The sequence below is a fragment of the Schistocerca americana genome, chromosome 2 (genome assembly GCF_021461395.2).
Source record: "Schistocerca americana isolate TAMUIC-IGC-003095 chromosome 2, iqSchAmer2.1, whole genome shotgun sequence".
Lineage (NCBI taxonomy): Eukaryota > Metazoa > Arthropoda > Insecta > Orthoptera > Acrididae > Schistocerca > Schistocerca americana.
In genome coordinates this window covers 907,103,273-907,391,630 of record NC_060120.1, presented here as the reverse complement: position 1 = coordinate 907,391,630, position 288,358 = coordinate 907,103,273, and the positions used below count along the sequence as shown (strand labels likewise).

General features: G+C 40.9%; 1 protein-coding gene across 5 annotated transcripts; it reads left to right on the top strand.

Moving 5' to 3' along the window:
• Positions 1–150,215: 150,215 nt before the first annotated feature.
• LOC124595920 (ring canal kelch homolog) lies at positions 150,216–283,973 on the top strand. 5 transcript variants are annotated; one of them, XM_047134833.1, is made up of 14 exons: positions 150,238–150,359; positions 159,600–159,760; positions 170,790–170,936; positions 175,100–175,325; positions 180,552–180,727; positions 187,320–187,416; positions 194,002–194,158; positions 203,257–203,366; positions 208,746–208,858; positions 228,902–229,079; positions 236,482–236,622; positions 263,194–263,308; positions 263,828–263,968; positions 281,127–283,973. In XM_047134833.1, exons 3-14 carry the CDS (start codon positions 170,920–170,922, stop codon positions 281,297–281,299), a joined length of 1,644 nt encoding a protein of 547 aa, XP_046990789.1. In that variant the 5' UTR covers positions 150,238–150,359; positions 159,600–159,760; positions 170,790–170,919; the 3' UTR covers positions 281,300–283,973. The 5 variants fall into 5 exon arrangements, with proteins under 5 accessions (XP_046990787.1, XP_046990789.1, XP_046990788.1 ...); XM_047134832.1 differs by having other exon boundaries at positions 159,600–159,777; XM_047134831.1 differs by lacking the exon at positions 159,600–159,760 and having other exon boundaries at positions 150,216–150,359.
• Positions 283,974–288,358: the final 4,385 nt, after the last annotated feature.

The window sequence follows — 288,358 nt, the reverse complement described above, 5'->3', positions numbered from 1 at the left end:
ATTTTATCACTTTTGGCCATAGGACAAAAATTTTTTAACCTCTCATGTTACATCTGGTAGCACAATCCACTGACGGAAAAAGATGAAATCCGGGAATACATTTGTCTAGATAAAATATTTAATGATTAACATTGCAAGATCACAAGTCAATGTATGCGTGAGATAGTTCACTACAAATGTGAATTGCTGGCACAGTAATAACCGGTGTAGCCGCCAGATTGTTGAATGCAAGCATGCAAACGTGTATTTATTACGTTGTACATATACCGGATGCCAAGTTGTGGGATGGAGTTCCATGTCTGTTACACATGGTCGGTCAACACAGGGACGGTTAATGCTGTTTGTGGATGACGCAGGAGTTGTTGTCCGATGATGTTTACACCGAGCGAGGTGGCGCAGTGGTTAGCACACTGGACTCGCATTCGGGAGGACGACGGTTCAATCCCTCGTCCGGCGATCTTGATTTAGGTTTTCCGTGATTTCCCTAAATCGCTCCAGGCAAATGCCGGGATAGTTCCTTTGAAAGGGCACGGCCGACTTCCTTCCCCGTCCTTCCCTAATCCGATGAGACCGATGACCTCGCTGTTTTGTCTCTTCCCCCCCAAAACCAATCCAAACCAAATCCAATGATGTTTGTTTCCTATTGGAGGCTGATATGTTGAACTAGCAGGCCAAGGCAACATGTCGACACTCTGTAGAGCGTGTTGGCTGACAACAGAGGTATGTGGGTTAGCGTTATCCCGTTCGAGAACACCCCCTGAAACGCTGTTCATGAATGGCAGCATAACACGCCGAATCACCTGATTGACGCACAAATTTCCCGTCAGAGAGTGCTCCTGCTGTCATACGAAGTCGCATGACAGGCTATAATTCCAAGTGTAGGGCCAGTGTGTCTACCATGGAGACAGGTTAGTTGCAGGCTCTCAACTGGTCTTTGCCTAACCAACACACGGCCATCACTGGCACCGAGGCAGCACCAGGTTCCATCAGAGAACACAACCGACCTCCACCCTGCCTCAATGAGCTCTCGCTTGACATCACTGAAGTCGCAAATGGAAGTGGTTTGGGATAAGTGGAGTGCATGCTACAGGGCGTCTAGCTCGGAGCTTTACTTGAAGTAACCGATTTGGAACAGTCCGTTGTGTTACAGTGGTACCAACTGCTTCTCATATTGCTGCTGTAAATGCAGTACGATGCGCCAGAGCCATACGCCGAACATTGCGGTCCTCTCTCTCCGTAGTGTCAAGTGACTGTCCAGTGCCCGATCTTCTTGCTACCATACATTCTCTTGACCACCGCTGCCAGTACAGTGGCTACATTCCTGTCACGTCTTTCTGTGATATCGCAAAAAGAACACCCAGCTTCTCGTAGCCTTATTACATGATCTTTTTCAAACCTAGTGAGGTGCTGATAGTGGCGTCTTCCTCCTTAAATGCATTCTTGACTAAGATTAATTCACCATGTCCATCACGAAGTTGCTATCCATGCATCAGCACGGCTTTAGAAAGCATCGCTCCTGCGAAACGCAACTCGCCCTTTTTTCACATGATATCTTGCGAACCATGGATGAAGGGTATCAGACGGACACCATATTCCTTGACTTCCGGAAAGCGTTTGACTCGGTGCCCCACTGCAGACTCCTAACTAAGGTACGAGCATATGGGATTGGTTCCCAAGTACGTGAGTGGCTCGAAGACTTCTTAAGTAATAAAACCCAGTACGTTGTCCTCGATGGTGAGTGTTCATTGGAGGTGAGGGTATCACCTGGAGCGCCCCAGGGAAGTGTGGTAGGTCCGCTGTTGTTTTCTATCTACATAAATGATCTTTTGGATAGGGTGGATAGCAATGTGCAATGTTTGAATACTCCATTCGTAGTGTAGCGCTTGGCACAGTCACGTCGATTAAATATTTGGGCGTAACATTGCAGAACGATGTGAAGTGGTACAAGCATGTAAAAGCAGTTGTGGGGAAGGCGGATAGTCGTCTACGGTTCATTGGCAGAATTCTGGAAAGATGTGGTTCATCTGAAAAGGAGACCGCTTATAAAACACTAATACGACCAGTTATTGAGTACTGCTCGAGCGTTTGGGATCCCTATCCGGTCGGATTGAGGGAGGACATAGAAGCAATTCAGAGGCGGGCTGCTAGATTTGTTACTGGTAGGTTTTATCATCACGCGAGTGTTACGGAAATGCTTCAGGAACTCGGGTGGGAGTCTCTAGAGGAAAGGAGGCGTTCTTTTCGTGAATCGCTACTGAGGAAATTTAGAGAACCAGCATTTGAGGCTGACTGCAGTACAATTTTACTGCCGCCAACTTACATTTCGCGGAAGGACCCCAAAGATAAGATAAGAGAGATTAGGGCTCGTACAGAGGCATACAGGCAGTCATTTTTCCCTCGTTCTGCTTGGGAGTGGAACAGGGAGAGAAGATGCTAGTTGTGGTACGAGGTACCCTCCGCCACTCACCGTATGTTGGATTGTGGAGTATGTATGTAGATATAGATGTAGAACCAATGCTCACGAACGTTACGGTGAGTATTGAAAGCAAACCTGATTTGCATTCTCATAGTGAAGCTACTATATCCATTCTTACGTGACTGACGTGATATTTGAATTGACGTCCTCTTCGATATGTAGAAACACACTTACCAACTTTTGTTTACGTCGTTTTACAATATTTTTTTGCGTCAGTGTATACAGCTCTGATTTCTCATGCAAACTGCATAAAAAATAACAAAACCTAGTCATACATATACTATTAAGGCGCAATGATTCACCAAAGTAATAATAAAACTGAGTGCTAATGTCAAATGTTAAAACAAAGCGCCGGCCGTTGTGACTGAGAAGTTCTAGGCACTTCAGTCTGGAACCGCGCGACCGCTACGGTCGCAGGTTCGAATCCTGCCTCGGGCATGGATGTGTGTGATGTCCTTAGGTTAATTAGGTTTAAGTAGTTCTAAGTTCTAGGGGACTGATGACCTCAGATGTTAAGTCCCATAGTGCTCAGAGCCATTTTAAAACAAAGCACATTATAGCAAGTATTTAAATTTACGGTATCTACCACATCGCAATCAGTGGTACCACTAAGGTGTGAATTATGAAAGACGTTAATAAGCAATCAACAAATAATTTAAAAATAAATGTTCACTCAAAAACTCTACGCCAAAGAATATAAAGGAATGTACCTCAATTAACTTAAGACACATTGAAATCTTTATGTAACGCTAGCACAACTGGTGCTCTAAACTTTACAGAGGCATATGATGGTACCATAAGATCAAAAACATATCCCAAACCATCTACATCTACATGGATAGTCTGCAAATCACATTTAAGTTCCTGACAGAGGATTCATCGAAACACCTTCACAATTGTCTATTATGTCAATCTCTTATAGCGTGCGGAAAGAACGAACTCCTATATCTTTCCGTGCGAGCTCTGATTTCCCTTGTTTTTTCATGGTGATCGTTTCTTCCTATGTAGGTCGGCGTCAACAAAATATTCCTACGTTCGCGATTTCATGAGAAGATTCCTCCGCAAAGAAAAACGCCTTTGTTTTAATGATGTCCATCCCAAATCCAGTATCATTTCGCGATAATACAAAATATGTTGCCCTTCTTTGAATTTTTTCGATGTTCTCCGCCAGTCCTATCTGGTAAGGATCCCATACCGCGCAGCAGCATTCTAAAAGAGGATGGACAAGCGTAGTGTAGGCAGTCTCTTTAGTAGGCCTGTTACACTTTATAATTGTCCTGCCAATGAAACGCAGTCTTTGGTTGCCTTCCTCACATTTTCTATGTGTTGCTCCCAATTTAAGTTGTTCGTAATTGTTACTCCTAGGTGTTTAGTTGAATTTACGGCCTTTAGATTTGACTGATTTATCGCGTAACCGAAGCATAATGGATTTCTTTTAGCACTCATGTGGGTTAACTCACACTTTTCGTTATTTAGGGTCAATTGCCAATTTTCGCACCATACAGATATCTTTTCTAAATCGTTTTGCAATTCGTTTTGATCTTCTGATGACTTTACTAGTCGATAAACGACAGCGTCATCTGCAAACACCTAAGACGGCTGCTCAGATTGTCTCCGAAATCGTTTATATAAATAAGGAACAGCAAAGGGCCCATAACACTACCTTGGAGAACGCCAGAAATCACTTCTGTTGGACTCGATGACTTTCCGTCAGTTACTACGAACTGTGACCTCTCTGACAGGAAATCACGAATCCAGTCACATAACTGAGACTATATTCCATAAGCACGCAATTTCACTACAATACGCTTGTGTAGTACAGTGTCAAAAGCCTTCCGGAAATCCAGAAATACGGAATCCATTTGAAATCCCTTGCCGGCCGTTGTGGCAGAGCGGTTCTAGGCGCTTCAGTCCGGAATCGCTCTGCTGCTACGGTCGCAGGTTCGAATCCTGCCTCGGGCATGGATGTGTGTGATGTCCTTAGGTTAGTTAGGTTTACGTAGTTCTAAGTCTAGGTGATTGATGACCTCAGATGTTAAGTCCCATAGTGCTCAGAGCCTTTTTTTTTTAATCCCTTGTCAATAGCAATCAACACTTCGTGCTTGTAAAGAGGTAGTTGCGTTTAACAAGAACGATTCTTTCTAAATCTGTGTTGACTGCGTGTCAATAGACAACCTCAGCATTATCAGTGCAATATATACTTAAAAGTACTCGAACAGTGGGAAGTATCACAATTTAACATCTCAATAAAATACTGCAGTCGTTTGTATCACTTAAAACACGTGGTTACTGGCATAAATAACAAAATGACAACCCAAACGTAACACTGATTTTAACGAAAGGAAACGAACGAAAATGAATCTCACTGTACAAAGTTTTTCCCTCGTTGAAGCTCCCCTATCGAAACGATTAGAGGAACAGTGTTGGTCATTCGACAGAGAGGTCAAAAATTAGTCTACTTCGATATTTGTTTAATTAAAATATATTAATAGAGACATTGAAACTTGTAGAATAGTCAGTGCTCCAGCATAGCAAAACGCAACACACCAATGATCTATCTATGTCAGCGAAGTACCGCTGTCGTCCAGTCCACTGTCTATTCATTTGTGTGTTGTGTAGTAACTTAAGTTACAGTATTGCTGTGTGGTACTGCCTTTTCCTATACTCCTACCATTAACAACTCTTCCAGCTTTCCAATTCAATCCTCTTTGTACAGCTTTCCACAATAATTGTTCAGTGTGCTTGGTGATGTAGTTACTCGGATGTTACTGCTGCCAGCGTGATGTGTGGAGGTTTTGGGATAGTAAGCACCCTCTGCCACGTACAGGAGGGTTTCAGTGTTAGACGATTGCCAAAATGTGCTATAAGAATTACAGAAACAGAAGCTCTGACGACAATAAACAATTTACATTCCAAAATCAGGAAGACGAAATTTGCTGTGTATCTCAGAGGTAATACTTTACTACGGCAAGAATATAGGGGAAGGGAGATTAATATTTCTCAAGAGCAATGATCAAATGAGCCTTGTTGCTGCATCTTTAACTACACATTACTTAGTATACCACGCGCAGATTGGCATTATGTTGTACAACAGCGTTTTCCCATGAGGTGCTAACAAATGTATTGTTAATTTATCTCTCACACTTTTCGAGAGTATTATGACCTTGATACCTCACTTTGACGATAGTGGAGTGCTTCTCACCCCCCCACCACCATCACATCGACACTGTGCTGCACAAACTTGTCATCCTTTAATTACCTGATAGTGTACTGTGCACCCTACATTATACATACGCTATTTAATCAAAATTATCTGAACACCTGCTAGTGGGAATTAATGTTGAGAGTGTGTTCTAGTAGAAATGCAGATCATACTGAAAAAATAAAATCGCTACTGACAAGTCTGGGACATGTCCACAAGGTCTGGGGACATTTGTCTGTTTCACAGGTCAATCTCAAACTTGTTTGAATATTTGCATTTGCGGTACCTGTGCCGGATTATCAGCACCGCAGTAAATAGACTTCCATGAAGAACGATAATGCAGTTCTCGTGAAACTCTTTTGGGTAATTTTAGGGAGCAAGTATCTGAGGAAGACTGCGCAATAATTTTATGGCCATCACATATCTCACATAAGGCCACAGCAGAAAGATAAGGAAGATTAGAGTGCATGCATACTATCGCTAATCCACTGCTCAATATACATATAGGACAGAAAAACCACTAAAACTTGGGCCAAGCACCCTCAGCCATGTACAATGATCAGTGATGTATATGGGTTGGAAAGTGGATTTAATACTACAAGCTCTGCATCGCTAAACAGTATTACACACAGAACAATGGGATATTTAAAGATTGCCCACACGCTATTCGAGAGTGGAATGAGTCTAATGTCGATTTAGGATAGCGTAGTGTATAGTTAATTCATTTGTTGTGAGAACGTAGAGCTCATTTTTTAAATAGGGACACGCTTAAATCTATTCGAGTCATTGCCATTGCCTAATTTTCTTAACACCTGTGGAATAACAGTATTTTTCTCAAATCATTGTAATAACAATATGTACAACGTCTAGTCCACAACATATTTTCTGGCACAATTAGGTGGTAACAGCAAGCCCCTCTCAATATTTAAACAATTTTTATGATAAATTAAATTTACAAAGACTTTAATTTTAATGGAACTTCATAGTAGCTATAATATGTGGAAATGTGGATCAATAATTCTCCAGATCAGTGATCAAATAGACCTACCTGCTGCACCTCTAGTTACACACTGCTTTGTAGACATCAGTAAACAGGCATTATATCATGCACAAGTGTCTTGCCACCAAGTGGTAACAAACAAGATTCAAATGGTTCAAATGGCTCTGAGCACTATGGGACTTAACATCTATGGTCATCAGTCCCCTAGAACTTATAACTACTTAAACCTAACTAACCTAAGGGCATCACACACATCCATGTCTGAGGCAGGATTCCAACCTGCGACCGTAGCAGTCGCGCGGTTCCGGACTGAGCGCCTAGAACCGCTAGACCACCGCGGCCGGCACAAACAAGGCAGAATACCTTAAGAGTACAAAGTATTATGCATTTTAAGTGTTTCATATAGTGTATTATTCTCAGTAACGCTTTCAGAATCCGATCATGATGCAACAGCACCATTCCATTCGGTAAGAAGCTTTATCTATCCCACCAACCTATGTGCTCCGATATCATAATGGAAAAAATAAACCATCCCTCTTTATCATCTACCACAGGAATCTGGCAGACTAAACGATCACTTGCGTTGGATCTTCTGCTAATCTAACTGGGTAAGGTTCTCAGGCTGACGATCAATATTCAAAAATCTGTCAATCAGGTGTTTCGTAAACCCCTTCTTTTGTGAATGAATTACACTTCCTCAATCAATCATTCTATTTTATATCGATCTGCTAGGTATTATAAGGGTTGTTACTCTTTCCACCAAAAGCATAACCGAATAGTAATGGCCCTTTTCGCCTATTTATGAGCAATAGTTACATTTACCTGTGTTCATATCCCTGTAGCAATCATCCATTCTATGCAATTTGCTCCATCTTTCTGGCTTTAGTATCTTATTATAGACAGCTGCATGAGCTATGACATTGTACAGTAAAGCGACATATACTGCAAAATCTCTGTCTATCTGTATAATTTATCCGGCCCAAGCACTATGTAATTTGATGAGTAACTTAGAACGCTTCGTCTTTCCTCTACTGGAGTACATATATGTAGTGTCGTCTCCCTCTTATCCGTAAGATTTCCATTAAAGCTCCACAGATTTTGCCACAAATTCCGACTGCTTAGTATGTATGTAATTGTAATTGTTGTGTTAGGGATGTTAATGTAATCGAATACTTTTCCGTGCAATGCCCCCTGATACAGTACTGAGTCGCTACTAGCTTTGCGGTGAATACATATTTCCTCTGTTGTGCCATTCCCAACATCACAATGCACATTTATTAATGGATGATACGGAACTGTGTAGTACAGGTATTTTTTTTAAGGAAGTTGTAAGATCATGGTGTAATCATAGCCACCATATTATGAGTTGACCTACCTGGCTATTACTTGTCTCATATAATGTTAATGTGTAATGTCTAACTTTAACAAAAAACATTTGCATCCTTTGGACATACTGTATACTCGTATAATTATACAACATATTCTGCAAAATCTACCACAGTACGTGTGACTGTATCTCTAATACAATGTAACATATGCACGCCTACCTACCTCCCAAATATTTCAAGTCTGCAGTATAATATAAAACTAATGTGTATTGCTATATGTCACACTACTATCGCGTTTTATTACCAGAAAAACTTAGAAGATACGAGAAATCTGCTAAAGACACTGCATACACTACTCTTACCATTGTACGAATAATGACACCCATTACCCCATTAGTAGCAATGGGTGAGGCATGTTTATTTTTCGACTGTCCACGTGTCAGAATCCTTTAGTAATAAATTGCTGCGTTGAACTTAAAAGCTAAAGTAACTTTCGCATGATGTGCTACTGCCAAGTAGCATAGCTCAACGAAACTTGGACCATACATATTAAGAACTGCTGCAGTACGTTACAGAAGGTAGTCGAAAAAAATATGCAATGAGAGGTACGAAAATGATACTTATATAGAATATAACATCCGTTTCAGTTACCAGAAATTTAGTAATTTATTGCACAACCAGTTTTGAAGCACAAGTCTTCATCTCTAGGCGCCAGCAAGTGACAACAAGAGGAGGGGCTACTAGCGTACAAGTACGAGGGTTGTACCAAAAGTAAGGTTCCCAACGAGCTACAGCCTCGAGGGAAGACGCTGGGCCTTAGCCTAGCCGACAACAGTGCCATGCGCAGTGGTTCCTCCACTCTCGAGCCCGCCCATCCGCGGTAAGCTACGTCGCTCTGTGTTGGCTTGGCAGCCGTCAGAGATGGAAGGTGAAAGTGTTGATCGCTGCTCACGCCAAGTGCGAGGTACGAGCAGTAATCCGGTTTCTCCACGCAAGGAAATTACCACCCGTAGAGATTCTACATCTACATCTGCATCCATACTCCGCAAGCCACCTGACGGTGTGTGGCGGAGGGTACATTGAGTACCTCTATCGGTTCTCCCTTCTATTCCAGTCTCGTATTGTTCGTGGAAAGAAGGATTGTCGGTATGCTTCCGTGTGGGCCCTAATCTCTCTGATTTTATCCTCATGGTCTCTTCGTGAGTTATACGTAGGAGGGAGCAATATACTGCTTGACTCCTCGGTGAAGGTATGTTCTCGAAACTTCAACAAAAGCCCGTACCGAGCTTCTGAACGCCTCTCCTGCAGAGTCTTCCACTGGAGTTTATCTATCATCTCCGTAACGCTTTCACGATTACTAAATGATCCTATAACGAAGCGCGCTGCTCTCCGTTGGATCTTCTCTATCTCTTCTATCAGCCCTATCTGGTACGGATCCCACACTGCTGAGCAGTATTCAAGCAGTGGGCGAACAAGCGTACTGTAATCTACATCCTTTGTTTTCGGATTGCATTTCCTTAGGATTCTTCCAATGAATCTCAGTCTGGCATCTGCTTTACCGACGATCAACTTTATATGATCATTCCATTTTAAATCACTCCTAATGCCTACTCCCAGATAATTTATGGAATTAACTGCTTCCAGTTGCCTACCTGCTGTATTGTAGCTAAATGGAAAGGGATCTTTCCTTCTGTGTATTCGCAGCACATTACACTTGTCTACATTGAGATTCAATTGCCATTCCCTGCACCATGCGTCAATTGGCTGCAGATCCTCCTGCATTTCAGTACAATTATCCATTGTTACAACCTCTCGATATACCACAGCATCATCCACAAAAAGCCTCAGTGAACTTCCGATGTCATCCACAAGGTCATTTATGTATATTGTGAATATCAACGGTCCTACGACACTCCCCTGCGGCACACCTGAAATCACTTACTTCGGAAGACTTCTCTCCATTGAGAATGACATGCGGCGTTCTGTTATCTAGAAACTCTTCAATCCAGTCACACAATTGGTCTGATCGTCCATATGCTCTTACTTTGTTCACTAAACGACTGTGGGGAGCTGTATCGAACACCTTGCGGAAGTCAAGAAAAACGGCATCTACCTGTGAACCCGTGTCTATGGCCCTCTGAGTCTCGTGGACGAATAGCGCGAGCTGGGTTTCACACGACCGTCTTTTTCGAAACTCATGCTGATTCCTACAGAGTAGATTTCTAGTCTGCAGAAAAGTCGTTATACTCGAACATAATACGTGTTCCAAAATTCTGCAACTGATCGACGTTAGAGATATAGGTCTATAGTTCTGCACATGTGTTCGACGTCCCTTCTTGAAAACGGGGATGACCTGTGCCCTTTTCCAATCCTTTGGAACGCTAAGCTTCTCTAGAGACCTTCGGTACACCGCTGCAAGAAGGGGGGCAAGTTCCTTCGCGTACTCTGTGTAAAATCGAACTGGTATCCCATCAGGTCCAGCGGCCTTTCCTCTTTTGAGCGATTTTAGTTGTTTCTCTATCCCTGTGTCGCCTATTTCGATATCTACCATTTTGCCATCTGTGGGACAATCTAGAGAAGGAACTAGAGTGCAATCTTCCTCTGTGAAACAGCTTGGGAAAAAGACATTTAGTATTTCGGCCTTTACTCTGTCATTCTCTGTTTCAGTACCATTTTGGTCACAGAGTGTCTGGACATTTTGTTTTGATCCACATACCGCTTTGACATAAGACCAAATTTTCTTAGGATTTCCTGCCAAGTCAGTACATAGAACTTTACTTTCGAATTCATTGAACGTCTCTCGCATAGCCCTCCTCACACTACATTTCGCTTCGCGTAATTTTTGTTTGTCTGCAAGGCTTTGGCTATGTTTATGTTTGCTGTGAAGCTCCCTTTGCTTCCGCAGCAGTTTTCTAACTCGGTTGTTGTACCACAGTGGCTCTTTTCCATCTCCTACGATCTTGCTTGTCACATGCTCATTTAACGCATATTGTACCATGGTTTTGAACTTTGCCCACTGATCCTCAACACTATCTGTACTTGAGACAAAACTTTCGTGTTGGCCGGCCGGTGTGGCCGTGCGGTTCTAAGTGCTTTAGTTTGGAACCGCGTTAGCGCTACGGTCGCAGGTTCGAATCGTGCCTCGGGCATGGATGTGTGTGATGTCCTTAGGTCAGTTAGGTATAAGTAGTTCTAAGTTCTAGGGGACTGATGACCACAGATGTTAAGTCCCATAGTGCTCAGAGCCATTTGAACCATTTTGAACTTTCGTGTTGAGCCGTCAGGTACTCTGTAATCTGCTTTTTGTCAATTTTGCTAAACAGGAAAATCTTCCTACCTTTTTTAATATTTCTATTTACAGGTGAAATCATCGATGCAGTAACCGCTTTATGATCGCTGATTCCCTGTTCTGCGTCAACTGTTTCAAATAGTTCGGATCTGTTTGTCACCAGAAGGTCGAATATGTCATCGCCACTTGTCGGTTCTCTGTTTAACTGCTCAAGGTAGTTTTCAGATATAGCACTTAAAAAAATTTCACTGGATTCTTTGTCCCTGCCACCCGTTATGAACGTTTGAGTCTCCCAGTCTATATCCGGCAAATTAAAATCTCCACGCAAAACTATAACATAGTGGGGAGATCTACTCGAAATATTTTCCAAATTATCCTTCAGGTGCTCAGCCACAACAGCTACTGAGCCAGGGGGCCTATAGAGACATCCAATTACCATGTCTGAGCCTGCTTTAACCGTGACCTTCACCAAAATTATTTTACATTTCGGATCTCCGTCGATTTCCTTCGATACTATTGCACTTCTTATCGCTATAAACACGCCTCCCCCTTCAGGGTCCAGCCTGTCTCTGCGGTATGCATTTATTAATGAGAGCAGTTCTGGGACCTTTCTATAGACGCTCCTGCAGTTTACTATTAGCACATTAATATTGTTATTCCCTGTTGCATTTCACCTACTCCTACCTTGCCGCGTCTCAGGAAGCGTCTTGTCGGGCCTAGGGAGGGAATTCTCTAACCTAAAAAAAAAAACATGTGCACTCCACACGTACTCCGCTACACTTGTAGCCGCTTCCGGCGTGTAGTGCACGCCTGACCTATTCAGGGGGACCCTACATTTCTCCACCCGATAGCGGAGGTCGAGAAATTTGCACCCCAGATCTCCGCAGAATCGTCTGAGCCTTTGGTTATGCCTTCTACTCGGCTCCAAACCAGAGGACCGCGATTCATCGGGAACTGACTGAGGTTTATGGTGAAGAGTGCATGACTATTCAGCACGACTGCAAATGGTGCAGGGATTTTGCTGAGGGTCGCACGAAAGTTGATGATGAAGAATGGAGTGGAAGACCGCCAGTTTCGGATGCGATTGTCCAGAAGATCAACAGTGAGCTGCTCAAAGATCGGAGGTTCACTGTCCGTGAACTTATTGAACGCATTCCTGAAGCTTCCCACGGCACAATGGAACGAACTTTAACAGAAACGTTGGATTATCGCAAGGTGTGTGCCCGCTGCGTCCGCGGTATGCTGACAGGCAGACTCAAGGAGCAGCGCCTTGACTGTGCTCGCAAGTTTCTTCAACAATGTGAGGCGGGAGGCAACAAGGAAAAGTTGGACTCCATCGTCATGGGACATGAAACGTGGGTGTTTTATTACACCCCCGAAACAAAAAAACAATCTCGTCAGTGGCGTCACTCTGGTTCACCGCCACCAAAGAAATTCAAGCAAACGAAGTCGGCAGGAAAGCTTATGGCGACTGCGTTCTATGTTTTGGGATCGGAGGGGGTACTTCTCATCAATTTCATGCAATCTGGGACGACAGTTAACTCAGACAGATATTGTGGAACTTTGATCAAACTCCGGCGAGCAATCCAGAATCGCCGGAGAGGACGACTGAAGGAGGGAGTAGCGCTTTTTCACGACAACGCTCGACTCCATGTCGCTCGTCAAACGCAGGAGCTTTTGAAGAAATTTGGATGGATTGTTATGCCCCATCCCCCGTACAGCCCGGACTTAGCCCCAGCGATTATCACCTTTTCCCCAAGCTAAAGGAACACTTAGGTGGCAACGCTTCAAGAGCGACGATGAAGTCCGAGCATAGGTCACACGCTTCCTCAGAGGCTTGGCGGGAGACTTCTTCGACTTAGGAATACAAAAGCTGGAGCACCATCTTCAAAAATGTCGAAAAAAAGGGAGACTACGTTGAAAAATAGACAAACGTGTAAGCTTTTCAACGATGTATAAATTAATAACAATAAACAATGTTTTCTATTTGTATAAAATATGGGAACTTTACTTTTGGTACAACCCTCGTACTATGGGGCTGATATACCAGAAAGGAATCTACAGTCGTGAAAAGTGGTGTACTCACATAATTATGGGAACATAAATGTGTGGTGGCTATAGGGTGGGGGGGGGGGGGCGAATTCCCATGTCAAACGGATGCACTATACTGGGACAAAGACGCTAACATTGGGGCAGGATTCTGCACAGAAATCAGCTCAATAATAAGATAAACAAGTAAGTAACTGAACTCACGCATAGGACCAACAGATGTAAAATCCCCAAGATTGTGATCCTTTACAGAAGCTCGAAATTTTGCGCGGACTTCAATGCGAGATGCCAATAACAGTTTCCACAATGAAACTTTGTCTCGAAACCTGGCAGGAAATCCAAAGACATTCTGGTCGTCTGTGAAGTATGTTAGCGACAAGAAACAATCAATATCTTCTCTGCTCGATAGCAATGGAGATACTATCGCAGACAGTGCTGACAAAGCAGAGTTACTAAACACAGTCTTCCGAAATGCCTTCACAAAAGAACACGAAGTAAATATTCCACAATTCGAATCGAGAACAGCTGCCAACATGAGTAACGTAGAAGTAAATATCCTTGGAGTAGTGAAGCAACTTCAATCACTTAATAAAAGCAAGTCTTCTGGTCCAGACTGCAAACCAATTAGGTTCCTTTTGGAGTATGCTGATGGATTAGCTCCATACTTAACAATCAAATATAACCGTTCACTCGACGAAAGATCTGTACCCAAAGACTGGAAGGTTGCACAGGTCACACCAATATTCAAGAAAGGTACTAGGAGTAATCCACTAAATTACAGGCCCATATCGTTAACATCGACATGCAGCAGGATTTTAGAACATGTATTGTGTTCGAACGTAATGAATTAGCTCGAAGAAAACGATCTATTGACACACAATCAACATAGGTTTAGAAAACATCGTTCTTGTGAAACACAACTAGCTCTTTATTCACATGAAGTGCTGAGTGCTATTGGAAAGGGATTTCAGATCGATTCCGTATTTCCGGATTTCCAGAAGGCTTTTGACACTGTACCACACAAGTGGCTTGTTGTGAAATTGCGTGCTTATGGAATATCGTCTCAGTTACGTGATCGGATCTGTGATTTCCTGTCAGAGAGGTCACAGTTCGTTGTAATTGACGGAAAGTCATGGAGTAAAACAGAAGTGATTTCAGGCGTTCCCCATGGTAGTGTTGTAGGCCCTTTGCTGTTCCTTATCGATATAAATGATTTGGGAAACAATCTGAGCAGCCGTCTTCGGTTGTTTGCAGATGACGCTGTCGTTTATCGACTAATAAAGTCATCAGAAGATCAAAACAAACTGCAAAACGATTTAGAAGAAATATCGAAATGGTGCGAAAAGTGTCATTTGACCTTAAATAACGAAAAGTGTGAGGCCATCCACATGATTGCTAAAAAGAACGTGTTAAATTTCGGTTACACGATAAATCAGTCTAATCTAAAAGCTGTAAATTCAACTAAATACCTAGGAATTACAATTACGAACAATTTAAATTGGAAGGAACACATAGAAAATGTTGTGGGGAAGGCTAACCAAAGACTGCTTTTCAATGGCAGGACACTTAGAAAATGTAGCAGACCTACTAAGGAGATTATCTACACTACGCTTGTCCGTCCTCTTTTGGAAGGCGGTGTGGGATCCTTACCAGATAGGACTGACTGAGTACATCAAAAAAGTTCAAAGAAAGGCAGCACGTTTTGTATTATCGCGAAATATGGGAGAGAGTGTCACAGAAATGATACAGGATTTGGGATGGACTTCATTAAAACAAAGGCGTTTTTCGTTGCGACGGAATCTTCTCACGAAATTCCAATCACCAACTTTCTCCTCCGAATGCGAAAATATTTTTTTGACACAGACTTACATATGGAGGAACTACCACAAAGGTAAAGTAAGGGAAATCAGAGCTCGTACAGAAAGATATAGGTGTTCAATCTTCCCGCGCGCAATATGAGATTGGAACAATAGAGACTTGTGAAGGTGGTTCGATGAACCCTCTGCCAGGCACTTAAATGTGATTTGCAGAGTATCCATGTAGATGTAGATGTTGACCAGCACCCACGGTGCCCACCTGGACGGCACGATACATCAATGACTAGTGCAGACAGCCCAGTCGTCAGCTGACTGCGGTAGCGTGAGCGACTGACGTAGGAGCCATTGAGCTGGAGAACCGAAGTAGATAGCCACAAAAGAGTGGGAAACAGGGACTGACGGCCGTCCACTTAGACCAGCGTGGTTCACAAGATCGATGAAAAAATAGAACTACAAATGTAAGAATAAATATAACAACACACAAACATGAGCATTGGACAAAAATGTATATAGCCAACGTGACAGAGCGCACCAGACTAAAACGATATAAAATACAAATACAACTTAAACAAGGATTACGGATGATATATAAAAATATAGGTAAACTTGAGTCATAAGACAATGAGAGGAGAGGTGGGATAGGAGAAAGATGCCAACTGTTAGGAGGGTACTCGAATATAGACTCGTCTTAAAGAGCCAAAAAGTTTTAATATTAAAAGCTTAATTAAGGATAAAATAATATACGCAACAGGAATAACAATGAACAGATGAAAGACAGCCCGGTGAATCCGCGCGACAGCAGGCGTAATAAAAATAAGTGGGTTGTAAAAGTGAACAGAGGAAAGTGAGTAATGGAACTAAGCCTACGTTTTTGTTGAAAGACAATTTTATTCAAAGGCAAGAATCACACTGAAATCACTGCGATTTATGATGGTCCCCTGGACATTACAAAAGGCTGGACAAGGTTATCCATAGGGTGTGTGGTTACAACACACAGCACTTCATGCTCTGAAACGTGCTCCCATGCATCTCACAAAGCACAGAGCTCTTGTGGTAGAGCCGGCCGTTGTGGTTCTAGGCGCTTCAGTCCGGAACCGCGTTGCTGCTACGGTCGCAGGTTCGAATCCTGCCTCTGGCATGGGTGTGTGTGTTGTCCTTAGGTTAGTTAGGTTTAAGTAGTTCTAAGCCTAGGGTACTGATGACCTCAGATGTTAAGTTCCATAGTGTTCAGAGCCATTTGAACCATTTTGTGGTAGCGTGTTCCATTCCTTAAAAAATGGCTGTGAGCACTATGCGACTTAACTTCTGAGGTCATCAGTTGCCTAGAACTTAGAAATAGTTAAACCTAACCAACCTAAGGACATCACACACATCCATGCCCGAGGCAGGATTCGAACCTGCGACCGTAGCGGTCGCTCGGTTCCAGACTGTAGCGCCTAGAACCGCACGACCACTCCGGCCGGCTTCCATTCCTCCACCAGTGTGACTGACAACAGCTGGATCGTCGTTGGTGTATGTTGACATGCTGCAATATGTCTCCCCAATGTGTCCCACACATAATCAGTGGGATTTAAGTCACGGGTCAGGCACGCTAATTCATTCGCCGATATTCTCTCATTCCAAGAACTCCTCCAAGCTCCACATGCGCTGTTTGATGCGCTCGTGCTGTGTCATCCGTAACAATGAAGTAAGGGCAGAATACATCCCTGAAAAGACGCACGTGGGGAAGGTACACAGTGTCACAATAGCGTTGGATGACGAGTGTGCCGTGTTCAAAGATTTAGAGGTCGGTACGTCCAAGCAGCATTATGCCTCCCCCACAGCATAACACGTGGACCAACAAGATGATTATTTTCCACAATGCTGAACATACCCTCATATGGCGAGAGGTGAGAACATGTCATGCAAGCAGGTACGTTGTCGAACATGAGGCAGAGTCATATCCTAAAGCAGGAAACAAAAGACTTAGGATACGACTCCACTTAGACATTTGAAGCCAAAGAAGTCTACAGTTCAGGGATGACTTTTGTAACAAATATAGTACAACAAACTATTATCACATTCTTTAATAGCTCTTCCCATTAAATAAAGTGCAGGCACATATGCAGTACTAATAGTAACCAACTTGGATAACTACTGCATCAGAATATCATGTACAAAGAAATGGAGCTGTATCGTAATGTGATGGACAGTCAGAACATAACAGGATTTTACTCAAACCTCATCTCCAAGAATACAGACAATATTGCAAAATGTTGAGAAATATTACTTACCAGTTAAAAGAATGCATTACACCAAGAGTTTACAAAGCTCTCGGAATGAAATCGTAAATCTATCGTAAATTGTGACAAATATAATTGTATGGTATTGTATGGAACTGAGGACATAGAAACGACGGATAGGCTTCATCTCAACCGTAGGCCTCAGTGGTTCACAACCCCACAACAGGCTACAGCAGTCTACCCACTCCACCGCCGCCCCACACCGTCTCCAGGGTTATTGTGTGGTTTGACCCCCAGTGGACCCCCCTGCTAACATCTCACACGAGACGAGTGTAACCCCAAATGTTTGCGTGGTAGAGTAGTTATGGTGTATGCCTTTGTGGAGACAGTGTTTGCTCAGTAATCGCCGACGTAGCGTAACTGAGGCAGAATAAAGGGAACCAGCCCGCATTCGCCGATGCAGATGGAAAACCGCCGTAAAAACCATCCACAGACTGGCCGGCAGACCGGACCTCTACATTAATCCACCGGGCGGATTCGTGCCGGGGACTGGCACGCCTACCCTCGCGGAAAGCAGTGCGTTAGACTGCAAGGCTAACCAGGCGGACTAACAAATGTAATACAACAAACAATTTCGCTTTCTTTAATACCTCCTCCCACTGACAGCGGTGCTCAACATATTTACTATCCTACACCTCTCTTTTGTGAGAAATGGACTGTTAATGATCCGTCAATGGTTGTCAAGTTAAATCAAAATTTTATTGGTACACGTAAATATATAGATCTCCTCAAATCTGGTGTTCTGAGACAACTACCTTACAAGGCGCTACAGTAACAAGCATATGTGAAACTGAATCAGTTATATTGCTCTTAAAGAGTAAGGACTCCAACAGATGTGATAAAATTTCAAGTATGATAGTGACAGCACATTACACATTAGTTCTGTACTCAGTCACCTGTGTGGCGTGGGCAATTTCTTGACCAATTGAAACACTCGTAGTGCAACCACATTATAAAAAGAGAGAAAGAGATGTCTGGACAGTTTCTTTGCTACCACTGTTTTCAAAAGTTTTTGAGAAAGCAATGTATAGGAGAGTAGGAGCACACCTCAGTACACATAATTTGCTGCCAGCCTCTCAGTTTCGCTTCAGGAACCTATTACTTACGGAAAATGCTATTTATACTTTCGTGTGTGGGACACAAGCAGGGCAATAGGTATTTTCTTTGATTTAACACAAACATTTCATTTTGTCGATCACACAATACTTTTGCGTATGTTGGAACATCATGGGATTGAGGGAAAAGCTCAACTGTGATTTATTTCACATATGGGAAGTAATAAGTGCAGATTATCCTTCAGTGTCAACAAACAGGGAAGAGGTAGGAGTCATGTAAAGTGGATGAGCCATAGGGTTGTGTTCTGAGTGCACTGGTTTTCTTAATATACAGCTTGTAACAGATATATGTGCAGATATTTTTATATGTGGTACCTTAATATGAACACACATCAGTCTGTTGGTTGTTTTTCTCTCTGTGTAGAACAGTCTTTCCATAGACATGTCACAATTCTTACGACCTGATGTTTTCTGCATGGCCATAACTGCAACACTATTCAGATTACACCTGTCAGTATAGATTAACTGTTATGCATCCACGTGTCCACACTTGAACACTTGACCTGCTGCCTAGGGAAAAATAAGCATTAATGTGTTGTTTGTTCCGTGCTTAGGTGGAGTTACTACCCAATCTAAAAACATATGTCTTGCAACAGCTGCAATTATTAGTCAGCAGATGTAAATATTGATGTAATGTTGTTGAGTTAACTGTGCTTAGTCACCAGTCCAAAAATTTGCACTTATACCCGTTACACCGTGTATATCAATGATTTGCCACTAAATATGGGAGATGATACAATAATTGTTCTCTTTGCTGGTGACACAATTGTTATCATTAAGGACATGGAACGTTATGTACATGACGTCGATAATAGGTTAGTCAGCAATATTAGCACGCGGCTTTCAGGGAACAGATTAACACTTAACTGTGAGAAAACGCAATGCATATAGTTTCTGACATGGAACTATTCTAAACGCGAAATTTACTATCCGAAAGTGGTCAAACTGTCAGGGACGTCGACCATTTTAAATTTTTAGGACTGAGGGTAGATTGTAGGTTTTCTCGGAAATATAGCGTTAAAGACCTTGTGCGGAAACCAAATACTCCGCTGTAGAGTGAAAATTTCATTCTAGAAACAACCCTAAGGCTGTGGCTAAGCCATGTCTCCGCAATATACTTTCTTCCAGGAGTGCTAGTTCTGCTAGGTTCGCAGGAGAGCTTCTGTGAAGTGTGGAAGGTAGGAAACGAGGTACTGGCGGAATTAAAGCTGTGAGGACGGGCCGTGAGTCGTGCTTGGGTAGCTCAGTCGGTTTGCCGGCACGGTAACTCAGCGTGTTCGGTCAGAGGGTTAGCTGCCCTCTGTAATAAAAAAACTGAGTTAATGGATCAACGACGAACTGAAACGGGTGTCTTGCGACATCCCCCTCGATCAGATACAAATAACAAAGACGAACAAAATGATTTTAAAAAAAAGAAAACGTCGGTAAAGCACTTGCCTCCGAAAGGCAAAGGTCCCGAGTTCGAATCTCGGTCCGGCACACAGTTTTAATTTGCCAGGAAATTTCATATCCGCGCACACTCCTCTGTAGAGTGAAAATTTCATTCTACAAATACTGTTGTCCGCAGTGTCGCTGATCCTGAAACACCATTGCTTGTTTACTTTTATTGTATTATCTTGCATGGTGTTATGTTTTGTGGCACCTCTGTGCACTCACGAAATATATTCTTAGCCCAGAAGCAGGTGGTCACATTGATCTGCGATGTCATTCCGCAAACTTCGTGTAGGCAGTTTTCAGACGTCTCGAAATCGCAATTGTGCGGTCCCTGTACATATATGCCGTCATGGGATTTTTTTGTTCACAATATTGACTAATTCATAAGAAAAAGCAACATTTATTCTGTGAACACTACGCAAGAAAACGAATTACACTTGCGTAACGCTTCCTTAGGAATTATACGGAAATTTGTACACATTCATATGGTTTTATCTTCATTAGGCTTCCAGCATAACTTAAAAAAGAATGGCTGATAAATCCCGAATAGTCAAATGAAAACTGAAAGGTTTTGTCGTGGCACAATCCTTCTATTGTTTACAGGAGTTCATAGCAGTAGCTGAGAACTTTTGCCTGCAGTGCGTTATTTATTCGTACACTTTTTTGCGTTTTATTACTTTTTGTTTATAAGTTTTCTGATCAGGATTCTGTAAATTATACGTATACTCAATCATTCCATTGCCAAGCAGTTTTAGCTCGCCATGGGACTGCATGGACTTAATAATAATTAAATAGTGTTACGTATACATTTTATTTCATTGTTACAATGAAGACCATCACAGTCACGCATGACACGAGGTCTTTACAAGTTAATAACATTCGTTGTTCTGCAAGGAAGAAAAACTAGTATGGGCTATATGTCATTACCGTTTATTTTGAATCTTACTCGTATATGAGCCAACAGATCAAATTTCTATTTAACGATGTTAACTTGTTCCCTAGAATCACTGTACTGAGAAACATTATCTTTCTTCTGTAGAGGTCAGTCATATATTACATACAACAAATCATTTTAGGTTTTAGTTAGTATTCAATAATTCTTAGGCTTATGGTCCACTGGATTTTGAAGCTACCACATGTCTGTGTTACAAAGCGGGTGTTTTCTTAAGAAAAATTGGGTCGCGTTCCAACGTGATGGTCTTCATTAAAATGCAGATGCCAGTGTCTGCATTTCCATCCCATCTGCATGGTTATTGAATGGTATTCCGAGGGTGAAATTAACACCGCTCACCCCTTGCTATTTCCCAGCATCTCTTCCGAATTGATCTGGAGGAGCGAATTTTAGAGGGGGCAATGGTCCGTTGAGCCCTGTGTGTTTTTTGTGCATCTGTGTCTGGGGGGTGCGGGGGTGATAAGAGAGAAAGAGATTGAAGTAGCTTTATTTTTTCTAGGAGTGTTTCTAAATGTTCGCTTACGCTTTAAAGAAAGACCTCTTGATGAACTTTTTGTGGGAGTGCAGCTCGCCATTATACGCCATTAATTGGGCAAATATTCCTGCCAACAATGTTTCTTATATACATCACGAAAACAAACCCACAGATGGCGTTTTAACGTCTATGGACAACTAAATGTGATTAGGTATCGTATATTCATATTATAATCTTAAATTCATAAACTAGTGGCCACCATTCAATAGCAACGCCGGACAATTCAGTCCAAGAGGTCTACGTCTTTCTCACTTTCAAAGAATATACATCCTCTGGCTTTTTCCAACAATGACCAAGTCCGTCTCTTTCGAGATTTTTCAACTTGTCTTGTAATCCTGTGAAAATTATTTCGGTGTTCAGTTATTTTTCATATTTTTATACGGTTTGAATTAAATGAGAACTTTCATCGTGGCTTCAAGTATATATATCTTTCACCCATTATAGACATTACGCAGAATCCGCTTCCATGAAGAAACACTAGTGAAACAAACACATAATCGATTTCATTGTTCCTCACACAATTGTTTCTCGTTTAGTTCAATTATTTTTCCGTGTCGTTGATTTAATTATGTTTTATATGCCATCCTTAATAGTAAGGAAAATCTTGATTATTGCTGATAACGGTTTTTCACCGATGTGGGTATACACTGTGGGAGTTTATCGTTTGAGATTTGTAATTGTAAAATGCGTGGGACATTACCGCCTGCATTCTGTCTTCTTTTCTTGTTGCTAAAAGTTATCAAAAAATCAGCGGCTGTCATTTATTAGTATTGCCAGTTTTTCTCCTTCAAATTGAAAGGGTAACTGGAGCTTAGTGATTTCCAGTTTCGTATTCACATTTAAAAATTGTCACATTATGAAGCTGGTAGCAAGCCAATTTATTCCTGGTGGGTGTCGAAGGTTGCAAGTATGCACTGTCCAGTAAAACATTCTCTGAACGTCATGGGAATAAACAATATGTGACATTTGAAGGCATCTTTAGATAAAACTTTCACTTCTTGCATATACAGTAAGCGGGAGAACGATTAACGTAGAGGGATATTGATCAAGCAAAGGTTCCATTATCCTGTTTTTAAAGGAACTCTTTGTTTGATGATACATTTCGTGGACCATGGAAAGATATTCTTGTAGAACACATTTTGTAATCGCTGCTGATTTTTAAAGTAGTGCAATCCAAATTTTTGTCTGTACACAGTCTAAAAGTTACCTTTTTCCAGTAAATGATATGTGTTCGTAGTTGCGAATATGGACAACCACCAGCTGTATAATGGAATGACGACAACGAAAATTTGTGCTGGACCGAGACTCGAACTTGGATATCCCACTTATCGCGTCCGGTCGCCTTTTTCGGAACAGCATGAATTTTATTTCATCTATCCTCAGAGCCGAATCACATACAGTACATTTTTTTGTTTTGTTTTCTTTTTATTTTCTTCCTTAGACCTCTTCCATTTCAGGCGTTGGACCCCAAAAACCTGTCTAACCTAAAAACAAAAAACAAAGGTAGTGCCACCGTCACTTACATCCTAAAAGCTAACTAGGACGGTTGTTTGCCACCACTTCAGGCTCCGCTCACGAACAAAAATTAAATACGCCTCCGAGCATTTTCTTTAAAAAAGGATAAAGGAAAGGGTACTACACTTTATTATATTTTTTTCATTTTTGGTTGTTATGTTTTATTTTTATTTTTTTAATCTTCTTCCAGGGGTGTCCATGGCAGTCAGACGGCGGGATGTCTACATCTACATCTACATCTACATCCATACTCCGCAAGCCACCTGGCGGTGTGTGGCGGAGGGTACTTTGAGTACCTCTATCGGTTCTCCCTTCTATTCCAGTCTCGTATAGTTCGTGGAAAGAAAGATTGTCGGTATACCTCTGTGTGGGCTCTAATCTCCCTGATTTTATCCTCGTGGTCTCTTCGCGAGATATACGTAGGAGGGAGCAATATACTGCTTGACTCCTCGGTGAAGGTATGTTCTCGAAACTACAACAAAAGCCCGTACCGAGCTACTGAGCGTCTCTCCTGCAGAGTCTTCCACTGGAGTTTATCTATCATCTCCGTAAAGATTTCGCAATTACTAAAGGATCCTGTAACGAAGCGCGCTGCTCTCCGTTGGATCTTCTCTATCTCTTCTATCAACCCTATCTGGTACGGATCCCACACTGCTGAGCAGTATTCAAGCAGTGGGCGAACAAGCGTACTGTAACCTACTTCCTTTGTTTTCGGATTGCATTTCCATAGGATTCTTCCAATTAATCTCAGTCTGGCATCTGCTTTACCGACGATCAACTTTATATGATCATTCCATTTTAAATCACTCCTAATGCTTACTCCCAGATAATTTATGGAATTAACTGCTTCCAGTTGCTGACCTGCTATGTTGTAGCTAAATGATAAGGAATCTTTCTTTCTATGTATTCGCAGCACATTACACTTTTCTACATTGAGATTCAGTTGCCATTCCCTGCACCATGCGTCAATTCGCTGCAGATCCTCCTGCATTTCAGTACAATTTTCCATTGTTACAACCTCTCGATATACCACAGCATCATCCGCAAAAAGCCTCAGTGAATTTCCGATGTTATCTACAAGGTCATTTATGTATATTGTGAATAGCAACGGTCCTACGATACTCCCTTGCGGCACACGTGAAATCACTCTTACTTCGGAAGACTTCTCTCCATTGAGAATGACATGCTGCGTTCTGTTATCTAGGAACTATTCAATCCAATCAAACAATTGGTCTGATATTCCATATGCTCTTACTTTGTTCATTAAACGACTGTGAGTAACTGTATCGAACGCCTTGCGGAAGTCAAGAAACACGGCATCTACCTGGGAACCCGTGTTTATGGCCCTCTGGGTCTCGTGGACGAATAGAACGAGCTATAGTCCAGCGAGGATGAAACACCCTATAATTATCATTGATGTGTCTCATCAATCCATTATGTGCTATATTTCAATCCCCGGTACATCCCAACGATCTAGAGGGCGCGTAAACAACGACCCGAAGTAATTCGCAAAGAGCAAATCATACGACGCCTTGTGCCATAAAAGCGTTTAGTTGCTCGGTAAATAGTGCCAAAAACATAACAACCCTGCACCACTCTCACTAAAAATGTATTGCAATGCCATCCTCTTAACCTACACTGTGGTGTTATGACGAGTAGCAGGGTAGTAACTGACGTCAGGGTGGATCAGTTCGGTGGGCTCTACTGACTGAGGCGTCCGTCGCAGCAACAGTGCCAACATGCGCCGTGCGAGGAGCCAGTAGTCGGTAGCCGCACCACAAACGAAACGGTGCACATCGGTGTCGACAGCGGTGCATCTGGTGCAGAGAGGAACCTTCGCAAGATGTATCATGTGTAAGCGTTGACGGGTGCGGAATTTTTCAGTCGTTATGGCATACCACAGCGCCCTCATCGCGGTGGGAAGGCGAGTGTGTTACTCCACAACCGTCTCCAGCCAACCGCCGGATATCGGCGTTCATCACATTGGCAGGCAGTGTCCATTGATAATAGCGGTAGAAGTCTTTGATTCTAGGAGCCCGCGTGGTCGGTAGGACATTCAGTAGATAACTCCTGTCGACCAGATAGGTGTGAATGTGAGACAGCCCGGCCGGAGGAATTGAGGCGCCACGTCCTCAATCAGAGCCCGCATCTCGTGGTCGTGCGGTAGCGTTCTCGCTTCCCACGCCCGGGTTCCCGGGTTCGATTCCCGGCGGGGTCAGGGATTTTCTCTGCCTCGTGATGGCTGGGTGTTGTTTGCTGTCCTTAGGTTAGTTAGGTTTAAGTAGTTCTAAGTTATAGGGGACTGATGACCATAGATGTTAAGTCCCATAGTGCTCAGAGCCATTTGTCCTCAATCAGTGTAGCAGGGAGGGTATCCTTGTCCGAAGTACACAGGCGATGCATCGTCCGCAGAAACAGAGCGCGCGCCGTATTTTGCACGTTCATCATTGTAATGCCGCCTGTATGTGTGGACAACATTAGTCTCTAGTAACGGTTCTTGAACACCCTGGCGTAGCCGACGATGTGACCTGAGGCAGTCTGGAACTTGGCAGCTACCGTAGCGGCCATTGGAAGAACGTGTGTGTAATGATTAAGTTTCGGAGCGAGGTAGATCGTTGACAAAATGTACCCGCATGATCAAGTCAAGTGTTCTAAAGGTATGGAGACGAACTTGCGTGCGAATCACATTAAGTAGTCTGCGATACGTGTCTGCCGCTGTACGCTGCACATTCCCACGGAAGGTCACTCCCAAACATTTCATCACCGGGATCTTGGTAATGAGTACTGGTGTACTCATATTCAGTCCTCTGCCCACATCCATGTAGTGCGACTTCCCGGCCACCTCGTCGTATCGCTGAAACCACGTGATCGCCGTACATATATTGTGAGGGGCCCACTTGTAACATATTTCATGAAAAATGACATGAAATGGTTATCATATGTAGAAGAGATTGTATCTTCAACACCACTGAACCAAAGATGTTGCCTGAGTGGCAGAATCGATTGTAAGTAGGGACGCGGAGCGCAGTAGGAGTTCCCGTTGCACTCTGTTAAAGGTAGGATGTAAGACTTTAAGCTAGTGGCTAGCTGTGAGAAGTTAGCTGTTGGCCTATGGACACAGCATGATACAGTTTTTTAAAGTAATGAAATTTTATATTTTTAGTTTTAAGTATGCAGCAACGCAGTGTGCATCTTGGTAAACTGTTCTCTCCACAGTAGGCATACAAAATATTCAATCCTGGCTCAGTGAAGTGCAATGCCGGCCGTAAAACAGCTTCCTGCAAATAATGTCAGTAGATTAGTGGTAAATGAACAACCTTGCAAATGTTCAGTGATAATTTTGGATATTGATTTAGAGCTGTGCAATGCCGCCCGTATTGAAACTGTTTCAAACGTTAATACTTTTCTGATTCTGGCACATTAATATTTTTCTGACTCTGATTGAAAAATGATTTCTTTTAAAAAAATACTCATTGGATTTAAACAAACACGACATGGAAGAGGATGAGGTACTGATATGTTAAGACCGAATGCTTCAGTTCGGAAATTGTATTCAAAATAAAGTTTTTCCTTCACAAAATCTAATATGAAACATTTTACATTAACCTCAAAATCAGTGAACTTCTCAATTGTTCTACAATTCTCACTTACTGACGTGATTAAACACACTTGGATTGTTACATGACAAAAAGTCTAACATCGTTTAACAAAACAGATTCCAAAATTTAACTTGTCTGTACCAGGATTACAAAACACACAAAATCGTGTATACCAAATCGCGTATACCAAATCAACCTACACATTAAACCTGATGGTAAATACTTCGTTCCTACATTGAAGGGTCACTACTGTAAAATTAGCAAGATCCACATTGCGTTGCTGCATACTTAAAACTAAGTATACAAAATTTCATTACCTTACAAAACTGTATTATGCTGTGTCCATGGCCAACAGATAAATTCGCACAGCTAGCCACTAGCTTAAAGTCTTACATCCTATCTTTAACAGAGCGCAACGGGAACTGCTACTGCACTCCGCGCGCCCCTACTTACAATCGATTCTGCCACTCAGGCAACATCTTTGGTTCAGTGATGTCAAAGATACAATGTCTTCCACATGTGATAACCATTTCATGTCATTTTTCATGAAATATATTACAAAATCGGGCCCCTCACAATATCTTCTGCCGACCTCACCAAGGAAAATACATCGTCCGCGTAGGAATAACATTTAAAACTCATATTGCGAATGCCCTCCAAAAGCTGTCGTAGACCATGAAGTGCAGGCTCGAGGGCAGCGGCAAAGAGAGGTTAGCACAGGGCATCCTTGTCGCACTGAGCGTTCAATAGTGAACGGTGGCGAGCGGTAGCCATTGACCAAGACTGTGGAAGGAGGCACCGTGGATAAGACGGAGAACCACACCTGCCGATATTGGGAGAATCCCATCTTCTCTAAGACAGCCTGCAAGAAGTGGTGCTCAATCCGCTCAAATGCGTGGTCTAGGTCAACAGCCACAAGGGCATCTTCTAAGCGGCATGCCAACATGAGCGCCACCACATCTCTATTAGAGCTTAACTCCTTGTGTATATTACTGCCACCTCCCAGACATGTTTGGTCGGCATGAATGGCATCTTTGGCAACAGTGAGGAGGCGAGCAAGAACTATGCGGGCGAATTTCGTTTTGGCACAGTAGGGACGATCATGCTCTCCAAAAAATTCGTTGGCGGGCGGGAGAGGGGGGGAGCGAGGGACGCGAAAGATTGGATCCAGGATTTCGCAGCACATCTGCCGCCAAACTTCCCCCATCAGCTCAGAAGTGTTATAAAATTCAAAAGACCATCAGGTCCAGAGGATTTGTTTCTCGCGCCCGACGACAGGGGCATGCGCGTTTCTTCCCGCATGACGGCCTCCAAGAATGTGGCATCGCCTTGCGCCCTATCCGTGCAGGGCGTCCTCAACGTCATAGTCAGGCCGTTGACCTGCTAGGTAGAGACTGCAGTAATAATCTGTGAGGAGACGGGAGATGGCGTTGTGTCTCTGCACTTTGCCCGTCCGCCGAAATAACTGCAGTGATAAGTCACCTCTTAAGATGTCCGTTCTCTGACGATATTATAAAGAGAAGCTTGTTCCTCTGGGATGGAATCTTGCAGTCTCGCTCAAACCCGCATGCCGTCCGATCTATATCTCTAACGTCTGTCACTTGTAGAATTTTGAAACACATATTATGTTCGAGTATAATGACTTTTCTGGAGACTAGAAATCTACTCTGTAGGAATCAGCATGGGTTTCAAAAAAGACGGTCGTGTGAAACCCAGCTCGCGCTATTCGTCCACGAGACTTAGAGGGCCATAGACACGGGTTCACAGGTAGATGCCGTGTTTCTTGACTTCCGCCAGGCGTTCGATACAGTTCCCCACAGTCGTTTAATGAACAAAGTAAGAGCATATGGACTATCAGACCAATTGTGTGATTGGATTGAAGAGTTCCTAGATAACAGAACGCAGCATGTCATTCTCAATGGAGAGAAGTCTTCCGAAGTAAGAGTGATTTCAGGTGTGCCGCAGGGGAGTGTCGTAGCACCGTTGCTATTCACAATATACATAAATGACCTTGTGGATAACATAGTAAGTTCACTGAGGCTTTTTGCGGATAATGCTGTGGTATATCGAGAGGTTGTAGCAATGGATAATTGTACCGAAATGCAGGAGGATCTGCAGCCAATTGACGCATGGTGCAGGGAATGGCAATTGAATCTCAATGTAGACAAGTGTAATGTGCTGCGAATACATAGCAAGATAGATCCCTTATAATTTAGCTACAAAATAGCAGATCAGCAACTGGAAGCAGTTAATTCCATAAATTATCTGGGAGTAGGCATTAGGAGTGATTTAAAATGGAATGATCATATAAAGTTGATCGTCGGTAAATCAGATGCCAGACTGAGATTCATTGGAACAATCCTAAGGAAATGCAATCCGGAAACAAAGGAAGTAGGTTACAGTACGCTTGTTCGCCCACTGCTTGAATACTGCTCAGCAGTGTGGGATCCGTACCAGATAGGGTTGATAGAAGAGATAGAGAAGATCCAACGGAGAGCAGCGCGCTTCGTTACAGGATCATTTAGTAATCGCGAAAGCTTTACGGAGATGATAGATAAACTCCAGTGGAAGACTCTGCAGGAGAGACGCTCAGTAGCTCGGTACGGGCTTTTGTTGAAGTTTCAAGAACATACCTTCACCGAAGAGTCAAGCAGTATATTGCTCCCTCCTACGTATATCTCGCCAAGAGACCATGAGGATAAAATCAGAGAGATTAGAGCCCACATAGAAGCATACCGACAATCCTTCTTTTCACCAACAATACGAGACTGGAGTAGAAGGGAGAACCGATAGAGGTACTCAATGTACCCTCCGCCACACACCGTCAGGTGGCTTGCGGAGTATGGATGTAGATGTAGATGTAGATGTAGATCTGTCAGCTGTGATCTGGAGAAGCCGTTGCTGTGTCCTGTGGACGACCGTTTGGCGCTCTGGCGAAGGTTGTTGCGACTCTAGTTCTCGCAAGACAGTGTAGTAAACCTCAGAGGTCGATCGGAGGAAAAGCGCCTGTCTCGTCCACACGCCATGAGCATGCGGCGAAGAACTGGTTTGGCGCAGTGTGTCCACCATTGTGTCGTGGAATTACGGGTAGGACGCCGTCACTCACATAAATGCCAGATATCAGTAACAGCTACACGACAAGCCTCTTCCCGGCAAATGTTCACTTAAGAGTCCAGGGTCCTCTACTACGGCTCGTCTGTTGTCTTGGCAGAGTCACGGCGCAGATGAAGGCCTGGTGGTCGGTGAATGAAGTGGGCCACAGCTCGGCAACGATAGTCGCTGCCCGAAGACCTCAGGAGACGTAAATCTAGTCCAACCTGTTGGCCGAGTGGCTGATGAAGTGTGTATATCCGCGTCGGTCACCGTGAATTAGTGTCCATATATAATGCACAGCGAGGTGTCTGACCATAGCATGAAGGGCTGGACACGGGACATGGTGAGGGATACGATCCTCACTGCGTAAGACGCTGTTAAAGTCCCTGCCCACCACGAAAGGCTCTGTTGCGCCTTGAAACAATGGAGCTATCTCAGGAGAGTAATAGAGCGGTCGCTCTCGACGCTTCACAGTACCTGACGAGGCATACTGATTCACAAGACGGGCTGCGCCGATGGTGAGCGCAATGCCTCTCGCTGGTGGCAAATACTGATTAGACTAGCGGAACAGTTCTCACGGCCAGACCGAAACTTCCATATGTCGTCAACAATATGTCTACAACCTGCACTCGTACATTCATTATGTACATTTACGAAAAGGGGATAAATTTTGAGAGTCGCTTGCCCGATGTCTGCGGATAAAAAAAATATTGCAGTACCTATGTTGCTCAGATCAAAACAACAACTCCAATCGCGTATCGTATCGTATCTGTTGCAGTTTCCTGTGACTGTTAGTTTCTCAGTTGGGGATCAAATACACTCGTACTAAGGTACAGTGTTATACAGCTTCTCATTGAAAGTGTTTTTTCCTTCCCTCTATGATTCCTGTTATTAGTTAACTCTTCCCGCCTTTATCAAATTTCCGTGCACAGAGAATCGTTAGCCTAGCTGAATATTCCTATGTTATTTCGAGTGTTCTGTTCCTCTTGCAGTCATGGGAGCTACCCCATGTGCTGTTGTTGCGCTCTTCAGTCTGAAGACTGGTTTGACACCGCGCGAGGTAGCCGCGCGATCTTAGATGCGTTATCACGGTCCGTGCGGCTTCCCCCGTCGGAGGTTCGAGTCCTCCCTCGGGCATGTGTGTGTGTCGTCCATAGCGTAAGTTAGTTGAAGTTAGATTAAGTAGTGTGTAGGCTTAGGGACCGATGACCTCAGCAGTTTGGTCCCATAAGACCTTACCACAAATTTCCAATTTACTGGTTTGGCGGAGTTCTCCATGCTATTCTATATTGCGCAAGGATCCTCATCTCTGTATTAACAGTGCGACATACATCCGCTTAAACCTGCTTCCTGTACTCAAACCTTGGCCTCCTTCTACACATGTTACTAACAACAATTCCTTCCATTATCAAACGACGATTTCTTCATGCCTCATATGATTCCTTCTTTTAGTCAAATTGTGCCACAAATTTCTTATTTCCTCAGTTCGATACAGTGACTCCTCATTAGTTATACCATATAATTTCAAACGCTCTATTACCTTCTTTACTGAAATGCTTTTAGTCCACTTTTCACTTCTGTGCAACAAAACAATCCTTATCAATACAGTCAGAAAAGACTTCCTAACATTTATATCTACGTTACATGTTATGATATTCTCTACATTAGGGACGCTTTTCTTGCCACTGTTTGTCTACATTTTCTCTCTAGTTCGGCAATCGTCAGTAATCTTCCTGCTCAAATAGCAACAAAAAAAATTGTCGAGCACTTTTTGTGTCTCATTTACTAATGAACTTGCTTCAGCCTCGCCTAACTTCATGCTACATTCCATGACCCTTCTTTTACTTTTTTCGAAGTCCATCTTATAACCTCTTTTCAAGACACTATCCATTACATTCAACTGTTCTTCCTGCTAGGCCTTCACCGTCTTTGGCAGATTTACAATGCCATCGGCAACTCTAAGTTTCTATTTCTTCTCCTTGAACTTTAATTTCATTTCCTAATTTTCCCTTGGTTTCTCTTACTGTCTGCTTAATGTACATCAAGGACAGGCTACAACCGTGTCTCACTACGTTCTCAGCAGCTGCTTACCTTTCATGTAAATACACGTTCCAGTCACATTAATGTGACCACCTGTCATAAGCTAGAACGTAGCCAGGAAGCTGCGAGACGCGCAGTAAGATAGTCACTGAGGTTCTGGAAGATACCAACAAAGATATGGAGCCATGCCGATTCCAGTACCATAGTCGGCGCTAGATTTCTCGGTTGAGGATCCATAACGCCAACAGCTCGATCGAGGTGTTGCCACAGATTACAGATTGGGTTTAAATCCGGGGAATTTGGTACCTAGAAAGCTGCGAGATGTGCAGTAAGACAGTCAGTGAGGTTCTGGAAGATACCAACAAAGATATGGAGCCATGCCGACTCCAGTACCATAGTCGGCGCTAGATTCCTCCGTTGACGATCCATGATGCCAACAGCCAGATCGAGGTGGTGCCACAGATTACAGATCGGGTTTTAATTCGGGGAATTTGGTACCAAGGAAGCTGCGAGATGTGCAGTAAGATAGTCAGTGAGGTTCTGGAAGATACCAACAAAGATATGGAGCCATGCCGACTCCAGTACCATAGTCGCCGATAGATTTCTCTGTTGAAGATCCATGACGCCAATAGCCCATTTGAGGTTGTGCCACAGGTTACAGATTGGTTTTAAATCCGAGAAATTTGGTACCTAGGAAGCTGCTGGATGTGCAGTAAGATAGTCAGTGAGGTTCTGGAAGATACCAACAAAAATATGGAGCCATGCCGACTCCAGTACCATAGTCAGCGCTAGATTCCTCGGTTGACGATCCATGATGCCAACAGCCCGATCGAGTTGGTGCCACAGATTACAGATTGGGTTTAAATCCGGGTCATTTAGTTCCCAGGAAGCTGCGAGATATGCAGTAAGATAGTCAGTGTGGTTCTGGAAGATACCAACAAAGATATGGAGCTATGCCGCCTCCAGTACCATAGTCGGCGCTATATTTCTCGGTTGAGGATCCGTGACGCCAACAGCCCAATCGAGGTGGTGCACAAGATTACAGATTGGCTTTAAATCTGGGGAATTTGGTACCCAGGAAGCTGCGAGATATGCAATAAGATAGTCAGTGAGGTTCTGGAAGCTACCAACAAAGATATGGAGCCATGCCGACTCCAGTACCATAGTCGGCGATAGATTTCTCGGTTGAAGATCCATGACGCCAACAGCCCAATCGAGGTGGTGCCACAGATTACAGATTGGGTTCAAATCCGGGGAATTTGGTACCTAGGAAGCTGAGAGATATGCAGTGAAGATAGTGAGGTTCTGGAAGATACCAACAAAGATATGGAGCCATGTCGACTCCAATACCGTAGTCGGCGCTAGATTTCTCGGTTGAGGATCCATGACGCCAACAGCCCGATCGAGGTGGTGTCACAGATTACCGATTTGATTTAAATACAGGAAATTTGGTACCCAGGGGAGTACGGTAAACTCATTCTGGTGCTCTTAGAGCTACGCACATACACCGCGAGCTCTGTGACACGTTTCATTGTCCTGCTGGTGGGTGCCGTGTTGCCGAGCAAAAACAACTGCATGTATGCGTGGACATCCCCAAGGACAGATGCATATGCTTGTGTAGATCCATACTCTATGCTTCCAGAATGACAAGATCACCCAAGGAATGGCATGAAAACATTCCCCATACGATAACGCTCCTTCCCCGTCCTGGACCCTTCAAACGATTGTTGCACGGTGTTTGCTTTCAGACGTTTCACGCCTTCACATCAGCGGTCGTCTGACCCCATGGAGCATAAAACATGTTTCTTTTTAAAAGGCCACCTGTGACCATCCAGTGGTCATTCAGTTGCATTCATCGGCACGAACAACAGACAGCCTGGGTGCATCAGCCAGGCGACTGCTGCTGAGATCCATATGCACAACAGTTGTCGGGGAGATGCTATTGGTAGCCCCTTGTTTCATTTGGACTATCAGTTGCTCAACAGTTGCACGTCTACTCGCTCCTACATATCTCCACAGCCGCCGTTCTCTCCTGTCATCTATGGCCCATGATGCACCACAATTGCCTCGGAGTCGTTTTTGCGTAGCGCCATTTTGCCACGCACGGCATACTTAACCATGGCCGCACGCGAACCGTCTACAAACATGGCCGCTTCGGAAATGCTGCCACCCCTGGCCCGAAAGCCAATGATCACACACTTACTGACGTCAATAAATTGCTCCGTTCTCGCATTACGGGAACAACTGTACTGTTTTCTCCGTTCCCCCCGACACGTTGTATATCCCCTCCAATGCTAGTGCTGCCACCCGCCGTTTATGAATAGTTACACTACTGGCCATTAAAATTGCTACACCAAGAAGAAATGCCGATGATAAACGGGTATTCATTGGACAAATATATTATACTAGAACTGACATGTGATTACATTTTCATCCATTGGGTGCATAGATCCTGAGAAATCAGTACTCAAAACAACCACCTCTGTAAGTAATAGCGGCCTTGACACGCCTGGGCATTGAGTCAAACAGAGCTTGGATGGCGTGTATAGCTACAGCTGTCCATGCAGCTTCAACACGATACCACAGTTCATCAAGAGTAGTGACTGGCGTATTGTGACGAGCCAGTTGCTCGTCCACCATTGACCAGACGTTTGCAATTGGTGAGAGATCTGGAGAATGTGCTGGCCAGGGCAGCAGTAGAACATTTTCTGTATCCAGAAAAGCCTGTACAGGACTTGCAACATGCGGTCGTGCATTATCCTGCTGAAATGTACGGTTTCGCAGGGATCGAATGAAGGGCAGAACCACATCTGAAATGTAACGTCCACTGTTCAAAGTGCCGTCATTGCGAACAAGAGGTGACCGAGACGTGTAACCAACGGCACCCCATACCATCACGCCAGGTGATACGCCAGCATGGCGATCACGAATACACGGTTCCAATGTGCGTTCACCGCGATCTCGCCAAACGCGGATGCGACCATCATGATGCTGTAAACACAACCTGGATTCATCCGAAAAAATTCCGTTTTGCCATTCGTGCACCCAGGTTCGTCGTTGAGTACACCATCGCAGGCGCTCCTGTCTCTGATGCAGCGTCAAGGGTAACCGCAGCCATGGTCTCCGAGCTGATGGTCCATGCTGCTGCAAACGTCGTCGAACTGTTCGTGCAGACGGTTGTTGTATTGTAACGTCCCCATCTGTTAACTCAGGGATCGAGATGTGGCTGCATGATCCGTTACAGCCATGCGGATAAGATGCCTGTCATCTCGACTGCTAGTGATATGTGGCCGTTGGGATCCAGCACGGCGTTCTGTATTACCCTCCTGGACCCACCGATTCCATATTCTGCTAACAGTCATTGGATCTCGACCAACGCGAGCAGCAATGGCGCGATACGATAAACCACAATCGCGATAGGCTACAATCCGACCTTTATCAAAGTCGGAAACGTGGCGGTACGCATTTCTCCTCCTTACACGAGGCATCACAACAACGTTTCACCAGGCAACGCCGATCAACTGCTGTTTGCGTATGAGAAATCGGTTGGAAACTTTCCTCATGTTAGCACGTTGTAGATGTCGCCACCGGCGCCAACTATGTGTGAATGCTCTGAAAAGCTAATAATTTGCATATCACAGCATCTTCTTCCTGTAGGTTAAATTTCGCGTTTGTAGCACGTCATCTTCGTGGTGTAGCAATTTTAAGCCGGTCGCGGTGGTCTAGCGGTTCTAGGCGCGCAGTCCGGAACCGCGCGACTGCTACGGTCGCAGGTTCGAATCTTGCCTCGGGCATGGATGTGTGTGATGTCCTTAGGTTGGTTAGGTTTAAGTAGTTCTAAGTTCTAGGGAACTGATGACCTCAGAAGTTAAGTCCCATAGTGCTCAGAGCCATTTTAGCAATTTTAATGGCCAGTAGTGTATTACACGCTGATGTCGAACATAGGCGCTGGTCACATTTATGCAACTGGGCGGTGCAGTTGCATGAATAGGCCTTTCCTATTTGTTTCTTTCACTTTTGTTTTACACGTAATTCGATCTGATTGTTTAATTACTATAGCTTTAGAAAGTTTGTTTACAGCACTAGAATGATCCTGATTAGTTACAATGTTGAAATTATAAGAGGCCTTTTCAAGGCGTTGTTCACTGTCAGTAATTATTACTTGGTTGCTAGCATATGAAGCAGTCATCATAGATTAGACAAATTCAGCGAGTATTTTCAGTCTACTGCAACAGTCGCATTTTAACTCAGGTGTTTTTAAGACAAACAGCACATTTTCTTAAAAACTTCACTACCAGCAACGGCTGTTTCCGAATCCCTGTACATCCATTTGATTGTTTCTGTCATGTGAAAAAGGTAATCCCTCATTTTTTGTTTTCTAGATGTTTTCTGAATGTTTTGTAATTATTTAGGGTTGATTTTAATCAAATGCTTTAGAGCTGCAAAAACGTTAATGATGTGGGGTCGTAAAAAGTATTTGCGTCGGAGAAGGGTGCAATAAAAGTCGCTCGTAATCTAGCGTGAAGCTATTAAAACTTTGAATCTCATTTAGTTTCATTTCGCTCACGCGCCGCACAGTCGTAATAAAGAGGTAGGTCTTTAATGCTTGGGGCACACAATACAGCGAGGTGATTGTACACACGACTGCATATTGTGATTATGCTTTGCCCGATTAAAAATTAAAAACAGTGCCGTGTTTTAAACACTTCGCGCTTGACGAAGACCAGAATTTACGACGTTCACCAGCTAAGAAATATTTTTACAACTCAGGTCAGTTTTTGCCATACGGTGCTACCAACATCTAAAGCACGCTTGTGACGCTAATAGATTGTAAATCGTTGTAATCTTGTTTTAGGTAAAAGCATAAATTCTATAAATCAGCGGCCAATATTTAATTTTCGATTGGTTACCCTTTTGTGAAACTAGTCATTATTGTTGATGAGACATAACCATGATTTGGGAAATCGTCGGTTTCTGGTAAAGTAGTGCACAAGGAAACTATGAACTTACACAGTAGCTCGCTTGAAATGCATTGATCGTTGTATTATCATACACCTTTTCGTTAACCTCAATCTCGCAATGTACGATTTCTCTCTCTCTCTCCCTCCCTCACTCACTCTGTCTCTCTCTCTCTCTCTCTCTCTCTCTCTCTCTCCCTTTCTGTGTGTTTTGTTGTTTTGTGTGTGTTTGTGTTTTCTTTATTTTCGAAAGGTGTGGCTATTATACCATTGCTTTACAATAACAGCGATGAGAAGAATTTGTATAGGATGCGGAGAAATAATTATGTAGATGATAAAACAAACTATTTTAGATATTACTGTTGGAGTCTCCAAGGACCTCAATGACAGTATGGTAGGAATAAGTGAAATAATAACACAGCTCATTCTGAAAACGTTTTTACCATTGAAACATTTTGACAACAGCTGTCGGCTGTCAGTACTCCTTCAGAACGGAACGGATATAGAAAGTGCGTTTGAAACAGAACTGTCAAATGAGGCCAAAAATGCCTGGACTTTAAATAAAGATTACGAAAACTGTTAAAATAAGAACCACAATGTGTTCCACCATCTCTATAAGCGTGTAACATGCCATCAAGTTCTTCACGTCAGGTGGCAACTGGTTGTGATGGTAAGTTCCTATGGGACCACAAACTGCTGAGGTTGTCTGTCTCTAGACTTACACACTACTTAATCTAACTTGAACTAACTTACGCTAAGGACAACACACCCACCCACGCCCGAGGGAGGACTCGGACCTCCGACGGCGGTTGTGGGCGGGGGGGGGGGGGGGGGGGGTAGAGCCGCGCTAGCCGTGGCAAGGCGCCCTAGACCACTCGGCTGGCTACCCGGCGCGTCTCAGGCGGTATATACCTGGAGGCTTTTGTGGCTACCTTCCGTAGACTACGCCGCTTACAGAATTAAGAAAGTGTTTCTGTCCTCCGTTTTCCTGTCTAAAGTACTTTATTTCAAAATTATCTGGCGCATCTAAACATTTGTAAGGTTAGTCCTATAACACACATGCACAGAATTTCGTCAGAACGAATCCTGTGTACCATCAACAGGCGCGGAACAAGGTCAGTGTTTTCTGCGTCTGATGCCACGCCCTAGCGCGGAGTGCAGCCTACGTCAGTAGTTCCGGCGTTGTAGCATGGTATTGCTGTTACTCCATGTCTGGCTTGAGGCTAATAACAAGCCCTGGGTCGTTCATTCTCTCTCTGTATGTTCAATGCTATATGTGTGCTACAGTCACATTTTACACTCCTATGGTGGAACGTGATTACTGATTTTACGTGTGTGTGTGTGTGTGTGTGTGTGTGCTGGTCGTGGAAGATTGTATTTGATATCTTTGTCCAGACTTTTTTTTTGTCGCCACGGCGATAAAAGCGGATGGTAGCACCCGTACATGTGAAAGAATTACACGCCTATGTGTCCCGTTGAAATATACCAGGAAGTGTGTTTCACACATTCAATGCGAGCAAAGACTTGATCTGTAATTTGATAAAACGCAACAGGCGTGGACTTTTGATACTGTTTGCCAGTGTTGTGTTTAATTAAACTAAAAGTATGAGTGTAAGTAATTTTCTTGCGCCCAATAGGGCTTCCCCCTAATTCTAAGTTAGATGTGAGTTCACCACGCTCCATTAGGATAGTGTACTGATTAGAAACGTAGCGTAAGCGGTGTCTCTGCAGATTTAGAGCTGTTAAGCTGGCTTACTTCATAATGTATCTATCTTGAACCGTGCTAAGCTATTTAGGCTCTGCTGTGTGAAAAATAACTAATTTGGGCTGATGATTTGGCATATACAGAGCGTAGCGCCTGATAGTGTACCGTTAAAGTGATGCAGTGGGCACGAGTAGTTGTGTTTTGTGATCTAATGTGATTGGTGACCAAAGGTTCGTTAGCTCTTACATTTGGTGTAAATTGTTATTGTAAGGTAGTCTTCGACAACGAGAATGAATTGACTGAAACTGGAATTTATTTGTCCTTGAGTGTTTTATGGTGGAAACCTGTGAAAACAAAAGCCAAGTTTTGGTATTATTTACTAAATTGCATATGTACTATCACATGATTAATCTTTCGAGTAAATATGTCCTGCTGTTTTCTATTTGGTTATTTGGTTATTTTACTTCAGTGAAGCTGTTGTTATTGGAGGCCTGCCTGTTTTCTACACTACTGGCCATTAAAATTGCTACACCACGAAGATGACGTGCTACAGAAGCGAAATTTAACCGACAGGAAGAAGATGCTGTGATATGCAAATGATTAGCTTTTCAGAGCATTCCTACAACGTGCTGACATGAGGAAAGCTTCCAACCGATTTCTCATACACAAACAGCAGTTGACCGGCGTTCCCTGGTTGTTGTGATGCCTTGTGTAAGGAGGAGAAATGCGTACCATCACGTTTCCGACTTTCATAAAGGTCGGATTGTGGCCTATCGCGATTGCGGTTTATCGTATCGCGACATTGCTGCTCGCGTTGGTCGAGATCCAATGACTGTTACCAGAATATGGAATCTTTGTGTTCAGGGGGGTAATACAGAACGCCGTGCTGGGTCCCAACGGCCTCGTATCACTAGCAGTCGAGGTGACAGGCATCTTATCCGCATGGCTGTAACGGATCGTGAAGCCACATCGCGATCCCTGAGTCAGCAGATGGGGACGTTTGCAAGACAACAACCATCTGCACCAACAGTTCGACGACGTTTGCAGCAGCACGGACTATCAGCTCGGAGACCATGGCTGCGGTTACCCTTTACGCTGCATCAGAGACAGGAGCGCCTGCGATGGTGTACTCAACGAAGAACCTGGGTGCACGAATGGCAAAACGTCATTCTTTCGGATTAATCCAGGTTCTGTTTACAGCATCATGATGGTCGCATCCGTGTTTGGCGACATCGCGGTGGACGTTACATTTCAGCTGTGTTACGACCCGTGGCTCTACCCTTCATTCGATCCCTGCGAAACCCCATATTTCAGCAGGCTAATGTACGGCTGCATGTTGCAAGTCCTGTACGGGTCTTCCTGGATACAGAAAATGTTCGACTGCTGCCCTGGCCAGCACATTCTCCAGATCTCTCACTAATTGAAAACGTCTGGACAATGGTGACCGAGCAATTGGCTCGTCACAATACGCCAGTCACTACTCTTGATGAACTGTGGTATCGTGTTGAAGCTGTATGGGCAGCTATACCTGTACACGCCATCCAAGCTCTGTTTGACTCAATGCCCAGGCGTATCAGAGCCGTTATTAGGGCCAGAGGCGGTTGTTCTGGGTACGGATTCTCAGGATCTATGCACCCAAGTTGCGTGAGAATTTAATCACATGTCAGTTCTAGTATAATGTATTTATCCAATGAATACCCGTTTATCATCTGCATTTCTTCTTGGAGTAGCAATTTTAATGGCCAGTAGTGTATTTACCAATCATTTTCAGTGCGCCTGCATTTAACATCAGAGGCTCTCATGCCAGGAAGACAATCAGGTCTCTCCTTTGTTAGCAGAAATGTATAGCTGTTCTTTTCGGGTCCTACAGTATCTATCATGGAGACAATGACTTTCCCTAGATTTTTCTATATTCTTAACATTTCTTTTATCATAAAAAAGTTTCTCTGGCTTAGTGTGGTTGTGTTCTTCACACATGTGCATCTCCGTCTCCAACTGGTCTTTAAACGCCTTTAACTTTGCCATCCCTATAGATGTGTCTACCATATGATGAGAATCACGAATTCTTCACATCCTTTCCTAAGTATTTTACACTTTCGATTCATAAACCGTTACATGTTGCACGTTACTGCTGTCTCTTACATCCATTTTCTTCTGTGCTGTGAATCAGAAGGTGCTGGCTTCTATCCCACAATAGTCAGTTTTAGTTTTTGTATCTGTCTCTTGTCTCAGCTCTATTAATATATGCTTTGCGTGTAGGATCAACACTGCAGTTATAAATCGAAACTTAATATTATCTTCACTCCACCATTCGCCCAACCATCTTCCCATGATTAGAATGTTTTTATGATAGCAACATCATAAGAATGCCGACCGTCAGCAAATTATTTTTATCGGTGGCGATTCTTCATAACAGTAGCAAGAGCGTCATGAAGGTGAAGCTTTGCTAGCACATCTCAGGAAGTAGAAATCTTGTTACAAACTGTCTTGGTTCAATCGGTAATTTAGCAAGGATGTGACCAAAATAAGTTGGCTGCTGAAATAAATAATGTTTAATCGATTTGCATTGTAACTGCTACCGATTAATCAAACTACTGTACAGCAGGTTAGGACACTGGAGTCGCTCCGTCATATCCATTCTTGTCTGAAGTTGTAGCAGCCAGCCACTGCCTGTCGGTGCGCTATAGTTTCACATTTCCAGTCATGCATTATTATTTTTAAAACAAATGAATACACTTTAGCTGCAAAGTGGAACTACCGACGTTAAAATGAATATTTTAATGGAATATTGAAACAGTTTAATGCAGAAGATGCATTTATTATCCATAAGCGCCATGTTATTAAAAACCTGGAGAAGTAGAATACCTAATGATTCTTTTGTGAGTACCTGGATGGTGTATCACAGAGGCCAAACGAGTTTGTAGGAAGTTTTATCATAGAATATGGAGAGTTAATGTAAGTAGATACGAATTGATGGTTGACTTGTGTAGAATTGCTCGTTCCAAACATACAGGACTGAGAACATTTTATAAACTATTATCTTTCAGTCCATGGTTTTAATTATTTAACGTTTAAATCGATTATGCAACCTAACAAACAGTCGCATTTTAAACTATATCTTGCTGGAATTCTATGTTATGCGTCTGGTACTGTTTTTGTGCTGGATAACTGCCTATTCACCACAGGAAAATTACATTTCAAAAATTAATATGCGGCATATATGCAGTAGAAGACTGTAGTTCTTTTTTGATGTAACATTTGTTAATAGTGGGAGGCAGTACTACACACAGCAGAGCTAGCTGGAAGAACATTTTTTCGTCAATCCAGGACATCATTCTTCTCCATAATACTGTCAAACGTATATTCAAGGTTCGTCTCTTGTGGAGGAGAATCGTAGGTCTCGTAATAAGAATACCTAGGAAATTATAGCTAATATATAAGTTTACCAAAATCACTCATTAGGTTCATTCCCAGTTTTTAACTTGTGGAATAATTATATTTAATGAGCATTTGTTTTGGTGGAGTGGTAAAATACGTGGACATTGTTTACTCACTAGTTATGTCTCAGTAGTCAACATATTGGGGTCGGGTCCTTCATAAATCACGGATTGAACCACGACTTTGTGTAACATACTTTTTATTTGCTGTGATGGGCAAACAACAGCTTCCATCTATCAGAGATTTTGCTACTGATAAGAACAATTGTCATCAACAAAAAGTATTTACTTTTAGTCGGCGTTCTGATCATGCTTCTATGGTAAATGCATTCCAAGCATGGAAAAATAAATGGACGAAGGCAGAGAGAAGATAGTATTAAGCTTCAATTTACGACTATGGTGTTTGACCCTACACACAGATAAGTGACAGGTACAAGTGCTAAGACTGACTGATGTGGTATCGAAACCAGAACCTTCCGATCCATAGTCTAGAAGAAAATAGACATGACAAAAATCGAAGACGTGCAAAATATAACCATTTACTGATCAAAAGTGTAAATATTCTTATGGTATGCCCCTGGACCCCAACAGTACACAACTCAGATGTGCACTGCGGGCTGTCGCCTCTCCAGGCCATGGGTGACACCACCGCAGTGATGCAGAGCGAACAGTAAGACTATCTTTTGAATAAATCACAAAGGTGGTACTCCTGCTTACGATCTTCTGTGTAATAACTCCTAATGTTATTTCAGTTGAGTTGTTTGTGGAATAATGGCAACTACTTCGACTGCAAAGTAAAAAAAAACTATTCTTTTAATTTTACTAACAAAAGATCGAAGTTCTTTGTTAAAGCAACATGTGTAAACCCCATATGTTGTGTTAATCTTTGTTCTACGATGTCGCAATTCTTTTATTTGTGAAAACTACATTACATTGTTTTATTCTCCCCTTCCTTGCAGCTGCGTGATACAGATGTGTCGTCATTGTATCATTTTTACCAGTAATAATTAGATGATTATGTCTCAAATTTGGTTTTATTTCATAAAACGACCAACCTCTCAGTTCTTCAGTTTTAGTTATATAATACAAGTAATTTAAGGCCGTTTAAATTACGCTGGTTGGTGACGCAACGATCGAGTGCGATAAGCGCTCAGTCGTTGTGTATTTTATTGTTGGAACGTCGAACCTTCATTTTAATTCGAACTCCGATTCACTTTTTACAAAATAATCTCTTTTGCACGAAAATTAACTATGTACACAGTCATTAATCATTAACTGACAATGGCCATTTTGGCCGAAATGTGATTTTCATTCAGACTAATAAAGTCAATGAACTTGATTTTATTTAAAGTAAAAAGTAATCACATTTAGAACAATTTCAATTGCAGATGACAATAATTGCGTTTTCCCCGTACTTACCGACTGTGACTTGGATCCCTTTAGTTGTGACTTTCGGATACACGTGAACAGGGAAACTTAATTAAATAATACGAAAGGAACCACTTGAATCGCCACAGATATAAATTTTTTGTCAACCGCTTCTCCCACAGCCGCAACAGTAATACGTGGCGCCAGCTTCGCCGCTAGAGGCATGGCAATCAGCGCCCATAGCAGCAGCCACGGATTCTCTTCCAGCTATAACGTGCCCGCCGATCGTCACGGAAGTATTCCTCCACCAGGTGGCTATAAAGGACGCCGCCCAGTGGACGAAGGTCGCTCGGGCCATCGCGCTGACTGCATTCGCCAGTCCCTCAATCGATGCCCCCGTCCACAGGTACTGTTTATACGCTCGCGGTCACGTCCGGGTCTTCACTCCAGGTACCGCCCGAATCCAAATCAACCGCCGGCGTCTTCGCTTCGAGCCACAACCCGAGGAGTCTTTATTCCATGCCTCGTTAGAGTTCTTCGTACCGGCCACAGAGCCTTAGTTCTGAATCGCGTCCGAGCCGTCGATCTGCGCCTCGTCCAAATTCTCCACGCTAGGCACAATGTCGGCCACACCCAGGGCCAGTCTGTGCGCATCCCCGTCACTCACTCTTCCGCCGGCTGTGTCACTAGTCCGTCCAAGGGAGTCATCTCCTGGCAGCAGCCACGCCTAGCCCCGACCGGCTACGAACTTCTGTCTCGCTGGGACCTTTCTCCTAAACTGTCCACTCTCACGGATACGGCCACACTGAAGTCGCCATCATTGCAACAAATTAGCGTATGTTCAACTCCAAATGATTGTTTTGTTGTATTCAGCTTTCGTTTACGCAGGGTGGGCAGAAACAGTCTGAAAACATGGTAAGGGCCCTGCAGGGTAGGTTGCGCTGAGAAATAACTGGTAAGAAAAAAATTCGGTATGTTGCGCCGTTAATTCGCATTGAAGTTAGCCAACCAGGCCCTTGGAGCGCCCAAATTCGAGCTCCTCCCAAGTATAAATAGTGTCAGCTGTTCTCATAGCATAGATGATAGCGCTCTAGACTGCTCAGCCTTTCGCTCAGGTTCGGTCCTTACTATCTTTCCATGTCCAATTTTTGTATAGCTGTCTTGTTTGAAAACCAAACGAAGCACACATAGGGTGACTCCATCTCTGGCGGGCTGCTTCAATTTGCGCGCACAATGGCCTGATTGGCTAATTTCAACGCTACTTAAGCCAGAAATGGCACAACCTGCCGAATCTTTTTCTTAAGAATTATTTCTCAGGACAACCTATCCTGCACCTCCCTTACAAGTTTTTCATACAGTTTCTGATCAATTTGTATGATGTTCATTTATTTCTTGCTGTCTAGGCCACGTTATTTGGTGAGCCCCTCTCGACAAACTTGACGAGGTGTGGGTTCCGTCCCACTAGAGACTGTTAGACCCATTTGTTTCCTCACCCAGTGTAGTTACCCACCTTACTACACTAAGGATGGCTGTAATTTTTTTCCATGCTGCATACGTTTGTCTTATTCAGTAAAGCTTCATCACGTTCGACTGTGTCGATGAAGTTGCTGCTGCAACAGTACATGCAATAAAACAACAAAGTAATACATACCCTAGCCTGCGTACTGCTCGCTACCATGAGCGAGGCCATCACTGTCGAGCCTGTCAGCCCCTGTCAGACATCCAACAGGAACATCAAAAGCCAGCCGGGACCATGTGTTTCGACGTCCCCTCGGTCCGTCGCTTCCAGGTGAGCCCGTTTACACCTTTCTGATGTCCCATAGACATGTCTACATCTGCCGTATTACTTCCCAGACGACGACTGACCACCCTGAAACTCGTCCAGCCAATCTGTCTTTCACCAGTCAATGTCCTACTAGCTTGAGACGTATTTGGCTGAACCTGTCGCTTCTAGGTAATTTCCCACCGACCTGACAGTCATATGGCTGAGCCTGCCATTTCCCAAACAATGTCCCATTAGCCCAGCACTCATCCATCTGAAACCATCGCTTTCCTGCCGACATCCCACAGGCCTACACTTATCTAGCAGAACCTTTCACTCCCCTGCCGACATTCTACTGGTCGGCAGTTTTTCAGCCAAGCCCATAGGCATCTTGCCAACTCACTGGCCTACCAGGCGCCAACGCAGGCTCCTTCACAGGTGATCCTGTCACAGTGCCTGCAGAGACGCCTTCCGCTCCACTGCCCCTGACAACAATGGTAAGTTTCCAATGCATCACCAGCCTCAGCCACCACCATGATACCTACCAATGGCCCCCCATCCCCAGCCCTTTTGTCACCACTGTTGCGTTCTCCTTTCCTGCGCTTTCCTGTGTCACTTCCTCTTTCCATTCCTTGTGGTCACCTCCTGCTGTATCGCCCACGGTCGAGCCTTCGCTCTCATTCCTCGTACTTTGGCTTATAGTGGGTCACATATAGGTTTAGATGCAAGCCCTAGATCTCATCTGATCTCGTTACCCTCTCCTCCTTCCAGCGACCAGCTTACTTTCCTTCATGACGACCATGCCCCAGTCGCTGACGGTGGTGGCCCCTGTTGGCTACATTAATGCCACGTCAGCATCATAGCATCTCACATGGCTGTAGTTTATCGAGCATAATCTCCTCTTGGTAGCCATTTCTTGCTGACATCGCTGCCAGCTCGCCAGTTCCAGGACACCTCTTTTCAGCGGCAGCCGCTTTGCTTATTTTAAGGGGGAGGGATATACCCCCCTTTTATTAGCAGCAGCAGCAGCACTCCATCTTCAGGCCACAAGTGGCCCATTGGGGCCATCCGACCGCCGTGTCATCCTCAGGGGGGATGCAGATAGGAGGGGCGTATGGTCAGCACACCGCTCTCCGGTCGTTATGATGATTTTCTTTGACCGGAGCCACTACTATTCGGGCGAATAGCTCCTCAACTTGCAACAAGAGACTGAGTGCACCCCGAAAAATGGTAACAGCGCATGGCGCCGCGGATGGTCACCCATCAAAGTTCCGGCCACGCCCGACAGCGCTTAACTTCGGTGATATGACGGGAACCGGTGTATCCACTGCGGCAAGGCCGGCCCCCCTTTTATACACTGGCATGTAACAGAGATGTGTCTTGCAGGCTGCCACCTCTCCAGGCCAAGGGCGACACCACCATGGAGACACAGGGTAAACAGAATGACCACAAACATAAGTCCAACGTGTCTGTCGTAAATCGCATCTCAGGCAGCCACCACGGCATTAGCACTGTTATCCCAGGCACCGATTCTCCTCCACTCATCATCGCAGAAGTATTCTTCCGCTGGGCGGCTTTACAGATCGCCGTCCAGCAGACGAGAGCCAGCCCCTACTGTGAGTCGCTCCGGGCCATAGCACTGAGTGCAACTGCCAGTCCCTCATTCAGAGCGACCGATGCCCAGCGCTTTTATACGCTCGGAGTCGCGTCCGAATCTAAACTCTGCGTCCCGTCCGAGTTTGCCGTATCGGCCAACGACTTGTTCGCACCGAACACGATCTGAGCCAGTGCTCCATGCATCATCACTGTTCTCTACGCTGGGCCCAACGATGGCTACACCTACGGCCCATCTGTGCGCAACTCAACAATGCTCGCTCCTCTGAGATCGTGTCGTCGGTCCGTCTGATAGAGCCATGTCTCTGCAGTAGCCACGTCTACCTCCGACCAGCCGGGAGCCTTTGCCTCGCCAGGTCCTCGCTTCTGCACCGTCCTTGAACCTACCGCCTTCTACTGATATGGTCGCACCAACATTGCCTTTATAAGAAGTCTCCTAGAGCAACGTCAGTGATTCTCGGTGGACTGGAGTAGTGAGTGTTCAAATATGAGTGATGGCTTTCTTGTACGCCATTTGAGTATAATTAAATTTCATCTACTTCTTACTACGTGGGACACGTTATTTGGCGTGTCTCTCTCGGCCACGACACAAAAATTCCCAAGAGGAGATATGAAAGATTCTGCGATGCTCATCATATGATATAAAAATCATAAGGAGGGCAAAGTTCAAAAAGTCTGACAGGATGAAGACAGAGTTTCACAGGTATGAAAAACACACACATGCACACACTAAACTAAGAAAACGCTGTTCAAAATTGTCATCACGAAAGCAAATCTGAGAATGCAGAGAACAGCTGTATGTCTTTGCCTTCAAAGGAGAGGCCTGACTATCTTTCTGGGAAAGATACAGAACGAAATTCTCCTGGTTTTGAAAGGTAGTCACAATATTGTCGTCAGCCTTTCTGTTTCTACAATTGTTACATCACAATTTGGCAGTCGCCCAACAGGGCAGAGGATACATAGCATAAATTTTAATGTCCATAATATTACGAAACACCGACTTGTATCCTCTTAGAAAAGACAATTACATTGTATCCATATTTTCCTCTTGTTATTGCACAGGTCATAGGAAAAAGAAAAAAGAAAAAAAGCACCCGTTAAAGTGATATATCGTACATCGAAAAATTATGTACGAGAACGGTTGATACCTAAAGGAACCAATGTCTCGAACAGACTTAAACCATTCCCTATTAAATATTTCGAGTGAAAGTCATATATGTGTAGCACTACTGTCGTTCAGCAATTTATCTACTGGGAAGTAATAAGAGCTTCTAAATTGGTCACATGATCATGACATCACTTTCACTGACAAGTGCTAAAATTAGAATACATATTGAGGCTACTGATAAAAATCACGTTACGTGATGTGTTAGGTGCTGCTAGTCTACTGATCTAACGCCACAAACAGATAATAGTACAAACAGAAACATGTCACTGTTCCACCACGCTACGTTAATGTCAATATGCCTTCGTAAAACTATCTACGATTACCAGTCATGATTTATCTAATCCACGAGTATTTATTACCTGCATACAGGTTTTGGGAAATGATTCGGATTTCAAGTGCGTTTCGTGATGTGTTAAGTAAAAATACGACAGGCTATGGTAATTCTTACCAGCATGAAGACTCTTACCAGGTTAAATTAATAGATGTGGGATATATGGTGACGTGAGGTATAATTATCGCGCAACCGACCTCAAAGCTGTGTTCCCTAAAAAAGTTACCCAATAGAACTTTGTAAGAAGTAGGTTTTGGGTCTTCGCTGGGACCCGGTTTTACTGCGGATATGAGAACCACGTTCAGGGATTGCATATACAAATGTCTGATCAACCATCAGAATAAGCTGTGAAACTGACGAACGCTTACTATTCCTGTGCGTGTAAGTAAGAAATAATTATAAAATTATTTTTTTCTATTGCCAATCGCCCTTTTCTTTTTTGAATATGTCCGCTTTTCGACAGTAGACACATCCCATATTAATACCAGCTATTAAGTGCCTCGACACCTCGCTCAATGACTCATCATGCTTTTGTTCACTGCCAGGTCTCCGTAGCCATTCCGCAAGCTATTATGAAGGTCTGTGATGCTCTGGTTTTCTGCCCAACGAAACCCAATGACAGCTCTCTGCTTGGAACGCATCTCCATTACAGACGCCATTATGAATGGTACGTATAGCGTCACTATCTATCGGAACTTCATGAAAGAATGGGGGCTGAAGAAATAATATTCCACAATGTCCCACAACGAATTCCACATGTTTTCAACCGAAATTGGCCGAAAAACGATGTTGCATTACGTACTTGACGTCCCTCGTAATAACACATAATTGGGATTGTAATATTGCCGCCGGCCGGGGTGGCCGAGCGGTTCTAGGCGCTACAGTCTAGAACCACGGGACCGCTACGGTCGCAGGTTCGAATCCTGCCTCGGGCATGGGTGTGTGTGATGTCCGTAGGTTATTTAGGTTTAAGCAGTTCTAAGTTCTAGGGGACTGATGACCTCAGAAGTTAAGTCCCATAGTGCTCAGAGCCATTTGAACCATTTTTTGTAATATTTCCAATACTTAAAAATGTATGTATTCATTTTTTGTTGCCAATTGTGAAATGCCTTTTTCCTCCTCCCGCTCTTTTATTAGAGTTTCGCTGTATATTGAACATACTTAAGTAGTTGACTTGTGCTTCATCATCAACGACCCTCTCGTACACGAGACTTGTCGAAGCCTTGCAGCTCTAACGACAGAAAAACGGCACATGAGAAATAGGAAAGGATAATTTGAGACAAATCTTGACGTTCAGCACTGTAAACGTGGTTGTTTTATTGTAGCAGAGGGAAAACGCAAAGAACATGAGGACGTGAATGATTATGTATCGAGACAGCTTACACACAGACACGTTGCCGACCTGACACAAAACGCATAACAGTGTGCACTGCAGTCCCATTGTTCGGTGGTGTTGTCAATAAAGCACCATAAAATCTAATATTAGTAGTCCAGCCCTACTAAAAACTCGAATTACTTATCACACGCTTGCCATTTTCCAAGAAATGATTCCGATTTTCGAGTATCATTCGTTGTGTGTTATGCAAAATGTACAGCGAGTTATGAAAGAGCAAGCACGCTCAAAAAATTGTATGTTCGGATAGAAAGCTAAATAATAACGTAAAGGAGGTTCTACAGAACGTAATATTCAAGAGAAACTGTAGTAATCACAATAAAGGAGGTTCTACAGAGCGTACCATCCAAGCGAATGAAGTAGTAATCACAACAGACGTAGATTATTTCTAATTCTTTTCATCTTTCCAATAAATATTACTCAAAATCTGTTTGCATTTTGCACACCTGATGGTGACGGCACACAGATGATACCACTTATATGCCGCAACATGGTTGAACATCAAAGAAAATAGTTCTTTACATAATAGGCCGAACTGAATTCCCATAATACACATTACATCACGTATTAAACACTATCCAAAAAAGTAAATATCCATAGAGACGGGAACTAACACAGAACACAATTACAGCACTTATAGATTACGATCTTTGCCACATTAAAATCAATTTTTACTGCTCCTAGCAACACCGACACATTTTTAATCACATTTTACAACCGCCTGAATTACGTGTTTGTAGATACGGACTTCACGTTGTTATTCATAATAAAAAACGAAAACTAAAACAACGCTCTCAATGAAGTTCGTAATCATAGGTTGTACCCTAACGGTAACGTTGGCATAGGGTGGCGAGTGTAAACACAAATAGCAGTAACATGTAACCACACACACACACACACACACACACACACACACACACACACACACACAGAAGGGAGAGATAGATATTATTCCGGATCTGACCAGTTAGAGCTTCCCGCCCCACCGGCTGAGCGTTGTCTTTCGTCGCGACTATAGGTCCCTCCCTGAACATCCGGGATCTGGTCCACAGGTCACGAGCGAAGGGCTCGCGTCACGGCCTTGTATTCGTTACTCATAGACACGATGGAGCGCAGGGATTTTCCATGGCGGTAAGACCGAGCGCCAGCCGAGACGGGCGACGACAACTGGAGACAACTTTAAAGCCATCCCTCACGATTGCTTCCTCGCCGATATCTAGTCCCAATAACTATACCTCTTTTACTGCAAATGGATTGTAGTTGTGCGCACACCACAGGTGCTGCTACTTCCCTAAATAATACATCAGTGAGCATCGCTCTGATTGGTGTGAACATTACACGGCATTTCGACGCATGGACCCGCTGGACGGAAATTATTTATTTATTTATAAACTTGGAGGGAGATTAAAACTGTGTGCCGAACCGAGACTCGAACACGGGACCTTTGCGTTACGCGGGCAAGTGCTCACTGACTGCCCTATCCAAGCACGACTCCCGACTCGTTCTCACTGCTTTGCTTCCGCCACTACGTCATCTCCTGTTTTCCGAGTTCGAGTCTCGGTCCGGCACGCAGTTTTAATCTGCCAGGAAGTTTCATATCAGCGCACACACCACTGTAGAGCAAAAATTTCATACTGGTATTTATTTATTATATCACGGTATTGATGTTTGACCTGCTGTCTAGGTACTACAACACGTCATTTTATAGTTTTTAACATTGTTCATGCACGCCTGCCTCAAACAAGTGAAGGATGCGATCCACTTATACTATTACGTTTGTGTATTATATCGAAGGCACAATTTATATCCTATTTAAGCATATTACCAATTCTCTGTGGTCTTCACTCTGTAGTCTGAAGATTTACGCGCTACTCTATCCCGTGTAAGCCTCTTCATCTCCTAATAAATACTATAGCCTATATATGTTTGAAACTGCTTACTGTATTCATCCCTTGGTCTCCCTTTACAATTTTTACACCCCACAGTTTCCTCCATTATGAAATTGATGATTTCTTCATGACTCTGGGTGTTTCATATCATACGATCCCTTCTTCTAGTTAAGGTGTGCCATAAATAACATTTTTTCCCAATCTGATTCAGTACCTCCTCATTATTTACTCGATATCTACATCTTTACTTCAGTATCTTCTGTAGTACCACTTCAAAAGCTTCAATTCTCTTCTTGTGTGACCTGATTATGATCCACGTTCTACATATCTGTACGAGGCTACACGCTATACAAATATCTCCAAAAGACAATACCTAACATGTAGTTGTAATACATGTTAACAAATTCCTGTTCTTCACAAACTAGTGAACCCCCGATACTGTATGGAATCGAACTCCCACGTATAAACGGTTACAAACTTCTGATTGTTTTAGAAGTGAGATGGTGTGTTAAATATTTAACGTTAGTCATGTAAGCGAGAAGTAGTTTAGAAAAGATTTGAAACTATGTGTAGAGGTTTTTCGAAGTTGCTGGTGTGGTCTCATTATTAAGCAATGGCTGAGTACTGTGTGAGAAATATGCGCGTGTTAAGCGTATAGCGTAGATTAGTTGTTCACAGATGTGAGTTTACGATGTCTACATCTACATTTACATGGATACTCTGCAAATCATATTTAAGCGCCTGGCAGAGGGTTCATCGAACCAGCTCCACAATTCTCTATTATTCTAATCTCGTATAGCGCGCGGAAAGAATGAACACCCGTATCTTTCCGTACGAGCTCTGATTTCCCTTCTTTTATCTTAGTGATCGTTCCTCCCTATGTATGTGGGTGTCAACAAAATATTTTCGCATTCGGAGGAGAAAGTTGGTGATTGGAATTTCGTGAGAAAATTCCGTCCCATCGAAAACGCCGTTCTTTCAATGACGTCCAGCCCAAATCCTGTATCATTTCTACAACACTCTCTCCCATATTTCGCGATAATACAAAACGTGCTGCCTTTCTTTGAACTTTTTCGATGTACTCCGTCAGTCCTATCGGTAAGGATCCCACATCGCGCAGCAGTATTCTAAAAGAGGACGGACAAGCGTAGGCCGGCCGAAGTGGCCGTGCGGTTAAAGGCGCTGCAGTCTGGAACCGCAAGACCGCTACGGTCGCTGGTTCGAATCCTGCCTCGGGCATGGATGTTTGTGATGTCCTTAGGTTAGTTAGGTTTAACTAGTTCTAAGTTCTAGGGGACTAATGACCTCAGCAGTTGAGTCCCATAGTACTCAGAGCCATTTGAACCATTTTGACAAGCGTAGTGTAGGCAGTCTCCTTAGTAGGTCTGTTACATTTTCTAAGTGTCCTACCAATAAAACGCAGTCTTTGGTTAGCCTTCCCCACAACATTTTCTGTGTGTTCCTTCCAATTTAAGTTGTTCGTTATTGTAATATCTAGGTATTTAGTTGAATTTACGGCTTTTAGATTCGACTGATTTATAGTGTAACCGAAGTTTTAACGAGTTCCTTTTAGCACTCATTTGGACGACCTCACACTTTTCGTTATTTAGGGTCAACTGCCACTTTTCGCACCATTCAGATATATTTTCTAAATCGTTTTGTAGTTTGTTTTGATCTTCTGATGACTTTATTAGTCGATAAACGACAGCGTCATCGGCAAACAACCGAAGACGGCTGTCTCCAAAATCGGTTATATAGATAATGAACAGCAAAGGGCCTATAACACTACCTTGGGGAATACCAGAAATCACTTCTGTTTTACTCGATGACTTTCCGTCAATTACTACGAACTGTGACCTCTCTGACAGGAAATCACAGATCCAGTCACATAACTGAGACGATATTCCATAAGCACGCAATTTCACTACGAGCCGCTTGTGTGGTACAGTGTCAAAAGCCTTCCGGAAATCCAGAAATACGGAATCGATCTGAAATCCCTTGTCAATAGCACTCAGCACTTCGTAAGAGTAGAGATCTAGTTGTGTTTCACAAGAACGATGTTTTCTAAATCCGTGCCTGCCGGGGTGGCTGAGCGGTTCTAGACGCTACAGTCTGGAACCGCGCGACCGATACGGTCGCAGGCTCTAATCCTGCCTCGGGCATGGATGTGTGTGATGTCCTTAGGTTAGTTCGGTTTAAGTAGTTCTAAGTTCTAGGGGACTGATGACCTCAGAAGTTAAGTCCCATAGTGCTCGGAGCCATTTTTTTCTAAATCCGTGTTGACTGTGTGTCAATAGACCGTTTTCTTCGAGGTAATTCATAATGTTCGAACACAACATATGTTCTAAAATCCTGCTGCATATCGACGCTAACGATATGAGCCTGTAATTTAGTGGGTTACTCCTACTACTTTTCTTGAATATTGGTGTGACCTGTGCAACTTTCCAGTCTTTGGGTACGGATCTCTCGTCCAGCGAACGGCTGTATATGTATAAGATGTCATATCTTCTGAACTATGTATCGTCCAATGATATAATTTTTCAGGTAGATTTAGTGGTATAACTGGATAGTGTCTGCAAAATGCGCTGCAAGTAGAGTGAGTAGTAAAAAAGTAATAAATTAAACGTCATGCCCCATGCAGCTGTTTTACTGCGCCAACAGCGAAAATGTCGTAAGCGATAAATCGTTTTCTTTCACCATTTTGTGGATGATATCAGTGCGAAAAAGTTGCACTAGGGTGTGAAAATAAATATCATTGGAAGTCGGTAAGTGCTCTCATTCTCAAATACTGGATGAATATAATCTGGACGCCGTGAATTCCACTGCCTCAAGTCATGTACACAGTTCCGAACTGTAATACTTTTCCTGCTGTGTTAAACCTTTAACATAAGATTATACCTCTTAATGAGTATATTATGACACCATTTTAAATTTTTAATTTTGGCAAGTAAATATTTGAAATTATATGAAAGCTGAAGGCGGAGTGGTGGAGAAAGGAAAGGAAAGGGAAGAGATTACTGGTGCCAGCTGAATAGGGACACTAAGCGGAATCAGCAGAAACGAGTGAAAATATGTACCGTACCGGGTTCTAACCCGGGATCTCCTGCATACTAGGCAGGTGCATTAACCTTCCTATCCGGGACATAGTGTGATAGCAACTGCGTGGACTATCTCGACACGTCTCACGGCAGACCCACATTCCCACCGAGAGCCAACTATCCGCAGTCATATCCATTTCCTCCATGCTCACTAGTCAGAGATTACCGCATTAGGTAGAACGTGCTTGTGCATACGCACTGTAGAAGGTGTATCCATCACCCATATAGGCTAATCAGTTATATGAAAGATTGAAAATCATATTTTTGTTACACCTTGAAGCCTTGAGGCAACCTCCAAATGGAACCAGATAAGCATGCCCCAGGTTAGTCGTTTACCAATATAAACGTTTTCGTACTACAGGTAGTCTGCATTTTACAGCATCGTATACTGTGTAGAGTAGTTCAGAGACGATGACTGCTTGTATCGCCATCACAATTCACCCAGACATTAAGCAACATTTTCGAGGCAACTGTTGGTGTACAATAACATTCCTGAAATAGACTGGTCTGCCAAGAGTCTGGATCTGAACCCAATGAAACACCTCTGGGATTAGTTATAACGTCGTTTTTGCTCTAGACACCAGCGCCCAACACGAGAGATTCCGGCTACTGAGAAAGAGTGGACTGCCATTTCTCCACGGAAGTTCAGACACCTGAACGAGAGTATCCCCAGCAGAGTTCCAGCCGTCGTAACGGCGAAGGATAGACACAATCCATGTTAATATCCAGTAATAGGTGTCCGGAAACTTCAGACCAGGTAGTGTATACGTCATTCCAAATAACAATACAACGGACTCGAAATTTCAGTGGCAGTGATTTCACTGGGTGGCATTTATCGTCAGAATTATGACAAGCCCTTTCTTTAATTTTGCTCAAGAACCTCATGCCGCTGAAAAGAAAGTTCTTTAACCGTCTCTGCACACCAAGCTCAGTCCGATGAAACAGTTTATGAAAGCCAAAGATGGAGAACGTTTCAGGTACCTCTGCGAGTGAAAGTCAAACAAGGTGTGTTTACTGGACATGACATTCAAAAAATGAAATGATAATTAAATCAAGACCCTAAGCTGTCGACAGGTGTTGATATACATCGACGGGGACAATTGAAAATGTGTACCCCGACCGGGACTCGAACCCGAGATCTCCTGCTTACATGGTAGACGCTCTATCCATCTTCTTTTTTTATTATTTTTTTAATTTGTTCGGTAATGTTCGTTGCGTTTGGTCTGGGCGGACGTCATAGGACATCCGTTCAAACTGATCATTGATTCCTTTACTCAGATTTTTTATTACAGAGGAACCATCTGAGCCACCGAGGACACAGAGCATAGCGCGACTGCAGGGATTTATCCCTTGCACGCTCCCCGTGAGACCCACATTCCCAACTTAATGTCCACACACTACATTCGTAGTGCCCCTGCCCATTGCACTCATTACTCGCGGTAGACAATCTACTCTTACGGGACTCAGTAAGATTCCGCGAGTAATGAGTGTAATGGACAGGGGCACTGCGAATGTAGTATGTGTGGACATTAAGTTGGGAATGTGGGTCTCACGGGGAGCGTGCAAGGGATAAATCCCTGCAGTCGCACTATCCTCTGTGCCCTCAGTGGCTCAGATGGTTGCCAGCACGGTAGCTCAGCATGTTCGGTCAGAGAGTTAGCTGCCCTCTGTAATAAAAAACTGAGTCAACGCTCAACACTGAACTTGAACGGGTGTCGTGGGACATCCGCATCGAACAAATGCAACGAACAATATCGAACAAAATGAGAACAAAAAAAGATGGATAGAGCGTCTGCCATGTACGCAGGAGACCCCCAGTTCGAGTCGCGGTCGGGAAACCCATTTTAAACTGTCCCCGTTGATGTATATCAACGCCCGTCTACAGCGTATGGTCTTGATTTAATTATCATTTCATTCTAAGAGAGCTGCATGGTCACCTATGGTATCTGTTCTTTCGGACTTGTCATATATTCAAAAGATGAGGTTGGATTTCAATCCTGAAGTAAAAATGCTGAAAGAGGCCCTTGGAGATCATTCAAGGAAGTTCTTATCAAATACTCAGGAAACAAACATGACCCACATTAAATGTCTATTGTAACCAATATACTGGAAGTGTTCAAGAAGTTAGACTCTTCGATGAGCCTGAAGCTTCAATTTTTGAACAGTCACCTTGATTTCTTTTCCATGAAAATTTTCGTAATGTCAGTGGGGAGCAAGATGAGCGTTGGGATGAAGACAAAAAATTGATTTAAAAAATGGAATCACGAGTACTGAACGATATCACGTTACCGTTCGTGACTTCACCAAGACGGACAAGAGGCAGTTTGTCGGAGAAACAGCTATATTAAATGCACAGGTGGGACAGGGGTGGGCAAAGAGACTGACTTGTGGGCAGTCACGCAGCAGCTCAGCGCCTACTGGACAGTTCTGCACTGAGCGTTCGGAGGCAGGGTCGGTCAGGTGGCTGGGGCATGCGCAAAAGGCGAGTAATACAGTCGCCTGACGGGTTGCATGTACTGTGCCTAACCGCCAGATAGTTGAGGAGTGTCCGGCAGTGTGCACATCCTTCGGGGCAGCTCTGGAACAGCCTACTGGACGTAATAGGAAAAAATTGAAATCAGACGTGGATTTAGTGCCAAAACGATCGTTGGATTACCTGCTACCCAACGAGAAACATTTTTTTGTTGTGTTATGTAATAGCAACACTCCAGTTCCTCTGCCATTTTACGTATGCCTCATCAACAGCCCTTTTTTCTTCCTGTATGGTGTTTGGTTAAGACCTGTGTGAAAATAGCCACAGACATTTATAACGATTATCTGCAGTAAGGACGCAAATTCGATACCATACCTGGTATCGATACCAACAGCTACAATTGTATCATCTACTCGATAACATCAGAACAAAATTCTCAATACAGAAAGTATCGCAAAGTTTCGATTGCTTCTCTTTATAGCTTCACGCTTTTCTTTAACGTGGAAGTTCTTATTCAGAATACAGGGCAAAATATGGAAAACATCCAATGGTAGCGTGAACCAGCTTGACTGTAAAATCAAACACAAACATAAGCAATAAACTGTATCCAATGGTTGTGTAAACCAATTTGGCTATAAAATCAAATGCAAACGTAAGCAGTAAATTGTAATATTCCAAATACAAACAAATAACAAGCCTTGTTATACATTTCATGCTTCACACACGTGCCATTAGCTCAAATAAAACTATTTTCTTAGTGAAAAGTCATGTTCAACTGAATTATTCATTTTTGATACGCTGCTCTTCTCTGCTTATTTACTAGAAAGCCAATTTCTTTGTCTGCTACCAGTCTTACCATTTTTCGAAGCGATTGGATTTCAGAGGCCTTAAAAGGCAGGCTAAGTAGAAAGTTAGTCCCGGACTAACTGGACCAGCCCCTCTCTTAACCACGGTATACCGTAGGAGAACATAAACCTGTGCCCAGTAGTAGCACGAAAGCACAGGTCGCACCCATCTACGATAAGAGTAGCAGCGCCCTCCTGGTACAGTGGACCTGTATCCACTCCGCGCCAGCAGCTGGTACTTCCCACCCTGATGCACAGGTTTAAGACTCTTGAGAGAATGATATAACAAAAATCATCTCTAATAACAAAACGTATTCGAGCAGAGTGGATGCACGAATTTGGATTCCTCCTAGTTGTTATAGTGTCATCAAAAATCGCAGTAGTGGGCTGTGCTGTCCCTTGCCGTGCAGTGCTCCCAGAGACTTTCACTCCAGTGCGCATGTGTACCGGTACAGGCATATGCTCTCGCCCCCTCCCCCCCCCCCCCCAGCCTCCTCTCCTCATAGCACGGCGCCTCTGTCTCGAATCATCACGGAGGCTGCGGCTAGCTGCGCTAGGGCCAGCCACCAGTCTTAGCACGCGCGCGCTCACACGCACACACACACACACACACACACACACACACAATTTCTGTTTGATAGAACTTGTGTCTTAGTTGTTGACGACAGTTCGAGGAAACAGACGTTATTAAGATTCCATCAACCTGACACATTTTCTCCATAACAAGAAATGTACAGTTAGCTATTTCCGTCTTCTGACCTATATTTTAAATGAGTAACGGTGGCTAGCCAGAGTCATTACGGTAGTGCGCTTCACACAGCCACGGTCACGTGTCTCTGCAAGGAACGCTAATTGGGCTTCCCCCTAGTTGATTAAACGCATCTTTTATTACCCGCCAAGCACGTAAAGTTAGTTTATAAACAAGCGCATTACTTTCATTTCGTATCATCCTAGAATCTCTCATTAAGGTCTTCACCCACTCATACTGTAGCGAAATCCTGTCCAGTGTTATGTTTATGCATTATTTAATCACTTGACCCTCAGGACTGACGCACGACTTGCAGGAAATATTTTTTCGTTGCAGCTTAGGGTTCGGTAACATTTTATTTTACTTAGCGTTACACCACTGTATGCAATGTAAGCTACAACAGTAACATTACTACTTCTTCCACTTACACAGAAACGAGGCTATGTAATGCGATTACCGCAACGCTTACATCAAGCGGAAGGGTGAGGCAAATACGCCGTTTTACCACCACAACACTTCGAAGATGCAGGCCTCCAATTAGTCTAGTGCGACATTTGATTTATCGATATGCGTTAACACAGGGATTATAACACGAAGAATTCCATTAACAGTACCTCCAGCGTAAAAAACCGCTACTTTCGTGGATAATATCCCCCTCATTATGGAATCTGCTATCCCTACTATTTGCTACATGTAGTCATTGCACTTTAGACTGCTGCTGTTGCTTACTTCCGGATACTTTACGATTGCTACTTTTCCTAGTGATTTGTAGTCAATAGCACAATACTGCTCATCACGTTTTTGATATCGTTTATTTTCGCTGATGAGTGGGAAGTATGATTGTAGATAAAAACTTCCGTATTACTCTAATTTATCGGATTTTTTCGCAAATAGCTTATTACCAGTAACGTGCAACAGATCTCGTCCTCTGTGCATGTGTAATAAAAACAATCGAACATATGAACTTTAGAGGATCCTTTTTCGCACACACCTGCCATTCTTTACTCCATATAAAAATTGTCATCCTATATTCTTCTACAGTCATGCAACGACGACACTTTACCACACACAACAGTGCCATCAGCAAATCAGTCGCAGATTGCTGCTCACGTTATCAGACAAATCATAGAGAAAAAGTGCAGTCCTATGACATTTACCTGGGACACTCCTGGTGATACCACTGTCTTTGAAGATCACTCACCGTTGAGGACAAGGTACTACGAGGTTCTATTGCTTAACAAGTCTTCGAGCCATCCGCTCCTTCCCCTATTTCATTAATTAAGGACCATTGCCACCTCGCCACTGATTCCTTTGCTTATAAAAACAGTAATGACACCTGGTTTTTTTACTCTGTCGTGCCAAGCCCGGAGATTCTAGGTCCACGCTCCCTTCCAAAAGCGCCAAGCCTTTAGGTTCTACGGGCCGGCGTTTTTTGTTGCTTAAAAAGTGCTGCGCATTGTTCTCGAACATCTGACTATTGGTATACGATGTTTCTGCGCGGATAGATGGCGTGAATGCGCGTCTTGTATTCTCGTTATTTCGTTCGTTATGAGTGTAATGTTGATGCATTAAGTTGTTCTGAAAGCTGTGCTGATATTGAAGACAATAAAAGCGGGTTAAAAGGTGTGAGCTATCTGGGGCGGTTAATCTTGCATTACTGAGCAATTGTTTCACCAGGTATCCAGTCTAGCTTACCAAATTCCCAACCAGACTAACATTAATTATAATCTTTTAATAGTCGAGTTACGACAACCGGTGACATATATACACCCCTGGAAATTGAAATAAGAACACCGTGAATTCATTGTCCCAGAAAGGGGAAACTTTATTGACACATTCCTGGGGTCAGATACATCACATGATCACACTGACAGAACCACAGGCACATAGACACAGGCAACAGAGCATGCACAATGTCGGCACTAGTACAGTGTATATCCACCTTTCGCAGCAATGCAGGCTGCTATTCTCCCATGGAGACGATCGTAGAGATGCTGGATGTAGTCCTGTGGAACGGCTTGCCATGCCATTTCCACCTGGCGCCTCAGTTGGACTAGCGTTCGTGCTGGACGTGCAGACCGCGTGAGACGACGCTTCATCCAGTCCCAAACATGCTCAATGGGGGACAGATCCGGAGATCTTGCTGGCCAGGGTAGTTGACTTACACCTTCTAGAGCACGTTGGGTGGCACGGGATACATGCGGACGTGCATTGTCCTGTTGGAACAGCAAGTTCCCTTGCCGGTCTAGGAATGGTAGAACGATGGGTTCGATGACGGTTTGGATGTACCGTGCACTATTCAGTGTCCCCTCGACGATCACCAGTGGTGTACGGCCAGTGTAGGAGATCGCTCCCCACACCATGATGCCGGGTGTTGGCCCTGTGTGCCTCGGTCGTATGCAGTCCTGATTGTGGCGCTCACCTGCACGGCGCCAAACACGCTTACGACCATCATTGGCACCAAGGCAGAAGCGACTCTCATCGCTGAAGACGACACGTCTCCATTCGTCCCTCCATTCACGCCTGTCGCGACACCACTGGAGGCGGGCTGCACGATGTTGGAGCGTGAGCGGAAGACGGCCTAACGGTGTGCGGGACCGTAGCCCAGCTTCATGGAGACGGTTGCGAATGGTCCTCGCCGATACCCCAGGAGCAACAGTGTCCCTAATTTGCTGGGAAGTGGCGGTGCGGTCCCCTACGGCACTGCGTAGGATCCTACGGTCTTGGCGTGCATCCGTGCGTCACTGCGGTCCGGTCCCAGGTCGACGGGCACGTGCACCTTCCACCGACCACTGGCGACAACATCGATGTACTGTGGAGACCTCACGCCCCACGTGTTGAGCAATTCGGCGGTACGTCCACCCGGCCTCCCGCATGCCCACTATACGCCCTCGCTCAAAGTCCGTCAACTGCACATACGGTTCACGTCCACGCTGTCGCGGCATGCTACCAGTGTTAAAGACTGCGATGGAGCTCCGTATGCCACGGCAAACTGGCTGACACTGACGGCGGCGGTGCACAAATGCTGCGCAGCTAGCGCCATTCGACGGCCAACACCGCGGTTCCTGGTGTGTCCGCTGTGCCGTGCGTGTGATCATTGCTTGTACAGCCCTCTCGCAGCGTCCGGAGCAAGTATGGTGGGTCTGACACACCGGTGTCAATTTGTTCTTTTTTCCATTTCCAGGAGTGTATAAAAGAGAATTTAAATAAAAAGAAATAAATCAGTTTATATTTGGACATTTATTTTAACATTGATCATTGTTCCGTTAAAATTTCAGCATATTAAACTTGATTCACAACTAAACGGGTGCCTTATTTAGGATTGTGAAAATGTGAGTTTGTAATCTTACGGAACACATCAAATATGGGGCCAAGATTGAGAGACTGCATAAACACTGCATTCATAAAATAACACACGAAGAACGTTGAAACATATGCAAGAGGAAATTAACCACAACCAACCGATTCAATTTTCGCCCAAAGAAGTTACGTTCGTAGCGCAAACTTGTCCGTCATGAAATTACCACACACTGGCATACTAAATTCATACTAACTCTCTGTGAAATCTTCCCAAAAAGAATAGCTGAGGGCTACTTTGATGAGTACACCACATGCTTCACGTGGTCAACTTGGTTTACACAAAGAGTGTAACTCCACAATAAGTTTGATAATTAAAATAAATTACATTGAAACGCAATTTACAAAAGAAAAACCTCGAACTGGTTACTATCGTCTTACTTTTAACCTGATGGGACAAACAATTGTATCACGTGGTACTGGTCTCACAAAGTACACCCCACGTGAGTTGAACATAAAGAAAAGTTGCTATATTGAGAAATATTGTCAAGACGAGACGTTATAATCTCACGCACATCCGCATTTAAGATTGATGATCTTAGTTAGAGTTAAGGATCATCAACAGGTGGTTCCACTTTCTGAACTTCATACTCGAATTACACTGCATTGCAATTTAAGATAATATTAGATATTTTAGATCTAAACCTGAAATAAAGGTGATTAAATTTTCAGTTAGGCTGAACTTAAGAAATCCATTGTCCTACGGACTTAGCAGGGACGCGCTCAGCTGGAGATCGTACCACTTCAGACACTCGCCCCGGACAGACTGCCTGGGCCCCTACTGAGGGTGCTTCACAGACCCAAACGGAAGTGACCAGAGAGGCAGCTTCCTATACCAACATGACAAGGGACGGACAGAACCATACTAAGAATAGAAACCTCTTTGCTTTTAGAAAGCGTAGCTACCTGTTCCGACATTGGTCCTACTGTTCTCTAGAAGACAGGCTTGTCTGCTACCATCGGGCATGCAACTAGAAATATATTTGCTCATTCATCCTTTCACACAGAAGGGAAGGGGGATGACAGTATCTTATCATATACAGTATATAAAAAAAGCGGATGTAGGTTCCGTATGAGACTGTGTGACATGAATTACATATAAACTGTGTTTTAAAGTGTAGTAGTATGACAGATCGTTCTTGATTATGTGTAAAAGTAACACGTTCCACTACTCAGTCTTCTCTCAGATCGTCAGAAACACCACAGTAAATTTAGAAGTGGAATGTATGCCATAAATGACAACAGATTTAAAAAATTAACATGAAAGGAATCCAACAGAGACCTTTCGTGAGTCATTATTTTCACCTGCAGATAGAGTACATTACTGGTATTCTCTGTAGGAGAAATGGGGCGCCATAGTTTATCTGATGATGAAATTGCTGATGTGCTGAATTTTGAAAACATTGACGATACTCTAGGTAGTGAAGGTATTTTGGACGACACAGATGTCTTTGAAGGCGACTGCAGTGCAATATATTCAGACACAAAACTGTAAAATGGTGATGGAAACAGTTTTTCATTTGCTCTTACTGGGAGTATCGAATGCGTTTTGGTTACACAGCTCGTTTCAGACCAAGAATATGAAAATAATTGATTTGATTACCAACGTTGCCAACAGCTTTAATAATCAAAACATACCTGTAGGCTGACTGACACAGGGACATTCCCTGCAACATTTAACTTACAAAAGCAAAAAATCTGACTCCCGTATTTGTTACGTTTGTTTTTCGAAGTCAAAGAAAGAGACGTGTTATGAGTGCGAACAGTGCTGTGTGGTGTTATTTATGGAATCCTGTTTTAATATATTTCATACGAAAATTGAGTATAAATCTATGTAGAAAGTGCTATTTCAATACGATATTCAGCACTGATCGTCACTCTACCTACATAAATGTATGACTTTTTTAGTTTTAAGAAAGCAATTTCATGTACAGTAGTATAATTTTTCCAAGTTATACCAGACAGGATTTTGTTGACAGGTGCATATTAAAGAAGACAAAATGGGCTTAAAATGTTGTTAATGTTCTATTTATATGTTCAATATTTTTCCAGGATGCAAATTTTTTAACATTGCTAAAATTGCCTGGATTTTGCGGACATGTGTAGGTACTGGACCATTACTGAGAGTGTTAAAGAAAGATTGTGACACTAACTTTTTCAAAACAAATCATACATTTACCACTGCGATGTACTCTCCATACAACATGTTCTGATGCAGTTGTAATTTGCAAGGGCTGTACAACATGCCCTTAAGGTTTTCGATACATTTATTACTCTCATCGATCACTCAGTCAGTTACATGTAACAAAAAAACCTACTGATCTCTATTAGCTCTTTGTCCATCACATCTCATGACCTCCCGAGTTGCTCTAACAAGCGTCAAGCTCATTTTACATGCTGTGTTGGCAGTTATTGGCAATTTCGTTTTTCCACTATGCATCTAGCGTCACCCTAAACAAATACTGCTCATAGCGTCTTTGATGCAACATGCAGTGTCAACAGATGGCGTCGGTGTGTTTCCTCATTACGAACAAAATGCTTTTTAAGCTTTTACGTGTCTATTCGGTATTCATTTAATCGATGTGTTTCAACAGGCATGCTGTAAGTTAGATCAGCGGAATGTATGGTTTTATTTGTAGGTGATTCCATGGTCTACAGATGCAGCAGGAGCAATAAAAAAGCGATAATCTGGACAGGATTTCGGAAAAAATATCTTTTCAAGTTATGCCTTGTACCTGAATAACTGTCTATAGAAGTCTACTCCGTGACCATTTGTGGTTCTGGTTTTGCCCTATTTGTGTGACCACTAACGTTTACTAAACCAGGAGCTGATCACCAATGGTATCAGGAAACTAGTTGTCCGGTAGAGACATAGGAATTGAGTGGTATGCGTCCTATGTGTGTGGTCTGTTATAGCTACTTAAGTCATAGTTTGATGTTTGGTAATAAACGCACATCCCCAGGTAGAGACATAGGAATTGAGTGGTATGCGTCCTATGTGTGCGGTCTGTTACAGCGACTTAAGTCATGGTTTGATGTTTGGTAATAAACGCGCATCCCCAGGTAGAGACATAGGAATTGAGTGGTATGCGCCCTATGTGTGCGGTCTGTTATAGCTACTAAGTCATGGTTTGATGTTTGGTAATAAACGCACATCCCCATTTTTCCACCCATGCTAGGCCTCTTGATTGTTGCCTTTTATCCGCCATTATATTGTCATAAAACTTGACGTATGTGTAGATGAACCACATAAGAACCTGTTCCCTGCATAATCAAACACACAGGAATGGCTTGTATATGCATCTCTCACACTGTATTAATAATATGGATTTATATTTACTGAATATTGCGTCGCTTCTTGAAGGAACACAGACAAATTAAAAACTTGAATACAAAGTATCAATGTCCCACAGTAATATTTATTTAATAGTTCGTTATGAAACAGCTTTTAGCTCCCTCGGCCATCGTCAGACAACTTAGTACCAAACAGATAGTCCACAAAATGCCAGTGAGAGTTCACAGCTGTGCAAAGATTGTTTTTCAACGGTATGTGGCATTTTACGACAATATCGATATAAAAACATTAATGTAACACCCGAAAAGGTTCTGCAGAAACAAGTCTTATATTACAGTACATTGAAATGTTAAAAGTATATGAACACTGTTTGATAAAATTGAAATGTAACCCACCTCTCCTATTGAAATTACGAAAAAAAAATCACTCAAAAGTAAAATCTTGCATGGAATTGATGGCATTTCCAACAGAGTACTAAAAGCTTGTCCCCATTGTAGCAGCTCACTGAAAGAGGGCATTTTCCTGGATAGACTGAAATACGCTGTTGTTAAACCATTGCCTGAAGATGGGACAGGACTGATGCCAGTAACTACCGCCCAATCTCAGTACTGACAGCTTTATCGAATATTCTCGAAAAATTATTATATTCGAGAGTAGATACACATAGTTCTAAAAATGATATACTAACAAAATGTCAGTTCGCATTTCAGAAACCCTTGTCAACAGAAAATGCTACATATGCTTTCGCTGATTAAATATTAAATGCTCTGAATAACCAAACATCACGAATTGGGATTCCTTGCGATCTCTCAAAGGCTTTTGACTGTGTGAACCATGAAATTTTTCTAGATATTGTGGTACGAGTGGGACAGTGCAAAAAATGTTTAATTTGTATTTAACTGGAACAATGTAGAAGGTTGAAATCTGCAAAAATCAGAAGAGTCCTATGTTTGGGGAGGTATCAAGAATGGTGTTCCACAGGGTCCAGTCTTGGGTCCCTTATTGTTCTTAATATATATTAATCACTTGCCACTCTATATTTCATGAATATGCAAAGCTAGACTTTTTCCTGATAGTAATAACACCCAACAAACAAAAATCTGCTGAGGAAATTGCAAATATTGCCTTTCAGAAAATTATTAAGTGGTTTTCTGCAAACTCTAACTAAAGTTTGAGAAAACACAATACGTACAGTTCTGCACAGTAAACGGTATAACATTATTGATAAATATAGGCTTTCAACATAAGTCTATAGCTAAGGCAGAATATTCCAAATTTTTGTGTTCATTGATGAGAAATTGAATTGGAAGAAACATATAGAAGATCTGCTGAAATGTTTAGGTTCAGATACTTATGCTGTTAGGGTTATTGCAAATTTTTGTGATAAATATATCAGTAAGTTAGCCTACTATGCCTATTTTCATTCACTGCTTTTATATGGCATCTTTTTTGGGTAATTCCTCATTAAGAGAAAAAGTATTCATTGCACAAAAGTGTGTAATCAGTACAACAGCTGGAGCCCAACCAAGATCATCTTGCAGACATTTATTTCAGAAATGCGGGATATTCACAGTACCTTCGCTATACATATATTCACTTATGAAATTTGTTATTAATGACCCATCCCAATTCAAAAATAGTAGTAAAGTACATAGCTACAGTACTAGAAGAAAAAATGACCTTCATTATTCCAAGTTTAATTTTGACTTTGGCACAGAAAGGAACGAATTATGCTGCCACCAAATTCTTTAATCATCTACCAAATAGCATTAATCTGACAGACAGCCAAGCAGCACTGAAAAACAAATGAAAAGCTGATGCTACTTTAGTCAGGTTGTGTAATAGGATTGTGTTTAATCATAAAGGACCAGATCAAGATTCTTTCATTGGTGTTTATTAATGACTAGAATTTTGAGTAATATTACTTTTCTGCCTTTGGTTCCTCTAAGGAGAACATCGCATTTAATAGCATATAAATCACATTTATTCATAGCATGTTGAGCGAAGACGGAATCTTTCCTTTTAAGTGTCCAACTCGGTTTATACTCAGTCATTCTAGTAGTTATAGCACTACCTAATTGACCTACATATAAAATGCCACACAGATTTCAGGAAATCCTATAGATTCCACTAGCTTCTAAAGGTGGACTCCTCTCGTTACTACTGAACAGAATGTGTGCAACAATATTCCTATTGTAAAGAGGCTGGAGTATATTTCCTGGAGTTTAGTTTCTTAGTAAGTATCTGTGAAGTCCTATCTACATATAGCATGGAGGCCCATTCGTTATCAGTGTGATTTGGTGCTGTCTGAGAAGTACTGATGTCCTCTGTCTTTTCTTTTTACTGAGTATGTTGTCCATCAGGTTAAGACTATTACCATTGCTGTATGCCATTTGTTTGATATTTTACAATCACTTTCCAAATCTGGTTTGGTTTGTGGTATAGATAATTGGTGGTGCACCATGGAGCTGCATATTTGTGTGTTATGTGATGCTGGGAACTGGCAGGTCTTACTGTGTCTGTAGAAGTTACTTTCCTGCACTTCTTTAATAAATGCTGTTGCTTAGTAATGTCAATAGTGAGGTCCAAAAAGTTGATAGAATCTCCTCCCAACTCCACTGTAAACCTAATTTTACTGTGGTGTGAATTCAGATTTTGAAAAATACAATCCTGGAAATTGAAATAAGAACACCGTGAATTCTTTGTCCCAGGAAGGGGAAACTTTATTGACACATTCCTGGGGTCAGATACATCACATGATCACACTGACAGAACCACAGGCACATAGACACAGGCAACAGAGCATGCACAATGTCGGCACTAGTACAGTGTATATCCACCTTTTGCAGCAATGCAGGCTGCTATTCTCCCATGGAGACGATCGTAGAGATGCTGGATGTAGTCCTGTGGAACGGCTTGCCATGCCATTTCCACCTGGCGCCTCAGTTGGACCAGCGTTCGTGCTGGACGTGCAGACCGCGTGAGACGACGCTTCATCCAGTCCCAACCATGCTCAATGGGGGACAGATATTGAGATCTTGCTGGCCAGGGTAGTTGACTTACACCTTCTAGAGCACGTTGGGTGGCACGGGATACATGCGGACGTGCATTGTCCTGTTGGAACAGCAAGTTCCCTTGCCGGTCTAGGAATGGTAGAACGATGGGTTCGATGACGGTTTGGATGTACTGTGCACTATTCAGTGTCCCCTCGACGATCACCAGTGGTGTACGGCCAGTGTAGGAGATCGCTCCCCACACCATGATGCCGGGTGTTGGCCCTGTGTGCCTCGGTCGTATGCAGTCCTGATTGTGGCGCTCACCTGCACGGCGCCAAACACGCATACGACCATCATTGGCACCAAGGCAGAAGCGACTCTCATCGCTGAAGACGACACGTCTCCATTCGTCCCTCCATTCACGCCTGTCGCGACACCACTGGAGGCGGGCTGCACGATGTTGGGGCGTGAGCGGAAGACGGCCTAACGGTGTGCGGGACCGTAGCCCAGCTTCATGGAGACGGTTGCGAATGGTCCTCGCCGATACCCCAGGAGCAACAGTGTCCCTAATTAGCTGGGAAGTGGCGGTGCGGTCCCCTACGGCACTGCGTAGGATCCTACGGTCTTGGCGTTCATCCGTGCATCGCTGCGGTCCGGTCCCAGGTCGACGGACACGTGCACCTTCCGCCGACCACTGGCGACAACATCGATGTACTGTGGAGACCTCACGCCCCACGTGTTGAGCAATTCGGCGGTACGTCCACCCGGCCTCCCGCATGCCCACTATACGCCCTCGCTCAAAGTCCGTCAACTGCACATACGGTTCACGTCCACGCTGTCGCGGCATGCTACCAGTGTTAAAGACTGCGATGGAGCTCCGTATGCCACGGAAAACTGGCTGACACTGACGGCGGCGGTGCACAAATGCTGCGCAGCTAGCGCCATTCGACGGCCAACACCACGGTTCCTGGTGTGTCCGCTGTGCCGTGCGTGTGATCATTGCTTGTACAGCCCTCTCGCAGTGTCCGGAGCAAATATGGTGGGTCTGACACACCGGTATCAATGTGTTCTTTTTTCCATTTCCAGGAGTGTAGTTGTATAATTTTCTGTGGTACTTATCCACAAGCAGTGAACACCATCCACTTACCTAGTCCACTACTGCACTTAAGAACTTTGCGGTTTTTATCTAAAAATGTTTGTTCAAACTTATCTGTAACAATTTCAACTTACAAGGAGCTAAATAGTGACCAGGATCCTACTGCTAACCTATCTTACTGACTGCAAAGAGGGTGCTGAAATTGAAAATAGTTTTGCTTTGTGTATGCCTAAGTCTTATATCCTCTGTCTCTACTGGGTTTGTTCGGATTTTGTGCAACAATTCTGTTAAATTTTTCATTGCCTTTGCAGCAGGAATATTGAGAACTAGGTTGCTAACATCAGATCAGTCTAGCTTTGCATTAGGTTAAATGAGTACAACTTTTAGTTTTTCACTAATTCATGTGAATTAGATACTCCAGATCCTTATTAAAATATAGTTTTGTTTTAATTAGTGAATCTAACTCTTTGGCTGTTTACAGAGGTGCTGAAACTGATGGCACAACAGGTCTTATTGGAATACCTTGTTTGTGAAGCTTAGGTAACCTGCACAATCTGGGTGCTATTGTATTCATGCTTGTGATGTATTTGGGATCAAATATGGATCTTCTTCACTTCCATGGTATATTACATTTTGGGATCATTAGGTAAGTGAGGGAATTCTACAGGGTTGAGGAATGTTAACACTATTTCAACATATTCTGACTTGTTAAGCAACAGTAAACTACTTCCCTTGTCACTCTTAGTTGCAATCACATCTTGAGAAGAGAGCCATATCTGCAATATGGTCAACACGTTTTACTTTCTACAACCAGCGTTGAATATATTTGTATCTACAGCTTTTAGTACATGTGCTACCAAACGTTCTGTTGACACATCATCTAACAAACAACACTTGAGATATACTTTCCGTATATGTAGCTGGTTTTTTTTTTTTTTTTTTTTTTTTTTTGGAAATAATTGATTTCAGAATATATTTAATCGCCTGCTTTTAAATTTGTGTTTCTCCAGGAGACAAATTTACATTTTATAAGTTACTGGCACATTCTGCAAACTGTTGCATTTAGTGGATGTTGGGTTTCGTTTCAGTTGAGATAACTGTCCGATTTTAGCTCCCGGCAGAAGTACATCAAGTTTAATATGGTAAGTAAAGCTTCTTGGACTGCTTTATCAAATACATCGAATTCCTTAGACTCACCACACTATACCATACCGTAGTTCCTACTCCTATATTACTCATATGGTTGAATAATCTAACTAATTCACAAAACTCAAGTGGGAGTAATAAAGTGGAAAACCAAGAAAGACAAGTTCGTATTAAGAAGGGTATAACACAAGGTTGCAGCAAGTCGCCACTGTTGTTCAACTTGCACATCCAAGAAGTGATTATGGAGTCCAAAGAAACACAACCAATGGCCAGGTCGGAAAGCGGTATAGCCCTTGCGATCGCATATAAGATAGTGAGGAATAACTGTTGGAAGGAATGGTAAGTACACTTGGCATGGAATGGGGTTTAAGAGTAACAGAGTGAAGACAAATGCGACTGAGATGTGTAGAAAGGGGAACAATGAGTTGTTTAATATCAAAATTGGAAACGACACTCTAGTGGAAGAAGTGAAAGAATTCTATCTAGAAAGCGAGATCAGGCAGAATAGCTAAAGCAAGGAAAATATCAGAAATATCTTAGCATGGGTGAAGAAAGCTTTGTTCATTAAAAGTGGTTTATTGGTATCAGATATTCATATGGAACTGATGGAAGTTAAACATGGACCACTGGAAAACTGGAGACTTAGAAACTGGAAGCAATTGAACCTGGGTGCTTTCAAAGAGTGCTCTAAATTAAACGGACAGATAAATCATGAAATGACGGAATACTCACAAGAACAGATGAGGAAAGCACTCTCTGGAAGATCCTTCTTACAAGAAGGGAACGAACAGTGGGATATTGTGTCAGGTAGATTATTCCAATGCTTCCCCAAAGGGTGCAGGCACTGCTGGGTGCTCCTCAGTTCGTTCAAAAGTAGGCACAGCTGGTATATACTATCCCCCAAGATGCCCTATGGCACGCATACTGCACATGCGCTATCCACATAGCCAACACTGCCTGTGTGTGCTAGGACGGTGCAGAACTGTCACATAGACTCTGTACCGGCTGTCTGACTGCCCATGTGTCAGACTTTTGTCCACCTCTGGCCACCTGGCAGCCAGGCACCCAATGGAAGTTGCATGAGCTCGAACAGCCAGTTGTAAGATATACAAGTACAATGAACTCGGTACTGGAAGGTGAAGTAGAAGGGGAAATAGAAGGAGCAGACGTAGTTTGGAACACGCAAAACAGACTATGGATGTAGAAATGTAATATTCATGTGTATATAAAATTCTCAGCTCAAGATACGAAAAAAGTAGAGGTCAGCATCAAAACATTGGAAAGAGCACTGACTTTAAAAGTAATCTTGTTTTTCTAATTTCCATATTTCCAGTCACTCATAATTCGCTTCCAATCCTGTGCACTCTAAACGCACAGTTGCAGACATTTATTTCTTCCTGGTAAGGTGGTTAGCGATTTTGACACTGGACCCGATTACGGAAAAGACCGCCCGGATATCCTGATTTTGGTGTGCATAATTCCCTTAAATCAAATCAAGTAAATGATGGGAAGAATTATTTCAGCGTGCCATGATCAATTGGAATCTTCGTTCTTACTCAGTCTGTGCTTGCGCTCGACTTACAACAATTTCAACGCTGACTGGCTCTCACTTACTTCTTTCTTAATCTCAAGTAAATGTCAAAACTAAATTTCCATAATAATATCTTTCTCTTGTCAGCGAATTTGTGCTTTTAGTGTCTTCTTACTAATGTGAGAAAAATTCAATTATTTTTTTCTTAATATACGATTCTTTTAAAATTCAAATGTCATACATTTCCATCAGCACATTTTCTTTGGGCTTCTCGTTTCATTCTTAACTGACTGCTTCGCTAATTAGTCCCTCGATCACAGCAAACAGGGAGTTCAGTAAAATTACCCAGTCATCAGTTAAATTTTACATTAGGATCATCTTTCTGAGCTTTTACTCTAGTTTCAATTTTTGCTCATCGAAGGTCAAAAGCATTATTGGACTGCTAGCTTCAAACAGTGAGCATGTCAAACTACATTTCCACAGGTTCTGTTATCGTTTTTTTACATTGCAAATTATTCGTACTTTATGACCTAATTCAACTTCGCTCGTACCTCAAGACTCCTTCTGCCATTCTAGCCAGTCACCAATTTTCACTAAATCGAAAAACAAAGGAAAACGTAACAGACTTTTCTGAATATTGCATCCTATCGTTTTCTGTAACTCTCAAATTCTATCTCGAGATTATAATCGTCCCTAACCTTTTCATTTGCTCATTTTTTTCTTATTTCAATCAGCCTTTCACACTGGTAGTGATTTCTTTGCAAGTGTGTAGTGAAAATCTGTTGCTAACATTTTCCAGTATTTTTAACAGCAACCAAATGAAGTTATTCTCTCGTATTTCTCGGTTGTTACTGCAATTCTAGAGGTATTTTGCCAGTTTATGATGTCTTCTTTTTGAGCTTCAACCTTTCATATTGCTATGTCACGAACATGTATTAACGTTCTCATGGTGTTCTACTAAATTCAAAACCACAACATACATTTTACACGCCAGCGTCTCTCTGTTGTTACAGTCTATCACAAAGACAAGAAGAGAATAGAAGCTTTTGAAATTTAGTGTTACAGAAACATGCTGAATACTGTATCAGTATATAGGATAACTAACAGAAATGTACTTGATCGCATAGGTGAGATAAGTGCATTATTGCAAGAAATTATGTAAAAAGAGACAGACTTGTAGGGGACATCCTAAGATATCAAACAACAGTTTATTTCGTAATAAAGGGATATTTTGGGAATAAAACTTGTGTACATAAACTATAATTAGAACGTAATCACGAGATTCAAACGGAACTAGGTTGTAACTATGCAGCTATGAATACTATTTCATGGGATAACATGGAGAGCTGTATAAAAACAGTCTTTGACTGAAGACTACAGTATCATGTAATTGCACAATTTCTCCTAACTGTGTGCAGTTCCACATCTCTCTCACGTTTACATGTAACTACATGTGTAAATGTTGTAATGGAAGTGACCTTTGTTCAATATTTTGATGTAAAATGTAATTTATGATAAATTTTTCATGTTTGATATAAAAGGTTATCATTTGCATCGGTGTCGTATAGCTGCAATTTTATTCTGTCACTTTTGTTTATTTGGATGCAGACTATTCATCTAACCCGAAATAATTTGAAAATAACAGTTAAATTTAAATATTTTGGTAATAATTGCTCTATGCACAAAGCCTCTGTATTAGGCTGATACAACTTTTTCAACATGTCTGAAATGAGTGAAATAACATATTCAACAAGTTTATATGCTTTTTAACAACAGTGTGATAACAATTATTACCCTTCTATTTACATTTTACTTAACATTTCTTATAAAACATTTGCGTTATTTACAATTAAGGTTTCATTTTCTTACATTTTGCAAAACCTCATATTTTTCGTCATTTAACGAAAATTACGTTGTCATTGTTATTTTTATAATATTGGTAACTGCTGTAACTAGGTATGTTCCATAAAACAAATTGATACTTAATAAATTCTCACAAGACGTTTGATATCTGTACACAGAAGTCAAAATAACAGAATTGACTTGTGGTTAAATTACCATTAAAATTACCTGAATAAGAATACATAAATATCACACTGGAAATATATTTCCTATTGTAAGAACTTTATTTTCAGAATCAAACATGTATCTCACTCAAATTTTACTGTGTGCCACATGCTGACTCACAAGTTAATTAGTTCTTGGTCTCAGGATAAGAAAGACATGTATGTCAGGTATCAAATGTTATTATCATCTTTGTGAACCAACCAAAGTTGTCAATAGTGTTAACTCATATCATGTTGGGAGATGAGTATATGGAAAATAAAGTTTTGAGTGAATCACCATATGGGATCAGTGGTTAATTTATGAAGAAGAGTAAACAAGAAAATCTGGAACCGTTTACAAAAAGCAGTCATACTCTTAGACAATACCATAAGACAATTCCGAGAAGGTAAGTATGTTTGGATATTACTTTATCCTTTGGATACATCTATTTGATTCCGAAGGCAATGTGCATTCATTTACAAGAAAATGCAAATGCCACAACTGTGTTATGTGAGAGAGCACTTAAAAGCTACCAAAATTCGAAATTAATCCTCAGCTTCACGTTAAATATCATTTTATACAATGGCAGTTAGCAAAGTGACTGATAGAAGTTGTAGTACTATACTTATCTCTCACTAATCTTAAACAATTATTTTAATCTATTTTCTATAATCGTGTGATTTTAATTTTTCAGCTTTTTCCTTTGGTGAAACCACTGTTCTTTTTTGTATTGCGCTTTTTCCTTATTAACTTTCTAAATAGTGTGGCACTCTTTCGCCAGTTAGTGCTTTTCTACAGATTTCATTTTAAACAATAAGGGGAAACATTTTGATGTATACCATGGTTTTTCTTTTGCTCCTTTTGTCATACCCAATCTTTCTGTTATTGCTTCGATCATATCTTCCCTAAATTGTTTCTTTACGTGTCTATTGAAACTACATTACATCACTTACCTTAATTCTCTTTTACATTTTCTACATCAACGACACTAAAATGCCTTATTGATAAATGGGCATTGAGAAGATGCAAGAATGCCACATTACTGTTCTGGCCACAATCTTTTCTTTGGATATGTGTGAGTCTGCATTTTATAGGATAATGTGAAAACCCAATGGTAGCATTTAGCTTGCACCTATTTGACAGCGACATGAATCTGAACTTAAATGTCTATCCAATGGACCACTGATCACTATGCTGACGAGAGAATTTAGCAACTGTCATGACATTGAATTTTTTACACAGGGTGATACAAAAATGTACGGCCAAGCTTTCAGGAAACATTCCTCACACAAAAATAAAGAAAAGATGTTATGTGAACATGTGTCCGGAAACACTTAATTTCCATGTTAGAGCTCATTTTAGTTTCGTCAGTATGTACTGTACTTCTTCGATTCACCGCCAGTTGGCCCAATTGAAGGAAGGTGATGTTGACTTCGGTGCTTGTGTTGACATGCGACTCATTGCTCTACGTTTCTGTGAACGTTTGGGCAGGCATTGTTGGTGATGTCTTGATTGGACCCCATGTTCTTCCACCTACGCTCAATGGAGCACGTTATCACGATTTCATACGGGATACTCTACCTGTGCTGCTAGAACATGTGCCTTTACGAGTACGACACAACATGTGGTTCATGCAGATGGAGCTCCTGCACATTTCAGTCGAAGTGTTCGTACGCTTCTCAACAACAGATTCGGTGAGCGATGGATTGGTAGAGGCGGACCAATTCCATGGCGTCCACGCTCTCCTGACTTCAACCCTCTTGACTTTCATTTATGGGGGCATTTGAAAGCTCTTGTCTACGCAACCCCGGTACCAAATGTGGAGACTCTTCGTGCTCGTATTGTGGACGGCTGTGATACAATACGCCATTCTCCAGGGCTGCATCAGCGCATCAAGGATTCCATTCGACGGAGGGTGGATGCATGTATCCTCGCTAACAGAGGACATTTTGAACATTTCCTGTAACAAAGTGTTTGAAGTCACGCTGGTACGTTCTGTTGCTGTGTTTTTCCATTCCATGATTAATGTGATTTGAAGAGAAGTAATAAAATGAGCTCTAACATGGAGAGTAAGCGTTTCCGGACACATGTCCACATAACATATTTTCTTTCTTTGTGTGTGAGGAATGTTTCCTGAAAGTTTGGCCGTACCTTTTTGTAACACCCTGTATATAGATTATTTTTCCACCTCTGTTGCACATTTTTAAAGGGCGTGTCTAGTTTCGATCACATTCGATTATCTTCAGATATATGTAGATTCGTAAGCAAGCTGTTGTGTCTATATAGGAGCTATAAATCAGTCTTCTCATGTGTAGTTCTCGTATAGACACCATGAGTAACTTACAAACTACACAGATCTCACGATGATCGAGTGTAATCGAAACTAATTGGATCGTTTGGGTTTTTGGTGAAAGTAGTTATAGCTGATTAGAAATGGAGCTCCGACTGACAATGTTTTCTAGTACACCATTCACTTGAGGATCTTCTGTCCCAGGTGACGGACTTCGTCTCCTCTGCAGGTGTTTCATGGTCTAATAAATAATTGGTTTACAAATGAAAGTTGGGGTAATCTGGCGAAATATATATACAGAAATGAATATACAGAAATGAGCACATGAATTTTGAGGTAGCTCTGTCACAAGTATTCATATATTGTTACACAAGGAATATAGTCGCTGGGCGAACATACTTGCTGTAGGATAAACCCATCATGAGTATGAAGACCAGCCCCCAGAGAGAGCACAGAAATGAAATGGTAGATATCACTATAGCCAGAGGAAGTAACCATGAGTCACGCTAACAGCAACAGGGTTCGGCCAAAGCAGCTTACTCCGCTACGTGGTGGTCTGCAGAGTTAGTATCTTGCCGTACAGACGTAGCACTAACGCAGTCGCAACCATCACAGTTGCGGAGTGCTTCAGGAACATCTCGAGTACTTCCCGGAAGACTAAACCAATGCAATTCCCAGGGCAATTGAATGCACTAGCCGTTAAAAGGCGGTAACTGCCGTACACAGAAATTCGCAATGTTGACTCCTCTAGAAATTGCAACGGAATGAGGCTGAAGAGCTGCTCTCCAGGTTATTCAAAGGCTCTATAATTGAGCTAAAGTGCATCTCCGCAGTACGCGAAAAGGTCCTCGTAGACAATCTAACAGGGGTGAGAGGAGGAACCGTTCCTGCTGTTCTGGCCGGCTGGAGTTGTAGAGTTCCACCCATCAATTTGGGTACCCTGAACTGGCGAGAATTCTCAGAAGGCGGGAGAACGATCTGGAATAACGAATAACGGCCAGAGCAGGAGGCTATATTTCGCCACCTTGGGCTTTTTCTATATTAATTAAATGGGGAATGCTAAAATTACCCTGTCCCCTTTAACCAAATGTCCTCTATGTAGACAATACGTCGATATTGTCTATGGACTTGGGAAAATTAATTTAGTGGTATTATTTCAGCGATCAATTTTGATGAATTGCTAATTAATTATTCAACTGGTCTTAATACGGTATCAGTTTATTCGGAATTTTATATGCTGTTAGAATCTGTGATCAGAATTACAGGAATGGTTTTATTTTCCTCTGTTTTTTTGTTGTGAAGACTGGTCTGGACAGAAGCTGTGGCCTTGTCGCATGCTTGACAAAGTCACTGCGTTACATAATCATGCCGGACAAAATGTGCAACTGAGCTGGAAAAATAACGATATATATATATATATATATATATATATATATATATATATATATATATAATAACTAATTATCATCGACATGTCGAATGGCTTATGAGAGATGGGCATTGTGAAGGAAGTCTGTAACTCATTCCAGGACACTGTCGCACAATCTGGTATCTGCACTTCCTCCCTTCGCAGGGTAGATTACAGCACTGAAAACTTTTTACACTGCCATGATTCGAGCTGTATATCGTTGGGTCGTGTGTTACACCCGTGGCATTCATATAGCAGGTTGCTGAAACAAAAGTATCAATTCTGTTTCTTGCAGTGCTGAAAGTAGCAGAACTTGTATTCTGAAATCTTTAGACCTGTTATCGTCTTCATGTCACCCTATAATTCAGAAAATATGCGCTGTTTATTGTGTATTTCTCATATCTTATCAGGAACTACATTCACAGTGCACAGTCTCACTGTAAATAATGGGTAAAAACTGGAAATATTTAATGTGACTGATGTAATAAAATTTCAAACCTTTTTTCAGACGTAGAGGAAGGAGGGGGAATGACATGCTGCTCTGTTAATAGCTATCTGCTTTCTGCAGAATGATAAAGCACCGAAGTTAGGTTTAAGCATTAAAGCAGAACTCATTACTGGATCATATATGTGCCTCTCGGTAACACTATAGCAATTCATACAAAAAATGTAAAAAGAAGTGTTGCATAGCATCACCCTCCCCTTTCCACACAACATGGGGCAGTAGTATGCAGACAATTAATTATTTTCTGACCTACATATCATACATTGGAAACATACCTTAAATGTAATCCAGAAATAATCAAATTCAAAAAATCCATATCAACGATACAAAGGCATATTTATTTCAAACTTACGGTTTTATAAAATATAATTTCAGAAATGAGATGTAATGCTAATTAAAATCCTGAATAAATCCTGTTAAGTTTAATTATTAATAAAGTAGCAGTCATTTTTGAAGTTTGCTGCAGAAATGGCTGTACTACAGTCTGCATGAATCCACCCAGAACATAGGGTGCATCGATACCACAGTTCATCACAACGAAATTCTCACATCTCCAGTCTGATGTGTCTGGGACAAACTGGAGACTGGTTCATGAGAGTCAGCATCATCCAATTCATCGTCATGACACAGATCAGCTTCGTTATCAATTTCATCTGACAAACTGATTATGTTTCTTCTCATTTTGATGTTTTCATTTTAAAAGTTCCTTTTCTGCTGCTGGTTTAGCAGAACATTCCTTATTGTCCTTCCTCACTTTCCCTTTTTCCAAGTCCTTTTCCTTGGTTTGGACGTTAGATTTTTTGAATGTTGTTTAGGCCTTGATTTGCTTAACTCTAATCGTTCGTTGTCATGCCAGGTGTTAGAGAAATATCTAGACATCACTGCTCCGCTGCAACAAGGTTCATTACCCGTGTATATTCTTTCAACCGTCTGAATCTCCGTAGGTGATTCATTCATTGGATTAAAGACCTCCTCTGGAAATACATACGAATTGATCCTCTTTTTAAAGCCAGAAACAGGTTTATTAATCCCAGCTATCTTGATGTACGCTGCATCAAACAAAACATGGACGTCTGCTTTGCAGAACTTTTGATATGTATGACTTCTCATAAACAGAGAAAATTCCGTGTTTTAAACAGCCTTTAGTTGTCTGTAGGAAGAAACATCTAATGGCTGCAATCGATGGGGAGTGTGCGATGGCAAGGAGACCACCATAATGCCATTTTCTTTGAAGAAATTGTAGCTCATAAGGGAACTGTGGCAGAAATGACAATTCATAGTCAAACGGGTTGGATTTGCAAGTGAAGGTTGTGTCTGTTCTGCGAAATCTCAGCAACCTTAGAAACGATACATCAGAGATCCGCCCTAACTCTGAACAGCAATAAATGCTTCCAGCAGGTCCTCCACGTGTAATGTGATCGACATTCCCACGCCGGGAAAAATAAACATGGGGGTATAAACATGCCTGTGGCACTTACACAGTTATGTTTCGGCCACATTCCAAACTTGTAGCAGTTTGTAATTGTTTCTGTCCTTTCGAATCAATGACTGATATAGGTTTCTGTACTGTCGGCATTGTAGATCTCCAATGGTGCAAATATATACTTCCCAGTATCTGTCATAATATTATCATAAAACAGTTTTATCTCTTGTTTATTAAATGCAATAATTTTGTTCGAATTTGTTGGCTCCGGTTTCCGCACGCTTAGATTTGAACACCGGCTCAAAAATCCTTGTGCGCCCTTTCACAGCCAGTTTCAGAGTTGAAACCACGTTTCAAATAGTTTCCTTCAATAAATTTGTAAGAAAATCGTCTTAGTTAAAGTCACATCATAAAACAGTTTCGTCAGTATCAGCAAATGAGCAACAAGTTCTTTTTCCTATTGTTCACTAAACACTATTTTTGTACCCAGTTTTGGACAAGCTGTAACACGCACCTTCAACCTTTTGCGAAGTTTAACTACATGAATAGCAAGCTGTTGTCCAGCTTCTCTAATTTTATTTCTGTTCGTAACGGCAGCCATGGCTGCAGCAAATAATTTTTCTGTCCGCTAAACTCCACAAGTTTTTCGGGCGTAATTCTGAACCACCAGGAAATAAATCGATTCTCTTAGCAGAAGGATCGTAAATTTCAGATTTTGGTTATCTTAAAAACAACCATTAAAATGAAATAGTTGTCAATTACGTGAGGGGTAATGGTAAACCGCTCGAAGCAGCATGTCGCGACTTGCGTGCCATTACCCCAAGTTGTACCATTTTCTTTTATTCACACTTGCAAAGCAAGCATTTTGTAGCCCACAGTTCATAGAATATTATTAGGAGCTTTGGCTGCACAAGAGTAATGCGTACTGAGAAAGGACCATGCAACAAGATTTATTTTTCGTATTTACTTTAGTTCTTTGATACACAACAAATTTTAAAATAATGATGACAGAAAGTATAATTATCCTCCGAAGAAATATGTGCGAGGTGAGTGATTGAACAGTTTCATCCTCTTGAGCTTCCAAAATTTCTTGATCATTCAACAAACGTGACATATTTGTAGCAGTATTATAGAAAATTGCGAAACCTAATGAATACACACGGGAAATTATGGCTATGCGATCGTATTGACTCAACCATTCGTGACAGCAACTGTTGTGTTCGCAGATTTATTTTTTTCGAAATAATTCTATAAATTTACAGCAGAAGACAGCACCAGTTAAGAGACAGGTAGCGAAACGTCCGTACATATTTGTCATGCGAAATGAGTCCAGTTTTCGAGTGACAGTGGCTCGCATGTCGAGAAATTCGTAGCCCGGCGCAGTTTTTTTTAACACTTAGTCATGGCCGGAGCTTTGCGCGTTAACGCCTGTATCCAGTGTTACACTTCGCTGTTCCTTTAGGGTGGGTTATCTCGTCCAGACGACTGCGATCCATCAGACGTCTACGCAACGCCTGCTCGCATTACAAAGTGCTCTCAGCTTACCTGTTAGCGGTCAAGGCGCCGCTTCTTCCGGCCGTATCCGGTGTCTGCCCCAGGGGCCATCACACCATACTGCCGTGTTCCGTCACACTCACAACGGATCGCTAACAAAGGCAGAGCGGCCGTCTTCTTCTCCTGTTTCCTGCTACTGGAGGAAGCCGACACGTAAGAGGCACTGGTCGCGTTAATAACACGAAACATACCTCAGAAAAGGAAAGTCAGCCTGTAAGCCACGGATTAAACATAAATATGTACACTTAAACATGCTCTGTACATTTGCCCTCTTCTGCAGAAAATTTAGTTCATGAGCCCACGCGCCGGCAGGAGTGGCCGAGTGGTTCTAGGTGCTACAGTCTGGAACCACGCGACCGCTACGGTCACAAGTTCGAATCCTGCCTCGGGCATGGATGTGTGTGATGTCCTTAGGTTAGTTAGGTTTAAGTAGTTCTAAGTTCTAGGGGACTGATGACCTCAGCTGTCAAGTCCCATAGTGCTCAGAGCCATTTGAACCATTTTTGAGCACACGCGAATAGTAAACGGTTGCGAAAACGCACTTGACCGCTTAGCAACAAATAATCCTGAGTTAATAACCAGCATCAAAGCCGATATAGGGATTAGTGAACACGGGGTTGTCGTAGCGAGATTGAATATTGTAATCCCCAAATCCTCCAAAAATAAGCGAAAAATATACCTATTCAAAAATGCAGATAAAAATTCACTTGGCGCCTTCCTGAGAGACAATCTCCACTTATTCCAAATTAATAATGTAAGTGCAGACCAGATGTTGCTTAAATTCAAAGAAATAGTATAGGCAGCAATTGACAGGTTTATACCAAATAAACTAACAAACGACGGAGCTGATCCTCTTTGGTACATAAAACGGGTTAGAACACTGTTGCAGGAACAACGAAACAAATATGCTAAATTTAAACAGACGCAAAATCCCCAAGACTGACGATCCTTTACAGAAGCTCGAAACTTAGCGCGGAGTTCAATGCGAGACGCCTATAACAGTTTCCACAACGAAAGTTTGTCTCGAAACCCGGCAGAAAATCCAAAGAGATTCTGGTCGTATGTAAAATATGTTAGCGGCAAGAAACAATCAATGCCTTCTCTGCACGATAACAATGGAGATACTACCGAAGACAGTGCTGCCAAAGCAGAGTTACTAAACACAGCCTTCCGAAATGCTTACACAAAAGAAGGCGAAGCAAATATTCCAGAAATAGAATCGAGAACAGCTGCCAACATGAGTAACGTAGAAGTAAATATCCTCGGAGTAGTGAAGCAACTCAAATCACTTAATAAAAGCAAGTCTTCTGGTCCAGACTGCATACCAGTTAGGTTCCTTTTGGAGTATGCTGATGCATTAGCTGCATACTTAACAATCGTATGCAACCGTTCGCTCGACGAAAGATCCGTAAACAAAGACTGGAAAGTTGCACAGGTCACGCCAATATTCAAGAAAGGTAGTAGGAGTAATCCACTAAATTACAGGCCCATATCGTTAACGTCGATATGCAGCAGGATTTTAGAACATATATTGTGTTCGAACATCATTAATTACCTCGAAGGAAACGGTCTATTGACACACAGTCAACATGGGTTTATAAAACATCGTTCCTGTGAAACACAACTATCTCTTTATTCGCATGAAGTGCTGAGTGCTATTGACAAGGGATTTCATATCGATTCCGAATTCCTGTATTTCCGGAAAGCTTTTGACACTGTACCACACAAGCGGCTCATAGTAAAATTGCGTGCTTATGGAATATCGTCTCAGTTATGTGATTGGATTTGCGATTTCCTGTCAGAGAGGTCACAGTTCGTAGTAATTGACGGAAAGTCATCGAGTAAAACAGAAGTGATTTCAGGCGTTCCCCAAGGTAGTGTTATAGGCTCTTTGCTGTTCCTTATCTATATAAACGATTTGGGAGACAATCTGAGCAGCCTTTTTCGGTTGTTTGCAGATGACGCTGTCGTTTATCGACTAATAAAGTCACCAGAAGATCAAAACAAACTGCAAAACGATTTAGAAAAGATATTTGAATGGTGCGAAAAGTGGCAGTTGACCCTAAAAAACGAAAAGTGTGAAGTCATCCACATGAGTGCTAAAAGGAACTCGTTAAACTTCGATTACACGATAAATCTGTCTAATCTAAATGCCGTAAATTCAACTAAATACCTAGGTATTACAATTACGAACAACTTAAATTGGAAGGAACTCATAGAAAATGTTGTGGGGAAGGCTAACTAAAGACTGTGTTTTATTGGCAGGACACTTAAAAAATGTAACAGACCTACTAAGGAGACTGTCTACACTACGCTTGTCCGTCCGCTTTTAGAATATTGCTGCGCGGCGTGGGATCCTTACCAGGTAGGACTGACGGAGTACATCGAAAAAGTTCAAAGAAAGGCAGCACGTTTTGTATTATCGTGAAATATGGAAGAAAGTGTCACAGAAATAATACAGGATTTGGGCTGGAAATCATCAAAAGAAAGGCGTTTATCGTTGAGACGGAATCTTCTCACGAAATTCCAATCACCAACCTTCTCCTCCGAAAGCGAAAATATTTTGTTGACACTGACCTACATAGGGCGGAACGATCACCACGATAAAATAAGGGAAATCAGAGCTCGTACGGAAAGATATAGGTCTTCATTCTTTCCGCGCGCTATACGAGATTGGAATAATAGAGAATTGTAAAGGTGGTTCGATGAACTCTCTGCCAGGCACTTAAATGTGATTTGCAGAGTATCCATGTAAATGTAGATATAGACCCTAGGAATGATTTATAACGCCACCTGACGTAACTGTAAAAGGATAGGAACATAATGAGGGATATGTACAACTTATGTTGTGTAACGAAAAAGTAGAGGACATAACTGAACGCCTGAATTAATTCTGTGACCCTACTTGTAATAAATTCAGAATCTTACTTCAAGGATGTGTAGATAACCCACCTAGTAACCAAACTACGTGCAATGGGCGTACGTGGGTCAGTTTGTTAAACCTTTTAAAAATCTGAAATCTTAAGGCGCAGTAGTCACACCGTACAGAAGGTGGGGGGAGGGGGGGAGGGGGGTACTGGCAGAACTGAATCTCATGACTTAACTCTAACCTTAAAAGCACACAAAGAAATGTCAGAAGCGTTCCGCCGACTGCAGTTTTGAGAAATGTGTACAGGGTGAATAGTATTTAAAGCGACAAACTCTGGGAGGTAGTAGGGGACATCAAAACAAATATTTTTCCCTAGTGTCATATTTTCCTATGAGGAGTATTTAAACTGGTAGAGGAAGATTTCTCTGGTGGCAAATTAATTAAACCAACAAATACTTTTCCATTTTTTATGACCAAGAGACAACACATTAACACAACTCAACTTCAATTACAGTATATTTTGAAAAATGCCTCCACTGACACGTAAAAAAAGGTTACACCGTCGGATCATGTTCTGTCTGACACGGGCAAAAACCCCAGGAGTATCCTGAATTGATCCTGCTGCAGCTACTATCCGGGCAACCAGATCCTCTTCTGATGCAACAGAAGTTGCGTAAACAAGGTTGCGCACAAAAAAGTCCAGAGGGGACATAGCTGGGGATCGAGCAGGCCATGGTACAGGACCACCTCTGCCAATCCACGTTTCTGGGAACTGTCGGTCCAGGAATCGACGCGCACGACGACTGAAATGTGCCGGCGCCCTGTCATGTTGGAACCACATGCGTTGTCTTGTAGGGAGCGGGACGTCTTCCAGCAATTCTGGCAATGCTCTGGCGAGAAAATTGTAATAGTGCCTGCCATTTAATGGCCTAGGTAGCAGATACGGCCCAATTAAATAGTTCCCCACAACACTGACTCACACATTAATGAAGAACCGCACTTGATGAGCGCTAATAGCTGTGGCATGTGGTTTATCCTCACTTCAAATATGCGAATTGTACATGTTGGACTCCATCACGCCCGAACATTGCTTCATCGGTAATGGAAATGTAGGATGCATTCCACACTGTTTCAGGTATGGTACCACTGCGAAAACTGTGCCCTGGGTGGATAATCAACTGGTTCCAGGTTGTGGACACGCTGTAAGTGAAATTGATGTAACAATTGGTCTCGACTGTTCTTAGATTCGTCTGATTGGTCGCCATGTTACGTGCAATTGCACGAGTGCTGATTGAAGGATCCCGCTCCACATGCTGCAAGACAGCTTCCTCAAATTGCAGCGTTCTTACCGTGCGACGGCGTCCCTGTCCAGGTAATCTGCTAAATGACCCGGTCTCACGCAGACGTTGGTACACAGCAGCAAAGGTCGTATGATGTGGGATACGGCGATTAGGATATTGTTGTTGATAAACCCGCTGTGCAGCTCGTCCGTTGTGGTGCGCTACGTAGTACGCACCAACCATATCAGTGTATTCACTCCAGGTGTATCGCTCCATTAGTAAACAGAGACAATGCACTACTACACCGGTGGACAGCAGTTGCCTACAACTGAAGAGCGTAATACGCCCTCTAACAACTGAAGATCGCGCCGGCCGAAGTGGCCGTGCGGTTAAAGGCGCTGCAGTCTGGAACCGCAAGACTGCTACGGTCGCAGGTTCGAATCCTGCCTCGGGCATGGATGTTTGTGATGTCCTTAGGTTAGTTAGGTTTAACTAGTTCTAAGTTCTAGGGGACTGATGACCTCAGCAGTTGAGTCCCATAGTGCTCAGAGCCAACTGAAGATCGTAATACGGCCTCCGCGGTTTAAATAATCCTCATAGGAAAAAATGACATTAGGGAAAAATATTTGTTTTGATGTCCCCTACAACCTCCCAGAGTTTGTCGGTTTAAATACTTTTCACCCTGTATACCAATTATAATAGTGGCTCACTTTGACTGACATTCCTGCTGAAGGCAGACAGTGTACAAAGTGTTGCAATTCGATGCAGGTTGCAAAGTGAAAATACGAGAGGCGTTCAATAAGTAATACGACACTTTTTTTTCTCTGCCAGTTTCGATTGAAAATATGCAGAAATTGTTGTTGGACATCGTGGAATATTCGCGCCTCTGCTCCTATGGTTTCCTGAAATTCCGACGGGTGGCGGCGCTATACGTGACCTTCAAAGTGACATCTGTAACGGAGGTGTGCACCAAGCAGAGAACTGTCGTAGAGTTTCTTTTGGTGGAAAAGCAGAACGTCGCCGATATTCATAGGCACTTATAGAGTGTCTACGGAGACGTAGCAGTGAACAAAAACACGGTAACTCGTCGGGTGAGGCATCGGTCATCATCGCACGAGGTCGCACACACCTGTCCGTCCTCCCGCGTTCCGGCCAACCGCACACAGCTGTGACTCCTGCAATGTTGGAACGTGCGGACACTCTCAGTCGAGGTGATCGGCGAATCACAACCCAACACTTCGCTGTATAACTGAACGTGTCTGTTGGTACTGCTTACACACTCGTTCACCGGTTGGTGTAGGCCCTACTCAACGGTGTCAGCCCGCAGGGTTCCTCGCCGCCTTACACAAGAGTGTAAAGACCAACGAACGACCATCTCTGCGGAATTACTTGCGCGTTAAGAGGCTGATCGTGACAATTTTTTGCCAAAAATTGACACAGGCGACGAGACATGGGTTCACCACTTCGAACCGGAGACAAAATGGCAATCCATGGAGTGGCGCAGTACGACCCCTCCTCCGAAGGAAAAGTTCAAAGCCGCACCCTCGGCCGGCAAAATGACGACGTTCGTCTGGGAGTCCGAAAAAGTTATTTTGTTTTATTTACTCCCTCATGGTGAATCGATCAACTCGGAAGTGTATTGTTCTATCGTCAGGAAACTGAAGAAAAAACTTTACCGTTTTCGTCGCCATAAAAATGCAAACGAGCTTCTCCTTCTTCATCATAACGTAAGGCCCCACACAAGTGCGCGCTACAGAGAAGAGCTCAGAAAACTTGATTGGACTGTTCTTTCTTATACATCCCACAGCCCGGATCTCGCGCCTTCCGACTTCCATCTACACTACTGGCCATTAAAATTGCTACCACGAAGAAATGCAGATGATAAACGGGTATTCATTGGACAGATATATTAAACATGTGATTACATTTTCACGCAATTTGGGTGCATAGATCCTGAAAAATCAGCACCCAGAACAACCACCTCTCGCCGTAATAACGGCCTTGGTACGCCTGGGCATTGAGTCAAACAGAACTTGGATGGCGTGTACAGGTACAGCTGCCCATGCAGCCTCAACACGATACCACAGTTCACCACGAGTAGTGACTGGCGTACTATGACGAGCCAGTTGCTCAGCCACCATTGACCAGACGTTTCAATTGGTGAGAGATCTGGAGAATATGCTGCCCAGGGCAGCAGTTGAACTTTTTCTGTATCCAGAAAGGCACGTACAAGACCTGAAACATGCGGTCGTGCATTATCCTGCTGAAATGTAGGGTTTCGCAGGGATCGAATTAAGGGTAGAGCCACGGGTCGTAACACATCTGAAATGTAACGTCCACTGTTCAAAGTGTCGTCAATGCGAACAAGAGGTGACCGAGACGTGTAACCAATGTAACCCCATACCATCACGCCGGGTGATACGCCAGTATGGCGATGAATACACGCTTCCAATGTGCGTTCACCGCGATGTCGCCAAACACGGATTTGACAATCATGATGCTGTAAACAGAACCTGGATTCATCCGAAAAAATGACGTTTTGCCATTCGTGCATCCAGGTTCGTCGTTGAGTACACCATCGCAGGCGCTCCAGTCTGTGATGCAGCGTCAAGGGTAACTGCAGCCGTGGTCTCCGAGCTGATAGTCCATGCTGCTGCAAACGTCGTCGAACTGTTCGTGCAGATGGTTGTTGTCTTGTAAACGTCCCCATCTGTTGACTCAGGGATCGAGACGTGGCTGCACGATCCGTTACAGACATTCGGATAAGATGCTAATCATCTCGACTGCTAGTGATACGAGGCCGTTGGGATCCAGCACGGCGTTCCGTATTACCCTCTTGAACCCACCGATTCCATATTCTGCTAACAGTCATTGGATCTCGACCAACGCGAGCAGCAATATCGCGATACGATAAACCGCAATCGCGATAGGCTACAATCCGACCTTTATCAAAGTCGGAAACGTGATGGTACGCATTTCTCCTCCTTGCACGAGGTATCACAACAACATTTTACCAGGCAACGCCGGTCAACTGCTGTTTGTGTATGAGAAATCGGTTGGAAACGTTCCTCATGTCTGCACGTTGTAGGTGTCGCCACCGGCGCCAGCCTTGTGTGAATGCTCTGAAAAGCCAATCATTAGCATATCACAGCATCTTCTTCCTGTCGTCTAAATTTCGCGTCTGTAGCACGTCATCTTCGTGGTGCAGCAATTTTAATGGCCAGTAGTGTATTTGGCCCAATGAAGGATGCACTCCGCGGGAAGCAGCACATGTACGACGGGGAGGTTGTTGATACGGCAAGACTTCGGCTCCTACGTCGACCAGTAGAGTGGTGCTGTGCGGGTATACAAAACCTCCCTGTAAGTTACTGTAACGCCGTCGCACTGAACGGAGATCATGTTGAAAAATAGTGGTTTGTAGCCAAAAGAGTGAGGAATAACCTGGTGTATTGGAATTATGAATAGAACCAACCTGATTTCAGAAAAAAATTTGTTGGATTAGTAACTGAACGCCCCTCGTAAGAGAATCTTTAAACCTGATGTTAGCTGTGGACACAGGGTTAGGAATAAGCATCATAAACTTTGATTCGAGGGATATTTATGTCACATAAAACACAGTTATTGCTACATTAAAGCAATAATCGTCCGTGTGTGAAACATGTGGTATAATGGATCACCACAAAAGAAAGAATTCAGCAAACAAGAATTGCATATGCATTAGAAACTGCCGGAGACGTATTACTAGATGATGAGGTCCCATACTCCGAGGAGCATAGCCGTACTAGGCAAAGCCCTGGTGGAGGTGGTTTGCCATTGCCTTCCTCCAGCCGGAATGGATGATGATGATGCAGGCGACACAACAACACCCAGTCATCTCGAGGCAGGAAAAACCCCTGACCCCGCCGGGAATCGAACCCGGGACCCCGTGCATGGGAAGCGAGAACGCTACCGCAAGACCACGAGCTGCGGACGTATTACTAGACAATATGTGTTGAACTTAACTGCCCTAGTATTCGGATGGACTAATAGAATCTCAATTCTGCACCAGATGCCTCGAAACCTGACCCCTTAGCGAACAACGAACGTCAATTTAGAACATAGGTAAATCCTCATTAAAAACCTACAACTGCTGCAGATAATGTTACGCAGAGTTGAGCGATGTGAGCCAGAATCTCACCGTAGGCTTGTAACATTAGTCTGAGAATGACCAACAGAAAACTACTTCAAAGCAACTTAAAATATTACTCATCCGTAGCAGTGCCGCTACACTAGGAAGGCGACGACGCGAGAACCCACTAAAGACCAGACTGTGTTTGTGCCGTTTAAACGACCAAGTGATCGCGAAACACGCACTCGCGCTCGCTTCCCGTTGGCTAGCACAACAGCTCGTCAAAATGTTTCACTTGAGATATCCTTTCAAAGTTCGTCAAAGACTTATACTTTCAGCCATCTATTGCTTGGTACAGAAACATATTTGCAATTTGTCTGCGATTTAGGACACGTGGAAGAAAAAACAGATCTGAAACTTGCCATTGTGGCAGACAGCATTCACGTGTTATGAGTGTAAATAGGAACATAACCTGTACATTCAACACACGCTTCTGACAAAAGGGAAAGGCATCTATGGATAACATTTCATTGATTTTGCACTTCATAGTTGCATGAGCACGATGTCACGAAAATAAATAAAAAATCAAATTACAAAATTAAATAACAAAATGAAATGGTGCCGAGAAACGAAAGGAGTACGTGGAATAGGAGTGAAATATAGGAGAAAAGGACTGAATATATACACTTTGACATTTGCAGACAAGACGTCGGAACCGTCAAAGGAGGCGACCAATAAAACCACTCAGCTCCAGACACACTGGCTAAAGCAGTATTGAAGATCTCCACAGAGAAGAGACATCATGAAGAACAACAGTACACCTCCTAGATACGAGGCATCAGAAGGAGGAGAAATTCAGAAGAAAGAGAGCTTTAAACGCCTAGGACAATGGAAAGAAACTGGTTTCTCAGCAAAAGAATCTATGGGGGCACTAAACAGCAAGATGAAATTAGCATATAAACTCACCTACAATAGTTACAAGAAAAAGAATCTTTCGACCAATGACAGATCAAAACATTAATAATGATCGCACCTAAAGCCTTCTTCTCGTAAGAAAGTCGGAATGTATAAGAACGGGGTTACTTAAGAGTCTGGAACCCGCGGAATGAAAGAGTCTCAGGAAGATATTGCGAACTCAAAAAAGCAGGAGATGATTCATATATATATATATATATATATATATATATATATATATATATATATATATATATATATATATATATATATGATCTCTGATATCAGGAAAAGAAGAACTTTTTTTTCTAAACATTCATCGAAAAGACCAGGGGAAAGTAACACATCAGATACTGCAGTTTATTGTGAGCAAGAGAACCAAACATTGGTGAAACAAACAGATTCAAAGGGGTTTGTAAGAAATGTGGATTCGATACGAAAACAACTTTTCTCATTTGCTAAAATGAAATAATATTCTGAATAAGTTTTTAAATGCGAGAAATTAGGCTATAGATTTTTAAAGAACATAAAACCTACGAACGACAGGCACACAACAAAGAAAGTATTTCATTGCTTTCAATGCTGGAATAAACTACTTCATAACTAAATATTTGCGGTAATGTAAAAGTTTGTGGCTAACGCTGACAGAAAAATCTGTCGTGTTTTTTTAACATAAGAGGAAGTTTCATTGAATCAGGAATTTCTTGGAGAGAAAGGAAAGAATAAAGATCTTTTCTTTAATTGGTGACATTTCTTTCCAAAATAATGTCAAAATGAGTTTTTTGGATCTAAAGTATACAAAAACCAGCACATGAAGCAGATCTGTTGGGATGGCGTTCCCCTCCTATAGTTTCTCTTAAAGTTACAGTGCCCAAAATAACTCTGAAAACAGTTATTTATTGCAAACAGATGTTGAATTCATGGCGTAAAGTCACACAAGACCAATACACAGAGGACGATGCAGTTGGTGTGCCCATCGCCCAAAGAGATTTTTTTTCGTACCATTCCGTCTGTAAGTAGTGCGTGAGCTAGCAACACTTACTTTTTAGATCGATAAGGCTTGCCAGAATCTGATTTGATATAAGCATCGTACTGAATTCAATCTGGTATCCTACAAAGTGTATCCACGCCTGGTACTGAATCTTACCATACAACAGTTTCCTGCTCCCTAAACGCGAGTTGAACACTATCACACTATCATAGAATTTCCAGGACAGCTATCAAAGAAATAAACCCAAAGTTTCTTCAACGGAAATAACGAAAGAATATATGCTTCATCAGCATAAATACTAACAAAATCATGAGGCACTTCAGCGACGTCCTCTTATGTCTCTTGTTTAGAAACCACGAGAAGCTATACTATCTATGAGTAAATTTTCCAGCAAATGACATGCTACAAACTGAGCGAAAACAAGCGCCGTGACGTACTCATTAAGAAAATGTCGTGTCATATTGCTTGTATTGACGGATCCAGTGTTAAATACCGCTTTTACGTAAATTCCTCCTGATTATGACTCCAATAACTTTTAAAAATATGGTTGTTTCGGTTGTTACATGGACAACGAGTATACTACATTTTCGAAAGGCACTGTCTGACCAAAAAGGTGAAGCACTCGGAAGGAGATGAGACAAGGAAATGAAACTTTACGGATTTAGGGGTATGTGATGTTATTTCAGTAATTAAAAAATTTAGTCAGGTTTATAAAGAACTTTACACAATATACCCACTTGTCAGCACGACGTTGCACCCTTGTTGTTGTTGTTGTGGTCTTCAGTCCTGAGACTGGTTTGATGCAGCTCTCCATGCTACTCTATCCTGTGCAAGCTTTTTCATCTCCCAGTACCTACTGCAACCTACATCCTTCTGAATCTGCTTAGTGTATTCATCTCTTGGTCTCCCTCTACGATTTTTACCCTCCACGCTGCCCTCCAATACTAAATTGGTGATCCCTTGATGCCTCAGAACATGTCCTACCAACCGATCCCTTCTTCTGGTCAAGTTGTGCCACAAACTTCTCTTCTCCCCAATCCTATTCAATACTTCCTCATTAGTTATGTGATCTACCCATCTAATCTTCAGCATTCTTCTGTAGCACCACATTTCGAAAGCTTCTATTCTCTTCTTGTCCAAACTATTTATCGTCCATGTTTCACTTCCATACATGGCTACACTCCATACGAATACTTTCAGAAATGACTTCCTGACACTTAAATCAATACTGGATGTTAACAAATTTCTCTTCTTCAGAAACGCTTTCCTTGCCATTGCCAGCCTGCATTTTATATCCTCTCTACTTCGACCATCATCAGTTATTTTGCTCCCCAAATAGCAAAACTCCTTTACTACTTTAAGTGCCTCATTTCCTAATCTAATTCCCTCAGCATCACCCGACTTAATTAGACTACATTGCACATTGCACCCTTACTACCCCGTAATCCAGTGGCTTGATTAGGAAGAATATCAGAAGATCATTGATATCCTTTCATCTTGAATTTTAAACCCATTGTTAAAACTGTCTTTTATTTCCGTCACTGCTTCTTCGATGTATAGAATGAACAGTAGGGGCGAAAGACTACATCCCTCTCTTACAAACTTTTTAGCCCTAGCACTTTGTTCTTGGTCTTCCAGTCTTATTGTTCCATCTTGTACATATTGTACATTACCCGCCTTCCTCAGAAACCTTACCCCTATTTTTCTCAGAATTCCGAACATCTTGCACCATTTGACATTATCGAACGCTTTGGAGGTCGACAAATCCTATGAACGAGGGTCATCCATGTCAACTCACCTAGGCCTCCCTGATCAGCCACCAGGGATTTGGACAAAATTTTATTTGAACATTCGCACATGTCCCCGACTAACACTGGTAATGTTTGACGTTCGTCGAAGCAACACTGGGCGAAATATAGTCACTTGTTTGACTCTATACGCGACTACGTACAGAGCGAGCGCGAATCCCTGTCGACTTTGAGCTGTTATAGCTAGGGCAATATTTTGTTGAAATAAATGAAATTCGGCCATATTGTCCAATTTATGCGTTCTCTTAACAATAATAATGGATAGAACTTTACGAGCCGTATTCAGCAAGAAAAATGTAGACAACGTTAGGCACCACTCCATAAGCAGTCGTGTGTGGTATGGTGCTAACGGCTATCTGTGCGTGGGAGAGTAATTCCCTAGTCCAGTGGTTGCCAGTCCCCGACAAGTGCTACGGGAAAATAGAGTGCTGCAGGGAGTCCATCACGCGATTTTCCCTTGTGGCTGTCACACGTTTTCGACTGCAATCTTGAAGAGAGTGGGCCTATCTTCACGCTCCCATGCAGCCCATCATCAAACCAAGTGACATTCGAATGCCCCACATATCTGGGTGTTGCATGATTCGATCAGACAGCCAAAAGAACACCCACAATTACGCCCCTTTCAAACTCTGTCAAGTACTGATAACGCTGTCTCACGCTGTATCTGTGTGTTCTTCACAGTGATCTCTCAACATCTGACGCTGTTCACGACCCTCATATGCCCTCTCAGATACGGTAACAGTAATAAACACGAACAACATTACTGTAATCTGGTCGCCGCTCTACCTGTCACAGATAATTGCAACTCCAACCACCTACGTGGGATACATTTACAACGTTGTACTGTCACCGCACCGTGTCTTCTGAGTGATTCATTTTTTTGTCAGGCAATGTATAAAAGCAAGCCTTCGACTTCGGAACCAAAGACAACACACTCATAGATTAAACAAAATGAAAGGAAAAGCGGTACCGTCGAGGTCTTAAGCTCTTTTTAATAATTTTGACTGTGGCCCGTTGCATTGCTCGGATTTTTCCAGCCAAATTCCTGCGATCTGGAAGTGGAATAGAGGGGTTTCCAACTGTGAATATTTGAAAGAGGGTTATCGTTTCCTGCATTTGCCTTACCAAGTGAAACCTCCAGAAACCTTTGTCCGAACGTGGGGTCAGGAGCTATTTTAATTTATTTTTGGGACAATATGTCTCAGACAAAATATTAAGCTTTGGCACGTGTTCCAGAGTGTCTGTTTGAAGAATAAAGTCAATGAGTTGCTCGACCGGTACGAGAAGGCAATAGTTTTAAATATCACCTCCAGAAATTCAAGGTGTGACAATGAAATTTCGGAATGATATTAGTCCTTCTCTATATGTTAACTCTTGAATGCGCATTGTTCGGTGATCACGAATATACTTGTTTCAACTGCTTACTTTGTTTCTTCAGCTCAGTGTCTGTTGGCACCATGACAGCTGTTTAATGTCTTCCCCCACACTGATGGCGTCTTCTAGCAGGACAGCTGTCAATGTCGCAAAGACATAATCACGCTACAGTGATTTGAAGGGCTTTATAGTGAACTTACGTTCATGCCTTGGCGAACAAATTCTCTTGATCTGAACGTAACAGAACATATTTGGCATACTATAGGTGACAGATTCCCCTTCCCCCACCCCTCCCCGCCCACTCACCCTCGCAAACCAGCGGCGTCTGCTTTACGGGAACTGAGTGATGTGTGCTTAGACATGTGGTACCACATACCTTCAGTAACCTATCAAGAATTTGTTGAATCTCTACCAAGCAGAATCGCTGTTGTCCTGATTTCTAAAGATGAACCACTACGTTATTAAGAAGCTAGTCATAATGTTTTGGTTCATCAGTGTAGGAAACACTTTATAGTTTTTCAAACTGGAGTTTCCATTGTTTGATTATTCTTTATAGTGCGCTGATTAAATGAGTTCAAATGTCAGAGAAAGATAAGAGCATATTTAGGTTTTAATGCCAATTCCGGATTAAATTTGGCCGTGAACATCCCTCCCTTTTTCCTCTCCGTTTCCCTCCTACACCCTGCCCTTCCCACACCTCTCCTACACCCTCCTCTCCCTTCCTCCTCACTCCCCCTCCTTCCCTGCCCTATCTCTTCCTCTTACCTTTCCACCATTCCTAATCTGTGTTCCTTCCCCTCCCCTCCTCCCTTTTCCCATAATGCCCCTGTCCTTGGAAATAGGCAAGTCAGAGAATTTCTAAGCCGATCGGGTTGCTCATATTTAGCTCTGTCAATAAGAGCACAGTGCTCTACTGCCATAAAAATGAAACAGCCAAACAGACAGCTTCCCACAGTAGGAGTGGGCGGGAGTAACATCATTCTCGTCCACTGCTGTAGTCAATGTCGCATTGTCTGTATGTGTCTGTAATGTCTGTAATTGTCCGCTATGAAGACTGGAAAACGCATATTCTTTATAGTCTGCACAGACCCATGTCTTCACACATATACACTCATACAAAGTAAACCTTTTCACAAAAGCTATCACATGATGTAATCTAGGCTAGTGTGCACATGCATGAAGAAGGTGAAATATTCTGCCTCCTATACAGATTCAAACGGGCATACTATACATATATAAAACTAAAAACGCTGATATATGAAGGCCAATGTATTATGGAAGCCAAAATTGTGTCGCATGTAATTGATTCTTTATTTCACATTTTTACATTATACGTATTTACAATTTTAATTCCTTAAAGTCGCTGTTCCCCTGCAGGCAAATTACTGTGTTTGCTATATTATAGAAATTTTCCTTTCATTTTCGTAACCCATTTTCTACATCTGCAACCAATATGTAGCAGTTACATTTTCATGATCATAATATGTTTATAACATCTAGGTTACAATTTGGGTTACTACTACCGTAACAGCTTTTCTATATCCACAACATAAAGGTTACAATTTCGGTATACTATACTGCATTTTCATCACATGTAGGTAATAATTATAGTTTACATCTCTTCCACGTCTACAATCTACAGGTTAGAATTTCAGTACATTACATTCACAACCAGTATGTTGCAATTTCATTTTCATCCACAACCAGTACTTTAATACTAAATCAAATTTACATCGCCTCTTGTTGCCCATACTGTTGCCAACTAACCATGTCTTATAAAAAACAAGGTTACTCTATAGTGCTCACGTTATCAACGAATATGAAATTCTAGTAGCAACGAGTCTTTATTATCGTCTCCTAATTTCATGAAATATTTAATTTTCCGCAAATTCTCCGGCTGCAGTGCGGGTATGGAAATGTAACTAAACAGAAAAAGTATAGAGCAATACACTCTCTGATGTAACACTCAGGGTTATGTAACACTCACGGTACTTACAAATAAGAGAAAATCTGGGTAACCAATGAAAAAATTAAGTGGTTCAGTAAGTTCATTATCTGAATCAACATTGATAAAGACACAGATTCTCAACGTCTTCTATGACAGATGTGATTAAATCGAATAGAACAGTGAATAAATACAATAGTATCAGCTGTATCAGACAGTGATCGCTGTTATAGATGGCACTGTTTCCGTAACACACCAATGAGAACAGTAGGTTCTAATACCGCCATCATCGGAGGTGGCACCCACGAGCAGCAGGAGTTTCGTTTAATGGGATGCAGTCGTCCGCGCATCGCAGAAGTCTCCTTGGGCTCTTCAACGAACTACTGCACCCCCTCCTCTGTGCTCCTCTTGTAGCCACTGGACAGCAAATTGCTGCATCAAACAGAGGAAAGTCTCTGATCAGCTTTAATGCATGAAACAGTCTCGATGATGCGACTACTTTATAATATGAAAAATGGAATTTTACACGTTTTCAGTGGAGGACATTGCGTTCTGTTTTCCCCAAAATGCATCAAACACTTAACTAAAAACACAATTACAATAAAAGTGATCTGTACACTAATATTATATTAATATTATAATTTTGTATTTCTGCCTTTAAAAGTTCATGTAGGACCATAGATCAGATTTCTCACTGGTGTAGCGTTCCACTTATTTTCTGAAATGGTATACTATTCCACATATAACAGTTGTCTGCTTATCGAGTGAGGTATCTCATGGAATTATGTGCCTGGATGAGGTGGGTTAGTTGAGTCAAATAACAGTCTACTCAGTTGGCCACAGTGCCGCCTCATTGTTGCCCAGTGCCTCTAATAGCTGTTATTTTGTCTCTGCATGCTTTTCCCATAGGGGCGACGCCAGATTTCCTCTGTCTCGCACAAACTTCTTGAGCAGATATAGCGCTCTTGAATTTATTATCTGTATATGGGTAAGAGATAGCACTAATTAAAAATTAACCCTTTGTATTAAAGATCAGCAGGTTCATAGTCTTGAGTGTCCTCCCAGAGTAATTTTTCTCCTCTTTGACGTTGTTACCATTAGCAGCAAGCCTACTGACACAATAAGTAACATACCGACGATGACACTAAACCCAATGCGTCGGATTGCTGCAGATGTCGCAGTACTCAAGTGTGTTCTAGCATTGTCATGCTGAAGAAGAGGGTTGTCCATGTGTGGACGAACTGTTCGAATCTGCTCTTTCGATTACAGCACTCTGTTTCTCGCGCACCAAAATAGTTACGTTACAAATGGCCATGTTACACACTACAATCAGGAGTCGTCTACCGGCAGACAGTTGCAACTTGCGTCAGCGAAGTAGGGAAGTCGACCAAGTAATATGCATGACGTGAAATATCTCAACCAATATTAGGACAGAATAAAAAATTAAATCGGAGGCATTTCTTTTCAGCATGCCCTCGTAGTTCTGTTGTTTTGCCTTCCTTGAACACAAGCAACAACTTGGGTGAAATTTAGTGTCCTGATGTAGAGGTATCTGAAAGTTTTTATCTTTTGACATTCTCTCAGACTCATCTCAGATCTTTGATTAGTTATACATAAACACTATTCATTGGAGACATATAATGCCAAAGTTTTGATATAGTGGTTCTAAGAGGCACTGTAGTGTATATGTAAATTAATTTACTTGGTATGGACAAAAGATCGACTGTAATGGAGCAAAGAACTATACAACAGTAAAGTTAGTACAATGGACAATAATTTTTATATATCTAATAAACCTGTTCACATTATTCTCCAGAGTTGTCACCCCATGTTGCTGCTATTTCTTGTCCCCACTTCACTAGCTGGAGTTTCATGGTATTTTGTGTTGAGAGACCACAAAAAAGAGTCACCTCTGTCACATCGAAAAGTACTCGCCCAAGCTATAGTCCATATAGTGACCAAACCTTTTTATTTATTTTGAAGAACGGGATCTTCTTTGACGTAATAAAGCATTTCATTATGTCGATTATGCTACACTTCTGCATGAGTTGTAACGTCAGGAATTATGGGGAAAAACTGGACATGATTCATTTTATACCTGGAAAACTGGGAAAGAAGTTTGAATCCGACTGGGATGATGGAAAGTGCATGGAATGCCACAGGTTTCCGCTCTGGACTCATTGCTTTTCTGAAAGATTTAGGAAATAGGTTAGTCAACAACTTTTGCATGTGTCTTACAAAAATAAGCTTGGCGCTTAACTATAACAAAGCAAAGTGCATACAATTTTTGGCACTAGGCTCTTCCAGAAGCAGACATTAATTGTCACATGTTATGAAATAATCAACGATGTCAACCATACGGAATTGTTAAGAGTGGCAACAGATGAAAGCTGACTTGGAAGTACCAGATTCAGGATCACGTGCAGAAACAATACCCTATTGTCTTTACTACAGAAAACCCTGTTATCCGTTGTACTGAAAAGCGAAAGCTGGTTTACTTTGCTCTTCCTTCTAACAATTTCAGTCGATGTCTACGTAATTACCTTCAGTTTTTGATGATAGCTTATCAGTATTTTAAGAGTAAATTCGTAGTAAGACTTCATATTGGTTTTGAAATTTGAATAAAAGCTTGGAAATTGTGAAATCAACGTCTACTTATGAACCCTACTTCCTACCACTTCTCCCATGACTAGGTGACCCTTCTTTAACAATTTACTCACGAATACACAAAGTAGTTGTTGGTAGCATTGTGTGTAGTGGACAAACTGCGAGGGGAATGATACGTTGTATGCAAATGTGTTGATTGTAGCGTTGAGTAGGTAGTAATCACATGTTTATTTCAGAGCTCAAATTAGTTACAAATGCACGTTAGTTTCATGTTGGTTTGAAATCTGAATAGAAGTTTGTTAATTGTCAAATCAACTCCCATTCATGAATCCTGTTTCCAACAACTTTTCCAATGAACAGGCGATCCTTATTTAACAAATATAATCGCGAATACCCTGAGTTATTCCTTCACTGTGCTGGTGTTTCCGTTTGCGCTGTGGCCAAATTATGAGTAGAATGGTACATAGTAAGCAAATGTGGTAATTATGAAGTCGAGTGGGTAGGATTAACACGTTGATTTCAATGCTCACATCAGTTATTAATAAAGATTAATTTCAGTTATAAAGGTTTTAATGTCTCGTAGACAAAAAGGTCATCATAGGTGCAAAGCTAACTGAAGTGAACATGAATGTGAATGTGATCATAGTCTTGATAAAGTAACAATCAGGGCATTTGTCCATAGAGATTTAGGAAGCCATGGAAAACTTAAATTGGTAAGACTGCGTTGGGATTTGCTGTTTTTAGATGCCAGTCTACAGTTTAAATCACTACACTGCCTACCTTGTGGTCCCGTGAATTTCTCTACTTCTCTATACCCTAAAATCACTATCTACAACTGCAAAATAAATAACACGACACAGGACTTCTACAATTTTGCTGAAGAAACTTTCTGACAAGACACTAACGGAAATATCTATCCCTTACTAGTGTAACAAATTTATAGATGAATTTTCTAGGAAGCACAGTTTCTTCTCACAACTCTATAAATTTTGTTCCCCTTCGAGCTATTGACCAATATCAAGTAAAGCTCAAGCCAAGCTGAGAACAATGGACTGTTAGACAATAAAGTCTGAATGGCACGATTGAATGGAGTGGATGAGGTCCTGTGGCACTCCTTCAAAGAAAAGTTCGAGCCCCCGTAGGAATCTGAACATCCTCAAAGAGATCGAGGCCAGATGGAAATTCAATGGTCTGGCTGTCTGGTAACAATGAGGCCAGCAGCTGAGACCACAGAAATAGTGAATATTCGTATTTTACGTATATAATGTCCTTTTTGTCTACGAGACATTAAAGCCTTTTCAATTTAAACTAATCTGCATTTGCAACTGATTTGAGCTCTGGAAAACAGGTGGTCGCTACCCACTCGATATCACAATTTGCATACTACGCACGTATCATTTCACTTATAAACACCGACAACGCTTACTATGTTGTGCGGTTTTCAAGAAGGAATCCATATCCGGAAACACACGGCTGTGGGCGTTGGAGAGCGTCGAAGTCTCAGATTGGTGCGCGATCCACATTACGTCAGCAAACGCAACATGAGTAGCACATCTTGCTGCTTACATTACAGAAATGCTTTGAACTGCGTACATTCTACGCCAATACAGAGCCTACATCAGCGGTACTGAGCCACATGCACATGAGCCGGTATGTGCAGTTAGTTCCCTTTGAATCACTCCGTGGACTCGAGCATTAAGGTCTTCTGCTGAATGTTACACATGTGCCGTACACCATACCCTTCAAACTACCTCATAGAAAATAGTCGAGAAGTATGAGATCTGGCGACCGTGCTAGTTTGGACATGGTCCACTTCTACCAATTTATAGACTCGGATACGCGATGTTGACGTGATGCCGTAAATCGACATCAAAATACGCTGGAGCTCAGTAGCGTTGCAGCCACATGTCCACCTGAAAAATATCTCCACGAAACGTGAGGTAGATTGGTCCTGTTAGTCTGAAAGTAGATATAGCCCAACGATATGGTCATCAATTATCCCAACCCAGATGTCAATACTCACCCTCTGTTGGTGATTTTGAATTACCTGCGTACACGGGATTTGCCGCCCAAACATGCATGTTGTGCAGGTTTAATGTGCCGCCTCTAGTAAACGTACAGTCATCCATGTACAGCTCCAAGCTCCGGAATTGTGCCTGGAGAATGGATTGTCATAAATACCACTGTGCAGACTGTACCTATTGTTCTGATGAAAGAGCATTTGCATGTTTCAGGTGGAAGCGTGTTGTTGTTTATCTTTAATAAGAGCTTGAAAGTCTGGCCTAACAGAGATCAACATCATTCCCAAGTCTTCTTCAGCATTGACACTGTTTCTGGATTTATTTTTAATTTACAACAACTCAGAAAACCCGCTTTCAAACCTGTAACTGGTAACATACGGCACCAGAAATCGGATTATTTGTTTTATAAGAAAGGAGTGTTTTCTTTTTGAAAGCACCTTCCACTGAATTATTGCTAGTCACGTCGATGAAAGTTTCTTTCGTGATTACTTCTTCTGGCACTTTTTCCTGAAAATCGATTTATATCCACTCATATTTTCTCTAATCTTCGGGAAAATACACTCCTGGAAATGGAAAAAAGAACACATTGACACCGGTGTGTCAGACCCACCATACTTGCTCCGGACACTGCGAGAGGGCTGTACAAGCAATGATCACACGCACGGCACAGCGGACACACCAGGAACCGCGGTGTTGGCCGTCGAATGGCGCTAGCTGCGCAGCATTTGTGCACCGCCGCCGTCAGTGTCAGCCAGTTTGCCGTGGCATACGGAGCTCCATCGCAGTCTTTAACACTGGTAGCATGCCGCGACAGCGTGGACGTGAACCGTATGTGCAGTTGACGGACTTCGAGCGAGGGCGTATAGTGGGCATGCGGGAGGCCGGGTGGACGTACCGCCGAATTGCTCAACACGTGGGGCGTGAGGTCTCCACAGTACATCGATGTTGTCGCCAGCGGTCGGCGGAAGGTGCACGTGCCCGTCGACCTGGGACCGGACCGCAGCGACGCACGGATGCACGCCAAGACCGTAGGATCCTACGCAGTGCCGTAGGGGACCGCACCGCCACTTCCCAGCAAATTAGGGACACTGTTGCTCCTGGGGTATCGGCGAGGACCATTCGCAACCGTCTCCATGAAGCTGGGCTACGGTCCCGCACACCGTTAGGCCGTCTTCCGCTCACGCCCCAACATCGTGCAGCCCGCCTCCAGTGGTGTCGCGACAGGCGTGAATGGAGGGACGAATGGAGACGTGTCGTCTTCAGCGATGAGAGTAGCTTCTGCCTTGGTGCCAATGATGGTCGTATGCGTGTTTGGCGCCGTGCAGGTGAGCGCCACAATCAGGACTGCATACGACCGAGGCACACAGGGCCAACACCCGGCATCATGGTGTGGGGAGCGATCTCCTACACTGGCCGTACACCACTGGTGATCGTCGAGGGGACACTGAATAGTGCACGGTACATCCAAACCGTCATCGAACCCATCGTTCTACCATTCCTAGACCGGCAAGGGAACTTGCTGTTCCAACAGGACAATGCACGTCCGCATGTATCCCGTGGCACCCAACGTGCTCTAGAAGGTGTAAGTCAACTACCCTGGCCAGCAAGATCTCCGGATCTGTCCCCCATTGAGCATGTTTGGGACTGGATGAAGCGTCGTCTCACGCGGTCTGCACGTCCAGCACGAACGCTGGTCCAACTGAGGCGCCAGGTGGAAATGGCATGGCAAGCCGTTCCACAGGACTACATCCAGCATCTCTACGATCGTCTCCATGCGAGAATAGCAGCCTGCATTGCTGCGAAAGGTGGATATACACTGTACTAGTGCCGACATTGTGCATGCTCTGTTGCCTGTGTCTATGTGCCTGTGGTTCTGTCAGTGTGATCATGTGATGTATCTGACCCCAGGAATGTGTCAATAAAGTTTCCCCTTCCTGGGACAATGAATTCACGGTGTTCTTATTTCAATTTCCAGGAGTGTAAATTCTCCAAAAACTTTTGAGGCAAAGCCCCTGATACAGGTAAGAATTTGTCAAAATAATTCGAAGTTTTCGTGTCGCTTGGCTCGTGCTTTCTAATATACACGAGCTGATACTAAATGGCACTGCACTAGCCATTACGCATTAACTGCTTGACCTTGAGCTGTCTGATTAATTCATTTTCACTTCCTATTCGTAGCTACAATTAAGTACCAGACGAGAACAGGAACATAGCGCTAGCGTGATTGTTATTTCCTTGCGTAATTTCCATGACACATGTGGTAAGATTGCAACGTGAGCTGCAAATATCATCACTTTGGGAGATTTCCACACATAACATTCCACTGAACAAGCTATAGATTTTTTGCAGAAAAAAAAGTCCGCCACGCTAGATTTACTTGATTTTGCCGTATTCAACAGTTTTCAGTTTCCTTCACCGTGTTGTAAATTGTTGTTGTTTTCCGGATAAACATAGTTTGAAAATTCTCTCAAAATTGCGTATTTTAAAGCGTAAATTGTAGGTGTGGAATATAAGGGAAGTATCGGCGGCGTTGTAGGTCTGTTACCGAAATGAAATATGAATCAAAAGCAAAATTATACATTTAAGTATACCAAACTACAGGTTGTCTACTCTCTGGCTTCCACCTTCTCCCATACAGCCCATCTTGTGGTCATGGTAATTACATCCCTATAATTGAGTAATGACACGTTTTCCGTTCGTTACAGTATATGTAACGTCGCATCTCCAATCTTAAAGTGTTGTGCCCCATTGAGTCTTCTGAAGCATTACCCTTATTTTTAATGCCTTTAGAAGGCCACATGAAATTGACTATTTACGGTTTATTGAAGTAGTAACCACCTACCTTAAAACTGAATGGACAGTACAAAAGTTACTTTTATTGTCAGGTAAAGTTAGCATGATTAAGATAATTATTTATTAACTTTTCACTCTTCCAAAATATGCATGAAAAACTTATCGTGAAACATCACCACCGATGAACGGGCCAAAGAACATAACCTGTCACGTTAAGCACTGCAACTTCCTTCTTGCTATCAGTGTGACAAAATGTGTTATTCGTCGTCTAACCCTCAAGTAAACGAACTCACGCTCGGTGATTGGTGAGTGACACTAGGACACAGCCACTCTGTATTGTTATGTCATTGGATATAGGTGCAACTTAAGTATTAGAAATAATCATTTGCGTTCACAGAAATTTTTCCAGGACGGGGAAAGGTGGGGGGGGGGGGGGGACAGCAAGACCTTAGAATTTCCATTTTTGTTATATATAAGAGTTGGACGGTTTCGAGACACGTCACGCCATAAAAGCTGAACTGAACAGCTGGACGAAAAACATATCACAGAATTGACGGTTATCCACTCCGTCCATGAATAAAAACTCTGTACCCAGTTTCCAGTGATGGGAGAGGGGCGTAGGTGCCTCCTATTGCGTCCCCTTGCGGACGTCTATGGGTATACTGTTGTTACATCATTACAGATTAAACTCTGAGGCGCTCTGAAGTCTATAGTATCAAAGGCTTTCAAGTTTTTGGTAATCACTGTTATATTTAAACAATGTTTTCTTTATTTCAGATTTTAGTGATCTCCGACGCCATAGTTCTACTCTGTAAATATCGATAGATTAGATTAGATTAAATTAGTACTTGTTCCATAGATCATGAATACGACACTTCGTAATGTGGAACGTATCAGGTTAATAGAAGGTGTCTATACAAGATATTACATTACACAAAATATTAGCCCGCATCTCGTGGTCGTGCGGTAGCGTTCTCGCTTCCCACGCCCGGGTTCCCGGGTTCGATTCCCGGCGGGGTCAGGGATTTTCTCTGCCTCGTGATGGCTGGGTGTTGTGTGCTGTCCTTAGGTTGGTTAGGTTTAAGTGGTTCTAAGTTCTAGGGGACTGATTACCATAGATGTTAAGTCCCATAGTGCTCAGAGCCATTTGAACCATTTTGAACAAAATATTACATGACTTTTTGGGGGGGGGGGGGGGGGGGGAGGGTTGAGAAGAATTCAATATAAGGTGTTCGACCTCAGTGGAGTCAGGTAAGGAGGAAGCAGAAAGGAGAATTTTGTCCCTACGGTCACAAGGGACGTAAGAGGGGAATGTTATCTGTCTGCCATAGAATCATGCCGCTTTTGGGTGCATGTACGTATATAATCAACGGCCATGGTATAAATTACACACGGGAGTAACAAGGTTATGTGAAAGTATATCAGAGTTGTTCGTGTTCAAACACGTTCGTTACGCTATTTATTTTTCAGTTAACACACACTGCACGAGTTCGTCACGCTACTATAATGCTACCACTGGTAGATCGCTGACACAGAGAGAGAGAGAGAGAGAGAGAGAGAGAGAGAGAGAGTTGCCAGTAATAACAAACAGAGAACCGAAGCTCAGCTTGGTGTTGCAATTAACAGGCATCATGGCACTTCTCACTGCACTGCTGCCAAACTTTGCAATCTAACACTCACTGCAGTCATTGTAAATGTTCAACAGGTAAAATTTAATCACATGTTCATTACAACTACTAACTGCCATATTTTAACGTGAGTGATTTTAAATATACATAAAAAGCTTCATGACTCTGGCAGGGCGATTTGAAACACCTCTCCCCCCCCCAACCGCCCCCCACCCGTATCCACGCACCTGCAGTTCGTTCTAATGCTCGTCTCTGCGACTCAGAAACTAACTCACTGCTTCTCAGACAAGCCTGATCCTTTACATCCCACACATTCTGAAAAATATTAGTAACATAGTAATATAAATATGGTAAGTATAGTAATCATAACTTGTTTTTCTACCACAGTTATGTACACCCCCATTCAATCAATCGAGATCGCTGTGCTGCCAAAGTGGTTCAGAATACTGGGCGATCAGGAATAAAAGGGTGGAGCGATTGATTGAGCTTTGGTCACATTTTACATCAACGTTTATTGAAACATTCATGAAATGTAACATTAACCCACTTCAACATACCGAATCCAACTTACATGGACCCACAGATCAAGGAAATATGAATTTGAGAAGAAACCAAATTTACTTAAATCTCTTAAGCCTTCACTTATATAAATCATTTAAGAAAACAGTTTAGCAAATATCCTCTCATCCCGATAGCTTTAGCAAAAATACCTTTTAATTATTTAAATAGGTTTGACAGTAATTCAGGAAAAGGAATATTAGAAAAAAGGGTGGAACGTAACAACAGTCAAAGATTCTTATCTGAAGAAAGTATTTATGTTTTAATTCCTAACAAACTGACAACTAATACCCATTTGTGCAGTATAAACCACAAAGTTCTTGAAGAAAATACATACTACTGGCCATTAAAATTGCTACACCACGAAGGTGACGTGCTACAGACGCGAAATTTAACCGACAGGCAGAAGATGCTGTGATATGCAAATGATCAGCTTTTCAGAGCATTCACACAAGGTTGGCGTCGGTGGCGACACCAACAACGTGCTGACATGAAGAAAGTTTTTAACCAATTTCTGATACACAAACAGCAGTTGAGCGGGTTGCCTAGTGAAACGTTGTTGTGATGCCTCGTGAAAGGTGGAGAAATGCGTACCATCACGTTTCCGACTTTGATAAACGTCGGATTGTAGCCTATCGCGATTGCGGTTTATCGTATCGCGACATTAGTGCTCGCGTTGGACGAGATCCAATGACTGTTAGCAGAATATGGAATCCGTGGGTTCAGGACGGTAATACGGAACGCCGTGCTGGATCCCAACGGCCTCGTATCACTAGCAGTCGAGATGACAGGCATCTTATCAGCATGGCTGTAACGGATCGTGCAGCCACGTCTCGATCCCTGAGTCAACAGATGGGGACGTTCGCAAGACAAAAACCATCTGCACGAACAGTTCGACGACGTTTGCAGCAGCATTGACTATCAGCTCGGAGACCATGGCTGTGGTTACCCTCGACGCTGCATCACAGACAGGAGCGTCTGCGATGGTGTACTCAACGACGAACCTGGGTGCACGAATGGCAAAACGCCATTTTTTCGGATGAATGCAGGTTCTGTTTACAGCATCATGGTGGTCGCATCCGTGTTTGGCAACATACCGGTGAACGCACATTGGAAGCGTGTATTCGTCATGGCCATACTGGCGTATCACCCGGCGTGATGGTATGGGGTGCCATTGGTTACACGTCTCGGTCACCTCTTGTTCGCATTGACGGCAATTTGAACAGTGGACGTTACATTTCAGATGTGTTACGACCCGTGGCTCTACCCTTCATTCGATCCCTGCGAAACCCTACATTTCAGCAGGATAATGCACGACCGCGTGTTGCAAGTCCTGTACGGGCCTTTCTGGATACAGAAAATGTTCGACTGCTGCCCTGGCCAGCACATTCTCCAGATCTCTCACCAATTGAAAACGTCTGGTCAATGGTGGCCGAGCAACTGGCTCGTCACAATACGCCAGTCACTACTCTTGATGAACTGTGGTATCGTGTTGAAGCTGCATGGGCAGCTGTACCTGTACATGCCAACTAAGCTCTGTTTGACGCAATTGCCCAGGCGTATCAAGGCCGTTATTACGACCAGAGGTGGTTGTTTTGGATACTGATTTCTCAGGATCTATGCACCCAAATTGCGTGAAAATGCAATCACATGTCAGTTCTTGTATAATATATATGTCCAATGAATACCCGTTTATCATTTGCATTTCTTCTTGGTGTAGCAATTTTAATGACCTGTAGTGTACTTTAGTTAAGACATGCCGGCAACTGCAGCTTGTATGTAGAAGATTTAATTGAAAACCAGGCAATACAAACATGCAGCCATTACCACCAAAGGAAACACTTGATCATGTGATTGGCTTCGGCACGCTACTACGCAAACATAGGGAATGAAGATAAACAGATACTTTACAGCACTTATAAGAAAGAGTATCATTCAACACGTCCATCTAACATCAGAAAATGCTATTGTAATAGACACAATACCTGTATGATAATACAAGACATAAAGAACTTTAGCTTCCCTTGTTCACTGCGTGCTGCACGGACGTCACTCTCCTTCCCACATGTGACAGGCAATTAGCACATCGAATCTTTCAGATAATAAAAGTAAATAGAATAGATCCTGCAACAGACTAATTAACAGCCAGCAGTGATTGATCTTATCATCAAGGCAATTCAACACTTCTACTTATCACTACAACTGCTGGCCAGCATAAATATCAGTACACGTCCCGGCAAATGATAATCAAGTGAGTGCAACTTGGATGCAGAAAATAACAAGCAGAAATTTCAGCGTCCAAAGAAACACTATGTGCGCTTTAACACTGGAACACTGACTGTCGACGGACACTGCCATCCAAGACGGAACTAATCAAATATGACAGTACATTTTAGCACGAAGGGCAAGCATAGGCCAGGCTCGCTACATTCATCTCAAACGCAAACTCTCCCATCGTACAGGGCCAGTATGATACAGAGGTCCCATATACAATCTTTCAGAGCATAAGCTTAAGGGTACACGACAAACTAGCTGCGAACATCAGTTTACGAGGAAAGCCGTCACAACTGTCCCCTTACCCCTCCCACTCCGTACTGTCGCTTTCGACTTCCTCCTTGCTGGAAGACGGTGGAAGTACTGCCAACTTAGATCATACGTTGGAACAGTTCGACCATGGCACAACCTTAATGTCTCACAACAATAAAAACAGTCAAATATGGCGGAAACTGCTTAATTATTTATCTATTGTTTATTTAGCCTGACCAAATTAGGACCTTAAGGCCCTCTCTTACATCCGACCAGGCGGTGGTCTCTAGTGTGCGTTCCTTCCTATGATTCTAAAGTTGGTCACTAGATGGGAACACTGACCAGGAAATACCATGTGTTCCCAGTTACATTATCCTCCAAGTGCAACACTCTCCCTTACTATATGCACAACTCAATTTGACAGCGCTATAAATCAAAACTGGTAAAATACGCTGCTTATAAACGTTTCATTTCAGAAATGTCAGAAGATTAGCTTGGAAACCTATTTTATAGTTTACCAAAACATTTCAATTCATAATTACCCATCTGCGTCTTTCACATCGTGTCCATATTCTGTTGCTCTAAACACAAAAACTATTCAACTGGTTATAAGATTTCAACGGAGATTTTGTTTTAAATCTGTTGATTACACATTATTTCATTCCCACTACGATTAATTTTGAGGCTTTCTTTCAAACTTGCACTGTTCAATACTACCGCTTGTTACTGAAGTTTATGTGCACTAGAGGCAAACTGTATAAAAATGATTTCCCAGATATGCTCTATAAAAACGTATTTCTTTTCACACTTCCTTTAATTCAGCGCCAACCGGAGTGGCCGAGCGGTTCTAGGCGCTACAGTCTGGAACCGCGCGACTACTTCGGTCGCAGGTTAGAATCCTGCCTCGGGCATGGATGTGTGTGATGTCCTTAGGTTAGTTAGGTTTAAGTAGTTCTAAGTTCTAGGGGACTGATGACCTCAGAAGTTAAGTCCCATAGCGCTCAGAGTCATTTGAGCCATTTTTTATTTCAGCTTTTACCAACCTCCTCTTTCACCATTACATTTCTCACTATCCTGATGAAGTCAAACAGAAGCTGTAACGTTGCGCCACTACCTTTCAACTTTGTGGCTGTAGCCTGTGGCCAAGCAAACAGAACGGCACAAAGTTGTCACCAAAAAAAAAAAAAATGGCTCTGAGCACTATGGGACTAAACTTCTAAGGTCATCAGTCCCCTAGAACTTAGAACTACTTAAACCTAACTAACCTAACGACATCACACACATCCATGCCCGAGGCAGGATTCGAACCTGCGACCGTAGCGGTCGTGCGGTTCCAGACTGTAGCGCCTTTAACCGCTTGGCCACTCCGGCCGGCCAAGTTGTCACCAAGCTCTGAGGCAGAAAATGCAGACAGGCCACGCTGACGTAACTGAAGTCTCTGTCCCGGCCAAAGAGCGGGGTGCCCCAGGAAAGTGTGCTAGATCCGCTGTTGTTTTCCATCTACATAAATGATCTTTTGGATAGGGTGGATAGCAAGGTGCGGCTGTTTGCTGATGATGCTGTGGTGTACGGGAAGGTGTCGTCGATGAGTGACTGTAGGAGGATACAACATGACTTGGACAGGATTTGTGATTGGTGTAAAGAATGGCAGCTAACTCTAAATATAGATAAAAGTAAATTAATGCAGATGAATAGGAAAAAGAATCCCGTAATGTTTGAATACTCCACTAGTAGTGTAGCGCTTGACACAGTCACGTCGATTAAATATTTGGGCGTAACATTGCAGAGCGATATGAAGTGGGACAAGCATGTAATGGCACTTGTGTGGAAGGCGGGTGGTCGTCTTCGGTTCATTGGTAGAATTTTGGGAAGATGTGGTTCATCTGTAAAGGAGACCGCTTATAAAACACTAATACGACCTATTCTTGAGTACTGCTTGAGCGTTTGGGATCCCTATCAGGTCGGATTGGGGGAGGACATAGAAGCAATTCAGAGGCGGGCTGCTAGATTTGTTACTGGTAGGTTTTATCATCACGCGAGTGTTACGGAAATGCTTCAGGAACTCGGGTGGGAGTCTCTGGAGGAAAGGAGGCGTTCTTTTCGTGAATCGCTACTGAGGAAGTTTGGAGAACCAGCATTTGAGGCTGACTGCAGTAAAATTTTATTGCCGCCAACTTACATTTCGCGGAAAGACCACGAAGATAAGATAAGAGAGATTAGGGCTCGTACAGAGGCATATAGGCAGTTATTTTCCCTCGTTCTGTTTGGGAGTGGAACAGGGAGAGAAGATGCTAGTTGTGGTACGAGCTACCCTCCGCCACGCACCGTATGCTAGATTGCGGAGTACGTATGTAGATGTAGATGTAGTTACCACGTGTCCAGCCCCATTAATGCTGGCAGAACTGAAACACTGTTCACACATAAAATAGTACAGGGGCCAGGTTGTTGCAGTGGTGACCTGGATTATATCACGTCCTACCCTGGCACTGCACCACTTCTGGGGCCCAGCTGTGAAGTATTTTGGTATCGTCTGCAGGCAGCTCCGAGACATACTGCATGACAGTCGTCCAGTCTACTGCTAGCTGCAAGACTGCGAGATGTGCCAGTCCCGATGCTGACAGGAGCTAAACTGGTGCCTTCCAGCTGGGGACCATCTGCGGGCTGACGTCGACTGACTTCAGGGCACACAGCAGCTGTCCTCAATTCGTATGTCCTCGGTTCGTACCTGCAGTTGAATTGCTCCCGAAAAATCAGCCGTATGAACTGTATGCATGCACTCTACTACCCCACACTCGCGTCCTCGTGCTGCTGATGCTGTACCACAAGTTGGGGTCTTTGGCTCGTCACCACGCTGTGATACTGTCTGCTGTGGGAGCGCCCCCAGCTGTTACGTAGCCACCCATCTGTACCAAATGGGATTGACCAATTCTGTACTACAAACAGAGCCTGCTGTTGCTACATGCCTGCCACCTGCCCAGGCTGACTCAGCCCTATAATCGCTGAGGGGCTCACATCTCATCGTCCCCTATGTCGCATGCTCGGCTTTAAGACTTCATGAGACAACCACCTCCTGAAACTGTGTGCTAAGTACACTCCACCGTCCATGGTCCTAGCCATGAGTAAGTAACCAGTGCATGAGTAGAGCATTTAGAAGGGACAGATAGGTGGTGTTCAAAAAGTCTCTCCGCAGTGCCGTATGATTGTTAACCGCGCGTGCCAAATGATTGTTCGCCTGCCTGGGTTACTTCCCTTCAAGTGGACTCTCCCAACATTCCACTGTTTCGTTTTATCTCAGCCAGCGTCAGGAGTATCATTGGTGTGTGTCTTTACGTGTTGACGTGAACGTTTAAGTTTAGTTCCTTTGTTCGTTTCTTTCGTTTTGAGACTGTTAAAAACTAACCATTGAAAAACGTGTGTTTTTAGTCGAACAAGTGTTCAAAACTGGCGATAAATACACAGTTCAATTCGTCAAATATTTAATTCAGTTTTCCCGGAGACAGCACTCCCACATGATACTGTGCGAGAATTGATTAACAAATTTCGAAGTATGGGTTCAGTAACAGATGCACCGAGAAGTGGTCGTCCAAGCGTTTTGTATGAGGATAAACTACTCGATATTTCCGATAAAATGCCCATGAGCCCGAACAAGTCAGTAAGTAAACTCGCCCAGGGAATCAATGTTAAGTTTCGGAACGGACCACACAGCTGTAAGGAAAAAATTAGAACTTTTCCCATACAAAGTGACAGTCGTGCAAGAACTGAAAAATACTGATCGTGGCAGGGCACTGCATTATTGACAATGGTTCAAAGATTTCGTTCAACAAAATGGGATATTCTTAATGAAACGTTTTTCACTGATGAGGCGTGGCCGGCCGGAGTGGCCGTGCGGTTTTAAGCGCTACAGTCTGGAGCCGAGCGACCGCTACGGTCGCATGTTCAAATCCTGCGTCGGGCATGGATGTGTTTGATGTCCTTAGGTTAGTTAGGTTTAATTAGTTCTAAGTTCTAGGCGACTCATGACCTCAGAAGTGAAGTCGCATAGTGCTTAGAGCCATTTGAACCCTTTGATGAGGCGCGGTTTCATTTATCCGGGTACATGAACTCGAAAAATTCTCATATGTGGGGTACTGCAAATCCATTGTGTATTCATGAGGAAGCACTTCATTCTGTGAAAATAGGAGTTAGTATTGCAATTTCTAGACGTCGTATTGAGGGTCCCATATTTTTCAACGTTACAAAAAACGCACAAAGATACTGCAGTGACGTTCTGTACCCATTCATAGGAGAACTTGTGTTAAGTGAAATACTGAACAGTTATTTTCAACAAGATGGCGCAACCGCGCGTAAGGCTCGCGTTTCAGTGTCACTGCTTGCTGATGTTTTTGGTGATCGCATAATTTCACAGGGGCTGTGGCCTCCACGATCGCCTGACCTAACACCACCTGACTTTTTCTCCTGGGGTGCAACGAAAGCAACTGTCTATAAAAACCGTCCAAAATCCATCGATGAACTGAAAACTGCAATATCCACTTTCACTGCTTCTGTTACAGAAGAAATGTTACAGCTTGTGTTTGCAAGAATTGAATTGTGTATTCAACAACAAGGGAGGACACTTATAACATTTAATGTGAAAAATTGTAAGTAAATGTGAATGAATGTTCAATAGATTAAATTTTATTTCACTGAGTTTCATTTCGGTATATTCACTGCGGCATACGGCACGCGCGGCTAATAATCATATGGCACTGCGGCGTAACTTTTTGAAACCCCTTAGAATAGCAGTGACGAAGTTATTGTTGGAATTCAAGAACCTATTTAATCCTCGTAGCCTGTTACCACCAAGCCCAGGGATGCACAACAGGATCTCAATTGGGAGCCAATGACCCATGTATTGTAAGATGTATAGGATGTCCCACCACCTGCAACTGTTAATGGAGGAAATCATTAATCAGCAATTACACAATGGCATCATTGGCCTGTGGTGTGCAATTATGATGATTAGAGACCGGCTATATGCATCATAACAACTTTAAAATACGCATGCAAATATGCATGAAAAATGCTTAAAAAGCATGAATAGTGTCTAAATATTCAAGATCAAATAATAAAAGAACATGGTAGTTACTGAGTGCATTATATTTCAGAGTCGAACCTGCGAATATCAGTTACGAGGAAAAGCGCCGGCCACGCGAAAAATCGGTACATTTAGAACGTTATCACCTCTGAATACTTCCTGGTGGAGGTTAGGAAAGGGCTTTTCTGGGATTATTTCCTAAAAATTTGCAAACTGGAGACGCACACCGTGTTTCAAGAATTGTTCTTTCTTTGCTGTTGTCGATAACAAGCGGATGCGATGCAAGTGAGTCGCAGCGAAACAATCGATATGTACAGCACCAACTTCGAGATATATCGCACGCAGAGGGGCTCGCTCAAAACTCCATAATATTTTATTTAAAAAACAGCAAAAAATCATTAATTTTTTTGAACAGCATTAACTTTTAATTAATACTATTGGACCAAATCATCATTACAATGTACCTTATATACTATTGTAAACATAAACGACCAAGTACTGTTCCAAATGTTCGGTAGTAAAATTGTGTTTTCGATCACTCAAACCATTTTTATAAGCAGAAAAGGACCAATCCACATTAGCTGAGGTAACTGGGCAGTATTTGAATTTGGGTGCTATGTTGGCACTTATTGTTTCTGGTAAAAGGTCACCCATCCCATTAATAAAACTATGAGTTTGGCACAAGAGTTCAAAGCCTAATGTTTTCAAACTTTTCTTTAAGTTTTCTTGGGAATACCTCCAGCAATGAGTGCAGTAGGATCATGTTATTCATTAACTGAATAGATTCATTCAACGCCAAAACTTAAGTTTCAACCTTCTTAATACTTGCAGGTATACGGGAAAAATGAGTTCTAATCACAGAAATATCTTTTTTAATACCGGGATCACTAAAAGCTTCCTTGCACTGGCAAACTGTCAAAGTCCTTGACTATCGAAGTCGTTTACTACCCCTCTAATGGCCTCGAAATGTTCATTGTAAAACAACACAGCTTTGACCCACGTAACCCAACGAGTTACCACTGGTTCGGGAGGTAAAGGCACAAATGGTAGTTTTTCTTTGTAGGTCTTGATGCGAGCAAGAGCCTTCAGAAACATTTTCTTTGTGGATCAAATCAGTTTATTTGTATTCACAATCGTGGGTCGTACTTCTTCAGCAAGGCGATGTACTCCATGAGCAAAACACGTCACACGAATCAAATTGGGGTGAAATAATCGGAGAGCTTTTCCTTCTTTGATCACATAGGGAGCATCATATGAAATAAACACAAACACTCTTTCATCTGCAGAAGATTCTGAAAATATTTTTCTAATACCCTCATTCACAAATCTGGTGATCGTAGAAGGATTTACTTTTTCAAGTTCTTTGCAGGCCGCTAAATAGGAAGAAGAAGACTCTTCTTTAAAAACACCAACAATTAAATTTGCAATGTAACGGCCACAAGTGTCTGTAGTTTCGTCAACTGCAATCCAGATAATGCTGTCCTTGAATTCACTGCGTATTTCTTCCAGAACATTTGCGTAAATTTTCGGTATGTAATTTTTACGCACTGTTGATTTATCCGGTATATTTTGATTTAAGCTATATTTGTGCAGGAAGCCTTTCAGGATAGGGTTTGTAAGTTTGCGAAGAGGAAAATTGCTTACAATAAATGCTTACAATAAATGCTTATCTTTGGACAAATCCCTGGTATTGCAGCTTCCTGTTGTCAGAAGTTGTTGTCGTGATCCTTTCTTCTGCATTCCTGCGACGTGAAGACTTGTCTTGACATGATGGTCTTTTTGAAACTTTTCTTTTTTTGCACGAAACGTTTTTCTCGCAAATTCGGCAATATAAAACAATTCCGTCATATGTAAATGTTCCAGGTTGGTCAGCTATCCACGAAATGGCGTTTTTTTTCGGGCAGCAAGGTGCACAACACGTTGTAAACAGGTGCAACTGTGTACAAGTAAAAGCAACTAAGCTTGCTTCGTTTAATCGTTGCCGACGCGTAAGGTATGCCAGCGGATGGGATTAACCGGGGCCACGGGCGCAGTAACATTTGACTCTGTCTGCCTGTTCCTGTTCCTCTTCTGTAATAATTTCGTTAGGCGGTGGCCTCCCAGTTAAGCGACTGCACGCAGTTCTAAGTCGCGGTCAATCTGTGAGACATCAAAACTAGATCGAGCTAGATACCGCCCGTCTAAATTTTTAAAATATTATAAACACAGAGCGAAAATATGCATCATCACTAGCTTTTAGTTAAAATATGCAATAACCGGTGAAAAGGAGCGAAATATTCAAATGTACATACAACATGCAAATGCATATAAACCGGCCTCTAGTGATAATACTGAAGAAAAGTTCAGATGGTATGAAGAAATTTAGATTCTGCCGTGACTACAGATACCACAATGCACATATGATTACATATGCGTATCTCCTCGAATGTAATGGAAACTGTGGATAACTTGGGACAATGTAGGTATTTTCCACTATAGATATAATAAATGGCTGTTGTCAGCGGGAAGTAGTACCAGAGGACCGGCCAAAAACTGCATTTACAGTTCCTTGGGGTCATTACCTGTATAAGCAAACGTTGTTTGGTTTGAAAAATGCACCAACCTCATTTCAATGTGTGTTGAATGGAGTCTTGAAGGGGTTGAAGCTGAGACTATGTATATTGTACCTAGACAGTATTATTGTTTTTGTAAAGGACGTGAGGGACCATGACATCAGTTGAGGGAAGTTTTTAAAAGAAAGCATTCAATGCACCTAACTCTTGGCATAGAGAAGTGTCATTTAACAAGAAGTGAAATACTTGGGACATGTAAATAGTCAAGATGGAACCAGGACAGGCTCAAGATTAGTGAATTGTGTATAGAGTTGCCTGTCACAAAACACAAGTAAGAAAGTACGGTCGTTTTTGATTTATCAAATTATTGTAGGAAATTTGAAGTGGTATTTGTAAATAAAGCACAACCTCTTACACACTTGTTAGGGAAAGGCGTAGAGTTCCATTGGACACAAAACTGTGAAGGCGTGTTTGAGAAATTGAAAGAATTATCAACAACTACTTTCACGTTTGTCTTTTCTTGTTACAAGAATTCCTTTTCTCATATGACGCTGTCAGTCATGTGGTAGGAAGTGAAGTGAGCCTATGGCATTGGTGGCCGGGAGACACCTCGCGGGGCGGTTCGGCCGCCGCTCCACAAGTTCTTTAACGCCACTACGGCGACTTGCGAGTGAATGAGGATGAAATGATGATGAAAGACACACAACACCCAGTCATCTCGAGGCAGCGAAAAATCCCTGACCCCACCGGGAATCGAACCCGGAACCCCGTGCGCGGGAAGCGAGAACGCTGCCGCAAGACCACGAGCCGCGGACTTTTAGAAGTGAGGTGGTAGGGTATGTTTTAAGTTAAGAAGTGCAAGGTAAGCAACATCCATCAATTGAACCAAGCAGAAAGGAACAACTCTACCATCAAAAAGAATATATGGAGTTTGACAAATGGTGTGACGTAATTATGCTGATATTTTTAGGGGAAAAGATTTAAGGTCCTGACAGATCACACAGCATTGAAGTTGTTATTGGGATTAAAAGATCCGTCAAATAGACTTACACAATGGTTGTTAACACTGAGCCAGTTTGAAGTAGTTCAAATCCCAGTAATAAACACGGTAATGCAGATGGATGTAGCAGACAAATTCGTGTAGTACTGTTAGCAGGTCATAGTACTGTAGAATGGCAAACTGACATGGATGGCAAACTGTTTGCAACACAACCATCCTTCGCCATTCACGATGGTACATTGTGTAGGACAAAATGGTTTACACACTGTATCATGCTGCGTAAAGAACTATTGAAAGAACAATTGAAACAAGCACATCATCACATGTTAGCTGGTCGTGGAGAATGTAGAATCACAGATCAAAGAGCAGGCGAATACTACTGGTGAAGAATGCATAGACATGGCATAGAGAAGTATGCTAAAAAGTCATCAGTGTGTGCCACTACAGATGTTTCAGAAGCTACAGAACATTTTGAAATCATCAGAATGGGTATTTTAGGTCTTTTAGCCAGACACTCTGACCATTTTAGGACATGTATCATGTTATATTGAGATGATCACTATTCCAAGCCAGCAGGCAGACTTGCTAACACCACTACAATGGCAATTGTGACTGAAATGGGCACATGACCATCAGCACTGGACATTGGCGCAGTGGCATATCATAACATGGTCTTATCAATCCGAATACGTTCTTCAACAGGCCGATGGGAGGAGGCGGCTCCATTATGTTTTGGGGAAAATTCACATGACGATCATGTTTCCTAACAGACATGGCATTTAAAAAAAAAAAATACGCCATGTCACAAGGCCAAGAATGTGAGTAAGATCTGAACCAGATCAAACACATCTAGAATGTGATTAAATGTGGCCCCTCCCCCCCCCCCCAATTCCCTGGAATTTATAGGGTGTGCAGATGTGGTGCCAACTCCCTTCAGCGACCTAACAAGGCCTGGTTGCTTCCACGCCACGTCGCATCGCCGCTGTTATCTGTGCCAAAGGCGGATGTACCTCTTATTAGGTAGGAGGTCATTATGTTCTGGCTGATGAGTGTAATTGGGTACTGAAGTCTGGAGTTCTGAAAATGATAATCAAGAATCAGGGCACCAATTTTATGTTGGAACTGATGAAGCAGTTATGTCATTTGTCATGTATCACAAACTGTTAACATGTCCATTACATTCACGGGCAAACAAAAGCTCAGAGTGTACACAGCGAACGATAGGGAAGCTGCTAAGACACTACGTGAACACCCATCACAAAGACTGGGATACTTTCTTGCCGCACGTGGTAGCGGGTAATAATTCAAAAAGTGGTGAGAGTACGGGCCTATCGCCTTCTAAGATAGTGCATGGTCGAAAAACATCTTTGCTATCTGAATTAATCAAACCAATGGTGGGGAAAAAGGGTGAACCAGTATGAAATTTCGCCACAACACTTAAAGAAGTGTGTACATGGGCACAAATGGCTAATATCAGAGCAAATGAGCATTAAGAAAGAGTGGGACAATGCAATGCTGAATTACTGGACTATTGTGTAGGTCAGTGGCGGATACAGTCACGCCCATATACACACAAAAAAAAATCGTTACCTGGTAACAGTTTCATATTATTGGGATGAAATCGCCAGTGAATGTGAAACTGCAGCTACCAGCACAAATGAGCATCGTATATAACAGGTGTATTCGTCCTTGTAGGGGCACAGAAGGTTCGTTGCCATCAGTAATGGCGCACTCTCTCAAAAGAAAGGAAGGGGCAGGAGGAATATGGGGAAATGTGTAATACCTAAACAACTAGCCCCCAATAGTAATTAAAATAAATGTTTTCTTTTCCTCATTTGTAATAAGAAATTTGTACATTATCGCAGAAGACGGCAAAGATAGGCTTCTAATATTATCCTTGTAACAAAAGAGCAATGTCCGGGGAATATTCAACTTTTTTAACAACTGTTGTTTCAGTCTCACGTGAGAGTACGTATGTTTTAGATCTCACGCAAAAAGGACGTTTAATATTTACTAGTGTGTGAACAATACACATGAGCATGTGCATTTAGACACAGAGATTTCTGAAAATTTAAAAGAAATGTAAAACAATTAAAATAGAAGGTTATTTCTGACGTTAAAGAAAGTATTGATGTTTTGAATGAAGAGATAGGTTCAATAAGTGACAATCAAGAACACCTAGAAAGTGAATTAAAGAAAATCACGGACACATGCTCATGAATCTTCTGCATCAATGCACAGACGATTACACCTGACTTACAGGATGGTCATATGTGTTGGTAGCTGCAGTTTGACATTCACTGGCGATTTCATCTCAATACTAAATCCTACGTGTGATTAAAAAAAAGCAAGAAATACATACTTTAAGATTTATCATAGATGCAAGAATATTTTTATTTATTACGCCAATATTCTTTCACGAGCATGACTTTTGCCTGTAGTCATAAGAAGAGGCAGTAATTTCTTCCATTCTGCAAGCCATCTTAAAATTTATATATGTGTTAATAATCAAGATTTAATGGATAGACTGTATGCTCGGCAACCACAGAAAATTAAAGGTAATTTAATAATGTCAGCGTAACTTAACAGTGACTTCTATTAAATATATATATGTGTAATAATTGAGCAACTGACATTTTGCTAACAAGGGAACCTCCCCATCGCACCCCCCTCGAAATTAGTTATAAGTTGGTACAGTGGATAGGCCTTGAAAAACTGAACACAGATCAATCGAGAAAACAGGAAGAACCTGTGTGGAACCATGAAAAAATAAGCAAAATACACAAACTGAGTAGTCCATGTGGAAGATAGGCAACAACAAGGGGCGTCTGAACCCAAGAGCGCCGTGGTCCCGTAGTTACCGTGTGCAGCTGCGGGACGAGAGGTCCTTGGTTCAAGTCTTCCCACAGGGGAAAAGTTTAATTTTTTATTTTCAGACAATTATCAAAGTTAAGGCACTCACACATAATCAACTTCGCTCTCCAAAATTCCAGGACATGTTCAGATTTGCTTGGACACATACAGGATTTGACGGTCTACACACGGAAAAATTTGAAAACGTTAAAAACAAATGTTTTGACAGAGCACAGGCAAAACTGTGAAACTGTTGCATTCATTTGTTGCAGTTTATGTGACAAACTCTTATGTTTTCACACTTTTTTGGGAGTGATTATCACATCCACAAGAAAACCTAAATCGGGCAAGGTAGAAGAATCTTTTTACCCATTCACCAAGTGTACAAGTTAGATGGGTGGACAACATATTCCTGTCAGGTGACGCACATGCCGTCACCAGTGTCGTATAGAATATGTCAGACATGTTTTCCTGTGGAGGAATCGGTTGACCTATTACATTGCAATCAAATGTTTTCGGTTTCCATTGGAGAGGCACGTCCTTTCGGCTACTAATCGCACGGTTTTGCGGTGCGGTCGCAAAACACATACACTAAACTTATTACAGTGAACAGAGACATCAATGAACGAACGGACAGATCACAATTTTGCGAAAATAAAGAAAGTAAACTTTTCACTCGAGGGAAGACTTGAACCAAGGACCTCTAGCTCCGCAGCTGCTCATGTTAACCACGGGACCACGGCGCTCCTGAGCTCACATTCTCCTAGATGTTGCCTATCTTGCACATGGACTACTCAGTTTGTATATTTTGCTTAGTTTTTTCGTAGTTCCACACAACTTCCTGTTTTCTCGATTGATCTGTGTTCAGTTTTTCAAGGCCTATCCACTGTGCCAACTTATAACTAAATCTGAGAGGGGTGCGATGGGGAGGTTCCCTTGTAAGTACCAAGTTTGCTGCAAAATACGGTTTGTGTGACCAGTATCGCTACGTTGCATTGTATTTTCCTTACATTGCGAGGAAGACCGTTCATGGCACCAATTTAGTTTCAACAAGAATTCATGCTTTCATTCCAGTACTGCAAGTAGTAATTATTTCTCTTTGCGTAAATTTCATGCCGATTCTTACTCTTGTGTTAGCTGTTGGGTTGTCTCCCAGCACGGTTATTTCAAAATCAACCAACAGAACTAACACAATTGGCGACCGATTTTCCAGGATGAAGTCATAGCTAAACAAGAACAGACTTTTTCTAGCGAATGTTAAATGAACTTACGAAATTTTTTGTCAGTATTGTGTAAAAGGGAAACTAATTTTTGTCTATTTTCTTATTTCATGGATACGAGTGCAACAATGAGAAGCAGAGAATAAAAAGGACCAATTTATACACCAATGGGAACGTAAGTGAGCTGCTTGACTACGCAGAGAAGGAAGTAAATTTGCGCAATAGCTTGCATGATTACGCTTAGTAGGGCCTCTCTTGTCGTAGTTAGCTTTCCTTCCTTTTTCCTCACCGTTTCCCTAATAGAAAATGACCAGTTCACAGGAATACATCGACAGACGATTTCACAGCTAACTGCATGTTTTAGATGCAAGATTTGTTTGCATAAAATTTTTATTAATTTTTATTAATTTTTTTTTTTTTTTTTTTGGTAATTGCTAGCACGATCAAAATGGCTGACCAAAACTTACCCATTGTTGAACGTAATATAGAAGGTGCTATCGGCCAAGACGGCAGTGAAATAAAAACGAAGCGTCAACCGCACAGCTAGCAGAAAACCGACATGAATCAGAGATAGGTATCACAGATGTAACAAATGACAGCACAGATACACAAACAATGACGATACCACGATGACTATCGATGAGACTGTTTCACGCATCTCCCGAAGCGATATATCGCTGCTGAATGAAACAGAGGAAAGTGGGACAGCGATGTATTTTGACATCATAGGACGGACACCAAGCTGGCCATTTTGGCCCAGCGGTTCTAGGCGCCTCAGTCTGGAACTGCGCGTCAGCTACGTTCGCAGGTTCGAATCCTGCCTCGGGCATGGGTGTGTGTGATGTCCTTAGGTTAGTTAGGTTTAAGTAGTTCTAAGTTCTAGGGGACTGATGACCTCAGGTGTTAAGTCCCACAGTGCTCAGAGCCATTTGAACCATTTGAACACCTGTGTTCGGATTAACAAAACTTTCGGATTAACCGAACTTCTTCCTGGTCTTCCACTCATCTACGTCTCCTTCTTCACATCCAGGGATTGACGGTATCATTTGTAGTAGATTTTCCTCTTCATTTTCAACAAAGTTGTCCTGAAATTCAAGAGATTTCCACAGTTTTCTCCGCGATTTTCTCAGAGTATTTTCTGAAATATTCTGCCACGCCTCAGCGACGCAACAAACAACATCCTTCACGTTGGTTTTTTTTATTGTGTCCACTAAAGGAATGCTATCATCTTGGATCAGCATTCTTAAAAATTTTCTGTAAATCAGTTTTAATATTTGCAGTACACCCTGATTCATCGAAAGTAGAAGTGGTGTAACATTCGGCAGCAAAAATTTCGGCCAATTTCTCCATCACATAATTCCTCAGTGCTGGGGTGAGATAGCCCATTATCAATCAAAAGAATCGCACGGGGAGACAAATGATTTTCCTTAGGAAACAGTCAAACAGACAAAACTGGCCATGAAACCAGTCTTTGAACAGCTTACCATCCATCCATGCTTTTTTCTGGTTGCAATAATATACAGGCAGGGACTTCATGTTGCAGTTTTTAAAAGGTCTGGGCCTAGCAGATTTGCCGATCTGCATTAAAGGCACTTTGTGATTACCAGTATCGTCGCTGCACGCTAATAAAGTCACACGATCTTTGCACATTTTAAAAACAGGAGCATGGTCTTCCGCTTTTGATGCCAGGCTTTTTGTTGGCAAGGACCTAACGCTAAGGCCAGTCTCGTCAGCGTTATAAATTTGTTGGGGAGAATACTTTCCCCTCTCTTACGATTTTTCAAACTCACCCAAGTATTCCTTCGCTGAATCACGCTCAGAAGAAAGCTCCTCTCCAGTAATTGTTAGCTGACGGATTCCATGACTTTTTTTAATCTCTTCAACCAACTTGTACTCGCACTACAAGACTCGTCACCTTTCATTAACTTGTCCAGGTAAACAGACTTCTCCTGAATCAGTGCTCCACTCAAAGGAGTTCCCCTTTCTCTTTCTTGTGTAAACTAAAGGAAAAGAGCTTCATCCATCCACTTTATCGTACTGGGACTGTTTCAAAGTCTGCCGAATTTCAAGTCTTTTGCCCAAAGACATTGCACGGGACTGTTCAAGCTTCACTTGGTTCTTCTCCCAATTACAAATGGTTGCTTTACCAACACCCAATTCTGTTGCCAGTTTAGATGCATTCTCACCATTGTCTATCCGCTTCAAAGCATTCAGTTTTCCTTTAAGAGCTAACGTTGTATTTTCCGTTTACTAATGACGAAAATACGTACACCGCTACGCCTGAACGAATACAACTTTTACTCGTGCCAACGACCGATAACTAACATAAGCAAGCGCTCTGCGAGCCAACTGGCAGTGCACTGACCGCAGACACTATAAAGGTCTCAACAATGCACAACAACAAGGGCAGGGAGTGAGAGTGGGCCATTGTTCCCACTCTTTTTCCCATTAATTACCATGCTGTACCTACTTATCTGGTTGGAATACTTCATTCTATAAACTCACCACAGTAATTCCGGCTAATCCGAACAAATCTGTAATCCGAACAAGGTCCGGTCCCAATTACTTCGGATTAACGGGACTCTACTGTACAGCTTACAATAATGTTAATAGTACCAGCAATGCGCTGTTACAGCAATCACTGACAACCATGAACACGAAATTTAATACAGTTACTCAACAGCTTAGTAGCTTGAACACAAAATGTAGCGGTTTGTCACAAGGTCTTTCAGATTACAAAACAGAACAAAAACAGGTGTTGGAAGATTTCCAGAACAGTGTCACACAAAAATTCAATGATCTGACAGAAAATTTACACACCGAGATATCTGAAAATTTAAAAGAATTGAAAAAACAATTAAAACAGGAGGTTATTTCTGACGTTAAAGGAAGTATTGATGTTTCGAACGAAAAGATAGGTTCAGTTAATGACAATCAAGAATAAGTAGAAAGTGAATTAAAGAAAATCACGGACACGAGTAATAGTATAAGAGCAAAAAAAAAATGTTCAAATGTGTGTGAAATCTTATGGGACTTAACTGCTAAGGCCATCAGTCCCTAAGCTTACACACTACTTAACCTAAATCATCCTAAGGACAAACACACACACCCATGCCTCAGGGAGGACTCCAACTTCCGCCGGGACCAGCCGCACTGTCCATGACTGCAGCGCCTTGGACCGCTCGGCTAATCCCGCGCGTATAAGAGCAAATCAAAATCAAATGTGTAACACAATAAAGAAAGTGAACACAACTGTCAACAAGATATACCAGAACCATGAAGTAGAGGCTGTAGAGGAGGTAACATTACAAGTAGAAAGCTTGGAATTCGAGTCTGAATGTCCCAAAAGAGAAAGAACACAGATAAGGAAAAATTTAGACGGTATAGCCAAAACGGCAGAAGCAGATACCTTAGATCAAAGTAGGACATTAGCGCAGAAGGTAGTATCTGAACGCAAAGCTTATGTAGACGTGGTAGAAGGGGCCATGAAGAAAAGGGCAACTGAATCATCAAATGAAGTAGGTCAGGTTGCTAATATCCAGTTACCTGTGCCAAGATGGATGCGAGTAATAGTTATCCACATCTTGTCACAAGCTCGATAGTGAGTGCAAGTGAAAATCGTAAAATTCGTAATTTACCTACAGCAGTACCTACAACACATGCACAATTGCCACACAGTGTCCCGCACGCTTGTAACAACACACCGATGTCACATAATGCCACATGTTTGACATCCATCTTCGCTGATGAAGGGTTGCTTAGACATAGGCAGTTTCCCACGTATTCAACAGACAGAAAACAGATGCACACGGTAGTTTTTATCAGTGCGTTCCACAACGTATTTCCGCGTAACTGGACAGAGGCTCAAAAGATAAGATTTGTTGTTGGTTACACCCAAGGTGACGTTCTTTTGTGGGCCACTGAAATGGTAGAACTTCGTCACAGTTCTGAGCAATTTGAACGTGCTTGCATAGACAAATACTGGTCGAAGGCTGTTCAAGAAAGATTAAGACTTGAAGTCTTTAACCCGGCTCCATTTAATAACAAGTATGGAATCTTGTGGGGTTTTTTCGAACAGTATTTATATAAGACCAGATACTAGACCAATCCCATATCACAGGTGGATGTATTGAAGATATTAAAGAGCCGACTTCCGCCGCACATAAGGGAAAAGTTAGTAACCATATCTGAATACGACTATGAGTACGTTTTGTCAGTTTTGGATTCCATTGACCTGATTTATGAAGAGGCGCTATGGCAACATAAAGCAGCAGATAAACGCCTCGCCCCGTCTCTGGAAACCAACCTGTAAATAATAATGTTACTGCAGGACAAGCTTCGCAACCATATCCGAAACAGTACACACAAAGAAGGGATGAATATTGTTATGGAAGTGGGAAATACAAAAGATGTAAGCGAGGTTATCAGATCAACAGGAACAATTACAACGGACAAGCGAGCTACCATGTGCGTACTTGTACGAAGAGCAGGTACAGGCAGTTATAAAGCCAACGATTTCGACATGGAAGTACACATAGTTCTAAACACAGGTGCAACGAATAGCTTAATATCAACTGAATTTTTCTAATAGTTAAAGAAAAGAGGTAGATTTCCAAGTTCCCAGTTCAAAATTGTAGAATACAGACGGCCACTGGAAACAAATCAAAAGTAGCGAAGTTACAGGTACTTATTCCATTGAAAATAGGACACTAAACTGTCAAATGTAATTTCCACACCACTGACAAATTAATAGTAAATTGTTTGATTAGGGTGGACACATTTAGAATTTATAAGACGCAGATTGACATAGGAAATGGTAAATGCTACTTCAGTGTAAACGAACAGGTATTTTCTGTCGACTTAATAAAAACATCAGACAAGAAGGTCAGGCAGCAGGAGGAATCTGATGTAACAGTTCAGTTTCTATTTCCTGCTGTATTATTTGTAAACACTCAATATAATGAACAAGTGTCAGAATCAGATGTAAACTATGAAATGGTAGAGCAAAAAGTAAGTAGGTCCACCACCTCAAATGAATAGGAGCAACAGGAACTTACATATCTGTTATTGAAAAATGCACATGTATTTGGAAAACAACCCGCAGTTATCAAGAATTATCGGTACAAAATGAATGTTTACTCACATGAAACTTTTTGTGTATCATGATATTCCATTCCTTGGACGAAAAAAGTGGCAATAGTTAATGCAAATATGCTTAGTTACACCGATATGGAGAACAACTTCCGTCTGTGCACAGACGCCTTCTCTCAGCGTCTGGGGCATGTCTGGTCCAGATGAGAGAGGAAATGACTGTACGCAGTGTACATAACAGTAATTTAATTTCTGTTTTCTTTTGAACACTACTCTTAAGGAATCGTGGTTAGATATAAGAGATTGTACTTGTCCTTTGATATATAAAGTAGCAGGTAAGTGAAACTGAGAGGGATATTTAACGATACAGTGCTTCGCTTGGCACGAAGAGCGGTGAAGCAAAGCAGAACTTGCGACACACATTGTGACGTACAGTAATCGCAACGGCGACCTACGTCAGCAGGCGAGGTGTCAGCAACGACTCTCGCGCATGCGCATGTAAACACGGCCGCAGGACATTTAATTATTTAGACAGCTGATATGATAAACGACCCCCAGTTAAAGCAATTAAACGCAACTCTCCCACACACATATTTATAAGAATTATATACACACAGGAAGAAAGATGGAATACTTACTTTACTTTACTTTACAAGTGGCAAGGGCCTTATCGACCATACGCCTGCTCTATGAGTCTCTTCTACTCCTGTATGTCCTATGCGCTGTTTGTCCTGTTGCTGTTGCTGTTCATCCTAGTGTCCTCCGGAATGTTATCCCGCCATCTGATTCTGGGTCTTCCTCTTTCTCTCGTTCCATCTACAGTTCTGCTGAATGCCATTCTAGGTAGTCTATTCTCTGTCAATCTTGCTACATGGCCTGCCCAATTCAACGTTCTCCTCTTGAGTACTTCGACGATGTTACGGTGTTTGTATAGCCCTCTTAATTCTTCATTTCTTCGTATTCTCCATTCTATGTTATTTTCGTCGTACACAGGTCCAAAACTGTTTCTTAGTAGAAAGAAGAAGTAACTATATTATAAACTTAAGGTGGACTACATCTAATATATATACAGGGTGTATCAAAAAGGATGGCGCAAACTTACACGGCTGAATGCACACGATAATAGAAGCATAAATGTCACGTAAACATGGGTTCTAAAACGAATACCTTAAGAGCTGTGACATATTCTTGATTTTCAATATTGTGAAACAAATCTCTTCCACTGCAAGCTCTTTGCTTTCCATATTTTGGGAAGTGGTAGTATGGACCAAAACAAGAAAAAAATGTCCAGTAAACATGTGTTCTAAACTGTATACCTTAAAAGTTATGAGTACTTGTTCATTAGATGAGTTGTACTCCAAAGTACCAAAGATGAACAGATGCTCATAGCTGAAAGGTGCGCATTTTAGAGCACATGTTTACTGGACATTTTTGTCTTGTTTTGGTCCATGCTAACACTTCCCAAAATTGGGAAAGCATGGAGCTTGCAGTAGAAGAGATTTGTTTCACGATATTGACAATCTCATAGCTCTTAAGGTATGCGCTTTAGAGCCCATGTTTACTTCACATTTGTGCTTCTATTATCGTGCACTTTCAGCCGTGTAAGTTTGCGCCATCCTTTTTGATACACCCTGTATATTCAATGTCGAACTAAGGAAATGTACAAGAGGCTACGATTAATATCTACATAATGTTAACCTACTATATACAAATATGCACAGGCGTTTACGGAAAGGGAACTACAGGACGTGTAACATACATTTAAGGATATGGACGATGACAGCTAAGATGGAAGCAGGATACAGAGAAGAGGAGCACAAGTATCTCACGCTTTATAGAATTTTGTAGATACTTGTCTTTACAGGGTAAAGGTAAGTAAAGCTGGTGATGTACTGGGCCGAACAAGCGAAGAAAATGGCTGCATACTGACGGAAAGGAATGACTGAATCAATGGCCACTGAGGTACTACACATTTAGTTTTAAGATTTTTCCTTTCGGCGACCAGTGTCTCGATACGGCGTAAAAGAAGAAATGATAAGCTTCGAGAGTGTTGCGGTACCATAAAAGTTTAACGGATGATGATTAGAGGTACCATACTCCGATGAGCGTAGGAAACGATGCAGGAGACCCGTACCGCCGACTAGGCAGGGTTCTAGAGGAGATGGTTTGCCATTGCCTTCCTCCGTCCGTAATGGGAATGAATTATAATGATGAAGACGACACAACACCCAGTCATCTCGAGGCAGGGAAAATCCCTGACCCCGCCGGGAATCGAACCTGGGAACCCGCGCGTGGGAAGCGAGAACGCTACCGCAAGACCACGAGCTGCGGACTGTTTAACGGGACGTACCTCAATCAAATTTAGTTGCAAAAAAATATTATATATATATATATATATATATATATATATATATATATATATATATATATATATATATATATATATATATATATATATATGCAGAAGCAGTCCGGTTAGTGGCGTTAATGATACAGGTTTGATGCTACCGAACCAGCATGGGGCCGAACTACACACAGGGTACCGTCACTGCTTCAGAAACTACCAACCCCCATTTTTCTCTTTACAGTAGGTATATATGGATATGTACGTGATCATTATAAACAGGATTATTATTTCTACACGTCGAATGACAACAACGTTTATGGCAATTAAACACACGTCATGATTACTTAAGTTACATGTCGTCTGAAGTAAACAATGTCTATTTCATGTAGTAGGAACATAACAAGAATCTACCATGAACAATGCTGATTGAGGGTCTTCTTGTAGCACGATATATGAGTTACACGCCCTTTCCTTAGTAATCCGTTGGGCCTGTAGTCAAATAGATTCCTTCCTTCATTCCTAGAGGCGATGCTAGGTGTAGCTGGATAAGCAGCGCGTAGTGTATTTGAAGTAGATGCCGATGCTTTCCCACCTGCTCCATAAATAAATAACAAACTCCCGTGAATAATTTGAAAGGAATTATGTATAATGTTTCATATTTACTGATCTGTGATATCCAAACAAACTGATATGAATTTGGCCAGCTATGGACCGCATACAACTTAAGACTTATGGTGTTTCTTTTTCTTCGTTTCTTCCCAGTACTTCTTCATTTTCTCTCCAACTGCTCGTCTCTGCTCATCCGTCCACACTCTCTTTGGTCGAGGTTTTGGCTCATCTTCTTCATAATTTGCGTTTTTAATCGGTAGCCTGAAGTGATTCCTGTCCCGTATTTTTATGCTCTAACACCTATTTTGTTGGCATCTTTCTGTACTGCTTCTATCCATTCTACAGTTTTTTCAGCTTACTAATGTAACTAAAAATTTTCTTAGTAATCCGTGTTTTTTCCATTCCTTTTTAAATGTCCATAAAATTTTAGCCGTCGTTCCTCATTGTATCTGTGATCTTTTCTGTATTTTTTGTATAAATCTTCATTTCTCGTTTTAATCCACCTATTTACATAGTTTTTCTCAGGACCTAGAATTTTTCTTAGTATTTTTCTCACTCTTTTTTCTAGGTCTATTAATTCGCCTTTCTTATTCAATGTTAGGCACTCTGAGCCATACGTTGCTTGTGTCCTAATAACTGAATTATAAAGTCTAATCTTCGCTTGTATGGATATTGATTTCTTATTGTAATTGTTTTGTGTTAATTTATATGCAAATTATAAGTTTTTTATTCTTTCATTATCTGTTGTGTTATCCAGTCCATTGGCTTGGATCCATTCCCCCAGGTATTTCAATTTATCAATTCTTTTAATTTTTCCATACTTTGTTTTCATTAACTTTTCTGTATTATGTTTGTGTTCTATACACATGGTTTTTTCATAGGATATTTTTAGCCCAGTCTTTTCAGCAATCTCGTGTAACAGATCAAGCATAACTATTGCGTCTGTTCGGTTTTCAGTTATCAATGCAGATGTGCAGAGGTTAAACATTTCATTTCAAATTTGTTCTTTCCTTGGCCCATGCTTATACCCCTTGTGCCTCTGTTTTTTAATGTGCTTTTCCATGTTATTACTATTTTATCTAAAACAAAGTTAAAGAGAATTGGGGACAGGCCATCTTCTTGTCGAACTCCTGTTTATATGTATATATAAGATGATCGATGTAACTGAGGTTAGACATATTTATTTTATAACATTAATGTAAGTGGATCTATTACTTACAAACTAAAGTGATACGACTGTTCATTAAAATAATCAAAATGAAATTCAATATGAATTAAGTGTGAGTGGAATGTCCGTAATAATATGTAACATAATTATGAATGTATTAAAATTGAAACTACGTAAATAACAATTTCTTTAAATAGTAACAGCATACGGAAGCAGACACTTTATGCAAAATAAGTGATTAATAGAGTTGGACGGCAATTCGGCAAGGAACCTGTGTAAAAATGATTCTTTTTTTTTTTTTTTTTCAAAACTGAAGTGCCTTGATGCTTAGTACTTGTGTGCAAACCTACAAAATTTTACTAAATTAGATTTAGCTCTGAATAAATGGAAAAGTGTTTCATAAGGAACTTACCTTATCGGCGGATGCTGATCTTCGGATTTCCTCTCCGCGTTACGACGGGTCCCGGGCCGTAAAATTGGAGGTCTTCTGTCAGAGCATCGAAATTACCACAAGCATGCACACCGTTTCCAAGAAACGAATAAATATTTGTGCAGAAATCCACGGTGCAAGACACGACGACTTCGCTGTTTCACTCCGCGTGAAATGGACACGCACGAGTTGAAAGTATTCAGCGAGGACGCAAGTGTTGAAGCCCCAGTACCGGGCTGCCGCTACTTGCCACTGCCGTGTGCGCAATAATGAAAGAGACTGGACTAAACCACGCGTTGTTGAATACGCACAGTATTTGATATTTTTACCCCTTTTTTACGTGTTTTCCTTTTAATTACCTGTATTAGTCTATGTTGATATAATAAGATAAAGCTGACATCTCTACTTAACATTTGTCATTAAAAATATATCACTTTTTCAAACCAACAGCTCAATTCATGGAATCAATACTAGAAATAAAAATAATCTTCACAAGGATTTAAAGTCACTTAGTCTTGTACAAAAAGGTGTGCATTATTCAGGAACACACATTTTCATTAACTTGCCAGCAGCCATAAAATGCTTAACAACCAATGAAATTCGGTTAAGAGAAGCCTAAAGTGGCCAAATCCTTCTACTCCATTGATGAATTTCTCAGTAGAACCAACTGATTTGTATATATATATAACTTCTGCACCATTTCAGTGCAGTAATGTGTTCATTGTAAATAAGTATTATATTAGTCGTATTACACGTTTATCACCTTATAAATAAAAAAAAATTATTTTAAATTCAGTGCATTAGTATTTGTAAAATGATCCTTTCATATAGTGTTCATTAAAAAAATGACGATCATTCCACTTGGGACCTGTGGAATGGTACATTAGCTTATTTGTTTAAGTTGTAAATATTTGTCATGTATTGTTGTTTTTCTGACATGTTCTACATCCTGGAGGACCTCCTCACTACGGATCAATTGGAATGAAAGTAAATCTAATCTAATCATAAGTCTATCTAAGAGACCGAGAAATAGAGAGGGCTTTGACCCGCCTAACATCGGTAAGAGATAGCAACCGATTACTCATATGATACTGCCTAACACTGTACATTTCCATACAATGTCAGTGTACAGTCTGGGGCAATTGTGTAATACCTAAACAACTAGCTCACAAGATTAATTTATATAAATGTTTCCTTTTCTTAATTTGTAATAATAAATTTGTACGTTGCCGCAAAAGACGGCAGTGATAGGCTTTTAAAATTATCTTTGTAACAAAAGAGCAATGTCCGGGGACTATACAATTTTTATAAAAAACTTTTGTTTCAACATCGCTTGAGAGTACTTATTTTTTAGATCTCACACATAAAGGATTTGTAATTTTTACTTGTGCGTCAACAATGTAGTAGTAAATGCTATGTGCGATAAAAAAAAGAAAGAAAACACATATATTAAGAGTTATCATAGACGCAAGAATATTTTTATTTATTACGCCAATATTGTTTCACAGGCATGACTTTTGCCTGCAGCCAGAAGAAGAGACAGTAATTTCTTCCATCCTGCAAGGCATCTTAAAATATATATATATATATATATATATATATATGCGTGCGTGTGTGTGTGTGTGTGTGTGTGTGTGTGTGTGTGCGCTAATCATCAAGATTTAATGGATGGACTGTATGATCGACAACCACAGAAAGTTACAGGTAATTTAATAATGTCAGCGTAAGTTAACAGTGATTACTGTTAAATATATCTGTGTGCAATAATCGAACAACTGACTTTTTCTTAAACACCAAGTTTGCTGCAAACGTTTTGTGTGACCTCAGTGTTTGTACGTTGAATTGTATTTTTCTTACGTTTCGAGGAAGACTGTTCATGGCACCAATTTAGTTTCAACAAGAATTCATGCTTTAATTCTAGTGCTGCAATTAGTAATTATCTCTCATTACGTGAATTACTCTTACTGTTTGTGTTAGCTGTTGGGCTTCCTCCCAGCACAGTTATCCAGAATGAACCAACAGAATTAACACAGATACCAAACACATTCGTACAAACAGCAGACACAATCTATAAACATTAAGATCATCAAAGAAGTATAAGTATATTGAAATGTTTTTGTTGTTATGTGCTTTTATGGTGTCATGATAATTCAGGAGTTTTTATGTCAAAAAACGTCAGATGATGGGAACATAGTTTTCTGTTATTATTTTGTGGGGAATATAGTTATAGGAATTATTTGTAGACGGACTTGGAGTGGGGAAGAGGGAATGATGATAGAAGAGGGAGGTATTACAGCTTCCTTCCCTCAGGCAACACTACCAGCAAGAATGACCATGGCGTGCCTCATGCTTCTAGTAGTGCTGCACTACTACAGCAGCAAGGTGGAGTCATTACAGGATTGATCCATTTGAGGGAGGGATATTTTTCTCCAGGCATGATCATCCTAGCCGTCCATCACTTGAAGTTAAAATTAATTTATAATGCATGGGAAATGAGAAACGAGATATGGAGGTCAGAAGATGTGTTCTCAGAACTTCAACTCGAGGGGAGTATCAGGTAAGCAACAGGGAAAGTACCAAATACTCTATCTACCCTACGAATGTCCCTGTGCCGAGCTGAGCACACTCCACCATCCAGGACCAACCTGTGCGACTGGGTGCTAGCGCAGCAAGATGACGTTTCGACTGCTGTATTCACTGTAATGGATAAATGGGCCATTGTTTTTAGACAGCGTCTATGATTTTCCAATGGCTGCCCACTATGCTTCACGTATTTGCTGTCCTGGCAACAATCCTGCATCATCATTGCTAACTTCAGTGAGGTCAATAAACAAACACTCAAGCTATCCTGATTCTTTCGCAATAGAATCAACTTATACATTCAGAAAGTTACTAGCCTGTGTGCCTTGTTTCTGAAGGATTGTTGTTAAAGCTTTTGTTTAAACTGAGTCAACAGCTTGTTAAAATCTATTAATTATGGAGAACATAGAGAAGATGGGGGGGGGGGTGCCTATAGGAGTGAGATGCCTAAAACTGGCATTTCCGCCGGCTCAGAACAGATCGCGACACCAACCTGAACGGCAATCGCTAGCTGTAGTATGGGGCGAAGGCAGCTCCGTGTATCGTTGTGGTAATTGTTTCTCCGCTTTGGAAGCTACAAATACAAGGTAAGAGCTAAAAGTGACGCCTTCTTCATGGTGCACAACTATTTTCAAGAGCGTACGAGCGTCTGAATAATGTAGTAGAGCCAAATGCTGCACATGTTGAGCGTAGAAGATACTTTGTACTTTAAGTTGCCTTCCGCCGTTGCCACACAACGGCCATGTTGTGCCAGTCACGGTAAGTGGCATCTCACCCCGATCCTCGGGAGAGACGCTACTGTTTTCTGGGGGTAAGATGCCAAATCGTATCCCCCAGGTGCACAGGCTTTCTTTTCCTAGTAAATGCCTCGGGAACATGAAACAGGGGTCAGTGGTCTGAAAAATCCCTACAAATGGCTATGTAACATGTAAGGACTGATGGAATGAATTGTTTTGAGCGTCCCAAGAATATGGGATCCCATATAGAACTCTGAAACGACGTCTGTTGAAGAAAGATGAGAGGAAGCATGGCATGGGCCCACAAAGTAAGCAGTATTCTCTTAATTATAATGTTTTCTTTGATTGTGGAGCAAAATGAGAATAATTTCTAACTGAAATATTAATTCACCTAAAAATTAATTATTGAATTACACTTTTTTAATTCCTTAAACTTTTCTCAGTGATGAATAACTATCACATTATAATTATTGTTATGATTTATAGGTAGCCTTGGCGAAGAGAATGAGAAACAATTGTTCACTTACATAAGACAGTTGCAAATGTGTGGATTTTCACCAACTGGAGAAACTCTTCGTAGGCTGGTATTCCAGTTTGCGGAAAGAAATGGAATTCCTAAAAGATTTTCTAAAGAAAATCAAACGGCAGGTTGGTACTGATTACAGTCCTTTCTGAAACGTAAGCTACAAGGTCTCTCTATTGATAGGGCTATGGGAATGAATAGAGAAGCTATTGCAGCATATTTTTCTTTAGTTCTGGAAGTCTTAACAGTAAATTATTTACTGGATAAGCCTGGCCGCCTGTACAACATGGACGAAACTGGGTTTCACATGAATCCTAGGCCAGACAAAGTGATAACAGAAAAAGGTTCTCCTTCTTTGTATCAAGTAACTTCCCAAGAAAAAATGGAAACCATAACTGTAATCACTTGCTGCAATGCTGAAGGCAACTTCATTCCTCCAGCGTGCATTTTAAAAGGTAAAAGAAAGAAGTCTGAATGGCAGGATGGACTTCCGAATGGTTCGATGGTATTTATGAATGAGAGATCAGGGTATGTCAACTCTGATATATTCATGAGTTGGATGAAAGACCACTTCGTTCCAAGAAAACAACAAGGAAAAGTAGTACTGCTTCTCGATGAGCACAACTCACATTCTACTGATCCAGATATGCTTGATCTTGCAACAGAAAATGATGTGATCATGATTTGTTTACCTCCGCATTCAACACACTACCTTCAGCCTCTTAACAGGTGTGTTTTCAAATCACTGAAACAAGCTTTTTACAGGACAATGCGAAACTGGACATTGTGTCATCCTGGACGTAAAGCCTCAAGAGCCCAGTTCCCAGTCCTCCTCAGCGAAGCCTGGAAGAAAGCTGCAGTTCCGTCCATTTCTCAATCTGGATTTGAAGCTTGTGGCTTTTACCCATACAACCCGGAAATAATTCTAGAGGAGGCATTTCAAATTTCTGATCTGGTTGCTATTGATGTGGCAAACAAGAATGAGGGATATAACACCGACTGTAGAGGATGTGCTCAGGTTGTTCTCCCACAGAAAGGCAATAGAAGACTTGAAGCACAGGTCGATAATTAGTCGATGCCAGGAACATCGTACGAAGAAATTACTCCTATGCCTATCTTGGATGCATTACCATCGAAGGCAGAAAGAAAACCGCTTAAGTTCTCACAGAAGGTAGTCGAAAAGAAGCAGCAAGAGCTAGGTCACAGCGAATTAAAAGCAAAAACCAACTTCAGGTCTGTCTAAGTTTAGCAAACCAAGTAACTCAGCAAATGACAGTGGTTATTGTGTTGAGTCTGCCAAGAATTACTATGATAAAAATGGACCACAGGTGGATTCGATTCAGTGTGTCATTTGCAATAAATGATTGCATGAAACCTATACAGATGAAGAAAAACATGTGCAATAACTGTGCAAATGCATTCTGATTTCATTTGGATGCTTTCTTGTCATTTGCTTATTCTTAAATGTATTTATATATTTGTTTTGTATTCTATTCCTTACAAACGTAATAAATTTGCTTTCTGAATTACTTATGTAGCTATGTTGCATCATAAATGCACAAAACTAGTGCTGAAATCTCCTTGCAATATAACTGTCATCTCACCCCGATGCCTGGGGTGAGATGCCTAAACGACACTGATCATAAAAAGAATTAAATACGCATATAATTAGTAATGGTTTCGTGACGCCAACTGGCCTTTACATAGAAAAATCTCATCAGTGAACAATATTTCGGTGCTGATCCTAAATCTCCAATTCTAACTCTCCTTGTGATCCTCCAAACCTTAAGTATGACATCTTCCCCCGATCTACTCTAGTAGTTCACCATTGCTCCATTCCATAATTTTATTAATGGTTTTCAAATGCCACCTTGTTCTAAGGGCCGTAAATATGGGGGAGGGGAGGGGGGATAACGAGGGGCTCCAAACATCCCCCCCCCCCTCACACCTTCAACAGCTTGAAGGTTTCTTTCCTATAAAAAAAGGGTTAAAAGTCGCTCGCGTTAAAATATGGTAACTGTTGATGTAAAGAATATAATATTAAATTTTTCCTGTTAACTACTTACAAGGACAGCCTGAAAAGTCCGGTTGCTGAGAGACGTAGCAAGATATCTATAAAGGCTGGCCGCGCCCCTTAGCAACGAACAAGTTCCGCGCTGTGTCGGTACATCAAAGGAAATGGTTCGTCCACGACTCAGTACTGACGGCATTCAACAATCCCGTTCGTCCGCGACTCAGTACGGACGGCATTCAACAATCCCGCATAGCTACGACTACTCTGCTCCATTCAGTTCTGCACCGTTCTACCCCGGCAGCAGTCGTAAAAATAAGTCGACCCGACGTGTACCAGTAACAAGCATGGGGCCGAAGATCATCTTGGAAATCGACCATTTAAGCCGCGTTCACAACGGACGCGCTGCGCTGCACAGCGGCTTAAATTGTCGATTTCCAAGATGATCTTCGACCCCTACTGGCTATCGGTACACTTCGTGTCGACTTCTAATGTTTACGACTGCTGCCAGTTTCAGTGATCTAACAGCCGCGGCACTATAGTAACGCGGCGAACTCGTGTTGTATGTCAAGTGAAAAACAGACAGCGTAAAATGGTTCAAATGGCTCTGAGCACTATGCGACTTAACTTCTGAGGTCATCAGTCGCCTAGAACTTAGAACCACTTAAACCTAACTAACCTAAGGACATCACACACATCCATGCCCGAGGCAGGATTCGAACCTGCGACCGTAGCGGTCACGCGGTTCCAGACTGAAGCGCCTTTAACCACACGGTCACACCGGCCGGCTCAGACAGCCTAACGAGTGTGTTTGAACATGAACAGCTCTATGCTCTATGCTTTCATACAACCTTGTTACTTCCGTGTGTAATTTATACCACAGCTGCTGATTATCTGCACGCACGTATGCTCGAAGTTGCACCATTTTATAGCAAACTTAGTCCCTTGCCAACGCGCCGACCGAGCAGGGTAGCGCATTGGTTAGCACACTGGACTCGCAGTTCGGAAGACGGCGGTTCAAACCCGAGTCCGACCATCCAGATTTAGGTTTTACGTGATTTCCCTTAATCGCTCCAGGCAAATACCGGGATGGTACCTTTCAAAGGGCATGGGCGACTTGCTTCCCCATCCTTGCCCCAATTTGAGCTTGTGCTCTGTCTCTAACGACCTCGATGTCTACAGGGCGTTAAATCCAATCTTCCTTCCTTCCTTCGACGTAGCGACAAAGCTCCCCTTGCTGCTTTCTACGCCCCTCACACTCCACTGGGGTCTAAACTTTGCGGCAGTGAGGAAGATGTTAATCATCTTTGGCTGGCACACAATTAAAAAACTGCGCACTGTTGCAGCAATTGACGACTTCGGGAAATGCTTGACCAACAAATATTCAAACTCTTTTAGCACAAAGACATAAAAGTGTATAGCTCCTAAAAGATTTTATAGCAGAGGGTTATTAAGAATGCGAGAAAAATGAATTTTTGCATTATAATATACACTACTGGCCATTAAAATTGCTACACCAAGAATAAATGCAGATGATAAACGGGTATTCATTGGGCAAATATATTATACTAGAACTGGCATGTGACTACATTTTCACGCAGTTTGGGTGCATAGATCCTGAGAAACCAGTACCCAGAACAAGCACCTCTGGCCATAATAACGGCCTTGATACGCCTGAGCATTGAGTCAAACAGAGCTTGGATGGCGTGTACAGGTACAACTGCCCATGCAACTTCAACACGGTGCCACAGTTCATCAAGAGTAGTGACTGGCGTATTGTGACGAGCCAGTTATTCGGCGACCATTGAACAGACGTTTTCAATTGGTGAGAGATCTGGAGAATGAGCTGGTCAGGGCAGCAGTAGAACATTTTCTGTATCCAGAAAGGCCCGTACAGGACCTGCAACATGCGGTCGTGCATTATCCTGCTGAAATGTAGAGTTTTGCTGGGATCGAATTAAGGGTAGAGCCACGCGTCGTAACACATCTGAAATGTAACGTCCACTTTTCAAAGTGCCGTCAATGCGAACAAGAGGTGACCGAGACGTGTAACCAATGGCACCCCATACCATAACGCCGGGTAATACGTCAGTATGGCGATGACGAATACACGCTTCCAATGTGCGTCCACCGCGATGTCGCCAAACATGGATGCGACCATCATGATGCTGTAAACAGAACCTGTATTCATCCGAAAAGATGACGTTTTGCCATTCGTGTACCCAGGTTCGTCGTTGGGTACACCATCGCAGCCGTTCCTGTCTGTGATGCAGCGTCAAGGGTAACCGCAGCCATGGTCTCCGAGCTGATAGTCCCTGCTGCTGCTAACGTCGCCGAACTGTTCGTGCAGATGGTTGTTGTCTTGCAAACGTCTGCATCTGTTGACTCAGGGATCGAGACGTGGTTGCACGATCCGTTACAGCCATGCGGATAAGATGCCTGTCATCTCGACTGCTAGTGAAACGAAGCCGTTGGGATCCAGCTCGGTGTTCCGTATTACCCTCCTGAACCCACCGATTCCATATTCTGCTAACAGTCATTGGATCTCGACCAATGCAAGCAGCAATGTCGCGATACGATAAACCGCAATCGCAATAGGCTACAATTCGACCTTTATCAAAGTCGGAAACGTGATGGTACGCATTTCTCCTCCTTACACGAGGCATCACGTTTCACCAGGCAACGCCGGTCAACTGCTGTTTGTGTATGAGATATCGGTTGGAAACTTCCCTCATCTCAGCACGTTGTAGGTGTCGCCACCGGCGCCAACCTTGTGTGAATGCTCTGAAAAGCTAATTATTTGCATATCACAATATCTTCTTCCTGTCGGTTAAGTTTCGCGTCTGTAGCACTTCATCTTCGTGGTGTAGCAATTTTAATGGCCAGTAGTGTAGTAGCTACACTGTAAGACAAAAGAATGCACCATGAAGGAATTATCTGAATTGGACGGAAATCGGTAAGTGTGAGGTGCGTGTACAGACAAACAAATGATTACAATTTCTGAAAAACTGGATGATTTACTCAAGAGAAAGAGCTACACAAACTGAGCAAGTGAGTGACGAGTTTGCTACCTCCGGCTCTTATGCAAGCAGTTGCGCTGATTGGCATTGATTGATAGTGTTGTTGGACGTCCTCCTGAGGAATATTGTGCCAAATATTGTCCAACTGCGCCTTACATCGTCAAAATCCCGAACCGGTTGGAGAGCTCCAAATGTTTTCAGTTGTGGAGAGATACAGTGACCTTGCTGGCCGAGATAGGATTTGGCAAGCAAGAAGATGAACAGTAGAAACTCTCGCCACGTGTGGGCGGGCATTATTTTGCAAAAATCTAAGCCACGGATGGCTTGCCATGAAGGGCAATAAAACGAGGCATATAACGTCGTCGACGTACCGCTGTGCTGTAAGGGTGTCGCGTATGACAACCAAAGGGGTCCTGCTATGAAAGGAAATGGCACTTCAGACCATCAATCGAGGCTGTCGGACGGTATGGCTGCCGACAGTCAGGCTGGTATCCCACCGCGCCTCCAGACACATCTTCATTGGTCATCGGAGCTCAGTTCGAAGCGGGACTCATCACAGAACATAATTCTACTCCAGTCAATAATATTCCACGCCAGAGATGTGTCTAGAGATGCCCTGGACACCGGTGGGATACTAATCTGCCTGTCGGCCGCCATGCTGCCCAACAACCAGAAGTGATGGTTAGAGGTGCCATTTCTTTTCATAGTAGGACCCCTTTAGTTGTTATCCGCGGTACGCTTACAGCACAGAGGTATCTCGAGAATATTCTACGCCACGTTCTGTTGCCTTTCGTGGCAAGCCATCCTGAGCTTACTCGTACATTTCAGCAAGATAATGTCCGCCCGCACACTGCGAGAGTTTCTCCTGCTTGTCTTCGTGCTTGCCAAACCCTTCGTGGTGCGTCGTTTTCTTTGTCTCGGAGTGTACATTAATTTGTTTAGATCATTGACTTAAGTTCAGTTGAAATGGCTGTAACGGATAATTGTTTTTTGTGGATCTGAGACTGGCTGTATGAGTGGTGACCAAAAGGCATTTTAAATTTAAAAAAAAAAGAACTTAGCACCAACTTCTATCGATACCTATACAGGCTGAATATTAATAAAACAGACAAAGTACAGGGACGGGCTCCGACTGGGAATGAAGGAAAAAAGGCCCTACGAACATATGTCTGGAAATGCATCGTTGCCATGGTAGATGGTACTGAACAATGAAAGTTTCTCTCACCACGTGCCTTATGTTTCTTGTGTGTTGCAGGCTGTGTGATTGACGCAGCTTACTGCAAGCAGCAGAGTGGATCGGTATTCATGCCATGAACAAGCGCAGGCCGTTGTGGTTCAAATGGCTCTGAGCACTATGGGACTAAACATCTGAGGTCATCAGTCCCCTAGAACTTAGAACTACTTAAACCTTACCAACCTAAGGACATCACATACATCCGTGCCCATGGCAGGATTCGAACCTGTGACCGTAGCGGTCACGCGGTTCCAGACTGAAGCGCCTAGAACCGCTCGGCCATCCCGGCCGGCTAGAGCTTCCGCACATGCTCATGTTACCGCAGGGGAAGATGAACAGCCGAATTGGTTTACACCAAAGTGGCGTCATTCAAACGTTCATACGCTGTCGCCCCATAGTGCTCAGAGCCATTTGAACCAGAAACAAGCCGAATAGAGATTGTGTGTGGCCAAGCAGATGGAAACGGTCGAGAGGCATCACAGCTATACCAAAACAAGTACCCTCACAGACACCGATCACATCACACAACATTCCAAGCCCTTTTTAGGCGTTTGTGTGATCATGGGTCCTTTCAGATAGACGAACGTGCAGAGAGGCGGCGGACTGTGCGTACACCAGACTTGGAGGACCGATTCTACAGGATACTGAGACAAACCCCAGTACAAGCCCCAGGCAAGTGGCCTCCCAACATGGTACAAGCTAAAGTATGATTATGTGTATCCTGCATGACAACCGCTACTATCTCTGTCACTTGAAATCCCATGGAAGCCATTTCGAGAGCCTGTTGTGGCATGGATTCAATGCAGCTCTGTACTGTGCTCCAGTATTATTTGTTGTTGTTCTACGCACCCCGTCCATTTTTCGACGGATGTTCATAGGACTTCTTTTCCTTCATTTACAGTCAGGAATCGATCCTCCTAGTATCTCAGTTTTATTAGTGTTCACTCTGTGGAGTGAAACGACTGTGTCTGAGATCACTAAAACTTGATATAGGAGAAACATAGCTTAAACAACATGTAGGTTAATGAAAAGTCAAAGGCTTTTGATACTTTAAACTTCAAGAGTACCTTAGAGTTCCATTCGTAGTGACGTAACGATAATATATCTAATACATAACTTAGACCTATTTCCACTGGCGTAACAATACCCAGTGTCTGTATCCTTAGAGCACTGTGTTTGTCTTTGTTTACATAAGGGTTAAAGGACGAAGACGTCCGTAAAGTTTCAAAGCGTTTCATCACACTAATAGCAAGAAGAGATTTGCAGTACTTAATATGACTGAGATTCAGTTCAGCTGAAGTGCTATTTCACGGTGCGTTTTTTACTTATATTGTCGAAGAGTGAAGTGTTATTATGTAATTGTGCTACTTTAATCGTGCGAACCTTACATGATAACAAATGAAACCTTTGTATCATCCGTCTTATATTAAGGTTAGGGGGTTACCATTTAAATAAACCATAAACTGTTTTTTTAGTGGTCTTTTAAATGCTTCAAAAATAAGGCTGATGATCGAGAAGACAGACCCGTTGCAGAAAACAAGCACTTCAAGAGTGTAAATTTGACTTAATAAACCAAAACTGTGTTTGAGAGAAGTTATGGAAGTACATGAAGACACTAGATGAGAGCTGGAAATTCCTAGGTCCGATGCTACAAAACTTTCAGGACTGGTTTTGAGAGAGCAACTGAAATTTGTCATCAACTGGACATCTCAATATTGGCTCTCCGAGTGGTTAAGATACAAAAGAAAAGATCAAACTACTGGATGTGTGACCGTTGTTTGTAGAACATAAATAAGAGCTGACTGGATTTTCTTCACTGTTTCGATGTCAACCAGTCAAGAACGAGAAGCTTTCAAGGCCTTAATTGAATTCTACATTGAAGGTACGGAATGTGGAGTTGAAGATGTTCTTGCTAAATTACATTTATGGAGAAGGACATCCGTGAAGAAGATTCCAGATCTTCATATGCCATGGAGCACTGCAATTACGCAACAAAGACATGTATCCAAATAGGAATAATCTTCTGAACATATTAACCACATTTCTCTCCGCTTCAAAGAGAATCAGGACAGACCAGCGATGTCCAACAGAACAGGCAAGTTTTGGAGTTTATTACATCACATCACGTCATATAACAATTATTAGATTATCATTTATTAATATTTACAAGCTCTAAAAATAAATCATGTATTGTGCTGTATCATTTGAATTAAGGTGATAATTGTGCTTTACCCTTTCAGAGATGAGTAAATGTACCATATAGCCCTCTTGTCTATTCATCAGCCAGTATCTGTTGAACCACTGGAGGCTGTAGACAACCTCGCGAAGGAAAAGAAACTGGATGTCATTATAAGGAAAATGCTTATTATTTGTTGGCATCATTGTTTTACTTTTAATTATTTAAAGCCATAATTTATTCATTTATTCATCTGATGAATGTACGTGGTATGGACGTCCTCAGTGCTTCGCAAAATGCTGCTTCTACGTATTTAGTCTCAAATCTTTCAGATACACTAATCTTCAAGCTGACTAATGACTTGCCCCTTTATTCTAACGCGTGGCATGTTTTGCGAAGTGCTTTCTTTGCATATCATTTATGCTCAGAAAGAAAGCATTTTAAGTGGCTTGGGGATTAATATGCAGTCATAGATGATAAATACTCCTGATTTACTTCAAAGCCAATACTCGTCGAAATTTTTCTGGCACAGTGCTTTCATCTCTGTTCATTTGTATATGTTATTGTTGTTGTGGTCCAGTCCTGAGACTGGTTTGATGCAGCTCTCCATGCTACTTTGTCCTGTGCAAGCTTCTTCATCTCCCAGTACCTACTGCAACCTACATCCTTCTGAATCTGCTTAGTGTATTCATCTCTTGGTCTCCCTCTACGATTTTTACCCTCCACCCCGCCCTCCAGTACGAAATTGGTGATCCCTTGATGCCTCAGAACATGTCCTACCAACCCATCCCTTCTTCTAGTCAAGTTGTGCCACAAACTCCTCTTCTCCCCAATTCTATTCAATACCTCCTCATTACTCATGTGATCTACCCATCTAATCTTCAGCATTCTTCTGTAGCACCACATTTCGAAAGCTTCTATTCTCTTCTTGTCCAAACTATTTATCGTCCATGTCTCACTTCCATACATGGCTACGCTCCATACAAATACTTTCAGAAACGGCTTCCTGACACTTAAATCAATATTCGATGTTAACAAATTTCTCTTCTTCAGAAACGCTTTCCTTGCCATTGCCAGCCTACATTTTATATCCTCTCTACTTCGACCATCATCAGTTATTTTGCTCCCCAAATAGCAAAACTCCTTTACTACTTTAAGTGTCTCATTTCCTAATCTAATTCCCTCAGCATCACCTGACTTAATTCGACTACATTCCATTATCCTCGTTTTGCTTTTGTTGATGTTCATCTTATACCCTCCTTTCAAGACACTGTCCATTCCGTTCAACTGCTCTTCCAAGTCCTTTGCTGTCTCTGACAGAATTACAATGTCATCGGCGAACCTCTAAGTTTTTATTTCTTCTCTGTGGATTTTGATACCTACTCCGAACTTTTATTTGATTCCTTTACACCTTGCTCAATATACAGATTGAATAGCATCGGGGAGAGGCTACAACCCTGTCTCACTCCCTTCCCAACCACTGCTTCCCTTTCATGTCCCTCGACCATTATAACTGCCATCTGGTTTCTGTACAAATTGTAAATAGCCTTTCGCTCCCTGTATTTTACCCTTGCCACCTTCAGTATTTGAAATAGAGTATTCCAGTCAACATTGTCAAAAGCTTTCTCTAAGTCTACAAATGCTAGAAACGTAGGTTTGCTTTTCCTTAATCTTTCTTATAAGTCGTAAGGTCAGTATTGCCTCACGTGTTCCAACATTTCTACGGAATCCAAACTGATCTTCCCCGAGCTGTGACTTATGAAACCTAACGGTTGAATTCTGTCACATGGTCGAGCCGTTCTAAACAACCGCCGAACGAAAAGTACACAACGATTGCAGCTTATGGACTGCCACGGGGCCCGTTCAGACGGCGCGGGTTTTCGAGCGTGGTCTTCCCTGCCAAGCGATCAGTAACAAAACGTAGTCTGTCATCTCACCGGCCTTCCGTGGATTGCGTGTACCACGTGCCTCAACCTGCTGAAAAGTTGAACTTACCAACAAGATTGACTGCCGGCGTATTACCTTTGGTCGGTGTCGGCGCCGTTTGGCTTGTATGAAATGAACCTCAAGTGTATTGAACTTTTGGCTCGCCAGGAATGTGTTTCTTGTCCGAGTAGGGGGTTACGGACGTTCTACAAACTTCGCTATTGACATGTTTGAAGGGGACTGCGTTCTTTATTTTGTACAAATATTTTCCATTTATTACTGACTAGCAGGCGTTTCCGTATTAATTTATGCTGACATTTCAATGGCAGTAGTCTTTTTTTTTTTTTTTTTTTTTTTTTTTTTTTTTTAAGCCTCTCTGTGATGCTTGGTAGCCAACCTTATTGTTATTGTTTTGAATATTAAGTATTTTTGGCGGCCCTATTTTGTTTCCTAAAACCTCTGTTGTTGATTATTTGTGAAAAGCTTTATCTGGGTGTAAAATCACAATCTGTGTTAAGCGCCATAGAACTGAGATTCATAAGGCATTTCAGTTGTGTCATTTACAACAAGCTACTGTGAGAATTAAGGCTGACATATTTCTATCTAAGTCATTCTGTTCTGTATTTTCTTTTAATAGTCGTGTTCTGAGATCATTCATATTGTACTGTATGGTTAACTCGGATGGGGACTCTTGATTTTGATCTGTCAGTTACGATTTTATGTGATTAATAAAAATGTTTCCTGAATGTTGTTGCACACCTCTCAACCCAGTGCCACCAAGCGTGCCACCATAGTATCAGAATTTTCAGCTGATGTAACTGCGGTCCAGTTCTAAACTTTGAAACAGCTTATGATAGTTCAGCTGCTGATTTTTGTGACACTGATCTGTATGAACATCTTGTACTTCAACAGAATGGTACCCCATCCCCAGAAGACCAAATTATCTACACTCCTGCTTGTCCCTTTATCTCCTTAAAATTCAATGAAATTTTAATTCAAGGCCGTAAGTGATAATTATTATGAATATCTTGAATGTTACGGATAGGAAAATATGAAGTCTATAGTTATTTATATGTTAACGTCTGTTTTCTTATTGAGAATGACAACTGTTGTATTTCTCCTTGTTGGGGTAAATGTCTTATTTCAAAACGAAAATAATTTTACGAGTTCCTTTTTATGACTTTCCCACTGGCCTTTCCTTTGTCATATCTCGAATTGCTTAGGACATCTTATCCACCATTACTGCCTGAATACCATTACGTTCATTATCAACTCTCTGCGCAATTCTACTCATATGTTGAGCTATACAAACACTAAAAGATGTCTTCAAATGTTTGGACCATCTGTCTTCTTATATGATAAAATGTGACTTCCTGTTTTGTTTTCTTCGTACTCTTTTTGTTTTCACTTATTTCAGCCAACAAATTTTCATGACTACTCAAATGTTTTTGAAGACTTTTCTAAATAATTTTGTTTTATTTAGCAAATTCCATAATGTTTTTATTATTGTTTGCCTGAAACTCTCATCTTTTCTTTAGCAACTGCCTCATTCTACTTGAGATTTTTTTTGTTTTGCTGTTTGCATAGCTATCTTTGCCAATTAACTGCCATTTTCGTCTGTATCTGAATGAGTTACATTTTCTAAGATGTTAACCTTGTAGCTTGATTTAGTCTTGTTATCTCCCTATTCTTGAATAACTTCTCCTAATCTGCCAACCAAACGTCCTGCCTGATAAGTCAGTTTCTTTCTAGTTTTGTGTTATATTTTTGCTCTACATATTATAAGTCTACCATTACTTTAAAATAGGAAGTGATTTAGGAATGTTACATACTGTAGAATTTATTTGTAATTTGATATAATTGTCAGTTTCATATTTAATTATATACGATTTTTGGCGTTTTTTGCAGCTTAAGAGAAAAGTGCAAACTTCATTGAGTCCTTTTTTCGTATTCTCTTCGTCACAGAGATAAAAAACAGATGACCTTGCTTGTAAATTATTTATACATAATACTACAACAGTCAACTAGCGCCAAGTGGGACAGTTCTTAAACAGAGACACAAGGAGGTTGAATATTTTGTATGTAGTCGAAATATAAAGCAGTAGTTCCAAGATCAGTCTTCGATTATCCTTTCCTGTTTTGCAGTGCATCATAAAACCTCTTAGATCTTCACTTAGGGGCAATTTTCTCTGCTACTGCTGTTCGCTATGCGACCTTGTTGAATGTGCTTGACTCGATCTTTTATGTTAAGTCGTAGCAGGTGCAGCAGATGTTTACGTTAGGTCTTCCGAAAGCAAGCGAAAAGTTTTCGGGGAAAACCTTAGTATAGAATTTCAGTGGCCGATTAAGATGCTTAGTAATAAAACGTCGGTGTATCCTTTTCACAGGTAGCTCAGAATGTAGGTAGTGTATAGTACGGCTGCCATAATGAGTTTCCTTGATAGGGAGTGATGGAATGTAATTTCTAATTTTGACAGTTTCCTCTGGTGGTATAGCATTAACGCTCCTAGATCTCCCAGTTCCATCTTATGGTGTCTGCCTACTAAACACCAATTTGTGAAACTTTTAAGCCTCTCGTCAATTACTACATAAATACTTAGAAAAGCTTTTCTACATACTTCAAATATACCGTCTCCAGCCACGACAAAGTGGCTAAAAGACTTTTTAGCCCTGCCCTCCTCCTCATTTCTTGGGTAGCGTCTATGATGAATCCTTACAGGAAAATGGCCTGGTCATCCTTGCATTCCATGGGTCTGTTGTCATTTGCAATAATACTAAAACAGTGATTTCACACTTGTAGTCTTCTCTTGTCACCTTTTTCGGAACTGCTTTGCCTCAGTTATTTACATGCTCCTCTCCATGAATTTTAGGTTTCTTTTCAATATTTCTTCGGTATTCTGAAGAATGTTTCACTCTTTTCTTCGCATAACTATTGGTACAAGCCTCTTCGTCATTTTCACAAGAATACTAACATCAACAATACCAATTTCTTCTACACAGTTGTCACATTATTGTGGAGCCAGTAGCTAAGAAGAAAAACAGCCAGAGTCCTGGACTTTGAGTGTTTCTGCGCCCAGCTCTAATTTCCTACCTCAGTTTGCGTGTAAGGAAGGATGATTTTGTTTTTGCGCACAATCTAGAGGAGCTATCAAAAGTGGACTTAAGTTAAAAGCGTCATGTCTGATCCGAAAATGAGCAGTAAAAGTAGTAAGCGACGAACATTTTTGTCTTTCGTCGTTTTGTAGGACGTGTGAGCGAGAAAAGGTTTCATCAAGGTTAGAAATTATGTGTATTCTCGTTCTCAAATACAGAATGAATAAAATCTGGATATTTGAGCGTCGTGGTCTGTGTTTGTTTTTCACCCCCATCCCTTTGATATTTAGATGGCTCTCGCCGCCACAGCGATTCTTTCCAGACAGTAGGTGATACATTTACCAGGTTTGGTTGAAATTGGTCCAATGGTTTCGGAGGATATGTTAAACATACATACATTTTTATAATGTGTATAACTATCTATTTTCGTGATCTAATGAAATAAAGCCGATATTAGCTTAAGGTTCCCAAAGCTACACTCAAGTTACCTGCGAAATCCTCTGAAAATTCGTCAAAAGTTTTCGAGATTAGCGTGTTCACCCAGGCAGACAAAATTTTAGCAAAATTTTAAATTACATTTTTTTCCTAATCCGGTTTTGACGATATAAAGCCTATACACTGTCCGAAGCTACGTTGAAGTTGCCAGAGAAAATCTCAACGAAATACGTTTAGTAGTTATGGAGATAGACGTGTTCAAAGTCAGACACACAGACGCAATGGTTTTATGTTTTATCATTAGTATAGATAACAGCTACGAAAGGTTTGTTTTGGCAATGTTTACTCACAAACATTCTGTTAATTTTTTTCATTTGGGAAACAGAAAGTAGCTTACATTTCTCCTTCCTTTCGTACCCATATTTTCAACTGCAACATCACAAAGAAATGTCTTGGATGCGCTGTTTGTAAAACACACAAGCAACAGACTTTGGCACATCACCCATCGTATGGCTGATAAACTTATCCAGGTTTTGGGAAAGCACGAATTTTGTATGTATAAAGGCTGAAGAACTTTCGAATGACACTGCTGTTTTTACTCGGAAATTATTTAAGAAATCCAAAATGTTTTTATGAGTGTAACCCGTGATTGAAGGATCCGAGTTTAAGGTCTATAGATTCGACGTTCACAATTGCAGAAACACATGGAGCTATACCTCTATGTAGAAACATGTGGTAATAAAGATTTGAAATTGACAGATAACTCGTGAAACTGTACGAGCTTGAGGATTCTTGGAACGTTCGCTCCACAGGAGCTTGCGTTTGTTTGATAAAGACAAACATAATGAGACCAAACTTCACAATCTGACGTCAGCTAAACTAGTTACGGGTATAAAAGTGTCTATCGTCCAAGAGTATCGAATATGAATACAGACGGATTCGTATACATAGTCAGTGCCGAGAGGAAGATTATTTGTTCGATGCGAATTCAGTTTATCAGGGCGCCGAACGGTTATCGCAAAGGTATTGCGATCTGTTGCTGCCGACAACCCTTCGGATGTACAGCTATCCGGGCTATAAAAATCGAAGAAAGGTTCGTAAAATATTGAATAGGTTCAGTATAGTACATTTTTCAAGCACGAATTTTGTTTGGATGAAACATCAACTCACGGTAAAACAGGAGGATTGCTTCTGTGGCTTATCGAATTTAATGCGCACTGGTAAACAATGTGTCGTGTACATCATTCGAGCATATTTAAATACTATGTCAAATAAGCATTGCAAGGGACGTAACTGAGAATGGGCGATGTATTTTTGTTATCTGCAGCGTATTAGCTGTTGTTTGTCGCTATTCCTAATAATTCGTTATATGATAACTTATAAAATGTCATGTTTCTATCAAAAATTCTAAGCCAACGAAGAATGATTTCAATGCTTTCGAAGTTTACTCGACTTGAATATGCAAGAATGCAACATTGCAGCAGCATGTGTTATCGATATGGCAGCCGTTAATTCGGGATCGAGAGGTCAAGAAAAGTGAAGATCAATGGTGCACTGTGTTTGTAAATAAGCATTGTATTTTATAACAACAGCGGGAAACATGGATACGGCAGGACCGATTACTGCAAGCGAAAATACAAATGAAAAGCAAGGAAGGTACGTGCTATGCGTTTGTTGATAAACAGGTGTTTATTTAAAGACGTAATAGATGTATAATGTATGCTGTGTGTGTTGCATTGACCTGTTTGGTGATATCGATGTCTTACTGCTAGAGGTATATTATAAACTGTTCCGTGATATTTGTACGTTCTCAAATAAAAGGAGTGTGGTTAACGTCATGACAAGTAACCTACAAAGGAGCTCCGCTATGTTGCCATCGAGTTTCGATTACTCAAAAGAAGTTTTAAAAGAGTAAAACATTTTTGACGCAAATCTGAGTCGTATGATTCAGAACTAAACGTGGAATTTCAGTCGTTTCGCAGTACTTTTCTCGGTATAACAATCTTTCCGTACAAGATACCTAGATAGCTTTGCTTGTACAATGTTTTTCAGTCACTTGCTGTTACGTCTTCACAGTAAGTTCATCAGTCTGTATGAAGGAAGTCATGTGAATTCTGATACAATGAGAACAAAGATTTTCCGATTATTTTGAGTTTGAAAGTAAAATATTTTGTTTTATAAATGTTCTTTCTACAGATAATGTGTGCATTTTCAAAGTGTCTGCATTATTGTTGATATGTCCGTCTTAGTAGGGCCTGTTGGAGATTTTTGAAAATGAAATAAGCTTTCAGCTGTCTACTGCTGTTTTTGTACTACGTTTGTAAGCTTTTACTGTATGACAATTATTTATGTGATGTTTGGTGTTCAGACACTGCATATTTAACTATTTTGTTACTAGTTGAAACAAATTTTATGAAGTTCTGTACCTGTTAAAGCATTTGATAGTGTGTTCATAAGACAGCATCAATTCACAGTAGCTGAAGCTTACGAGGTGTCCTAAATGCAGCAAGCATACTTGCAGTGAGTTTTATTTATTTTGTTGACACTACAATCCAACAGAGGAACCTTCTTGGTGGCTACATTATCTCTCTTCTATGCTCATTTGGAGTGTTTGAGCTGACTGTCTCAATTTTCAACTTATTTCCTCATCTATTGTACTTTCCCAGGCGTGAAGCCACCTAGTTTCATATTATTCCCACACACTATCAATTGCGAAAATATAGATAAAATAATCATGATGAATAAATTACCAAACTTCTTTAACATTTTCGTTTTGTTTGCTTATGGAAAAAAAACAACAACTCAAGCTTAATCTTTGGAAATACTATTGTAGTGCAAGAACTAATATCTGATAATTAGTGTTCTTAAAATAATAGCATAGCTTACAATACATAAAATTATTTGTTCAGTCATTGTATTCAGACAGAAAATAGATACAAAACTAATGGAAAATGGTTGATTGAGCACCATAAAATGGGGTGACTTTGGTAACTTTTTTCCAATTTTTTTTTAATGGATGAAGAAAGTGAAACCTAAGTAAAGAAAGTAAAACTAAGAAAATAAAACCTAAAAAGAAAGTAAAAAAAAATATTCCTTGATGCCTACTGATTGCTTCATGTTAGTTGAAAATTTTCAAAACATCATCTCATGGCGCCCCCCCCCCCCCCCCCCCACACACACACACACAGAAATCAAAGAGCCTATAAACTGTTACATACTTAGAGATGAGATTGATACCACTTTTGAAACTGTGGAGAAGCATAGGCTGTAAAACACTGTATCAATTTCAACCCATTCTGTAATCTGCTTGTTACTTTAGGAGCTACATTGTATTATATATTTCATATTTTATGGAGTGAGATTGATAACAAAAACATTTTCACAGTAAAATGCAGACTATATATTTCTGTACAAAACAAGGTTCTATTAACACAAAGTTAGACCTATAATGCAGAATATCTCAATAATTGATTTTCAATTAAGTACAAAATTAAATTAGTCATGTACCAAATTACTCACATTTCAGTTATATAGACAAATCTTATGGTTTTTTACATCAACTTTACCTTTGAACCAATACCAAATCCTATTTCCTGCACTTTCAGAGCCTTTGGTTCTGGTAAAGTTGCTAATATATAAAAAAAAGTCAACAAGGAATATCATCATTACCTCTTTAAATACAGCCTTAGAAGAGTCTATAGACTTTAATCCTAACACTTAATAATCATTTCCCTTCTTTTCTTGAATAATTACTGCATCTCAGAAGTTACAGACTTCCTCACACCAGACAACACTTTAACGAGTTCTTATTTCCCAACATCCAATTCGTTAGCAGTTGCCTGAACATCTGAATTCATATCTGCACGCAGGTCTTCATCATCTGCCGAAGCAGTTTGGAGCTACGACACTTACTCCAGATATGACGTGTAATCTTCAATTTTTCTGTTGCAGTTTGTCTATTTGACCTTAACATTGCAGCTTTAAGAAATCGACAAGTGAACCATTCACATTATTTACACTGGGGGAAGTCCAGGCAGCTTTTGTGGAACCTTATCGGAGTGAAACGGAAATATTCCAGATGCCTTAAGGTCATTGACAATATCCTTCTTGAGTAATTTGATATCGTTCATCATTTTCGGTGCAGAAGGTAACAAAGATGGAAGTTCAGGCATGAGGATACCACAAAGTTTTTGTTAAAATTTTCCTCCAGGCGATCTTCATTGGACTAAAGAATGAAATGTCCACTGGGTGGCACAAATGTGTTGAATTTGGCGGCAAACTCACAAGAGCAATATCATTTTCCTCACACCGTGTAATCACTTCAATAGTAAAATGACTGGCCAAATTGTCTCCCATAAGAACTTTCCTGCTATTCAGTCTTCTTGCACGAGGAAGAAAAACCTGCATGAATCAATCCACGAACATGACTGAATCAACCCAACCATGGCTAGTTTTGTTAACTCTCAATCCACCTGAACAGCAAGGTGTGTCACAACATGGTTCTCCTCTGAGACCATCCTCTGTCCAAGTGTCCTCTATATATTCACTCTAGTAGATAATGTAAGGGGGCAGGAGGCTACCAGAAGCATTTCCACACACCATTATATCAATGGTGATTTCGAGTGATTCATCACAAACTCTGGGAGATTCCATGGTGACCCATTTTGCATTTTGAAATCAGTGTTTTATTATGTTAAATGAGTAATTATGGAAACTATGTATTTCGCTTATCAGCTGCAGAGCCTTTTTTGATTTTCGTAATTTTAGAGCTGTTTCCTTCTATCTTCCAAACGTACCATAATAAATTCACAATTTCTAGCTCTTCAATTTTATAGGCTTTGTTGAAACCTCTACCATTTTGACATGTGTTACATTCATTCTCCAAACAAAGCTCAGTTCGTAACTGGCATATGATGGTTGATTCAAATATGTTGCTGTTAGCTGGAATATTATCATGCTTCTTATGAAGGCTGCTGATAGCGTTTATGAAATTTTCATGATGTTTTACAAAATACTTTATGAGGTAATTTGCTGCTTAATTGGACATTTGGTGGGCATACTTGTGCAAACTTAGATTTCCCAATTTGAGCTTCAGGGTGTTCCTGTTTGAATGCGTCTTATGTTTCCATGATGGACATGACTAAGTGACGAATATGAATTCTCTCTTTCTCATTATTTTCTGTAATAACTATTGTGTCCTTCCTGCCCGATGACTGTTGTCATGGCAGTGGAAACTTGTTACCAAATCTCTAGTTTCAGAACAAAGACCTCTATTTTGTGGATTACTCCCATGACTTGGTCTTTCAGAGTTTCCACCTGATGAATTTCCACACAAGTCACTGAACAATTTACGAACAACTATGACTTTGAATTTCTGCAGGAGTGCCGCACCTATGTTGGCCATATGAGGCTTTGCATTGTCGTGGAGCAGAATGACCCCACGGGTGAGATTGCCTGATTTTTTTTTTTTTATTTTATCGCTCGGCGAAGGGTGGTCAAGGTTTGTGAGTAGCTCTGGGCCTTCACTGTTGTCCTGTGCTGCAGGAAGTGTATCAGAAGGGGGTCAAAGAAGAACAAGAGCGTAGAGGCAAGCGATTCACCTTGGACGATGACATCCAGCTGTACATGCGGTACTGGTTAATGTCGCAGCCTGGGGAGTTTTATGAGGCAGCGATTCACTGCCTTATGTCACAGTGGGGCAAGTGTCTCAACAGCCAGGGTCAATGCTTCTAACATACAAGTGCTGGTTTCCGTAAGTTTTGAATACCCCTTATAGTTACGCATTCACACAAGAAGTAAATTATTGAACATGATAAAGTTAGCTCTTAACATCTCTCATGATATAAAAACTTAATTACATGGAAGTGACTCGCATTACATGAAAGTTCACACTGTTGTATTATATTATTTATCCTAACATATAATTTATCTACTTGTCCGCCTCCGTAGTGCAGTGGTAGCGTTACCGCCTACCACGCAAGGGGGCACGGGTTCGATTCCCAGCGGGGGACTGGGTGTTGTGTGTCCTTCATCATCATTGACACGTAAGTTACCGAAGTGGCGTCGACTGAAAAGACTTGCAACATGGCGGCCGAACCCCGAAGGGAATGTTCCGGCTGGAAATGCTATACGATCATTTCATTTATACTCTTTATGCAGTGCATTAGGGTATGTAACTGTAAAACAAATAATGATATGCTGATTATTACCTGCCCAATTAGTTGAAATGAAGGAACAAAATCTACAATAATTCACACGGTAATCATACGAAAAACATATGGCCTCATAGAAAGGCTACAAATTATGGAGGGAAAGCAATAATGGGCACAACCCGTTGTTACCATACAGTCCAGCCTTTTCAGACAATATGTAAAAAGTACCAAATTTTCAACTTTTAAAAATTATAAGTGTGTCCTGCATTACATGGACGATCCCCTCTGGATATTTTGTATTTCAACAATACACCAGTTCCTTTTTTCCAGGGCCATATAACATGTTAGTCTCATTGTAAATGAAGACATTGCATTGCTGAATACCAACAATTGTGGTTTTTAAATTTGTGAAATATTCCTTCTCTGGCTTTTCAGATAGCTCAGCCCTCTTTTTTGTAATACAGGACCCCACTCTCTGACCCAGTGCACCTTTGTTGCGTTTCAGGAAGGAGTAGGCCCAATCAACATTAAGCATGTTAGTGACAAATTGAACAATGTTCCTACCTTCTCTGTCCGGATAACTTTTAACAAATATACTTATAGCTAAGGGAGTATGTGGGTAACCCCAGTCACTGCAGGTTGTAACTGCTTTGATAATTTCGGTTCCTTGAGCAGAAGTTAAAGCAGCTTGCCCACCAGTAGAGCAGCCGTGCTTCCCATGATATTATGGAGTGTTCCAAAAGAAATATTGAATTCTTTAGATGCCTTGTTTAGTGACTTTTATCCTCTACTACTTGTGACAGTGCCTGATTCAATATATCTTCAGTATAATTTCTGTTTGTTCTTCAGCCAGCCTTTTTCTTATAATCTCATCCCATCTGGGACTGAACACTGAAATCAAAGTAACACAGAGGAATAGAAATAGGGTAACTTAAAGAGTATCTAACATTACTTTTACCTGTTCTATAAAACTACGATATGAAGGATTGAAAAAATGGATGGAAAAATAGAGTTAAATATCAGTCAAGGGATATCAATCTCACCCCATGGTAAAGTTACGCAATTCAGATGGCGATTTTCAGTAATACCAACAGCAAAAGATAAATTTCCTGGTATTGGCCATGGATTAAAATGTGTTGAAGGATGGGGGTTATCAATCACACCCCTTGAAATCAATTTCACTCTATTTTATGGTACTAAGGAAAATATTGAACCTACCAATACCACCCATCTCCTTTGACCATGCCATCATCAAAACAGCAGACATAAACCACTAATTGAAGCCTGATACATATAAAATATGCACCATTACAAGAACTATAGTTAACTTCATGACCACATTTGTTTGCTATGACAGCTCACGTTGTACCAATACCACCCATCTCCTTTGACCATGCCATCATCAAAACAGCAGACATAAACTACTAATTGAAGCCTGATACATATAAAATATGCGCCATTACAAGAACTATAGTTAACTTCATGACCACATTTGTTTGCTATGACAGCTCACATTGTACCTTTCACCCTAATGTAAACCTCTAGTTATACTACAGATCAGTACACCACTCAACTAAGATTTCATATTCATGTTCATTGGCTTCACCAACTCACAAACATATCTAAAAACTCACATGTTGCTGCAGATCTGTTTGTGACCACAACCTACAGACCAAAAAATGACATAGAAGTGAAATACATATTGCTGGTCTTCTATTCTACATCAGTATGTCGTCTGCCAGTCCATTGCTACATGATTAGACAAGGCAGCATTCAGTATTGATGTTGTCTTGGTCTTCAGTCCGAAGACTGGTTTGTGATCCAACTCTCCATGCTGCTCTGCCCTGTGCAAGCCTTTTTGTCTTTGAGTACTGCTCCAACCTATATCTATTTGAACCTGCTTAGTGTATTTGTCTCCTGGTCAATGTATCCAATTTTTACCTCCCCACTCCCCGCACACACTTCCCTCCAATAATGAATTAATAATTCCTGGATGTCTCAGAATGTATCCTACGCCACTCCCTTCTTTTAGTCAAATTATGCCACAGATTTCTTGTCTCCCTGATTCTATTTGGCACTTACTCTTTGGTTATGCAGTCTGCTGATCTAGTCTTCAGCATTCTTCTGTAGCATCACATTTCTATTCCCTTCTTGTCCGAACTGCTTATCATCCTTGTTTCACTTCGGTACAAGGCTAGCTTTCCCTACTTTGCTTAAGACTGATTTTCGACCTGAGTTCTTGATATTCATACAAAAGGTCTCTCCAATTTTCCTAAGCCGATATTTATCTTCCCCCTAGTTATACAAGCATCTGTAGACTTACATTTGTCTCCTAGCCATTCCAGCTTTAGCCATTTTGCACTTTTTGAGAAACTCTTTTTTTTAGACTTTTGTATTCCCTTTCGCCTGCTTCATTTGCTGCATTTTTACATTTTCTCCTTTTTGATCCCCTACTGCCTTCACTGTTACCTCTGTAAAAGCTACCCATTCATCTTTTAGTGTATTCCTTTCCTCTGTTTCAGTCATTTGTTGCCTAATGCTTCCTTTCAAACACTCGATAACCTCTGTGTATTTCAACTTATCGAGGTCCCAGTTCACAAATTTTGTACCATTTTGCAGTTTATTCAGTTTTAATCTATAGTTCATATGTAGTAAAATATGGTCTGAATCCACATCTGCCTCTGGAAATGTTGTGCAGTTTAAAATCTGGTTCCAAAACCTCTGTCTTACCATTATATAATCAGTCTGAAACCTTCCAGTGCCTCCAGTTCTCTTTTACATATGCGGCCTTCTTTTATGTATCTTAAACCAAGTGTTAATGATGATTAAATGATGCATGTAGCTTCCTGCATAATTCTACCAGGCAAACTCCTCTTTTATTCCTTTCCCACAGTCCTAGTTCTCCTATTTTTCCTTTCTTCCTTTTCCTGCTGACGAATTCCAGTATTTTGTCACAATTAAAATTAAAAGTTTTGTAGTGGGAATGGTTATGGGTAGGAGCCATAGGATAGGACCATGTGAAATTTAATTGGGAGAATTAGAGGTTGCAAACATTTCAACAAGTCAACCTCACTGTGAGTCCATATGATGATATCATCAATCTATCTAAACCAAACCAGGGGCTTAAGGCTTATGGATCCCAGGAAATCCCCCTCCAAGCATCCAGTGAAAAGGTTGACATAGGAAGGAGCCATTCTGTTTCCCATGGCGATACCCCTGGTCTGTTTATAAGCCTGCACCTCAAAGGGTAAGCAATTTTTCATAAGTATGAAGTTGATTAAAGTGAGCAATAATAGCATTATAGGTTTGGAATCAGGTGGTTGTCAGTTGAAGTAATGTTCAGCAGCAGATAGATCATGTACATGGGGAATGTTGGTATAGAGATAGGTGGCTTCGATGGTGAGAATCAATGTGTGTGGTGGTAGTGGGACATGCACAGATTTCAGATTGTCTAGGAATTAGTTTCTGTCTTTAATATAGGATTGGGGGGAGGGGGGGGGGGGGGGAGTAACTATTCCTTTTCTCTGCTTTCTTTTAGTTTTCTATATCTTTTATTTTATGACTGTTTATTTTCCCTTCCAGCCTCCCCTGCCACTCCACCTGTCTACCAGAGGCAATGCACTTATCTTTCCGTTCTTATTAACTCATGCACAATGTTTTCTCAGTAATCTCTGTCTTGCTTATCACCATGTCATCCACCTTTAAGCTCTCAGGTTTTCAAAACTCGTCTTGTGCAGTGCCCAACAATCACTCTTTTATTCTCATCCTGTTTGGTTAGTATCCCGTGACCCAGCGTTTTTGGTGACTCTTTCATAACTCTCCCCATTCGTTAAACTTTGCTAACCCTGTTCCTTCATTTCTCTTCCTTTCCCTTCGACCTTTCTGCAATCGATGAAAGAGCCACTGACTCCGAAAGCTATCATATTTCCATAACTTTTAAATGTGTTTTCTCCTGCCATGTCTTAAAGAGTAGATTCATTATCTGTCCAGTTATATTTTCAAAAACTGATTATTTTTGTTGATAAATTAAGGGATCTAACATGCCGTACCCCTACCTGTAGCATGCTGTTTTGTATTTCCTGATGATGACATCCTCCTGAGTAGTCGCCGCCCGGAGATCTGAGTGGGAGACTATTTTACCTCTGGAATATCTTACCCAAGAGCATTCCATTATTTTTAACCATATAGTAGAACTGCATGCCCTTGGGAAAAGTAACTGCTGTAATTTCCTCTTGCTTTCAGCCATTCACAGCACCAGCTGGTGTTACAAGCCCAGATCAGTTAATCATTCAGATTGTTGTCCCTGCAACTAGTGGAAAGGCTGTTGCCCCGCATGTTTGTTTGGCCTTTCCGCATTGTGGCTGCACCTATGGCATGGCTAACTGTATTGCTAAGGCAGACAAACCACCACACCTCTCCATGGTTCATGGGGACCAGCATTGATCAGCCCAATAAAACCACATGGACGATTCTGGGTGAAGCATGAGAAGTTGTTGAAACTTGTCATTCAAAGAAGAGGATATACTGTGTGTGAAACATTTGGGTCATTAGAGTTGCACTTCATCTGGAAATTTTATTACATCCACAGAAAATATCTGTTTCTGTTGAAATTGATTTCAATTCTCTCTCTCACTAATTCAGTAACTTTACATAGCTGCCTTGCCTGCCGTAACATCACTGCTGCCTAATAAGGCAACTGTTTTATTTTGTTTATTTTATTATTTTCTTGTTTCATTTTTTTTAGGAACGGACAGTGAAGTACACATTTCAAAATTATTTCCCAGTTCATCTGCTCATTTTTGAAAATCATGTTGAGAATATCTGAATGCACCTCCTGTGAAAACACTTTTGTGTGAAATGAAAGACTTGTGTATGTAATTAGAAAAGGAAGATATGAATCATCAGGTGATGCATCAGCAAGGGTAATATTATAATATTTATCAGCTCTTCTGATGTTCTTTTTTCTCTTTTCCCCCTGTTGATTTGCTTTCTTATTGCCTAAAAGAGGAACTGTTCATCACAGATAAAAAGAAGTTAAGCTGTGGGCAGTTATTAGTTATATTTCATTTACCAGAATTTCCAAACCTTTGAAGAAATGAAAATAAGTCGTGAAGTTCTTTCTCTCTGACACCCTTTCTCAGTTTATGCAAATGATTATTCTTTTTTCATAATTTTCTTTTATACTTTTGGATTAAGGACTAATCCTTCACATCCTGGTTTATTGTTTTACAGTATCTCTTTCAGTGAATTTTTATTATGTGTTTCATCTTTTCTTCCACATTGCCTATTCAGTTGTTGAGTCTGAATGCAGTTTTCTGAATCACTGTTAGAAAAAAGAACTGACAGATCTCTTTTCTTCCTTTGATGTGACATTTTGAGAAATGGAAACTCCAGCAGGCATTTACATAGGTCTAATCTATGCAATAACAGTGACTTATTCACTATCTTTACAAGTTAATGGATATCTCCTCTTGCAACGAATCAGTATGTTTTTCTCTGATGTCTTCTTGAAATGAAAAAAATGCACATCACGTGTCTGTCAGTTTATTTGGTTAATCATAAGTACCAATTTTTAACTGACATGTTTTAAGTACTCATCTTGTTTCACATTTATGATTACTGTTGCCCTTTTTTTATAATATGAGGACAGAAATATATAACATTCCAACAGGCTTTCAGAAATCTAACTTCACTTGTGGTGAAAGGATGGTGCTTCTTATTTTCACTGAGATTTCTTTAATAAACTTTGCCAAGTACTTCACAGTGTTTTGTAGCATATGAATGTAGATATATAACTTCATCTGGTTTACCTTTCCGTGCTGATCTTCCTAATGGTCTTTTGTTAAGATGTTGCTAATGTGCCACTAGAATCTCAATTTTTACTGGTTAAACCAATGTTGCTGACCTTTAAAAATATGTAGTATTGTTTTCAGCCTCATAGTATTATGGAGATGGATGAGTATGTCTTTTTACTTTAGATTTTTGTACTGAAGAAACGCAGGATTAGTGAACAACATATTCCACCTCATTATATCCTTCTGGAGGTTGGGCATAGAGCATAGGATACTTCTATGAGGGGCTTCCATCCAACTTTTCTAAGAGAGTGCATATGGAAAACCTGAAGGATTTAGTTGGCTGTGGCCATCAGGGTAGCCACACAGTTAGAAGAGGTAGATGTGGCAACAGGAATGCGAGAAAAATTAGGCATATTTTGTATTGATATAAAATGTTTGAGATGTGGGCTCACAGGCCACATTTGGAAGGCATATCAGCAGTCTCAATGCAACAGGTTTGGTGTGGATGGGCGCCATGAACAAGAGTGTAGAAATAAAAAGCAGAGTGGATAGGTACATAATAATCAGGAGCACCAAATCTGCCAAAAGACATTCGCTGTAAATTTCAGTGCCCCGTTGGCAGAAGCAAAGTGTTGCTACGTTGGTATGATAAATGGTAAAGAGCATAAGTTATTGTTCAACACAGGGACCTGCATATCTGTGGCTAGTCTTGACTTCTTGGTAATAGGAGATGAACTCTCCATGTTATAGGTTATATGGAGTAGGAAATAATGAGGTGGCATCTCTAGGTTTGCCGATGCTCAGTTTTTGTGTTGGAGTGAAACATTTCAGAGAGAATATGGAAGCTTTTTCCCATGTAGGTGAAGGGTAATGCACAATCTTAGGGTTAGATTTCTTAACTGAACATCAGGCAAAAAATGGTCTTCCACAGCAGACTGTTGAAGTCAGTGGAATGTTCCAACTGTAAGAGACTGCTACTGATGACACGCTCTTGCAAGATTCTCCTGTCATGAGGATAGAACCAATTAAACTGCATAAAAAGTCAGAAGACTCAGTTTGTGTCATAAACTGCCGCAGGGTGAACATAGATACAGACATAACGACTAATGTTTTGTGTGTGGTAGAGCCATTGGTAGACAGTGTCAGACTGGATACATCACATTGTTTTGTACATGGAAGCATTGTACATATACAGCAAGTTGAGGCAAACATACGGTTCCTATTGGTATGGATAATTTTGGCACCGATAAAGTGGTTTTGACAAAAGGTAGGTAGTTGCCAATTTGGACGTTGTGGATGAGAATGATTTAGACAGGTCAAGTGTGGACATCAGCCATAAGAAAACTGCCCGGACAGCTTCATTATGCGAAGAAGGTCAGGATTTGTAGGAAGAAAGCAGAATAGCCATATAGAAGCTGTTAACAAAGTTTGCAGATTTATGTAATCCTTGTAGGCCATAACCCAGCACGGGATATCTATTGAGAACAGTCACCTATATATTGGAAACTGTGCAGGATACCCCAACATTTACATCCAGAATTGGAAGAATGTATTAATCAGCAATTGAATGATGGTAGCATAGAAGAGAGTAATGCCCAAGATGGTACGGTAAAATACAGGTTTTGTTGTGACTGTCAGTATTTAAATTCTAGAACAGTTGCTATGCGTATCCTGCATACTAGATAACCTGTATAAATGCAGGTACCATTCCACAATGGACTTGAAGAGTGGTTACCATTAATTGTAAGTATTACCAGATTACTGGCCGAAGACTGTATTCACAGACCTTGGGGAGCATTACCAACACTGGCTAATCCCATTTGGTTTGAAGGATGCATCAGCCACATTTCAATGATTTCTAGTTGGAGGGTTACGTTGTTTGAATCTGCATCAGTGCATAGTTTTCCGTGGAAGACATTATCGTATTTTCCAGTTGAATTCTGTGCGCTTAATGTTGAGTATCGAGAAGTGCCATTTTGCGTTAACATAAATTAACCACTTAGGAAATGTGATTAGTCAAGACGGTGTAGAAACTGATACATGGATTGTGCGGTTTGCTGCCACCACCGCTGACTAAACAGCTGCAGTCATTTTTGGGATTAGCCTGTTATTATCAGAAATTTTTGATGGGTTTTGTGGGTATTGCCAGATCATTGATGCAGTTGTCAAAAGGAGTAAATTACCAGTGGACTGCTGAATAACAAGCCATATTCGAAAAATTAATGAAGGTGCAAAGAGCTAACCTTGTATTAGTATTACCGAGCTACAAGAAGGAATTTATTCTCTCCTGTGATGCAAACAGCCAATTGGTAGTGTGTGTTCTAAACCAGGAAAAAGTAATGTTGAGTTTGATACGCACTTCAGGTGTTATCTGTATGGCAGGAAATTCAAAGTGTTACCTGACCATGCAGCATTAAAGTGACCATTAGAATTAAGAGATCCATTAGGCAGGTTGACGTGGTAGGAATTGAAATTAAGCAAACTTGACTTTGAGGTGATTTATAAACTGGATAGCAGATAGACTAAGGAGAAAAATGAGTACTTGCCTGTAGCCTTGTGGAATGCAAAAGGTGCAAACCAATGACACAGATTTTGAGCTATTCGAAACAGCGCCACTCTTCCCTGGTTACATTTGACTGCTATGTAAGGTAACGAAGCTTGGGCCATGTGTCATGGTGCCGGCTGCACTATTAGAGGAATTTTTAAAGGAAAGCTCATGACCACTTGTTATCAGAACTTGGAGGACATGGAACAACAGATCATAATGTAGCCAAACCGTATTGGTGATGAACATTGAGACAGGATGTTGATCAATATGTGAGGAGTCATTTGCCATGTGCAAAATGTGCAGACTTACATCATTAGCAAGTACCATTTCAAATATTACCAGAGACATCCAAGCCAGTTGAGATAGTTGGGATTGACATCTTGGGTCTTTTTAGCCAAACGGTGGGTAACAGCTACGTTTTGACTATTGCAGATCATTTTTCACATTATGTCGCAATGATTGCCATTCCAGATCAGCATGTGAGTACAGTAACATGGGCAATGGTGAACAACTGATTATTGAAGTTTGGTTGCCCAACATGATAATTACAGATCATAGTGCCAATTTCATGTCACAGCTAATGAGACAGCAGTGTCACTTGTTACAAATCTGGAAACTAAGAACTACTGCTTTGTACCCACAAGCTAATGGGAGGACTAAATATGTTCACTGAACCATCGTATAGATGAAACTTCCTGGCAGATTAAACCTGTATACTGGACCGAGACTCGAACTCGGGACCTTTGCCTTTCGCGGGCAAATGCTCTACCACCTGAGCTACCCAAGCACAACTCATGACTCGTCCTCAAAGCTTCAATTCTGACAGTACCTTGTCTCCTACCTTCCAAAATTCATAGAAGCTCTTCTGCAAACCTTGCAGAACTAGCACTCCTGGAAGAAAGGGTATTGCGGAGACACGGCTTAGCCAGAGCCCGGGGGGAAGTCTCCAGAATGAGATTTTCATCCTGCAGTGGAGCGTGCGCTGATATGAAACTTCCTGGCAGATACAGGAAGGTAGGAGACGAGGTGCTGGCAGAATTGAAGCTATGAGGACAGGCTGTGAGCCGTGCTTGGGTAGCTCAGATGGTAGAGCACTTGCCTGCGAAAGGCAAAGGCCCCGAGTTCGAGTATCGGTCTGGCACACAGTTTTAATCTGCCAGGAAATTTCATATCAGCAAACACTCTGCTGCAGGGTGAAAATCTCATTCTGGAAACATTATATAGATGTTGAGCTATTGCATTAGTAATGACCAAAATACTAGAATGTTTACGTGCCCTATCTTGTGGCTGTGTATAATGAAAGATGCATAATAGCATTGGACCTTTGCCATACGAGATGATGCTCAGGGGAAAGACAACATAACTTTTTGATGTTGTTAAATATAAGATGGGAAAAAATAAGAAACCTATGCAGAATTTTGCTATAAATTAAATGATGTATGGAAGAGAGTGCAGAAGGCAAACATTTGGGCACTCATGTGTCAAGAGAAAATGGGACAGCGTACTAGTAAATTGCCTGAATATAGGGTTGGCAAATTGATGATGTTAACTAGCCCCTATACATCAAAGGGTAAAATAAAGAAATTTATGTGATATCAAGTGCCATATCTGTGGAAATCACATCACTAGTGAATATTAAGTTGCAATTACCAATGCAGACAAGCATTGTCCACCTAAAAGGGTGCTCCAAACTATCTACATCTACATCTACATCTATACTCCGCGAGCCACCTTACGGTGTGTGGCGGAGGGTACTTATTGTACCACTATCTGATCCCCCCTTCCCTGTTCCATTCACGAATTGTGCGTGGGAAGAACGACTGCTTGTAAGTCTCCGTATTTGCTCTAATTTCTCGGATCTTTTCGTTGTGATCATTACGCGAGATATATGTACCAAATGTATCAACACTACAACCTGGGAAGAAGGTAGGGGGCAAAATGCAAGAATTTGAGTATAGGCCATATGTGTGATACCTTATGCACAGAAGTCACACAAATAAATTGTTAGGCTTTGTGTGTAAATTGTGTGAATTGGGTGTGTGCTTAATTATGTAGGAAATGTGGAAGCCATTTGGAACAGTGTGGTAGATTATGTTGTGTTTATATAGTTTTCCTTTTTTGCTGGGGTTATTATGTTCTGCTAATTAAATTTTGTAGGGATAGGCAGGTAGGGAGTGCAATGCATAGATAGTACATAGGCATTTTAGCTTAATGGTATGAGTTGTGTTGTTGTTGGTGTGTGACAATGGACCCTAGGCATCTGGTCTTTTGAAGAGGGCGGTGATGTGGGTTCCTTTTCCCCAGATGGCATTACCATTGAGGATGATCATGATACATGCCATAATTCTGGTGGCACTACACCTCTTCAGTGGGGAAGTGGTAAGCATGTTGGAGAATCTTAATGTGAAGGACGAGTGCTGTTCTCCATGAAGGATGATGTCATCATAACCAAGCAGCATTGGATTCTGAGATTTACCTACAACACGTGGGAAAGAAGAAACAAAATATGGAGGCTGGAGGAGACATTCGCCAAATTATGTCTTGAGGCTGAAAGAGAGGGAATATTTGAGGGAGTGAGAGAACAGTTCTGGAGATTGTGTCTCATTTATGAACAGCTTCAGGAACAATTACACCAAGTAATAGATTTGGTGCCACAAACATTACTGTGTCACAAGAGGGGATAATCCAGGCTGTCACTAAAGCATGTGAGGTACAATTATTTTTAAGGAAAGCAGATGCAGTAAGCTGCCGAAGGGATATCCTGGCATCAGATTCTTGCTTCCAAAAGGGCTGGGGTGCTCTGGATTTACTTGTTGTTCAAACCTGAAGTAGTTGTTATGAATTGTTAAGGACAGGGTCAACCTAAGAGATGAAGAGGCTAGAGTTACAAGGTAGTGGGTTACGGATTAATGATACAATCTGTGACATAGAAGGAACAGCTTTTTGTCTTCCAGTCACTGCTGTGGGACCACTGTAGTGTTGTACTGGCCAGATAAGCCATTGGAAATACATCCAACTGAGAGCCTAGGGTACCTAAACACCACTGTGAAATCTGACCTTCTGCATTCAATGGGCGAACTTATAACCACACTAAAAAGATATATTACTCCTGAACGGATGCTCCAGCATGCAGCATAATGAGTAACAAATTAGAGACATGACAGTGAGTGTCTCGTATTCTAGTACCACTGTGTTCTGACTACTCTTTGTGTAACCTGTATCTACTTTAAATGGAAAACTGCCTGATCAGTTGAGTTCCCAGTACATCAGTTACCAGTAGACTGGGTTAATATTAGAAAATATAAGTTAATAAGTAGCCAATGAACAGTGCTGTTCACACTGATTTAGAGTAGAAAGAGAAGCAGAGAATTTTGTACATACAGAATGTCCATGATTAAAGTTCCAGTTTGAGAACACTGTAGAAAGAGAACCAAAGCTCCGAATTGCATCAAATTTTAACAGCACATTATTGACACAGGGGGAGAAAAGTCATGCAACAAAAAAAGTATCAAAATTTGACCAGTAGATGGCGCTGTAAGCATCAGAATATGCACACCAATGGACACACAGCTGTTCCTCAGTTTGTGTCAGATGCCCAACATGACCCTCTCCAAAGAGAATCGCACGTTGCTGATATAGCTCATTTATAACAACAGTGACTGTGCACCAGTAGCCCTGCAGAAGTTTTGATACACTACCATATGAAAAGGCATTGTTCCAAAGTTTGCTAATGATTTGGAGAAAATGATTACAAAATTCGAAAAGAGGTTCTTTTGAAGTGCAGTGTGGTAGAGGGAGGAAAGCAGTTGATCCGATGTCTATCAAAGATGTATCCACAGAATTGCAGGACAGGTTGAGTGGTGGTGTGTAAACATGCAGTGCACAGGGAATTGTCCAAACATTAGAAATGCCTGCAAGCACGGTGCATGAAATCCTATGAAACATCCTGCATTGCTATCCTTGCAAAATCACCAATGTTCAGATGTTGCTCCTGCAGATCTGCTAGCCTTGGAATTTCTTATTCACGTATAGGTGGACAACAAATGGCCCTGGAACATTCTGTGGAAATACGTAGCCCATTTCCATCTCTGAGGACATGTCTGTATGTAGAATTACAGAAAATGGTCATCAGGAAATCTGTATGCACATCAGCTGGTACCACCTCATTCACTAAAGATGACTGTGGTGCAGGCCGATGGCATTGTTTATTGTAGGACTTTGTTTTTTCTAGTAGATGAATCCTGCAGGTCGTGTTACCTCTGCAGTCACTGCTAAATGCTATGAGGGTCTTTCGCACACCTTCATTCAAATCCTTCAGCAGTGTAGATGTGTGGGTAGGATCATCTGTATGCAAGATGGCACTCCTCTACACATTGCACAGCCAGTGGAGTGGGTTCTGTAGAGGCGCTTTCGAAATGCTAGGATTATCAGCTGTTGTTTCCTTATAGCTTGGCCAGTCACATAACCTGATCGTAATCTGTGGACTTCTGGCTTTGAGGTTATCTGAAAGATGTTGCTTTCAGTAGCTGAATTATGAGCATAGTGGTATTGAAGGCATGCATTTGGCAACGCGTTCTGATTTGTTGCGGAACATCCTGTTTCTAGATTTCAGCTTGCAGTAAAAAATGCAGGACAGCATCTTCAACATGTCTTGTGCCAGTTTCACTACAATTAAAAATCAATGACATTTTGCTTGGCGTTAGGAAAATTATAAACCAATTTTTCCAGTCCGATGTGTTTCAACCTTGCTGTGGTGGATAGGTGTATCTAACTAACAGTGCTACAGGTGTCGACTGCCAGGTTTGTGCAGTCATAACACTGAACATGGTGTAATGCGCAACTGAAACCAAACTGTCGTATTGTGATTTTTTAATTTGTGGACACCCTGTATGTCATGAAACATTAGTTAAGACTATTTTTGTTTAGTAATGAAGGAAACGCAAATCAGTTCAGTAACTATGTGTCATGGCTCGAGCGCTTATCTACTATGCAAGACCGTGTATTCAGTGCATTGCCATTGGAGAAGATGCCAGCCATCATCTCAAAAAGTCACATTTGTGACAATTTCAGCACTGACAGGACTTCTAAAGGAGCTGACAAGACAGGAACGCCAGGGCAAATGATGTCACAATTTTCAAATGACCTGAGAGTTCTAGCCTTTTATGATGGGGGCTGGGAGTACTGTTGTTTGTGAAACATTAGCAAGTATGGCCCACGTATACACCTACTAATTTAACTCTCATCGTGTCAGTGGTATTCAGCTGTGCCCAATGTGTTCAGTTACACAGTCTATGCAAGCCACTAGTTGTGAGAAGTAGTCCACATACAGTCCCAAGATGAACTAGCCATCTGCCACTGTCAGACTTTGCTGTCAGTAGCTGCAGACATGGCCTGGGCGGAGTCAGAATGCTGTCAACTTGGCACCTCCACACTGTCGAGCCAACTGCTGGGTGACTACCTTCTGCTGATGGGTGCCTCCCTGGCAGGTTACATGCTAAAGCCTGGGCATCTAGCTGCTAAGCCACCACCACATGAATGGGCACACTGTCGATGTGCATCGCTGTGAGCGGACATACATTGTTGCTGTTCACCTCCCACAGCGGGCACACGCCGTGGCCATCAGCCATGCTGGAGGCTGCAGTTTGACCCCTGTTCAGCTGGAGAGTGCATCTTATCTGTGTCTCCGATTAGCTGGTCCTGGAGAAGATTTCCCAATGATGCTGAACTCAGTGGTTAGACTCCCTTGTTGTATATGACTCATGCTCTACACACCAAGGTGGTGAGTATGGATTTCCATCATGCTGGATGGTGGTAGCTACTGCTGTTCTGGTACTGGCCCATGTGCATCTTTCTTTCTGTAAACAGAATGTCCCAGCGTGCCATCAGTTTTCTTTTTTATCAGGATGTCGAGGAAAAGTAGGTGTCCGTTTTCTTCTGCCTCCATTGTGGTAACCGCAGAATGACACCTTGACTTGGCTGATAACCTGAGAAAATTTCATCATTGAGATTTCGAGAAAGCTTGAATTTCCATATGCGTTTTTGTATTTGATGATGGTTATAAGATGAAAGGGAAGTGAAGTATGATATCTGGTCTGATGTGCAATGAAAATCTCAGAAGAAAACACAAAAGGGAGATTAAGCTTATCATCAACATTCAGTAAGGTGATTAAAATTATCAGGATGTATCTTCTCACTTCATAAGTTACTGTGAAAAGGTAGATCCACTCATCAAGCATTGCACCCCTGCCTTGCCTTCTGAGGCTGTTCACATAGAACACAACTATGTGCAGGGAGCTCACCTTGTTGGTGTATGCATATATCTGCAACCAACTCTAGCATAAATAAATGTAATACCATTTAAATACACAGAAAGACCTGTTATTGTTTGGCTTCTGGATCGACAATCCATCAGGGAAATCAGTCATAACTGTCAAGTATTCCTTCTGTCTAACTGTATATGCCTCGTAAGCTTGACAGATAAAATGATAACAATAAAATGATAACAAAACAAAAGATATTACTTCATTATTTGTAACATCTCTACCACTTCTGAACAGAGAAATGACCAATGACTCATTTCACATGTCTTTGTTTCTGTAATGAGTTTTAGAAGTAATGTTTGACTATTGTACACACAGTTATCAAGATTCATTGCAAGTAACTATGTTGTGAAAGCTATTAGTAATAAGAATTTTTGTCAGATAAATTAAACCAGTGTAGAAGACCAAGAGTTTTTTTCATATAGCGGGGGACAGCAGGGTCCCCAACTCACATGGCCTTTTGAGTAGAGAAGCATTAAACCTATGAACCGTATAGAGCTGTGAAAGCTGACACGTAGTGATATGCTAATTGTGGTTCACTGACAAACTGTTTAATAGGTTGGAATTGTGAAGTGTGAAAAGTCTACAATTACATTAGAAATTGGAAATGGTGAAAGAAGTATAAAACCTTATGACTGCTGGCTTTTCATATTCATGAAGTTATATACTTACCACAAAACTTATATAGATGGTATAGCTTATCATGTGAGTGTTTTTTTCTTTTAATTTACTAGTTGTTTTTATCTTCCTGTTTTATTGTTCAGTATCCTCACAATAAATTACTCTAGTTTGTAGTAAATAGAATATAAAAAGAGCTGAACTACTCTATATCCCATCCTCTGTATTATGTGGTAGCTTCATTCCATAAATTACTTTAGCTTATAGTAAATAGCATATAATAAGAGTTGAACAACTCTGTATCTCATCTTCAGTATTATCTAACAATATTATGAGAAGGAAAGTTGCCACACACCATATAGCGGAGATGCGCACGCGTGCATGCACGTGAGTGCGTGTGTGTGTCTATTGTTGACGAAGGCCTTAATGGCTGAAAGCTTTAATTGTGAGAGCCTTTTTGTTGTGCCTATCTGCAACTCAGCATCTTTGCTACATCGTGAGTGGCAACTTTCCTTCTCATAATACTGTTACATTCCATCCTGGATTTTCCATTGTTTGATTTTTGCCTCAGTATTATCTAATAGCTTCATTGCATCGTCTGCTTTCAAGTTCTTAGTTCTTATATGTTTTGTGTCTTTATCAATTTTTTTCAGTTGTCTTCTCCTTCGATATGCAAGCCAGAATTCTCTTGATGAAAGCTCTCAAAAACATATACCATACCCAGGAAGCAAGGAGAAGCCACCCTACAGGAACCATAATCACACACAGAGAGCATTTGATGTAATGAACGTTATGAGAAAGTAAGATGAACTATGTTTTCATTTCTGCTGTATTAAGTGTAATTGTGTTATTTTCGTGTGAATTTTAAGTATAATAATCTTTAAGAAACATAATAGAAAACTTTTTTAACGTCATGTTTCACAGGTATTAGGCAATGAAAGACTGAAACAGTAAAACTTTATCTTGTAAAATTTATTAAGATTTCTTCAATTCAGTAACTCTTTTGATATGCTGAAAATCTTTTTGCACTTCGTATTTCACATAACCGTACAGAGTTAAGTAGCTCGTGTGTGTGTGTGTGTGTGTGTGTGTGTGTGTGTGTGTCAGTCCATGTCAGTTGATAAAAAAGACTTCTCATCCACCATCTCAATTTTGAATTAAGCTTGACGTACTTGTTTTCCCTACAGAGATAAAGAATCATACAACATTTTTGCATTTTTATTGCACTCTAGTTTTCATTTTATGGCATTTCAAAGTTTGAAGATGCTGACATTTTTGATTCTGATGACAATATGAAACTTGATAAAAATGTCAAAACTTTGAAATGCCATAAAATGAAAGTGGAGGGAGATAAAATGCTGAAATTGTTTATAGTTAATTGTTTGTGTAGGGAAAACAGGTGAGCTATGTTTCATTCAAATTTGGGATGGTATGTGAGATGTTTTGGTGTGATTACATAGTATTTCCCAGCATTACGACATGATATCTTCTCGGGTATGGAGCCTGATAATGTAAACATCTTGACACAATATTTCAGTACTGGTGAGAAACTTGATGATGAAACAACTAAGTTATCTCATCATGTGCTGACATTGACATATTTTTTATTTAACAATACATGTTTTGAAACTGATGGAGTATCTATGGGGAGGCCCATTTTCCCATAGTCACCAAAGTTTTAATGGAAGACTTTGAAGATATGACTCTCAGAACTTTGTTTTTAAACCCATCTTGTTTTGGAGAGAAATTGATGATATTTTTATGGTTTGGCCTCATGGGACTGGTACTTTGAATCATTTTTTAGATCATGTTAATAGGCACTATTCTAGCATCATAGTTACAATGTAAATTGGAAAGATTAGCAAACTTCTTTTCCTTGATGTTTTGGTTCCCAGAAATGATGATGGGACTTGGGCATAGTGCAAATCAAAAACATATGCGTAATGATTGTTGTCTTCATGCGACCAGCTGTCTTCCACCATACCTATGCATGAGGGTCTTGAGGAGTTCAGTAAAGAGAGCATATGCCATTTCTGATCCAGAAAGTTTGATACTGAGATTGAACCATCTTAAAGTTATTTTTAAGCAAAATGGCCATACTGGCTAACAAATACATCATGCTCTTCAGTTCGGACCACCGGTGAAACCATTAGAGGATACTTGTAAATCTGTTGCTTTTTTACCTTTTGCTGGGAGTATATTCTCGATAATTTGAAGCATTTTAAAAAGACGTGACATCAAAAGTGTATTTATGCCACCGGCTAAGATTAGAGGCCATCTTGAATCTGTGAAAGATGATTTGGGACTGAAGGAAATTGGAGTATTTAAAATTCCTTCTCATTGTGGGATGGATTGTATTGGCCAAGCTATCCATACTACACTCCTGGAAATGGAAAAAAGAACACATTGACACCGGTGTGTCAGACCCACCATACTTGCTCCGGACACTGCGAGAGGGCTGTACAAGCAATGATCACACGCACGGCACAGCGGACACACCAGGAACCACGGTGTTGGCCGTCGAATGGCGCTAGCTGCGCAGCATTTGTGCACCGCCGCCGTCAGTGTCAGCCAGTTTGCCGTGGCATACGGAGCTCCATCGCAGTCTTTAACACTGGTAGCATGCCGCGACAGCGTGGACGTGAACCGTATGTGCAGTTGACGGACTTTGAGCGAGGGCGTATGGTGGGCATGCGGGAGGCCGGGTGGACGTACCGCCGAATTGCTCAACACGTGGGGCGTGAGGTCTCCACAGTACATCGATGTTGTCGCCAGTGGTCGGCGGAAGGTGCACGTGCCCGTCGACCTGGGACCGGACCGCACGGATGCACGCCAAGACCGTAGGATCCTACGCAGTGCCGTAGGGGACCGCACCGCCACTTCCCAGCAAATTAGGGACACTGTTGCTTCTGGGGTATCGGCGAGGACCATTCGCAACCGTCTCCATGAAGCTGGGCTACGGTCCCGCACACCGTTAGGCCGTCTTCCGCTCACGCCCCAACATCGTGCAGCCCGCCTCCAGTGGTGTCACGACAGGCGTGAATGGAGGGACGAATGGAGACGTGTCGTCTTCAGCGATGAGAGTCGCTTCTGCCTTGGTGCCAATGATGGGCGTATGCGTGTTTGGCGCCGTGCAGGTGAGCGCCACAATCAGGACTGCATACGACCGAGGCACACAGGGCCAACACCCGGCATCATGGTGTGGGGAGCGATCTCCTACACTGGCCGTACACCACTGGTGATCGTCGAGGGGACACTGAATAGTGCACGGTACATCCAAACCGTCATCGAACCCATCGTTCTACCATTCCTAGACCGGCAAGGGAACTTGCTGTTCCAACAGGACAATGCACGTCCGCATGTATCCCGTGCCGCCCAACGTGCTCTAGAAGGTGTAAGTCAACTACCCCGGCCAGCAAGATCTCCGGATCTGTCCCCCATTGAGCATGTTTGGGACTGGATGAAGCGTCGTCTCACGCGGTCTGCACGTCCAGCACGAACGCTGGTCCAACTGAGGCGCCAGGTGGAAATGGCATGGCAAGCCGTTCCACAGGACTACATCCAGCATCTCTACGATCGTCTCCATGGGAGAATAGCAGCCTGCATTGCTGCGAAAGGTGGATATACACTGCACTAGTGCCGACATTGTGCATGCTCTGTTGCCTGTGTCTATGTGCCTGTGGTTCTGTCAGTGTGATCGTGTGATGTATCTGACCCCAGGAATGTGTCAATAAAGTTTCCCCTTCCTGGGACAATGAATTCACGGTGTTCTTATTTCAATTTCCAGGAGTGTATTCAGGACCAGTATGTTAACACCATTATCACAATTTTTTGTTCCAGCCAGAGAAATTCACAGTCGCAGAGTACTGTCTTAATGAAGGACATAAGATGATGTATAATGAGACGCAAATGATCCCTCCTGCTACCTGCTATTGGCAATGTGTCCTAAAGACACCTATTGAGATTTGATTATTAGATACTATTATTAATAGAGATAAGGGTTACCCTTTAACGAAGATAAGGAATGCAATTTTATCTGATATTAAACCATAAAAGTCTGCATTTTGACCAGCAGATTCTTTTAATTAGTGTTCTTCTAGTGATATATTTTTGTTTATTTCTTCCACTGTCGCGCTCCAAGTTCACTTGCACTTGAGGGCAGCAGTGCTCTTGCTCATGCACATGCAGTAGGCTGGCCGTGGTGTATAAAGGATCTGCCAATTCTGTTGAAAACTCAGTTCCAGCGAGATTGTATATCACCAGATGATAGTGGCCAATTGGTCCATTGAAATATTGTCAAAATGATTACATTATCCTGCTGCATATGTAAGAAAGGTGTCATGAGATGGTTTGGTTCATGTGACATGGAACGGCCCTGGTAAAAAGTGATGGTCATTTACTTGACCTCTGATGACTACCACTTTTATCATGAACTAACTAATGTGTTATAAAACATACCTATTTCATGTGTCGCTTTACACATTCTGTACCTCTTCTTCCACCTGTGGTCCGCAACGTGTTCTACTACAACAATTGTTGTTAGCATTGGATACTCATGATAACACTTCACAGTGGTGATCATAAAATACAATTCCCTTATGTAACTGAGACATAAAAAGACACACTAATTGGTTCTGAAGCAATATTTTGACATTTTCTACTGGTTAAACAATAGAGTCCCAAAGGTAAAGTGTAATAAATATGTAGATAGAGCACTGTTGCTTCAGAGGCAGTATGTGATGTGGTACAGAAACTCTGTCGGAATCGACACTGAATTATATGTGTAAGCTACAATATGCAACAGACAGCTAACAAATGACAAAAAAATGTATAAATATATCCTTCTAATCTACATATGTATCTAATAACAGGCTGCACAGAGTTTATGTGACACGCCAGAGAAACTAACATTGATTTCCTTGTTTTATTTTGTGCAAGACTAGTAATTTGTATCATTTTACAGGCAGAATTTACTTTGCGATGTGACACTGGTAGCTGACAGTGTTGAAATTCATGCACACAAGATGGTTCTTGCAGCTTGTAGTCCATACTTCTATGCTATGTTTAATTCCTTTGAAGAGAGTCGACAGGAACGAATAACACTTCAAGGCGTGGATCCAGCAGCCCTTCAACTACTGGTTGATTATGTATACTGTGCTGAAGTCCATGTCACAGAGGAAAATGTGCAGGTATTATAGCAAATATTTGCTTTGTACTGTACTACATAGGCTTGAAAGATATTTCAGGCAACAGATACTAAGATTAATAATCATCCCTGCCTCCCAACAAACCACTATGGCCACACAAATGCAGATTTATGATTTTCTGTGGTGAAATTTCTGAATCAACTTTTATAACTCCGTATTTTCATACTGAGTCGTAGATGCAGTAATGACTGGTTACATAAAATGAGGAAGCAGTTGATAGGTTGCTCTGACATGCCGTAGAAAACTTCATTTTATGGATCAGTAAACCTTCACATTTCTGTGACTGGCTATTGAACAGTGTTTTGTTGAGTTTATATTTGTTCTTGGAAATAAGTCCGATAAGAGTTTTCATATAACCTTGGTACTAGTGTAGGCTAAGTTTGAAGTAGAAATTGTTGATATACTTGTAAGTACGGATTTGAAATAATGGAGCTTTATATTCTCCCTTGAAACTCATAAACCACTTGAATCCCCCACTTGAATCCCTGAGCTGCACAGATGATTTACCATTATCTTCCATATAGAATAAACAGGTCCAGGATTGGTAATTGTAAAAATAACACCCTGACAGTATTTGTATATATCTTCCAGTTTATTCTTTCCTGATGCAGTGGATGAATTCAGAATTTTTCACAAACATCGATTCCACTTTTACTGATAAATTCAAATCCAGATCTTCAACATTGCCATTCAGCATGAAGTACATCAATTGTCAGAGCCATAACTGTACCAAGCACACAGTCACAACTGTTCACTTATGTAGCATCTCAACAATGCATGCTACTTACAGTATTGTTGTAATTAATATTTCATGTAGTGTAGAGTGGAGAAAAACCATGTACAAAATTACAGTATAAATCCACTTTTACGTTCCCGGAACTAATGTTTTCCTGTTGTTTATGAGATTTTTTACCATTCCAGTCAAATTTCTTATGTCCACATTGTTAATTTGCACCTGTTTTTGCATCAACATATTTATAATTTTCCTGCGGTTTACACATTATGAAAAAATGTTCATGGGGAAAAAATGATGTTGGCATGATGTTGGACATCCAGTAGTGTTTACAAATATTCCTTGATTAAGTTTCTTGACACCAGGGCACTCTACTCAGCAGGTTTTAACTGGTAAACATATAGAAGTTGGAGCAATTTGTGCTGTATCTCCCACCACTGCCAAGCTCTACTTGGTGTGGTGGCTGATGGGAGTAACTGGTTCGTGATTTTACGGTATATTGATAATTTTTACTCTGTACTGAACAGAAACCAAAACATTGCATTGAAACAAGCGTTCAGTTCATAGTGCTGTGGAATGTGGGGGGAAAAACCACAAATTGGCATTCATAAGAAGAAGAACAACACCAAAAATGCAACAGGAGCATAATATGTAAGAAAGTGTCCACGCAACCTGCCACTGATGATGCCTTGCAGAAAATAAATGCGAAACGCGTATGGCACTGAAATTGTGTTTTATTCAGTTGCTGTCAGACGGTCCATAAGTAAAAATTATCAATATACTGTAACATTACACGCAACTGAGGAAGACAGGACTAAAAAAGTTGAAGATGGTTCGTGATTGTTCGATCATCATGACATCTTTGCCTTTACAAATGTCTGCTTGTGTCTGTGTATGTGCGGATGGATATGTGTGTGTGCGTGCGAGTGTATACCTTTCCTTTTTCCCCCCTAAGGTAAGTCTTTCCGCTCCTGGGATTGGAATGACTCCTTACCCTCTCCCTTAAAACCCACATCCTTTCGTCTTTCCCTCTCCTTCCCTCTTTCCCGATGAGGCAACAGTTTGTTGCGAAAGCTTGAATTTTGTGTGTGTATGTTTGTGTTTGTTTGTGTGTCTATCGACCTGCCAGCATTTTCGTTCGGTAAGTCACATCATCTGTGTTTTTAGATATATTTTTCCCACGTGGAATGTTTCCCTCTATTATATTCAAACCATATTTAGCGTGTTTCAGTGTTTGGCCACTTGTAGTGCTAGTTTACACTGTCATTCACTTAGCATTGCTGAAATGTTTTTACTTTAAACACAGTGCCAGTTATGTATTTTTTTCATGCTGAGCAGAACGTGTTTAGAGAATTTATTCTCGTTCTCAAGTGCAGTATTTACGTATGTATTTTTTGTTATGGTACAAAAACAAACAATGTGAGTGACAGTTTGCTTGCATTTGGTTTTCCACGTAACTGAGAAGGCACAGTACCTGATAACCTCAAAAAAAGACGACTGCAGTGCAAGAGACACAGAATAACACATATTCAAATACCACACAAAATACTTATGTACATATCTGCACTTGACAGTGAGAAAAGATTCTCGAAACACGTCGTGCTAAACATGTGCAGTAAAAACATCGATTATGACATATAAAATTGAGTCTAACGTTCCTACTTCCCAAACAGTTATCAGTTCCAGTTACATTAGCGATTTTTATTACATAATAACCCTTTATTAGATAATAAACAAGTCCCTGACAAGTCTTTTGATGCCCGTTATGTACACATATCATACATAAAATGCGAAAATGGAAGGGAGTATCCTATACGTAACTTTTACAACTTAAAACATTATTTTCTACATTTTACATTTTCCCAAAATTTTTGAAGAGTGTAAAAGTGGTGTTTCACCGTATTTATACATGACAATAGTACATTCAGCGTAAAGCATATAAACATTTTGCGTAAATAGTTTCACAAAATACAGTGTCTTCCAATGTCTCAATCTTGTGGGATGAACGTTTTAACAGCTAATATTGCACTATGTAAGTTTTCATTAAAAATAAATTAATATACCAGATGCCTCCAATAATGGTAACTCCAATCCTAAATGTCCATTGTTTTGTACAAAATACACTGTTCCAACTTAGAGTGAAGACTAGTAATTAAAACTTGGTTACATTTCAAACAAATGATTTTTGTCAGTTAATTATTTTGTATTGAGTCTGATTATTACTGTTTGTGACATTTTACAATGATTGGTGCAGGTTGAAAATTAGAAAATGGTCATATGTATATTTTTATGTAGTGAAATGTACATTTTATTTAGAAGTATACTAAAAAGATTTGTTGTGCACTACTGTTTGTAAATACATCATACACTTGATGTTGTTGATCTGAATGCACTTGTAAGCTACTTCTTAAGGCCATTAATTTAGTATCTGAATGTTGTTCTTGTATTAGAAGGAATGAAGGTAAAAACTCGCCTTATAGTTGAGGCTTTGAGTGGTTTACTGGTCCATAGGTAAGATTAAAACTTTGCGAAGTGTTTATGTGTGGTCATACTGTGTGACTGGAACAAATAGTTTCGTTGTGGTTACTGTTCTTAATGTCAGTTGGGAACATTCTCAGGGTGTGTACACTTGTGACAGCTGGGTTATTTGTGAAAAATCCAGGAATTTTTTAGAATTTTGGGAATTTTTTGTTATGTTAGCTTTCAGTTAAACTTTTGTAATTTTTACTGACAAGAACTGATACTCTAACAAAGAACTGATACTCCAACAACTGATATTCTACTTTAGCCTGCTACCACAGGGTAATACTGCAGCAATAAAACATAAATAAGATAATAACACCAGAATAAAACTTAAGTTGCAAAGAAAATGTGCCGTTTACAACAACGAAACACAGTGCACACTCGAGCATCTGCTGACAGCAAGGTGAGCCAAAGGCTTTAGGACAAAAACTGTGCAATACTTTGTAACAATGGACTGCTTTCAGTGACCGTAACATCACAACTTTTTACATTTCTAACAGGTCATGGGAAAATGTTGCAAATGATTGTTTGAGAAGAGTTACTTCCAACGTAAATTTCCTTTTACGCAAGATGTATTATGCAGCATGTGAGAAAGTGTGGTGAATTTCTTAAATCACTGAGAGTTTGACTCTCATTCAAAACTTATAACATTGAGGACCAGCCGCTCAGAAAAATTTTGTGCCCAGAAAACCAGCCATTAATGCCATTATTTAAAATTTTATGGGCCTTTGTGTTTGATGTGTTTCGAAGGGTGACGCATGCTAAAAAGGACCAAGCTTCAACATTACTTTTTCATGTTTATTTTAGTTCTTTCGTAGATTACAAGTCATACAATAACAATGTCAAAAAGTATAATTATCCTTAAAAATTAAAATAAAATAAAATAAAAATGTGAAATGAGTTCTTGAGTAATTTCACATGTAATTGGCTAGTATATGGATGAGTTGAAGTGCTCGACAGAACATGTATTCAGCCGGCTAACCCACCAAATGTTTGGTGCACAGCTTTGAAATTTACAATTGTGCTTGTCAGAAATATTTAGCTGCTGCAATTCCAGAAAAAAATAAAAACAGCAAAAAAAATTTTAAAGACCAATATTCTGTGTGATAGCTCAGCTTTTCTTACAGCTGTACTGTTTGTATATTAATTTAAAACTTTAACTTTTCATATTTGTGTGTTCATGCTACTTAACAGTGCTGTTGCTATTGGCTGATTATATCATGTGTCCTGCGCTCTAAATACCTCCTGTCATTGGGTGGCAATATCATGTGGTGAGCTGTGATTGGCTGACAAAAGCACAACGCGATCTCGATTTCAGTACTTTGGAAGCTACCATACTGTATTTGGGGAATTCATTTTTATACTTTTGGAATACAAAAATATGCAGTGTACATGTTCCTGCTCCTTGAAGATCTTCCCAGGGTCCTGTTTCCTAAAGTGCCAAGAACTTCTATACTGCTGTATGAAACCTTTACTGTTAAAAGAACTGATAAGTTTTACAGCTCTGATGGGAAGTATATTGTCATTTAACATGGAAAAAATGTACTTTCACCTGTGGTATAGTGTATTTTCACATTCGAAAAAGTGTATTTTTAACCAGGAAAAAGCCAGGAATTTGTTTTTCTTGTCTGCATATACATTCAGTTTTTCTGTATTATCACTGAAATTTAGCTATACTCAGCAACTGTATCTCTTCACAACTAATAAAGAAACTGATACTACAGTGTGCTCCACTTACTTACTCACAGCTAGTCAAACATATTGTTGAACTTTTAATACGGTCTTTATTTGTGTAGTGCAGATTCTGTTTTGCTATTAGACTGTCATTAAAACATTAAGTGAAGCAGTGTATCTCCTTGTATCTTCCTTTTATGTATTATTTTAATATTTGTAAGTGTGGTATATTATTTGAATTGTGAAGGTTGGTTGTTCCTATTAGCAAATGATTACAGGTTTTACTGCCAGCAGCAAATTTACTTCAGCTGACGTATGTGCGAGATGCTTGCTGTGACTTCTTGCAAGCTCAACTTCATCCAACCAACTGCTTGGGAATCAGAGCTTTTGCTGACCTCCATGGCTGTCTGGAGTTACTAAGCCATGCTGAAACATATATTGAGCAACACTTTCCGTAAGTTAAATAAAAAATACTATAACTTATTTTACATGGTGAGTTAGAAGTGACTTGGAAATCATCCAGGGAAAGCCGTCTGAGTTGTATATAGGGGGCTGCAAAAACATGTGATTTCCCCCCCCCTCCCCCCTTCCCACACACACACACACACACACACACACACACACAGCCCCTTTAGCAGCATCTGCAAGCGGATTCTGTTCCCCGGATATGAGCGGCTGACAGTAAGTGCAGGAGGCAGTGGGATACCATTGTATAAACCTACCCAAAAGATAGCTATGATGAAGGAAACTCTAAAGGGACTTACGTTACTGATCAGGAATTTCTGAACCCAGAATTTAACTGGTTGCAAGCCAGCCTAGAATAATACCATTCCTAGGATAGCCAGACCTCTTCAAGAGTTAGTAAGCTGAAGAACTAAAGAAGGAAACAAAGAAAAGTTAAATTAGTGTGCTTGAAGTGGGAAAATTAGTGTGCTTGAAGTGTGAGGCAATTATAATTTCTGTTCTAGCAGAGATGAAGCAGGAAGAAGGAACGGTGTTGCAGTACTAATGTTGTACATGCTAAATTAGTCTGTAAAGCAATACACACATTATGACATCTGTGACAGATATAATTATTGAATGCCAGTCGTAAATCAGCTGATGTGTTTATTATTCGAACATAATTTCCAGCTTCAAGCCATGGTGCTAGAATGTTTACATATTAACAGTCTTCTGGAGATAACTATATAAAATGGCAATGTAGTGGCTGTGGTTGACTTCAGTGCTGCGACGGTTCTTATAAAGAAAATAAACCTGGGGAAATTATTTGGTGTGACAGATCGGGATTTCTCAGGTGCAAGATATCAATTCTAGTGTGACCAACATCAGATGGTAATTACCAACATAATCTTCAAAGTTCCAAAAAGTAGACAGCTTCTTTGGATCTTACCATATAGATTCCAGATTGACAAAATATTATCCAGGCCACATTACGGAAAGCAATTCCAGTCATGCCACAGTTGTCCAGGCCAATCTGTGAAGGGTAATCATTTTCTTGCTGCAGATAAGGTGGAATCAAGTGCAAGAATAGCAGAAAACCAGTTTGGACTTAAGAGAGGGAATATGATTTGATGAAATCAAAGAAAACTTGTAGACAGAAGGAAAACCCGTGAGACTAGAATGATGATAATGCCTTAGACCAAAACTATCCAAAGTATGGAATAATAAAGTTTGCAGATTAGATCATAGAGATGAGATAGCTGTAGCCAAGAAAACTGCAGATAAAAGAAACTAGACCTTACTATAACCAGAAAGAAACTTAGAAATGGTAATAATGTAAAAAACTATAAGAGACAAAAATTTGTAGTACTAGCGACTGTACAGAAGCAAAGGAAAAGTAGTCCATTTATATAGTGGAGAAAATTGAATTGGTGCAGCATACGTTAAAGTACAATCAAACAAGAGCAGGGCTAAGATCTGAAAAGAACAAAGATGGAAATACAGGGTGTCCCACGTAACTCTGCCATATCATATGTTTCCATAGCGAAACAAAATGTGAAAAATGCAATTGGCCTGGGATCTACCTTTGTCAGGGGCTTTATACAATGGGCAGGAATGTACAAAATGTGTAAAAGTAAACCAACATCACTTTCAAAACAAAGTTACATATGTTTTTTTTCTACATAAGTGAAAACCAGAGGCACAATTAGTGACAGCACACTTGATTTCATTGTTCTAAACCTCATACCTTTTGAAATATGTAGATTTAAAAGGAGGCAATGCTGCCACAGTTTCTGCCATAATGCACAGAACAAGGATTACTGTGACTAGAAACAAAGTACTGCCCTTTTTATACCTACTTGTGTCCGGAGACGCAGTTGGAACATATCCAAGCCTGTCCAGCACGTCCTGACCTACTGCCGAGGCAGCTAACCTTGGTGAACGCGGAGCTGTGGCATCACTTAGTGGGTATCCCGGAATTACTGGAGTAGACTCCAGCGAAGAGGAAGAGTGGTGGGGGCCTACCAAGGCCACCGGTTCATCTTGCGCAACAGAGGATGACTAATGAACTGTTGAAATACACCCTGGCAGTTTGTGCAGGCACATGTCCCTGCTTGCATTTGAGAATAGTGAAAGTCATTTGCTTGTCCTCGCTCTCGTTGCATCACCTTCTGAACTATGTTTTTCTTGTTTCTTCTCTCTGTATATGTAGTATGACACCATCCTGTGAAATACAGTACTTCATACAGCCTATGAATCTTTTCAAATCTCCAGTGAATGCAGTTCTCATTATTTTCTTTTTTGCAATAACTGTAAGCCTAACCATTTTACTCTATAATATTGGATGCCTCCTTAATCACGAGGCAATTTTCTAGGATGGCCTTCAGCTGTGCGTCTGAGGTATGACTTTTGAGGTTTTTACTTACAGAGGCTCTAATGTGTATACCACAGAGATTGGTACCGACCCTGCCTAAAATCATAATAACTATTAGCACATCCCACACCATCAGGCATAAACACACATTCTTGGTAGGCTTCTCTAAATTGTGTTAACAACTGCTCCAAATTAGGTTTGTAATACCACAACTCCTCTAATACAAAACAGCTACTGATGCATTTATTTTGTTTCCATAAAATGTCCTTGCAAGTTTGTCGATTCGAGCGTCGCAACTTGCATAATGTCATTACATCGGAAACTGTGGAACTGTTTCAATTATTTAAAGTGTAAGTGTTCCAGAAGATGCAAGATTCAGAGCAGTGAAAGTAATTCTGCCATCACTGAAGTTTTTATTTCTGTAGAAAAAATGTAACTTTGTGATGAAAGTTATGTTTGTGTACATTTATGAATTGTGCATTTCTGCTCATTGTGTGAGCCCCTGACATAGGTGCATCCCTGGTCAATTGAATTTTTCACATTTTGATTCATTTTGGAAATATATGAGGTGACAAAGTTAGGTGGTACACCCTGTATAATGACAGATAATGAAGAAACATGAGAGTCACTTGAAAGAACAGATAGAAAATCAGTTTAATGATAAAGAAATCACAGATGAAAATGATAAGTGTTGTAGGAAATCTCAGAGGTTGATGAATTGGGACTCCACTATCACTGAAAATTAAATTGAATAAGCAGTGTAGGTTATCACACACCAGTGAAATTCCTAAAAAATAATAAGACTAAAAAAATTTAATGGAAAGTGAAAAACTCCTTGTTAATATAAATGTAGACTGCAAAGAAAAAGCCAAAAATTCATAGACGCTTCTGTACATATAAAAGAAATATCAGTTGTTACATGCATATCTGAAAGTACAGACACTGTTGACAACCCACAGCTGTAGGAAATATTTTCAAAATTAATTCAGCGACTGTGAACTCCTTGTCATCGGCTGTGTTAGGATAGTTCTACTACCCGGTAATGACATAAAATCTATGCCAGATCGAACTGAAACCTAGATTTCTAGCTTTATCATGGGCATTCGCTTTAACCCTTTGGCTATCCATGCATGCTATCTGGACTGACCCAAACTTTCACATGTCGCATTCTACATCCTTAAACTGTAATCCACTAAATTTATCACATAATGCTCACAATATTACTTGGATTCCCACAACAGGGAGGAATGGAGACCAGTGTTGTTACCGTCATGTGTCCATCAAGGCTTGTAATGCTTACGTGCATGTTTGAAAGAATGGAGGGTCGCGACTGCTGACAATAATTAGGAAATCCAGATTTGAGTCCCGATCCAGCAAAAATTTTCGTATGTCACTATTGGATAGTACGAAATACAGCTGATATCGAGGGATTCACAGTCAGCAGATTAATTTCACAAATTATCGGTTCACCTCTCAATCGACAAAAGAACTAGTAAAGTACTTTTTGTGACATGGGTGATATTGGAGAGGAAACTGGAAGACCTGTGTAATTTTTATAGATTTTCAAAAGAAAATTGGCAAAGGAAATTGAAAACTAACATTTTATTATGTCAAGAAAGAGGGAGTCGGCTGGAAAGATAGTTTAATCTGGAAACTGTGTAGGAAGAAGTGCACATTAATAAGTATTACTGGCAGTGAAAGAACACTTAAATAAAAAAAAGAGGCGGACAATGCTACCCCCTTTCAGTATCTTTTTCTTTGTGTGTTGAAGAAGGGAGCAATGTCTTCAAAGAGAGGGAAAGGAAATTAAAATATATTAAGAAATAGCCTATGCTAACAGATTGACAGTGGTATTGCTTTAGTGGCAGAGTCATGAAAGAATGTGAACAGAATGACAAAAATATTGCCGGTTACATTAAAAACATATAAATTAAATGTAGATTTTATCGAAACCTTTATTTGATTGAGATCAAAATGTAGAAAACAATGATCACTGTTTTCTACATTGCAGTCTGGGTCAAATAATGGTGATAACCATTTTCTACATTGCAGTCTTGGCCAAAGAAAGGTTTTGATGAAATCTACAACTTTTCAAGGTTACAGATCACTGTCTCCACGCTGACTATGTCAGGTAATTTCTATTTAAATTAAAGGTAAACACTAATAAAAACAAAATAGCTGTTAGCAGTAGGCAAGAGTAGTCGGCAAATCACTGCAAACATAGCACTCGCACTTGCACAGCTAAATAGGTTTGCTATTTAAGGTGCATCACTTCTAAAGATTACAGAAGCACTCCAGAAATTAGCCCACTGCAAATATGCATTTCAGGTTACCAAGTCTCATATCAAGCAAATAGATGAACATCAAGACAAGGAACATGTTCACTAAGCATTTTGTTGGGAGTGTGCTGGTGTATGGAAGTGAGAACTGGACAGTGAGTTTTATAAAAATATCGGCAGCCAGAAACATTAGAAATCTAAATATGAAGGGTTCACAGGAATGGAGAAAAAGTCAAAAACATCCTAAAAGAAATAAATGAAGAAGGGCAATTTCTCAGGGACATTATTACAAGAAAGACAAATTGTGATAATGTAATTTTAAGCACTGTTCTCATGCTTGCAAAAAATAATAATGAATATGTCAACATGTTTCTAACCTAGAGATAATTTGTACGTATACTGAACATGGGTCAGTAAGTATCTACACTCAATTTCTATAATTTTTTACAGCAAGAGTCTACAATTTTTATTGATACCATTTTTCAACATAGGCTCCCTCCTTTTTGATGCTTTTGCTCCACCATTGCACAAGCTATTTGATACCCTCTGCAGAAAAAAAAAGTCTTTGGTTATGCAGCTTCCTTCACTTGTTGATCAGAGCTGAATTGACGACCTCTTAATGCAACTTTAAGTGGACCAAGCAGATGGCGCAACAACATTGATAAAACATGTTTGGGGATTAAACTAAACAAAAAATTTTGTTCTTACAAGGCACGGAACCACTTTAATTTCCCCTTTGATTCATCTTGTTTCATTAGAAAAAAGCTATTTATTCCATATTATGTGCCATAAAAGTAACATTGTTATATTTTCTAACATTTCTTGATATGGTAAGTACAAATAAATACATGTAGATAAGTTTCATAGTAGAGCTGTTAATAAATGCCTGAAACACGTGATAACAAAATGGATTGAGATGGATCATACAGTATGACCAGGATATCACAGAGGTGGAAAGTTGACAGGACACTATTGTGGGTGGTGTGAGGAGCATATTGGATAATGACAGGTTTCATTTGAGAACTGACTTAATTGTTTCTCATCTTATTGAGACCAGCTAAATTCTTCTTGTTCAGTGTCCTGGGAGGGAGATTTTACTGTGAAAGTCCTGATAAATTTCATTTCTCATTTTGCCAGTTGAAAGAAACTGTGATTCCTGATTTTGTTACTTTCTTTTCATGCATATGTAACTTTACTTTTGGGTAGTAGGACATGTTTGTATCTCTTTTCAATCCTAGTTTAATTTTAGTGACCATTTTGCCATAGATGTGTCTAGTGTGTGATAATCTGCATCCTCATATGCATGCTTCAGTAGGGAAGTAAGTGTTACATTAGTAGCAGAATAGATTATCTATGCATTGTCTGCATGGATATTTGAACTATTCTAGTGGTAGTTGCCACATCAGTAGGAATAATGTTACAACACAGAGGGCTTACTCCTATACCTACGGTAAAAATTCCACTGCCTGTTTGGCATTGTGTCACTAATAGCGAATGAAATGCATGTTGTAAACTGTGTTATGCTTTGAGGTCCTAAATGCTACAGACACACCATCTACCACATGGTTCTGTAAAGTTTAATAGTTCAGGTTTGATTGGCCCTGCTTTTCATGGGTCGGAGCTACTGCACTGATTTCATGCCTATCTTGCAAGGCATGGAGGAGAACTTTTGTGCAATGAAGGTAGGAGAGAGGTTCTGGTGAAAATCGAGCTGTGAGGGAGGGTGAGTCGAGCATGTATAAGTGAAGCAGTAAGAACATTACAAATGAACAGCAGGGTTCTCGATCTGCACTCAGTTTTAATCCATATTTGTCTGCCATGGTTTTTAAAGCTGAAATACAAACATAAATTGTGTATGTTTTCTGCTATTGTGAAAATAATTTATGCTTATTGCCTTCATTTTGAAAGAGAGATAGATTGCCTAAGAAACATAATTGTTATATTTGTTTCAGTGAAGTAGTAGAGTGTGAAGAATTTCTAACTCTTTCTCCTCAGCAAGTGGCAAAACTGATTTGCAGTGACAGACTTACAGTTCCTTCAGAAGAAAAGGTTTGTCTCGGTTGTATATTCATACTATAATGAAATACTGTTTGCATGCCTAGTCAGCAATTGTTTCTTGAGTTATAGTATGTTTATGATTATGAGGTTTATATTAAGTTGAAGTTCAGCATTAAGTACTGTGGTATATGATGATGTAGATAAGAACAATTAAGTAAAGAGAAAATATTTCATGAGATTTAAAGGGTAAGAAAATGCATATGTTTCCCATAGGATTGCAGTTTTTACTTCTGTAGGTGTTTGTACACTATCTCTGTGAGACCACATGGGGAAAGAAATTACAGGATGTGGGATCAGAGTAGTGTGATGGGTAATGAATCAAAGTTTCTGGAAATATTTGTTGCATCAATCCCTTATACACTTCCTATGCTCATTGAGACACCATGCTGTTGGAACCATGCAACCAGCTTGGCACAAGGTGGTAATTCTTCTGGAGAACCTGAAATTCTTAAGGAATTACATTTTACCTGGAATAGCCAGGGAAATCTCAAACTATTCCAGTTAGTAAAATCTGAGGGAATTCTGCAGTTTTAACCTAACATTGAAATTGAATTGCATTGGTTTTTATAAATGACAAATTTTAAAATACTTTATATTTCAAAGTGTGTTAATTATATGAATATCATTCCATAGTTATTGATGTTCAGATAAACACTTGAAGTACTGCTCATGCTGCCCCCCCCCCCCCCTCTCCATTAACTAAGGTTAAACACTAATCCCTCCTCAAAACAGAATGGCTCCGTGACATTAATATTAGCCACAACAGATAGTATGTGCACTGTGATCGTAAGTTTCCATAGCAGCATGGCAGCATAATATGTACATACAGTTCTCTGTGGATGTCATTACATGATTTATTACATTGGACCAATTTTTTGATGTGTTCACATGCCATCAAAGACAGTTCTTCTAAACATTTGCACCTGTGACATAATGAAATACGGTGGAGCAAAGTGACTGCAAAATAGCTCTTGTGATGACAAAATCTTCATTTTCCTAAAATAATATAGCTTAGCCCAAACACACAATGATTACTGCACTTATCGGCACTAAAAACTGGTAATTTCTACATATTTACAACTGCTAGTGTGTGAATTGTGACAATGGCAAAGCCTAGAATTATTCTTACTACAGCCTGAATAATTATCTGATGTTTTACTGTTGAGGACCTGTAGGAGTAAATACTAAAATAATTTTGTACTCTTTCATAAAGTACAATATATATGAAGTAAAAATCTCTGGATATTGAATTGCACACCAGCTTGTTTTATTTGCCCAATTTATATAAGTGTAAGAAGTAACTCTGTGGATATCATTATGTTCTTAAACCCTTTCAAAAACCTCTGGCTACAATTATGTACATCAACTTTTATGGCATCTTAGGTGCTACCAAAGTATTTTTTTCCAAATGCAAATCTGAGGTTCACATTTGTGAATGTTCAGCCTTTTCATCGTGAACAAGTGCTGCCAACTGTTGGGCATCACTGTGAAAGTATTAGCAAGTCAGTGTAGCAGTGCATAGTAGCTCATGATTACCAGAACACATGGATGTGGTTGGTTTGCTATATTCCACTGTATAATTGAATATTGTTATTGTTATTTTGCATGGTAGTTAATGAATAATGATCATTTTGCTATTTATTGCAGTAGAGAATATTTTGTAATTAGTTATCGTAGTCCATATAAAGAAGCCTAGTGTGCAAAGTACATTTTGAAAACAGGTGCATAATTTTGTATAAACCTTGTGTCTAAAACTATTAAAAAGTCACCTAAGAACATTACCACGTAAAGAAAAATTTTCCTTCTCTAAAAAAAAATTCGGATCTGAAAGGGTTAAGATGATAAACTTATAATATACTTCCATGCTTATTGAACAAAATACAATGTAATTTATGTGATGATGCATTTAAACTATGGTATATCTTTGACAGCCACATACTGTTACACAAGAATATGAACAGTAGTATTTGAACTAATTCAGATGGGTATGGTCTTCACTGCAAACATACTCACACCACAGCAAATTCACCCTCAGCCTGATAGTTTGAACACAGCTATATCTGCGGATAGCCAGATATCGGTGTGCACATCGGAGTTCTGTAAGAAACCGAGGAACAGAGGAAGCCACAAGATGGGAGAGCCGCCTGCAGAAGAGTAATCCAAGCTAATGGAAGGCAAATGAACTGCAACATACAGACTGCGGCCAATACAACAGGCAAGGACAATCAACCTAGACAAAAGTGAGGTGCCACACGAAGCCGTCTCCATGACAATGAGACAAGGTCAAGAGCAGTAGAGAGACAAATCTGAGATGTGACCAAAAAGAATAAGTGGGTACAAGCAAGTGAGTTATCAAGCAGTCCTAGTACAGCAAAGGTGGATTCAAAAGTATCAAGTATGAGCACTGACCTGAATGGCTGTGCGTTTGGTGCCTGCCTCTATACTGGCAACACGGACCATTACTGGCTGCTGTATTCACGTGGCAAGATTGTGGCACTCTCGCTGCGTGGTCAGAGTGCACACTAACAGTTATCTAAGTCCATCTCCTCTGGTGGGCATTTGACCTCTGTGGCATCCAATACCAGAAACACCACAGTGCTGTGTTAGGCATTTTCCTGTTGGAGCCAGTATGCACAAGTCTTCCTATGACCTTTGAACAGATGCTGCCAGCCAGTTACATAGATCCTGCAGTTTAAAATTGACTGCAAACCATGATGCAACTTAATATTTTTAGTTTAACAGTTGTCAGAGATGAAAGAAGTGCTAATTTACAGAGAAAAATGTAAGGTCAACTGGGAACTGAATTCCTAGGCTTCAGAGCTATAGTCTGAAACTTATCCACTTCACAATTAAATCACTCTTATTTACTATTAGAACTAATAGGAGGAAGTGCTGAAAAGTAATGCCTCCAAATTTTTCCTGTGAGAACGCTTAGAGCTTTTTAAATAAAACAAATGTTATTAACATTCTGCATCTTTATTCTTCATGTCTACATATTTGCAGCCCTCTGCCACTGGAGGGCTCTGAATTGCAGTGTTAACATTGCTGTGTGTAATGTAACTATGTCTGTGTGTCAGAAACAGCGTGCTGTAATCTAATTTCAAATTCAGAGAGTTCATCCACATGTGGAGCACCCACTCCTTCAGCATGCAATGCCAGACCACACACGGATGCTGCAATGTCTGCAACAGTTCAACACCTTGGGTTCAGTGTTGTTGATCATCCTCCTTCAGTCCTGACTTTGACCCATCCGATTTTCCTGTGTTCCCAAAACTCAAAGAAAACATTGCAGGACTTCATTTTGATAGTGATGAAGTGGTGTAAGCAGAGGTGAGGTTATGCCTCCATCAACAAAGTCAGCCATTCTACAGCGATGGTCTTAACAAACTGGTCTCTCGTTTGGAGAAATGTGTTTGTTGCCAGGATGATTATTTTGAGAAATAAATATGTAGACATGAAGAATGAAGATGTACAATGTTAATAACATTTGTTTTATTTAGAAAGCTTTTAAGTTTTTTCACATAAGAAATTCTAAGACATTACTTTTCACCACGCCCTTGTATTTGTGTTACAAAAGTTCAGTTTGTAATGAGATTGGAAGAGCACTATGGCCTGGACCAAAAAAAAAAAAAAAAAAAAAATGGGATAGGGCAGTTTGAAAAAAGTGACTGGAAGGGACCAAGTTGTGAAGTAAGAGGGAATGGGAGACAACAGCACAGCAGTCTTGCTTGAGTATCTTGTTTCATGCTCTGAAATAGGATCCCATTCAAAATCCTCTCTACTCTTCCCTGGCACTATTGATATTCTGTTGTTTAGTGATATCTTCCATGCAGTGCTTTCTAATGTGAATGATACCCTATAGTCACATGCAAACTGCTCCTACTCACTGTCCTGCACTTACTGCTTTTTTGTGACATCTATGTTTTTTAAAAACTATATTGCAATCTCTTTCTGACTTCACATAAGAGCCATATCAGCTGCCCCACCAAAATCAAAGGCAACTGCCAAAACATGTCCTTTCATCTACATCCACACCATTAATTTGAAAATCGCACTTACCTTTGCATGTTAGAGCGTACAAGTCAGTACTTTCAAACTATCTCTTTCCTCTTTCACTCTCAAATAGTATGAAAGAAAAAAGAATGCCCAAATCCTTATGTGGAATCTCTTGATTTCTCTTATGTTGTTGCAATGGTCATTGCCCCCTGTGTGAAAAGGAGGCAACAATATATTTTGACGTTCAGAGGAAAAAGTTTGTGACTGAAATTTCGTGAAAATATTTAGCTACAGTGCAAAATGCCTTTGTTTTAATTATGGTCATCCCAACATTCTTATCACATATTGACTTTCTCTCCCCTCTTTTGTAATAAAATAAAATAAAATTAATTGCTCTTTTTCAAACTTTTTCAGGGTCATCTGACAACTGTAATAGGTAAGGATCCCTTATTGCACAACTGTGCTCCAGATAATGACAGAGAGGCATAATATAAGTAGTTTCTTACAGGGGAATCTCCACATCACACCCCCCTCAGATTTAGTGGTAAGATGGCTCAGTGAATAGCCCATTGAAAACTGAACACAGATCAAGCATGAAAAGAGGAAGAAGGTGTACTGAACTTTGAAAAAAGAAGCAAAATAGAAATAGTGTACGGTCTAAGCTCAAGAATACGTGCAACATTGAGCGAGTTTGAGTATCCATGGCATCGTGGTTATGTGATCATGGTTTTGGACTGTGATGCGGGAGTGGCGGAGACCTGTGTTCAAATCTCCCTGGTCCCCCCCCCCCCCCCCCCTCATTGACGTGTCTGTCTGCTGTTTTCATATTTGTGTATGTTGTGATGTAACATCCGTTTGCACAGTGAGGTGTAAGGAAGGGACTTTCAGACGTACGTACCTCCTATTTATTCTCCACAAGTACCACATGTTATGACTCTTGTACTCTGTTTCATAATTTGTGATTCTTGAATTCCTTAGTTGTTGTTTTCATTTCTGTGAGAGGTCTATGCTGCATCTCACCTGCTTTCACTATTCATCACGTTTACTTGTGACAGTAATATATTCGTATCAGATGATACGTATTCTATAAGCAATGTATAGTATGACAGTTGCCAAGACTACGAGAGAGAATGTCAGAGACTGGATGGGAAGTCCATAATTCTTTTTTTTGTGGGGAGGGGGGGGGCTATGGGACACGGAACACGTGAGCGATTTGAACACAGTTTGCACTCCAACACTGTGACCACACAACCATGATAGTGTGGTTCTTGCAATTCGCTTGATGCTGCACATCTTGAGCTTGGATCGTTCACTGTTTCTCTTTTGCTTTTTCTTCACAGTTTGGTACATCTTCTTCCTGTTTTCTTCTTTCCTTACTGTGCTACCTACAATTCAACTAACATCTCGAGTGCTGCCCTCCTCATATTTTGTTGCAACATATCACATAATTGTGGTCAATTTGGTGTAAAATTATTTTATGTGATCTCTTATTCTTTTAAAAATAAAAGTCCAATATATTAAAATAGTAGCTCAGGGCATTTGAATACAACCTCTCCTCCATTGTGTGAAACAAAATTCACAGTGCCAGCATAAATGTGTTAATGTTGTTGTTTTTCACCCATTTTCTTTATTCACTGTCACTTAGCCACATAGTTTTTATAATTCTGTTTCCCCCTTCTTCCCCTCCCCTCCCCTCCCCTCCCCTCCCCTCCCCTCCCTTCCCAGACCCCTTTCCCTACTTATCACCACAATTTTGGTTATTTCATACTCTTCTTTTATCACTTCCTTCCATATTGTATTCTGCCTCTTGTTTCCTCTGCCTCAATTTATTCACTTCCTTTTCTTTCTGCAGTGTGTGGTTTATTGAATATGTTGTACAATTTAGTTCATTTTCACTAGTTTAGTATGTAATTTCTTCTCTTGATCATTTACTGAGAGAGTTGGCACAGTATTCAAGGCACTGATAGTTCAAACCCCATTCCAGCCACCCACATTTAAGTTTTCTGTGGTTCTGAAGTAAATTAAAGCATTTTTTAAATAAAAAGCCACTGCCAATTTGGAGCCCAACCTCATCCAAATCTGGTTTCTGTTACATCTTCAATGACCTTGTGAATAAGGCAGTCAACTCTGATATCATTGACATGGATGACCCAACTTTTACACCCTAAAACTATGTTCATTATCATCATCATCTAATATTCTTTGCTTTGCTCTTGCTCCTTTAACTGTGCTTATATTTTACCTCATAGGATAACCAGCATCTCTTTTCCACAATCCAGCGCTTACTCCTTGTGTGCACTTTCTTTCCCAGTTTAGCCTGTCTCTCACTAGTTCCCCAAATTACTCGCTGTCAAGGTTTTGTTGTCACACTATCTTGGCCACCTCATTTAAAAAGTTGAGACTTCATGTAAGTTTAACACTGTTGCTTCTTTATCTGTTGCATCACAAAGTGAATTTCGGGTATAAAAATCCAGTATTTGTATTTGTGTTATTGATGTCTGTTAATTACACATAGTCTTATATTCTCCATTTTTCCATGTGATATTTTATAAAGAGTTCAACATAATACATCTTTTGCAGGTGTTTGAATGTGTAGTGGCATGGGTACACCATGATCTTGAGTCAAGGCGTGCACATTTGGCAGAATTAATGGAACATGTGCGTCTTCCACTCTTGTCACAGGAGTACCTTGTTCAAAGAGTTGAAGAGGAACCTCTGCTGAAAGCAAATCTTCAGTGTCAGTAAATTCTACGTATCTGTTTCTACTTTAAAGATGCATTAATTTATAATTCAGCAAGAAAAAAGTAGTTGGTATTTACTGAAATTTACTTTCACATTAATCTGGTCTTGCATAATTTGGTTTCTTACAACATCTAAAGTTTGGAGTTCAGTTTTATAGTATATTTTTGTGATAACTTTATGGTTGCTTGAACTATTTATTTTGCAGATAATTGTTAGCTGAGTAAGCATAAATAATGACCAGGATTTTTTTATTTATGTCCTGTGTAATATACAGTCAGGTTTAAAGTAGTTAGATTGGTTTGGAGAAAGATTGTTTGATTTGTAAAAAAAGAGGGTGATTACAAGAGCGTTAAACATTGGACACGTTTGAAAGAACCTTACAGTTTCATTGGCACCAATGCAACATTAATATGTTTACAAGGCTCTGTAGAGAACAAATTTTCATGGAAATTACATCGTGGCTGCCAAAATGCTTGTGATGCTATTGCCCAGAGAGGAAATTTGAATATACTGGATAAGTAATACGACAGAAGATTTGCCATTATGCATCTACTAATGGAGAGAATAATTCGAATACACTAACACAGACTGTGTGTACTTTGTTGGGTAAAATTTTTGAAGACATATTTCAGCCTCAACTCACACTAGTAATATAATTTCCAGTTGTGGCTTATTACCAAGTCGTCATCATTCGAACTGTTAAAAAATAAAAAAAATAAAAAATACGAATGTAGTGGCTATCAAAATACCAAAAAAGCAATTCATAAATCAAACTCATGTCTATTAACAACTGCACATACCTGAAATGATAGCTGTTGCATGACCTGAGTCTGAACTATAAAATAAAAAAAATGAGATACACAACTTTCATGGTATTAGGAAAGTGTAATGAATTATCTTAGTGGCCTGTGCTGGTTCATCTGTAGCACAGTGCCTATGTTGTTCCTGTGCAGACATGCCTAATTTCATGTGAGCCATAGAACAATAGAAATTAAAGGGTGTATAAACTGTACTACATGAACAGAAGGGAATGAAAGTGAATGTGACATGCACATTAGAATTTTAGAATGGTAAACTTTTTTAAAAAAAAAGAAAAAAGAAAGAAAGAGTTCTATTTCCATGAAGTCTGAAAAATATGAGGTAGTTACTGGTGAAAGGAGAGCTGTGACAGTGATTTGTGAGTCATACTTGGCTAGCTCAGTCCATAAGAACAGTGCCTGTGAAAGATGAGATCTGGTCTCATGTCCCAGTCCTCCAGGATGTTTGAATGACCTTTTTGTCAGTTTGTGATTTCAATGAAGCTTCATTTGGCTGTTTCTGTCAGTTTGATTATGGGATCCACAGATTTAATCAAGCAGAGGTATACAGTCTTTAAAATACAATATTAATTTCCAGAAGTTGGATTCAAATTTTTGCATAAAGAGGCCCTTTAAGACTCCCACAGGTTCGTGAAACTACCCTCAGGTAAGGTTGTATCTATCAAAAAGGGCATTGTCAATTTCTTGTTGCATTTCTGTCCATCCAGCTAGTATATTTGTCTTCAATGAAGGACATTAAGTTAACACTTTGACTGCTAGCCACATAAACCTTGCAGTTTCTTAGAATACCCGCCATTTTTATGGTTTTCAATTTATTTTATTAAGAAGACTAGTGATACTAAACTTTTTTGAAATTGTGATACTACTACTGCTCCTAATTACATATTTCCAGCTTCTTTGAATTTTTTTCTGGGTATATTTTTAATCAGTTTTAGGTTTTGCAAAAAATTTAAAAGTGTACTTAAATCAAAATAATTTTTAATTACAATTCTAGACCTAACAATACACTCAATAATTGAAAATGTGAATCTTAAAATTGTAATTATGAACTGTCACACTTTTTTCCACGTAGAATAATTTTTCCATGTGCAGCATGCTTTAATACAAGGTTCTTTGCACATGGAAATTTTGCACTTGTATGTTACATCTTTTCTTGCATTTATTTATTTATTTATTTTTCTCCTGAACGTACTTTTCACATCCCCTGTATTCTGGTTTTTACCTGGAAGTGTAATTTTTTCCTGTGGATGGCCTGCTGAGTTGTGCCCTGTGGAACTCCGTCTGGCAGAATCTTCACATTTTAGCACTTTTGCACACAGTTCCTTGATGAATTTAGGCAGAGGCATCTTTTAGGTCTTTATTTTACCATAGAGATTGCATGTTTTTACCAGACATGTAAGGAAACAATGAAATACAATTTCTTCCATCATTTCGCTGTTCTGAACCTATAAAAAAATAAAATAATGTTTCATGGTCCAGGAAATTAAGGAGGATCAGAAAAGAAAGCAAACAATTGCTTCAGCAAACATTGCATGAAATTAAAACAAAAAATACTCACTTGTGGTTTAATACTGTTCTTTTTGAACAGTGTCATCTGCCCCTGGTAGCTGAGTGGTCAGCGCAACAGAATGTCAATCCTAAGGACCTGGGTTCAATTCCCGGCTGGGTCGGAGATTTTCTCTGCTCAGGGACTGGGTGTTGTGTTGTCCTAATCATCATCATTTCATCCCCATCAATGCACAAGTCACCAAAATGGCGTCAGATCGAAAGACCTGCACCCGGCAAACAGTCTACCTGACGGGAGGCCCTAGTCAATGAAATTTATTTGTTGTGCACAGTGTCGGGATCATCACTTGAATTGTTAGTATATGTCATTACCAGTGACGTATTCAACAAAATCTGGCTCCATTTTGCACAAAATTTCTTCGTCCTTTAAAAAAAAAAAAAAAAAAAAAAGAAGAGAAGCTATGTGCTTTGTATCTTTATGTACTGAGCAAACAACTGCCGCTCTCCAAAAGCTTGATTGCAGACAACAAGTGCAATCTATCAGTTGCTTTAGGAACTAGATTTCTACCATCTATCAGCTGTTTTAGGAACTAGATTTCTACCATCTATCAGCTGTTTTAGAAACTAGATGTTCCTCGTAATACAATGATGACAGATCAAGCCTGCCAATATACATGATTACGTATTTAAAGGTGGGAGAGAAGTCTTATCCCATCAAATGATCAGATCAGCAGTGCACCAAAATTTTCGGATCCTGTCAGTTGAAAAGATTGGCAATTAAAGTGTTTTTTATAAAAAGGACGGAGTTATGATAGTTTTGTAATTTGTGTGTGATAGTCAGTCATATTTTTGAATCTTATCAGTGTGATGATTTCAAAAATGTGCAATGACTCCTTTTTGAAAGTGCTTCATTTTTTTTAGGTGTGTTGTTCATATCAACTGTATGAAGCTGTAATGAATAGTATTTGGATTTTTTGTCATTATAGCTGAAATTAGGACTTCAGGAGTTTTATGCCACAGATTGCCCTTACTTTTCATTTGGTTTGTGATATAGGTAATGTTTTTACCTCAATATTAAAGCTGTTACTATATGTGCTATCATTCTTTCTTTATGTTGAATGTTCTCTGATAGCCCTATTTCGTACGTCCCACACACTTGAGCAGTATTCTAGGCTAGATCACATTAGTGTTTTGTAAGCAGTTTCCTTTGTGACTGATAGAATTTTCCCAATACCCTACCAGTGAATAATAATATGCCATCTGCTTTACTTATGACTGAGCTTATGTGATCATTCCATGTCATTTCTCTACAGCCTGTTACACCCAGGTATTTGTATAAATTGACTGATTCCAGTTGTGACTCATTTGTAGGGTACTTTTTGTATTTGTGTGTCAAGTGCACAATTTTATATTTATGAGCAATTAAAGCAGTTTGCCAGTCTTTGCAACATTTTGAAATCTCAACAAGATGTGGCTGAATATTTGTGCAGCTTTTTGCAGACAGCACTATGTAGATAACTGCATTATCTGCAAAATGTCTGAAGTGACTTTTATTATTATCTGCCCGAGATCCTTGATAAACAGCTTGAATTGTATGGGTCCCAGCAGACTTCCCAGGGGCACATCTGAAGTTACTTCTGCCAATAACTCTCCATTTGAAATAACTTGCTGTGTCCTCCTAACCAATAAATGCATGACCCAGTCACAAATTTCATTTAGTACTCTATATGATCATACTTTCGTTAGTAAGTGTTGGTTTGGTACCGAATGAGAAAATTTTTGGAAATCAAGAAATACTGCATCTACTTGACTGCCTTGATCCATGGCATTCAGGATGTCATCCAAGAAAAGTGTGAACTGGATTAAACATACATTACATATGTTTTTGGGAATCAAGTTGGATGGCATGGAGGAAGTCATTTTGCTCAAGATACCTCATTTTGTTTGAGCTCAGAATATGTTTTATGATTCTGTAACAAATGAATGTCAGTGATAGTAGAAAGCCGTTTTGTGATCACTCCTGCTACAGTTCTTGTGGAATGTTGTGACAGGTGTGGTTTTCCAACTACTGAGCACAATTTTTTGTTTGAGGAATATACAGTATATTATGGTTAAAAGAGGGGCAAAGTCACTGTGTCTCAGTGACACTGACTCATCATTCATCTTCTCACTGGTGCGACAATTACTTTGTGCAGGACTTCTGGATTTACCTTTGTAAAGGGACATTTGGAAATGGAATTCAGCACTTCTGCCTTCATTTTGCTATCCTCAGTTTTAGCTTCTGTGTCCTCCAAGAGGATCTGGACACTGACTTTGCTGCGATTGAAGCCATTGCATATGAGCAGAATTTCTGTGGGTTTTCATTGCGTTTTTGACAGTCAAATGTGTTTCATTTAGCATTTCTGTCTCTACAGCTGTGTGCTTTGTTTTACACCTACTGTACAACAGTCACAGTTTTCTTTAGAACCTTATTTCCATAGAGGGCCTCTCCCATGAAGAAACACCCTGAGAGGTGGCCAGTGATTAAGCCCTCTGGACTTGCATTCTTGAGGATGACAGTTCAAATCCACATCTGGCCATGCAGATTTATGTTTTCCATGATTTTACTAAATTACTCCAGGCATATTCGGGTATGGTTTTTTTTGAAAGGGCATGGACAATTTCCTTCCCCATACTTTGAAACATTCCAAGCTTATGCTTCACCTCTAATGGTTTCAATGTCGAAAGGATGTTAAACCCTAATCTTCTGTCTTCCATGGTGGACTGTTCCATTAGGTCAGGTATTCTTCTAACTTCTACCACATATCCTCTACATGTTCCTGTCCAGAGCTAAATGTTCCAAGTTCCTTATACAGTCATGCTTCTTTATCTAGTGTACTGAATTTGTAAATCATTCTACTTATTTTAGTATGTTAAACCTTGTTCCTACAGCTGCCTCATAGTCACTGATTCCAGCTTCAGTGAAGACATCCTCAAAGATGTCATGTCTATTTCCTATATATTAAATCCAATATATTTCCACCAAGAGTTGGCTGCCAGTATTAAATCTGGAGGTGAGCCTTCTGGTTGATACACAGATCCAGTTATAAGTTTGTGTCTTGCCCTGATTCGGAGTCTTGTTCAAACAAGGTCTTAGACAGCTTCAATTTTTATTTCAGTGAATTTTCTTTTTTTTGTCTTTAGTGACAAATACTGCACATCATCTCCATTTCCAATTAGCCTTTCCTTCTGATATACACTTAGATTTATACAAAAAATCTCATTGCTGTCAGCTTCGGGTTTTCACCAGATATCAGTACGTAGTATTGTGTGAACTCCACAGATTTTTAAGAGTGCTTCATACTCAGTCACTTAGTTGTGAATGCTTCACCAGCTGATCACTAGGATTTTAATTTTCTTGCTTGTTAGGGGCATTTATTTGGCTCTTACACTAATACTTCAGGGTCTTCTGCAGCTTACATAACTGGGTGTTTCAAAACGATTATTGAAGTTTTTAAAGCTTTTAGCATTTATTACATTCAACTTATAATTATAAATAATATGTCAAATGAAAGAGCATCTCAGACAGTTTTATTTTTATACCTTTGTGCATGCTCATGCACTGTTTCCTGTGTCTTCTATTGGAAAGCATTTCTAGCAAAGATGGTCACTATGCAATTTGTCTCAGACCCATTAGGACTGCTTGTGTGAAGTTGCAAACTGCAATGCTGTCTCATGGTAAATTGTGGCATTATGATCTGTGAAGTTTTAACAAAGTCGTGTTAAAAGGTCAGCATACTTCAGCAGGTGACCTGGCCATGAATATAACTATACATGCCTGTTACTCATCAGAATATGGCGATGAAGGAGAGAGTCAGCATAAAGTGGACTCTGACCACAATCTAACAGGCGAAATACCCTCAGACTTCAAGAAGAATATAATAATTCCAATCCCAAAGAAAGCAGGTGTTGACAGGTGTGAAAATTACCGAACTATCAGTTTAATAAGTCACGGCTGCAAAATACTAACGCGAATTCTTTACAGATGAATGGAAAAACTAGTAGAAGCCAACCTAGGGGAAGATCAGTTTGGATTCTGTGGAAATATTGGAACACAGGAGGCAATACTGACCCTACGACTTATCTTAAAAGCCAGATTAAGGAAAGGCAAACCTACGTATCTTAAAAGCCAGATTAAGGAAAGGCAAACCTACGTATCTTAGAAGCCAGATTAAGGAAAGGCAAACCTACGTTTCTAGCATCTGTAGACTTAGAGAAAGCTTTTGGCAATGTTGACTGGAATACTCTCTTTCAAATTCTGAAGGTGGCAGGGGTAAAATACAGGGAGCAAAAGGCTATTTACAATTTGTATAGAAACCAAATGGCAGTTATAAGAGTTGAGGGGCATGAAAGGGAAGCAGTGGTTGGGAAGGGAGTGAGACAGGGTTGTAGCCTCTCCCCGATGTTATTCAATCTGTGTATTGAGCAAGCAGTGAAGGAAACAAAAGAAAAATTCGGAGTAGATATTAAAATCCATGGAGAAGAAATAAGAACTCTGAGGTTCGCCATTGACATTGTAATTCTGTCAGAGACAGCAAAGGACTTGGAAGAGCAGTTGAACGGAATGGATAGTGTCTTGAAAGGAGGATATGAGATGAACATCAACAAAAGCAAAACGAGGATAATGGAATGTAGTCGAATTAAGTCGGGTGATGCTGAGGGTATTAGATGAGGAAATGAGACACTTAAAGTATTAAAGGAGTTTTGTTGTTTGGGGAGCAAAATAACTGATGATGGTCAAAGTAGAGAGGATATAAAATGTAGACTGGCAATGGCAAGGAAAGTGTTTCTGAAGAAGAGAAATTTGTTAACATCGAGTATAGATTTAAGTGTCAGGAAGTCGTTTCTGAAAGTATTTGTCTGGGGTGTAGCCATGTATGGAAGTGAAACATGGACGATAAATAGTTTAGACAAGAAGAGAATAGAAGCTTTCGAAATGTGAAGAATGCTGAAGATGGGTAGATCACATAATTAATGAGGAGGTGTTGAATAGGATTGGGGAGAAGAGAAGTTTGTGGCACAACTTGACTAGAAGAAGGGATCGGTTAGTAGGACATGTTCTGAGGCATCAAGGGATCACCAATTTAGTATTGGAGGGCAGCGTAGAGGGTAAAAATCATAGAGGGAGACCAAGAGATGAATACACCAAGCAGATTCAGAAGGATGTAGGTTGCAGTAGGTACTGGGAGATGAAGAAGCTTGCACAGGATAGAGTAGCATGTAGAGCTGCATTAAACCAGTCTAAGGACTGAAGACCGCAACAGCAACAACATTATGTTCCATTGTAATCTTCCAAGTGTTGATAACATCCATAGATGGTATCATCAGCTACGAGACAACCCCTGTGTTTTCAGAGGGAAAAAAAAATACGGGACGACGAAGAGTGACTGAAGAACGTGTTGAACAAGAGAGAGAGTCTTTCATGCATAGCCCCAAGAAATCAGTTCTGAAGGCTAGTCATGAATTAGCAATTCCAGTGACATCTTTGTTGAGACTTTTAAGGAGATGCTTATGACTATAGCCTCATCGTTTGCAGTTGTTAGAAACTCTAAAGCCTACAGACTACTTCACAAACAAAATTTTACTCTGCGATAAAGATTTTCCTGACCATGTCATCTTCAGTGATGAATTGACTTTTCACCTTAGTGGAAATGTGAACACACACAGTGTGCATGTCTGGGACTCAGAGAATTCCCATGAGATGGTACAATTGCATTGAGACTCACCTAAATTGAATATTTTTTGTACCACATCCCAGCAGAAAGTTTGGGCCCTTTTTTCCGCTTAAGCAACTGTAACTGGTACTTCTATTCTTGATGTGTTACAACTATGGCTCTTTCTTCAACTGGAAGGAGCTGAGCCACAGAAATTTATTTGGCTGCAAGATGGTGCCCTGTCTCACCGTCATAACCCAGTAAGCGATTGGCTAGACGTACTCGACTGCTAGAGTGGCTGCAAGGAGTCAGATGACAGAGCTTGTTTCACATGGCCTCCATGTTCACCTAATATGATACCATGTGATATTTGTCTATGGAGGTTCATAAAGGATCATATGTATGTGCCGTGCCACCATCTGATCTACCCAGCTTAACAAACAGGATTGAGGGAGTTGTTGCAGCAATTACTCCAGACACACTGATCAGTGTTTATGAAGAACTTGTCTATTGACTTGATGTGGGCCATGTGATGAATGGTGCTCGCATTGAAGACCTGTAAGAAAAACTGTTTGAGTTGCTCTTTCAGTTTATGTATTATATGTAATTGTAAGTTGAATGTGGTAAGTGCTACAAGGCCTTAAAAATCCTGGTATGTATGATGGATGGAGAGTATGCCTAATCTAAGAATACTTGTGTGTGCCCTGGAATTTCAGACCTCCCTCCTCTTCTCCCACCAAATTACTCTGGGACTGGCCTAAGAATAGTCTCAGTTATTCTCAATGTAGTTACTATCTTTTCAATTTTCTTGTCGTATTTGTGTAAGTGCCATCGTGCCAGCAATGATATCTGGGTCTTGCATGAAAAAGCTTCTTCCATGCCTACATGCCATGTATTTTGAATACAAATGGTAGTGATTGCTGGTGACACTAATTGATCTGTAATGTTTTTCTCTATTAAGTTCATTAATCATCACAAGCTCTGTAATTGAAGTTGATATTTCTTTTATCACTGTGTTTGAAATATATACAAAGTATAACATATTCCATAAGCCTTATGAGGTACTTTGCTTGCAGGTAAAGATTTTTTAATTGAAGCATTAAAATTCCATCTACTTAAAGGTGAACAGAAGTTGTTGTTCAAAAGTCCAAGAACGAAACCCAGACAGCCAGTTGGTCTTCCAAAGGTAAGATTCCTTGCATAGTACTGAAAGGCTAACATCCTTAATAATTGTCAGTATTCTTATGTGTCTATCATTGTTGTAATTTGTATATGGCTCCATATGAATTAAACTTTGTCTTGGATTACTCATTACCAATGGATTATCGTTTACACGAACCAACACTCAGATGATGTTGTATACACTGTGTACAAAATGTAAGGACTAACATATCTCTTTGAGTGGCTTCTTAAATGTCATCTGTTATTTAAATTGTATAGTTTGGGTCAATTATCAACATCATTGTTCTCAGTAGGAACCTGGAAGAGTGATTTTCTTTTAAGAATGCTCAATTTGCACTGTTTAATTGGGATCTGGCTGTATATTTTGGAACTTAAATTGAGATTTTATCTCCCCCCCCCCCCCCCCCCCCCTTCATTCACATAAGCTCTTCTGATTGCTGATTGACCTGGTCTGTAGAAAATTAATATGGTATTTGTAGGCCTACTTTGAAACACTTTGTTTTACATTATTACACATTTACAGAGGACAGATCAGCTGCACAGTTATGCAAAAGATTAAGTTCCCAAACTGGCCAACTAGTAAATCAAGGACAAGTTTGTTAAAGCTTATGAGAACATCACATTGCTGCCACATTTTTATAAAGATGGGAGCCCCTCCACGCTCGCAAAGCATGGTGACCAACTCAAAAGATCTACTGTCACCTCTGCATTGTTAGTAATTAGAATCGAGGAGATCGCAGGAGCAAGGAACTGCGATGTTATCCATGCATCTGGGTAAAGTTACCCATTAACACAGGTGCATCTGGGTGATAGAAATGGTGGAAAAAGCTTGACAGAATCAAGCTTGAAAGAAGAGCGGTTTTTAAGGGCAGACGGAAAAAAGTGCCAAGGGAAAAAAACCTCTGCGACAGTGTCAGGTTGGGTAGTAAGGGCAGTAGCGGTTTCTTGCTATCTGTGACAGATCATGCAAGGTAAGGTTATGTTACTGGTTGGGTATCATGCATCAGTACCATAGAAGCAATGCACAGATTGTCATAGAATGATCAGTCCTGTCGAGGAGGTGAGTGCTGCTGCTGCTGGCGCCGGCATCGTCTCCTGGGCCAGCTGCTGTTGCTGCTCCTCCTATGTTGCTGCATGTTCCAGTTGCTGCAGCTGAGCTCGTATGGATTCTCCTGGTCCTGCTGCAGTGGCTTCGTCCCTGTAACAAGAAAATTGGTGCAGCAACACGTGCATTGCCATTATGCCCTCTGCTGTGCTGTATCGTCAATGACAGCACAGCTTCATCAGACTGCTTGCTGAACAGCGGCAGCCCACCGCCATTCGGCATCGTCGTCCTCTACTGCATGGCGCAGCTCTGCTGTATCTGAGCCTCAAGCAGCTGTGCTTGTTCGGTGAGCTGCGCCGCTTGAGCTTCAGAGGCGTGCACGCTGCTTGCTCACGCTTGCGTGATAAGGGCTGCATCTTTGGCTTCTCGGCCCCTTGCGGGGGCCGCCCTCGCAGCGGTCAACGTCACCACCGATGCTGCTGAGGCGGCAGTTGTCTTCTTTGTACCCCTCACTTGTGGTACTGCTGGGGCAGCCGCTGGGACAGACACGCGAACGTCTTTCTGCGAGGTCGCAAGAGTGTTCACAGGTTTGGCAGCACAGAGGCCTTGGGTGAAGACTGCACACAGTTGCCTCAAGGCCTCTTCCTTCTCTGCCGCCATGACGGCTTTAAGAGCTGCAGTGGCCTCCTTCACGGTGGTGCCGAGTTTGAGGCCACAGTTCTTCTTGGGGGCACGAGCTGCATCCTGACTGCCCGTTTCTGGGCGGTCGGCCCTGCCCCTGGCAGGTGGAGCTGCTACTGCGTCATCCCTCAGCTGTGCCGGGCTGGTCTGCGCCCTACGTCGTTTCTGACGTCATCTTCTCTTCTTCCGCTGCATCGGTGCGGCTGTGGCTGCCTCGCTGCCTTTGGCACAGTTGCGGCTTGAGAAAGCTGGGCAACCGCGCCAGTTGGCGACATGCGGGCCACCACCCCAGACGCAAGTTGGTAGAACGTCACTGCCACGGTCGCAGGCACGGCTGTCGTGCTCGCCTGAGCACTTAACGCACCGCGCCGTGTTGCGGCAATAATTCGCGACATGGCCCACGCCCTGGCACCTGAAGCACTAGGTCTGGGGGTCCATGGCAGTCGGGAGAGCCTCCGTCGTAACGGGGAAGCCCAGCAACTTCTGCAAGTCAAAGATGTCGCTCCCGCCGTCGGCCATTTGGACGGCCACGGCATAGAGTGGCGCCCTTTTCTTGTTGGTCCAGTTGTACGACCTTGTGGTTGCATTACCAAACCCGGCTCGCAGCAGCCCTTCCCCGACCGCTACCTCGTCACAGCACCAAGGTAACCCCCTTAGGAGTGCCTTGGTCATCTTCATCCTTCCTACGGAAGGTGCCTTCTCACGCCGGCGCCACCTCGACAATGTGGTCGGCCACTGCGACCTTGATCACCCTGTGGTCGGCCACGTTTGCAGCTTGAACGCAGATCAGCGAGTCTGTATCGACAGACTCATAGACCACCTCGTTCTTAGCACAATTCGTCATAGTGTTGAACAGTGCTGTCCATCCGTCTTTGCACTTGACGTACAAAGGGGGGACAGGCCGCGACTCATTTTCTCGGGAATTCCTTGCTTGGTCGGGAGACTCAGTGAGTTGCACAACCGAAGGACCCTTCGGAGCAGCAGGTTTCCTCTGTGCATACTTCTTTCCCATGCTGCGGGGCGCAGAACACGACAATCTGCAGGCATTGTGAAAACAGCACACGACAATTTGCTTCCCATGGCACCCGCAGCACAGAAACCTCTTCACAAGCTCTCAACGGCCGAGTAAGCGTAGCGTGCAATGGCAGCGATGCGCTCACCTATCAGGCCGAAAGTACATTGCTGCCACAAATTCAGACTTTCACAATATAGACTTCATTTAGAGTCAAATTTTCTTTGCAACAGGAGCTCTCATTTCAGATGACACACTGTGAATAGTGCTGTGTAAGGCATAGAAAAATTTTAAAGTGCAGCAATGAACAGAAACATGAAAGTAATTAAAATAATATTTAAAATGTACGTTACACCCTAGTGTACATTTCATGTGTTTCAGAATGAGAAAGACCATTATTGATTGCAAGATATCACTGGAACTAGTTTAGGGGAACATTGTGTTTGCATCAAGGCAGACCAACAGTTCCCATACCAAAAGAATTATATCAGGGCTTCACAGCAAACATGCTCTGTGAGGAGATGGTGATCGCAGGTCTGCAAGCAGTGAGTACTACCCCTTCCCTCCCCTTTCCATTGTCACAGGGGATACAGTGGGGAGACATGTAGATTTGTGTGAATGAGAAAATTGAGCCTGGCATAAATGCGTGGAGAAATCTGTACTGTCTTTATACTCCTTGTCAATTAAAGTATCAATTACCTCAAGCTCCAAATCAGTGCACATTGAGGACAGGTAGCTTTTTCATTTTTCTGTTCAGTTACACTGTGAATCCTGACATTTTTCCATAACTGTACACACACAAACTAATAAATTGCATGACAAATATATAGATTTTTTTCACTTTCTTCAACACTGCTAAGAATGTTGTAGCCGTGAGCCTGTGATATCTACATTTTCATAGATTTCTAAAGAATAGGCGACACACACTGCAAATATATCGCAAGCTGGCCCTGAATGTCATCTGACATAATGTGTGGGGCATATGATTGCCATGTTTAATAATAGTATCATGCCAAATCATTCTACCTGGAGAGGACGTAAATGTTCAGCTGCAGCTACCAAGTATTCTTTTATTAAATCATGATCCATGAAAGGGCAAGGACTTTCGTAAAAGTAGTGCAGTTTTGTAGCTCATCCAAACAGCACATTCACTTGATTTTTCTTCCTCTTCTTCTTCCCCTTCAGAGGGCTTCCTTTTTAAGTTTTAAAACCTCTTGCAAATGCTCGGGTCCTTTGTATTTTTCCATTTCTGTGTTGTTTGACTTGCCAAGTCATGTAGTACAGTTGTAAATTGAACTTCCTGAAAGTGTTCAACATTGTATGAGACACTAAACATTTTGCAAAGCTATCTTCTACAAGAAGAAATGATAAGATTCCTCCCACTGCAGATTGAAATATGAAGACATTGTCAGTGTTACAGAATGCCAACTAACCATTGCTGCCATTAGGTGGCACCGCTGTCAAAACTGACCCTCCCCTGTTTCAAAGTTAACACTGCTCCTGTGTTGTTGGGGCTATATGATGTGTGTTAATTTCCCTCACTCCCCGCCATTCCACAAATGGTCTATTTACAAGCAGGAGCCTGAGCAGGCACAAGTGTTCATTCTCAAAATCAGCGAGTTGCTAAGCCTTGAATTACATTGTCAAGTTCCATTTCCCATATGCATGCTGTGCAACAGAACAGATAGCTTTAGAAAATAGCAATCAAAGCCTGACCACTTATAGGGTTATTAATGCTTTAGAGACTTTAAAATTCCATGAAATATAGTCCGATTAAAATTACTTTGTGACTGACGTTTCAGTGAGTTGAGTGATGGGAGCCAGCTGTGAGCGAGTAGCACTTTTTCGAGTGCCATATGTTTGCTGTGCTGCCTGTTTTGTAGGTATGTGCAGCATTTTGTGGAGCATGGCTGGTTACATGGTGGCAACACTGTCCCCTGCAACAGCAGTAATTTTAATCAGAGTATAATATCTGTGATTGTGAATGTCCAGTTTGTTGGACATGGGGACTTCATTGTTACCAGTCATTGATAAAGGCATAAGCTGTGTAATCATGGACCAGGGGAAAATAATGGGTTTAATTGGTCACGTTATTCACTACATTTTCTGAATATTGAAAATATGTGCAGAGCAGTGTGGAGAACATTTTTTCACACAATCTACATATAATTTGGTGCGGCTTCCCTACCCCCACCCCCTCTCTCTCCCTATCTCATACATTAGTTGTCATTCCTTGGGCTTTTGGAAAGATCTTTGAAAATATAGTGAAATCTAGTAAGTGTGGAAATAGGTTGTTTTCACTACTAACTAAGAAACACCATACATACAGATTCTGGCACCCCTGCCAACTTGGCTCCCCAAGCGAACACTAGTGTCACTTTGGCCATAAACCAGCTGTCAATATGTAATCTGTCATGAGTCCAGCTTTTGTGCTGGATGTCTTGTGAAAGCTGAAACATGATACATGCACTACAGAACATGTTAAGATGAATACGGCTGAAAGTTAAAAGTGTATTCAGGATCTGTTTCAAATTGAACATATTTGTGCAAACTATATTTCTGTCTCTTGCAATAAAACATGTCACTTCGAACTTACAGTACTAAGGTGTTGAACTCTCATTTAAAATACTGCTTTTTCCAACCAGGTTTTACTGGTTGTGGGAGGGCAAGCACCCAAAGCTATTCGAAGTGTAGAGTGCTACGATTTTAAAGAAGAACGCTGGTATCAAGTTGCTGAAATGCCTACACGCCGCTGCAGGTAATACACTTATGACATGTATGACCTCATTTTTCATTCAAATATTGTACACAGTTAGATAAAATTAACTAGTGCTTGGATAAAAGAGAGATAAGTTTTTCATGTTCACTGCATAAACACATTTTAATATATGCATATGACAAATTGCAGTGGTTATGCACCATTTCTTTCCTCCTCTTAATCATTTTTTAGTGATTGTTCTTTGAAGATTGGTTTCTCATTACATAAATTGTACTTGAAATGCTTTCCAACGTGACTTAGTACAGTTGTTCTTTCATTTTATCTCAATATTCTTCAAGACATAATGGAATTCAGACTTGCTCATTGTCAGTACTGCAAATTCTCCATAAATTGTACTTGAAATGTTTTCCAACGTGACTTAGTACAGTTGTCCTTTCATTTTATCTCGATATTCTTCAAGACATAATGGAATTCAGACTTGCTCATTGTAATGGAATTCAGACTTGCTCATTGTCAGTACTGCAAATTCTCTCTCTCTCTCTCTCTCTCTCTCTCTCTCTCTCTCCCCCCCCCCCTCCCCCCCCCCCCTCTCTCTCTCTCTCTCTCTCTCTCTCTCTCTCTCTCTCTCTCTCTCTCTCTCCCCCTCCCCCCTTCTACTCCTCCTCCTCCTTCTCCTCCTCCTCCACCTCCTCCCCCATTTGTGCAGTCTGGTGCCATTATTTTTCCCCCTCATATAGATAATTTTACAGTACAGTGGTCAGTCAGAATGTTATGACCTACTATTGATATAAAGCCATCCAGGCAATAATGGCGTCACCTGACAAGGACTGACAGCTAGTCAGTCAGTCACATGTGGTGCATATAGTAACAGTGAGTGCACTGTCCGTGTGTAGAATGGGGAGGGTGCACTATCTATCTGAGTTTGACTGAGGGCAGATTGTGATGTCCCAGAAGCTTGGCACAAACATTTCAGAAACTGCACAACTTGTTGGATGTTAGAGGAGTGCTATGGTGAGTGTCTTCAACACATGGCGAAACCAAGGTGAAACGGTGTCCATACATTGTGGGGTTGGCAGCTTCCCTCATTACAGATGTTGGGTGTCGTTGGCTGGGCAGACTGGAAAAATCAGGACAGATGGCGAACTGTGGCAGAACTAACATCAGACTTTAATGCTGGGCAAAATACAAATGTGTCTGAATATGCAGTGCCCCAAACACTTCTAACGATGGGCCTCTGCAGCCGACGACTCATGCATGTTCCAATGTCAACACCACGACATCGGCAACTGCGACTAAAAAGGGCATGTGACCATCGGCACTGGACATTGATGCAGTACCAGACCATTGCATGGTTTGATGAATCCTGATACCTTCTTCGTCATGCCAATGGGAGGGCGCATATCCATTGTCTTTCAGGGGAACAGCTCCTTGACACCCTTACTAAGGAGACAAGCTGGTGACTCGTTCAACACCTTAACAGCCAAAGGCCAAGAGTATCATATACTGGTTGCCGACTATGTACATTGTGTCATGACAATCATGTTTCCTGATGGCATTTTTCTGCAAGGTAGTATGTTATGTCATAAGGTCAAGAGTGCGATTTCATGGTCCCCCCAACTCACCAGATCTGAACCTGACTGATCACATCTGGGATGTGATTAAATATTGGCTTCAGAGCTCATTGCTGGAGGTGGAACTTAGGGAGGTGGTGGGTGACTGGAGAGGTAAGGTATGTGAGCTCTGTTTCTGTATGAGATTTGGAGGGTAATTGTTGTCTCTGAAAACCTTACTGAGCCCTTTATACATTTCGATAGGGACTGCTTGTCATCATTACAGATGTGACAGCCACTGGTGCTAGGCTGTATGGAATTACTTATTGGTATGGAGTGGGTGGAAGCCGTCAAAGTGGAGATATTGCTGGTTGTTTGTAGGTTTGATGTAGACGGAGGTACTGATGTACCCATCTTTGAGGTGGAGGTCAACTTCAAGGAAGGTGACTTGTTGGGTTGGGGTGGATCAGTTGAAGCGAGTGGGGGAGAAGATGTTGAGGTTCTGGAGGAATGTGAATAGGGTGTCCACATCCTCGATCCAGATCATAAGAAGTCTTCAATGAATCTGAACCAAGTGACAAGTTTGGGATACTGGGTGGTTAGGAAAGATTCCTCTAGATGACCAATGAATAGGTTGGCATAGGATGGTGCCGATCTGGTGACCATTGCCATACCGCGGATTTGTTTGTAAGTGATGCCTTCGAGGAGATGTAATTTTGGGTGATGACATGGAGACCAGGAAGATTGTAGGTTTGGAATTGTCCGGCCATTGGGAAAGGTATTGTTCAATAAAGGCAAAGTCATTTGCATTAGTGATGTTAGTGTAAAAGGAGGTAGCATCAGTAGTGACGAGCAGGGCACCATATGGTAAAGGAAAAGGAACTGTGAGGAGTTGGTGGAGGAAATGTTTGGCATATTTTATATAGGAAGGTAGGTTGCAGGTAATAGGCTGAAGGTGTTGGTCTACAAGAGCAGAGATTCTCTCAGTGAGGGCACAGTAACTGGCCACTGTGGGGCATCTTGGGTGTTTGGGCTTATGAAATTTAGGAAGCATGTAGAAGGTAGGAGTACTGGGAGTGATTTGTGGACTTTAGGAAGCCTATAGAAGGTAGGAGTGATAGGTGTGTGTGTGTGTGAGAGAGAGAGAGAGAGAGAGAGAGAGAGAGAGAGAGGGGGGGGGGGGGGGGGGGAGGGAGAGACTCTGGGGAGAGGTTCTGAGGTGGGCCTGAGAATTTGAGGAGAGACTGGAGATCCTACTGGATTTCTGGAATGGGATCACTGTGGGTGGCAGGTTTTGTAGGTGGGTAAATCTGACAGCTGGCAGAGTCCTTCCACCAGATAATCCTTGTGGTTCAAAACAACAGTGGTGGACCCCTTGTCAGCAGGTAGGACTATAAGCTTTTCTGAATTGTGCAGGAGAGAACTCTCCCTGCAATATATCCTATGTTCCTGTAACCCTCTTGGCCTCAAGCTTCGTTACTCATTGTCTACTCACTGTCCTCTTTGCATCTATCCCCCTTCCCTGTTCACATTCCAGCATTTCACTAGTACACAGCCTTCTATTTCACCAAAGCACCCAGAGTCTTTTTACTTCTCTCTTTTTCTGCCCCCCATCTCCCTCTGTCCTCTGTCTAACCTCCCAACTGCACCTGGCTACCTAACCCCGTCTGCTCTCATCCCTGTATGTTACCACAAGCAGCTTTTTGCCATCCACAACTCCTACTCTGCTATCCCTCACCCTCCCAGCCTCCTCCTTACTGCCACCATCCAGATTGTTTCTCCCATCATCTGCAGTTGCTTGCAATCTGTCCCCAGCAGCCCAAGGCAGAAGTCGTGTGTGTGTGTGTGTGTGTGTGTGTGTGTGTGTGTGTGTGTGTGTGTGTGTTTCTTTGGACTAATTCAGAAGGAGGCCTTTTGGATGAAATCTTACTTGTTTAGCATTTCCACTATATGGTGAGCAGCAATTTATCCTTTTCATTATTCCAGCCTGAATTTTCCTTTCTTTGATTTTGCCTAATGGCTTTTCCTCCATCTCGTAACCCAGTGCCGTTTTCGTTTGGTACTATTTTCGTATGCATTACTATACTCAGTGTCTGTCCTTTTCTTTATCTTCTTTTCTGTGTTTTACTTGTCACAATCTGAACCGCACTGCCTGCTCTTACTTATGTGCCGCACTCTATCAACCATCTTGTCCATGCAGAATGCGTGGCCACAAGACCATGCTGATTGTTGATGCAGCCTCTCATGTCCCACATTACTCTAACCAATATCTTAATCCTATACCTTCAAATGATCACTCTTTCTGTGTAATTCTCGCATATTTTTGCATGTTATTTTCTGTACCTTTATTGTTCTCCCCTTTCTCCTCTCTTATTCCAGATCGCAATACTAACCTCACCTAATCTAGTCATATCTGCTGTCTGCCTTCTCCATACAATCTGCCCAAAAACCTGTAACCCCCATTGTATCTTTATATTTATTTTTATCTTTGATCTCATTTGATTTCATGTTGATTTCAGTTCTTTTTTAAATTTCATTATTGGCCAACTCTGTTTCCTCAAACTTCATCAGTTATGTCATTTTTGTGATTTTTCCTATGTATTTTTGTGCTTTTTTGTGATTTTTTTCGCACATATTTCTACGTTACTTACATATTTTTATGCATTTTTATCCTCCACCGTGGATCCTTGCTCCTTCTGTCTGCGCCAATACAGAAAAGTTTCCTTATCCGTAGCCAGAAGCCAGTCTCTCATACTGTTCCTGTGTTGTTTTGTAGCTCATGGAATCCCCTCAAATGGCCATCTGTGCCTGCACCCCTCCTTCCGTAGTGACCTCCATCTATTCAGATCCCACCAAGTCCTTAACCCTCACCAACATAGTCCTGCAAAACCATGTGAAACAGACCCAAACTTGAAACTTCCTGGTAGATCAAAACTGTGTGCCGGACTGAGACTCGAACTCGGGACCTTTGCCTTTCGCAGGCAAGTGCTCTACCAACTGAACTACCGAAGCACGACTCACGACCCGTCCTCACAACTTTAATTCCGCCAGTAACTCGTCTCCTACCTTCCAAACTTCGCAGAAGCTCTTCTGTGAACCTTGCAGAACTAGCACTCTTGGAAGAAAGGATGTTGCGAAGATATGGCTTAGCCAGAGCCTGGGGGTTGTTTCTTGAATGAGATTTTCACTCTGCAGCGGAGTGTGCGCTGATATGAAACTTCCTGGCAGATCAAAACAGTGTGCCAGACCGAGACTTGAACTTGGGACCTTTGGCTTTTGTGGGCAAGTGCTCTACCAACTGAGCTACCCAAGCACAACTCACGATCCTTCCTCACAACAAACTCAGATAGATAGCACACCTTCCCCATTCTAAACACGGACAGCGCACTCACTGTTACTATATGCACCACGTACGTGTGTCTGACTAGCTGTCAGTCCTTGTCAGGTGACACCATTATTGTCTGGATAGGTTTATATCAATGGTAGGTCATAACATTCTGACTGACCACTGTACTGTAAAACTTGTGAGGACGGGTCGTGAGCTGTGCCTGGGTAGCTCAGTTGGTAGAGCACTTGCCCGTGAAAGGCAAAGGTCCTGAGTTCAAGTCTCGGTCCGGCATACAGTTTTGGTCTGCCAGGAAGTTTCATATCAGCACACACTCCACTGCAGAGTGAAAATATCATTCTGGAGATCCAAACTTCCTTGTAATAACTCCTACCAATCTGTAAAATTCTCTTGCTGTGCAATCCCAAATTCTTGGCTCACATCTCCCACATTGAAACTCTTGCCCCATCAGGAACTAGAGCAGCATGCACAATTTTACCTCAGAAATCTCTCACCTTGGACTGCTATCCACCACTTCTAAAACAGCTTCCAGACCTCCTTCACATCCCCTCATGGCTGACAAACCCTGCCTCGAGGCTATTACTTTTACCCCACCCTCAAAATCTTGCTCCTACCACCATACAGAATCCAGAACCAAATCTGACCAGAAACACAGTCATGAACCTTTCCTCCAAAAGCCTTAGCTCCACAGAAGTATCAGTCCTTTGCAAAGGCCTTACCTTTTTTGCCCCACTCCCAAATTCAATTGTGAATCATGCTGGGCATGATGTAGTCTTTCTCTCCTTCTCCCAGTCCCTACAGTAGAAATAAATTTTCATCACCACCCCTACAAATCAGACTGAACCAAAGACCAATGTAGAACCCTGCCTGACTGACTCACTTCATTCCTCCATGTAACTGTGATCCTCCCCCACTACCCCCATGTCACTCCTTGTTAACATTCCAGAATTTCTTGACCTTGAACCTTGCCTCACCATCATTCTCCAAATGCCTTACCATACAAACTAACCTCATATCCACCACTCAAAGAACTGCAATCCACCACCTAATAAGTGATCCCAACCTTATAATACTACTTGCTGACAAAGGGTCCATCACTGTTGTTTTGAATCACAAGGGTTACCTGGGGGGAAGAACTCCACGAGCTGTCAAATTCATCCACCTACAAAACCTGCCACAGTGACCCCATTCCAGAAACCCAGTAGTAGCTCCTATCTCTCCTCTAATCCCTAGGCCCATCTCAGAACCTCTACCTGGGTCTCTCTCCCTCTCCTCAGCCCTATCATTCTCCCCACTCTTACCTTCCACGTGCTTCCTGATGGCCATAACCCCAACTACCTAAGGTGCTCCATAATGGCCGGTTATTGTGCCCTCACTGAAAGAATCTGTGCTCTTCTAGTCCAACAACTTCAGCCTATTACCTGCAACCAACCAACCTTTCCTCCACCGACTCTCCACAGTTCCTGTTCTTTATCACACTGTTTCCTGCTTGTCATTATTCATGCCACCTCCCTCTACACTAACATCCATAATGACCATGGCATTGCCACTATTGAACATTACCCTCCCCATCTGCCGACCAACCTTCCTGGTACTCACCCATAATTACTTACCCTTTGAAGGTATCACTTACAAACAAATCCGTGGTACAGCAATGGTCATCAGCTTGGCACCATCTTATGCCAACCTATTCATTGGTCATGTAGAGGAATCCTTCCCAACCACCTGATACCTCAAACTTGTCACTTAGTTCAGATTCATTGATGACATCATCTGATCTGGACTGAGGTGAGGACACCCTATCCACATTTCTCCAGAACCTCAACATCATCTCCCCCATTTGCTTTATATGATCCTCCTCAATCCAACAAGCCACCTTCCTCGATGTTGACCTCCACCTCAAAGATGGGTGCATCAGTACCTACATCCATATCAAACGTACCAACCACCAGCAATACCTCCAGTTTGACAGCTTCCACCCACTTCATACCAAGAAGCCCCTTCCATACAGTCTAGCTACCCATGGCTATCGCATCTGTAGTGATGATGAATGTTCCCTCTTGAAATATACCAAGGGTCTCATTGAAGCTTTCACAGACCAAAACTACCCTTCCAACCTTGTACAGCAACAGATATAATGTGCTTATCTCTCTAGTCACCCACCATCTACCGAAGTCCCAGTGTCCAACCACAGAGGAGCATTCATCTCATGACGCAGTACCATTCAGGATTGAGGCAACTGAATCATGTTCTTCACCAGGGTTTCAACTACCTCTCATCGTACCCTGAAATGAGGAAAGTCCTATACATTATCCTTCCCAGCCCTTCCACAGTGGTATTTTGCCACCCACTGAACTTACACAGTCCTTGTCTATCCCCTCGTCCACAATAGCCCTGTAATAGACCTATATGCAAGACTTATTCTATACATCCTCCTACCACTACCTACTCCTGTCCCGTCACTGCTTCACAGCCTGTGCCATCCGGATCCTTCCTATCAACGCTAGCTTTTCTCAGTTGCATAGGTGGACTCTCCCTGCAATATATCCTACATTCCCATAGCCCTCCTGTCCTTAGCCTTCATTAGTCATTGTCCTTTATGCACCTATCCCCTTCCCTGTTCGCATTCCAGCACAATGCAGCTACACAACCTCTGTTCTACCAATGCATCCACAGTCCTTTTACTTCTCCAGTTTTCTGACCCCCCCCCCCCCCCCTTGCCCTCTGTCTACTCTCCTGACTGCACCTAGTTGCCATGTCCCCTCAGCACTTCATCCCTGTTTATTCCCGCAAGCAGCACTTTACCATCCCCCACCCCTACCCTGCTATCCCTTCCCCTCCCAGCCTCCTCCTTACCCCCACCACCTAGATTACTTTTCCAATCATGTGCAGTTGCACACTATCTTACCCCAGCAGCCAGAGATAGTAGTAATGTGTATGTGTGTTGCATTGCACGAATATATATATATGTGTGTGTGTGTGTGTGTGTGTGTGTGTGTTTTGTCTAATTCAGAATAAGTCTTTTTGACCGAAAGCTTACTGGATTATCAACATTGTTTTTAAAGAAAAACTGGTTTAAGAAAGTGCTTTAACCATAACGTATAGTTTCAATGTACAGAAAGAAATAACTGATATTTATTATACATGACAGAGAGATTACAGTAAGTATTTACAACTTTTCTGTAAAAACAAATTTTAATTAAAAGTCGATTATTGTACTGCTCTGTTAAATAAATTTGAGACTAAAAATTTTAGAAAAGTTCACTATACATAAATAACTTTTTGTATGCCAGTTGTGAAGTAAAATAAGCACCACTGATTTGAGAAGATCAAGAACAAACTAATTAAGAAAATTTTACCAAGAATTTGGCATAGTGTAATTGGAATCACAATATTTAGGAGTAGCAAAGATATCTGATGATATCAATGATGTGGAATATGTCAGACTATATCAACAACTGATGGTTTAGCTGAAATTTTCTTCTGAGCTCTCTGGTACATTCCAGGTATGGTAACTTGTTCCATGGATTGAGCTCTTTTTGTGACAATAATTTTTTCTTATGTTCAGATTCATAACTTCAGAAGTACCGTATTGTGGGCCACTCCCAGTGAATTTTACAAAACAAAAGTGTTTAAGGTTTCTGAAGCCAAGAGATGTGAGTTGTAAGTGTTTCTTTTTTATCACTCTCAGTTTCTGGTGCCTTCTGTGAGTTCAAAATACAGTACCTTGTAATATCACATCGTTAGACAGTTGTTTTCTATAGCAAAATTTCTGTCAGTGTTGATCTATTTGTCAACTTGTTGGCCTAAATCGCACCCAGTTCATTGGTCAATGCAGAGTTTATCACTTGTACAATTTCAGAGTGATCAGTCGTTGAGTCATCATCATTTACATCACTTTTCATCAAGGCTCAGTTAGGTAGACAGTAGTTCGAGGTTCTGCACAGAACAGTTCTGATATTTTTTGAAGGTGTCTGACAGTGCTAGGAACCACATTGTCCTAAGAATACAGGAAAGAGTCTGTGCTTGCTTCACAATTGTGTTTTCCGGATTATCACGGTCTTAATGTTTATCAGGGCAGTGGACCTCCAGACAAACAAGAATGTCAGAACCTTCCCCATTCTTTTCAAAATCTGTAAATTTAACCATTGTGCTATGTATGATCATTTATTACTAGTTACAGTCCTCCAATCAAAAGAGTCTTACCTTTTGTTGACCAACAGTTTATACCCATCGACTGCAATTTAGGTTCTGATATCCAGGACACAAACCAGTTTCTTTGTTACCTCTCAACCATCCTCACAACATTATCTTCTTGATCCCTACTCATTGCTGTTGACACTATCTCCCTGTGCATCAATATCTCCAATGCCCCACAGCCTTACGGCCACTGAACATTGTTTCTCCCCAATGTCTTGCCAAATCCAAATCTACCATCTCATTTCTTGCACACCTGACGAAGTATATCCTTACTCACAACTTCTTCGAGGTTAAGATCTTCAAAAACAAATCGTCAGCATGACCATGGACAGACACATGACACTTTCATATGCCAGCCTGCTTATGGGCAACATAGATGAAACCTTCCTTAGCTATCCAGGATTCTAAACCTTGTCGGGTTTAGGTTCATCAGTTATATCTTCATGATTTGGATCCAAGGCAAGACGCTCTGTCCTCATTTCTCCACAGCCTCAACACTTCTCCTATTCACTTGGTCTGATCCTCGTAAATCTAGTGTGCAACCCCCCGCATGTTGACTTTCACCTCTTCATGGCTCCTTAAAAACCTCTGCCCATATCACACTAAAAAACCAGTAATGGTACCTCATTTTTAATAGTTTCCATCCCTTCTGCACTAACAAGTTTCTCCCATAGAGTTTAGCCACTTACAAATGGTGCATTTGCAGTGACAAGCAATCCTTGACCCTGTGTGCTGAGGGACTTTCATATGCCTCACAGAAAGGCCACATTATCCTTGAAATCTAGTCTGCAAACAGATCTCCTGCACCATATCCACATAGGCCACTAACCTTCAGTCACTCCTGTGAACTGCCTGCAAAGGAGCACCCTGCTAATCTCTCAGTTTCATCCCAGACTGGAACAGCTTAACCACGTATTTCACCAAAGCTTTGACTGTCTGTTATCATGTCTAGAAATGAGGAACATTCCATCCACAATCCTTCCCACTCTCCAAAGTGGTTGTAACGCAGCAAATCTTAATGGGTTATAAACCAGCTGGTGGACACAGACAGATAAAGAATTGAACTGTCAATGACGAACCACTACAATTAGTGATCTGCACCAACCCAATAAAATTTAAAGATTTTCATTGTGCTAGTCTTGACCGTTTGGCAGTGTAAAATTACTATCCCTCTTCACCAGTACAGTATACGTAACCAGCTAATGGAATAACACAGTCCGACAAAGATGTACCTTCAGAACTCCAAGGTACTATTAGCTAGGTTTGCTGTTAAGTTTTTCTGCAGTAAATTACTTGTGATACTATAACATAATAAAACTAGGAGAAAAATCTCACAACTGTTTTGCTGTAGTCTTAAACAATATACAAGTATTACTCAAACTTCAATGGTACTTTAAATTAAGCATGTAATTTTTTAGTTTGATTACATTGCTTCTATTCTCAAGTGTAAATAATCAGTTGTTCAGAGCATATTAGAACAAATCTCAGATTCTGAAATGTTAAATGTGTACGATATTGCTAGGCTTTTTGCAAAATGCAGTGCAGAAAATTACTATATCGCTGGCTGCAACCCTTCTCAAACAAACAGTTAACACTACAAAGTTGCTAGTAACCTTTAATTGCCACTGATGAAAAGTCCTAATTTTGATCTTGTACTCAAGAGCAAGTAGATTCACCTGTAAAGTTACTTATTATATTTTCTCTTTAGTAACACTTAGAAAAATTATGAGCTGTTCCCCTCCATTTGTTCCAAGCTCAACATTCCTTGTAAACAAAACTCAGCTATGAGCCAGTTAGAAATATAGTATTAGCACTCTTGGTCATTCTTTGCTCATAAGCCAACTAAATATTTTTTCATATTTTTCATTTTTAGTTTATATCTTTTTTGATTTTGTTTTTAATACGTCCCAATAAACTTGCTAAAATTATACCCATGATTAATGAAATCCCTTATTATATTGTGCATATTATATGACTTTAGTTTCTTTCTGTGTGTGATTATCTTTGATTGCTGTTTAGATATCTATTTGTTGAGACAGTATCTGAAAGAGAGCTCATTCTTGAATACTAAATCATTTAACAAATATTATTTCTTTCAATGTTTTTATTTCTTTCTTTTGTCTTTTTTCCTTATATGAGGGCTATTCAGAAAGTAGGGAACATTTTCACCTGACGCTGCTAGGCGTGCGCTGATCGCGTATATTTTGGTATATGCATGATCGGCAGCTCAGTTGGCATCCATCCGCAACAACGGGAACGTCTCTACGCATCTGGTTTTTTCGATATTTGAATTTGAAATGTGCACTGCCATCGAAAATCCCGCCAGTTGTGAGATGTGGCCTGTGATACAGTTTTTGCTGGCAAAAAACCTAAAACCTATAGAAATTTATCGTGAATTGTGCGAAGTGCACAGAAACAATGTAATGAGTGAATGATCCATCTGGAAATGGTGTATTCGGTTTAAAAATGGTGGAACCAACGTGAAGAGTGGATGCCCAACCTCACACGGGAAATAGCACAAAAGAACTCCTCAGTTCATTCAAATGGGAAATTTTCCCTCATCCGCCCTTCAGCCCCGACCTTGCACCAAGCAACATTCACTGGTTTCCCAAGATGAAGAACAGGCTTGCAGCACTGCACTTTGATGACGACGCGGAACTCCAGGCGGGCGTGACTCATTGGCTGAAGTCTCAGGCGGCAGAATTTTATGATGAAGGTCTTTCAAAGCTTGTCCACCACTATGATAAATGCCTCAGTGTGTTTGGTGAATATGTGGAAAAGTAGTATGTCAGCTGCTCTTTCAGGTGTATATAATAAAATGTAGTTCTTGTACTTAGTTTTCCTTTAATGCCAAAATGTTCCCTACTTTCTGAATAGCCCTCATACTACAGATTGAGAAAATGATAATGAAATATTTCTTTATTTCTTTTGGAAATTAAATAACATGCTGGGACTCTAGTTACTGTTTTTAAATGTTCACATTCAGTGTAGTTTAGAGGAAATAGTCGCATACAGATAGTATTCTGCTACTTACAGATATCCATGTTTCCCCAAACCTGTTATTCAGCTGACCTAATAATCAGGAAGGAGGAAAAAATAAAAAATAAACACTAGTTCCCCACACCCACTTGAGTCCTAAATGAAACTGGATTAATCAAAGCTGATCTTCTTCTTCTGGCTTTAACGTGTACTCTACAATAGTTCTCCCCAGTATTTACCTTTAGATAGACACTCACCGCAAATATTTTGTAATTGGATACCAACACTATCCATCACACGGGCTAATGGTTCGTTTAAGTACAGTAAAACTCCACTTTTACACTTTTCAAGGGACTTCAGAAAAATTGTGTGAAACGTGGGAAAATGTAAAATGAGTGAAATAATGTTTTTTAGCTGTAAAAGTTACGCATAAGACACCCCCCTTGCACTTTATGTATGATATATGTACATAACAGGCATCAAAAGCCTTTTCAGTGACTTGTTTATTATCTGATGAGGGTTTGTTATCTAATAAAAACCACTAATGTAACTGGAACTGATAACTGTCAGGGAAGTAGGAACATTTTACTCAGTTTTGTATGTCATAATTGATGTTTTTGAAAGCCTGCAGCTGCCATTCGTTATTTAAATAATGAAAGTATTTTGTGGATTTTTGAAGTCTCTTGCACTGTAGTCATCTTTTTGAGGTTACCAGGCACTGTGCCTCATCAGTTATCTAGAAAACCACACACACACACACACACACACACACACACACACAAACAAACAGTCACATTGTTTTTTGTGTAACATCACAAAAAATATGTATGTAAATACTGCACTTGACAATCAGAATAAATTCTCGAAACACGTTTTGCTCAGCATGAATAAAATATTTAACTGGTATTTTTAAACTAAAAACATTTGAGCAACGGAAAGTGAATGACAGTGTCAACTAGTGCTCCAAGTGGCCATATGCTGAAACATGCTAAATATACTTGAAGGTCTCTCGGGCATGCAGCGGGGTTGACTGGTCGTTGTAGAATGAATTTTCGATGGAGTAACGTGCCATATCATCAGGTTACTCCTGTTGACTGATGTCCTAGGCCGGTGGGTGGTGTGGTATATATACCTGTCGCCCCTCCCCTCCACTGACTCTGCGTATGGTCACATTGTTTTTTGTGTAACATCACAAAAAATATGTATGTAAATACTGCACTTGACAATCAGAATAAATTCTCGAAACACGTTTTGCTCAGCATGAATAAAATATTTAACTGGTATTTTTAAACTAAAAACATTTGAGCAACGGAAAGTGAATGACAGTGTCAACTAGTGCTCCAAGTGGCCATATGCTGAAACATGCTAAATATACTTGAAGGTCTCTCGGGCATGCAGCGGGGTTGACTGGTCGTTGTAGAATGAATTTTCGATGGAGTAACGTGCCATATCATCAGGTTACTCCTGTTGACTGATGTCCTAGGCCGGTGGGTGGTGTGGTATATATACCTGTCGCCCCTCCCCTCCACTGACTCTGCGTATGGTCACATTGTTTTTTGTGTAACATCACAAAAAATATGTATGTAAATACTGCACTTGACAATCAGAATAAATTCTCGAAACACGTTTTGCTCAGCATGAATAAAATATTTAACTGGTATTTTTAAACTAAAAACATTTGAGCAACGGAAAGTGAATGACAGTGTCAACTAGTGCTCCAAGTGGCCATATGCTGAAACATGCTAAATATACTTGAAGGTCTCTCGGGCATGCAGCGGGGTTGACTGGTCGTTGTAGAATGAATTTTCGATGGAGTAACGTGCCATATCATCAGGTTACTCCTGTTGACTGATGTCCTAGGCCGGTGGGTGGTGTGGTATATATACCTGTCGCCCCTCCCCTCCACTGACTCTGCGTATGGACCGAGGGATGTGCAGTCTGTGGTGGTGGGGGTAGCTTGTGCTGACGAGATGACTGATGGGCGTCAGTACGCATGCCGCCTTCGGCGGGTGTGGTGCCCCATTTCCGCTGCTGCTGCAGAACTTTTATTCCTGGATTCCACGCTTGGCTGATTTGAAATCCGTTGTCCTTGTTAATAAGGTTCTCGTGCCGCTGGATTTCAATTGCTTCCTTGTATACACAGTCCCAAAAGCAGGATGTGTTGTGCAGGACTTCTGTGTTCTCGTATTTCATACGATGATTTGTCTCGAGGCAATGTTCTGCGATTGCAGATTTTGTAGGCTGTTGGAGATCAGTGTGCTGTTTGTGTTCAGTACACCTTTCCTCGATCATGAGAATGGTTTGCCCCATATATGCTTTCCCACACTCGCACAGTATGAAATAAACTTCAGATTTCCGGAGTCCTAAATCATCCTTCACTGTCCGTACAAGGGACTTGATCTTTGGCGGCGGGCGGTAACCACATTTGATGTTATGATATTCTAGAATCCTGCCTATTTTTTCCAGATACGTTGCTTGCGTATGGTATGTAGGCTGTCACTTTCTGTGGATCATCATCAGGTGTTGGATGTGGTGTGGTCCTCTGGTTGAAGGCGGGTCGAATTTAGTGGTCAATATAGCCGTTCTTCTGGAATACGTCCTTGAGGTGGTCTAGTTCCGGTTTTAAGCTTTCTCCGTCGGAGATCACATAAGCTCCGTGAACCAAATTTGATGCGCCTTCAAGCAAAAGACCATACCACAGCTGACACCTGATGATGATCCACAGAAAGCGACAGCCTACATACCATACGGGGGCAACATATCTGGAAAAATAGGCAGGATTCTGGGTCGTCATAACATCAAATGCATCTACCGCCCGCCGCCTAACATCAAGTCCCTTGTAGGGACAGTGAAGGACGATTTAGGACTCCGGAAATCTTGAGTTTATTTCATACTGTGCGAGTGTGGGAAAGCATATGTGGGGCAAACCATTCGCAGGATCGAGGAAAGGTGTACTGAACACAAACGGCACACAGATCTCCAACAGCCTACAAAATCTGCAATCGCAGAACATTGCCTTGAGACAAATCATCGTATGAAATACAAGAACACGGAAGTCCTGCACAACACATCCTGCTTTTGGGACTGTGTATACAAGGAAGCAATTGAAATCCAGCGGCACGAGAACCTTATTAACAAGGACAACGGATTTCACATCAGCCAAGCGTGGAATCCAGGAATAAAAGTTCTGCTGGAGCAGCGGAAACGGGGCACCACACCCGCTGAAGGCGGCATGCGTACTGACGCCCATCAGTCATCTCATCAGCACAAGCTACCCCCACCACCACAGCCTACACATCCCTTGGTCCATACGCGGAGTCAGTGGAGGGGAGAGGCGACATGTATATAGACCACACCACCCGCCGGCCTAGGACATCAGTCAACAGGAGTAACCTGATGATGATGGCATGCTACGCTGTCAAAAATTCGTTCTACAATGACCAGTCAACCCGGCTGCATGCTCGAGAGACCTTCAAGCATCTCATTCGCCGGGATAATCTACGAACACATGCTAAATATGGTTTGACAAAGGTGTCATGATGATAACAACAATCACAAAACTGCATTTGCAGAGTAGAGACAGTTTGGAAATGGTTGTGACTGGTCCTGATATCTTCATTTGAATGAACCTAGTTACACCCATCAGCCACCATGCTAATTAGAGCTTGGCAGAAGCAGGAGATACGGCATGAACTGTTCCAACTGTTACATATTTACCGGTTCAAATCCACTAAGTAGAGTGCCCTGGTGTCAAGAAACTTAACCACGTAATATTTTTAAACACTACTGTACTGCCAAGATCATGCCAGCGTCTTTTTTTCTCCACTAATATTGTTTCGTAATATGTAAATTGCAGGAAAATAAATGTGTTGACGCAAAATCAGGTGAAAATTAACATTGTGGGCATAGGAAATATGACGGGACCAGTAAAAAATGTCATAAACAGCATGAAAATGTTGATTCCGAGGACGTAAAAGCAGTGTTGTAGTGTATAATGTTACTCAATAATCAGATTTAGACCTCGTATTTAGACTGTGTTTGCTAGTGGCTAACAATGTGTTATGACGAAGCCAAATAATTCCAGTATATGTTATCTAATACCTGCATAATAAATTCAGCGCAGTGGGTCATCTTTGAATATCACGACTGCTATGTACCAAAATCGCCAATAAATTGAAACAGGTCCCCCTATGAGAGCATTCAAACCAAGACACTAGCTTCAGAAACTAAGCCAACACCAAATAACTGCCTTTCAAAATTTTCACAACAACATAAGTGGCTTATGATAAAAGCACTTTTCGTCAAAATGATCTAACGTGAATTCATTCCATTTATAATTAACTTCCTCACACAAGTTGCCCTGCGGAACCTTGGTAAAATTTCACTATCTTCTTTATCTGTGGTGACTGAACCACGGATATCACCAGTAAGTCATGCTCAAGCTGAACTTCCTGAAACAGTATCTTTACAACCTGATTCGGTACAGAGTGAGATGTACTCGTGGAACTCTTTGTACTCATCTCTGTCCAGAACAGCACTGCCATTACAACCATATAAAATCCTGTTGAAACCATTAACACAAATAAATCAGTAGCATTAGGCCACTTTTAACAACATACAGATTATTAAATTCAATCGCCTAGATGTGCAATACAGGCACACTCCAGCTGTCTGCACTGCACGTTTGCCCCTCCTAGCATGTTAATGCAAGCGTCCCTCACTCCACCAGACACGGCAGCTTCTCACTTCCTCTCTCTCTCTCTCTCTCTCTCTCTCTCTCTCTCTCTCTCTCTCTCTCTGCAGCAAAATACACACAACATGTATAACTTCATGGTACATTATGCTATCGTATTACCCAACAGCTCTAATTCTCTCTAATGAGTTAAGGTGACACATGACATGTAACATACTGTGCAGTATTATTTTGGCGCCTTACGTGGTATTCCACTACCCACCTAATGTATAAAATATCTTAACCCAGTCCCAACTGTTTGTCACATGGTTAATATCCTGTGCTACTCCCAGGTGCAACACCTGTCTCTTACATTCAACCCCAAACATCCTAAAGAATTAGTATCTACTATATGAGCCTGCAAATGGAATGTTGTACATAACATGAAATTGGTTCACAAATTTGACATTTCTCTTCCTTGAAGATTCTGGTCTTGTTCATTGATCGCTTCAGCAGATTTCACCAGCTGTTTTGCATGAACAGGCCTTCTCATATAGAGACGGGTGGCGATCCATTCACAAGAGTACACAGCGTTTGCTGACAGATTTCCATTTTCACCTTTTTTGGTAGTAGTTGTCATTGGATGCCAGACTGATTTTTGTGTTCAAAATAACTTTTTTTCAAATCTGACATCTTGAACCACAGACAAAAAGGCATAACATAAGCAGAGTATTGAATGTATTTGTTGCTTATGTAAGCACTGAAGTCTTTGTCCGCAGAAATTCTTATCATATTGTTCATATTAATGTGGATGAGATGGGGCTGAAAATAGTACAATACTATCTCTTTCACACTGTTGACTGAGGTGAAATGAATTCCTGATTCACACTATTGTTTTCCTTTTAATAATGATTATTATTGCTATTGGTGTTGTAATGTTTTACAGACACAATATCAGAAATAACGTCAATCAAATTTTATTTTGCTTCTACATTACGAGATCCACAACAATACTGAATGAAGTGTAGAACAGTACAAAGTCTCATAACTAGAGAATACATTAATATCCAGTCTCATAGGTGAGCATACAATAAGCAGGTAAACATAAGTGAGGCCAAGGGCCTGGCAGTCTAGGCGTATATTGGACTGTTGTGCGCACGGCACAGTGCTTGCTGCCCCATCCATCTAGATTGTCAGATGACCTCTCTAGGCTGGCCATGGTGGCATTTGTGCTACTCATTGTTTGAGTTAGTACACTTACACTATAGAGTTACAACAGTTGCTATAAAAACATATTGGATTATTCACAATTTTTACAATGCAGTAGTGCAATGCTATTCCAAAGTTACTTCTTTGACTATTTTATTAATAGTAACTCTACTGTGTGTATGAGACATAACACTTGAATTTTATACCTCAGTAATACAACATGTATTTGATGCATAAAGAAGGGTCATATAACACTGCATACACAGAGTTTTGAAGCTTTGTCTGTTCAGTCACACATTTGCTCATGAGTCCCAGGAGTGGCATGGAGGATCTCTCTGTAGGTATTCTTTAGCATTTGTTTTGTGGGAATTCAACACTCATTGTGTTACAAACATCGGGATGCCAGTGTAAATGTGCTCCATTATGCTGGGAGCAGGTGTGGACGTTGATGTCTTATCAGAGTGAACAAAAAATTTACTGAAATACCAAGCCATGAATGACCAGTGGCAACTGTCTCCGCAAGGGAAAAAGGTCCAATAATTTCATCCTCCATTAAGTCACACCAAACGTTGACCTGTGGGCTGTCTCATTGATGCTCTGTGGTCTCATGATGATGTTCATTACCCTAAATTCACACATTGTGTCTGTTGACATTTCCCCTGAGGTGAATTGTTGCCTCATCGGAAAATGTAGTCTTAGTCAAGAAGTTGTTGTTCAGTGTGCTGAAGAGCATCTTCAGCAAACATTGTGCATTTGGTTTTGTTATCAGGTTTCACCTCATGTAACAATTGCACTTTGTTTGCATAAGGTGTGAGGCAGTTGTGTAGTAAATCATAGGTAGTTGGTTTTGGGACACCAAGCTCACATGATGCCATACGAATGGAGTTCTTAATGTGTCTTGCAAACATATCTGAAATGTGAATAACAGCCTCCTCTGATGTTGTTGATGTTGCATCACCATGTCTCTTAAAAGAGATCCTGTCCCTAGGAAAACTACTTTGCTTGCCTCAGTTCTCTTGGCATCAGGAGGGTGTCTGTGCTACTCTTCACAAAAACACCATTAAATTTGCAATAATAGACTCTAGTTCTGCATACCACCACATGATTTGTGCTTTAGTATTCATTGGGATTTTCAGTTAGTTGAAAATCTTTCTCTGTCTTCAGTTGTCAGCACATGAAGTAAAAAAATGAATAAAAATAAAATTTAATTTGATATAGCATTAGAAATAATAAATTCCTCAGCTAATCCGCCATCCAAAACATAACAGAATTGTCTGGGTTGTTTATTATGTTTTTTATAAGAGTTTCACATTACGGCGTGTTGGACACTCTGTACTTTTGTTTCTAATATAGTGCCAGAATGTCATGCGTGGAATATAAATAGTGGAATGGCTAAAGATAGCAGCACATGAACTGGTCAAGCCAGTGAGTACTAGACAGACACACAAACAAGACTGAACTTGTAGCTAAGCTTTTGGCAGTGTCGATACTTCGAGTTCACAGACTAACAAATGGAGGAGGAAGGAAATTACCAGTAAGTGTAGCTGTCTAGTGCTCAATGCCTCGACTGTATGGTGTGTGTGATTACCTTTACATGTTGCACTATTTGCTCTTATTACTAGTTTAACTAATGCCTCCATTCTTGTGTGTACTTGACACAAAGCTTTCGTACATGAATATTTGCAACTGAAGAAGCATTCAACTCATCGAGCTCTGTGGTTCCTGAGAATCAGCAGGAAATATTTCAATAAGTGTGTGTAGGAAATACTTGTAAATATTTGAGTATGATCTGACCAACTTTTACGTGTTGATTCATCTCGTAATAACAGGGTTTCTGCAGTGTGCAACAGACACCAAATGAACAAGGTATTTCATCATAAAGTACACATGATATCTGTTGTATGAAAGAAGATCATTGACACATAAATAATTGAAGTAAAAATTAATTTAAGTTTGGGTGATGAATTGAGAACTTTAAAGGCAAAAGGCACCAGAAAATCTGTACAGTTGATATTATGTACCACATCATAATTGTAAGATGACAGAATTGTCTGGACAGCCATCATATTGTGACATACAAAGTAACACACAGAAAATCTTACATACTTGTTTCCTACTTCTTTCAGGGCAGGGCTTTCAATGATTGGCGGCCGTGTTTACACAGTTGGAGGTTTTAATGGCTCGTTAAGAGTTCGTACTGTGGATGTTTATGATGCATCATTGGATGAATGGTTCACATGTCCAAGTATGGAAGCTCGACGCTCTACCCTAGGAGTAGCAGTTTTGCACAATTGTATCTATGCTGTAAGTTTCAAATACTGTTGAACATTCTTTGCTGCTTATTTTATTGTAAAATGTTTATTTTATTGGGGGTAACAACCACAGACATTTACACATCGAACTTTGTAATAATATAATCAAAATCATGTAAAGGGGTAAGCATATTATTATTATTATTTCTTTCTTTTCTCAAACATTATGTCTGGTTAAAAATGGAAAGTGACGAGGACCTTGATCAAGCGTGACTTCCTTTTAATTGTACGGTATATGTTACATTGCATTTAGGAACTTTCGGGTAATTGAACACATATCAATAATTACAGATTTCTGTAGTTTTATATATACGTTTGGATGTAGCTGTATTGCGTTGATGTACTGGTGGATATTGTGTGGTATGACTCCTGTAGTTGATAGTATAGTTGGTATAATGTCAACTTTAGATTAGATTTAGATTAGATTTACTTTCATTCCAATTGATCCGTAGTGAGGAGGTCCTCCAGGATGTGGAACATGCCACATGTCCTTGACTTCCTCAGCCAGTTGGGTGTATTTTTCAATTTTTTCTCCTGTTTTCTTCTGTATATTTGTTGTATTGGGTATGGATATTTCGATTAGTTGTGTTAATTTCTTCTTTTTATTGGTGAGTATGATGTCAGGTTTGTTATGTGGTGTTGTTTTATCTGTTATAATCGTTCTGTTCCAGAATAATTTGTATTCATCATTCTCGAGTACATTTTGTGGTGCATACTTGTATGTGGGAACGTGTTGTTTTTTTAGTTTATGTTGTATGGCAAGTTGTTGATGTATTATTTTTGCTACATTGTCATGTCTTCTGGTGTATTCTGTATTTGGTAGTATTGTACATCTGTTTGTGATGTGATCTACTGTTTCTATTTGTTGTTTGCAAAGTCTGCATTTATCTGTTGTGGTATTGGGATCTTTAATAATATGCTTTTTGTAATATCTGGTGTTTATTGTTTGATCCTGTATTGCAATCATGAATCCTTCCGTCTCACTGTATATATTGCCTTTTCTTAGCCATGTGTTGGATGCGTCTTGATCAATGTGTGGCTGTGTTAGATGATTCGGGTGCTTGCCATGTAGTGTTTTCTTTTTCCAATTTACTTTCTTTGTATCTGTTGATGTTATGTGATCTAAAGGGTTGTAGAAGTGGTTATGAAATTGCAATGGTGTAGCCGATGTATTTAGATGATGATTGCTTTGTGTATTTTGCTAGTTTCTGCTCGTTCTATAAAGAATTTTCGTAAATTGTCTACCTGTCCATAATGTAGGTTTTGTATGTCAATAAATCCCCTTCCTCCTTCCTTTCTGCTTAATGTGAATCTTTCTGTTGCTGAATGTATGTGATGTATTCTATATTTGTGGCATTGTGATCATGTAAGTGTATTGAGTGCTTCTAGGTCTGTGTTACTCCATTTCACTACTCCAAATGAGTAGGTCAATATTGGTATAGCATAAGTATTTATAGCTTTTGTCTTGTTTCTTGCTGCCAATTCTGTTTTCAATATTTTTGTCCGTCTTTGTATATATTTTTCTTTTAGTTCTTCTTTGATATTTGTATTATCTCGTCCTGTTTTTTGTCTGTATCCTAGATATTTGTAGGCCTCTGTTTTTCCCATGCAGTCGCTGTGGTTATCCAATATGTAATCTTCTTGTTTAGTGTGTTTTCCCTTGAGTATGCTATTTTTCTTACATTTGTCTGTTCCAAAAGCCATATTTATATCGTTGCTGAATACTTCTGTTATTTTTAGTTATTGGCTGAGTTGTTGATTTGTTGCTGCCAGTAGTTTTAGATCATCCATGTATAGCAAATGTGTGATTTTGTGTTGGTATGTTCCAGTAATATTATATCCATAATTTGTATTATTTAGCATGTTGGATAGTGGGTTCAGAGCAAGGCAGAAACAGAAAGGACTTAATGAGTCTCCTTGGTATATTCCATGCTTAATCTGTATTGGCTGTGATGTGATATTATTTGAATTTGTTTGGATATTAAGTGTGGTTTTCCAATTTTTCATTACTATGTTTAGGAACTGTATCAATTTAGGATCTACTTTGTATATTTCCAATATTTGTAGTAACCATGAGTAGGGTACACTATCAAAAGCTTTTTGGTAATCAATGTATGCATAGCGTAGCGACCTTTGTTTAGTTTTAGCTTGATATGTCACCTCTGCATCTATTATCAGTTGCTCTTTACATCTTCGTGCTCCTTTGCAGCAGCCTTTTTGTTCTTCATTTATAATTTTGTTCTGTGTTGTATGTTTCATTAATTTCTGTGTAATGACTAAAGTTAATATTTTGTATATTGTTGGTAGGCGTGTTATGGGGCGATATTTTGCTGGGTTTGCTGTGTCTGCTTGATCTTTAGGTTTCGGATAAGTCATTCCTTGTGTAAGTGTATCAGGGACTTTGTATGGGTCTGCAATGTAACTGTTAAATAATTTAGTTAGATGTGAATGTGTTGAGGTGAACTTTTTTAGCCAGAAATTTGTTATTTTATCTTTTCCACGGGCTTTCCAATTGTGCGTGGAATTAATTGCTCGGTTGACTTCATGTTGCAAAATTATCACTTCAGCCATTTGTGGTATCATCTTGTATGTGTCTGTTTCTGCTTGTATCCACTATGCATGTCTGTTATGTTTGGTGGATTGTCTATTTTAATGAGTGTGTTATCTATTGTCTGGTAAAATTTCTTTTGGTTTGTGTTGAATGTTTGCTTTTGTTTCCTTCTATTTTCACTTTTTTTGTATCTTCTAAGTCGTTTGGCCAATGCTTGTGATTTCTGCCTCTTTTCATCTAATTGCTCTATCACTTCTTGTTGTGAGATTTTACCTAACTTTTTTCGTTTTTTGTCTGATATTTCATTTGTTATAAATTGTGTTAGCTGTCTGATGTCTTTTCTCAGTTTTTCTATTCTGATCTGTAGCATGTGTTGCCATGCTGGTTTTGTGGGTTTCTTCTGTGTGTTGGCTGGTTCTGATCTCTGCCTAGTGTGTATGTTTAGTGTAGTGAGTGCTCCTATATAAACCAGTAGTTGTAACTCTTCCATAGTTGTATTTTCATTTATTTTGTTGTGTATGATTGTGTTGATAGTTGTTATTGTTGTTTCAACTTGTGGGTTATTTGGTGGTCTATGCAAGAATGGTCTAATGTCTGTATTTGTGTCTTTGTATTCTGTATATGTCAGCTGAAATTTTTCTTCTATATCTAACATGTGTGTCACTTTGTGTTCTATTTGTGCTTGTTCTGGTGGCTGTCTTAAGATTTCGTTTTCCTCTGATTGTTTAATTGATGCGTGTTGTTCTTTGTTTGTTTGCTCTGGGTTGTTTGTGTCCATTACTGTATTTTCTTCTTCTTCTGATTGCACATTATTTTGTTCCAGTATTTGTTGTACTTGTTGTTTGATGTTTTCTAATTCGGGCTGGGGTATCCTGTTATTTTTTATTATTACACGAATCTGATCAGCTAGTCATTGTTCTGTTAAAAATTTTAATTCTGGGTATCTGGTAATAAATGTTGTGTATACATGTGATCTGTATCCAGTTGTGTTGGTTCCTAAGTTTGTTGCTTGGTAATAACAGAACATGAGGAGTCGGTTAACTTCATCTGACCATCTCATCCTCTGTCTTTGTTTTCCTTCTAGAATGGTCGCAGGAAGCAAATCCTGCAAAACACTTCTATTTTGGATTTAAATCATTTTCCGTGTGGCTAGCAATGTCGTTACCATTGTGGACGGGCATAGGGTTCAAGCGTCGTCCCCGATCATGACAGCGCTTGTCCAAGGCTTCATTAGTTCTGTCCTGAACCAATTAATCACACTAAAAGGGGGGCTAGCCTTATTAGTGGATTGTTCTTTTCGTCGCCTTTTATGACTGGCAGAACATATCGGAGGCCTATTCTTTTCCTGGGCGTCCATGGGATTTATTATTATTATTATTTTTATTATTATTGATTCAACTGTGAGTTCTCAGTGAAACATTGTGTATTGCAAAAACTATACGAAACACTTCTTTCCAAAGGTAGCACCAAACAAATGTGAGCACATTTAAACTTCTTTAATGTATCGCTTCTCAACTTAAACTGTAAAGATTAACTGTGTGGATTATTTTAATTATGAAATAGTTACATCTGTATTGTAAAACCTTACAACATTCATTAGGATAACATTTTCTCTGCCTGTTACTAAACTTTCTCTTGAATAGGGCTTGGTACACTGGAATCACAATTTTGTTTATATAAATGGGTTTTGTGTAATCTGTTTATGAATGATGGCCACCGGTGATGAAAAACTGCTTTCAGCTTCACTCTTGTGTAGAAGTTATGGTATTATCTAAAAGGGGTGGACAATTGAACTGAGGGCAAAACACTTATCAAGGAAGTTCATCAGCTCATGTACCTCAAGTGTCAGTGAACGTTTTTTCATCGAGATAAGTGTTTTGCGATCAGTGCAGCATGGTAACCAGGCTTTGAAGTAGTGAAGACAGGAGAGGCATCCCATTGGGCAGCAACAGATGGTGGACAAGGGTTGCCAGCTTCATAAACGGTTGACCATGCTCCTGTTGTACTGTTGTGAGATTTAAGTGCCCTCCTTCAATACCTATATAATTAGATGGACTGTGATACACTGGCACTTCGTGGTAAGATGCAAAGGGAGTAGCACGTCTGAAATGTTGCTCTCATACTGCAATCTTATGTGGCCAGAAACAGATTTTATTGCATTGATATCCCACAGAAATCTTCAGAGACACATAATTGAAACTAATTCTGTAGTAAATAAATGAAAACACAAATCTGTTTATTAATTTCTAGTAAAATCAGTTTTGCACCCTTTCCTTCTCTGTGTAAGTCTTCTACATTTATCACATATTTGTGCTTTCGGTCCAAATAATATTTAGCACAGCAAGGATCTGGCCTCTTCTGTGGTGCTCTTTGAGACTAGTAAAGACTGACCACCCAGTTTGTCCTATGTAGCATGGCTGACACTCTTGGCATATCATCGTACAAACCCCACTTTTCGTGATGGAAGGTTGAAAGTGACTTTTGTCATGTGATAACTGAAAATTTAATAGGATGCAGTAAACTTGGAATACATCATTAGAATGCAGCATCTTCATTGCTCCAAAGAGGACCACTGAAAGTCTGTCAAAATGTCAGATTTTGTTTCTATTTGACTGACTGCAACTAAATGCCCAAAAGGATTTTATTCAAATTGAAACTTACCACAAAAGTGTACACACTTACAATATTGCTTTCCATTTTTCAGCTTACTGCCATCCCTTCCAGGTTGTAGAAATTTGTAAGATTAGTTATTATATTTATATAGCAAGATAAAAGTGTAGTGTTAAGTGATGATCAAAACTCTTAAGTGGTAAACAATATTTGTGTGTCTTTAATGTGTGGTGAAGTTTGAAGGACCAATATGATATTTATCAGCAATAATATTTTACAAAGACTGCAAAACACTTATATTGTGTCCATTGTATATTTCACAGGGTGGATCATGAGAATATCATCAGAGAGATGAGGGTAGCTACAGAGGCCTAGTTACTTGGACAAAAATATGGAAGCACTCCAAAAAATGCATGCTTGAAAGTAGATGCAGATGGATGCTAGCCACGCCTTCAGGTTTCACTGTTTTATTTGACCATGAACAGCCCTTGTGCAATGTCTTCAATACATTCCAAGCATTAGTCACGCTCAGAACAGTGTTCTGTGTAGTTGTGAGTGAATATCAGAGCTAAATAAATTCAAATGTAGGCAAGCTGTTGGTGCCTGTATGTTGGATGCATCTGTAACTGAGGTAGCCGAAGTGTTCAGTGTTTCAAGAGACAGCATGTCAAAGATTTATACTGCATACAGGGAAAGTAGAAAAACACCATCCGCTAAGTTACAATTGCAAACGAAAGTATGTGTTGAGTGATCCTGCAGATGTTCATTGAAGAGGACTATGATGGAAAATAAGAGGATGGCAGCTGCAAAAGTCACTACGGGACTGAATCTTGCACTCGTGAACTTGCCAGCACCAAAACAATGTGAAGGGAGCCCCATATGCAGGGGAGTTGTAGGGTGAGCTGGAATTCCAAAACCACTCATCAGTGATGCAAGTACCTGTAACGAGAAAACACAGTGCCGAAGCCGTAAATCAATAACTACGGAGCAGTGCAAGAAAGTCATTTGGTTGGATGAGTCTTTTTTCACACTGTTTCCAACTTCCGGCCGAGACAGAGCCATCCCAAGCCTACTATGCAGACTGCTTGCTGCCAAGAGTGAAACATGGTGGAAGTTTAGTGATGATTCGGGCAGCCATGTCATGGTATTGCAAGGGGCCATGAGTACTCTGCAAGGGTCGCATTACTTCCAAGGATTATGTGACTAAATTTGGCTGATCAGTTGCATCCCATGGTACAATGTTTGTTCCCCAATGATGATACTGTGTTCCATGACGACAGCTCACATTGTCCGAGAAACTGGCTTTGTGCTCACAAGGACAAATTGTTGCATCTCCTCTGGCCATCACATTCAACAGATCTCAATATTATTGGGTGTTTGTGGTCAACTTTGCAGAGCAGGCTGCGAAGAATTGTATAAGATTCACCTGAAAACCATACAGTACCTATATTTACCCATTCTGAGATTACTGGAAGCTGTTTTGATTATGAATTTTTTGATTACAATTGGGTTTCTTACATCGCATTAGACATGGTAATGTTTTTTTTGGGGGGGGGGGGGGGGGGGGAGTGTTTCCATATTTTTGTCCAGCCCCTGTATTTATATTCTCTCCATGCAGGAATTGTGTCAGTTTGTTGCATATTAGAGTTGGAGCTCAAGATTTCACTGTGACTTGCATCTAATGTCAGTTTTTTGTTGGCATTAATCTATTAGCCAATATTTTCAAAAATTGAAGTGTTTCTCAACTTTTGCAGCTGACTTACGTGACTTTTGGAAACATCTGATTAAAATTTCATCAGTTTTTAAATGTAATTTTTTAGACTATTTCATTTTCTTAAACTGCGTTGCCCATTAGACTCAGTTGGGTTTCTGAACATGATAAAAACTCCATTTCTATATGTGACTGTTAAGATGTTCTGAAATGGGTAATTCCGCACCAAGTGGCTGAGTGGTCTGCACCTGACCATCTCTAATCTGAATGAAATACTGCATATATGTGCCTTATAAAATAAAACTATGATGTGCAAAATTTGAGCTCAAAGTATAAAATGCCCAAGGTTTTACAAGGCTTTCAGCAGGCGCAAAATGCCTTTGAGCTTCACAACAGTTTCGGCATAATTTAAGACAGTTTAAAATACAAGAGAGTAGAAACTTGAAGAGATATTTGGACTACATGCATAACTTTTTGTCTTCAATGTATGTGCTTACTTACGTGACCTGATTTTTTTTACAGGTTGGAGGTTTTGATGGGTCTACTGGTTTGAATTCAGCAGAAATGTATGATCCTAGAAACCGTGAATGGAGAATGATCGCACCTATGTCCACAAGACGGAGCAGTGTTGGCGTTGGCGTCGTAAATGGGTTTTTGTATGCTGTGAGTAATTACTCATTATTACGTTTGCATTTCTCGGGCTTAGCACCTACATAAAAATATCCATGAGAATTGATGTTAAGTTCAGAATAAAATTTAATACTCTAGTTCATTGTAGTTTCATTTATTTCAGTATTAATTTTTTTTCCTTGTAAATGATCTTCAAAATATTTCAAGATTAATGTGTTCTCAAGACCTGTACCTAAGACTATTTCAAGTATTGTCTCATTCACTGGTTACAATAATTATAAGATTTTGTATGATAAATTAAGCCACACTCGTTGATTTATAAAGTTTGTAGTTAAATGTTGCCATATTGCCATTGTTCTGCTGTTATAAAAACTGTTGTGAAATAGTTATTTTATGTTTGTTCCTAAAGCCAACATGGGACTAAACAGAAATATTCATATTGTCCCAGAATAAGTAACTTAGAACAGCATAGTAGTTCATAAAGTTTCTGTTTGAATGTTATCATAATGCCATTGTTGAAATGCTGCAGAAAATGTTATGAAATAGTTATCGTACAATTGTTCCTTAACCTGACACAGGACTAAAAAGAAGTAAATATGTCTCAGAATAGGTACCTTAATAATACAGCATAGTAACAAAATTAAATGAAATATTCTCATTTTTATAAATTGAAGGTAGGGAGGAGGGTGGGGGGGTGGGGGGGGGGGAGAAAGGGAAGGAACTAATGTATCCACTGCATTGGGACTTTATGCGGAATCGACAGTGACATGTGAAAATGTGTGCCTGGCCGTGATTCAAACCAAGGATCTGCTGTTTACTAGGCAGTTATGTTAACCACTGCACCATCCAACCGCAGTGTTCATCACAGATGTGCGGACTATCTTTACATGCCCCCTGACCAATCCACATTCCCACCCAGCGCCACCTATCCGCAGTCTCTGTCCTCATCCTCCATGTTCACTAATTTTATATTCCCTCTGGAGTTCGAATGTAAATGTGCATCCGCACAGAAGGTTGCGGACTCATTGCTCATTGAGGCAAACCACTTATATGAAAGTGTGGTGTCTATTCTTTCAAACATGTCTGAATAAACAGACATCATGCGTACATGTAATATGTGTTAATCCAGGGAAATTATCTGACATGCTCTCAGTTCTCAGTGGAAATATAATCATAAAATTGGTTACACCACGCACTCGTATATCAATGATTCACCTCGATGGGCAATGAATCCACAACTTCCATTGTGGATACCCATTTGCATTTGACCCTCAGCAGTACTCTAAAATTAGCAAGCATGGAGGAAATGGACGGGGACTGTGGACAGGTGGCATTAGGTGGGAATGTGGGTCAGCCAGGGAGCATACTGAGATAATCTGCACATTTGTGATAAACACTGTGCCTGGGTGCTGCCTAGTAAGCAGAAGATCCCGGATTTGAGCCCCGTGCTGGCTCACATTTTGCTCATCACTGCTGATTCTGCATACAGTTCCTTTCCTTCCCTTTCTCCCCCTCCCTCCAACGTAACTTTATATGATATGTATCACAGCTGCGGATTCTGCATGGTGCTGCTCCGAAAGAACAGACACCTGGAATTCACGTGTAAAATATTGTCATTTAAGGGGACATTGTACATGAAATTCGTTGAAATTTTACATTTTCTGTTTTCTACTCCATAATTTACATTGGACATTACTGAACGTTTTGGTATATAATACATTAAAATCAGACAATTGAGAGATCTTCAAATAAGATTTTGAATGTTGACGTGTGACTGTCAAATTTCGCGGCTACACACATACTGCCACAGTAGAGCAGTCATATCTTGGGAACTACACAGTCTAGAAGGCTGTAAATTGCTTTGTTTTGTGCCTACTGCTACATCTCAGAAGTTGACATTACGAATAAACAAATCAGTCCTTTGTTTCTGATACTAGTTTTCGTTGAAAGTAGTGTGATTATCGGTTATTTTTGTAGTAAGCTAACTTCTATTGCATTGTCCGCCTCCATGGCGTAGCGGTAGCGTTACCACCTACCACGCTAGGGACCCAGGTTCAATCCCCAGCAGGGGACTGGGTGTTGTGTGTCCTTCATCATCATTTTCATCATCATTGACTCGCAAGTCACCGATGTGGCATCAACTAAAGAGGGCTCCCCCTGCATGGGGCCTCCCGGCCAACAATGCCATATGATCATTTCATTTTTTCTATTGCATTTTATATGTAAATAAAATGACTAAGTGTAAAAGCAACTGTGACAATTTAGAGAAGATGAAAAGAGCCGTGTGGAGCACTTCCTTTCATCAAATATCAAGCCATGTCATGCTTTGTGTCCACCTCCACCGAACACTTGGTGTAAATATCAGCAAGCTGAATTTTCTGGCACCCTGTATGAATTTACACACAAACATTATCTGCCTTTGGCAATCAAACCTATTTACAGAGATTTGGCAAATCCTGAGCCACTAAAGAAGTGTTTATGTGGGAAGACCCAGAATGTGAATGAGTCCTTCATTAATGTTGTGTGGTACCATGTGCCTGAAAATGTATTTGTTGGCCTTATGACTCTAAAGATAGCAGTGTCTGATGCTGTAATAACTTGTAATGGTGGGAACTGTGAAAGATTTACAGTTCTGGAGAAGTTAGGGGTAAAATTTGGACAGAACACAGCTAAAGGACTGCGGGAACTGGATGAGCTTCGTGTATGTGAAGCAGAGTTAGCTGCTCAGCAAATGACAAAAGAAGCTAGAAAGAAACGGAGGAGGCAAGCACTGGGCTGTTGTGACACTGAAGAAGACACAGACTATGGGCCAGGGCAATTCTAGTGCATAAAAGACACAGAAACGTATGTCTGTATAAGAATTTGTAATAAAAAAGTTTTAAACTTCAATATCTCTGAACTACATTTTTTATAATAAATGACCCGTTTTCTAAAAAAGTACTGATGGTAGAGACATGAAATTTTTGCAGAATCGCAAGTGAGAGATTCAACACGTATGGAACTAGAATAATTAAAATATCCTGAGTTGCTTTGTTTTTATGTTCATTTATTTACAAAATTCTGTCAAAAAATTGAGTGTTAAAAAAAAAAAAGATAACATACCCCACAATACAATTTTAGTAATAATTCTAGTGCAGTGTATCTAGGAAGGTGCATTCAATAATTATGGGAAATTGTTAGTTGGAGTCTTAAAAAGTTTCCAAGATAATAGGTCATGAAATTCGACAATTTAACATTGGTGGCATAGGACATATAATGTCCCCTTAATTATCCTCTGTTCCTTCCTCCTACTGTAGCATTTCATTCCCCCATAATAATTACGTATTCATCTTGCTTTACATGCTGAATTTCCTGTTCGTTACCCTCATACACACCTGTCTATCTCATTTATCTTCCCACTTGTAGTGAAACCTACTCCAGTTATATTATTTTCTACTGCTTTGATGTCAACCTATATTTGTCTGACTGAAATAATCATGTTCTTACCATTCCACTTCAGTGAACCCATGTATTTCTCAAATCAGGTGTTCCCTTTCCAGATTTTCTAGGTTCTCTGTAGTAACACATGGCGTTAGTCAGAAAAATGTGAGCTCTGTTACAGTTTTGCAAACTCAGTCCGATGAAAGAATTGATGAAATACTACTGTTGGAATATTAAAGATATTAATCTGACTCTGTATGATTGCTTAACTGTTGATTCCTTCCCTGCCCTGAGATAAGTAATCTTTTATTTATAAAAAAGTCACCCTTTCACAATGATCATGGCAGAGTTGGATATCTTGTCAGATTTGTTGCTGTACTGCAGGTATTTCTGTAGAAACTTGTTGTATGAATATATTCTGACAGGTGGAATGCTCACAGACAGAAATAGTTTGCGTGAATTTTAATATAATTCACCTCTATTCTTCAACGCAAATTACATTTGAGGTGGCCTCTTCTTAATGGGAGCCACCAGTCAAGAATGCCGGACTTTCAGTGGAAATTGCTACACATTTTAAAATATTTAAACTGAAAAAGGATTAAAAAGATATAGAACTTCACTTACTCCAGACCAAAGAAATTTAAAATGAAGTGACAAAAGGCAGCTGACAAAGTAACTATCTTGCTTGTGTAAGAAATAAACAAAATGATTAGAATGTCAAATGCACTGAGGGGAAAGCTACACCGAGAGAGAATCGAAGTTATTAACCAGTCATAAGACTTCCAGATATTATTGCAAGAATCGGCATAGACAGGAGCACTTATCAGCTTAGCAATAGCACATACGTCGCCAGCTGCTTATGGAACTGACCATGGGAATGCATACCTCAACTTTGGTGTGCAGCAATACCATATTCTCGTAACACAACTGGATTGAACTCTGAAAATCTGACTTCAAGATAATGAAGGTCAGAGCATGCTCTTGACCAACATGCGATAGATTCCTTGGCCAGTGTTCATGTTAACCCTTTGATGATGGGTGCCGATAGTTGTGGGTGACTTTGTGCAAGGGAGGTGTGGCTGTTCCACCAAGCCCCTTGAACAGGTGGTTTGATTTTGTCAGTTACCATTCTAACTGCTGACATATTTACAATTTGCTAGTCTTTTTGCATTTTTTGTTGGTGACATTTAATATTTGTATTATATGTACATTCATCATTGGGAGTACTCTATTATAATGGTACACAGAGTTTATTTTATTCCTTCATTGGTGGTGCAGTAATATGGAGGGAAGAGCGAGGAGGTAGTGAAAAGACACTCAGTTTTGTTGTGACACCTATAATATCATGGAAGTAAACATAATTCTTGTCCTTAATGGTATGCTTTGTATTTGAAAACTATTAACAGTTACGTTATATACTAAACACACTGAATCAGTATCAGGTAACGCGTTTTTTACATTGTACAAAGTGCTACATAAGAAATCATGCTACTTGCAGAAATGAATATTATTTCCATTTTGTTCCTATTTCAAACAAACAATAGGTATATTATATAGATTATTCATGAATCAACACAACAGAAATGAATACAGTATCTGTAGTTTTAGTCACATAATTATGTATTATTTGACAATGCTGAAATAAACACATTGTCTGCTGCTTAACTTTGATTTTTATACAAATATATACACATAATATTTATGCATAGAATGTTGTCATTACATCTGTATCAGCACCAAGGAAAAGGTTTTTGTTACATGATACATAGAATAAAAGGGAAGTACACACAGTGTTTGTCTGCAGACAGAAAATTCTTGATTGCTTTCATTTGTTGTATTTTTCCTACAGACAACACATGTTCCATACTTTGGCATATGTTCAGGAAGATGATGTCCAACAGTCAGCTTTTGTGGGACGCCAATTCGGTTGCAAGCACCACTTGAACTTTTTTTTTAGACTATGTGTTTTGCCAGTATTTCCTGAATGAACCCCAACTGGAAATTCATGAATGGCAGCTTTCCAGATAGTTTGTACACACAAAATACATTGAAAAAGTTATGTCTGTTAAGTGGAAGAAAATTTTTCAGTACTATTTGGTGCTTATCCTGACGTTTTCCACAGTTTTCATGATCATGTCACTTTGGTCAATGCTTCTCACCGAGTTCTTATTATCAATTACAGCAGAAGGTTTCATACATTTCACACTTGTTCTGTAGTCCTTCTTAGATGTTTCTTGCATGTGTAGTGAATGAAAAATTGACAGCATGTAGACATCTCTTCTGTCACACCACTTCGTTGCCAACATTAGACCTGAATGTCTGATGTCCTACAGTGAAGTTGATATTGTTGTGATTGCTGCTGAGGCCTCTGGTTAGTTTGTCAGTCTCCTCAGTTGTACCATTGTATAAGATAATAGTATCATCCACATACCTTTTGTAGTATATTACTTTATTTTCAAGTGAACTATCTGATCTGAAAAATTTGATGAGTCATCAGAAGATGAGGAGGACAACAAAGAAGGTACCATGTCTCTGTGTATAAAACAGAAATTGTTATGGCCAAATAACAATCAAACACCATGAAAATCCTAGTTGTCAGTCACATATTCTAGAGTAAAAAGTACAGTTGTTACAAGGAATTCTCTAGTTTTTTCCCCTGTTTGTAAGTCAAGAAATTGTAGCTCATATTTGTAATGAAACAAATACATATTTAACTCCAAGTTCTGAACATCTGACTGACAGAACAAAGAAAGAGTGAACACCAAAAAAACTGCTAATTATTACAGCTATGTCTCAAATTATGACAAGGACAAAAAATACTGTCATTATTGGAGTACTGGTCAAAACATCCACTTCTGGAAAGTCCAATTTTTTCACAACTTCTTTCATGAGACAGATTTTCGTCTATTTCACAATTTTTACTGTACTGTAAAAATAATGGACTACTTGTTCAAACTTTGTCCCATTTTGGATCACTTTCGTAGTGTTTTCAAATGACATTTATACCCATTTGAAAACCTTTGCATGGATGAATCACTCCTTTTGTTGAAAGGGAGACTAAAAATAAAGCACTATACCCCAGCACATTGGCAGTTGACATTCACAGAGGCTTTTATAAGATTTACAAATAAGAATGATAGGCCCCACCTGTATTCTATTCTGAATAGGCTGTTTGCCAGTACTCTTAGTTTTTCCAGATGATTGAGCTCCTTGGAAAATCTCTCTCATAGTGTGGATAGTGTGGAATCACGTATAAAACAGGTAACAAAAGTCATCTCAAAAAGAGATATGGGCTCCAAAATTGTTGGCATACTCATAATTCTTATTCTCAACCCAGCATGCCATCTTCCTAGATGTTGACCTCCTCCTCTCTGATTGCTCCATCCACACCTCTGTCCTCATTAAACCCACAAACCACCAACAGTACCTGCATTTTGACAGCTGTCATCACATTCACACCAAAAAATCTGTCCCTTATAGCTTGGCCATCTGGGGACGGCGTATCTAGAGTGACAAGAACTCCCTTGCTCAGTATGCTGAGGTTCTCCCCAAGGTGTTCACAAACAGGCCCTATCCCCCAGACCTAGTCTGCAAACATGTCTTCCATGCCATTTTCCCACATACCCCCAACCTTTCCACCACCCCAAAAACTGACCACAAAGGAATGTCCCAGTACCATCCCAGACTGGAACATCTGAACCACATCCTTTGCCGGAGCTTTGATTACCTATCATCGTGCCCTGAAATAAAGGACATCCTACTCAATATCCTTCCCACCCCTCCTAAAGTGGCGTTCTGTCGCCAACCCTTCCTACATATCATCTTGGTCCATCCCTATGCCACTCCCAATCCCAACCCCTTGCCACAAGCATCATATCCCTGTGGACAACCCAGGTGCAAGACGTACCCAACTGATTCCATTTAACTGCTTGTCCAAGTCCTTTGCTGTCTCTGACAGAATTACATTGTCATCGGAAAAGTGCAGAGTTTGTATTCTCCCTGTATTTCAATTCCTATTCCAAATTTTTCTTTGGTTTCCTCTACTACTTTCTCAATGTACAGATTGAATAATATCGTGGATAGGCTACATCCCTGTCTCATTCCCTTCTCAAGCACTGCTTCCCTTTCATGCCCCTTGACTATTATAACTGCCATCTGGTTTCCGTACGAGTTGTAAATAGCCTTTCGTTCCCTGTATTTTATCACTGCTACCTTCAGAATTTCAAAGAGCATATTCCAGTCAGCAATGTCAAAAGCTTTCTCTAAGTTTACAAATGCTATAAATGTAGGTTTGGTTTCATTAACCTATCTTCTAAGAAAAGTTGTAGGGTCAGTAGTGCCTCATGTATTCCTACATTTTTCTGGAATCCAAACTGATCTTCTCCGATGTTGGTTCTACCATTTTTTCCATTCTTCTGTAAAGAATTCGTGTTAGTATTGTGCAACTATGACTTAATAAACTGATAGTTTGGAAACACACACACATGGCAGCACCTGCTTTCTTTGGAATTATAATTATTACATTATACTTGAAGTCTGAAGGTATTTCACCTGGGTCATGCCTCTTGCAGACCAGATATAAGAGTTTTGTCGTCACTGGCTCTCCCAAGACTCTCATTAGCTATGGTGGAATGTTGTCAACTCCTGGGGCCTTGTTTCAGCTTAGGTATTTGAGTGCTCTGTCAAATTCTTCTTGCTGTATGGTATCCTCCCATTTCATCTTCATCTGTGTCCTCTTCCATTTATATGATACTGTCTTCAAATTCATCTCCCTTTTATAGACCCTCATATACCGTTGCCATCATTCAGCTTTCCCTTCTTTGCTTAAAAGTGGTTTTTGTCTGAGCATGTTCATGTTCATGCAGCTGCTTCTCCATTCTCTAAAGGTCTCTTCAATTTTCCTGTGAGTATATATCTTCCCCCAGTGAAATATACTTCCAAATCCTTACATTTGCCCATTTTACACTTCCTCAAAATCTCATTTTTTAGATGTGGGTATTCCCTTTTGCCTGCTTCATTTGCTACATTTTTATATTTTCTCCTTTTGCCAGTTAAATTCAAAATCTCCTGTGCTATCCAAGGATTTCTACTAGGCCTTGTCTTTTTGCCTATTTGATTCTCTGCTGCCTTTACTATTTCCACCCTCTGAGCTAGACATTTGTCTTCTGCTGTATTCCTTTCCCCTTTTCAAGCCATTGTTGCCTGATGCTACCTCTGAAGCTCTCAACTACCTCTGGTTTTTTCAACTTATCCATGTCCCATCTCCTTAATTTTTAAAAATTTTTTTTTACAATGTATGGACTTTAATCTACATTTAATAAATAATACATCATTGTCAGAGTCCACATCTGCTCCTGTAAATGTCTTAAAATTTTAAATCTAGTTCCAAAATCTCTGTCTTACCATTTTATAATCAATTTGAAACCTTTTGGTGTCTCCAGGCCTATTCCACATATACAACCCTCTTTTTCTGATTCTTAAACCAATTGTTAGTGATGATTAAATATGCAAAATTCTGCCAAGTGGTTTCCTGTTTCTTTCCCCCACCCCCACTGACTACATTTTGAAAGCACGATAGACAGCTTGAAGGCATCCCCCTATCCTTTATACCCGCAATAACATTGAATTATGTAATGAACATTTCATTGACATGAACATTTCACTTCAGACTACCAACTTGTCACACTGTACAGCTCCCGGCTCAGGTTCAGTTTATAATCAGATGATTATATTGTATCCCTCGGCCAAGTGGTGTGCCAAGAGTGTGATTGCTGTGCATGTATTTAAAAACAACTGTTTATTTATTGAACATGAACTAAAACTTAGTACAACTTTGGAGGACAAAGGTCCACACATGAATACAGCTGAAATGTCCTTCTGTAACAGAGCATAGCGTTGGCCACTATGACGAAGCTCATGATCATCAGAAGTGTCAATGAGCTGAGGAAGCAGGCCTTCTGAAGTGGCTGTCAGATGGCAGAGGCTATGAACCTGGCAAAGGCTTAGGATGGCATGACAGATGTATAGCAGCAGCTGAACCAGGCGTTTTGGTCTGAAGCATAGGCTGGAGGATGGCTGTAGCAACCTAAGTACCTGCCAATGCAGGAGCAGCTGCTTGCAACTCAGATGTTGTGGTGGCTGCAGGAGGCTTGGTGGTAAACAGCTCAGCATCTCTTCTGTTGACAAACAACTTGCAGGGACTATGCCTGGCCTGTGAAGCGTATCCGTACATGTGGTGGCTGAATATGCACTGGCCCAACCCTGCCTTTGCCACTTGAGGAAGAGGATCCATTCATCTCAGAGAAGTGCAGCATCCAGTGGAGCAGGTACCGAGTAGCTACCAGAACAGAATGGAATAAGACAATCAGGCAGTGAGGAGAAGGCACGGGGAGAAGCTGAGGTGGCAGCGAAGAGAACATGGAGGCACAATCCAGGCCTGGGAGAACACACAGTGGGATCGGCAGAGTCTGTGGGGATGGCTGGCTGAACACGGATAGCTGCGGAGGAAGTGGCTGTGAGTGCATTGGCAGCAATTGCTGGGAACCACATTATGAGTCCATATGTGACAGGACCAGCAATGACTGCAGAGGAGGTTGCGTGGTCAGCACAGGCGCAGCCAGGAACAGCTGTGGTAGGGCCAGCAGTGACTGTGGAGCAGGCCACATAATTGGCCGCGGAGGAAGTAGTGGCTAGTGCAGGCTGTGGAGGAAGTAGTGGCAAGAGGCGTGGCGGCAACTGCTGGGGATAGCAATGCGTGGGGCGGCTGTGACAGGGCTGGCGACAATTATGGGGGAGGCCACATGATTGGGTGCAGAGGTGCCCGCAACAAGGGAGATGGTGGGCTGGCTGCGATAGGGCTGGCAAGTGAGCAAACATCGGTGATGTCAGGGTTGCTGATGACAGGAGCAGCAGTTGTGAGAGGGCTGACGACGAAATGATCAGCTTGTGTTGCTATCGTGCAAGGACTGGGCCGGTATGAGAGGGATGTTTGGGATAGAACTCTGTGGTCAAGAATGGTGTGGCGCACAACACGACAAAATTGCAGCAGACATGATGGCAGGTGGTCCAGCTTGCAAACACAAAAACTTCTGGATGCACTGTTTGAATGCTGTGGAAAAACTGAGGAACCTGAGTGAGTCAAATGGCACTCTGCAACAGTTCTAGCTTTTATGACCCCTGAATTGGAGGGATGGAGGCAACAACAACTCTGATGACTGAGAATACACTGCAACTGAATGAATTCGGAAACATGAGGAATTCGTAGACCAGTAATAGCAAGAAAGAGAAATTACCTTAGAACAACATGTGAATGGATTGACCAAATTACACAGAAGAAAGAGCACTGCCAAGAAGCAGCGTCTGCTGAGAAACATGAACATGACTTTCAAGAAATGCCTATCAGAATTGAGACAAACAAACAACTGAACACAGGTACTGAATACAAGAAGTGATCAGTTGATGTCAGGTGCATAGTGGACACCCTTGCATTGTAATAAGGCATGAACACCCCTCATCTGGTACCTGGTTGGACACACTCGCCCAGTAGTGAGATGCATATGCAGACTGTCACAACTCAAGGAAGATGGATGCGGTTGAAAAACAATTATTGAGAAGATTGAAACTTGGGTCCAGCGAAAAGAATGAAAAGACATCAAGGAACACTGAAACATGTGAAGATGCAACTTTCCCATCATTGTCCAGGAACTGTCATTCATGGGAAGAGATCCCGGGGGAATCTGACATGGCATGGTAGCATCAGGCTTGGTGTGGTAGAGGGGAGGTAGCCGAGCGACAGACGAGAACAGGAGCTGGTATTGCAGCCAGCGAACCAGAGCAGATGCAGGAGAAACCACATGACAAGTGTCACACTTATCACTTGTCACGAAAAATTGTCCTTGCCACCAATTGGGTGGTTGGTCTGGAGCCCGGAGCTGAACTGTCTGTGAAGGAGCTGAGTGACGACCTAAGTTATTTATTTAGCATATGGCTAATACAGACATATCATGAAATTAAATTACCTATACATATGTACATATTGACACACAAGAAACTTAAGTTTGTCGTTACAACTGAATATCCAGTCCTTCAATCCAGCGCACTGCATCTGGAGTTGCTAGCAGGAATTCCTCTTTGGCGCCGTGATAGGCTCGAATCCTGCATTCACTGACAATCTGGTGAACAGTCTGGTATGGAGCCCCGCAGTCACAAGCTGGATCAGGCAGCTTCTTCCACTTAAAGAGAGCATCCCTACATCGCCCACGGCCGGTACGGATTCTGTTGAGAGTAGACCAGGTCTTGCATGGTAAGTCGAATCCACTTGGAAGTTTAGCACCTGAGAAGATCTTATGCAGGTGCACATCTGTCACTGCTTCCCACTGACCTTTCCATTCTTCAAGAGGTTTGAAATTCTTAGCAACCATGTCAGCAGCATCGCACAGAGTTGGATGGCGTGATTTCAGTCTCTTGCGATTTAAAAGTGGCAGGTTGCTATGCACGGTGGAATTCTCTCATAAGGGCAGTACATCTGCATAGATCAGGACCTAAGTATCCATCAGTGAAGGAATACAGGTACCGGGCCATAACAGGGAACCACGTGAATACAAATAGGTGCCTGGGATGGCAGGGCTGTTTACCATGACCTGCACTCCACTTATATCGGTGATGGTAGATTCGATTGAAAGTTTGCAAAGTAATATGTCAGAGCTAGATCAGAAACGTAAGGACTATGGAATGAAGATTAGCATCTCCAAAATGAAAGTAATATCAGTGGGAAAGAGATATAAACGGATTGAGTGCCAAATAGGAGGAACAAAGTTAGAACACATGGACGGTTTCAAGTACTTAGGATGCATGTGCTCACAGGATGGCAACATAGTGAAAGAACTGGAAGCGAGGTGTAGCAAAGCTAATGCATTGAGCGCTCAGCTACGATCTACTCTCTTCTGCAAGAACGAAGTCAGTACCAAGACTAAGTTATCTGTGCACCGTTCAATCTTTCGACCAACTTTGTTGTATGGAAGCGAAAGCTGGGTGGATTCAGGTTGCCTTATCAATAAGGTTGAGGTGACAGATATGAAAGTAGCTAGGATGATTGCAGGTACTAGTAGATGGGAACAATGGCAGGAGGATGTCCACAATGAGGAAATCAAAGAAAAACTGTGAATGAACTCTATAGATGTAGCAGTCAGGGTGAACAGGCTTAGATGGTGGGGTCATGTTACACGCATGGGAGAAGCAAGGTTATCCAAGAGACTCATAGGTTCAGCAGTAGAGGGTAGGAGGATCGAGGTAGACCAAGGAGAAGGTACATGGATTCGGTTAAGAATGATTTTGAAGTAATAGGCTTAACATCAGAAGAGGCACCAATGTTAGCACTGAATAGGGGATCATGGAGGAATTTTATACGGGGGACTATGCTCCAGACTGAACGCTGAAAAGCATAATCAGTCTTAAATGATGATGATGATGATGATGATGATGATGATGATGATGATGATGAATTTCATTCAAGTGATTTCCAGGATAATGACTCACCATGGAAGTGCTGAAAAACGATCAGGGCATTCTCGTACCCTTGGGGTGGGACACTGCCCTAAAAGGCTGAAGGATCAGCCACAATCAGTGGCATGAGGTTGCAGAAGCAATTTATCCATAGGACATGTGGCCTGTAATTATAAAATTGTTGAGGTCAAGATGGTCTCTCCATTGCCGAAAGATTCCGGATTAGTCCCCCATTCAGATCTCAAAGAGGGATTGCCAAGTGGGAAGTGACCATGAGAAAAAGATTTAATAATGAATGAAAGGATAACATTCTATGACTCAGAGCATGGAATGTCAGAAGTCTGAATGTGGCAGGGGAGCTAGAAAATCTGGGAAAAAAAAATGTAAAGGCTCGATCTACATGTAATGGGGATCAATGAAGTGAAGTGAAGTGGAAAGAAGATAAGGCTCTATGGTCAGATGGGGGAAGGAAACAAAAAAGAAAAGAAAAGAAAAGAAAAAAAAACCTGAGGTACATCTGCTGACGCCACAATCAGAAGATTAACAGATGGAGAGAGTATATGAGGGCAACACAATATGTAAAGGGATATAATAATCTAATAATCATGGAGCTTTGGAATGATGTTATAGGGGAAGGAAAGGTTGATGAGGTTACGGAAGAATATGGGCCTGGTAGTAGGAATGGCAGAGAAGAAAGACTAACAGAGTTCTGCAATAAACTTCAGCTTGGTAATAATGAACACACTGTTCAAAACTCATAAGAGGGGTTATATACTTGACAAATGCCTTGAGACACAAAAGATACCAGCTGGGTTACATTATGGTCAGACAGTGATACCAAAATCAGATATTCAGTTGTGAGGTGTACAGATATGGACTTGAACCACAAATTAGTGATGATGAAGAGTAGGCGAGGCTTAAAAAAATCAAGTGGAAAAATCAACTTATAAAGAAGTATGGTACTGTAGTACTGGGGAATGATGATTTGTGTTTGAATTTCTGTAGGGCTGAAGATACAGTGATGATAAATACAAGGGTGGTTTGAAAAGTTCTCAGAATGGAACAGAAAAAATAGTACTTACATCTCTGAAACTTTTTTCTATTTTGCAATGTAGTCTCCTTGTAGATTAATGCACTTGGTCTAATGATGTTCCAGTGCCTTGATCCCATCTCGAAAATTAGTTTTCTCCAGGCCTGCAAAATAGTTGTCAACTCTGTCTATTAGTTCTTTGTTTGAAATGAATCTTTGTCCATCAAGAAAAATATTCAGTTTTCGGAAGAGTTTGAAGTCTGACGGAGCCATATGAGGTGAATAAGGCAGGTGTGGCAAAAATTCATACGTTAGTTCATGTAATTTTGCCATGGCGATGGCACGTGTGTGCAGACGGACATTGTCTTCATGGAAAATGACTTTCTTCCTTGCTGAAACTGGCCTTTTTTTCACGTGTCTTTTGTTGCAACTTGTCCAGTGGGTTTGGATAGTATTCTCCAGTTATTGTTTGCCCAGTAAGAAGATAATCTATAAACAGAATCCCCTTCGCATCCCAGAACAATGCCATGACCTTTCCTGCCACAGGAATTGTCTTTGATTTCTTTGGTGGTGGAGAATCAGCATGTTTCCCCTGCTTTGACTGTTGTTTTGTCCCTGTGGTATAGTAGTGCACCCAAGTTTCATCTGTGGTCACAAATCTGTGCAAAAACTCATGTTCATTTCTCCTAAAATGGGCCAAAAATTGTTCCAATACGTCCATTCTCATGTGTTTGTGATCCAGCATCAAGAGCCACGACACCCATCTTGCAGATAAATTTTTCATTTCTAATTCTTCAGTTAAAATATGATGTACCCTTTCAGATGACATCTGGCAAGCATGAGCAATTTCATGCACTTTCAATCGGTGAGCCTCCTCCACCATTTTGTGCACTTTTGCAATGATTTCTGGTGTAGTGACACATTTTGGCCGAGCACTGCGCGTATCATCGTCACCTAAGGTCTCCCGAGCAAATTTAAATTTATTTGTCCACTTGGTAACAGTTGAATATGAAGGAGCAGAGTCCCCCAGTGTATTCTGGAAATCGGCATGAATATCCTTTGCTTTCATACCTTTCTTTACGAAGTATGTAATCACTGCTCGAATCTCGATTTTTTTTCCATCTCCACAAATCACTACACAAGGACAACACAGTCACATCGCCACCACAGCTCTCTTCCAAGAGCACTGAAGTGGCACATGTTTACAGGCAACAGTCCAATGAAAATCACACGAATAACTCATTGCCCTAGCACTGATCTCTCGAGAACTTTTCAAACCACCCTCATACTATAGTAGGCAGTTCAGTTGAAGAGGAATGGACATCCTTAGCAAGGGCACTCATAGAACTTGAGCAGATAAAGATAGCTACTGGAAGATATCTGTGAAGAAACCTGGGGTAACAGGAGAAATACTTCAGTTGATGAATGAAAGAAGGAAGTAGAAAATTACACAGAGAAAGACAGTAATTCAGTGATATAAGTTACATAGGAATGAAATAAATGGGAAGTGCAAGGAAGCTAAGTCAGAATGGCTGTAGGAAAAAGGTGAAGAGATCGAAGAAGTGGTCATTGAAATGACATTCAGCCTATATAAGGTGTCCCGTGAGAAATAATCATTTGAAGCATAAAAGTCTAGTAAACCAGGGCTTAGAATGCATACCTTAAGGGCTAGGAGCACTTCTTCATCTTTGATACTGTGAAATACATCTCTTCTATCAAACAAGTGATCATAGATTTTAAGGTATGTTTCAGAACCCATGTCTGTTAGACAGTTTCTTCTTCTTTTGGTCCATACTATCTCCTCCCAAAATATGGAAAGCAGAGAGCTTGAACTAGAAGAGATTTGTTTCACAGTATCGAAGTTGAAGTAGTGCTCATAGTGTCACGTAGAAGAAGGTGTAATTAGATGAATGACAACACTAACTTCACTTAACGAAGGTTTATTTATCACTTGCACATACAAGAACGCGGAGCGAACTGCCTCCAGCCAGAACACATACATTATATATATACCAACAGAACATTCCAGTACAATGATTCTTGACATATGTGGATACTTCTAGAATGTACTCGAACCGAATATAGAAATTAAAATTTTACAGTGCAGGTGAGTTTTGAACTCACGACCCTCCATGCAGCAGTCTGGTATCATAACCACTACACCACAGTGCTTCTCAGCTTATTCTGCGACATTGCTCCCTCTTTAAGAGAACAGCATCTCAGTGTTATGTCCTCCTAGTCTTGGAACGAGTCATCGGTCCTGCGTATTCCAACTCCTGTTGACTGAGTCTGTCCCTGGCAGTGATCTTAGAACCTCTTTTGCCACTACACTCTTTGTCACCTCTTTGCTTGTTGCCTGTCGCTGGAGCTCCAAATTTACCCTGGGTTGCAGGATCCTTATAGGGCTTCATTCGAAGGGCATGGACTGTATCTCTGGTCTTTTGTCATCTTGTGTCGGAGTCGAAATCTTCAACTTCATAAGTAACATCAGACAACTGTCTTACAACCTTATAAGGTCCAAAGTAGCACTTGAGGAGCTTCTCAGAGAGACCAACCTTCTGAATAGGAGTGAAGATCCAGACGAGGTCACCAAGCTGCGGTGGCTCGCATCGTACCTTCGGTGATCGTTTTCTTGAGCCTGCAGCGTGCAGAGTTGAGCTAACTGCCGAGCTTCCTCAGCTCTGGTTAACATCTGGCCGATTTAGTCGTCGTCCACAGTGGAGACATACTGGTTGGTTATCCTGGCTCCTCCAGATGTCAGTCTTCCTTGGTGCCCAAACAGGTTCCTCATGCGGCATTGTAGGAATGAAACTCTGCCTGAGTCTCGACTTTTTCACTGTTTTAAAGGGAAATGAAGGATGAGAGACTGGGTTCAATGTCTGTTCCACTTCCTCCCTTATGACCTCTTGAAGCATCTCGGTTTTTTGCTCACTGTGCAATCCAAGTGCCTTCTGAACCTCCTCTCTCACTATCTGACAAAGAACACTTGTAAAATCAGTTGCTTCCTCCATCATGGACATCAATATGACATTTGGAAGCTGTTCTAACTTCTCGTGTGTAATTCTTTTTCGATACATTGCCTCGATATACTGGCACCATTTTATGAAGTCGTCTGCTGTCAAAACCTCCTTCAGGAGTAGCGCTTGATACATGTCCTCAGCAAGACCCTTCATGAGATGTGCAACCTTATCCTCCTCCTTCATTCTAGGATCCACTATTTTACACAGCTCCAAGACGTCTTGAATGTATGATGCTGTCGTTTCTCCTGGACGCTGTGCCCTGCACTTTAATTCACCTTCAGCCTTGCCAAAATACTTGCGCAGTTCCGCCTAAAATACTTCCCAGCTTGTGAACTTCTCCTCATTGTTCTCATACCATTGCTTGGCAGTGCCCTCCAAGTAGAAAAGTATACCTTTAGCCACTTGTTTGGCTCTTGGCCATCATCACCAGAGAACCCAGAAGGATGTCTCATGTGGTGGCACACAGTTGCTGTCACCGTAATGTCCTCTTCTTCTTCTGTCTCCGATAGATTGCGATCTGTTGAATATGGCTCAAACTTGTGTTTCTCACCACGTAAATGGCGGCTCTGTCGTGGCCTGATGGGAACCACTGTGTCGCCCATAATGTGCGCTATCACAAGTTCCAATACCCATTGCTTCCACCAGAATAATATCATCTAGAAGAAGGTGTAATTAGATGAGTGACAAACACTGACTTCACTTAACGTGGGTTTATTCAGCACTTGTACAAAAAAGAGCGTGGAGCGAACTGCCTCTGGTCAGAACACTTACAGAATATATACAGCTACAGAGCATTCCAGTACAATGATTCTTGACATTTGTGGATACTTCTTGAATGTACTCGAATCGAATATAGAAATTAAAATTGTACAGTGCAGGTGAGTTTTGAACTCACGGCCCTCCATGCAATAGTTTGTATATAACTACTACATCACGGTGCTACTCAGCTTCTTCTGCGACAATAGCTCTTCAGGTATGAATTTTGGGGCCCATGTTTACTGAACTTTTCTTAGTTCGGATAATCATTCCTATAATGTCCCAGAATATTGACCAGGGGGGACACCCTATAGATATAGTAAATTAGTAAAGAAATTAAATTCATTGCATACAAATTATAAGAAAGGACTGAAAAGAACTTTGAGTGCATTGAAAAGCAGGGCTGGTCCTGATGAGCTACTGTAGCTAACACTTTGATACTTTGATGCCTTGAACTGCTTGAAAGGACCAGAAAATTTTGGCACTATTTAAGTAAAACTGTGTACTACTTCTTTTTAAAATTTGACATAAATAATTAAATATTACACAGATATAATCACAATTATAGACGTAACCATTAGTAAAAGTACATCTTATGAGCAAGCATCCATCCTCAGAAAGTTCCAATAATCTTGAGGCTCGTGTATCCTCAGGTAACTCAGTAAATTTTCTTACATCAGTCTTCTTCTCTTTGTATACCACTCCTTCAGCCATTTGCAGTTGCTGTTTTCCTTGCATGAGGGTGAAGCCAGCCCAAGAGCCAAATAACAGCTGGTGTCCGTATCCGCCATATTTGTGCATCTGACATTTGACACTGCCAACTATCAATATATGTGATATATTATTGCCCAATATTATTGATAGTCTAGAGCATGCTGTAGGGACAGTAAAGACACCACAGAAACAGTTCTGAGGCTGCACTAGGTAACAAAAATGAGGTTTAAGAAAAATCAAGACCCATTCATAGGATTTGTCAACAACAATGTAAAATGGTGCAGGATATTCAAAATTCTCAAAAAAGTATATGAAAATTGCGTAGGGAAAGATGCTATGTATAAGAACCAAGAAGCAGCACTGTGAATGGAACACCTACAACAAAATGTCCTTATTAAGAAAGGTGTAAGACAGGCGCAGCCTTACTCCTCTGTTGTTCAATCTAAACATTGAAGAAGCATGACAGAAATAAAAGATAGTCTCTAGAGTGGGATTAAAATTCCTGGTGATAGAACATCAATGATAAGATTCGTTGATGACATTGCCATCTTCAGTGAAAGTGAGGAAGAGTTGCAGGACAGACTAAATGGAATGAGCAGACTTCTGAGCAAAGAATATGGATTGATAATAAAGCAAGAAAGTAATGAGAAGTAACAGTAATGAAATTAATGATAAAGTTAACATCAAAACTGGGAGCTAAGAAGCGATGAAATGAATGAATTCTACCTTGAAAGCGAAATAATGTGTGACATATGACTCAAGGAGGGTAGAGAAAGGAGACTAGAACAAGCAAAGGACACATTCCTGGCCAAAAGAAGTCTACAAGTGTCAAACATCGGCCTTAATTTGAGGAAAATTATTGTTTAGAATTTGAACCATGGATTGTGGGAGAACTGGAGAAGACAAGACTCAAAGCTTTTGAAATATGAAAATTGGGTGGACTGACAAGAGTAAACTGGCATAGGTAATACGCTTGACAGATTTCCAACACCTGTGAAGTATTTTTCAGTTTTCTTAAACACCATCTTTTTGAATCTTTGTGCATAGTTCACACACCTCGCTCTTTCACTACTGTGTTTCCTCACTGACATTGTATTTAACAAAAAGCTCAAACAAAACACAAAACAGAGTGCAGAATGATTTATATGCAAGTTCTCACTGGTTTGTTATAAAAATAAGAGTGCTGTAAACAGTGTTGCCATCATGTATATTTTACAATAAAAATTCAGTGACGCAAAATATACAGAACGTTGAAAAATTTTTAACACTTTACACAGAAGAATATTGCCCACTGTGTTTGCACTGACCACTAACATATTAACCAAACAGTTTTTCATGAAGTTCTCAAAAGTTTTTACATGGAGGCTTTTTGAGTAAATAATTCATAAAAACTCGTAAAATGCAATTTTTTTACATTTTTATTAATAAATATTTACATAAGATAGATAGCTGGAGCAGAGGATACAGTTTATAATTACATCACTAGTATTTGTTAATATGACAGGAAAGACAGGGTTCTGAGACTTTACAAATAAAAATAATAATAAAAAAATATCTTAAGTGGAAAAATTAACTTACATTTTGTATTTTCATCGTATATTTGTAACCTAAAGGAAACCTATAAGTTTGCGAGTCTGAACTAAATTTCAACATACTAACAGGGAGCTTTAATGGAAAACATTTGTCAGGTCTCAAGTACTTTTAGTTTATTAGTCATATTTTTTTTGTTCTCTACTGTTTTAAGAGTTATTTACAAAATATACATATTTCAGAGGGCCATACCAGTTACAGAAATTAAGATAAGACAAATATACTTTATTTCTTTACACTTATGGTATAGAGGCCTAATATATATTTTTTCCAGGAAAATTCATGGCCATGAATTGACATGACCTGTATGATTTGAGATGAAATCACCCACTGTATATTTTCTGAGTAGCGACACAACACACGCATAAAAGAAGGTTATAATTAGGCAAGCTTTTGGAGCCAGTGGCCCCTTCTTCAGACAGAAGGGTTGAAGAGGAAGGAAGAGGGGTGAAGGAGAAGGAGAAGGACTGGAGAGGTCTAGGAGAATGGATGGATTTCAGAAAACTCACCCAGAACTGTGGGTCAAGGGAGGCTCACCAGATGGGTTGAGAAGGAAAGATTGATTGTTGGGGTCTGCACCAGATGAGGTTTGAAAACCTGAGAGCTTAAAGGAGGAAGACAGGATAATATGGAAGACAGAGATTACTGCTAAAACACTGTGCATGACTTAATAATAGTGCAAAAACTGAGTGTATTGTATGTAACAGAGGTGGGAGGGGGACAGTGAAAGATGGAAGAGATTAACCTAAATTAAGGCCAGGTTGGTGGTGAGAACCAAGGACATGTTGTAGCACTTGTTCCCACCTGTGGAGTTCTGAGAAACTGATGTCTGGGGGAAGAATCCAGATGGAACAAGTGGTGAAGCATCAAGGCACGATTGTCATGTTGTAGAGCATGCATATATTAATCAGCTACTTTGACAAGGCCATGTCTTCCTAGAATCACGCCCTGAAATGAGATCCATTCCGTCTGAGATTTTGCCCACCACAACTCGAATAGCTTTTTGTCACCCTCCCAGTCTCTGCAGTATTCTTGTAAGACCCTATGCTCCTTCTGCACCTATCTTGCTATTTTATGGCTCCTATTCCTGTGACCATCCCAGCTACAAGACTTGCCCTATGCACCCTCCTACCACCACCTATACCAGCCCTGTAATTGGCAGAACGTACACTATCAAAGGAAGAGCCACCTGTGAGACGACACGTCATACACCAGCTGTTATATAAACACTGTTTGGTTTTTACATTGGCCTGTCTACCACTTAATTATCAGTTAGGATGAATGGGCATAGGAAGAGGGAGTATAGGGGCTACACACAATATCCTGTTGCAGAGCATGCTCTACAACATAATAATCATTACCTCAATGCCTGTTTCTCCACACACACCATCTGGATTTTGCCCCCAGACTAGTTTCTCAGAACTCTGCAGGTGGGAACTAACACTACAACATGTCCTTGGTTCTCGCCACCCAACTTGCTTTAATTTCGTTAGTTTCTTCCATTTCAGCATTTCTTCACGGTAACTACTCCTTTCTTCACTCCATTTTAGTTTTCTACGTCTTTCATTTTTATACATGTCTGTTTTTTGCTGTCTCCCTCCCACCTCTGTTACGTACAATGCACTCAGCTTTTCACTCTTATTAAGTCGTACATGATGTTTTAGCAGTATTCTCTGTCTTGTATATTATCCTGTCTTCAACCTTTAAGCTCTTCCAAATCTCATCCGGTGCAGCTCCGAACAATAGACCTCTCCAATCCTTTTCCTTCAACCCTTCTGCCTGAAGAAGGAGCCACTGGCTCCAAAAGCTTGCCTAATTATAACCTTCTTTTATTTGTGTGTTCTTCCGCCACTTGGTGAGTAGAGTTTTTGCCTGTCCAGTTACATTATATTGTCAAAAATGGATCGAATACATTGTTATATTAGCTCACTGTTTATTTTGTAATACTGCTGCTTTCGTGGATGTGTGACAACACAGCTTATCACAGTGTTAGCTGAAGCAGTAATGAAGGAATAGATACAGGCTTGCAATTTTAAAACAACATTGGAAAGATACAAGACAAGGCTATTTGTGACTGGTGCATTTTGTACACAGGTGCACCCGCTCGAAGGTTAACACGCTCTTTGCAATTAAATTTAAATCTGGTATCATATTACAATTTGTTATCTGTTTGATTTCCCCTAATAAATATATGGAATGTTTTCTTTAAATATTCATGCACGATTGTTCATTTGGTATCTAAGAGTTAGTGTGGAAGATGTCTCTTAGTAAGTAAGTGTGCGATGGTGTTCGTGCTTGATCATTACACACTCTATACCATTAATTGTGCTTTAAGCTTTTAAGAACATGGGATGTGTGTTCTTCATTTAAATTAAAATACATTGTTAAGTAACAGCAGTGGTTTAACATTAGCAGTATACTTAATTTCGTCTTTAACCATCCATATGAAAGATTTGTACATTTGTTTGCTCCTGAAATATTTCAATACCCCTTTGACAAAGTGACCAATTGACACTCAACACATCTTCTCCAACCTTAATAGTTGAGTTCAACCCTTTGTGTCGGCAGATATTGTACAACCATTCTTTCTTTCGGATGGAAGTATCCTCTGCTCATTCCTTACCAAAAATGGTTGAGATTATCCCTCTGTGGATCCCCCTAACTGAAGGACTAGGCCCCTCTATGTGGTATACCTATCTGCAGGTTCACTTCAGATGTAGGACAGCCTCTGTAGGTCTGCCTACCCATTTCAACTCAGCTCACGTAAAGTGGGATACACTTCACCATGTAAAATCTGTCTGCACAGAACGTAAGTTTCATTTCTCACATTCTAACAGGAAAGGGTTCCTTCACTTCTTGTGTGTCAGTTTTAAAGCATAACAAACCATACTCCCTATACAAAATTGCTTTTACCCACACGTTCATTGCTGTACCTGCCCCCCCTCCCCCCAACGTTTGATCCAACACACAACAAAAATACCACGTGGCATTTTAAAAAGCAAAGACTGAAACTGCCATTTTCATCCTTTGAAGACTCAACAGATTTTATATGATGACAAAACGTGCCAGGGTTGTTGAGCTAACTCTATTTTCTTCTCACCATTGTCACTTACTTTATAAAACACATGTATCGTAATATATATCCAGGTCATTATCACTTATGTCTTCTCACAGTGATCAAACATTACTGTTATTTAAATATAACCTAGTTTTCTTGTGTGCTACTCCCGTTTTGTGTGTAGTTAATTCTCTGTATTAGAAACTGATAAAGTGATTTTGTTATTGCATCTTCGCTATCAATTAAATGATTTCTCGCTAGATGGCACTGCTATCTTCCGCTCATTACGCTCATGTTAGCACATCATATTTCAGAGTGTTGCACTGCATGCACGGGCTTTCCTCCATTATCTTCCCCCACAACATATGACGTGCCGGAGATGCAACATACTGACATTGTACACAACACATGTGTGGTGCAAAAATTATGTCCATTTGTCCAAGTCATATCGTTACACACATGTTGCTCTTCTCAGCCATCCTGTGACAACACATTGTGATAGAAACAAATGTAAAAGAGAAGCGTGTGAATGTGGACAGTGTGAAAGATAGAATTGGTACTCCTGGCAAAAGATAGAAATGGTACTCCTGGCAAAGAAGGAAAAAAGGAAAGAAAAGAATAGGCTTGTTAATGTGAAAAAAGAAAGAAGATAGTCCTGAAAGACATAATCCCTTACCAGCCGCCACCCCAAGGAATTTCCAGTTCTTGCAAAGTTCTTCATTGTGATGTGGGAGGGAGAAGGTGTTTGGCATTCCCTACTGGATGGACTTGTCACAACTTCACCATCACAGATCCCAAAAATTGACCTTAGCAAATGTCTGCTGTAAGTGTGGAGAGTAAGAACACCACCACATGAAAAAGAAAGAAATTAATAAATCATCAATCATCATTGTCACAAATCTATTGTATAGTATCTCTGTCAGCTACTCATAAAGAGTCTTCCATATAAAACCAATAGATAACCCAACCGTTTTGTATTGTTCCTCTTAAAAAATATAAAATTGCAATTATACATAAAGGTACACGTAGATAACTTATGTATGCATATTTTTCTGTAAGGAACATAGTACATATTAATAATACTTAAAAAAATGATAATTCCAGGTATTCACAGAGCAACTTTTAGTGGTACATTCTTGCTTTCACATAAAAGGATGCAATTTACTTATTAAATAAGGTAGAACAGAATATAGAATAGTCTAATGGGAAAAAATGGCTTTGGAGAAACGAAATAAGAATTACCAAAGCTGTTAACTCAGACATCCAACAGGCATTGTTCCACCAAATTTGTAAAATGGGTAAATTGTCCTTGCAGTATATATGTCTTAACCATATCAACATTGTGTAGACCATTTTTGTGACCTGTATGTGGGTCAACCAGGAACAGTGCCTTAGGATGTTGTATTCCCACCATCTTAAAAGGTCCACAATACTGTTGGAAGAACTTATCCGTCTCTTTCTTTATGTTGGAGCTATGATGGACATCTTTCACTAAAACTATATCAACTATGCTAAGAAAGGGTACATCTGCTGTATTGTTAAACCTGAGTAGACTACTCTGGGCTGATTCGTGTAACTTACCTATTATCGTATTGTCTGTTACTGCTGTCTCTTGTTCTTTTGTAGAATGTCATCTAAACAATTTTAGTAATGGTTCTCCCATAAATCTCATGCATTGTATCTACTGGTGATAACCCAGTGGACATATGTGGTAACTCACTCAGTATATCCTGTAATCTACATCTACATCAGTACTCCACAACCCATTTTACGGCATGTGGTGGAAGGTGGGTATCACTGCTGGTCACTTCCTTTCCTGTTCCACCCACAAATAGAACCAGGGAAAAATGACTGTCTACATGTGTCTGCATGAGTCCTAATTTCTCGTATCTTATCTTCATGGTGCTAACACGCATTTTATGTTGGAACCAACTTAATTGTTCTGCAGTCAGCCTCAAATGGCAATCCTCTAAATTTTCTCAATAGTGTTCCTTGAAAAGAACATCGCTTTCCCTCCAGGGATTCCCATTTGAGTTCCCAAAGCATCTCCGTAACACTTCCATGTTGTTCAAACGTATCAATAAGAAATCTAGCAGCCCGCCTCCGAATTGCTTCGATGTCTTCCTTTATCAGACCTGGTATGGATCCAAAACACTTGAACAATACTCTAGAACAGCTCCAACTAACATCCTATATTCAGTCTCCTTTGCATACGAACCACACTTTTCTATAATTCTCTCAATAAGCAGAAATCAACCATTCACCTTTCGTAGCACAATCCTCACATGCCTGTTCCATTTCACATCGCTTTGCAGGAATACGTCCAGATATTTCAATGACATGACTGTTTCAAGCAGGACACTACTAATGCTGTATACAAACATATGGGTTTTGGTCCCCACTCATCCACATTAACTCACATTTTTCTACATTTAGGGCTAGTTACCATTCATCACACCAACTAGAAATTTTGCCTAAGTCATCTTGTATCCTTCTACAATCGCTCAACTTTGACACCTCACTGTACACGACACCACCACCATCATCAAACAGCAGCAGATTACTGTCCATCCTTCCCACTGAATAATTTATGTATATAGAAAATAATAGCAGTCATCTATAACACCGGGGATGATACCCTTGTCTCTGATGAATACTGTTGACAGAAGAACACAGATGAAAATTGAAATGGAAGGTGGGGTTATAAGTACAAGTAAAACGAGAAATATATATAATGAACACAATAATGTGGACAAAAAATGGTGATAAAACAAAAGAAATTAGATCAAATTAATACACAATATTAATTAAAAACACAGGAAGAAATATTTCAAGTGGAGAAAGAATTATAGGAGGAAAAATGAGAGCAAATAAAGAACTTGCTTTATGAATAAAATTGTGTGACAAAGGAATGTAAATAAGAACTTACATTTAAATACATTAAGTAGATAAAAATGATGACCAAAGTTATTTTGATAAAGATTTTAAAATTAAAAAATAAAAAAAATTACTGCACAAGGCGAGATTCGAACCCACACCCTCCTTCATATTAAGCTGTTACCCTATCCATTATACCACACAACCAGATTACACAACCCAGCTGTTTTAACACTATTGAGTGTCACACGAGATTCTGATTTATTTATTTAATTTTTTTCAGTTACTTGCAAATGAGAGCTACCAGTCTGAATGGCTGCAGTGTATGATACCTGGGATCTTAACCTACATCATCATGTAGATAGTTTGAAAAAGTCGATCCCACCACTGAGGGCCTCTCATCAGAAATACTAAATTTGGTAGAAATTGGATCCTTTAGATATATGGCCTACAGTTACTGTGAGAAAAGCAGTAAAGTTTTTTTTCCACTGTCAAAGATTTTCCTGAATAATATCTGAAGTGTTTTGCTGGAATCTTTGATGATCTCCAAATTATTGTGTAATCAGACTTCATTCTCCTGTTATGTTTAAAATCATGTTTGAGCCAACTGTTGTGTACAACAATTTGTCCTCCTTCAGGTTGGTGGCTATGATGGCGCTTCAAGACAATGTTTAAGCTCTGTTGAATGCTATAATCCTGAAATAGATTCTTGGTCACCAGTCGCAGAGATGTCTGCACGGAGAAGTGGAGCAGGTGAGAATACAGCACTATCCCTTTTTGTAATTTTTGAACTTATCAAGTAGCTATTGTAGTAGCCTGAAATTCAAGGCAGGAACTATTTAATTTAAATGTATCATGACCCCCTAATCATTCACAAAAATAAATGACTGTGCAAAGTGAAGACATGACAAGAAATGTCTAGAGCAATGACAATAGTAAAAATCTGATCTACATCTACATCCATACTCCGCAAGCCACCCGACGGTGTGTGGCAGAGAAAAATAGTATATGGAACTATTGAAACCATGTTGTTACAATTATAGGAAATGTTCTCAACAGAATGGGCAGAAAAGTTATGATAAGGGTCAAAAACTAGTCACAACTAGTACACGGAAGAGAAGAGCATGTAGGATTCAAACACAAAACAGAGTTAAAGAAGGGTGCACAACAATAAACTTATTTTCTGTGATTTGTTCATTCCTGATTTTTTTAAAGCTGCTGTTGAAACAACGATTCAGTGTATTAAAATATATATTTATGCTGTTATTGTAGGTGTTGGAGTTCTGGATGGAATTTTGTATGCTGTTGGAGGACATGATGGCCCATTGGTACGTAAAAGTGTTGAGGCCTACAACCCAGAAACACAGAGATGGACACCAGTTGCTGATATGGCGTTATGCAGAAGAAATGCAGGTATGATATGATATAGCTAATGAAAAGAAGATATCCAGGAAAGAAATGTTTAAAATTAATCAAATAACTACTCTCGCAATACATATTAAGTAAAACCTGACTGTATTATAACAAGGAAATTGCAGCTAGTTACATAGACCAAAATGAAAATTCCCTCAAGGAACTTACAAATTTATGAGGCGTAATTAATGTCCATACCTTACTTTCAGGAGAAGAAATATTTTGTAATGCCAAGAGATATATATATCTCGACTGACATCTCTGCCCAATCTCTTTGCCTTTACAAATGTCTGCTTGTGTCTGTGTATGTGCGGATGGATATGTGTGTGTGTGCGAGTGTATACCTGTCCTTTTTCCCCCCTAAGGTAAGTCTTTCTGCTCCCGAGATTGGAATGACTCCTTACCCTCTCCCTTAAAACCCACATCCTTTCGTCTTTCCCTCTCCTTCCCTCTTTCCTGATGAAGCAACCGTTTGTTGCGAAAGCTTGAATTTTGTGTGTATGTTTGTGTTTGTTTATGTGCCTATCGACCTGCCAGCACTTTATGTGCCTATCGACCTGCCAGCACTTTCGTTTGGTAAGTCACATCGTCTTTGTTTTTTATATATATATATTAAAAAAACAAAGACGATGTGACTTACCAAACGAAAGTGCTGGCAGGTCGATAGGCACATAAAGTGCTGGCAGGTATATATATATATATATATATATATATATATATATATATATATATAAAAAAAACAAAGATGAGGTGACTTACCGAACGAAAGCGCTGGCAGGTCGATAGACACACAAACATACACACAAAATTCAAGCTTTCGCAACAAACTGTTGCCTCATCAGGAAAGAGGGAAGGAGAGGGGAAGACGAAAGGATGTGGGTTTTAAGGGAGAGGGTAAGGAGTCATTCCAATCCCGGGAGCGGAAAGACTTACCTTTGGGGGAAAAAAGGACAGGTATACACTCGCACATATCCATCCACACATACAGACACAAGCAGACATATTTAAAGACAAAGAGTTTGGGCAGAGATGTCAGTCGAGGCAGAAGTGTAGAGGCGAAGAAGTTGTTGAAAGACAGGTGAGGTATGAGTGGCGGCAACTTGAAATTAGCGGAGATTGAGGCCTGGCGGATGACGAGAAGAGAGGATATACTGAAGGGCAAGTTCCCATCTCCGGAGTTCGGATAGGTTGGTGTTGGTGGGAAGTATCCAGATAACCCGGACGGTGTAACACTGTGCCAAGATGTGCTGGCTGTGCACCAAGGCATGTTTAGCCACAGGGTGATCCTCATTACCAACAAACACTGTCTGCCTGTGTCCATTCATGCGAATGGACAGTTTGTTGCTGGTCATTCCCACATAGAATGCATCACAGTGTAGGCAGGTCAGTTGGTAAATCACGTGGGTGCTTTCACACGTGGCTCTGCCTTTGATCGTGTACACCTTCCGGGTTACAGGACTGGAGTAGGTGGTGGTGGGAGGGTGCATGGGACAGGTTTTGCATCGGGGGCGGTTACAAGGATAGGAGCCAGAGGGTAGGGAAGGTGGTTTGGGGATTTCATAGGGATGAACTAACAGGTTACGAAGGTTAGGTGGATGGCGGAAAGACACTCTTGGCGGAGTGGGGAGGATTTCATGAAGGATGGATCTCATTTCAGGGCAGGATTTGAGGAAGTCGTATCCCTGCTGGAGAGTCACATTCAGAGTCTGGTCGAGTCCCGGAAAGTATCCTATCACAAGTGGGGCACTTTTGTGGTTCTTCTGTGGGGGATTCTGGGTTCGAGGGGACGAGGAAGTGGCTCTGGTTATTTGCTTCTGTACCAGGTCGGGAGGGTAGTTGCGGGATGCAAAAGCTGTTTTCAGGTTGTTGGTGTAATGATTCAGGGATTCCAGACTGGAGCAGATTCGTTTGCCATGAAGACCTAGGCTGTAGGGAAGGGACCGTTTGATGTGGAATGGGTGGCAGCTGTCATAATGGAGGTACTGTTTGTTGCTTGTTGGTGGGTTTGATGTGGACGGATGTGTGAAGTTGGCCATTGGACAGGTGGAGGTCAACGTCAAGGAAAGTGGCATGGGATTTGGAGTAGGACCAGGTGAATCTGATGGAACCAAAGGAGTTGAGGTTGGAGAGGAAATTCTGGAGTTCTTCTTCACTGTGAGTCCAGATCATGAAGATGTCATCAATAAATCTGTACCAAACTTTGGGTTGGCAGACTTGGGTAACCAAGAAGGCTTCCTCTAAGCGACCCATGAATAGGTTGGGGTACGAGGGGGCCATCCTGGTACCCATGGCTGTTCCCTTTAATTGTTGGTATGTCTGGTCTTCAAAAGTGAAGAAGTTGTGGGTCAGGATGAAGCTGGCTAAGGTAATGAGGAAAGAGGTTTTAGGTAGGGTGGCAGGTGATCGGCGTGAAAGGAAATGCTCCATCGCAGCGAGGCCCTGAACGTGCGGAATATTTGTGTATAAGGACGTGGCATCAATGGTTACAAGGATGGTTTCCGGGGGTAACAGATTGGGTAAGGATTCCAGGCGTTCAAGGAAGTGGTTGGTGTCTTTGATGAAGGATGGGAGACTGCATGTAATGGGTTGAAGGTGTTGATCTACGTAGGCAGAGATACGTTCTGTGGGGGCTTGGTAACCAGCTACAATGGGGCGGCCGGGATGATTGGGTGTGTGGATTTTCGGAAGAAGGTAGAAGGTAGGGGTGCGGGGCGTCAGTGGGGTCAGGAGGTTGATGGAGTCAGGTGAAAGGTTTTGCAGGGGGCCTAAGGTTCTGAGGATTCCTTGAAGCTCCGCCTGGACATCGGGAATGGGGTTACCTCGGCAAACTTTGTATGTGGTGTTGTCTGAAAGCTGACGCAGTCCCTCAGCCACATACTCCCGACGATCAAGTACCACGGTCGTGGGACCCTTGTCCGCCGGAAGAATGACGATGGATCGGTCAGCCTTCAGATCACGGATAGCCTGGGCTTCAGCAGTGGTGATGTTGGGTGTAGGATTAAGGTTTTTTAAGAAGGATTGAGATGCAAGGCTGGAAGTCAGAAATTCCTGGAAGGTTTGGAGAGGGTGATTTTGAGGAAGAGGGGGTGGGTCCCGCTGTGACGGAGGACGGAACTGTTCCAGGCAGGGTTCAATTTGGATGGTGTCTTGAGGAGTCGGATCATTAGGAGTAGGATTAGGATCATTTTTCTTCGTGGCAAAGTGATACTTCCAGCAGAGAGTACGAGTGTAGGACAGTAAATCTTTGACGAGGGCTGTTTGGTTGAATCTGGGAGTGGGGCTGAAGGTGAGGCCTTTGGATAGGACAGAGGTTTCGGATTGGGAGAGAGGTTTGGAGGAAAGGTTAACTACTGAATTAGGGTGTTGTGGTTCCAGATTGTGTTGCTCGGAATTTTGAGGTTTTGGAGGGAGTGGAGCAGGAAGTGGGAGATTGAGTAGATGGGAGAGACTGGGTTTGTGTGCAATGAGAGGAGGTTGAGGTTTGCTGGAAAGGTTGTGAAGGGTGAGTGAGTTGCCTTTCCGGAGGTGGGAAACCAGGAGATTGGATAGTTTTTTGAGGTGGAGGGTGGCATGCTGTTCTAATTTACGGTTGGCCTGTCGGAGGATGCTCTGAACAGCCGGTGTGGATGTGGGAGAGGAAAGATTAAGGAAACGGTCCCTTCCCTACAGCCTAGGTCTTCGTGGCAAACGAATCTGCTCCAGTCCGGAATCCCTGAATCATTACACCAACAACCTGAAAACAGCTTTCGCATCCCGCAACTACCCTCCCGACCTGGTACAGAAGCAAATAACCAGAGCCACTTCCTCGTCCCCTCGAACCCAGAATCCCCCACAGAAGAACCACAAAAGTGCCCCAATTGTGACAGGATACTTTCCGGGACTGGACCAGACTCTGAATGTGACTCTCCAGCAGGGATACGACTTCCTCAAATCTTGCCCTGAAATGAGATCCATCCTTCATGAAATCCTCCCCACTCCGCCAAGAGTGTCTTTCCGCCATCCACCTAACCTTCGTAACCTGTTAGTTCATCCCTATGAAATCCCCAAACCACCTTCCCTACCCTCTGGCTCCTATCCTTGTAACCGCCCCCGATGCAAAACCTGTCCCATGCACCCTCCCACCACCACCTACTCCAGTCCTGTAACCCGGAAGGTGTACACGATCAAAGGCAGAGCCACGTGTGAAAGCACCCACGTGATTTACCAACTGACCTGCCTACACTGTGATGCATTCTATGTGGGAATGACCAGCAACAAACTGTCCATTCGCATGAATGGACACAGGCAGACAGTGTTTGTTGGTAATGAGGATCACCCTGTGGCTAAACATGCCTTGGTGCACAGCCAGCACATCTTGGCACAGTGTTACACCGTCCGGGTTATCTGGATACTTCCCACCAACACCAACCTATCCGAACTCCGGAGATGGGAACTTGCCCTTCAGTATATCCTCTCTTCTCGTCATCCGCCAGGCCTCAATCTCCGCTAATTTCAAGTTGCCGCCACTCATACCTCACCTGTCTTTCAACAACTTCTTTGCCTCTACACTTCTGCCTCGACTGACATCTCTGCCCAAACTCTTTGTCTTTAAATATGTCTGCTTGTGTCTGTATGTGTGGATGGATATGTGCGAGTGTATACCTGTCCTTTTTTCCCCCAAAGGTAAGTCTTTCCGCTCCCGGGATTGGAATGACTCCTTACCCTCTCCCTTAAAACCCACTTCCTTTCGTCTTCCCCTCTCCTTCCCTCTTTCCTGATGAGGCAACAGTTTGTTGCGAAAGCTTGAATTTTGTGTGTATGTTTGTGTTTGTTTGTGTGTCTATCGACCTGCCAGCGCTTTTGTTCGGTAAGTCACCTCATCTTTGTTTTTTATATATATATATATATATATATATATATATATATATATATATATATATATATATATATATTTTGATGTTCTAAGTAATTAATTGCAAAATTATGAGACAGAATACACACATACAAAAGTACAACACTGTCCCCTAACCTTTAGAACTATTGGTTGCTTCCCCGGGGAGGAGAAAGGGTTAGGTTGAGGAAATTTACAATGAAAGAGCAGATCCTTGTTTCTCCTCGTCCTCACAACAGGTATCTGTCTCTTCTTGGGTTCTGAGTGAACTGCACTTCTTTTTTGACCTTCCTGAACCCACCCCTCTCTCCACCCAGAATAAGACTAAGATAATATCATATATATATATATATGATATTATCTTAGTCTTATTCTGGGTGGAGAGAGGGGTGGGTTCAGGAAGGTCAAAAAAGAAGTGCAGTTCACTCAGAACCCAAGAAGAGACAGATACCTGTTGTGAGGACGAGGAGAAACAAGGATCTGCTCTTTCATTGTAAATTTCCTCAACCTAACCCTTTCTCCTCCCCGGGGAAGCAACCAATAGTTCTAAAGGTTAGGGGACAGTGTTGTACTTTTGTATGTGTGTATTCTGTCTCATAATTTTGCAATTAATTACTTAGAACATCAAAATTTGTGTCCTCGGACAGTGTATATGCTTATTGGTGCCTGTCGAAAAATACATGGACAGTGTGGAAAGCTGTGTATACAATCATCAGTTTTAACTCTTGGGGGGGGAGTTGTATATGTTGTTCATTATTCATCAGTCACATTGTTTCTCTGGTCAGCAAAATTTTGTGTTCTGTTTCTGCAAAACTTTGATAAAAAGTTGGTATTGTGCTTCTTATTGATGTATGTGTTAATCCAGGAAAATTATCTGATATGTTGTCAGTTGTCAAGGGAAATAGTATCATAAAAGTGGTTACCAGTGCTTTTTTACTCCTGGTGGAAGCTGATAAACAACTATGGCTAATTTGATGGAAGGAGCTTGAACTACAGTGAGTATATGAATAGATACAAATATGTGCAGAAACAGATTTTTGACTTGCATTCCTGGAACTCTTGTACATTAAGGCAGAGGGCATTGGTCTTATGATGATAGCTTACGTTCCAAATTCTATGGACTGCTCTTCAAGTGCTACTTGTGCCTGGGCCAAGCAAATTCATGATGCAGCTCCCCAAGAATGAATTTAAGCTGATCTGATAATGAAGCTGTGTAAAGTAAAACTGTCCAATTTTTTAAAGGAAAGGAAAATACAGGAAATGAAACTTTGCGAAATAAACTCCATGTGTCTAAACTAAATAAGGTATGTAAATGCCACAAAAGGTAGCAAGCCCACAAATTCTGTTAGATTATTAAGGGGGGCAGGATGTCAAACGGGCCGACTTGGGGCAGAAGAGGCATCACAGAACGTTTTAATTTCTACAGTCTATACTTTTATAAATAAATTCATAAAACCTTGTCAACATGACCAGGAAGGATTCAGGATTCACATGCGTAACAGTAGAAGTTCAAAAACAAAACACCATTTTTTTTTTATTTTACATGTCAAATTCCATCATTTTTTCACTTACTATTGGCTCCATTTGTTGCTATAGGTACATTTTTCTTCATAAGTAAGAGAGATTCTTCGATGAATTTCGCACAGCATAGAAACCATACTTACAGGTGTATGAAACTCTAGAATTTTCCAAATCTATTAAAAACTGTGGTAAAAATTCAGATAATTAACAATAGAATTTGAGTTTTTTCTAAATATGAAATCTGGAACATAACAGCTCATTCATTTTTTCGTAAATTAAAGAAATTCTAGACTTCATGCACCTGTAAGTGTGGTTTCTATGCTGTGCAAAGTTCATCAAAGAATCTCTCTTACTTATGAAGACAAGTTTACCTATAGCAACAAATGCAAGCAATAGTACGTCAAAAAATGATGAAATTTCACATGCAAATAAAATTTATTGTGTTAAGTTTTTCAACTTCCACTACTACGAGTGTGAATCCTGAGTCCTTCCAGGTCATGCTGAAAAGTTTTATGAATTTAATTGTAAAAGTATAGACAGTGAAAATTAAAATGTCTTGTGGTGCCTCTCCTGTCCCGAGTTGGCCCGTTTGACGTCCTACCCCCCTTAATTGAGAAACTTCACTACTGGCCATTAAAATTGCTACACCAAGAAGAAATGCAGATGATAAACGGGTATTCATTGGACAAATATATTATACTAGAACTGACATGTGATTACATTTTCACGCAATTTGGGAGCATAGAACCTGAGAAATCAGTACCCAGAACAACCACCTCTGGCCTTAATAACGGCCTTGATACGCCTGGACATTGAGTCAAACAGAGCTTGGATGGCGTGTACAGGTACAGCTGCCCATGCAGCTTCAACACGATACCACAGTTCATCAAGAGTAGTGACTGGCGTATTGTGACGAGCCAGTTGCTCGGCCACCATTGACCAGACGTTTTCAGTTGGTGAGAGATCTGCAGAATGTGCTGGCCAGGGCAGCAGTCGAACATTTTCTGTATCCAGAAAGGCCTATACAAGACCTGCAACATCCGGTTGTGCACTATCCTGCTGAAATGTAGGGTTTCGCAGGGATCGAATGAAGGGTAGAGCCACTGGTCGTAACACATCTTAAATGTAACATCCACTGTTGAAAGTGCCGTCAATGCGAACAAGAGGTGACCGAGACGTGTAACTGATGGTACCCCATACCATCACGCCGGGTGATACGCCAGTATGGCGATGACGAATACACACTTCCAACGTGCGTTCACCACAATGTGGCCAAACACGGATGCGACCATCATGCTGCTGTAAACAGAACCTGAATTCATCCGAAAAGATGACGTTTTGCCGTTCGTGCACCCAGGTTTGTTGTTGAGTACACCAGCGCAGGCGCTCCTGTCTGTGATGCAGCATCAAGGGTAACCGCAGCCGTGGTCTCCGAGCTGATAGTCCATGCTGCTGCAAACGTCGTCAAACTGTTTGTGCAGATGATTGTTGTCTTGTAAACGTCGCCATCTGTTGACTCAGGGATCGAGACGTGGCTGCACGATCCGTTACAGCCATGCGGATAAGATGCCTGTCATCTCGACTGCTAGTGATACGAGGCCTTTGGGATCCAGCAAGGCATTTCGTGTTACCATCCTGAACCCACTGATTCCATATTCTGCTAACAGTCATTGGATCTTGACCAACGCGAGCAGCAATGTCGCGATACGATAAACCGCAATCACGATAGGCTACAATCCAACCTTTATCAGAGTCAGAAGCGTGATGGTACGCATTTCTCCTCCTTACACGAGGCATCACAACAACGTTTCACCAGGCAATGCCAGTCAACTGCTGTTTGTGTATGAGAGATCGGTTGGAAACTTTCCTCGTGTCAGCACGTTGTAGGTGTCACCACCGGCGCCAACCTTGCGTGAATGCTCTTAAAAGCTAATAATTTGCATATCACAGAATCTTCTTCCTGTCGGTTAAATTTCGCGTCTGTAGTGCGTCATCTTCGTGGTGTAGCATTTTTAATGGCCAGTAGTGTATAAATGCGATGAAAGCTAATTGCAAAAGCTATGTATTTTGATACCAGTTACTGGATCTACACAGGTCCCTTAACTGAAGACTGTTGATTCTTATCCATTCTATGGAAACTGGTGCTGTATCGATCCCTTAGCTCAACAATATTTCCCAGTCAAGTAGTTTCCCCATAACATGAAAAGAAGGAATGTTTTAGTTTAATATCCAGTCATTAGAAACGGAACAAGACCTTAATTTATTCTTTTCATGGCATTGGCTCTGTTGTACTGTAGATTTAGTTTGAAAGATATTCAGTTACTTTTTCTAATGGTTACGTAACAAGCATCATGCAGTGTGTAACACTACAATTAATGTCACCCAGTTTTATAAATCATACAGTTAATGTCAGTCAGTTTTATAAATCAGTCCCAATTACATAGCAATAGCATACTAACACACACCAACAGTGTTAACTGCACTGCAGTGTTGATAATGTCACAAAGAGAGAGAGAGAGAGAGAGAGAGACTTGCATTGAGAAACACATTAGTACCGACCTGATGAACTGAGTGACTGTGAAATACTATACTGTTACCATTTTACTGGTACTGTAATGAAATTAAAGTATATGGTTACAGAAATGTTTTCAAGTCTCAGACAACTATGATGTATGAATGCAGATTGAAGCAACCAATGAAAATGTCTACAAAGGCCAGGCTTTGAACTTAGGTCTCTTGCTAACTAGGCAGATGCACTAACCACAATGCAACTGTGGCATGGTGGTTTTGCACAACTGCATAGAGTATGCTTGCAAGCCTCTCTCCTCAATCCACATTCCCAGTGCCACTGTGCGAGGTGGGCGTGGTGGTTAGCGCATCTTGCCTATTGAGCAGGAGACCAACGTTCGAATACTGGCCTTGGTACAAATTTTTGTTTGTCACATCAGTCTGCACATATACATCATAGATTTTGGAGACTTGGAAAGGTGTCTGAAACCATATAGTTTCATTAGATTAAAGCACCTATGCCTGGGCTACAGGCAGGACCCTGTTTTGTTCGATGCTTAGGTGCTACTGCAATAGAATTAGAGAGCCTCTGCAATGCTTCTTGAGTTCAGGGGGAATACCAAACGGGCTGAGGCATGAATGGGAAATTTGGATTAAGGAAGGAGATGTGCTAGGTTGTCCATGCAGTTATGCAAAGCAACTGTGCCAGGGTGCCTTAGCGTGAGCAGGAAGCCCAGGTTTAAATCAAGGCTTTGATACAAATTTTCATTCATCAGTTCAGTCTGCAAGTATACATCACTGGTACCATTTTAGAAAACTTACCGACATCAACTATATAATGAAAATTGTGGGGCACTGTGTGTTAGCTGTACATGTTTTTGAAAATGTCATTATAGTTCTGAAAGAGGTATGAAATAAAGAACTCTGTTTGAATGTGACTGTGGAGGAATTTTTTAATCAAGTTTTTCACCATAGCTTATTTAGGGAAACTAAGGGAATGAATTGGAAAGATTGCACTGAAGTATGTTGTGATATAAATAAAAACAAAAGTACATTCAAAATGAAATGATCTCACACATCTGAAGCCTGACTGCACTGTGACTTCTGAATTTTGTGTGAGGAAACTATCGAGTCTTCAAAAATTGTTGAATTCATTGTAAGGCCATCACTATTTTGTGGGGAAAAATGTTACGCCAGTGACAAGTGAGTAATGTTTGCTCAGTATTTACAATATCATGTTTCATCTACATCTACATGAAAATTCCTCAAGCCCTTGTACGGTGCATGTCGGAGTGTACCCTGTACCACTATTAGTCATTTCCTTTCCTGTTCGACTTGCAAGTAGTGAGGGGAAAACAATTGTTCTGTGCCTCTGTATGAGCTCTAATTTCTCAAATCTTATCGTTTTGGTCCTTACGTTCGACAGTCACCTTCAAATACTGGTTCTCAAAATTTTCTCAATAGTGCTCTTGAAAATAGCATTGCCTTCCCTCCAGGTATCCCCATTTGAGCTCTTGAAGTATCTCCACACACTTACACATTGTTCGAACCTACCAGGAACAAATCTAGTGGCACACCTCTGAATTGCTTCGACGTCTTCCTTCAAGCCGAGCTGGTACGGATCCTAAACAATAGAATAGTACTCAAGAATAGGTTGCGCCAGTGTTCTATACATGGTCTGCTTCATAGGTCAACCTTTCTTTCCTAAAAATTATCCCAATTAACCGAACTCAACCATTCTCCTTCCCTACCACAGTTCTTACATGCTCGGTCCATTGCTCATCACATTGCAGGATTATGCCCAGATATTAAATGACATGACTGTGTCAAGCGGGACACTAGTAATACTGTATCTGAACATTACAAGTTTTTTTCTTCCTACTCATTAACTTACATTTTTCCACATTGAGAACTAGTTTCCATTCATCACATCAACTAGAAATTTGATTGTAGTCATCTTATATCTTCCTACAGGCACTCAACTTTTACATCTTTCATACACCACAGCATCATCATATGACTGCAGATCGCTGCCCACCATGTCTGCCAAATGCTTTATGTGTATAGAGAACAACAACGGCCCTATCACCCTTCTCTGAGACACTCCTGATGATACCATTGTCTCTGATGAACTCTTACTGTCGAGGACAACATACTGGTTCTATTACTTAAGAAGTCTTTGAGCCACTCACATATCTGTGAACTTATTCCATATGCTTGTACCTTCGTTGAAAGCCTGCAATGGAGCACTGTGTCAAATGCCATCTGGAAATCTAGAAATATGGCATCTGTCTGGTGCCCTTCGTGAGAAAAGGGCAAGCTGAGTTTTACACAAGCAATGCTTTCTAAAACCACAGTAATTCGTGGACTTAAGCTTCTAAGTCTCAAGAAAGTTTATGATATTCGAACTGAGAATATGTTCAAGGATTCTGCAGCAAACCAAAATTAAGGATATAGATCTGTAATTTTGCAGGCCCTTTCTTCAACCTTTCGTATATACTGGAGTCACCTGCACTTTTCTCAAGTCTCTTGGCACTTTGTGCTGGGTGAGAGTTTCACGATAAATGCAGGCTGTGTAAGGGGCTAATGCCATAGAGTACTCTTTGTAAACCCCAATTGGAATTCCATCCGGACCTAGGGATTTATTTGCTTTCAAATCTTTCAGTTGTTTCTCTATGCCAGGGGTGCTCATTACTATATCACCCATATGGGAATCTGTTCAATGGTCAGATGGCAGTATGTATGTACGATTCTCCTGTGTGAACGGTTTCTCGAATGTGAAATTTAAAACTTCGTCTTTCTTTTTGCTATCTTCAGCTGCCACATCAGACTGGTTGACAAGGGACAGAATGGAAGCCTGAGACCTGTTTAGCATTTCCTTTAATGGGTTATTTCATCACAATTGCTCTAGAGGTTCACACATGACCATCATGTATTTTGATGAAATTATGTAAGAACATTCACACGTATTTCCAATAAACAGTGGTAAAGTTTTAAGTTCATCAATTTAGTAGTTGTGGAGGTGTATTCAACCCACTAGTGCAACTTTTTACAGTCTACCCCAAGGTTTCCACCAACTTTGAGACATAATATCTCCACTAGTATTTTCTTGAAAGAAAGAAAACTAGCTCATCTTGTTCATCTTTTTATTATCTCTTAAGTGACACAATTTTAAAAAAAAGGGGGGGGGATTTAAGAGCAGTGTTCATATGGATAATTTGAAGTAAAGTAGGCCAAGAAAAGAGCCTCTTGAGAAAATGTGAAGTTTCGCTGTTAGAATATAAAATTTCATTCGCCTACTAGTTTCCAATAGTTTACCTAGAGGGGAAAAGTTGATGATTTTTGTGAAAATGTCGAAACTGGTTATTTTTAGCCACTTTTACAAAAAGGTATTTTCTCCAAACATTTTCGTTAGAAATATTATGTTCCAAACCACCTAATAATGTAGATTTGTGTTTGAAATGCTATCATATAAGGCCCTAAAAACAGTGGCAAGGTGGAGGTGCAGTGAAAATTTGCCCATATTATGCTGCTACTCAAATGAGACTTCTTTTATTTTGTTTTACAGTTGTTTAGTACATTCTGAGGAAGGTAATATCAAAAGTTCAGAATAAAAAGTGAGTTCGAGTGGGAAGAATTATAAAAACGTGGGCGGTATGTCTTTTGTTGCATCTCATCGTAGCATAATTAAGCAAATTTTTATGTTATAAAAACTACAGAATCAAACTAATTATATACTTAAAAATTTAACTGTGCACTACCAAGGCACCAGGGCTCATTGTACACCAGGTTTTTACACCACTGTCACATTGTGTAAATTTTGTTGAATTTCAGAATAGTTTACCTGACATGTTTTAGGAAAGGATTTGTGTTAAATGAGAATTTTGAGTGTGACTTTTGATTTTGCAATGCTGTTGATGCTAGTTTAATTCCAGCTTAAAGTGTAGCATATTTTGTATTTGCAAACTTTGCTGTTCATGTGCAATATAAGCATACTGGTGAAAAATTATATAAATGTGTTGTTATAGTTCATGGTAGCTTAACCACGGTTGGTTTCTTCTAAAGTGAGAAAACATGTATTCCTACCGCCATAGAGGCCATGTCCAGAAGCTGTGCAACTGCAGCCATGAGTGGGTTTCCTTATCACAGGATCCCAAGCCGAATGAGGGTTTCTTCATACAGTATCCCAAGGCTGGGTTCCTTCCCATAGGATCTAATGTCTGATAAGGTTTTTGTTTTCGAGGATCCCAAGCCTGGTGGTACATTTCTTTGAATGTTCCAGGCCAAAGCTAGAAGAGGTGTCTTACAGGGCCCTTAGCTTATGTTTACTCCAAGCCACTCGATTTATTTAGATGTTTCATTAATTTGCTGTTAAATATCATGAGAGAAACTATAGTGCCAGAGATATGATGTCATTGATGGAACAGGAGTTACTGTAATAATGTGAAGTTCTGGAACACAGAACTTTTCATCCCTAATTGGTTAATGAAATAAATCTTCTGGGCAGTGTGAATGCTTAAAGCTTCATTCTGCTCAATGGAAATGTCACAGAGATTTCCATTGCACAATTGTTTTACATAAATGCGTGCAGTGTATTGTTCTGGCTGAAGTTTTGATAATAATATACTTGCTTCACTGTTGTCACTAACTTCAGCCAGAAAAGATGATGAATCATTTGAAATACTGATGATAATTATTGTTTCATCAGTTGGAAAAAGAATGATGATTTTTCTCTAGTCCCTGCTAAAGTATGCCCATGTTTTAAATCTTTCTTCTTGTGATCTTATTTTGTTCAGTTTCTTCTTTGCTGGCGAAATAAAAATTAATTCTGTTAATGACCTCAGTGCAGAATATGTCTGTAGGCGTAAGAATCTCCCAATTAACTGACTGTTGAAAGCTTGCTCTCACTGTTTATCACTTTGGTGTACGTCAGATCCTGTTGCAGTGTTACTTTCTATAACACAGCAAAAAAATTCCATTCTGCCATCATTCCAAAGTCTCTTTTATGATAGCACAAATTGAAAGATTTTTTTGAAATTTTTGTATTGAGCACTGGGGCCACTACTGAAATAATTTATGAGATATCTGAGAAAACGTTGTTTTCAAATATTTCATCAGCTCCTTGATAAAAACATGCATAATAATTTTGTCATTTGTGCAGACTGTCACTGACAAAACAAAAACTGGCAGATTCCATCTTCTGATTTGGGTGAAAATAGGCAACGAATCAGAGATTGTTATTTTACTATTTTCCATGTGAAAATGTTTGCTGCATCATGAATGATAAATGAATCATTTTCAGCAAAATCCAGTAGTATAATAATTTTGTCTTCCTTTAGATCACATTTAAAGGTTTTAAGATGCAAAATTTTATGTTAGGCAATGTAATAATGGCATGACAGACTCCAAATTTTTGTTCCTACTTCTTCAATAAATTTTATGCTTTGCATGGTAATAGTGTTCATAATCAACGTTGTACAGTATTTAATTCTCTTTCTCTTTTCTTTCTGTGCTAATGTCTATACAAAGTTAAAAATAAAACATTAAAATGTGGAATCTCATTTATTATAATTGTAAAAACAGAACCCATTCAGGAAACTAACTTTTTTGTTCAGACGTAAACCTGTGCCATTAATACAGTTGGCCAACTCAGAATGGTAGATAGACAGTACTATATATCTTTAATGCACTCTCATCTAGAAAATTGAGTGATGTGGTATATTTGAATAGTAAGCAGTGCAGTTGTACTTTTACAAACATTTCAGTGTCATAGATGCCAGTGCCTGAGGATATTTCAGTAGTCTGAGGATTAACTGGGTGATGCTAGTGTCTGTATCACTGATTATCGATATATTGTCACTGTGATCTCTCTCTGAGATACTTTCTGATTTAAACAGTGGGAAGTCCATGATGGAATAACAATAATATGGAACGGGTAGGTTGCTGCTCACCACATAGAGGAGGCATTGAGTCACAGACAGGCGCATTGAAAAAGACTGCTAAAATATTTAAACTTTCAGGCAAACTCCTTCAGGCAAAGTACAAAACTCATAAACAAGCGCAACTCACACACACATGACCGCTGCTTCCTGACTGTTTGGCCCGATTGTGAATGTGTCTGACAGGCATGACTTGCAATGTGCTGGTTTCGTTGGAAGGCATAAGGAGGCAGCATGGGCAGGGATGGGGAGGGTTATCAGGGTGGGAGGTGATGCTCTGCTGCCCATAGGAGAGTGCAAGGATGTGTTGGGGACAGGATAGTGCTACTAGGTGCAGTGTTTCTTTGTTGTCCAGGGTGGTTGGGTGGAGGAAAGAGAGTAGAAAAGGGGAAAGGACTAGGTGCATTGGCAGTATTGAAGGTATGTGAATTGCTGGAATGGGAGCAGGGAAGGGGATAGTTAGATGGAGTATAGGGACTAGCAAAGGTTGAGGCCAGGGGGCTTACAGGAATGAAGTATGTGTTGTAGGGAGAGTTCCCAACTGCCCAATTCAGAAAAGCTGGTGTTGGTAGGAAGAATCTAGGTGGTGCAGGCAGTGAAGCACTAATTGAAGTGAAGCACGTTGTATTGGGCAGCATGTTCAGCAACAAGAGTGGTCCAGCTGTCTTTCAGCCACAGTTTGGTGGTGGCCATTCTCGCAAATAGAGAGCTTGTTAGTTGTCATGCACACATATAAAGCAGCCCAGTGGTTGCATCATAGCTTTTTAGATCAAATGGCTGCTTTCAAAGGTAGCCCTGCCTTTCATGGAGTAGGAGATGCCCGTGACAAGATTGAAGTAGTCGGAATACCACTGTGACAGGGGGAGAATATTCCTCGTCTCAGGTAACAAAAAGTGCTAGTCGAAAGCCTGGAGGAGAATGTGACTTAGTTGCTCAAGTCCTGAGTGGTATTGAGTCATGAGACAAATACTCCTTTGTGTTCAGACAGTGAGTATGTGGGAGGTGATAGGTGACTGGAGAGACAAGGCGTGGGAGGTCTGTTTCTGGACAGGGTTGAGAGGATACTTTTGGTCTGTAAAGACATATTTGAAGAGGGACTGTTCATCACTACAGTCACTACAATTTACATGAAAAATGAATCATTTTTGAAGATTTTTCTGTCTGGGAATCTGTTGCCATTTGCTATTGGGTCCAATATTTCAGCATAAGACTGTTGATAATCATCTGAACTTATGAGAAATACTACCAACAGTCAAAAGAAACAAGACTGTTATTATTACTAAAGGACTGTTTGCCATAGCATGTAGGTGAATGACTCTCTTCTGATCGATACTTGGCAGGTTTCACCAAAATTGATCGGTTCTTTGGCAATGTATGGACAGTTAACTGCAAATGTCTTAATGTCTTCTTAGGCTTCACACACATCAAAAGAGAGAGGTGTGGGGAGGGGGGGGGGAATTTTTACCCTCTAGCAAAGGACAATGACCTTTTTGTACTAAACTTCTCATCCACTGTCACAGAATTTTCTGATGATACATATCTCATTGTAAGAATACAGTTCGTGGGCAATAAACAGTCTTGCACAAATGTGCCATGACAAATAGTTACTTGTTAATGCAAGTAGTTTCATTTCTTTTGTGCTGGCATAATATTCTTCAGCTACAGACTTTTATGGAAAATACATTTAACTGTCAAGTAATGTGTGCCAAACCCCCCCCCCCCCCCCAAGCTGTTATGTTGAATAGATTTCTTAAGGGCACGGGCATTCTGCCTTGTGACTGCTTTTAGAACAGCTTCTGAAAATGTTGTGAAGTCTGACAGTTTTTTGAACTTTTGGAGAAAAACTGAGTTTGATGATGAAAGTTTGGTGTTAAGAATAAATTGTATGACTGCCTGTATCATTCCTACCACACTGCATACTGAACTTCTGCTGTACTGTAATTGGATATTCATAAAACCAAATCACTTTGGATGCATATTTCATATTACTGAAAGTAGCCAACTTCATTAGGACTAGCACTAATATTTTGACTGCCTGCTTGCAGAACTTTAGGATATTGTGAGATGTACTCGATTTGTCTTACCCTTAAACCACTTGGATCAGTTACTTGACTAATCATATGCCTTTTTTTAAACATCTTATACTTTCAGGCTTTCCCTTTGTTACCCCATCTTTTTACAAGTGCTCACTGTTCACATTGTGATTGTTGCGCACGGAGAGCGGGGGGGGGGGGGGGGGGGGGGAGGCAATAACTGGGCATATTGTGCTGATCGAGGGTAAGAATCATATCTAACCATGTACCAAATTGATAATTTACAGGTGTGGTCTCGTTGAATGGTCTGCTGTACGTGGTGGGTGGAGATGATGGTTCATCAAACTTGGCATCTGTTGAAGTCTATAACCCAAAAACGGATTCGTGGTCAATGCTCCCATCCTCAATGAGTATTGGGCGCAGTTACGCTGGTGTGGCAATCATTGACAAGCCCATGTGAAGACCAGCCTCAGCCCACTGGCTGCTGGTGCTGCTTCCGCCTTGGACCTCAGGCCATGCATCTCCTGACAGGCGGCTGGTCCGCGTGCTGCTGCGTAGGAACTGTGGCCACAGTGAGGGTAGTTGCTCATCAGAGTGATATAACATGAGGGCTGCAGGACAGCACCTGTATGTTACTATGAGGAGTGAATTGGTCTGTGATGTTCTTACCGTCTATTCTGACATTCTGTGATCCTGCATAAACAGCTGTGTGTGTTCTATTTGGTTTTGAATCTCCATAATGTTGTAAACAGTAAGGCCATTTGCACTTAACAAGAGTTCCTATGCAGTTGTGAGTTATCTAATATGAAAGTCCTGTGTTGTTACAGTCCCATCTTTCTGTTCAGGGTAAAAAATAATTATTGCTGGTATATTGGCATTTGTTGTGGTCTTAAACCAACAGCTTCATTTACATTTTGATATTTTGTTCTTTTATTATATTTCTTTTTTAAGTAATAGTCATAGAGTGGTGGAAAAATGTTCCCATTTAGAGAAACTTTTCTCCCTTGAAGTACAAATTATCAGAGCTATCCCTGTGAACCTAGGCTAAGCAGTTGCAGCAGGAGTGAAATGAAGTTCATATAACACTCTTTGAGATCATCTATCATAGTGATTAGCATTAAAATATTGTAGTCTTTTTTTTACTAAAATAGTTTTCTACATTCCATTGTAAATTTGTAATTAAATTTGGGTAAAATGTAAGCTGAATGTCAAGAATGGGATTACAGTGTACAAAAGACTGAGTATATAATAAATGTGAGAAACAGTGTCATTGCTGTGTGAGGCATAGAACGCTATCTTTTTTCCAAAGTTGTAACTTTATAGTGTTTAAAAACACACCAGCTATTTTTAAAACTGTGGCCACATTGGAATGATCAATGGATTTTGCAGAGCTGCCCAAACATTTATTTGTAATTTTTTTCTTGATATGTTTTCACAATTTTACTACTTTATTTATAGTAAATGCTTTGCCAAAGCTTCATAATTAACATTAATAGATTGCTTTACTCTTGAAATTTAAAAACCAGTAGTTAGTGGGTCTAAATTGTAATAGATATATTGGGAATAGTTCAAATGAAAATGTATTAATCAGAAAAAGGAATCACCTTCAGGAATTGTTGTCAAATGTGGTATGTTCAGTGTTGAAATTCAGTGTGTATAGCATGTTTCCTGTTGCTGGTCAGCATTGGTCTTGTTTTGTACTCTGCTTTTATTCAAATTTGTACTTTTAATTTTTTTTATATTTTTACAAATATTTTGTTTATTTTGATTAATATTGATGAAATAGTGATGGCTTAATTTGAGTTTGGTTTGCTTAGGTGCTTAGTTGTAGGTTTAGCACTACATCATTCTAGCACATGTCTGTGGCTGTTTATGTAGACATAATATTTGTAACAAGACTGTGTAAAATTTAAAGTCTCCAATTCCAACCCATTCCTCAGTACTGAGGTAAAAGCAATCATCACAACACATCAAATAAGTGTTTATATGTCTTGTATTCTGTTAACTCAGACAATGACCAATACGATAAGGAATAATATTAAGTTTATAGTCTTTGTAAAGGACATATTACAACTAAGAATGTGTGAGACATCGCATTTACAGGAGTCATAACATTTTGAATTAAGTTAATGAAAACTCATTCACACTATTTCTTTCACTACCAGACAAACTAGTTATTGCCAGGTGAATCTTGGGCAGGTCACATTAGTGTAGTAGTTTACTGGTACATTTTTTTACTCGACTTAGAAAGATGATGTGAATAATTTTTCCCAGTGGATGTCTCTTTCCTTTCTGTTTCATAAAGAATCAGTTTATTTAGTTCCCAGATGCTGTTATTAATATTCATTTTATTATTCCCTTTAATTTATTTTGTTTTAAAAGAATATTACACAAGAAGGAATGTAGCAGTGTCATGCATGTGATGCATTTAATAAAAGTGCTTCAATGTGATTGTTCAAAATCATTCTAATCATTCTAATATGTTATTTGCAATGTTCTTAAAGTATAGATCATTAACTTGGGGAACAAAATAAAAAAAATCACCTTATTACTAAATGAATCATACAGTCACCAAGCCATACAAAGAGAACCTAAAAATTTGTTGTTGTATGAAATATTTGAATATTGCAGTTATACTTCTGCCGTAAAATGAAATAATCAAACACATTTCATTGTTGTACTTGGAGACAACTGCGTAATAAATGGTAAAGTGTAACAATATTAAATGTTGTAATATGCTGCACTGAAACTACTTCAGAAGTGAAATTAGCTGTATGTGTTAGAATGTAGAAATGTAGCTCTCACTGTTTCCATTAACTTCGGTGTAATGACATAAAAATGTGATACATTGGACACATTTTAAAAATTCCTGAAATTAGAATATAGCTAGAATGTATTTTTTGATGTGCTCTTCTTTGATTTGTTTTCTGCCTGTACCTGTATAGTTAATTATGAAACAGCTCCCTTGGCTAGAAGACTGCCACTACCATCTTTTTAAAAACAACTGGTGATATATTTTGGTGGATTAGTGTGCTAGATGATAGATTATACCTATTTTAAATTAAATGACAATTGCTTATTATTGCCAGTGGATTTTGTAACATTTGATGTGAAATAAAGAAACTGGAGCTTTTCACAATGTATTATATTTTTGCAATTAAAGTGGTTCCAGAAAACTGCGGTCAAACAAATGATTGCATTTGCGCCATACGGGCACGGCCGCCCTGACGTTGACGACGGCGGCCGTATACCGTATGGGCAAGTTTTTATTTGGCACCGTAAGTGCGTTTAACGCGTCTCTGAAGTAGTTTTGTCAAGTAATGTGGAGGTAGTTCATTTTTCTTCCGCAAGACCCCAGCACTTATCGACTATCTCATACTGGGAGCAGTTGTGAGCACTACAAAGATGAAGTTATCTGCAGTTTATTCACAGGTGTTTACGATCGCAAAAATGGCGCGCAGCGAGTTGACGGAGGCTGAGATTTTAGATATTCGTTATGGAGATGCAGTACCTGAAACTGACGATTCTGACAAAGAGGATTCTTACTCTCCAGACAAAAGTACAAGTGATGATTCAGGTATGTATGTGTGTCAATTGTTTATAAAGTGAAGAGTTTATTACCGCATTTTGTATTGTGAGTAGGGTTCATTACTTCACTTGCATTTAGTACTTTTTACTACTAATGTTTGAATTTTTTTTTCTATGCAGACAATGGTACAGACCATCAGTCACCATCTGTGGTACCTAGTTGTGTGTGTCTCACTGAGCAAAAAGAGCAAGATTGGTCGGAACTAGATGACCAGCTAGTACTGCCGGATTTCCAAGAAGTAGTCGGCGTAGCATCACATTTTTCAGGTGCCACTGAGGAGATTCAATATTTTAGTTATTTCTGTGATGACGAGATTATTCGGCACATCAAAAGTGAAACGAATCGGTATGCTGGTAGTGTTATTACAGCAATGAAACTCAAAGGTAGCCTGAAAATAAACTATGTTTGGCATAAGTGGTCTGCAGTAAAATTGCAAAAGACTTACTGATTTTCAGTATTAGTTTGCACATGGGCGTCATCAAATTGCTGAAAATCAGTGATTATTGGTCAACAGACTTGTTTTTGCAGACAGGATTTGCGAGTAAATTTTTGAGTCTTGATCAGTTTTGCGCTATATTGTGGATGTTACACTTGAATGACAATGCTACGTTCATTAGCAGGGGTGAAGAAAAGGACGACCTACTTCACAAAGTGAGGTCTTTTTTTGATTTCTTTGTGAATAAAAGCAAAAGTAGTTTTCATCCAGGCATGATTCTGACAATAGATGAGGCAATGTGTGTCTTTGTGGTAGAATAGGCTTCAGACTATACACGAAAAACAAACCCAATAAAAATGGAATAAAATTGTATGCTCTCTGCGATTCATCAAATGGTTATATGCTAAACTGTGATGTTTACATAGGTTCTGCAGAGAATTTTGACAATAGTATCCAGGGCCATGTACAAAGGTTGTGTTCACAGTACTTTGGCAAAGGACATTGCATTTATATGGACAGGTACTACACACCAGTTAATCTCTTCTCGACATGTTGTGGGAAAATAAAACTCTCGGAGTGCGAACTGTAATGAAAAACAGGAAAGGTTTGCCACGAATATTCAAAACCTAAATCTAAAAAAAGATCAGATAGTTTTTCAAAAGAAACAACATCTCTTGGTAGTGAAGTGGAAGTCAAAACGACATGTTTTTTGTCTTTCCACAAAGCATAAGTCTACCAGCACTAGTATTCAAGTGAGGGCTGAAGGTGGAATAGCAGAAATTGTAAAGCCAGACGTTATTATTGATTACAATAAGAATAAAGCTGGGGTTGACAGAGCAGATCAGTTCTCCAGCTATTATCTGTTTGCCCAAAAAACTTTGAAGCGGTGGAAAAAGCTGTTTTTCTACTTGTTTATCATGTCGACTGTCAACAGTTTTATTTTATATAAAGAGAAGACTAGGAAGAACGTATCCCTAGTAGACTTTATTCACAAAGTGGGGAAGAAATTGGCTGAAAAGGGCAGAAATATTTTTCAGAGGACATTTGCAAGGCACTTTCCAGAGAAGGTCCCACCCACTGCAAACAAGGTGAATACTACTAGGTATTGCAAAGTATGTTCAGACGGGAAAGAAAGAGACGGGTAAGTGCATCAGGACAGACTTAGATGGTGGTGCAAGGACTGTGATGTCGGCCTTTGCGTTCCACAGTGTTTCCAGGATTTTCACACAAAGGCTAACTACATCTGAACTATTAAAATACTCTAGTTTACAGGTACCTGCAGTTAGACATTCCAGTAGCATTTTTTTAAAATTTGGGTACAGTAATAATGGCATTATTCAAAAGAGAGTTCATGTGAAACTTTTTTATCCACGACATTTTTGTGTTTTCTTTTTTTAATCATAACACCCATTTGTATTTTATATTGTAAAATAAACTCACATTCATGTAAATCTCTTACTTTTTCCTTTTAAATGATGCAAGAACCATATTCCTATCGTTTTTCTGTTCTTTGCAAACTAATTTCAAACATCCATTAAATATGCCAGTTCACAGCCAAGTGCCGGCTGTAAAGAGGGCAGTGTTGAAAGTGTTTTGAATAATTTTCCTAGTGGACGCAATAATGCACCAAGAGGCAGAAGTGAGTACAATAAACAACAAAACGTTTGAAAAATTTTGCAGCAATCGGAGTGACCGATAAAATAGTTCAAGCAACATAATCATTCCTATTGTGTCCAGATTAGATTAGATTAGATTAGATTAATACTAGTTCCATGGATCATGAATACGATATTTCGTAATGATGTGGAACGAGTCGAATTTTCCAATACATGACATAATTAGGTTAATTTAACGACATACTTAAGTTAATATAACAACTTTATTTTTTGTGTTTTTTTGTTTTTCTTTATTTTTTATTTTATTTTATTTTTATTTTTTTTATTTTATTTTTTTTAATATTTTTGTTTTTTTTCCTTTTTTTCTTAATTTATATCTAAAAATTCCTCTATGGAGTAGAAGGAGTTGTCATTCAGAAATTCTTTTAATTTCTTCTTAAATACTTGTTGGTTATCTGTCAGACTTTTGATACTATTTGGTAAGTGACCAAAGACTTTAGTGCCAGTATAATTCACCCCTTTCTGTGCCAAAGTTAGATTTAATCTTGAATAGTGAAGATCGTCCTTTCTCCTAGTATTGTAGTTATGCACACTGCTATTACTTTTGAATTGGGTTTGGTTGTTAATAACAAATTTCATAAGAGAGTATATATACTGAGAAGCTACTGTGAATATCCCTAGATCCTTAAATAAATGTCTGCAGGATGATCTTGGGTGGACTCCAGCTATTATTCTGATTACACGCTTTTGTGCAATAAATACTTTATTCCTCAGTGATGAATTACCCCAAAATATGATGCCATATGAAAGCAATGAGTGAAAATAGGCGTAGTAAGCTAATTTACTAAGATGTTTATCACCAAAATTTGCAATGACCCTTATTGCATAAGTAGCTGAACTCAAACGTTTCAGCAGATCATCAATGTGTTTCCTCCAATTTAATCTCTCATCAATGGACATACCTAAAAATTTGGAATATTCTACCTTAGCTATATGCTTCTGATTAAGGTCTATATTTATTAATGGCGTCATACCATTCACTGTACGGAACTGTATGTACTGTGTCTTATCAAAATTCAGTGAGAGTCCGTTTACAAGGAACCACTTAGTAATTTTCTGAAAGCCAGTATTGACAATTTCATCAGTTAATTCTTGTTTCTCAGGTGTGATTACTATACTTGTATCATCAGCGAAGAGAACTAACTTTGCCTCTTCATGAATATAGAATGGCAAGTCATTAATATATAATAAGAACAACAAAGGACCCAAGACTGACCCTTGTGGAACCCCATTCTTGATAGTTCCCCAGTTTGAGGAATGTGCTGATCTTTGCATGTTACGAGAACTACTTATTTCAACTTTCTGCACTCTTCCAGTTAGGTATGAATTAAACCATTTGTGCACTGTCCCACTCATGCCACAATACTTGAGCTTCTCTAGCAGAATTTCATGATTTACACAATCAAAAGCCTTTGAGAGATCACAAAAAATCCCAATGGGTGGTGTTCGGTTATTCAGATCATTCAAAATTTGACTGGTGAAAGCATATATGGCATTTTCTGTTGAAAAACCTTTCTGGAAACCAAACTGACATTTTGTTAGTACTTCATTTTTACAGATATGTGAAGCTACTCTTGAATACATTACTTTCTCAAAAATTTTGGATAAAGCTGTTAGAAGGGAGATTGGACGGTAATTGTTGACATCAGATCTATCCCCCTTTTTATGCAAAGGTATAACAATAGCACATTTCAGTCTATCAGGGAAAATGCCCTGTTCCAGAGAGCTATTACACAGGTGGCTGAGAATCTTACTTGTCTGTTGAGAACAAGCTTTTAGTATTTTGCTGGAAATGCCATCAATTCCATGTGAGTTTTT

Excerpts from the sequence above, each read along its gene's own strand:
- LOC124595920 (XM_047134831.1), top strand. The coding sequence starts at position 150,304 with ATGGATACGGCAGGACCGATTACTGCAAGCGAAAATACAAATGAAAAG. Across the intron at positions 150,360-170,789 it reads ACAAATGAAAAGCAAGGAAG|TTGTCTTCTCCTTCGATATG; the intron begins GTACGTGCTATG and ends AATTTTTTTCAG. Across the intron at positions 187,417-194,001 it reads CAGTTCCTTCAGAAGAAAAG|GTGTTTGAATGTGTAGTGGC; the intron begins GTTTGTCTCGGT and ends CATCTTTTGCAG.